At 39.3% G+C, this 288,358-nt stretch overlaps 4 protein-coding genes across 5 annotated transcripts; 1 reads left to right on the top strand and 3 right to left on the bottom strand.

Moving 5' to 3' along the window:
- Positions 1 to 44,949: 44,949 nt before the first annotated feature.
- Positions 44,950 to 53,331, bottom strand: LOC128514098 (overexpressed in colon carcinoma 1 protein homolog). Of its 2 annotated transcripts, none has more exons than XM_053487795.1 (6): positions 53,142 to 53,331; positions 50,128 to 50,152; positions 48,833 to 48,868; positions 48,677 to 48,759; positions 46,138 to 46,179; positions 44,950 to 46,030 (listed from the first exon to the last, which is right to left on the bottom strand). In XM_053487795.1, exons 1-5 carry the CDS (start codon positions 53,182 to 53,184, stop codon positions 46,175 to 46,177), a joined length of 192 nt encoding a protein of 63 aa, XP_053343770.1. In that variant the 5' UTR covers positions 53,185 to 53,331; the 3' UTR covers positions 44,950 to 46,030; positions 46,138 to 46,174. The 2 variants fall into 2 exon arrangements, with proteins under 2 accessions (XP_053343770.1, XP_053343763.1); XM_053487788.1 differs by lacking the exon at positions 53,142 to 53,331 and adding an exon at positions 52,936 to 53,000.
- Positions 53,332 to 65,743: 12,412 nt separating this feature from the next.
- Positions 65,744 to 102,421, top strand: appl2 (adaptor protein, phosphotyrosine interaction, PH domain and leucine zipper containing 2). Its single transcript, XM_053483918.1, has 21 exons — positions 65,744 to 65,877; positions 82,266 to 82,364; positions 82,458 to 82,517; positions 84,043 to 84,114; positions 84,517 to 84,604; positions 84,793 to 84,834; positions 84,925 to 84,983; positions 86,719 to 86,865; positions 87,057 to 87,139; positions 89,612 to 89,764; positions 90,295 to 90,483; positions 91,965 to 92,007; positions 92,090 to 92,146; positions 94,329 to 94,423; positions 94,744 to 94,911; positions 95,332 to 95,384; positions 95,654 to 95,828; positions 95,944 to 95,980; positions 96,142 to 96,297; positions 97,429 to 97,476; positions 100,401 to 102,421. The coding sequence occupies exons 1-21, from the start codon at positions 65,824 to 65,826 to the stop codon at positions 100,530 to 100,532; spliced, it is 2,010 nt and encodes a 669-aa protein (XP_053339893.1). The 5' UTR covers positions 65,744 to 65,823; the 3' UTR covers positions 100,533 to 102,421.
- Positions 102,422 to 102,841: 420 nt separating this feature from the next.
- tubgcp6 (tubulin, gamma complex associated protein 6) lies at positions 102,842 to 128,789 on the bottom strand. The gene is made up of 24 exons (XM_053481672.1): positions 128,599 to 128,789; positions 124,826 to 125,650; positions 122,217 to 122,380; positions 118,291 to 118,507; positions 117,485 to 117,646; positions 117,180 to 117,301; positions 117,012 to 117,075; positions 116,824 to 116,933; positions 115,928 to 116,019; positions 115,666 to 115,805; positions 114,623 to 114,769; positions 113,841 to 113,922; positions 113,216 to 113,304; positions 111,105 to 111,220; positions 110,841 to 110,979; positions 108,665 to 110,552; positions 107,524 to 107,691; positions 107,226 to 107,394; positions 106,596 to 106,737; positions 106,208 to 106,402; positions 104,629 to 104,761; positions 103,758 to 103,971; positions 103,466 to 103,659; positions 102,842 to 103,256 (listed from the first exon to the last, which is right to left on the bottom strand). Exons 1-24 carry the CDS (start codon positions 128,650 to 128,652, stop codon positions 103,165 to 103,167), a joined length of 5,718 nt encoding a protein of 1,905 aa, XP_053337647.1. The 5' UTR covers positions 128,653 to 128,789; the 3' UTR covers positions 102,842 to 103,164.
- Positions 128,790 to 141,423: 12,634 nt separating this feature from the next.
- Positions 141,424 to 283,948, bottom strand: plxnb2b (plexin b2b). Its single transcript, XM_053484398.1, has 38 exons — positions 283,832 to 283,948; positions 255,138 to 255,232; positions 247,937 to 247,972; positions 187,301 to 188,448; positions 185,408 to 185,602; positions 184,429 to 184,554; positions 184,058 to 184,158; positions 183,566 to 183,692; positions 182,189 to 182,345; positions 178,091 to 178,202; positions 177,419 to 177,530; positions 175,977 to 176,078; positions 173,931 to 174,026; positions 171,497 to 171,584; positions 171,234 to 171,397; positions 168,999 to 169,147; positions 168,197 to 168,308; positions 166,277 to 166,413; positions 165,728 to 165,910; positions 164,937 to 165,048; positions 164,203 to 164,412; positions 163,867 to 164,046; positions 163,467 to 163,606; positions 163,221 to 163,321; positions 162,901 to 163,130; positions 160,265 to 160,446; positions 159,752 to 159,818; positions 159,084 to 159,230; positions 158,837 to 158,993; positions 157,201 to 157,301; positions 157,006 to 157,090; positions 156,652 to 156,803; positions 153,015 to 153,175; positions 145,499 to 145,646; positions 145,320 to 145,384; positions 142,571 to 142,646; positions 142,411 to 142,485; positions 141,424 to 142,197 (listed from the first exon to the last, which is right to left on the bottom strand). The coding sequence occupies exons 4-38, from the start codon at positions 188,444 to 188,446 to the stop codon at positions 142,093 to 142,095; spliced, it is 5,601 nt and encodes a 1,866-aa protein (XP_053340373.1). The 5' UTR covers positions 188,447 to 188,448; positions 247,937 to 247,972; positions 255,138 to 255,232; positions 283,832 to 283,948; the 3' UTR covers positions 141,424 to 142,092.
- Positions 283,949 to 288,358: the final 4,410 nt, after the last annotated feature.

Here is a 288,358-nt window from a genome sequence, read left to right as displayed (position 1 = left end):
CAACTTTTGCAGGTTTTTTTTTTTGCTTTAGAGTGTAGCTTTACACGCAGGCCCGGAGTGGCTAATCGGGAGGACCGGGACAATTCCCGGTGGGCCGGTCTGATGTTTGGGCCGCAAGGGCCGGTGTCTAATTTTTTTCTTCTTCTTCTTCTTTTTTTTTTTTTTTTTTTATTACATTTTTTTCGTGGGCCAGCCCATTGCTCAGTCATGGCATTAGGTTGATCATACGCTGCTACCGCTGTCCCTGTGCCGCCTCCAATGGTGGCTCTTTTGTTCATAAAAACGAAAAAAAAAATGCTTGTATTATTGGCAGACGCACCCTGACGTAACGCGTCGGTGCACTGGGTCAGCGCCAGGTCAGCGCAGCAGAGTTCTCCTGGCCGGATCAGCTGTTGAAAGATGGAAAGTAGAAAGAGCAAAGGTGGCGCGGAGAAAGCAAGAATTAAAAAAAGGAAAGCTCTGGAAACAGACGCAGCTAAATGTGCCAAAATTGGCACCTTTTTTACTAAAACGAGCTCGCAGTTTCTAGCACCACATGAGGACGATGAAACGGGTAAGGAAAGATGTTGAACTTTAACTCCAAACCACAGTTCAACTTAAAGGTTGGATATGGTATATGAACACGATAGCGGCGGCATCTGTGTGTTTAGGTTGAAGTTACAATAATACAAAAAATATTTCCAGCCGCTGGGTTGTCAGGTTTTCTGCTGATACGTCCAGTGATGAATTTATTGTAGAGGAGTTTAACTGACAGCTAACGTTAGCAAGTGAGTTAGCTTACAGATCCAGGAGGAAAGTAACATGAGCCGTTTCTCAATGACAGATAAAGCCGTTTCTACGTGTGTTTTGATGCCGTGAAAGTTTTCTATGTGGGTCCATCTAGTGTAGCAGACACATCACCCACACACACACACATTATTTAATTCCAGAGTATTTTTTTATTTCTTAGTTTTACAAATAATTATAATTATAAAGTCAATGAATTGTGTGTTGTTGTGGCATATAACAAAACGTTATACCATTTAAACGATAGTGGCCTATAATGTGACGCCACATAACAAAACTTTGTCTTTTAGCTCCTCAGAAGCTAGATCCAGCACTATGCACCAGCCATGAGCCTGCAAATCCAGAGTGGAAAGGTAGGAATAGGCTACGCACTGAGTGAATAACTGAATATTATTAGAATTAATATAATATATATATGGTGTATGGTGTAGACCTGCCATATATGAAATGTGCCCTGAAATGCTAGATGATTCAGCACTACATTAACGAAACTGACCTAAATTGATCAGAAAACTTTGTAAAAGGGAGAGATTTGTGCTGAGAATCATGACCATTGTCATAATATGATTTGGTGTCAGAATCAGAGCCAGGAGCCAGTCGTGATGAGAGGGTTGCTTCTGTCAGTATGGAAGAAAGAGGTGAGCTGCTGTAACAGGATGTGTGAACAAGCAAGCATTAGTTCCAGTATAACCACTTACTATGCCCAAACAAAAGTTGTGAATTGGAAATGTTTTAGAAATATACACTGAATTACAAGGCATTACAGAACAATTTGCACTATTGTAGACTTAACATGTAAGCTTAAAATTACATGATTTTAATAATAATAGGTTGTGATCTAAAGTGGGCCGGTCTGAGGCATGGAACTCCAGGGCTGAAAATGAGTCCCACTCCGGCCCTGTTTACACGCGTCCAGTCCGTAAGTATGTGTGTGCGTGTGCATGTGTGTATGTGTGTGTTGTGTTTTCTCCCAGAGGAAATTGAATAAGGACACAAAGAGACATGCTAACCATATACACATGGCACATACAATGACTTCACTCACAATGATTTCCTTGAGAATTGTGTTCAATAAATATTTTCATTAAAATATATATTATTTCCTTTCATTTGAATAAATACATTGTGAAATACAGTATATTTGTTTTGCACCATATGTCCTCAGCAGGTTGCGGATTACACAACCTTATTTGTTCTGTAAGAGATTAAATTAGCATCACAACCTAAATGTGCACTTGTGTACATGCACTTGAGGGAGGATCATACAAAAAAGTTGGAAAAAAAAAGGCACACAAGTGACTTCAGCTGTGTTCACATGACCTGAATCGCATCTTTATTTAATAACATGTGTCTCCTCTTAACTATAGAACGTTCTGATGGCTTTGTGTTCGACCAGCTATAATTTCACACTCAGACAATGTTTAAAGGATGTGACCTCACTTTTGATCAAAAATGAGTCACGCAGGAAAATCTCTCTTATGGAATATGTTATATTGTTAGAGAGAATATTTTGGTAGTAAACTGTATGTCGGCTTTCATTCAGACTTTTACAAAAGAGTAAGCCAGACTTCTAATGTAGTCCTGAGGAATAGTTCTGCAGACTTCCTGAATCACTATTTCACCCCTTATTAAAAGTTTTTGGCTTTTATTTTCAGTCCAGTCCCTGGACCTGGCCAGTTTCAGATGAGTGTTTTTTTTTTGTTTTTGTTTCGGCTTTTACCTACTTCCATAATTTAATTTAATTTAATTTAAAGAAATGAGTGGTGGCTCAAGACTTTTGGACATTACTTTATATTTTCCCGTACCGTAACCTCACAGCAAGTCACTTTCCTATACAAATGTCAAGCAGACACAGCCCTTAGAAGAGCAACATGAGCAAGTGGACAAACAGGAGGAATCTGTTGTCAAGCAAGAAGTGGTTTCTAAAAGTGATGGAGCACAACATTACTACCACAACATTTCAACACATTAACATTATTAGCAATTATATACCAGTAAACTGGTGATAGGATCATGGGCACCCAAGGCTCACCCATACCCTTGAGGACCAAAGGCCAGTCACAGTCTGATCCCTCAGAAAAGCAAATGTAGCAGGTATTAGTGAAAAAAGTTAATGCTGGCCATTAGAGAAAAGCGCCAGAACACCCAGTGTATCACAGGTTGCTGCGCATAGGGCCAAGCAGGCAAAAAAGGTCATGATTCAGGACGCAACCCATAGCCCCCAAAGGATCTCCTGGAAACAAACTGGTGCCGGATACCACAGCACACCCCCAGAGGTCTTGAGGAGTCATGCTCTGAGATGCCGGAGCCACCCAGGCACCACATGGAGAACCTACACAATACTAGGCATAATGTTGTGCATTGTGATGTTACTGCTGATCGGTGTAAAACATTGTTCTATATTTCTATAGCAAAGAAAAAGAAAGAAATACATCAGATGGAACTAGGGTGTAATTTATGGATATTCGTCACAATCTCTGGCAGTTTAGTTAAGGTAAACACACTTGTGCACACAAAGACACACACATACAGAAGATTATACAAAATTGCAGGCCGGTCAGTCCGTCTCTCCCCTATTTCCTCACTCCAACCCTTTCTTCTTTTTTGCTTCGCTTTTTAGCTGTTAAAAAAAACCTGCATTCCAGAGCTTTTCAGCAAATCCATCATGTGACTGTAATCTTACAGTACATGTGTAGCTATATCATTGTGTACTCACATGCTTTACTGACACTTGCCATTCAGTCCTACCATTGTGAGGCAAGAGACAGTAATGCAGACTCGTCGTAATTGTTTATCATAGCTGACTTGGACTAAGAACGCTGCCATGGGACTCTTAATGCCTGGGTCTTCCTCCAAGCCTTTGATTAGCCACGGCCTGACATGTCGATCTCACCCGATGACGACTCTTTGATTTACTGTTCCATGACATATATTCACAAGCAAAAAGAAAAAAAAAAAACAACAACAACACAAACACAGCTGTGTAGATGAAATGTCGAGCGAGATTCCAAATGAGTCGCTGGTAATTATTATATTTCCCTCCAAGCTCAGACAATCTGGCTCCCATTATAACCTCCTGGAGAGAGAAAGAGAGGAAAGCATGCATGTTCACCTTCGTTGTAAAATTACTATTGTTTCTACATACTCTCTAAAACATGAAAAAATGTGAATATTTAATGTTCATGCTTATGTGTCGGCTTTTACACACACACACACACACACACACACACACACAGAGCTAGATTCCAGATGTTCAGTGTATATACAGCGAACTCAAAAATCCAATAGTTTAATAAAACATTAATCTGAACCCCGTGTATCCATGCCTTTGGGTAAGGGCTTAAGCTTGACTATGTTCCTGCCAGAAGAAAAGATGCAGGATCATAACGTGTCACTTATTACAAAGTGGTGTTACACAAAAGTCATTAAGCGTGAGAGTAGCTGGATCATTTTGGGAGTGTTCGTGCTCTAAGCATTCCTGTGTGCACTCAGCAGGAGGGATTTTAGAGCCTATGACCACAGTCTGGTTATATGAAGTGGATCTCACTCTGTGCTAATGTAAAATGAGATGGTATGCAAGAGATCATGTCTGATTCCATACAACCTAGGTGCACGGCCCGAGCAGTCTAGCAACTTAAAGCTACTGAGGTAATATTTATGGACACCCTAATCTTGGCATCCTGTCAGTAGCTAAATGATGCTAAGTGCTGGTCTAACTTGGAGTGATCAAATATCAGACATCCCATCCTGCAAAAAACGATTTCTGGGAGAAGGAGAAAAAGATTTCAGGGTAAACCACAAATGCACACGTTTTAGGCGCGTTAGGTGAAAGATAACTAAGTGCATTTACCTTATTAATGTAGTTAAGTATGTATTTCATGTCTCTGTACTTTACTTGAGCAGTTTTATTATGGACACTGTTCCTTTCACTCCACTATACCCTACAACAAATATTTGTACTTTCTACACCGCTACATTTCTGCTTTGTGTTTGGGTACATTATGAGAATAGTGTGTAATATTTGAAGGTAGAGTACTTTTGCTCAAGTTGAATTGCAAAGAGGACTTTACTTTTACTTATGTAATATTGTACCTACTGTAGGGTATCTCTACTTTTACTCTTGTATTATCGGCCCACCTCTGCCGATAATACACTATGGGCAATCCGTCTACATGGCATGACATTGGACTAAAGAAAACGAAGTACCAAGCATAATGAAACATGCACATTTCACACACACTGAATGGAGGCGAAATTCAAACCCCCAACTTTCGAGGTGCAAGGAAACAGTGTTAATGACTAAGCCACTGTTCCTCCCCATATTATATTCTATTCTATTCTAGACATCATTTACCTTATTTTTGATGTCGATGCCTTTTTTAAAACTAAGTAAACAAAAACCTGTTTGACCTTATCATGTAAAGCTTTAACACAGAGTGACTACAGTGGTGCTTGAAACACTTTCGAATTTTCTATATTTTTTGCATTTTTTACCTAAAACATAATAAGATTTTCACAGACGTCCTAAAATTGGATAAAGAGGACCTGATTAAAGGAAATGCTATTATTATACTTATATAAGTATTAGATTATTTATTTAAAAGAAAATGATCCAATAACATATCTCTGTGTCGCAAACTATTTGAACCTCTGACCAAGTGTAGTAAATGGCCATGTTTGATGTTTATGACCCCTTTTTTTAAACTGGGTACAAATTTAATGTTCTCTCTCTCTGTCATATGTGTGAATTTTCTTGGATATTCCATGTGATTTGCATATGATTTTGACTTCTGGAAGAGGTGGAATGTCTGAAATACTGCATATACTCTGTAGCTGCAAAATACCTGAGCGCTTATTCTAAAATTTATTCTAAAACGACTTCCATTTGCAACCTGAACAATGTAAGCTAATCATGTCTGCTATAGACTATTCTCAATCACTAAGAACATGACTTTGCTAACTTATGTTTTTTTGTTGTTGTTGTTGTTTTTAGATTTTTTTTTGCAGTCTCTGCAGATTTGTTAAAGCAATACAAATACTTATTAGCAACCCAAGTTCAATGTTATGATAGTTAACTGGGGTTAAATTCTCTCTGTAAAGATGGAGCTTCACAGACCAATGTTTGCTCATAAACCGACTTCTGTTTATGAATGATGTTCTTATTCTGACACCCAGCAGAACAACACGATACATTCATATAGATTACTGCTATGTTTTTGGAAAATTGTACAGCTATGTATTTGGAACATGTATCCATGGCATCAAGGCTGTGAATGAATCATTTCAATGAGGGCAATAAACGTAAATATAAATTTGTGTTGTCAGTTACAATTGGGATCATTAAAAGGCTTTGACTTCAATACATTAGCTTTCCAGTTATATTAAAATAGTGTCGAAGTGATCTCACTGACTTTGATTATAGCATGATGTTACTGCCAGATGGGCCAATTTGAGTGTTTCGGAAATTGCTGATCTCCTGCCATTTTCACATAAAATAGTTAATAGAATTAATAGCAAGCTGGAAGGAAGGCAAGGATACCTTCAAAAAAATTTTTTTTTAATCTCTATACTCTTTACATGGGGAAGAAAAGAAAAAAATATATTTGTTGTAGCCAACTCCTTAAAGCTTGACATGCATTCTAAGAAGCCATGTCATCCTCCGGTCATATTGAATGAGTCCGCTATTCCTATCTTCTCAATCATCTGCTTGCTGATTAAAGAAATTGGACTTTACATGAACTTAAACACCTTTCCCATTATATTGTCAGGCGTAGCTCAGTGCTTAAGGCATTGGACTATGGTTCAGAAAGTCCCATGTCCAAACCCACACCCACCAAGTTGCCACTGTTAAACCCTTAAGCAAGGCCCTTAACCCCTTAGATGTATAATGAGATAAAAATATAAGTGCTTTAGATAAAAGCATCAGCCAAATTGAGTAAATATAAATGCAGAAATGGAAATGAATGTTTCAACAGTTGGAAAAGGCTTTGCTCTTACCACACAGTCAGCATCTATTCTGCTGTCACCTCCTACCTGCTCATCTCATCTTTAACCACAGACCAATTTGCTGGCAGGCATCCGTACAACATTCAGCAGTCCACTGGCATCACTGCGGGGGAGGAATGTAAGCATGTCGAAAGGCCCACCCAATCGTTTAGAAGAGTGCGGGAATCAGCATGCTTCAGCTCGCAGAGCTTTTCATTTCCAGCGACTGTATGTGTGTGGGCATGTGCATGTGTGTCTCGGCTCTTCTACGCTCCACTGCTGGTATTTACCAAGGCAGACACAGTCAGATTGGATTTTACCAAAACTCTGATGGCTAAAGGAACCACAAGGATTCCTGCCAGAAAATACCAGCAGCTGGGACTGGCAGGGAGACGCTTTTCCTGTCACGCTACCCAGCTCCTTTCATCCCAGACAATGGTTTCCTATTTGTGAGGAGTGGCGTTTTAGAACCTGAGCCCTGCCTTTAGGAATATTCATAGTGTTTCATCAGCTGTGGTCATTGACAAGCATTTCCGCAGGCCACAACTCGAGAGCACTGAATGGTGAGGGTTAGCATATTCACACCAGCAGGCCTCCTTTAGTATTCCAGCTTTGAGGATAATAGATTTTCCAGTTCTGCAAGGTCATCTGTCACTGGTGCTCATGGGAACTGTTAGGATTTCTTTTGCTCTTAGTAGTTTGGCTCGTGTTTCTACACACAAACATCAAACTGCCTTTGAAGCCTTGCTTAAGCAGGTAACCCTTAGAACCAATTTTCTTGAATTTGCTCTTAGTCTTAATGTTTTAAAAACTCAACAACCAGAAAGAAGACGCGCAATACATAAATGGACTTATCCTTTCCAAACATCACTACAGCTACAGTGTGCCAGCAAGTAATTCAATGTTGGAAGAAAAAAAAAAGTGCATCATTTTATTTGCTTCCCTGTTTCATCACTAATGTCATACATTTATTAAGACATCGGAGAGGACTTTTTATGTCCAAAAACATTTCCTTTGATTATAAGTTGTAAAAGTACAATTTAGCTGTGTGATCTTAAAACATAAATGATGTTATCACATGCCTAGCTCTACCATCTTTACCAGAAGTATATAAAGACAGAGGTGATTTAACTGGTCACCCTGGAGATGGCAGAATTAAATTAATGGATTATTTTTTCTTGAAATAAAGGTGCAATATTATACCTATAGGCGGCACGTGTCTTAGTGGTTAGGACTGTCGCCTTGCACCTCCTGGTCCTGGGTTCAATTCCTGCGTCGGGTCTGTGTGCATGGAATTTCATGTTCTTCTCGCACTTGGTGGGTTTTCTCCAGTTTCCTCCCACAGTTCAAAGACATGCAGGTTATCCTAATTGGTGTCCCAAAATTGTTTGTGTGAATGTTGATCAGAGACCCTACCACATTTGTAAAAAAAGGGAATAAACACAACGGTCACCATTGGCCTCCACGGCCCCTAGTTGGACTTCAGAGGTTTCTAGATAGATGAATGGATTAGACCTAAAAGATTATTTAAATTAAATGCCTATATTATATCTTTTAATTTCAGTAAAAGTTTAGTTCTTTAAACAGATGGTTGCCAGGTTTGTTATCAAATTTCTTACCCTCCCTCTTGTCTAGTGTCCAACTCTGCTATAAAGTTTGTTGACAACATTTTTGTTGTGATGCCTGATAATGATGAGAAGGCGGTGGAGATTAAAAGCTTGGGAGTATTGGTGCCAGGAGAACCTTCTAAATGTCAACAAGACAAAAGAGTTGATAAACAACTTCCGCAGAAGGCAGGAAATGAGCTACCACAATCTTAAGATTAACCCAGCCCCAGTGGATAGAGTGGACAGTTTCTGGTACCTGGATGTTCACAACACACAGGACCTCACATTGTCATATAACATTCACGCCCTGGTAAAGAGGCTTAAGTCACTTTAAACTGCTCTCTAAAGTGCCAAGATACTATAAAGAATGTTCTTGCAGCAAGCATAACAGCCCAGTCTGGGAAGGGCACCAATCAGGGTAAGTGTTTTAGCTCCTTGACCTGCAGTCAGGTAAGTACTTCTGCTGTACTGTCTAAGGGCTAACACAGAGAGAATGAATAGTAGTTTTCTTCCACTGCCCATTTAGGCTTTGGTCCTGAACAGCACCTATAACTGGACAGGCTTTTTTTTGCACACACACACACTCTTATTAATTAACCAGTACACCCCCAAATTTATAATTTATAATACAGTACTGTGCAAAAGTCCTAAACCACCCCTATTTTTTCATATTTTGCTGCTAATGAGCTAACGAATTGGAAAACAAATTAAAAATCTAACTTAAGGCATGAACCAGTGAGAGAAACAGGTACCGATGATCTGGCGGGTGATTATTATCCTCCTGATGCTGAATGCTAAGTGGTTGGAACAGACGGGGGGGGAAATGAGGTTGCTGATGAAATTGTTACATAAACAACCAAATTTTATTAGAATTCATTGTATCTTTGGGCCACTTTGATGACTGTTACAGTCAAATATTTGTTTCTATTTTTTTTATTTAATCTATATAATTTTATTTAATGTGCACAATACTACTGTATGTGTTGGCAACTTCACTTCACAACCTCAGCCTAATGCTGCACAATACATTACTGCACTTTATTCCAAGTTTATTAAAGCCATTATGTTGGTGCCACTTAAACTTTCCTCTTATTTTAATGTATATTTTCATATATTTCCTTTTCTGTATGTTATAAATAATAAATAATATTAAATATCTCACAGAGAGTCAGAAAACGCAATTGCCTGCATGTTTTACTGTATATTGTTGTCCGTGTGATAAATAATTTAATTAATATTAATTTATAGTTCACTTCTTTCCAGAGCACAGATAATCCACTCTATTTAAGTAGATCTCCACTGAAGTAACAATGCATTAGATACATGTGCACTAATTTACTGTACACAAAATGAAATCTCTTTTAGTATTACATTAGTATATACTGTATGTGTGTGATTTATACTGTATGTCTGTGGCCCTAAGGAATAAAAATACCCTTAAAGTCAAAAAATATAAAATGTTTTCCTGTTTGATTGTTAGGATTTTCTTGTCACAAAGTCATAAATCGCCAAAGTGTGTGTGCACATTAGTGCTTACCCTTATATTGCACTGTGGGAACTAATTGACTAGGATTTCCAGTACCATAGCCTGTCATTAGGTAAACTAGTGCCTGATCACTGTCACAGACTCAAACCATGCTGCCAGGGGCAAGACTTTCACAAAAGCCCAAACATGCAAAGTCAGTGAATGTAAGTTCTGTATTTAATGACATGTGATGTACAGTCAGCACACTCCTGATTAGACTTTAAAAATAACTATGTCACTATGAAAAGACACTATGAGCATTGTAAAATTTTCCAGACCCTTAAAAATCAGTTCCCCTTGTTGAAGACCACAACTGGCTTCATGGATGTCGTTTGTGACGTCAGAGGATGTGGGGCAGCAGAATTGCAACCTTGGTAATGGCAATGGAGACACTCGCTGCCATTAGGCCGAGGCTGACTGTACCTCCTCGGTATTTCCCTCTCACACGGACAGCGAAGCCACACTCACCGCACTCATTTACTGTGGAAAGAGGGAGAGAGAAAAGTAGCCAACCAAACACACACACACACACACACACACACACACACACACACATATTTATTTGTTGTACATCGAATGTGGTCCTGTTATTAGCTGCGGTTCATAAACACACGCGAACCCACACAAGCGCACGCTCATATTGGCAAAGCAGCCGCAGGACTCCATAGTAATGTACACAAACACAAAATGCATCCAATCCTGCACGATTTCACAACGTGCATGTGTACACTAGTGCTGTTCCATGTCAGCTGTGTGAAATGTGTGGAGCTGATCAGCAGTAATAAGAATTACTCTTTCTTTCCTCTTTCTTACTGCATGCTTCTATAGAACGCTTAAAAAACTTTCCCAATTCAGGAAATGTCTTTCTCTTATTACTAGGGAGGGCTGTTTTTCTTTCCGTGCACAGAAACAGAGAATGAAGGAAAGTTCTTGTACCTGCGTATGAGTGCGCGTATGAGTTTGACACAAACTTATATGTTCTCTTAAAGTGAAACAAGGTGAGAAACAAAGTGAAACAACGACAAATTTATCCTTTGATGTCTGCTTTTGGCAGACGCACAGATACAGTACAAAGCATATAGACACCATGGATCGGATACAAATCCTAAAATCTCAAACAGCATTGCAGCATGCACAGTATAAGAACACCTCATAAACCATATAGGGAAAAAGTATGTGGACACGTGACGGTTAAAACAATATCAGCTTCTTCACAAAACTGTTGCCCCACAGTCTGAAACAAACAGTTTTCTACGATGCCTTTGTTTGCTTACAATTTCCCTTCTCTGGAACTAAGAGGCCCAAACCTGTTTCAGCATGACAATGTCCCTAGTTGGAGTTGAAGAATGTCAACGTGTTATGCACAGGTTCCTGACCTCAACCCCACTGAACGTCAGCACTGAACTGGAATACTGACCTCCTCACCCAACCTTAATAATGCACAAATCCCCACAGCCACGCTACACTCCAAAATCTAGTGGAAAGCTGTCCCAGAATCTGCCTGGAGTTATTCTAACAGCAAACACAGGGACTAAATTTGAGATGGGATGCTTAACAAGCATACGCTATTGATTTGCACTGCATCCATAAGCTATTGTATTTCATGACACACTTATGTTAAGGCCATTGCTCTTAAAACAATGAGTACAATTATTTCAAAAATTACAATAAAAAACAAAACACAACCACATCATCTTCTTATGTGTTACAATTTTGCCTTTTAAAATGATGAAATCAGCCAAATGACACAAACATTCATGCAACAGTCTAAAATATTTGGTAAAAGTACTGTACAGTCATGTTCAAAAGTCCCCCCCCCCCTCTTTTAGTTTTACTATATGTGTTTTTGTGTAGAAACATGATACAAATCATCTGATCATAGTTGGTCTTAATATTAAGAAATGCAACCTCAGATGAACAACAACATATAACTGTGTTTTCACAAAAATTTAACCAAAAAGAAGAAAAAAAAAACATGCAGGCAATACTAATTATCCCCTTACTGCTTCTATAGCATTAAAGTGGGTAAATTTTATCCAGGTGCTGCTAATCATCAGCTTGTGGTTAATTGATCATCAGCAGGTGTGCAGAAGAAAGTCTTTTCTGTCTAAAAAGAACATGAAAGCATGACTAAGGTTGGCAAAACTGCATCTGAACAAACCACAAGACTCCTGGAACTGGAAAGTCCTATGTATAGATGAGACCAGTGGGCTTGTCTGGTCTTAATGTCCAGTGCCATATCCGGGAGGAAATCAAAAGGCATTTCAGCAGAAACACCTCATACCCACTGTGAAGCATGGCAGTGGAGGGGTGATGATTTGGGCTTATTTTTGAAGCCCCAGGATCTGGGCACCTTGTAGTCATTGAATCGACCATAAACTCCTCTGTATACCAGAGTATTCTAAAGGCAAATGTAAGGTCATCTGTCCAACAGCTAAAGCTTGGTCGAAATTCAGTCAAGCAACAGGACAATGATCTGAAGCACACTAGTACATCTAAATCAAAATGGCTGAAAAATTTATGTCATCAGCGTCCAGACCATAACCCAATTGAAATGCTGTGGTAAGACCTAAAGAGAGCTGTGTCTAGGTTAACTCCCAAAAACCTTAATGAACTGAAACCATTCAAAATTCCTCGACAACGATGTGGGAGACTAATAAAGTCATAAAGGATATGATTACTCCAAGTAATTGCTGCTAAACGTAGATCTAGAAACTATTAAATCATGCGGGTACTTAGTATTGCCCAAATGTTTTTTCTGTGGCGTAATTTTGGTTGAATAAATAATGGCATGGTCAAAGTTGTATATTGCTCATCTAAAGTTGTATTTGCCCTAATACTAAGACCTTGCCAGCCTCAGTCGTGCTTTCATATTTTTTTTTAGACAGAAGAGATTTCCTTCTGCACACCTGTTGATGATCAATTAATCAAGGGCTAATGATTAGCAGCACCTGGCTGCAACTTACCTTCTTAATTGCTGTGGAAACACAGTAAGGGGAAACTTACTGTAGTATTGCCTACATGTTATTTTTCTAATTTTTTAAGTAAATAATGGCATGGTGAAAAACGTTGTATGTTGTTATTTTTTTGAGGTTGTATTTGCCGAACAAGACCTGCTATGATCAGATGATTTTTATTTTGTTATTATTTTTATGTTATGTTTTTACACAAAAACACATAGAATAAAAAAGGGTGTACTAACTTTAGAACCTGACTGTCGCTGGCGCTGTCCCAGTGTGCACTTCCATAGTTCTTTTCAAAATCATAACCAGCAAAAGATCATTAGTTGTGCTATAGAGCACACTGACACTATTAACAAACAAAACAGTTGACAAGAGCAATGTGCCCAGGAAGCTTTCAACATTAAATACTAACCATGCAGTGGAAGACCATCAGCTGCGACACAGGATTTTTTTTTAGAGGATTCAAGAATTGGGTTCAGCGATGGTAATGGATGCTGTGGAAGCTGTGTGATGGAAGCTGTGTTGAGTGGTACCTCTGTAGGGTTACTCTAACAAGATTTTGGTTAATAAAAAAAAAAAATGCCCAGAGTTTATTTACTTTTGGTACAGCACTTATAGAACCCATTGTGCAGAACCATATTTATTGACGTTTTTTTTTACTTCTGGAATTCTACAGAACATTTTAAGCATGGTATTAAAATACTGTGCTATCAATATTTTTGATGAGTGCTTGGTTTGGACACATTTTTGAAGTCTGTGTATTTTGTCCTAACTACAGATTCCAAGCTCTTCACTTGATGCGAAAGTAGTGTTGGCTCTATGATCAGGCAATTTTGTTTTAGCCAACTTCTTTTCTCATGTGTTAACAATTCCAGTGATCTACCTTACTTCACTGCTATGTCTCTCATTGCTTGGACTCTTGCCTACAGAATTTTTTTTTCCTCTCATTGCACCTGCGTTGTTTCAATAAGGACCAGGAGCAGCTGGGTCCCATGTTAGGATACAACCCATCATATGCATCATTATTCATCCGTACAACTGTTCAGCTGTGCAGGTGTTTATGGACGAGTATACCAGCCTACCCCAGTACTGAGACTATTGATGTCCATCAATCCCACTCTTTGTTTCTGCTTAAGTAGCAGCCTTAACATGCTTCTAAGAGTGCATGGGAGCTCTTTAACCCTTGGAGATGGATTAAATGTTCAATCAACTGCATCATTCATCAGTTTCCCTAGAAAGCACTAACTGTTAAGTGCAGCACACTTTTCACTGCTGTTCTGTTGCAATGATGCATTATTTTAGATGGGCCTCCAGCTTAGACAATGAGACATAGTCACTGAAAGTACATTGGGGACTATTTCTGTATTAAGGAGTGTATAGAAACGTTGACTAATTCATTCAGTAGTATCCACCGAAGGGGGCTGTAGACTCGACAGGTCTGGGAGATGGAAAAAACAAAACAGGCACTAAAGAAATGTAGACTGACAATGTAACCTAAAACTAGCAAAATTATTTGCAGTCCATTTCTATAAAAGGTTAAGAGGTAAGAGCTTTCATAAAACTCCCTCTGTTTCACTTGTACTCCAACTGTGCTATTTCTGTGTCTGTGTAAATAATAATAAAGAAATAATTCCAAGCCATGGTCCACCAGAGAACTGCAGGGCTGAACAACAATAAAAGGGAGGTTTTCCCTTATATGAGGTCACATTAGGGGGAAGATGTAATTGGCTAACCTTCCAAAACAAAAATGGAAAAAAAAAAGTAATCTTTTTACATTTTTTTGGTTTGTATACACACACTGGAGACCAATGTCTAAAAATGACTAAAAAGTGAATTTTGCATAATAGATGTCCTTTAACTTAAGTGCAGTTTGTAGCATTTTTTGCTGTTATTTATTACTATTTAGTATTTATTGCTAAATTTAAAACTACTAATCCTGACCATTTTTTTGTTGCTTGCTTTAAACGATGTAATAAGATTGTGAATGATAATTAGAATGATGAACCAGTTTATTTTTTTATTCTTGGTTAACTAGTCCAAAAAACAATAACCTTTCAACCCCTACTCCCATGGGCTTCCACGAGACTGATTAGTTAGGTCTTTTATTTGTTTCTGCAATGCAATAGAGGATTTTACCTTCCCTTTTTGCAGCCATTCTGGTGGCAGTGCCAAAGAAAAATGATGTTTAGCCAGCTGGAATTTCATAACATAGATGTCATTACACTGCACTTAGGGGCAGGGCTCTTGTAAGTTCAAGTCCCAAACAATTCTGCCATTGATCATGTCCATCATCCAACTCCATAATTTCACTGGGGCTTGGCCCAAACAAACAACTCCTGAAAGTTGAAAAATTGTTATAGATTTAAAGACTTGCTAGGAATATAATATTATTTGTTGAACATTCACGTCATGCCACTGCTTCACGCCAAACCCAAAACAATGCTTCTATTCAGACAACTGTGGCACAAGCAGGAATAAGTAATAAACAGTATGATTGTCCTTCAACAATAACTCAACAAGATGAAATGATTTGATAAATAAACAAATAAATAAATAATTAAAATGTACTTAGTGTCATGCATCTTCACCCCCAAGTCAGGACAAGAATGGTAAAAAGTATGCATGTGACACCGGGGAGCTTTTATAGCTACTAAAGTCCATGAGGTGATGACTCTACTTCTGTAGACCCAAGGTTACATACATAACCTTCTGTTTTCCCCTGAGCACAAAGCATGTGTTAGTGCTATTACGCTTGACTGCAGTGTGTATACACAGTTTATGTATGCACTTTGTCACCCGATGAATATATCATAGCTGACCTTAACACCTCAGAAATATGATACACAGCTGTCATGTGGCCAGAGCTTATGACTGGATCAGACCACTGTCACTCACGAGTTCGACTGTCTCTCTCTCTCTTACACACACACACACACACACACACACACGCACGTACACAATGTCGTGAGAAGTTGTGTTTCGGCTGCCTGCTTCAGATCTGACCTTTCAGCCCAGAGGAAACAGCCCATAAATCTGTGTGGAGGGCTGAGCAGACAACTCCCGTTTACTCAGGTGGTCTGCTCTTTCACCAGCCCCAGCACACACACTCTCTCTGCCATTGTCTCTGAAACGCTATACAACAAGTAGGACAAAGAGAGCGTGAGGGCAAACAGTAGAGTCATAGCATTTCCATCATGCCCACACACTCACACATGCATGACGAATGTAACAGGCACTTGGGATTGTGCTCCCGTGCATGTGTAAACAGCACTTAACATATAGTTAGATTTGTGTGTGTGTGTGTGTGTGTGTGTGTGTGTGTGTGTACGCATGTGTTCGGTCAGAAACCAATGCTGAGGTTAGCTTGGTCACATGTAAATACTTTTACACTCGGTGTGCACACAGGAACTCAGCGAGTAGCACTTCGATGTAGCTGAGGTCATTTCTAAACATTTTTACTCATTTCGAGCTAGAAATGTATTTCTTATATTGATTAGTATGCTTTTAATATTAAGTTTGTGTATGCAGAAAAACACAGTTATTTGACTATAAAATTCTCGGAAAAATCTAACATAAACGGCTAGAAATATATATTTTTTAAATAAATAGACCTAAAGGTATTTTTACTTGCTAAAATGTCTTTTTACATAGTGCAATTATATTTACGGTTCTAAAAATTTAAGCAGAGACTTACCAAAAGGCATTTACACTGGACCAGGCAGAAGATTAATTACTAGTGCTGGAATATAATGCATTAGGCAACATTGTGGAAAAATATTGTGAATTAGCCGTAGTTCCATAGTTGTTCCGTAACTTGTTTATTGCATTTACATTTAGCTTGGACGCCTTCTAGTCTAATTTATGACTAATAATTAGTGTACTAAATCTTATTCTATTTAAGTGTAATTAAAAAGTATGTAAGAGTAATTGTTCATTTATTTCCCTGAAAAAGTCCCTGTGTAAGAGAATGTTGAAGCAAGACTTAGAAAGCAAGGAGATCTTTGGATTCATGTCGACAACATTCCCCATGTTTCCAAATGTACAGTATATCTATCAGTAATACAGTAACTGCATGCCATTTATACCATGTTCTTTCTGACAAAAGGATAAATCCAGCACTGTAATGTTCCATGTTGAATCTACCTAATAGTTTCCTATTGAGGAAAGTTTTCAAAGATGATTTATAATTAAAGCTAGAATTCTTTAGGCTAAGGACCACTAAAGAGACCTTTGGACTGAATACAGTTTCTCAACAAACCAACAATTTAGGATGAATACCTGAACATTGTGTGTGAGCATAAAAAGCTTAACCTGACTTCTCTGCTAGCATTTATTTACAGATTCGTAAACCACGTAGCCTTTACCACAAAGGAGTTGTTTACCCTCATCTTGTGTAAAAATAGAATTCATTTGCTCTTTTAAAAATGCCCTCCTTGCCTTCAGATAGTCACTACATATCAACTTAGTCGATCAGAAACATAGCTTTGTCTCACATGAGCCAAGAATGCTGTTTTTTCTTTTTTATTTGTTTAAAAGTGACTGGGGATTTACTTTCGAAGGTCTCTGAAGGAGGGCTGCTAGTTTGCTGAATCTGAACTGTTTGAAGCACTGGGCCAGTTCTGGTCTGTATTAAAGAAATAGCCCATTTATTTGGCTCTGTCAGCGTTGAAATGGTTTGCAGACTTACACTGCCTGCCTTGTTGTTTTTTCTTTTCTTTTTTTTTCTTTTTTTTAGCAATAAATGGTTGAAACAATCACATTAGCCTCCTGATCCCATTATCTAATTTAACTACGGTAATAAGTAGAAATTGCATTGAAGAAGCATTTACTAAGCATTTAACATTATCCATAAGAATGACTCAAAAAGAGACGAGAACAGAGCCAGTGGTTCCAGTGACCACCAGTCCCTCCAAATCCACCTTTGAAAGCCTAGAAATCATTTATGGTATTTTAGGAAACATGCAATAAAAAAAAAAACATTATAAATCAAACACACTTGAATAATCAGGTGTTAAAGACTAATTATGTCATTTATTACATCATAGATTTGTCGTTCATCTTATGATGTGCCAATAACATGCCTGTTTCTGAGTGTTTTTCGAACTTTATCATTCAGCACCTTTCCAAAGCCTGTTTCTATTAATTACAGACTATAAAATAAACCCTTGTTTAGCTTTAATGACTTTAAGGAGGTGTAACAGTACAAACAACGAGACAATGAGTTTCACTTTTAATTATCAAAAGTAGTTTTGTTTGGACGATACTGGAACAACTTCATACTGAACATTATCAAGATGTAGATACAACTAAACAAAGTCACATATCATTTTAAAAAAAAAAGATGTTTATCACAAGGAAATAGTTAGGAAAAAAACATGACCTCAGTATCACAACATTTGCCTGGTTAACAACTGCAATCTCCTTTATGTACTTAATGTTGATTGTTGCAATCATGTTTAACTAGGTCAATGTGTATGGCATTGATATAAACATTAGGCAAAGGTCACATTAGGTTTTAGTGCCTTTATGTACCACCGGGAGCAACTAAATCGCGCTGCCAAGGTACATGTTCTGTCTGCTCTAATTGTAGCAATTGAACGCGACTCCAGCTCCAGTTTCTTCTCATTTTTCTATTCTCAATCAGGTAGCATTAACACACACACATACACACACAGCTCTAATATTTAAAAGTTAAATGATCACTACAGCATTTTTTCCTTAAATCAGCATCTCTACAAGTATGGCATCCATTCCATCTTAGTGTCTTGTATTCCAACACAGCCCACCTTATTTCGTTTTATAGGGTACTGATTGGGTGATTACCTGAATCAAATCTTATTTAATGAGGAAAAGCATAAGAACATCTGCTAAGATCATCTCTCTCGTCTTGCAGTGTAACCAAGTGGACATCAAAAACAGTGAAAGTACTACCTCTAATGTAATTGGAATTTTGTCCATGCTAAAAGAGTTCAAAAGAAAATTTTCATGTAAAGAAAAGAAGGGTTCAATTCTGGCTTTGCTGGCACAGGGATACAGTGAGCGTCAGGTCGCTTTCATCCTTAAAATTTCAAAGACAGCAGTACACAACAACAAGGTCAAGCAGCAGACACTGGGGACAACACAGTTCCAGACTGGCAGATGGTGAAAGTGAATCTCTACTGACAGGGATGACCGCAAACTCAGTTGAATGTCACTCAACAACTGTGGCGACATCAAATGATTTTCAAACATAGTGACAAACTGAAGCTGGGTTGGAGTGCACAGCGAGGACAGTTCGAAACAGTCTTCTAGAGGCGGGGCTCAACTCATGTCAGGCCAGACAAAAAGTCCTTCTTTAATGAGAAGACTGAAGAAGAGCCAGGCTGACGTTTGCAGAAGACCAGATGGTTTGGACTGCAGAGAACAGGAGTAAGGTCAACTTCTCTAATGAGTCCAGTTTTCAGTCTTGCCTAACACCTTGTTGTCTTATGGAAGGATGGAGACCTGGCAAGAGCAAGTGGAAAAGCCACAGTGTTTTACCCCAACCGAAATGTGAAATGTGATGGAGGGTTGGTGATACCTAGGGGTGCTCCAGCAAGGCTGGAATCTTTGTCTTTGTGAAGGATACATGAGTCAAGCTATGTACACGATTATCCTGGCAGACCATTTGCTTCTGTCAATGTTCCCCAAAATTGTGTTGGAAAGTCCACTCTGAGGATCGGATTTTTTAACACGATGATGCTCCATGCCACACAGCCAAGACCACACCTTGTAATGGCCAGTCCAATTTCCAGATCTAAACCACCCTGAAAACCTTTCCATAAAAGTGGAGATCGAAAATGGCAGTGCCTTCCAACACTTATGGGTGTCATGGTCAAATACTTTTGGTCATATATAATGTAGCCTGTGGAATAACATGTTAAAGGGTAAAAGATGCTGACAAGGTTTGCAAAGGGCATTATGACCAAAGAAAAATGACTTACAACCGACACCTCTGACAAATGTGATTTAAATGTCACTTATTATACCGCTGCACTATATCAGTTTTCTACTGTGATCCAGTGGCTCTTTCACACCTGCTGCATTTAGCACTTGATACCACCACAGTAAAGAACATCAAAGCTTTTTAGACAATACACAAAACCCGCTTTCATGTATTCTATATAAACCTAAGCATACATTTTTTCAGCCTTTCAGGTACCCAGTTCTCCCACCAGCATGAATTTAATGCCTCACTTCACCTACACATAAACCTAAGCCTACACCGAGCGTGAATCATTTCATCTGAACAACAGTGATGAGAGCACTAGCAAAATACTCATGCTAAGAGAATGTGGCTGTGATTAGTACTGAAAGCAGGCCTGTGGGCTGTTGAAAAGGCCCAAGCACAGGTGTGGGTTAAAGGGGAAGATGTCTGGCTTAAAAGTGAACACAAGGCGAGCAGCAACAGTAAATCACAAGCACAATTAGACGCCAGCAATCATCGCTGATCAAGGACTGCCGGCCAGTCGGCCTAAAGAACCACATCAAAGCCTTTGGGTTGGGATTGTGCAAGTGCTGCAGAACATACAGTGGCTGCACTGGACTGATTTGCATTTGGCATAGATGAAGACACAAAGCTCTGAATTCATAAGAGAACAAAAGTGCAGTGATTAAGATTTTGCAGTAGTTTGAAAGAAAGTAGGTTCTTATCTAGTAACAAACTTTATGAGTGAATGGAAACATTATCCCGCTTTTGCATGTTATAAGCATTAATCAACGAATCCTGTTTTAACTTTCGATATTTTTTTTTAACATGTTGCAGTGTGAACCTGAACCGATCAAAGGATGTCGTGCTTTGATCACTACATTTTTTTTGAACAACTAATGCATAAACGCGGATCCACAAAAATACCATTAGACTCTTGGAAAAGATAGAGTAGCATGTCTATACATTTTTGAAAAGGGGCCCCCAGTCTTTCCCAAAATTTGGTCACTTGCCAATTTCCAAAGACACATACACACATATCAGATTGCAGCTACCAACCAGGGAGGGTAAAGGTTAACGTGTGCTTCCTTTGAGACACGTGAAGCCAGCCAACTAAATCTTTTCTAACTGCTGCTTGTACTGCATTATACAGCAGCGTAAAATATTTGCAGGGGGAAAAAAAAGCTATCTGCCTTCTTCCACATGCATAAGCTCAGTGCCACCATGATAGACGAAGGAAAGAGCGAGTTTACTCTTTTGGATAGTGAGCAGCAGATGGCTTGATATTGTCAAGAAAATTTCTTACCCATTTCTTCATTCTACACATACTTTTTTTTTTTTTTTACACCACATGACATCATGGCTATTTTTAGATTCTGTGCAAATTGGATTCCCAGTATTACTGTATAACCCTTTCTCTCATGTGCCTAATTCTTACCTAGATATTGTAATGAAGTTTTTAGATGCTTTATTTAATTAAGTAAAAAGATTTCCGCCAACGAACTCAGTTGTACAAAGACCAATGAATTTTAATTAAAGTACTGATATGTCATTTATATAAGTGATTTTGAATTCAGCCAGGCAGAGAGATACCAATATAAAGTTAACAGGGAACAGACAAAGAGCTCTTTTGCGGTGAGACACTGTGCACTTGTATGTTTTTTAGCAGGGCAGAGTGACAGAATTTTAATGCATTCCAGGGGCTCCTCAAACCTCCCTCAGTTCTACCTACCCGCTTCAGCCTTCTCCATTTCTAAAAATAATAAACAGCTGAGATGGAGAGAACATTTTTTTTGTCCGTTCTCTACCAAAAACAAAAGCTTCTCCACTGCAGATCTTCTTATCAACCCACCCTAATAAATGAAGACAGCATGCTTGACCCTGATTAAGGACAGGTTATTACTGTAAGGCCCACTGTCTGACTAGGATATTCCCCCACATTTAGCTGAGTGAAGTTCCGTAATGGAGCTACAGTATTCGTCTGTGAATCCATTTCTGCAGGATTCTTTACCAATCAACATTACAGATATGCACTTTATTTATAAGTAGGCCATCAGTTATTTATGAGAAGATGGACCACCATTTGGTGTACTGACATCAACATGTGTACTTCACTTCACAGCATTTAGCCAGATCCTCAACATTCAACATAGGCACGGGTGCTGTCAACCAGTTTCCTCAAAGGGGATGGAATGCACATGCAGGGATTGTCTTCTGAAGGAAGTCGTTTGGGATATTGCTGAAAACCTCCTGAATCTGTGCCTCCATTTCCCTCCAGTGTGTGAGGCTTTGTTTTGTACATGCACCTCCTTTTTTGTGTAGCGCCACAGGAAAAAATCACATGGAGTAAGATCTGGACTTAGATACCATTCATGAGGTCTGTGTCGTCCCAGCCAAAGTCCTGGAAAATACTGCTCCAACCACGCACGCACAGTAAGGGCAAAAATAAGGTCGCCAATGTTATCCCATTCATATATCATACTAATATTGCCTAGTTCATTTTCGCCCATCCTGAAGATAAATGAATTAATTAACTATGATGCCCTCTTGATGAAATCTTATGGTGTACGGATACTGACAGTAATAACAAAATTAACAAAATACAAATGACAAGCATTTTTGATTCAGTTCCTGAACTCCCTAACAAGGCAGATGAGAGGACGGATGAGCATGACTTAGCATGTGGCTTTTACTGCCTAAATGAGATCATGACTAGAAAGCCACTTTGCTATTAATACTTGGCAAGAAATTTGATTTGGCAGTCCAGAATTAAAGCAAGTAAAATATATTTTTCCTCAAATATTTATTTTAATCCACAATTAAGTGATTTCAAGACAAACCATGGGTCCCCAGGCTCAGTCCTGGGGTATTCCTACTTTGCACATGGTTTACATTTTTCTTACTTTAGATTTTTCCAAGTTGATCTGCTATGTGTTCTTATGCAGGGAAAACACCAAAAATACAAGACAAGGTAACACCAGGACCGTGCTACACCAGACTCACGGCTTTATAATAAAGAGGGAAGAGGTTTCCCTCCCTGTATATAAACACAGTGCACTGAAACGTGACGGTACTACCTGTTTTCAGTACAAGGAGGAATGTAGAGACAAAGCCTCTCGCCACTACTCCGGAAAGGTTTTTGGCTAAAATTAGGTTTATTTGAGGGCTCCAGAACTTGGCCATATGTTCTAATGCTTTGACAGTAATTCAAACCAGTCCTTATTTCTCTTTCACTAGATCCTGGTGGGAGAGAAAGAAAATGAAGGGGAGGTGAGGGGGGGGTTAGGGTATAAGGGGTAGGCAGTTCCATAAATAAGAGCTGGTCCATGCTGGTCTGTCTTTATCATGTTCAAGGTGCTTTGGAAGCACTCGGATTGACTCGCTCAGATCTGTGGCTGCTGCTTGACTTCATTAAAGAGGAATGCTCTGTTTTCTATCATCCCCCCCGCTCATTCAATTTTCTCCCCCTTTCATTCCCTCCATTTTTGTTTTAATTCCTCTCTGCTTTGAGGCATCTGATCCTGTCGGGTCTGCATCAGTGCATTCCTGACCTGCTGACAGGCTCTAAACTGCCTTTCCCCAATATCAGGTCTAACTCTCTCAGGGGTGAAGCATGAACACACACACACAAAATCAGGAAACACTGTGCAGGTTTTTATACTACTTTTTGACCTACTTTCTAAAAGGGCGCACATATGGTACGTTACAGGGGCCCCAAGAAAACAGCCTAGGGGATTCAATTTTCTCTCAATGAATGTACCGCTGGCATTTCACCTCTCATACTTAGAGTCACCTTTGTCTCGGCAGAAGCAGAACATAAAACACTTAAGACAAGCATCGAATGAAAGCAACAAGAGCCCAGAGGTGATGTTTTTCTAATGAATAAAAAAAGAGTGGGAGTCTGCTGCATTACTGTACTCTACGACAGAACTGAATCAAGAGGATTTTCGGTGAGATCTTTGTAGGGAGGAGGGGGAAGGGGGGGATTACTGTTTTCTTATTGTTTTTCTAGTGACACCACAACAAAGATTCATTCCTGCTTGTGTCCAAGTTCAGAAGCTATACATGGGACAAAGACTGAAGGAAATTCACATCTCAGACATACACTGTATGATTTCAAATAATGTTTATACTGTATAAAATTTTTATACTGGTTTAAAATAGTACACATATTTAAATAATATTTGAATGGCACGTCTTTATGGATGATGGCACAGTAGCTTAGTGCTTAGCCCTGTCACCTTGCACCCACAGGGTCCGGGTTTGATTCCCACCTTGGGTCTGTCTGCATGGAGTTTGCATGCTCTCCCTGTGCTTGGTGGATTTTTTCCCACAGTCCAAAGACATGCAGATTTAGGCTAATTAGTGTTCCCAAATTGCCTGTAGTCTTTGAATAATTGTGTTAGTGTATGTGTGTGTGGCCCCTGATGGATTGGCACCCTGTGCATGGTGCTCCCCACCTCATGCCCTATAGGCCCTCTGCAACCCCATATAAATGATAAAGCGGTACAAACAGTGAGTGGGTGAGTCTTTTGGGATATTGCAGAGTTTTACGGCAATAAGCTCATCAGCTCGTCATCATATAACTCCATGGACTATTCTGCACCATAGTTCTTAAAAATGCGGCAAGAAAACTGCAACGAGTCCTAATAGATGCACATTATAGGATTCACGGGGCTCCACCCTGGTAAAAAAAGAAAAAAAGTAGTATCCTAAATACATTAAATCCTAGCATTTCAAAGCATACTTACGGTATGTAAAATGTACTTGCAGCCAGACTAATGACTAGTGTACTTGAAGTTTGCTATTTTGGAAAACTAATTTTGTACTAAGTGTATTTAAGTTGTAATTAAATTGTACAAAAGCACAATTTTAAGTGTATTAAGTATACTTTTGTGTGCTAAAGTGGATAAACTTTAAGTATACTTAGTACACTTAAAGTATATGCCTGTGTGTGTGTACATATGTAATTAATAAAATTTAAGTATATATTTAATGTATTATAAGTACATTACAGCTCTTTTTACTGTGTTACAAATACATGATTAATATGTTATGAGTATATTCTTATGCAGCAGTAGCTGTTATACTTCTGGTCAGTGTGAAAAAGTACACTTTGTGGTTAACACAAATATACTTTATTGTATCATACAGTACACATAACCTTCTATACTTCAGTATTGCAAATGTGTTACCAGTACACTAAAGGTGTTTAGGATCATTTACAAATGCTGAATGTATTTTCTACACTATAACATGTTTTTGAAACACATTACATTAGTACAGTAATTATGAGGGAGATTTTATTCATGAGTTCAACAGATTTAATTTGCACAAGGTTACAAAAAAGCACTACTATAGTTTATTTGTGTTCAACAAAACATGTTCACAAACTAAAATTTAAACTGTTGTGTGAACACAGACAGACATTAGTATTAGAATATACAGGTACAGTATTAGTTTAAACCTGGTGTGTGAACACAGACAGACATTAGTATTAGAATATACAGATACAGTATTAGTTTAAATCTGTGTGTTGACTCAAAACAGGTCGAAAAGCAAAGTACATAATACTTTGTACAAAAAGTACTAAATTTACCTTGTGCCAATAAAAATAAAATAATAACAATACGTACTAACGCACGCAATGATGGAGCATCCAGCCATTAATTCAAACTAGAAGCGGGCGACGGGGGGAACGGACAGTCCGAAACTGCCCGCCTCCCGCTTCTGATTGGCTGGTGTTGCGCCGATTCTAGTCTCTGGTTGGCTGGAATAGTTGCAGAATTATAACGCTGATGCAGTTTGTGCAAGTGTAGCTTTATGACAGTGAGCACACAGAAGAGAGACAGAGTGCAAACATAAATGATCTTGAACGGACAAAACGGACGATTTTCAGCGCACAAAACCGAGTTTGAGAGCGAGTAGTGCACTAAATATAAGTACATATGCATAAGTACATTTACAGTCAATTTAACTGATAATATACTGGGATCACCGTATATTAAAAATTGTATTCTAATGTATACTTTCCATACATTTGTACAATGATTATTTCAAGCACATATTTTTTTAAATATACCAAAAATACATTAAAAAACAACGTTTAAATAAGTATACTTGGAAATTAGACCAACCTTTTACTTAAAGTATATTTTCCAATAATATATTTTTTAGAAAGTGTACTATAATACAATTATTTTAAAGTATATTTAAAGTTTAATTTCAAAATTTGGTAAAAGTATGACGTTAGTATACTTTTTATATATTAACTGATGGTACAGTTTTTGTTAGTATATTTACATTCATGCATTTCCGCAGTACATATTTGCCATATTTGCACTATTGAGGATTTCAGTATATTTGTAATACACTAAAGTATATATTTTTTTCACTGGGGCATACCTGGGAAAGATCAGCAGATGAGACATTAAATAAAATGGTTACCAATTTTGTGTTTTTCACCATAGTTTAAAGCAAAAGATACATTACATTTCCACAAACAAAGGCAATGTGCAAATGCTAAAATCTTCAATGTACTTTCCGTTGTACACCATATCAAAAAGTTCAATAACAGAAACGTTTTTTTTTTTTTTGTCTTGTACTGTATGTATTTTTTTATGTGTGGTTTTGTGGGTTATGTTGTTGTTAATGTTCTACCTTTCTAAGCTGCTGCCAGTTTTAATTGTTTAAGCACTTATGCTAAATAACAGCATTTGATTTTGATGTTCCAAATAGGAATTAACTGCTGCAAGTACGACAAAAAACATTTTAGTTAAACATGACACATATTGGGCAGGTGGCATGGTGGTGAAGGGTTGAGGGTTTGATTCCTGCCTCAGGTCTGTTTGCATGTTCTCTAAGTGCTTAGTGGGTTTCCTCTGGGTACTCCAGTTCCCTCCCAGAGTCCAAAGACAGGCAGATTGGTTTAACTGGTGTTCTTAAATTGCCCTGTGTGTGCCCAGTAATAGATTACCACTTAAGTATCCTGGGATAGGACCCAAGCCCCTTGCGGCCTTGTTCACAGAATGAGCGGTGTAAAAGGTTAATAAATAAAAAAAAATTATTGGTTTTGTTCAAATAATTACATGTAATGTCTTAATCCAGGTTGCATAGATATATTGCCTGATAAATGGCCTCCTTGCTTCGTCAAATGGTTCTGTCAACAGTATTTCATGTTTCATGTTGTCTCAAAGGAGTATTATCTGAACAAATCTGCCACATCTGAATGTGTGTTATGAGGCCAACGAAGGATTTGTTAACTTGCTGTATAAAGCGCTGCTAATTCCAGAGTGTTTTATCCTCACACCTACCGTATGTCAGGGATTTGATCGCACTAAATGTAGGTTGGATCTGGTGCAGGCCCAGACTAGCACTAGAACTCTTTCAGTACCTGCCGTGATATGTGTTCATATTACGTGTTTGAGCACATTTCATTTTGTGTTCGTGAGCCATTTCAAAGTATTCTTACATGCTGACTCAACTGTGCACGCTATAAAACATGGAGATTAACAACCTTTCTAAATGTAGCATGCAAGTGTGTGACCTGTGAAACAGCAGAACATGGGTGAAGCTAAAACAGGTGTGAGTGAAGATGCAGACTGTGTGAGTGCTGAGGAGGAGTGAACTGGCCAGGTGTAGCGCTGAAGGCTTCATTACCTTATAGAGATACAAAGATAGTGAAAGGGATAATAACAGGAGAGTGGATTGTACAGTACATGATTCTTAGTCACTACCAATGGCACAGTTACACACACACACACACACACACACACACACACACACACACACACACTGTAAAAATATTCTTGAGCCTAAACTTTAATAATATTCTAAACTGTAACATTTAATTGTTTCCTGTGTATAAAGATATTTATGATTGGCGTTCAAGTCAAACTGGGACTGACAAGATTTCAAACTCTGATGAAACTCTTAGCCACAGTAAAACATTTGATTGGTTTTAAAAAACTGTAAGTATGTAATTGACGGTCCTGGTAGAGGTTGCTCGGAGCCCACTGCAGTTACTGCAAAAATTTGAATGCCTGATCCTTGAAAATAGAAGCATAACTTGTTGCCAACTTGCAGGAGAGATGCACCTGTATGTGGGAACTGTATACAAAATTATTCACAAAAACAACTTTACATTACAGGAACTTGTCTGGGAGTTTTTGCTACATGCCCATACAGTCCTAACCTCGTTTCAAGCCATTTCCATGTGTTTTGGCTATTAAAGGAGTTTCTGGGGGGCCAGCATTTCAAACATAATTCAGAACCTCATCTTACTTAACTTTTTTAAATATATTTTTTCAACTCAATCTTGGCTCTTGTGTACTAAGAAAAACTTTCTACCTTAATGTATTCAAGCACTAGTGAAACGCTGGGTAAGGGCATTAGTGTAGCATTGAATTATATAGAAACTAGATTTGTATGTGATTTTGGATGCGTGAAATATAATTGCACATTGATAAGCACATTAAAAAAAATGTACAATGCTGAAATTTGTTTTGAATTTGTTGAAATTTGGAATTACCGTGAAGTGCGCAGAATGAAGGTGTGAGATCACGTTTATTGAGTAGATTCCAGTTGCACACTTATTAGCGCGTATTAAAAAATGTACAGCGCTGTGGAATTTTAAGATACTCTAATAACTGTTCTTTTATTTTGCAACGGTCAAAAGTTCGGTTTGACTTGAACGAGCGTCATATGTAAACCTGTCAGAAACAGTTGATACCAGGATATGTGGACATTAATACAAGCATAGACATGCAACTAAAACTGCACAGCTATGGGCTAAGGTGGAGGCAACATCATCACAATCAGACATCAAAGAATATGTTTATAGCAGAGCATTTTCCTCCTTCACCTACCAGGCATGTTTCACCTTCTTTTTTCCTCCTCTTTAATAAAATGTAATCATAGGCCATGTCTAAAAGAAAGAAGAAAAAAAAAACCTTAGTAAACCCAGACCTCATTATACAGCACCAGTATAGCACACATTTCTGAACTCCAATACATGATTCCTTCAAACAGAATGGGGAAAAAAACATGAAATTCTCAGCCAAACATATGGCAAGCTTCGTGTTTGCATACCTGCACATCAGTGTTTTTTTTTTTACTGAATAAAAGAGTAGTGAAATATATACTGTAGAACACCTGTATGCTAAAGTGAGAACTTGCATAATTCAACACATACAGTATGTGAAGCAAGGTGCTATAAGGAATCATTGGGAGGATGCTGAAAATATGTGCATTCCCAAAGGTTGATTTGTGTAATGGCTTGCTATTGTTATTTTTCTAATTCTCTAACAACATACAGTACTATTTCCACCTCACACCCAGAGTTCCCAGTGTGGCTATGAATCCCCCACAACCACGACAAGGATTACCGAAAGTGATTGAGTTAGTAAGTGAGTGTCTGCCAGATATGTAAATGATAACGTCTTCATGATTATTGTGCTGCTGTGTAGCAGGAAGCCAAGCTCCTGTCCTCTGAGGGAAAATGGGCTAGTCTTCCTCTGACGTCAGATACGTGCCAAGAGTGGCAGGATATCATTTTAGTTTCATCCATGTCCAGGTCATAGTTATGGAATACCAGCGCCACCGCAGACTATTTTAAGTCTAGCCACAGACATGCCCAGTCCATGCCCAGATCCTGCTCGTGTCTGGAGATGCTGGCTTATGCATATTCATTCCACACCCCACAATTGCAGAGTGCAGTGCCAAAGCCATCAGCAGCATTAGTCAAGATGCCAAAATAAAGTGCAGTCTCTAGAGAAGCAACAGGCCTTGCCCTTAAGACACCCACCTCTGATGTTTGCTTTTAAAGAAACTAATCATTTCTTGTTTGTTCTTGAGGTTGAATATACTCCTATACTATCTACTTTATGGTAAATGAATGAAGGGACTGCATTTCACTTTAAATGTATGGTATCTCCCATACCATTAAATAACAAGGTGAATTGGAGGCTTATTTTTGATTCACAATGTGTCTGCTGATGTGTGCGCATTTAAACAAAATCAACCAACATTTCCAAGACTTCCAATTCTGTAGGCAACAGACATACTGTATACTGTATTGTCAAATGCATCATTCTATCCAGGCTGCTGTTTTTTCACGACTGGTATGGATGATTTCTCATCTATAATCTGAGGAAGATGTGCAATGTGATCCTCCATCAGTTTTTTTTCTCAATCTCAGTTTTCGCCCTGCACCAGACTGGACAATAAATCAGCATCAGCTGAATACAAGGGCGAAAAAGTCTGCATAGCTTTTTGCTTTGAATATTTACTCCCATCCTGGGAATGCTAACACATAGAATATAAGGATATACAGTATAAAACATATGTCTGATCCTCTGGTGGTGAGCACCTGCTTATTCAATTATCGTCTACAGCAATTTCTAAACAATGTTTTTATTGTTCTTCTAATGCAGTATATTACAATATGAGCACACAAGGTTGACCCCTCTTTATTTGCCTCTTTAACTTTTCTTGTTATGGCAACGGTTGTGTAATTTGTATTTGTATTTGTATTTTACATTTAAATTTAAATGTAATTTAAATTTAAGACCATTGCTGTAGTAGACCTAGACATGTCAATAATGCTCTTACTCAATTCTACAGGGTCATTCACTTGAAAGAGGCCCCGGATATTCGGTAATAATTCTCGATATAATGAAGCAATCTGAACCAAACAAATGCGCTACACATACTGTTCCTTGACATATGTTTAATCAATTGCATCACATGCAATGCTGGAAGTTTTCTGCCAGAAACATTTCGACGCAGCACTCCATGTCCCTGTTGTTTCCAGCTGTTGTGCCATCCTCTAAAGAAACACTCTTTGAGAGTACATCAGAAACACCATATTTCTTCGTGAATTCACTATGACATCACTTTGAATTGGTGACCCAATGGGTTCGCACTATGAAGTCACACTGCTTATTACTGTACATTGTACATTGTTTCTTTCAGATCGCTTCATCCTGGCGAGAGTTATTACAGAATATTTTGGGCCTTTTTCGAGTTTCGAGTTTTTGTCCTGACTATATAAATTTAAAAGTTAATCACATGTTTGGGGTAAATGGAAAAATATCCATTTTCAGAATAAAGGTTTGGTCTTTGTTTATATATTCTGCTGTTTTGTGGATTTAATGCACTGGACATGAGAGCGAAAAAAAAATTAGAAACAGTAGATGAAGAGCTTTGGTTGTTATTTAGCTCATTTCGTTGCAGCATGAGTCCTAATGGGGCCGAATTCATGAATCACTCATGGCTGCGAGGGATCTGGTTCTCTTGTAAATCGTACTTGAGCATGTTCATTGTGATTTTTACGAATATCTTTGACGGAACGAAATAAGAAAACATATTAATCATTAAGTTCAATGGGTTTTTCAAGTATCATTTGCTCCGAACCCACACGAAAGGATTTTTGTCTGTTTATTCACAAAAGTGCTTCCTTAGCGCAGTTTACACAAAACCAACCGAGCCAGGAAACACTTTTTCTTTAACATAAATCTTTAACATAAGAAAAATGTGTTTCTGTCACTTACTTAATCCCCAGTACTTAAAAGTTGCGGGCACATTACCAAATGCATAAATTCTAGATGAGAACTAGCAGTTATTTAAAAAAGTTACATATAACATAATTCATATAAACAGCATTTCTTAATAGTTAAAAGCAAACAAGGTTAATGAGGTGTGTTTACATGTGGAACTGGTAAAATTTAAATTAAACCATGCAATATTTATTGGCTTGGAGGGTTTTTAAATGGTTCCAAAAGTGCAACATCGGAAAGCTCGAAACTGATATAATCAAAGGCAGTCATGTTCACAGTCACCTCATTAACCAAAGACGGAGAACATGTGGGGCCCCTACAAAATGTCAGGCATTAATAAACACTTCCTACAAATTCAGTACCTGCAGTGGCACAGTGTGAGATATGACTGTGCTCAACTGTCTGCACATCCTGCAACCAAAACAGAGCTTAGATCTAAATAGTGATAGTCTACTCTTAGAGCAAGATATAACTTGTGAGCTCTTTATTTGGCTTTTTCAGTGAAAATCTGATATGAACCAGTTTCTATGTCAGGCCACTTCACCATTATACAAGAACGTAAACATATATATATATATATATATATATATATATATATATATATATATATATATATATATACTGTATATATATATATATATATATATATATATATATATATATATATATATATATATATATATATATATATATTCCTACATTACCATTCTAAAGCAAATTAGAATTGATTAAAATGCTCTAAAATTAGGTTAGATTATGTGTACCAGCTGGGTGGTGTAGCTTGGTGTTTTGTTATAATTCAAAAAATAATTATTAAAAATGCTCTGTGTAATAAAACAAACATGAAAACATTGCCAGCCACAGGATTTGAACACAGTTTTCGAGCTGTATATCAATTAGTTGTTTTAAAACTCTGACTTCATTTACATCCAATTTTAGCAAGAAAGCTGAATGCCAGATTTAACTTACTTATGAGCAATCCAGAGGTGATAGTGGTGAGAGACAGCTTCCTGTGCAGACATGAGTAAGAAACCTTGAGAGGAACCAGACTTAAAAGTGAATCTCTTCATTCATTAACACTACATCTGCAAAGATTTTGAGTGAATACAGTGAGAGCTTTTACAACTTGTCAGGAGTGCATTAGAAACTGCCAAGGACGTAATTTTCTCCGGCTTTTTTTTGTAGATGTTAAAAAAAAAATGGTGAGGATGGGCCATATGTGATGATAATACGCATATATTAACAACAGCATAAACCAGTTATTTGCATAACTAAAAGTGGTGTGATCTGATCAGACATAGTAATGACTCAGTTTGATTTCACTGGATCTGTTGAGCACATGAATGTGTGTGTGTGATAGGAAATTTGTGATAACATGATAAACATTAAAATCTGACAGGAAAGTGGCCAGGAAGTAGTATGAGCTTGATAAATGCACATTTCTCCATTTTAAATTAGTTTGACATTGTTCACAGTGGGAAGTTCATGGTCTTTGTTGGAGTGTGATAAGGCCCTTAGACTGTTAGCTCTGAGCCCTGTTTGTGTCTGCCTGAATCATCTTTGTTCAAGAGAACAAAGAAATTTATCCATGCAAACTCCGGCATGTCATGTTCTGCTCCATGCCAGGCTATACTAGAACTATGTCCTGCTCCATGCCATGTTTTGCCTTATATATGCCATGCTGTTTAGGACCTTTCTGAGGTGGGAGTCCTGAACCCACTCTAGTTGCTTAGGGTGGATTCGTCAGGAATTTCACCTGAAAGGCTCTGTGTGTTGGACATGGTGCTATGTGTTGGGCTTTTTTCAAAAAAGTATTTCTTACTGTCTGATGCGTCTGAGTTTTTGGTTCACAGGTGTTTTGTGTTTACTTTGATCAGTTGTGTTATTGAGGCTCTTGAGTTTACTTAATCTTGGTCTTGCATTTGATCTGTACCATTTGGTGTCAGGGTATGTTTATGTTATAAAAGTCTACATCTGCACTTAAGCTGTGCGGCAACCAACTACTACAAACGGTTTTGCAATCAATCTTCACATCATTGAGCAGTGGAACTCCAGTTATAAAACAATTATATAAAATAATGAATCCAGAAATGACTCAGATGTGCATAGTTGCTGTTTACACAATTGCACAGTTTGACAATTTAGTACATGTTTATGAAAGATAATGCATAATCTGGTGTCACCCAGATGAAGTTCTCTTGTGGTTGTGCTCAAGTTTTTTTCTCAGGGTTTTTTTCCATGCCACCATTAACTCTGGCTTGCTCATTAGGGATACATGTGTACATTTTACATATTCTATTGGAAATGTATGTATTTTTATAAAGCTGCCTTGTGAAAAGGTCCATTTTAAAACTCCCTATAGAAATAAGATTTAAATACATATACATTTACGCTCACACTCCACTTTATTCTGTAACCCTGATAGTCCTGCCTTAAAACTTGTCGCATGGATTCAACAAAGTGCTGGAAACATTTTTTTTCATACATTTTGGTCCACATTGACATGATATCATGATGCAGTTGCTACAGATTTGTCGGCTGCACGTACATGATGTGAATCTCCCGTTCCACCGCATCCCAAACATGCTCTACTAGATTGAGATCTGGTGACTGTGGAGGCCATTTGCGTACAGTGAACTCGTTGTCATGTTCAAGAAACCAGTTTTAAATGATGTTAGTCTGTGGTCATAAAGGGATAAACATGGTCTGCAACAATACTCAGGTACTCAGCTTAATTGGTACTAAGGGGCCCAAGTGTGTTAACTGTTGGATCCATGGTTTTATGTTGTTTACACCACATTCTTACCCTACCATCAAAATGTTGCAGCAGAAATTGAGACCCATCAGACCAGGCAACATTTTTCCAACCTTCTGACAGTGTGTGGTCTTCTGCCGCTGCCCATCATTGCAAGGATTGATGTGTTAAGAGATGCTCTTTGGCATACCTTGGTGGTAACACGATGTACAGTATGTGCATTACTTTTGCCTTTCTATAAGCCCAGACCAGTCTGGCTATTCTCCTCTGGCCTCTGGCATCAACAACGTATTTTCACCCAGAGAGCTGCCCTAACTGGATATTTTTTCTTTTTTTGACCATTCTCTGTAAACCTGAGAGATGGTTGTGTGTAGAAATCCCAGTAGATCAGCAGTTTCAGAAATACTCAGACCAGCCCGTCTGGCACCAACAACCATGCCACGTTCAAAGTCACTTAAATCATCTTTTTTCTCCATTCTGATGCTTGGTTTGAACTTCAGCAGAATGCATTGACTATTGTCTACAAGGTTGCGGCCCTGTGATTGAATGATTATATATTTGCATTAAAAAGCAGTTAAATAGGTGTACATATTGAAGTGGCCAGTGAGTATATGTTATATGACATATATGCCCGAACACATATTTTACATAAATCACTTCCAACCCGAATTACTTCCCCTCTACCATGCAGCCAATAAGGTGATGGCATTTAGAGAGAGGGAGGGAAAAGACAGCTGTTTAATTATATACCCTGCTCATAGGAATAATCAGTCGCGCAATCCGAGCCTAATGGCCTGTAATGTCCTGTTTCCTGATATTAAGTTCAATCAGAAATCAAAGTGCCCAGCTATTTAGCTTAAAAAAACACATTTTGAAAAACTCCATCCTACAATCGTTCTTTACCTTCCATCCTTCACCAGTGAAATGAAAATGAAGGAATTCAGCCAGTTTCAAATGACCAGTAAGAATGGACTCAAAATCCTCTAAAGGGAAAGACACACATTCCTCAGGTTCATTAACTGAAAGAGAAAACAGACTGCAGAACAAATTAATGTTAACTTTAATTTGTTGGTTTTACATGAGCATGAAAGCCTGAAGTGTGCCAAAGAATGTTATAAATATATAAGGACATATAAAATAAGGAATGGTGGCTTTATTTTATTAGATTTTTTAAGGAGATGAGACATGTTTTCAGCAGCATGACCTGCTATATGACTCTAGATTACCTTAGTTATTCTCATTATGCTATTTGGAGGGTATTTAAAAAAAGTTAGTTGCTATAAATGTGTTAGCGGTGTGTTAAACACCATTGCAGCCAACATCATTTAGATTCTTGGGCAAATCATTTATGAGCTTGGGTCAGCACTTTATGTGGATACAGGAAAAGTTACTAAATAGCCATTACAAGGTCAGCCAAAAATGTGGGATCATCTGCATTGTGGATTATCCAGAGCTGTGTTTGGAGTCTACGCATGCGCTCCATTATGATGCATATCTGTTAATTGATTTACTGCAGTAAGCTCTTATGCTGGTTATAAACCCAGCGCCATTCAGTTCAGCAGGAGGAATTATGAACAGCAGCAAGAGGTCCAGCCAATTCCCTTTCTCTCCTTCTCTTTTCCATTCATCAGGAAAGTTATGCCACATATGTGCAGGATTAACTGCTATCCAGGATTGTGAACAACTATTAAAAGTTTTAATACGGAGGCAAATGCAGAACCCAGGGTTAAACTGCCACTCCCTTTCCTCACTAATCCCCAAATAAATGCGATATTTCCTAAGATGTTTCAAAGAGAAACACCTGGACAGCCTGACACAAGAGATTCCCAGGACTGAAGTGAAACAGGAATCCTCCTAAATCAGTCAGTGAGTGAGCATGAAATCAAACTAACAAAAATGAAATGCAAGCAATGTATTATAGAGTGTTCAAGATGTCAGGAACTGATAAGATTACCATGAAGCAGTATCTCTACAATTTTGTTGAAAGAACCCCCAAAACATCCCAACAGTGGTTGACTGATGGTTCTTAGTTAGTAATCTAATAACCCAGTGTAAGGATCTATTCAGTGATGGAAACTTTAAAGTACTTGTGTAAGTCGCTCTGGATATGAGTGTTTGCCTTAATGTAAATGTAAATGTTGAATATTAGCACCATTTTTTCACCTGTAATGAAGAACTGAAAGTAAAAAGAGATGTAGATGAATGATAAAAACAAAACAATATCTGATTGTTTCCTGACTTTGTGGATACACTGTATACATACTTTGTATATTACTTGACCAACAATCTGGGGGCGAACATTTTGCATTTCCTGTACTTATTCATATTTACTCACTGACTCAAATTGGTGAAATTTAGAGAATTTCCTTTCTGTAAAAACGAAAATTAGGCTGTTTCCAGATGATGTCTACTTGCAGATTGCACAAGGACGCTTTCTCGTCTCTGCTGCTACTTACAAGAATGTTTACTGTTTTTAATCTAACATGTCATTAACTTGCACTACATCAATCCACTATCACAGTACCACAGTTTATTGTGTCATGCTGTCAGATTCAAATTCAAATTTTATTTGTCACATACACAGTCATACACAGTACGATATGCAGTGAAATGCTTTGACCTTAAAATAGAGACAATGAATAGAAAATAAATATGAAAAGGAGAACAAAAGGGAAATTTGACTAAGAAAGAATAAAATAAAATATAAAGTTAAAAATAAAATAACACTATACAGTACAAAATATACAATATAAGAAACATATATGAAAAATATAAAAAATAAGAAACAGTTGCACAATATGGAGTTTATGAACTTTTGTGGGAATGAAGTTGAATATAAATTGAATATAAACGGAAATGCAATATATTTAAAGTGACTTGTGCATCCCGGTAACAGAACGTCCAGGGGGTGTGCAAATATGCTTGAAAGTGACATATTTAAAGTGTCTTGTGATAGGGTAATTGGGTAATTTAACTAATATCCATGAATGTGTTGTGCTGTGGAAGAAGTCCTGTTACTTTTTGCAGATTTACATTTTTGCACATTTTTGCATTTTTTTAAATTTTCACATTAGCACAGGCACTTAATATTGTCTTGTATGTGTTTCCACAAAGTCGGGAAACAATCAGATTTTGTTTTGTTTTTGTCAGTCATTTACATCTCTTTTTACTTTTGTAGAGTAATGTCTTGTGTACAGTACTTTAGAATAGTTTTTGATCATTTATGGTGTCAATTTGGTTTGTCTTACAATAGATAGTCAGCTAATTAGGTGTACTAGTTACTGTAGCTAGTTAGTTTCTGTTAATTTATGGTACATGTACTGTATGTAGCACCTTGGTCCTGGAGTAATGCCGTTTTGTTTACTGTGTTCTAAACTGTATATAGTTGAAATGAAATAAAAGCGTACTTGAATAGACTACTTAACTAGACCAATAAACATCCCCTCAATACGTCCCTTTTTAGCATTATAATGATCCTGTTAAAAAGTGCTAGACTTTTGTTAGACCTGGACATCACAACAATATGTGTCCTCCTCTAAACTGTTACCATAAACAGAGGTGTATAGAATGTCATAGAGGCCAAACCATTTCGGAAACATGACATGAGAACATAGAAAACTCCATGAAAATTTCCAGTGTCCTGCACAGAGCTCTGACAGAACTCCGAACCCCCCTGAACACCTTAGAGATGAACTGGAACACCCAGATCACCTCACACAATATCAGGACCTGATCTCACTAATACTGTATTTAATCAGATATTTTCAGTTAGAATATAATTCTCCTTTTCTCTTACTTTTTATGAAATAAATAAAAATAATAATAAAATTAATCTTGAATTCTTGAATTTTTAACCATTTCACTTTCCCTGGGTATATTTTAAATGATAAAAAAATAAATGAATAAATAAACTTAAATAAAATTTCTCTTGCCTTCTCTTTCAGTTCACTAAATGATTTAATGCCAATCTTTCCTGACCTCTGGAATGCAACCGATGATGGATATATTTTCCTACATCGTTTCACCTGCTCTAAGCGGAACCACATGTCGCGAGGGAGTGCCTCACTACTTTTGTCCTTAATTGGAAGCACACTAAGTACAGTGTAGAACTGTTTGCTACAAGACCCCCAAAAATAAAAAACCCACAAAAATAGTGAGTTACCAGAAGAACTGAAACTAAGATTAATCTATGGCATGAGTTGATGAAAATGTGAAATTGGAAGCTGCTTTAAGACACTGCCAAGTTGATGGAATGTATACATCTGCAATAACCATTTAAGAAAACTAATTAGTGGAGCATTATGTATCCATTTTTTAAAAGGCTTCTTTAATCTCTGCCACAAGCCTAATTTATACATCTGTATAACATATCAAATTTTGGAATCTAAATATCAGAAGGCAACATTTTACACTTACAGTAGTATATACAGATTTGTTGAAGCGTTATATGAAATAAACCTCAATTTAATTGAATTGAATCTTATTTTCACTTTTTTTAAGTGAGCATAGGATATTAACAGATATAAACTAACACTAATCTACTGTACATTTGCAAATTATTATCCCATGAGATAGAGAACACAGTGATATGCTTGACACATGACCTTTCCATTCGAATGCAATTCAGTGCTGGAATAAGTAATATGAAGAGTCTAGGCTTAATCCTTCAGGCTCTGAATCAGACATATGTAATATGATTTTGAATATAAGTAATTTGATTTTATAATTATGATTCAACTTATCAGGATTATACTACACTTATCAGTTTTGCACAATATTGTGTAAAAGTTCATCACACGTTTTGGCAAAAGTCACTCAGTATGAAATGGTCAGGTCATTTATTTGGAATTTAATCACTTGAAATTAGAAACATTTCAATTTCATTAAGGTTTTATTAACAAGCCTTTTATTATTTCACTGTAACCAGAAAACCATCCTAAACAAAAGAGAAATATCACCTTAAAAACCTCCTTTGGCGTAGTTGATGTTTTCCCAGTGCGCTACAGAATGTTTACAGAGATGACACCATTGAGGACCAAGAGCAATAAGCACAGACTGAGGAAGAATTTAAAGAAAGGGGGGCGTAAATGTGTTTGAGACTTGTGTTGGAGACTATGGAGAGCAGTGCCTTTGTAAAGAGGATATGTCATTTTAATGATCCACTGTATGTCAGTTATAATAAAAAAAAATATTTGCACTATTGCATTATGTTTAGTACAGCCCTTATTTTTTATGAAGTAGATGGGACAGCAGCTTAGAAATTAGCCCTGTTGTCTGGCATCTAAAGGTTTGAAGGTTCAAATCTCACCTTCATTCTTTGTTTGTGGAGGTACTCCAGTTTTCTTCAATATTCCAAGGACATTTAGTCTATGTTGCTTGGTCCTTCCGGATTGCCCATCATACAGTATGTGATTGGGTGTGTGAGCGTGTGTTTACTTGTGCCCAGCAAGGGTTGTCAGGGTGTACCATGCCTTGTTCCTTAACCACCCCATGGATCGGCTCTCCACACGATTAGATGGCATATATTATATTTTATGTAGTAAAAAATACTTCTTTTTTTTTATAGCGTGACGTCCTGTAAAAGTCATGCTCAAGATGTGTAGTTGTTTGCAAGGGCTTGGTTTACTTTTTCTATCAACACAAAAACAGAATGGAAAGAATCTACAGACCACAAATCTACAGTGCTCTGATTAATACTGTTTGGTTTCTTTTGTCTCAGCACAGTTCTACTGTGAACAACATCCAAAGAAATCAGCACAGTAATCATTTCAATGATCACATGAATTTAGGAGAACCTCCTCTTTTTATGTTCTGTAGTTTCCCATCAAATATAGACATGACACATGTTCTTCATGGGAGAAAATTATGTGAAGCTTATAATTAGAAACATTTTACAGATTTTGTTTGAAGTATGATTCATCTTGAATTGCACGTACTTTTAAAATTTTACATTATGGCTAATGTTAAAAGAACAAGAGGTTTTCCTGCTGTTTGTTTAATTGTTTTCGTGTAGGAGAGACATGCATGGCAAGTTTTTACTTGATAGTGAAGTCATACATAACTCAATCACTCACTCACTCATTTTCTATACCGCTTTATCCTGTATTCAGGGTCACAGGGGGACCTGGAGCCTATCCCAGGAGACTTAGGGCACGAGGCAGGGTACACCCTGGACAGGGTGCCAATCCATAGCAGGGCACACACACTCACACATACTCATTCACACACTACGGGCAATTTTGGAATGGAAATTAACCTGACCTACATGTCTTTGGACTGTGGGAGGAAACCGAAGTACCCTGCGGAAACCCACCAAGCACCGGGAGAACATGCAAACTCCATGCATACAAAGACGGGGATCGAGCCTGGCCTTCTACATAACTAATTTTTTATTTTTTTTTAAAGAACAAAAGAAAGAAAAAATTGCAACACCTAATATGTTTAACTAAATACAATTTAAGTAATGAATTTAATAGGGGGAGAAAATCCAGATATTTAAAAGAATGTCTAGGGAAAAGGGTCTACTGGTTCTGCTTTGGACCAGTTCTGTTGATTTTAGAATGTGCAGTGTATCTTTCATAATCAGTTGAATAGAAAATCGTTTGTAAGCACAAGTTGGGTATTTTTCTTTCTTCTTTTTAAAAAAAAAATCAAAACACTTAATCAGTTTTAAGAACCATTTTTATGCATTCAGGACTTTTAAAGAAATTGAGAAAATGAACTGGATTGAGAAAATGAACTGATGATGTGCTCAACTTAGATGATAAAATCATTTGGCACTGTGTGCAATCTACTTCAATGGTTGTTACTCGTCAGAAATACTTTCACATTAAATGGTCTCCTTTGAAACACATTTCTCTGTCTGCAGTTAGCAAACATTTGTGTTTCATCAATCAGCTCTATGATGCAGTCTCTTCATCCAGCCAACTTCAGGTGGGATCTGGTTGTTAGCTTGTCTAATTAGAAAAGCAATTTCCCTCACCATGTTTTCCTTTCCTTCAGTCAGACTGGCGTCTGTACTGAGCTCATACACCACCCATACAAACAGTGTGCTAATAAGTGGCTTGATGACTGTATAATGCGGCCTGGCTGAGTGTGTGTTGTGATTAACGCTGCACTAAGACTGGTTTAGCTGAATTAGCTCAAAACAAGTGATTACTGCCAAACGTAACTCATTAAACTACACACTCTTCTACTTTTGGTAATTTGTAGTTGCACTTTTCAGAAGAAAATATCTGCCAGCTTTTTTTCTCCTCAAAATCCAAAGCTTTCTTTTTTTCTTTCTTTCTTTCTTTTTATTGCTGTTTACATTTCCCCCTTGTCCAATACTGACACCTGCTGTACAGATGAAGAAGTGCATGTTCTTGTACTAATAAACACTGCTTTTTTGCGTGTTTGTTTCATGATCAAAGCAGGCACCTTGATCATCTTTCCAGAAGAGAAAGAAAACCTTTGATGGTATCCAAGCACTAGTGAAACGCTTCGATAAGTGCATTAGTGTAGCAGGGGAATCTATAAAGGAATAACGGTAGTTTTTACTTTCACAATTCACAATCATTTTCTATAGCACTTATACCATCCTGTACAGGGTAACTGGAGGCCTGGAGCCTCTCCCAGAAGACTTTGTTAAACTTCTTGTTCTTTTTTTTCCTTTAAGCTGCCCCCATTAGTGATCGTAAAAAAAAAAAGCCTTTTATTTGCACAATATGACTGATAATGCAGAGGATTTTTTTTGCTTGTTTAAGGACAGTAGTCATGTGAAGTCATTAATTATTAAGTTGTTTGACTATTTTCCTCTCTGTGCATTTTCCAAACCCTGATAAACTCTTACAGAATTCATAAAGAAAAAAATTATATGATGAAAAAGGATAGAAATCTTATAAAAACCTTTGAACAATGTATGCAAAAATTAAAGCTGTGATGGGAATCTAGAAATCGTTCAGTAATGGGTTAGGGTAAAATATTTACAGTATCCCAGATGCCTTTCCTAATGCAAGCCTCCTCATTTATCCAGGTTTGGGACTAAGAGCGTGCTGAGGTTGAGGTTGTTTTCCTGATCAGTGGTTGAATGCAAGCACTAGCAGTAAAAGTGCAGATTCCTTGTCCACTAGTCCAAGGGAACCTTATACCTCCTGTCTTAATTTTCAGCGTAAAAAAAAAAAAAAAAACAGCTGACAGGTTTTGCAGTTGCATCTCTGCAATCTTCATTAAATACTGATTTGAAAGCTACAGATCGAAGATCGAAATACTGTATAAAAAATAGCACACATACTTGTCATATGACAATTAAAAACAACCCTTTGGAAACATATATGTGGCTGTTGAGTATTTTAATTTGTTATGCACATTTTTACATGTATAATGAGAAATATAAAAAAGCATGAGTGTAATGTGGGATTTTTGTAAGTAACTTGAATTTTTTTTTCCCTGCTGTCAATCCTGCTTTCAGCTAAATTGTTGTAGCAGCAACAGAGCTAATTTCTTCTGCATGTGTGATAATGGTAGAAGAGTAATGTGTCAGACAAGAACATGAGCAGATGGGGTGTGGCAGATGGGAGAGGAAACAAGAAAGGTTGAGAAGAAAGGGAAACAAATAAGAAAAACATCTAAATATTTAACCTGAGATCTGCACCAGTGCGTTAAAACACATAAATAATTTATGGCTTAAGTTAAGCCAAGTTCAAGAAGTGCAACCTTACCTCAAAAGGGCTGAGATCTGGGGAATTTGGGGGCCAAGTCACCACCTTGAACTCTGACATGTTTCTTAAACCATTCCGTAACGAGTTTTGCAGTGTGTCCTGATGAAAGGGGCCGCTGCCACAAGGGAAAGCTGTTGCTATTAACAAATCTGCAAGCGAGCAGTGGCATATATACAGTATATATATATACACACATCTGTCCACACTGTCGACAAAAACGTTTTGAGATAGTCCTGATCCTCGGTCCTGAGTCCTCCATTGGACTTTCACCTGTTTTGTCCCCTGAAACCAGCCCTACCAGGACGAAGATTCACATCTGATGAAGAAGCGAAGACAGCGGGGCATTCGTTCGGTGCATTTGCTACTTTGCGACAATGACAATTGGTAAAAGATCTACAGTATAAAAATTTAATTTAATAAAAGATTTAATTCGTGTCTCACAGCTCGGCCTAAAACATTTTTTAATAGGGGAATACAAAAGCTTGGACAGGTGGACAAAGTGCATTGAAAAGCAAGGAGATTATGTTTTGAAAAATAATGTTTTTGTGTTTTCTAGAATATTTTGAAATAAATTCTACAGCCAGAGTGTGGATCATTTTTGACTCACTCTTGTACTTTATGTCTAACCTAATATCTGCAATCTTTTGGGCATTAATGACCTTCTTTAAAATGTGCACATAAATAGCAAAGATTAGTACATATTGAAATAAAAATTAATTAAAATGAATGATATTGAAATAAATTGCAATAAATATATTGATTTAATACTGATTTGCTTTACATGTTAGGCCTTTTTATCGCTTATATCAGAGCAACAGATCTGTGACAGTATAAGTGAAAAAAAAAAAACACTTGGGTGTGATAAATGTCTTTCATGATTGATATTGTTAGTTAGTTAGTTGTTTACTAGTGTTAGTGCTTTGCCTCTGAACTCTGAACATACTGTATATCATAAATATGATCACCAGACCGTGCAGTTGACTTGCTTGTTTTCATCACCGTGTGTCTGACACTGGGTTTGTTTGAGATGCTGTGTGTGTGTGTGTGTGTGTGTGTGTGTGTCTCTGTGTGAGTGTGTTCCCCTGCCTTTTTATCTTAGCCTTAGTTTTTAGTAAACTAGTTTAACCAAGGCGCAGTTACTTTCCCAGCTGCTCCCGCAGCACTGCGTGGGCACCATCATCCTTATCCCTGGGTACCTCGTTACTGCGCTCTCTTTGGGGCCCTGCAGAACTTTTATTACCCAGAGGAACACCCTGATGAGGCCTCTGGAGACTGAAGAAGACATGCTACCTTTCGCAGGGGAAAAGCATGTTACCTCGTACTCTTCGGAAAACCGGTTTAGTCATTGATCAGTTGGTCAAATATGTACATCAGGCTCCAGGGATGTGTTCACTATAGTGACTGAATACACACTGCCTTGCCTTATTACTCTATAGGTGCTACAGAAGTATTTTGCTAATATTTCACCTTAAAATGTTTTGTATGCATTTTTCACCATATGCCCCACAGGACGTGTTTCAGAAATATGACCTGCATATCAGAGCCCTTCAAACAACTAGAGATTTTTGTTGAGATCTGTTATTGCAAGATTTGCACCAGATTCAGGATTTTAAATGAACATGTATTGTACATTGAAAGTCAAAAGAAATGATCTGGTCTTCTTTTTTTTTTTCGCTTTTTTTTCAAAGACAAGAAATGTCAAACCAGCTTTTGTAGTTGTTTTCACTTTCCACTGTATCTCAGCCTAAATTATCCTCAAGCAACACTCAGGACTTAATGTTTAACTAAAAAAACCTTATAGCCTATTTTCTGTAAACATTTCTGATGTGCTAAAATTACAGTGTTTTCCACTTTCATTTCCCTGTCCACCTGAGACTGTGTCTAAAGTGATGTTAGTATAATTTGCACTCTTTATTATCACCTAGCTTGCAAATCATTTCAGTACTTTTGCAGCACTAACAACCCAATTGCACACTTTCCTTCGGCAAAAGTGTTTCTTTTTAAAGAAGCACATTGCTTTTTCATTTCTTTCTCAGCACATGTTGTATTCATAAACAGACGAGGCAAATAATAGTAATAATCTTTTTTTTTTTAATCATTTTACACAATCTTCGATAGAGACAATGCACTTACAAGTAATTGTACTTGAAATTACATAAAATATAGCAAACTAAATGTGGCCCTGTCACATCAAGTCAGGTATTAAGGTGCATTTGGGGGGATTTGAGTTATGCATATTTTCAGATTCTTGGTTCAGCATCTTGATACCAAGTTCTTTACTGTGTCATGGCCAGTAGTGAGTTTGTTTATGCAGAGGACCTCAGATACACCATTGAAATCCTTCTTTTAGATTAATGAGAGAAAATGAATCGATGAGTCGAGGACGTAGTTAGAAAGAGTGAATCCTGCTTTCTCTCCTACCCCTAAACATAAATTCACCAGTAGCACCAATTTATTGTAAAAAAAAACAATATTTAAAATAAAAAAATTTCTCAATTCTTTTGAAGGTTGAGGAATAGAATGTATTTATCAAAATTGACAATTTGATCAGCTTCACCTACTGCATTCTATCGGCCACAACACAACACTAACCTGTGTGACTTGATATGACGGGTCACAAATATAAAGGCCACTACAAATTCATCCCAGTAGAGCTAATTTGCACTGCATCTAGTAACATAGCACATGAGGAGTGTGATATATTAATTCTGTGTTAATATGGTCATGAGTGATGGTGATGGTGAGTTAGTTGAACAGCTTTGTCTGCACCTACATAATGTCAGACTGAGCACTGGACTACATACGGTGAAAATGACAACGGTAATCCTCTGATTAACATGTATGAGTGTTTCAATGGCTTCATTATAGCAACGGTGGCTCACATTAAAGCCTAAATGCAGATTAGTCCTTTATTGCAGAGTTTGAGCCGAGGTCCAAGTGTTGACATGCCTTCATAACGGTTGAACTTGGCTTGTTCCTGAGCTACAGATGCCATCTTGGCTCCAGTGCCGTTACAACATCCGGGTCTTCTCTTGTTCCCTTTTCCAAGAAGTGTCTTTCAACCCAGGTCATCGACAAACTCACAGACCGATGGTTCCCACACAAATTGAATCCCATTGGACAGTCACACACATCTTGCAGAACCACACAGAAATCATATTCGGTGTCTATTGTGGTCCAAGGAAACTCCTTCTACAGATATTCACCTGCACAGACAGAAGACCAAAATATGTCAGTCGGTTCATTTTGTTGATAAATGAAAAATTAGTTCACTAGCTGTAGCTAGTGATAAGTGTAGACAAATCTGACTTACATGTAGTGCGCTTTCTTGTTGCCCTGTTTCGAATTTGCTAGTCTGTAAAGAAAGGAAAGGGTTCATTTGATTTGATTGAGTCTAATTTGAGATATAGCAGATGCTACAAATTAAATGACACGTGTAACACAGGGATAGTATTCTGTGTGTGTGTGTGTGTGTGTGTGTGTGTGTGGTTGTTTTTGTGTGATGGGACAGTGTCATCTTTTCTGGAAACCTTTTAAAAAGTCATTAAAGCTACATTAACAGGCCATGTGATGTGAGCATGGACTCTCTCTCTCTCTCTCTCTCTCTCGCTCTCTCTCCATATATATATGAGTCTCTGTCTCATATACTGTATCTGTCTCACATACACACACACACAATATCTGCCTTTCATCCTTTTATCTACTTTGTACCATTTTTTGCTGTCCAGTTCTTGTTAGTGTACCAGGAGACACGTGTGTTTGCCTATTGTGCCGTGTACCTTAGCTTTATTTCCTGCTCTTCATCACAAGTATAGGAACACGGCTCAATCATTCACTTCCCACTGAAGTCCTTTTAATTAAAATGTGCTAAAATATGGAGGATAAGTAGCTTTGCATTTCCTTCAGCTCTACATTTAGCAATAAGAGCACTGACACTTCATGATGAGTGATGAATACACTGCTGGATGGTACTGTACAGTATAAAGGTATAACATTGATATCATGATAAATTATGTGTTAAAGTGTTTTTTATTTTTATAACATTACTTTTTTTATGTTTTGTATTGTTGTTGTCTTTTTGCAGGTAATGGCAAAGCAACTGGAAGCCGCAGATTCAAAGTTGATTGAATGCAAAATACATCTCCAAAATGCGCAAAATTAAATACAGTATAGGAAGAAATACTATAATTTACTATAGTAATTACTAGACAGTGCAGTAAACTCTAGTATTTACTGTAATAATAACTACACACTATAGCAATATTTACTGGAGTAATTACTATATGCTGTAACAACTGTGGTATTTTTTATAGTAATTATTTTATGCTGTAGCAAACTGTAATATTTACTATAGTAAGCTGTAGTTCTCTATTTACTGTCATATTTAGTACATGCTGTAACTTACTAAATTACTATAATACTTATTAATTTGTAGTAATAATGACGTATTTACTATAGTTATTACTGATAGTTGTAACACACTGTAGTACTGACTACAAGCTTTAGTAAACTGTAATACTTACTTTAGTGATTACTACAAGCTGTAAGAAACTGTAGTAATCACTATAGTAAATTATATGTTGTAACAAACTGTAATATTTATTCTAGTAATTAGTTACTGTAATGAACTGTAGTATTTACTATAACAATTACTATACGCTTTAGTAAACTGTGGTGTTTTCTATAATAATTATTACATGCTGTAACAAACTGTAGTATTTACTCTAGTGATTGACTACAAGCTGTAGTAAACTGTAATAGCTACTATAGTAATTAATGAATGCTGTAACAAACAGTAATAAATACTACTAGTAATTGTAGTAAACTGTAGTACTATAGTGATTACTACAAACTGGAACAAACTGATCACTAAAGTATCAAACTGTAGTAATTACTATAGTAATTGACTACACACTGTTGTAAACTCTAATACTTATTCTAGGACAACATGCTTTAGCAAAGTGTAGTAGTTACTTTTTTAGTAGTACTTAATGGAGGTTTTAGTAAACTGTAGTATTTACAACAGTAATTATTATATGCTAATACTACTTGGTGTCACAACCCACCCAGTTTCTCCCAGTTTAGGACCAGCACTGGATTTCAGTGGCCTGGTTGAGCCTTGAACAGTTAAAATCTCTGACCCTTCGTTAAGTAACCCAGAGCCTCAATCGTCTAAGTGTGGAAATTACGGCCTGAATGGAATTATATTAAAAAAAACATTCCCTTATATTTTAGGTATTAAATAAAGTATTGATCATGGTTTTTATATCCAGCTGAATTGTCTTGCTGGCAGTTCGTTGGTAAACATTTCTCTATATCCTGAAACATATTGTGTACTGTATCATACAAAAATCCAGTAAATTTATGTTCAGCTTTCATCATATCGCTCATCCCTAGTGATGAACACGACTTTAATATAGAAAAAAATCAACAGCCGGGAACAAAGTGCTGGTTGTTCAAATGTGTTATACGGGTAGAAAGTAAAAGGCACTTCTATTTCTTTTTTTCTTAAAAGAAGCTCTATAATAATTTGCATTTGAATGCAAATCTATTTCAGGTTTGTCCTTCAGTCAAGAAAAAAAAAGTTAACTACACCTAAAGTGTTTTAAATTTCAATTCCTGTATGAGATCACCACTCTAACAATCAAGACGTCACACGGCGATCCACGACCACTTTCCTCATGATTGATGTATAATCGAGTGGTAATAACACACAGCTCCCATTTTCTTAGATTCCCACTGAGAGTGCTGAAAAAAAGTATTCAAGCTCTGACACTTGCACAACGCTGCACTTTGATGCAACACATTTTTAGCACTGAATAATGATGCAAGCTGCTCTCAGAAAGCCTTACCTTTCCGCGTGGTCGACTTCGACTGACTGGCCATCACTGTGTTCATTTCTGTGGGAAGTCCTACATACACCCCACCATAGTTCCTACAGGAAATAACATGCTACATCACACACACACACAGTCTGAGGTTAATGGTGTAAAAGACGTTTCACTGACCTTCTTTTCTCGTCATCTTGTGACGGATCTTCTGTCCTGTTACATAAGACAAGGTTAGATTTTTATCATTGCCATCCATATATTCATGTATCTATCTATCCACATGAAAAAGTGATATATGTTGAAACCATAGCTACGAGACATGACTCATGACAAGTTGTTCATTGGTGTTAATTTAATTTTAATATCAAACAGATATTAATGCTGTTCTGTTTTGATCAGGAATCATATTCTACTTTCACAGGCATTTCTAACTTAGCATATATGCACATTTAATGTATTAAATACATTAAATCCTACATTTGTATCTTTAATAAGATAGCACCTAAGCATATTAATAAAAGATGTGATAGCTTAGATCTATTCTGTGTTTTTTTTTTCTTTCGTTTTTTAAAATAACTTTTGCATTACTGAGTGTGCAAAAACAGTTATTATTTCCAAATAATATTTTTTTCAACAAAACATTAAACCTCACAAAACATATTTGTATGCCAGTAAATAAAGCAATGTACAGTGTTATGTAAATGACCCCTTGTTTAAACAACAACAAAAAAAAAAACACAATAAATGCTGTAAAGTTATATTTCATTTTATTCTACTTTATTTTATTGTAACAAAATTGAAGATTTAATATTTTCTATTTTTTATTCCTTCCTATTAGCATTTGTCTTCTCACTTCCTTTTTCCTTTTCAGGGTCACAAACAGTCGTGTAAGCATTTTACTGCACATCATATTGTGTATGGCTGTGTATGTGACCAATACAAATTTAGTACAGATTGCAATTAACTTGTTAATATTAATAAAGTTATATATAATCATAATTTGTTTATGTTAATTAATGCTATAAGTCATGCTACTTAAAGCAATCCTAAAACAATAGTTTTACTGAAATTGATGAAGAAGGATTGCTCTCTCTCTCTCTCTCTCTCTCTCACTCACACACACACACACACCCACACACACAGATTAAATTGTACTGCCGATGTGCTGAAGGCTGCAGTAATTAGTGTAGATTGTCCAGGGTGTACTCAGGGTCCACAGGAGCCACAGTGGAACACATACAGTCAGCGCCACGTTTACCGCTGGGGCAAATACATGCTGGTGCAGGCTGTGATTGAATCTCCCTCAAGAGTTGGCTTTGCTAAAAGTCCTAATACCCTCAGAGATTTCCTGAATGTGTGTGGCTTTCTCAAGGGTATAGTGTGCAATTGCACATGCATGCATACAGTATGTGCGTCTGTGTGTTTGTAGGACATTGTGTGGGTGTCATGGGGACACCCCCTTAGACACTTACACATCTTTCGCAGCCTCTGCAGGACCTGTGAACAGAAAAGAAGCAAGGAGTAAAATGACTTTAATTATTTAAATATTTTTTACGTTTATGATTTAGAAAAAAAAAGCACCTTTTTGGAGGAAAGATTCTAAGCTACTGAACTAGGATAAACTCTGGGGGCTGTATGCACAATTGAAAGTGTGTGTATGACATTACAGATTTATTCTGGGCTGAAGAGATTGTGAAGGACTTCTCAAGCAGCACTCTTAACTCTGCATTCTGATTAATAATCAAAAGCTTTACTTTGACATATAGGACAGAGCACTGTCTAGGAACACTGGTCAATACTGGTCAAATGAGGCTATTAAAAGCACTGGTGCATAAAGATATCTTGTTCAGAGATATCGACCTACTATATAAACAAGTAAAACTTGATGGTAACTGCATTAAATGTACACTGCCTGGCAAAAAAATTCACTTTCCATTGGATAATTACTGTGGTGCTTAATATGGTTCAGCTGGCAACAAGTTATTTAACCCTAAGTAATGAAGTGAGTAGCTTCACAAACATGCAGATCCTCTTAAACAATCATGTACATATCCTTTTTTCCTGTGATCATAGCGAAGATGTTACTCTGGTTTAGAAAAGTCAAAGTTTTGGTCTGCATCAAACAAAAAAAAGAACTAACTATGAAAATTGCTGAAAATACTAAAACGCATTGCGCGCATATAAATCATCTTACCTCCATTAATAAACATAGAAAAATGCATTATTACAACTTTTAAGGATAGTGGTGAACTATCAACTTCAACTTTAACTTCATTAAAAAAGAAACAACACTAGAATTTACTCCTATGTTTAATAATGGAAGTAAGATGAATTATACACGCACAATGCGAAGAGAACCTGCGGGATTGGGACTAAACAGCTGTGTAGCCTTAAGAAAACACTTATTAACCACTTACTCATTTTGATTTGTACATATTTTCTCACACATTTCATACTCATTTCCATAATTCTCTCTTGATTTTTTGAAGCTGCTTTGCAACAATGACCATTGTTAAAAACACTATACAAATTAAATTTAATTTATTGGAATTGAAGTCAGTGAGGCTAATAGGAAAAAGTTTTTATATATATTTTAATATAATTTTAATTTTAATATAATATTTTTTTTTAGAAAAATATTTCTAGAGAGCATAAAGAATGGAGCATTGGAAAAAGATGTGGTCTGATGAATACAGATTTACTCTGTTCCAGAGAGATGGGTGCATCAGGGTAAGAAGAGAGTCAGACAGTGGTGTACCCATCAAGTCTACCGCACAGGCCTGTGGGGACAGTGTTATGATCTGGGGTTGCTTCTGCTGGTGAGGTCCAGGTTCAGCAATGTTATTTGCCCATAAATTAGGTCAGGTGACTACCTGAATATACTCAATAATCAGATTATTCCATTAATTGATTTTTTCTTTCCTGATGGCGTGGGCTGATTCCAAGTGACAATGCCAGGATTCATGGTGCTAAACTTATAAGAGTGTTTCAGGGAGCATGAGACGTAATTTTCACACATGGATTTGCCACCATAGAGTCCAGACCTTGAGTCTTCCATCATCAATTCAAAAGAGGTTTATAAGATTCTGGGTGTAAATAAATGCTGTGACATTGCACACGCATATGTAATCAAAGCAAAAGGTGGTTCAATTAAATATTAGAGGTTGTGACAAAAGCAAATTCATTCATTCCAATCTACAATGGTCACTAGTTAAAAGGCTTGTCTTTGACACACCAGAGCAGTGCTAGTGTATAGTACCACAACTGTGTGATTGTATAGTGACTCTCTTTAGCCCAGTGTTGGGTAGGAAGCTAAAACAATGATGCCTGTTGATGCCTTTAAGAGCTTTGTCTAGCAAAAGACGGCAGTCTTTGTGTATATGAGTGTAAACTTTGAAACGGCTTACAGATGGCATAGGGTAAAAGACCAAGACAAGAGAAAAAAAGGGGTTATTTTCAACAGGGTCCGGACGTGTATCTAGGCAACGTGGTGTAAGTAAGTAATCCAATGACCAAGACGGGTTTTTTGAGAACGGATGGTAGTGGCCTGTGTGGACACAGTGCTTTCTGGGGAAACTAATAACGGTGTTCATAAAAGCATAGCTATGGCTGGTGAAGCCTGATAAAGCCATTCCGGTGAAGCTCCTCTGCTCAGAATGTCTAACACCAATGAACAGCATTAGTGCTTTAGAAACATTTCAGCCGTTATTGAATCACTAAGGTAACAAATGACAGAATGAGCACAAGTCACAAACCATGACCTCATAATGACTGAACAAAACTTGTTCGCAGAACATTTTTTTAGACTACAATATATACTGCTTTCTGTACTAAAGGACCAACCAAAAACTATTCCCTAGACAGAAATAAGATATCCAGAACACCTCAGACTGCAACAAAAATATCTAGCATAACAAAGTGTTAAAATATCACTAGCTCTGGAGTAGATGCCACATGGGTTAAAATACAATACTGAGATGGAGACGAGAAGAACAGATAGAGATGAGTGCTAAAAACAAGGGCAGGTAAAGTAAACACACACACACACACACACTTACTTACTCTATACTCAAGCAGAGTCCCCATAAATCAAAGATTGTCCACAAATACCACAGATTCCAAATTTACTCTGGGGTTTTCCCCCCCTTCTGAAAACACTCAGGCAAGAATCTCATGCTCTACATCGGTAAACAAGACAAACTGTACGACTCTTCCATTGGAAAAATAATTTAACCACTTAAAATGGAATATAGAATCTTTTACACAATCAAACCTCCTACCTGCATGCGGTGCTAGAATAATTGTGGGGGACCCACTGCTTAGACCCATGCAGGACATTATCCTCCCTGAGACCCTGGCTTTACTTGTCACATTGGAGGACATGAAATCACACACACACACACACACTCACACACACACACGTTTCCATAAACAGACAATGTCTGTGTCTAAATCACTAACACTGCTCTTTTTTCAATGCACTCACCTCCCGCTGTGGTATTAGTGGCAGAGGAATTTCCACAACCCATCCCAGTCTGCCGTGCTTAAAGAACCGCACAGTGAAAGGAGGGATCAGCAGTAAGAGAAAGACAAGTTAAAAAAAAAGGATAAATGGAGGGCAGCACTTCTATGCTACACTAATTCCCTGGCTCACTTGTTCTCGTTCAGCCTGGAAAGGTCTGCACTGGCACAGAGAGGGACACAGAGAGCGAGAGAATGAGAGGCATGGGGGGGTGGGGGGGGGGAGGGAAAGAGAGATGCTCTTCCTTCACACGATTCGCCTATCTCTGCCGCCCTGACAGGGTTACCATGGAAACAGGATCTGATGGGACGGTAGAGTTGCGAATGGCAAGCCTTTGCTTTTTACATCGTGCAATAAATGGGTCTACAGGAAAATCTAACAACTGTGTTATGTATGTCACGCTCGTAACCCCTGACCTGAATCCAGTACAGGAAACAGAAAAGACAATCTGATACTGTACAGCTTCACATAAAACCTCATACAGGTTGCTACAGAACAACCAGAGCAACACGGAATGCAGTCACACAAAAAGCCTTTTATTCAACACAATAAACACTAGCTATTCAAATCTGATTTAAAAAGGTTTTTAACTACCTCTTGAAAAAACCTGTTTAATAAACCTCTAATTAGAGTTAAATAGCCACACAAGGTTTTTCTCTTGCAGATTATTATTTGATAAAGTATCAATACTATTGTCTTATAATCTTCTTACACTCATACAGTTGAGGCTAAAGATATTCTATAACAAGTGGACAATATTTAAAAACATTTGATAGTTTCAGTTACCTGTTACATTAGTTCTCCTGAGATAAATGGGCAAAAAATTCCAGCAAAGCATTGAAGCTTGTAGAAATAAAAGTTTGACCCCAGTTCCTTTTAAACTGGATTAAAAAATATGTTGTAGCCTACCTGAGGTAGTTTCACAGGATTTTCTTTTACGTTTGTGGCAGTAAATGAATCTGTCTCATACAGTAGCTCACTCACAGTCATTTTCTATACCGCTAATTCTGTACAGGGTTCCAAGAGGTCTGGAGTCTATCCCAGGGGACTCGGGCACAATGTGGCGTTCACCCTGAATGAGGTGCCAATCCATTACAGGGCACAAGCATGCACATCATTTGCAATTTGCAACTGACTAATCTGCATGTTATTGAACTGTGGGAGGAAACCGGAGCACACCGAGGAAACCCATCAAGCATGGAGAGAACATGCAAACTCCATGCACACATACCTAAAGGCAGGACTAAACCTTCAAGGTCACAGTGCTACACCACCACGCCACTTTGTCTCTTAGCTGTTATTCTGAAATTACAGTGTGCTTTATATTCCTTAAAGTATGTGGCATAAGTGAAATATTTAGTGTATTTAGCTTAAATAAACATTACATATTAATAAAGCGCTCCTTATAGTTATTATATTGCGGTCCAGCCCACTGTTTGGAGAATGCCACTACAGTACTTACCCCATCCGATGTAATAAAAAATAAGGAGTTTGGTTATTATTACTATTATCGTAGATGATAAGGGGGGAACTGTCACGATGGGGGGTAGTGGCAGGTGTTAAATGCCATTGGCGGAATGAGCAGGCATAGAGGCAGAGGGGTTGTGTAATCAAAAAAGTCTTTTAATGATGGTTAAACACAAAGTATAAATAAAGACAGAAACAAAGGAACAAACAAACTTAAACAATATTTAACTCTGTGCTAACAGGGGCTCTCTGGCGAGACACAGGCAGAGGGACACATAACACGCCCTGTGGCGAGACACAGGCAGAGGGAGACACATAACACGCCCTGTGGCAAGACACAGGCAGAGGGAGACACAACACGCCCTGTGGCCAGACACAGGCAGAGGGAGACACATGACACGCCCTGTGGCCAGACACAGGCAGGAGGAGGACAAACACATAACAGGACACACAGACTATGCGTGGAGCTGAGACTGGACACTAGAGGGAGACACTACAGAGACACGTAGAGACTAGAGGGAGACACGTAGAGACTAGAGAGAGACACGTAGAGACTAGAGACGAGAGACCAAGAGGGCTAAAGACTTGGCAATCAGCTAGGCATGGCTTTTAGCTAAACATGGTTAAGCTGTGCTTAACCATGGCAGTTAGCTACACATACACCTAGCTAAGCATGTCTTTAGCCCCAACATGCACTAAGCTACACTTACCTAATACAGTAGCTTAACACACACTAGGGAATGGGGGCACAGAAACACAGACAGAGGATACCCAGTGGCTAGGCGAGGCGGCCCTCTAAGGCTAAGCGAGGCGTTACTAACAAGCTAGTCGGTACTCCAAAGCTAGGAGGGGCGGCACTCTAAAGCTAGGCGCACTGGGACACTAGGGGGATAGGAAACACAGGACAGCTAGAGACACAAAGGGGCTATGGCTAGAAGCATACTAGTTACTGTAACTCAACATAGATTTTAGCTAAACACACTCCTAGCCACACACACACCTAACTACTTACCTGACTCTAGCTACACACACAAGAACACAGGAGGACAACAACCACAGTACTTACATACATTTAAGACAGGACTAAATCAACTCCACTAACACAGACACACAAAACATACACAGAAACATTGCCAATAAGAGAGCCCAAGTCAACACAACTAAAATCAAAATAAACTGAACAAAGAACAAAAACAAACTAAAACTAAATGTCCACACAAGTGACAGTGGTGATACCAAAAATGCTCGACCCAGTTTCCCAGTCTAAACAGCTATTTATAAAGATGGATTGATGGCTACCTCGGTTCAGGTGTGCACTCGCATCACCTGACCGAGGTGCCTGCTGGGAAACTGAGTCAGCCAACCAAAAACTACAAAATGAAAAACCGTGACCTCTAGTGGCGGACCCTTACAGTAACCCCCCCCCCCCTCCCCTTCCCCCTTAAACCGCTCCTCCGGAGCGCTATTGGTGGTCCCGGGGCACTTTCCTGTTGTCCCGTGTCCTTTTACCCGACCCCGAAGGGCTAGCTCCCGTAGTCGACTGTGTGGCGGAGGCAGCACCGGATCGCTGTTGTAGGCCAGGCGGAGGGGGCAGCACTCTGAGAAGTAGAGCCCCTGAAGACAGTGCTGAGTTGTCCCCCAATCCGGGCGGCCGATGCAGTACTGGCTTTTCCTCCGCCGTGCAGCGGTGGGACATCGAAGCCGACATCGAAGCCGGGTGGTGGACGCAGTGCTGGGGTGTCGCTCCGAAGGCGGCGAGCCTTGAATAAGGGCTACTGGACGAAGGTGGGGGTAAAAGGTGGGGGCCTCCACATGAGGCTCACTGGTGTTGCTGGGACCTCCACGAGGCGCTCGGCGGCTGCTGCTGGGACCTCCACGTGAGGCTCAGCGGCTGCTGCTGCTGGGACCTCCACGTGAGGCTCGGCGGCTGCTGCTGCTGGGACCTCCACGTGAGGCTCGGCGGCTGCTGATGCTGGGACCTCCACGTGAGGCTCGAAGACGCTGCAGCTGTGGCCTCCACGTGAGGCTCGAAGACGCTGCAGCTGTGGCCTCAACGTGAGGCTCGAAGACGCTGCAGCTGTGGCCTCCACGTGAGGCTCGAAGACGCTGCAGTTGTGGCCTCCACGTAAGGCTCGAAGTGCCGCTTTGAAGTCCCAGCCCCCTCTGCTATGCCTTGGGGGGTCGAGCATTCTGTCTTTAAGGGGGGGGTACTGTAAGGGTTAACCCCTAGAGGGCGCCAAAGCGCCCAAAGACTGGTTCTCGTTGTTTTATGTTTGTAGTTTTGTTTTAGTTGGACTTCAAGTCCCAGACTGCACCTCGGTCAGGTGACGCAAGCATTCACCTGAACCGAGGAAAAGTAATTAAATTAAGGATTATAAATAGCCTGACTGAACTTCAGTCAGGCGTCTAGCTTTTGTTCAGATCTTATGGTTTATGTCGGTTGTGTTTTGGTTAAAGTGTTTTGTGTTAATAAAAAACCTTATTTGAACCGCCAGCTCGCCTCCAGCAATTATGCCACACACGCGCCGATTTAGGAGCCCTGACAGGAACGTATTGTAAAGTAATATGCCATTCCAAACATACTGGAAAAGCAATTTTTATTATAGCTGATAATTGATGATAATTATTAAAGCAATAAATTAATGATAGGGAACATACTTAAAATAACAATTAGTTTAAAGGAAAGTGTGAACATGCAAGAATATATACAGTAAATAAATAAATAAATAAATAAATACTTATTTTAGAGTCTTTTTTCTGTTTAAATTAATTCTTCCACTGTCTTTCTTATGGTACATCTCCATATTCCATCTTCTTTGTCCCTTTTTACATTTTTTTCTACTTTTATTTTTGTTATTATTATTTTTTTTACATTAAATGCTGAAATGTGCTTTAACCTACATTATGATGATTGTCGATGATTGTGATGGATGATTGTGATGTCACCTGGTTGGTGCCACTTTCTGATGGTTAACCATGCTTTATAGAATCAGTTACATACATAAGTAGTGCTTGATTTCATACCTCATGCTGCTGAGAATCTACACATAATGTGATGAGAAATACGTTCCACATAAAGACTAGCTGAAAAGATGACCACATTCACACCACTCAAAGGGGCTTGTAAGACTTGGTGCACAGTGATCTCATGCAACACACAGTCTCCACACATGAACACAGTGTATACTGTGTTCTTGTTAATGTTCTTAACATAAGCAGTGTCCAAATGTAGACTATTTTTGTCAGTGACTTGGTATGTTTTTAATAGCATATTTACTTCCTTATAAATACAGTATACAACTGTAATTGAACCTGCATGTGAGGACAGTGCTCTTAACTAAAGGATAAACCTTTAACAGAAGTCCTGTGCAAACTTAAAAAGCATTTGAGTGAAGGGGTGTTGTCTGGTTCGACAAAATGAACCAATACTGTGGTGGCTTGGACAAAAACCCTACCACGCAATTTTCTTTGCACACAGCCATGCCAGAGGGAGTCCATGTAAAGTAAATACATTTGAGCCAAATCACATCAAATTCTTTTTCTTGCTACCTGTGATTGCCCTGTCCATTGCCAATACACTTTAGTCTACTTTCCCAGAACATCATCTAACCTTGACAGGGCCCAATGGAGGGCCATTTTAAATCAGAGATTCAGAATAATATAATGACTTCATCTCATGTTGCAGATAGGATTGTTGCATCTCATGCCCTTGGTGCAAATTCTTCTGTGATAAGTGACAAGTAATAAGAGATAATTGTGAAATTTTGCTACATATTGCATCATTCTCCCAATTTTCTGTAACTACCAATTTTCTGTACACAACCCTTCTTTGCACAAACAGCATACAGCCTTGTGAATCCCCTTGAAATAGAAATAGAAAAGCTGCCCAGTGATAGCAAACTATGTGCAAAAGCATTATTTGATTAAGACTTTACTTTTAGGGACCAGCCCAGTCACAGCTACCCAAACACACTATCGCTTCTTGAAATTTCTGGGTCAATAAAAAGAGTGGATTTATAATTACCTATACCCAAATTACAATGCAATAACACATTTGCAATGCCTCATCTCAGACTGGGGACAGCCATGTAATCATATCAACCTGAATCACTTCCATAAGGGTAATCCCTATCAAAATGGCAAAAAAGGCTATTCAAATGATAAAGGTTAAAAATGATAAGAACCTCCACTGTGTGATGTGACTTCATGCTGTACAGCATGTCATGTTAACAGGTTTCTTAAGTGGGCGACCATCCAGCACCTGTTTGGGAACCCCTTGCCTCAGCATCAGGTGTACTAGTTCATTTCGTGGCACCATATCTACACTTTTCTGTCCAGTGCCAACTATTCTTTGGCTTCAACCAAACCCTGCAAAAGTTGAGAAGCCTTGGGTCAATTATGAAAGTCCAATCCCCTTCCTCAAAATGACAACTCTCAGTGATTTCAAGTCAAATTGTTCCAGAGCTGCTCTCCTTAATGCTGGGCAATAAAGACACTGAGCTGCAGGCTGGGCTTCCCCTAGTCAGCAGCACACAAATGCAAAGGTGCTACACCTCCTTTGGCCATCCAAACATTTATGCTATCTCTGCAAATAAGGTATGACTACATGATTAATAAAGACAGGGAAAAAGAAGGGGAAATATTATAGTCTCCTTTCAGATCTTATTGTCAATAAGAGAGAGAGAGAGAGAGCAAACAAGATAGAGAAAGAGAGAGAGAGAAAGAGTGAGAGACAGAAAGAGTAAAAAAAATAAATAAACTGCAAGAAGACTACAAGAATGCCATATCATAAACTTAAGCCTGTCGACAAAGATCTGCCCCAGACAACACGGCCACCTGACACAGGAGGTACATAGTCTGTAAGAAGAAAGTTTGGTTTTGAAGTACAGAGTATAACTTTTTGACCTTTCTCTTTTCAAAAGACAATAAACATCTTGGGTGAGACCAAGGTCTTTGTCAGTGCTTGATATCAATGAGGCCCAAAAAGATTAGAGGCTGTCAGTGGCACTAAAGTTTATACCCCTTGTAATTACTCGTTGCCCAATTGACCATGTTTTAGTAGTTTTGCTGCCAGTGCATATCCTTCAGAGACATAATGGGGTGCTGTTTATGGCCTGATCAACAAGATAAAAATAAAATAATATTCTGAAAGGGGCATGAAGACATGACTCTCTCTGCACAATGTATGTAACCATTTGTGCCTAAACCCGCCATGTAAATGGTTTGTTTTTTTACTTTTCTCTTTTCATGAACCATAAACCTGAGCTTTCTATATGGTGTGAGGGCCAACAGGTTCAAGTTAAACACGACTGATTTAGTGCACATATGGCACACATCTGTAATGTCACGCATAAACCAGGCTGGTATTGTGCCTCCCTATGTCCTGGATGCATTGACAGCAGATACCGCGTGATGCAACATCTCAGGAGAATGCCTTCAGTGTGTCGGCTTTCAGCACTTGCACAGCACACATCAGGACATTCATGTACATCCTCCAGCAACAAAATACCTGCACGCAACAGCAGGCATGTGGCCTTTCCCTACCAGCTTGAGATTATTTTTTTATTAGTGCATACTATTGAATTTACACACACAGGTAAGCTCTCTGAAATTTCTTAATAAAACATCACACTGTGCGATGCTGCATTTGACAGCAACTGTTGTTTTGCCAAATAGTGCATTATGTGCTGTTACTTGATGTCACCATTCAATCCTACTTAAGCAGCTGCCATTTTAAAAATAGCTGTCAGATCCATTTGAGTTGTTGAACAGAGTGATTTAAGTACTAGGTCATTGGTAGAATTTCCTCCACCCTATAGAAAAAAAAAAAATCTTGAACCCAGTAAAGTTTACCTAATAAACAGAGAAGATTTTACCTAATATCTTTCTTTTTGTCAATAAATCTAAGACATATCAATGTTCACTGAACTGGACACTCCTAACTAAATATTTACACAATGTGACACAAGGAGCTGGGGCAACCAAGAATAGTTTTGAACATGGAAAGCATCCCCGGGAACAATTTTGGAGGTATGAGTAAAATAAGTAAACATCATCGATACCGCTTACCCTGTCTACAGGAGCATGGGGAGCCTGGAGCCTATCCCAGGAGACTTAGGGCATGACGCAGGGTACACCCTGGACAGGGTACCAATCCACGAAAACTGCCTGCTTTAGATCTTCATTGTAGTAGTAACTTAAATGATTACTTTTTAAAAATTGCCAATTAGTTTTATATGCATTTCTTTGGACTGTGGAAGGTAACCAGAGTACCTAACAGAAGCCTACTACACATGGGGAACATGCAAACTCCATGAACACAGTTCTGAGGAATCAAACTGTTGGCCCTGGAAGTGCAAGGCCACAATGCTAACCACTGTGTGACCATGCTGCTCTCTTAGAATACTAAGAAGCCTAAACAAAATGCTTAAATTTACAGGAATTAAAAAATAAAAACTGTTAAATCCAGATTTTTCCAGGTTTATTAGTAAAAAGAAATACCTAAAATGTGGCACAATACTGCAGATGTGGCATCATGCAACTTAATGAATCATGTTTTTCAGCAAAAAATAAATAGAAAATACCACTGAATGAAGTTTCTAATTATTGTTTGAACACTTGTTTTATGTAGAATGCATGTAATAATCTCACGAAGGAATTAATGTGATCCAATTATGTCATGAAAACATGTGAGGATGCTAGCATTGACCTAATTTTCCTAATTAAAACAGGAAAGATATTGTATAAAAGCACAGTGACCTTCTCCCATTGACAGTGCCCAGGGACGACCCACAGCTTGGGTAAGAGCTTAGGCTTTGGTTTTATGTGCATACATGATCAAATACCACTCAGCTCAATCAGGAGGAACGTTGTATGTATGCAACCAAAATTAAGTTAATTCAATATGTGTTGTTGTTGTTGTTTTTTTAGTTAAGGATGGGTTGAAATTTTCGAGCCTGTATCTCCTGAAACAGTGATTTAATCTGAGCCATGTCCGCTGCCAAATTGTTAATTAATCTAGAATGATATATTTTTTCTTTTTTACAAAAGGAAGCTTTTGAACTCATAATGGGACAATACATGCACGACCAAGCCTTCAGGCAGACCGTAGAAATAGATAAACATGATTCTGTTTGTTGTAGAGTCTTTAAATTTTCCTTTAGTTTTTTTTTTTTTTTACTTCAAAGGAAATACTATAATAATCACAGTGCATCTTGTCAGACCACTTTTTTTGTTTTTACATCATGAAAAAGTTAAATTTCTAATTACATGTGAGGAATTCTAAAAAAAATATGGGCATTTAGGGCATGAATTCATAAATGTGGCATGGCATGAATGCAATCAGCCTGTTGCACTGCTGAGGCATTATTGAAGACCAGGTTGCTTTAATAGCAGCCTTCATCTTCTCTTGACAAATGCCCATAGATTTCTATATGGTTTAGGTCAGGTGAGTTGGCTGGCCAATCAAGAACAGTAATATCATGGTCAGCAAATTAGTTATTGGTAGTTATTTGGCACTGTGGGCATGTAATACATCCTGCTGGAAAATATAATCTGCATCTCCATAGGGCTGTTCAAGCATGAATTATCCTTTAGACAGAAGGCTGTGTCGACTTTAGACTTGATAAAACAACTTGATTAAGACTTTGGGGCTTTGAATTTCAAATAAAATGCTAAAATGCTAAATTTACTTTCATCTGAAAACTAAGGACTTTGGACTACTGAGCAATGATCCAGTTTTGTCTTGTTTTTTCTTATCCTTAGTCCAAGTAGGATGCTTTTGACATTGTCTTCGGTTTAGTAGTGGCTTGACATTAGGAGTGCAACAGTTGTAGCTCATTTCCTGAAGATGTCTGTGCATTGCGGCTTTTGAAACACTGCCTCCAGCCTCACTTCTCTTCCTGTAATGCTCTCCCGAGTTCTTGACTCGGCTTTGCTTGACAATCTTTTTAAGGCTGCACTTATTTCTGTTGTTTCTAATCTTTTTACTACCATACGTTTTCCTTCCAGTCAACTTCCTATTTATATGCTTCAATACAGCACCTTCTGAGGAGTACTCTCCTGGAGTAGGGTGTCTTCTGGACATCTGTCAAGTCAGCTGTCAGCCTCATACCTGTACTGAACAAGACTTTTTAAAACTCCAATTATAATATTTTAAGATGCTGGATTTTTGATTTTGACAAACTGTATATCATATTTAACAAAACTAAAACAAAATACATTAAAAAATTTCAGTTTATATGAACTGAAACTAGAATATATGATTTTCTCAAATTAAGTTAATGCTCTAGTGTGTGTGTGTGTGTGTGTGTGTGTGTGTGACATATACTGTACAGTACTATCGCTACAGAGCACTAAAGACCAGGACTGCAAGACACAAGAACAGGTTTTCCCCCAGGCAATCTACGCCATGAACAGTTAAATGTTCTCCTCACTGTGCAATAAAAACTATGGGCAATAGATCATATACTGTGCAATACCACAGATTTTTACTTAATAATACACCACCTCCTATTCCATTTTCTTTTTAATTAATGAATGTTGTAATCGTTTGTGTGTTGTTGTGTATATCACTCACTCATCATCTATACCACTGTATTATGTATTTAGGGTCGCGGGGGGCCTGGAGCCTATCTCAGGAGATTTAGGGCACAAGGCGGGGTACACCCTGGACAGATCTAGTTAGTTGATAAATGTGACGTTCAGCCCCATGAGGACAGGATAGTATTTACTTCCACAAACAAAACACCTCATTTTGTCTCCTTTAAAGTTCGATAAATAATCCCTAAATCATAAAAGAAAATACTTCAGGATTTCAGCTCAAATATTACAATTTTAAGTCAAATATTACATTTACATTTGGCAGACGCTCTTATCCAGAGCGACTTACATTTTTATCTCATTATACATCTGAGCAGTTGAGGGTTAAGGGCCTTGCTCAAGGGCCCAACAGTGGCAACTTGGTGGTTGTGGGGTTTGAACCTGGGATCTTCCAAACTGTAATCCAATGCCATAACCACTAAGCTACCTCCAGCCCAGATATTATACTTTTAAACCAGCATACTAGGACTCTAGTCCACACATCCCTTCTGCTTATCAGACGTTTGTTCCAATATTAGTAAGCCGACATAATGGGGGTGTGGCTGTAATTTCTAAATGGCAAATGCAATGTGCCAAGGCTAAATGCACACACACACAAACACACACGAAAAAAAAACTATATATATATATATATATATATATATATATATATATATATATATATCTTTGTTTCACAATTTATCATAATTTATTGGTAATATAGGCTTGAAATCAGGGACATACTGTACACTATATGGACAAACCTGCAGTGTCATTGCATATCCTTTAATATGGAGTTGGTCCCCCTTTTGCAGATATAACAGCTTCCACTCTTCTTGGAAGGCTGTCCCCAAGATTTTGGAATGTTTCTCTAGGAATACATGACCCCTCATTCTGTAGAGCATTTATTAAGTCAGGCACTAGTGTTGGACAAGAAGGCCTGGCTTGCAATCTTCGTTCCAGCTTATCTCGAAGTTGCTCGATGGGGTTGAGGTCAGGGCTTTTTGTGGGTCAGTCAAGTTCTTTCACACCGAACTCATCAAACCGTGTCTTTATAGTCTTTGCTTTGTGCACTGTGGCACAGTTATGTTAAAATAGAAAGAGGGCCTTCCCCAAACTGCTGGAACAAAGTTGGGAGCACAGCATTGTCCAAGATGTTTTGTTAAGCTGAGGCATTAAGATTGACCTTCACTGGGGATAAAGGGTCTAATTAAAACACCTGAATTTAATAATTAATAGGTTTGACCAAATACTTTACATAACGTACTTCATGCTTACTTTGTACAGCCATGGCCAAATGTTTTGAGAATTACATTTTATTTATTTTTTAAATATTAATTTTCACAAAGTCTGCTGCTTCAATGTTTTAGGATCTTTTTGTCAGATGTTCCTATAGTATGCTGAGATAATTACAAGCATTTCACAAGTGTTAAAGGCTTTTATTGTCAATTACATTAAGTTTATGCAAAGAGTCTATTTTTGAAGCGTTGACCCTTTTTTTCAATACGTCTGCAATTCACCCTGGCATGCTGTCAGTCTACTCCTGGGCCACAACTTGACTGATGGTTCCCCATTCTTACATAATCAATGCTTGGAGTTTGTCAGAATTTATGGGTTTGTGTTTACAGTATCCACTTACCTCTTAAGGATTGACCACAAGTTCTCAATGGAATGGTTGCAAAATTTTGATGGCAAGTTGATCCATCATGCTGGAAAAGATATTGTTCATTATCAAACTGTTCTAAGGGATTTTCTCAAATATGATGTTTTTGTACATTCTTTATTCATGGCTGTGTTCTTAGGCAACATTGTAAGTGAGCCCATTCCCTTGGCTGAGAAGCAAAGCCACACAGGAATGGTCTCAGGATTCTTTACTGTTGGCAAGACACAGGACTGATGGTAGCGCATCAGTCCAAGCATTGATTACAAAAAAATGGGCTGCCATCAGTCAGGATGTGGGCAGGAAGTTGATTGACAGCAATGCCAGGGCGAATTGCGTTGGTCTTAAAAAAAAAAGGGCTAAACACAGCAAATACTGACTCTTCGCATAAATATAATGTAATCATCAATAAAAGCCATTGACACTTATAAAATGGTTGTATTTATACCAGTATACCATAATAACATCTGACAAAAAGTTCTAAAAACACTGAAGCAGCAGACTTTGTAAAAAGTAACATTTGTGTTATTTTCAAAACCTTAGGCCAGGCTGCACATAAAAATGTCCTGTTTAATGATCGAGTCTCAAGTCTGCCTTACTTTCCCGCTAGGGGGTGCTACAGGACAAGGTTTTATTAGAAATGACGCGTTTTATTTTTTTTCTCTCTCATAAAGTTAAAACTACATACGGGTTTCAGATAAACGTTTTGATAACATGCACCGTTTTTATTTGTGTATGTACATATAATTTCTTCAATTAACAGCATTAAAAGTATTATTAGTAGTATTATTTCTTTAAATAAGTACCACGGAGGTGTGTTTATGAGTAGAGTCATGCATAAGCCCCGCCCCTTTCCCGCCTCACCCTCAGTGTGCGGTGCATTTTGGGAAACTGAGTCCTACATCCTGAATAATTAAAGCACCATTTGTCGTGAGCAAGATGCCGGCCGTGCACAAGTTACTGCTGGAGGAAGCGCTACAGGACAGCCCGCAGGTAGGAGAAGCGCCGTGATCATGAGCATGATGATGCTGTGTGTGTGTGTGTGTGTGTGTGTGTGTGTAATGGCGGTTAGACGTTTCTTGTGTAGAGTTGCAGTCATGGTGAACTGAGTGTGAACACTCCTGCGTTACACTGCAGCTGTAAGTGCACTCACTCTGTGTTTATAAACAGGTGTGTGATGGTGCGGGGTAGATCAGTAAACACAGGGTGTGTTATCTGACCGCACACACACACACACACACACAGAGCCACATCCCAGCTTGTTTACGAACTGACAGCTCTTGTTCTCACGGCCTGCTTCATGCGCTTCTGGGTGTATAGCAGTAAAATCAAGTGTGTGTGTGTGTGTGTGTGTGGTCAGACAGCTAGGTACAGGGACACTGAGAAGGCCCTCAAGAGCTTGTCACTGTTTACATTGTGTTTGTTTGTGTGTGTGTGTGTGTGTGTGTGTGTCAACAAGTACAGCATCATCAACACCATCATACACACAACACTGTATAATAAATATAAACACTGTCTAATCTACCTACAGTACTCACATCCTTTTGCATATATATTTGTATTACAGATGCAATGGCATTACATTTCTGCATGTTAATCTACAAGCAGTAATTCATAATTATTTATTATTATTATTATTATTATTTACAGCATTTGAGGGTTAAGGACCGTGCTTAAGGGCCCAACAGTGGCAACTTGGTGGTGTTGGGGTTTGAACTTGTCATTTTCTGATCAGTAGCCTAATGCCTTAACCACCAATCCACCCCTACACCCCATAATGACATTTTTGGAGTTCCCACTCACTATCGTTGCGATTAATCGAATACAGTTTGGTGCCCGGGTGGTCCTGAGTCTGGGTTTGATTTCCGCTGCATCTCTGTAGGGTCTAAGTTTGCATGACCTCCTTGTGCTTGGTGGGTTTCCTCTGGGTCCTCTGGTTTCCTCCTACAGTCTAAAGACATTGGTTAATTGGCATTCCCAATAAAAATGCTACTACACAGCAATAAAGTGCTAAGGTGAAACACCTGTGAGATTTTACCATTTAATTAATTGGGAAACGACTGCCTCTGAATCACATTGTGCCCAATGACTGCCTCCGATTTGCTATAAAATGACCACGGATAACCATGGATAGTCCTAGAAGATATACTGTAGACCTAAAGTATGCGTTCAACATATTAACTCACTCCCTTGTCTTCTATACCGCTTTATCCTGTATTCAAGGTCATGGGGGCCTGGAGCCTATCCCAGGAGGCTTAGGGCACGAGGCAGTGTACACCCTGGACAGGGTGCCAATCCATCACAGGGCACACACACACGCTCATTACAAGCAATTTGGAAGCGCCAATTAGCCTAACCTGCATCTTTGGACCGTGGGAGGAAACCAGAGTACCCGGAGGAAACCCACCAAGCGCAGGGAGAACATGCAAACTCTATGCACACAGAGACGGGAATCGAACCTGGACCCTGGAGATGCAAGGCGACAGTGCTTACCACTACACCATCAAGCATAATGCTAAACTGTCACTTTCAGCACTTTCACTTTCCGATTTGTGGAAGAAATATGGTTGGACAAAAAAAAAAAAAAAACACTTAAACACTTGAAGTTAAAAGTAAGAGAATTTTCATATGCACACTACTTAAAGAGAACTCACAGGGACTAAACAGCTGTGCTACTGAACAGCTGTGTGGCCATAAGAAAACCACTTATTAGCCACTATTAAAGAAAAAAAAAGGCTTTAGTTTCAAGGAAGCATAAAGATTGGATAGCTTGGATTTTGGAGCAATGGAAAAACTTAATGTGGTCTGATGAGTCCAGAATGACACTATTTCAGAGAGTTGGGCGTGTCAGGGTAAGAAGGTAGGCACACATGAAGCGATGTACCCATTATTCATAGCAGCCCCTGGAGTCAGTGTTATGATCTAAAGTTGCTTCAGTTTGTCAGATCTAGCCTCAGCAACATTATGTGGCAATAAATGCCACATAAAGTCAGCTGATGACCTGAATGTACTGAATGACCAGATTATCACATATATGGAGTTCTTTTTCCCTGACGGCACAGGGATTTTCCAGGACTCAAACTTTAAGAGTGGTTCTGGGAGCATGAGGAATCATTTCCTCACATGAAGTGGCCACCGAATTATGTGTAAAACTAAAGGTGATTAAATAAAATTAGTGTGTCATTTTTGGCCAGGTGGTGTAAATTTTCACAAAATGCGAATTTTGCTAATTTTTCCTTTACTACATCATTTGGACATTTAGAGAAGTACAACTAGGCCCACTGTTGCTTTTCATGTTGGAGACAATGATCTGGCTAAAGGTGTAGCACAGTAAGCTTCTTCATTGTGAAATGGAAGATGGGGCTAGTAGGTCAGGGTTCGTGGGCAGGGAGGTAACACAGTCTTTTAAAGATCTGCTGAAATAAGAACCATCTCATGAATACCACATTAATCAGGAGTTTATAGTAGAATGGCTGAATGGAAGCCACACCTGAGTAATAGCCATGTTGTTTACTTTAAATACGCCCAGAGCATGAGGGGAAAAAAAAAATTCTGAGCTGATAAGACAAAAGCTAACGTCTTTAGGTTCTGTAAGCATGTACTTTAGTGTAAACTGGGTACGAGTGATAGAGTGGCAAAATACAGTACCAGTCGTTAAATGTAGCATGGTGATGGAGGTGTTATGCTTTAGGGATACAAAACAATCTGCCTTATTCTCACTTTATTGGTTATTGTATGCAGAAACCTAATGGGTCTGAATACTTTCTGAACCCACTTCAGTCGGTCAAATCCAGCTACACAGCCTTACATTATATTCTTTTAAAGTGCACTTGGAGTTGAGTGCAAAAGTCTGGGCCCCTGGGATCTGGGTGAAAATGAAAGTATTTCTATTTGACACTTTGTTCTTGTGAGGTGATGGTGAAATATATCCTGCAGCAGGATATTAATACAAAACACATGGCAAAATGGGCTGGAGAACCTGAGCAGGTCAGCAAGGCGCTACAGTGGATAGTGTTGCTGTGATACAGATCACAGGTTCGATCTTGAGCTCAGGTTACTGCCTGCACAGAGTTTCACATGTTCTCCTTGTTTTCTCCCTCATCACCAAAGTGACTGTTAGGAGCAGTGACTTCAATGATCATTCCAGTCTTAAAGAAAAGGTTTTTGTGTATCACGTGTCAGACGCTTCTAAATCAAGAGTGTCATAACATTGTCACGTTTCCCACAAGACCTACAAGCCTCAGGTTCCAGAATCGTTTACATGTCCAGGATTCACTTCCAGAAACTGGGAGTTGACCTAAAATTTCAAAAACAAGCTTTCACCAGAATTAACTTGGAAATTTAGGGAATTAATTAAAGCATGGCTTCTACATGGGACCTTTTTTCTAACACCAAGAATGAAACCCAAATAACCAAGTGCATTGTAAATATAATTAAGTATAAATATAGTCAAGATTGATTCTAAAGCAATGGGTCTGTCCTTCTATCCGTCCGTCTGGGTTGCTTAATATGTAAACATTTCTAGTTGCAAAAGTAATTTATTTAAAGAATATTTAAACAAATGTCTGCTATCAAATCCGCAACATTATTACAATATTAATAATCCTCATCCTCTTTTAGATATATCCAGATATGCTAAAAAGAAGATATATGTTGCTGATAATAGGACTAGTTGTTTATACATTTTAATTAATTCAGCTATTCTTTAACATTGAACACCAGGTGTGAGACTGGAATACACTTTGTCAGAGCACCCCCAGTCACACGGCAGAGCAAGTTTGGAGTTGTCAATTCATCATGTTTTTGGGACGAAACCCACATGGACTTGTAGAACACGTGAAACTCTGTGCTGCCAATCTATTAAATGTTATTTAAACTAACATTTTTATCTAGTTAATCCCGATTAATCATTAATTTAAAAGCTACCATGCTGCCCTTCCACATCTTACATTTAATGTAAAAATAGTTCTCTTTGAATGTAGCATGAGAACACAATTTTTATCCAAACTCTTAGTTTTTTATGATGAAACTTGCTGTTCAGTCCACCTGGTTATGTTTCCTCAGTCATCTTCTTATCTGTGTTAAATGTGCCTTTATCACACACAAGAGGGTTGCCATGATAGTATAATGGGAAGCCATTAGGGTCAGACGTAGCCATACGGTTAAGTTGCACTAAGTAACTGAGTTATAGTTATATAGTTATATATATAATATTGACTGTGTATACTGTGTATACTGTGTATGTGTGTGTGTGTGTGTGTGTGTGTGTGTGTATTTGTGTATATATATATATATATGTATTCTTTTTCTTTGTCTTTCGGCTGTTCCCTTTCAGGGGTCGCCACAGCGAATCATCTGCCTCCATCTAACCCTATCCTCTGCATCCTCTTCTCTCACACCAACTAACTTCATGTCCTCTCTCACTGCATCCACAAATCTCCTCTTTGGACCTCTTCCTCTAGACCTCCTGCCTGGCAGTTCAAACCTTAGCATCCTTCTACCGATATATATTCACTATCTCTACTCTAAACATGTCCAAACCACCTCAATCTGGCCTCTCTGACTTATCTCCAAAACATCTAACATGAGTTGTCCCTCTGATGAACTCATTCTTGATCCTATCCATCCTTGTCACTCCCAAGGAGAACCTCAACATCTTCAGCTCTGCTACCTCCAACCCTGCCTCCTATCTTTTCTTCAGTGCCACTGTCTCTAAGCCGTAGAGCATTGCTGGTCTCACCAGTGTCCTGTACACCTTTCCTTTCATTCTCGCTGATACTCTTTTATCGCACTTTTATCAACACATCTGACACTTTTCTCCACCCATTCCAACCTGCCTGTACCCGCCTCTTTACGTCCTTTCCACACCCCCCGTTGCTCTGGACTGTTGACCCTACAGTAAGTACTTAAAGTCCTGCACCTTCTTTACCTCCGCTCCCTGTATCCTCACCGTTCCTCTTGGGTTCCTCTCATGTGCACACATGTACTCCGTCTTACTGCCGCTAACCTTTATTCCTCTGCTTTCCTGAGCGTACCTCCACCTCTCCAAATTTTCTTCCACCTGTCCCTGCTCTCTCTACAAAGCACAATGTCATCTGCAAACATCATGGTTCATGGAGACTCCTGTCTAACCTCATCTGTCATCCTGTCCATCACCAGAGCAAACAAAAAGGGGCTTAGAGACGATCCTTTCACACAAATCCACCTCCACCTTGCACTTTTCTGTCACACCTACAGCACATCTCACCACTGTCATACTGTACAGCTCTCATACATGTCCTGCACTACTCTAACATGCTTCTCTGCCACTCCAGATTTCCTCATACAACACCACAGCTCCTCTCTCTGCACCCTGTCGTACGCCTTCTCTAAATCTACAAAAACACAATGCAACTCTCTTTTTTTTTTTTTTCTTTTTTACCTTCTCTGTACTTCTCCACCAGCATCCTCAAAGCAAATAATGCACCTGATGTACTCTTTCTAGGCATAAAACCATATTGCTGCTTACAAATGCTTACCTTTGCCCTTTAACCTAGCTTCCACTACTTTTTCCCTTTATTATTTTAACAGCTTTATTGTCTGGCTCATAAGCTTTATGCCTCTGTAATTGCCACAGCTCTGCACATCTCCCTTGTTCTTAAAAATCGGCACGAATACACTTCTCCTCCATTCCTCTGGAATCTTCTCACTTTCCAAGATCTTGTTAAACAAACTAGTTAGAAACTCCACTGCCACCTCTCCTAAGCACTTCCAACCTCCATAGGTATGTCATCAGGACCAACAGCCTTTCCACTCTTCATCCTCTTCAACACCCTTCTCACCTCACTTTTACTAATATTTGCTACTTCCTGCTCCACAACAGTCACCTCTTCTACTCTTTGTTCTCTTTCGTTTTCCTCATTCATCAACTCTTTAAAGTACTCCTTCCATCTTCCCATTACCCTCCCGGCATCTGTCAGTACATTTCCATCTCTATCTTTAATCACTCTAACCTGCTGCACATCCTTCCCATCTCTATCTTTCTCCCTCGCCAACCTGTACAGATCCACCTCACCCTCCTTACTATCCAATCTAGCATACAAGTCCTCATATGCTCTTTGTTTGGCCTTTGCCACCTCTACCTTCACTTTACGCTGCATCTCCCTGTCTACTCTCTTCAGTCCTCTCAGAGTCCCACTTCTTCTTAGCTAGCCTCTTTCCCTGTATACACTCCTGGACTTCCTCGTTTCACCACCAAATCTCCTTGTCCACTTTCCCCTTACCTGATGATACACCAAGTACCCTCCTACCTGTCTCCCTGATCACATTGGCTGTAGTTGTTCAGTCAACTGAAAGCACCTCCTGACCACCCACAGACCTTCTCAACTCCTCCCTGAAGACTACACAACATTCTTCCTTTCTCAGCTTCCACCACTTTGTCCTCTGCTCTGCCTTTGTTCTCTTCACCTTCCTCATCACCAGGGTTATTTTACACACCACCATTCTGTGTTGTCTGGCTACACTCTTCCCTACCAACACTTTTCAGTTACTGATCTCTTTTCAGAATACAACGTCGACATAAGATGTAGACTACCTGAGTGCTTCTGCCTCCACTCTTATATGTCACCCTATGTTCCTGCCACTTCTGGAAGAAAGTATTTACTACTGCCATTTCCATCCTCTTTGCAAAGTCCACCACCATCTGTCCTTCTACATTCCTGTCCTGAAAACCAAACCTGCCCATCACATTTTCATCACCTCTGTTCCCTTCCCCAACATGTCCATTGAAGTCTGCACCAATCACCACTCTCTCACCTCTGGGGATGCTCTGCATCACTTCATCTAACTCACTTCAGAATGTCTTCTTCTCTTCTTACTCACATCCTACCTGCATAGCCACTAACAACATTGAACATCCGCCGTTTAATTTCCAGCTTCAGACTCATCACCCTATCTGATACTCTCTTCACCTCTAGAACGTTCCTTACAAACTCCTCTTTCAGAATAATTCATACTCCTTCTAGCCTTGCTACCTTTCCACCTGGTCTCCTGGACGCACAGTATATCCACCTTCCTCCTCTGCAACATATCAACCAACTCTCTTGCCTTCCCTGTCATAGTCCCAACATTCAAAGTCCCTATTATCACTCCTAAACTCTTGCCTTTCCTTTTCTTTCTCTGCTTTCGAAACACGCCTTCCTCCTCCTAGTTTTTCGACCAACAGTAGCCCAATTTCCACCGGCACCCTGTAGGTCAACAGCACCGGTGGCGGTCGTTGTTAACCCGGGCCGCGACCGATTTGTTATGAAAGTTTTTGTAATTTGTTATTCGCGTCATTGATTTGGCAAATGTTTTTAGGTCGGATGCCCTTCCTGACACAACCCTCTGCATTTATCTAGACTTGGGACTGGCACAAGAAGACACTGGATTGCGTCTGTGTTGGATTGCGATATGTATATATATGTGTGTGTGTGTGTATGTACAGTATATGTATGTCTGTGTGTTTGTGTGTGTTACCATCATGCATCAAAATCATGAGGTTTTCTCCATCATCCTTTTCTCCACCCTGTGTATGTCTGCTATTTTCTTTGCCAAGCTTAATTTCCTCTGTTTGTTGCACACGCTCTTACCACAATACCCTATGAAATAGTGTGAAACCCTGCTGTTTTAAGCATATCCATCATTCCATGGAGATGTGCACAAGACATAAGTTCATTAGCCAGTCCACCCGGCAAGTGAAACCTCTGATGTGCCACGTCCTGAAGTCCAATTAACATGACTGGAATGTGGCAGCCAGCATAATAAATATGACAGGCCAATTAAAGTATTAATACAGGTTATGGAGAATGGGTGTGAGGAGTAAATTTTAGTGGCTGTGGTCTTTATTCTGCTATGATAACATCTCTGGTGAGGAAGCATCTTATTTGCACATTAGGTTAAATGCATAGAAGGGCTTTGGTTTCTCTTTCTATTCCTAACAGATCATTTACTTGTGGCTCTTTAGCATATCGTGACATGGCTGGAAGCAAATATTGTTACCTGGAAACACGGGAAAGTCTCCTCACGCTTGAGTTAAGCAAGTGTCACCAAATCAGGAAGAGGAAACAGCTCTTTTCTGTTACATGTGTTTTACAAGTATGAGTTTTACAAGTATTTGTTTTAACTCAGTCAACATACGGAGATATTTGCTTGTTAAATCTAGATCACTGTCTGTACAGGTAACCTTTTGGAAGTTAAATATCACTCATCACAGTTAGCTGTCTAGTTTGTTGCTATCAAAAGATCATATGGAGTTGTCCATGTTTTATTATTTATTTAATTTACTTTTTCTTGATGTTCAAAAATGACATCGTTTTAAGATCTGAAGTTCCATTTCCAAGGTTTTAAATATCCTGAGATTATTTGTCATGATTGATTTACCAAGCGAATTTGGCTGTATGTTGTCTAGCCCATTAAAGGGGCGTAGCTGGGAGCAGCCGAAAGACTAACAACAACAGTAGGAAAAAAAAAAACAATATGTAAGTTATATAACCGAGAAAAATTTGTATATCTGGGTCAATGTATGAAGATACCGATTACTGTTAGGCGAGTATACAGTGGAACCTCGGATTACGAGTAACGCGGTTTACGAGTGTTCTGCAAAATGAGCAAAGATTTTTAATACATTTTGACTTAAAAATGAGCATTGTCTTGGTTTACGAGCACCGACTATCATGTATCACGCATGCGCTTCTGGTGACGCCAGCCGACTGCATCTTTTTGAACTGCTTGCTCATGCACCGTTAGGGGCCGGAGTAACAAACACGGAGGAAAGCGCAAGCCTCTCCTTTCGCATGCGCGAGCAGGTGACAGCATCACCAGGGGATCGAACCAGCAATCTCCGGATGATAGGGCAAGAACTTTACCACTGCGCCACTTGGAGGCCATGAGTTACCGTTATTTCTTATTTGGTTTATGAGTGTTTTGGAATACGAGCCCGCTTCCAGAACGAATTATGCTCGTGATCCGAGGTTCCACTGTACTTTGTTTTTGTTTATTTCTTTGTAAAGTAAATTACATCATAATTTTTTTAAATATATGTTGCAAAACTATTAGCCTCTATTTGAGGGTAAGAAATCGTCCCTTCTGTGTTATGTAGGTGGGACTTAAATTGTTGAGTTTGTAGCACACTGTTTCTTTAGCACAATAGTTGTTACTTATTAAATTCTGCATCATCAAATTTATGTATACATAAGTAATAAATAATAATGATGATTATAAAAAAATAAATAAAAGTATAGTTGCAAAATTGTTAGCTAGTTACCTTTAGCATCTGTGAGGTTACGATTCTGTGTTATAAAGTATTTGGTTGGCAGAATTGGATCTAGTGCTCAATTCACATAAAATTCACATCAAATCACATAAAAAACTAAAGGCTGCCTTTTATTACAGGTAATGTACATAAAGTGGAGAATTTATGTAGAGTTTATCAACAATTTAGGTATTTAAATTATTTTACCAAAAATGTATTATTTTGTATAAATATGTTTTTAGACTTAATTTTTAATAGTTGAATATTAGAATTTAAAACACAATATGTGTCATAGAGTATGATGCCAGGATTTAAATTGTGATTTGAGGATAATTTTTTACATACTTTTTTTTTTTAAGAATTTCTTTTTTCTTGCAAGTACTTTGTTTGATTCCTGTCCCAGTAGAGGCTTGCGCTTGTACGTAGTGCCGCTTTATTTACCCTTGTAGCTATGTTCATTTTACAAAAACCTAAGGTTCCGTGTAGGAATTTCAGATTTTTTGTTTTTTCATTGTCATAAGATGTAAAAGATATGAATTTTATTTTAATACAACATACATGAAATATAAGTTATGTTGTGAGTTTTCATGGCACACAGTGGACATGAACTCAGGCCATCAAAGGCACTGTACTGTACAAGTGCATGGCTGTGTCCCGTTCCATCCTCTTGAGACCCGAATGTCCTCGTATGAGGACATGACATTTATGACAACTTAATTGTCTATATATATTTATCCTTGTACCATCCTTTTCTTCCTGGTTGAAGACATTGATTAAATTTATAGTTATCAGCTATAAATAAAAAGAAACAGTCAGTACAAATTGCAATGTCAATGTACACAAGAGTAGAGTTCAGGTCTCAGGAGGCTTTAGTGCACCCTACTCATTTGTCCCTGTGCAGAAACCGTCAGTTTCCCTCTTTGACGTCACTGGCACAGACATCACTTCGTCCATGGGTTATCCTGGTATGCACCCTAAATAACCGTATCTGCTACTGGGAAAATTTCAAACTACAGAAATTTTATATTGAATAGATTACTAACCTATGTAATAATAATGGTTTATTGATAAAAATATTTTTTAAACTAAATGGAAATATTGAATTAATTACAAATTCTTATTGCAATATTGTATCGTCCTCGATAATAATAAATATATAAATAGCTTTTTAAGCTACTTGTTCCCTTTGAACTAAGCTGTTTTTCTCCTTTAGGTTTAACATTGATAAATATCCTGAGCAGTAACTACTTATGCGGTAACTACTTACCGCTTGTATTTTAAAAGATTTGTTAACTTGTAGTCACTCTCAAGCTTTTCAGCATTAATAAAAGCACAGCTAGGTTATAAAAAAGCATTAGCCGCTATAGCGTAGACAATGCAGCCTGACAGAAACTGACAAACTAGACTGTTAGGAGCTTTTAAAATTCACTGGAAAATGTTCTGCTTCTTTAGAGCGGCAGTTGTGTCTGCCACAGTTTTTAAACTTTTATGAGCCTCTTGTCCTTGGTGAACACTACTCTGAGACATAACAATGGCTTTACTGGATATATAGGGCTTTAAATGTGTCTGGATGAACTGCTGTAGGAAGCACTGGTCTTATTTAAGGTCTAACTTCTGGACCACAGAGATCGTGAGAATAAACTTCTAAGTCCTTGATGGCGGCAAGGTACCAGGTCCCGGGTTCGATTCTTGCGTCGGGCCTGCGTGCAAGGAGTTTGCATGTTTGGTGGGTTTCCTCTGCGTTCTTCGGTTTCCTCCCTCAGTCCAAAGATAAGACTGATTGGCGTTACCAAATTGCTCCTAAGTATACACATGTGAATGTTGAGCGGAGGTCCCACCACAGTCGTACTGTACAAATGGGAATAAATACAATGGTCACCAATGGCCTCCAAGATCCTAGTTGGACTACTGAGGTTCCTAGATGGATGGGGATGGAAGGATGATGGAAACTTTATTAATCCTGACTAGCAGTGATAAAAATACATTACCATATAACCAGAAGTGCAATAAGAATATGTGTAGCTGATTAGCCAAATCAGGAACAGAGAAAACACTAACATATGCAGGACAGGGATTCCTCAGGGAGCAGGGTTGGGAACCACTGCGATGGATGGATGGATAGATGGATGAATAAATGGAAAGAAATATGGATAGATAAATACAATCTAGATCGGTGAGAGACTCCTCATCAAAGACTCCTCTGGGCTCTGTCTTATTTCTGATGGACAGTGACACACTGGAAACATGTTTTATGGTCCGGGAAGTCAACATTTCAAATAGTTTTCGGAACCAAATGCTGTCATTTTCTCTGGGTCAAAGAGGAAAAGGACCATCCAAGCTGTTATCAGTGTCAGGTCCAAAAGCCAGCATCATTCATGGTATGGTGATGTGCCAGTGACCGTGGCATGGGTAAATTGCATATCTGTGAGGGCACCATTAATGTTTTTTTTTTTTTTTTTTTTTTTTGAGCAAAATAGGCTGTCATCCACATGCCATCTTTTTTTCAGAAAGATCCCTGTATTTTTCAGCAGGACAACACCAAACCACATTCTGCTCAAATTACACATGCATGACCTCTAAACACAGAGAGAATTGAGAACGTGTTGTGCATTATGAATCGCAAAATATAGTAACGAAACCCCAGACAATTGTGCAGTTGAGGATGTGCATAATGGAAGAATGGGGGAAATTTGAGAACTAGGGTTGTGAATGGATGGATGGATGGATGGATGGATGGATAATTCTACAATTGCAAATGGACTTGCGTTTTGTTTCTGTCATGATTAATAATATTTTCATCATAGTGCCCACCCCAATGTAGTTACACCTCATCTGCGTTCTCGTGATCTTCTGCTGCTGGGGTTGGCATTGAAGGCACAAATCTTCCATTTATTTTAATCTCAAGATGCCATGCTTGTATAAAAACATGAGACAGAGACTAGCAATTTCCTTCTGTGAGCTATGTTAATCCAAGTTAGCTAATTTAATAAATTGACTCGTTTCACTTTTCAAAAGAGTTTTTAAAGCTAAAATAAACATTTTGGTTTAATCTGAAAAGAGATTTAATATGAGCACTTTGCACATCATACCCAAACAGGTGACATGCCCTTGGTTTTTGGACTGCGTAAAAAGTCGGGGAGAAAAATCTACCTAAGTTTGTCTACAACACAGTCTTCATTTAATCACGTTTTTTTGTTTCTACCGTATCTGAATCAGCAATTATCTTCATTAGCCGGCTCAAATGTTTGCCTCTCGTTTGTCAAGCTGTAGTTGAGAACATCATTAAGCTCTAAACGAGATGACCTCATTAATGTGGCTGTTGTCAAAGCTGTTGACTTGGTTAACTATTGAGGAGGTTCCTAACATTAGAAATCACGTTTCAGATATAAGATTCACATCTTTAGAAACTATTTCCTTTTCCAAACACTGTAGCAGTATTATTAAATGATAAAGAGCGAGAAGTCCAGTTTAGGTTACCATTTTTAGGTGCTAAAGCATTCTTCTTATTGTCCTGATCTTGCTCTATCAGACTCTCACCTGTTTGGTTCCCTAAAATTTAAGTAAAATTGTACTATATAGATGGCATGATGGCTTAGTGGTTGTCGTCTTGCACTTTCAGGGTCCAGGTTTGATTCCTGCCTCAGGTATGCGTGTGTGCAGTTGGCATGTTCTCCTGTGCCTGGTGGGTTTCCTCTGGGAACACTGGTTTCCTCCCAGAGTCCAAAAACATGCATTGCTCATAGCGTGTGAATGAGCGTTTTCTACTGTTTTCTGATTGTTTTTTTTACTGTATTTAAATTTGTTACAGATTTGATAGATTTCCCTCTTTTAATTTTTTTTTGTAGATATTATATAAAATGACATTTAACAAATCAATTAATTTATTTATTTCGTTAAAGCAGCATTAATATTTTGCTGTAAGGCTTGGGAAAGCCTGTAAGCTATATTGTGATTAAAAGCCTCGTGATAGATGTACAGTAAGAAGTAAGAAATGGAGTTGAAGTGACAGTGTTCTGTCCTGTTTTATAATTCTAACCTAATCATATCTAAGTCAGATAACAACAGGGTTTGTTGCTCTGAACCTGATTTTGATGGATTGCTCAAGTTTTGTTCATTTTTACACCTTACCCACATTGCGCATGTGTTACTGAATCATGAACCTTTCGAATAGACTGAAAAGAGTTGTGAACTGTCAGGAGTTTGTGGGATGAGGGAAAGAGCTGAAGCATGAAACCATGATGGGATTTGCAGACATGTATAGAAAACTTTGACAGTGCTCACTAATAGATGCAGTTTCCACAAGTAAAAAAATCATATTTTTTAAAATAGATAGCATTTTTACATAGACTTTTATCCCTTGTAAAAATGTAACTTATGGTAGATGTCTCTTCAATGGTGATCGAGAATGTGCAAAACAAAATAACAAAACCGAAAACAATAACAAATTAAAATAACAAAATTAAAAACAAAATAACAAATTTAAAAACAAAATAACACATTTAAAAACAAAATAACACATTTAAAAACAAAATAGCAAATTCAAAAACTAAAAAGGATAACCAAAAACAAAATACCATAACCAAAAACAAAACAACAAAAACATATAACACAATATGTGCACAATATAACACATAAGAAAACACAACTACATATCCAGAAACAAAATACCAAAAGAGAAAACAACGATAATTCAGTCAAACCTGAAAAGGTAGGTATAGTTTGTAAATTGAAATTCTTATTGCTGATGGTGATGTGCCATCTGTCACTCAATTGTCCAATCAGCGATAAGGATGTAATTCGCAAACCACGCCTACCTTTTTTTGGCTTGTTGATTCTTACCGCTGATTGGACAAGACATCTGTCACTCAAAATATACAAGGAGTACTGCAGCCACACGGACATTTAGATGTATTTTCATCCAAGGATTCATTTCAGTATTTTAGGATTATACAGCACTTTGGTCAACTAAGTTGTGTTAAATGTGCTTTAAAAACGATTCTGACTTCACTTAATAGTACTTCTTGCATGTCTTGAGTGACAGATTTCTCATCCAATTAGGGATAAGAATTTAATTTGCAAACTATACATATCCTTTCTGGTTTGAGTAAATTGTTGTGTTTTTTCATTTGGTTTCTGGATATGTCGTTGTGTTACCTTAATTGTTATATTCGGTTTTATTTTGTTTTTAAATTTGTTATTTTGTGTTCAGTTTTGTTTTTTCATTTTTTTATTTTATTTTAGAATTTATTTCTCTCTCTCTCTCTCTCTCTCTCTCTCTCCTCCCATCCAAAGTAGGCTATGCAAATCTCTTTGTGCTCAGCTGTCTGTTGACAGAAGGGTGGAGACGAAGCCTCCCAGAACGAGTGTCTCCTTACTCATGTGTGTTGTATTCAGAATCAGGACTCATGTCATCACGTCAGGCTGTTAGGAGTCAGGTTCAACAGGTTTCCTCCCTGATCAGGGCTACACCTTCAGTTACATAACATGGCAGATATAAAACAAGTATTCCATTTGTTAATCACTTTACAAGCTTTAGAAGCTGCAAATTGTGTTTCGTTGGTTTGAGCCACACCCACCGCTCCATATCCAGAGCATCGCTGAGATGTCATGAGCTCAGGTAGTGTAATTAATAGGTATCTCTGGGATCTTAAACTTCAATAGACAATATATGAATTGAAAAGATATCATGTATATGTTCAAAATACCAGCGTGAAGTGACTGAAATAAGTTTTTTTGATGGCTGCCCAATCTGAGTCATTTTCTATGTTGGCCTCAATTGGATATACAGTATATGTGATGCGTGGTCATGACTTGAATGAGAACAGGCAGATCAGAATTCGTGTGACTTTTCACCTCTGAGCGCGTGGGGGAAGATCATATCATCGCTAGCAATAGCTGATAAAACAGCTAAAGAGCGGCATTTGGCTTTCCTCCTTTTTCTGGACTTCAATAAATACAGCTGACTAACTGCTTCTCGTCCTCCAGAGCAAAATCCCAAGCATATTTTTACTAAAATAGCATCCATTGTTTGGAATGAAAGAGTGGCCTCAGAATCTCGTGATGTATTTTTACCCAGTTGGCACGAGCAAGGGCATATCTGGAAAACCAATAGAATAGTGATTTATAGTTATGAACAGAGATTTTGGTGGAAATGAGCTGAAGCTACCTGAAACACAAAATTTATAAAATAGCTGTCCCTAAGTGTTGAAGCTAGCTACACTCAGAAATGTACACACTCATTGTTGTACCTTGTACCAGGCTGCTGGTGGTCTACTTAATTTTTATTATCTCCAAGTTACAAAACCCTGGCATGCCACAAAGACAACGTTATCTCCTCTAAAGCAGAATCACTGGAACTTGGTTAAGAACTGTCCAATACTGTATATTATTATAACCTGTCAGGATAGTGCTGAGTCTTCAATTTTGCAGAATAAAAATGTGGTCGGGGGGAATAAATCATGAAAGACCATAATCAGCGATCACTGAAACTCCTGGTGATGTTCCATCATAAAAATTGACAGTAGAAATGACATTTAATAGACAGGGTAAGAGCATTTCAGGATCCAGGATCGAGACTAAACAGCTTTGTGAGACTAATCTGCATACAGGACGTGCCTTAATTTTGACAAGGAGCATTCAGATTGTATTTTGGAGCAATGAAAAAAGGCCTGATGAGTCCAGATTGATCCTACTGTATTTAAAAAAGCGCTGGGTGCATCAGTATAAGAAGGAAAATATATGAAGTAGTGTATCATGCATAGTGCCTACTGTACAAGCCTCTGGAGGCAGTGTTATGATCTAGGGTTGCTTCACTTGGTCAAGTCTAAGCTCATTAACGATAAATTGTCAGAAGTCAGCTGATGACCTGAATGTACTGAATGACCAGGATATCACATTTATGGAGTTTTTTGTCTTCTCTGATGCCTCTGCCATATTCCTGGACTCAAAGAGTGGTTTTTGGAGCATGAACTGGTGTACATAATCATGGTGTACATAGTATACATAATGAAAGGAGTCAAAATATTAGTTTGCGACTTTTTGTTGTTGATGTTGCCCAGCAGTGTGTATATTAATTCTTCTGATTTCAATATTCTCATTTTGTATGTTTCAGACACGCACGCTGCTCAGTGTGTTTGAAGAAGATGCGAGCACTCTTACGGACTACAGCAACCAGCTCTTGCAGTCTATGCAAAGAGTGTTTGGTGCACAGGTATATATGCACGCACTCTATACACATTCATATTGCATAATGCTGTTTTTTGCTGAACTTTATTTGGAAACTCATTTTTTTCCCTCTCATTAGAACGAGATGGCGCTGGCCACTGAACAGCTCTCCAAGCAGTTACTTGAGTATGAGAAACAGGTAAAATAATTCTTTCCAATATGGTAAATAAGAGGACTGTTAACTGGTGTGACATGCTAGTGTATCTGCATTGATTGTATGCATGAACATTGATCCTTGCCTTGCAAGTTCCTGGGCAGAGCGACCTTTTCGATGATAAAATTATAGCTCTAAGAAATAAACTATAAAGAAAAAAATAACAATACCTTTTCAAACACATTTTAATGAAGTATATTGAACATGAAAATGTAAAAAAAAATACTTGATGTTAACACTAGATGTTTCTAGTGTTAAAAAGTGCAATAAATTGGAACGGTGATTAACGAATCAGTATTTAAACATAATATTTTAATATAGTATCCTTTGAAATAGTCAGAAATGCATTTATTCTTCAGCTTTACACAGAATGCTCAAAAAGGATAATATGTTCAGTCTTTACACTTATTTTTATTTGTAATAGATTTTTGAAAACCATTAATAATTTTCCTTCCACATGTGCCACTTTGTGTTGATCTATAACAAATTCCAGTTCCCATTTATGTTTGTGGTTGTAACATGACAGAATATGGAAAACTTCTAGGGGTATAAATACTTTTGCAGGGCACTGCAAATATGTTTGTTTCTTCTTCTTCTTTTTTTAATATTCAAGACTTTTTAAGTCACAACTTTTTCAAAAGCATTTGTTATTATTGTTTCAGTTGAGTTTCTAGCTGTAATGCTGTTACACTCATGTGCGCTCCTCGTGTTATCAGGCTTTCCGCACACTCTTTGAGGGCTTTCTTGGGGAATAAGCGAAGTAAATCTTGCCTTTGCATATTTTGCAAGCAGCCATTGTTTAAGCCATGTCCTTTGTGTAAAATCCAGCAGTTCCACATAAAACTTTTCTTTTCTTTCTTTCTTTTTTTTAACAAAACCAACTCATCCATGCTGCCATGTTGCACAACAAAACAAAGAGCTTAAAAGCCACCTTTTGGCTATAAATTACCATCTGGTTCTTAAAACGACTGATTAAAATTGTTTATGATGTACATGTACTGTACAGTCGTCATAGCTTCCACCTTTTAAGCTTGTGTTTCGAATCCCACCCCTTGCTGCACTACACAACACACAGCAGCTGAGGTCTTCTAACTTTAGTCATAGCAAAACACACAGTTACATCTCAAACAAACATGTAAAGGTAGGATAGAGATGTTCAACAGAGTTTTCTACCGATCCAAAGACAGAACATGAAATTTCATAGTTGAATCTTCAACTATTATTGACTAGAATTTAATTTAGCTTACATTACTAAGCTAGACTAGCTAACAAGCTCACGCTACACTATGTATACTTCTTCCACTTCCAGCTCGTGCTTGCCCAGAGCATTTGTTTACGTTTGTAAAAACTTCACAGTTTCCTGATATCTTATTACATGTAACAGTTTGCAGTAATTATTTTTTAAAGGCTCATTTATGACATCAAGGTGTCTCGAATGACAGTCGCTCGACAGCTGAACGCTAAATTATTCAGTGTTGTGGAGTTTGAGTCGTTTTCTTTGATGTTGCAGAACTTTGCTCTCGGGAAGGGAGATGAGGAGGTGATCGGCACTCTTCAACAGTTTGCCAAAACCATAAAAGAGGTAAGAGCACTACATGCTGAGTGTATGCATATGTCTACCCTGGGACTTCCAGTATGCTTGAATGATGGTGTTGAGTGGTCAGTCCATCAGATGTATAAGTGTGTGTGTGTCAGTGTGGAGACTCAGTTGGGAGGGGGATATTCAGCAGGAGCACAGGTGGAGACAGTGTGAGGTAACAGCGGGGAGGGAGCTAACAGATGCGAGGTGTTCTCCCTGCCAACAAGGTCAATGTTTCAGATGGTGTGGGCTGAAATCCTGAACTCCTGATTGTTTTTCCCCTGCCACTACAGTCTGATTAATTTTCAGAAAGAGTGTGAAGTGTTTTTTTTTTTTTTAACCCCTTTACCCCTGTATCATCAGATTCATTTGTAAAATGTCCATCTGTCTTTCTAAATTTTTCAGCTCAACTCTCTGCATGTTGATTTGGCCACTCAGATGGCTGATAGGATGGTGTTTCCCATGGTGCAGTTCAGGGAGAAGGACCTGACTGGTATGGCAGTGTTACACTCATTAAACCCTCATTAAACTCTCATTAAAATAAATTAAATGTGTTCCTTTGACACAGAGCATGGTTACATTTCTGTCTACTGCGCGCCATCTGCACTGAAGCTTTCAGTAGGAAATAATGACTCGATTCAGTTTGAAGGTTTTTCTGCTGGTATATTTAATTTTTTACAGAAATAAGCACACTGAAGGAGATATTCGGAATCGCTACTGACGGTAGGTCTTTGGATTCGCTCTAAAGTGTGAATGGAGGTATTTTTAGCTGATTAATTCCTTCCCTCACTTATTCTCTGGTTCTGTTTTTAGAGCATGAGGCCGCCATGATCAAATACAGCCGACTACCCAAGAGGAGGGAGAATGAGAAGGTGTGTATTTAAATAGAACACACTATATTGTATTCTCATGACACAATGTGGAGACGAGGAAGCTCATGTTCATACGTTGCAACGTAACATACAATCTGTAGCGATACAATAAAAATTACATTTAAAGAACCTAATGTAAAGTATTGTTCTTGTTCTGTGATATTTATCTATTTTTTTTTATTATTATTATTTTTATTTACTTTTCCCACAACTCTTTAAATCCCTTACATTATACCTTAATATTATATTGGTTTGAATAAATCAGTTTAATGTTTAATACAATATGTATCTGCCATGAAATAGCCTGGGAAGCTGATATGGGAATAAATACTAATACAAACAAACAAACAATGAAAATTATCTCATACTTAAATTTACACCCTCACATTATCTGCTTTCTGTGATTGTGTTTCATACTCCTGTGCAATATTTAAATATATATATATATATATTTTATTTTATTTTATTTTTTTTTATATACAAGCTATGTTGAATTTTACCTTTGACTGTTACACCAATGAAAAAGACACTGCAGCGTGTTTACAGGTATTGTACTGTAATAGGAGAGATAAATACACTTCCTGGTACTTCATTTGATCTTCTGTATGGTGCTCAGTTATTCCTCATTTTCCCAGAATCACTCTTTTGCAGTTTGAGTTCTGAAATATTCCTGTGCCATTATGGAGAGAAAAACTCCATAGATGTTATAACCTACTCATTCAGTACATTCAGGTCATCTGCTGATCTTGTATTATTGCCACATAACGTTGCTGAGTCTAGAGCTGAGCAACTGAAGCAGCACCTGATCATAACCCTGCCTCCAGAGGCTCGACCATTGGCCACTTGGCATGATGGGAGATCAGTTCATGCACTTCCCTTCTTACCCTGATGCACCCATCACTCTGGCCAATCTGAACTCATCAGAACACATGACCTTTTTCCATTACTCCAAAGTCTAATCTTTATGCTTCCTAGAAAAGTTAAGCCTTTTTTTGTTGATTTGCCTCACTGACATGGTTTTCACACTGTATCTGGAAATGCAGTTATTTTTATTTTTGAACATAGCTGTGATTTGTTGCACAGAGATTCAGCAATTTCAAATTTTAATGATTGGTTTTTAACCCAATTCCAGTCATTTTAAGCCTGTGATTTTATTTTTTTATTTATTGTTTAATAGCAGGCCAATAATTTGTTAACTTGCAATTATAACGTACACTGCCTCATCTGCGAGTGTGCCCTCTTGTGGTGAACAAAGTAGCAGATATGAGCTACGGAGAATATTATGCAAAACATTATCAGATAACACATTTTAATGCGCAGTTTAAATTCTTAACAGGAAATGGTCAATTAATAATTAATCATTAACATTTCTTATCTTGTAATATAAACTAGAGAATGCATCGATTATATATACAATAATATTATCAAGTTGATAACTGTAAAAAAAAATGTTTTAAATTATGGGTCTAATATCCGAATAAAACCTATTCCTATAACCTATAAATTGTAATAAATGTCAAAGATAAGAATTGAATTTTGAAAAAAAATTAATTTCTGGAAAAAATCTTTAGAGCTTGGTAATTTGTGAATAAAACAATAATAATATACCCTCGATTCACATTCACAACCTCACAAATTCGCAAGCTTTCATCTCAAGCCATCTGCAACATAAAGCGGTAATGATATAAAATTTGTGTGATTGTATGTCCGTGTGAACGTGTGTGTTGTTCCACAGCTGAAATCTGAGCTGGTTGGTGAGGTGGCATATTGTCGTAGGAAGCAGCACCAGGCCTCCATGCAGTATTACTGTGCTCTCAATGCCTTACAATACAGGAAGAGAGTAGCCATGCTGGAGCCCATGCTGGGATACACACAAGCCCAGGTCTGAAACATTTTTATCCTAAATGTGTCTAGGTAGATGTAATATGGCAGCTGATTTTTCATCATCTACTGTGGGCGAAAGAACAAAGACGGGGTTAATCGCACCGAAAAACATTATAAAGGCACTGTGAAGCTTTGAACATTGAACAGTGTATAATCCATACAGTAATTACTGTTATCTCTCCCTCACAGATCAACTTCTTTAAGAAAGGGATAGAGCTGGTCTCCAAGAAAATGGACAGTTTTCTGGCTTCTGTCAATAGCATGTCTGAGAGGTAGATTATCCTAAATAGGACTTTCAATGCAAGCAATTGTATCATGGCAATTGTGACATTTTTACATGTTCAATTTCTGCATGGAACTAGTTTTTGTTATTTTAAATTAGTTTGTTTCAGATTCTATGGAATATATATTTTTTTGTACCCCAAGCACAAGCACAGCCTTATATGCATGTAATGCAGATCGCATTTGTGTACATACGAGGGAGAACATTTGTTTTCATTATATTACCATAACAAAAAGAAACCTGTCAGAGTGTGACAAATAGCTAACATTAGTTCAGCATGCGCTGAGTTTTCAATGGCACTGCTGGTGTCTTAACAAGTCCTCAATTACATTAGCCTTAGCAAAACGTCCTCCAAAATGTCCGAAGGCGCATTTGTGTCCTGTATCATTCTGGTTATTCATTTGATGCTCCTTTTACATTCTACACCAACCATACAAACACTATTAACGTCTTTTAAAATGGTGCATCATGACACTTATGTGCAGAATGGATGAAAATATGCTTATTCATGCAGACATTCAGTCTGGCAATCTTGTTTTAGCGGCACCATGCATGAAATCATGATGATACAGGTCATGGTTGGTTCAAGTATTTCAGAAACTGCTGCTCTCAACAGTAGACAAGATTGTGTGGTGGCGAGAAAAACACATTCAGTTAGTTATCAGGGTGGAAACGTCTATTTGATGACAGATATCTAAGGAGAGTGGTCAGACTGGTTTAAGCTAAAAGGAAGGTTATGGATTATCTCAGAATGCACAATCACAGTACTGCTGCATGTGTAGTGTCTTTTAAGTAGTCATTTACAAGTTTTAATCATTCACAAGATTTTTCTCCACAAAAGCATGTCTTTGGATTGATGTTTTTTAGTGCACATAACATTTATAAAATGCTACAAGGGGTGTTCAAGACAAACCAGGATTTTTAAATGCACAAAATAATACAGCACAGTTATAAGAGTAGCGACTACCTTTTTATTTTTCTTTATAATCCATGCACTTGAAATTCCAGTATTTCATTTTTCATTAGTGCTTCGACACCATCAAAAAAAAAAGTTGTGGCCTGTCATCTTCTCCAAATAATTTGGGACAAGGCCTATTTAGGACTAAGACTAATAATGTCACAAGTAAAAATTACAAGGTTTTCAAAAAAAACAAGCACAAGTTCTTAAAGAATGATGGGGCGAGTTTCGCTGATTTGCCAACAAATGCACCAGCAAATTATCCAGTACTATCCAGATAATATCCCCCAATTTACAGGAACTAGGGCGTTCCCCGAGCCACATCGGCTAGAATTATCATTCATGGTTGTACAGCCTTATTTAACATGTTTGCTCCATTCAAATATTTTACTGCAGCTCTCATCACAGTGATCACTCTATTATTTCAAAACTATTACTACTGTGGCTGTATGGTAATACTGCTCAAATTGGATTTAAAAGAAAAGAGGGAGGGAAGTGGTAGGTTTTTCCAAGTTTACAAGTTAAGTAGGCATTTTCTGTCACTTGTACTGGTTGTATGTGGGGAATTACAACATAGCACCTTCACCTTGAATTCTGTACCGGACATATCAAAAACCTTGAGACAGATGTGCTACTACAGCATAAGAGCACATCGGGTTCCTCTGCTGTCAGCCAAAAACAGGAATCTGAGGATATATTTGGTGCGGGCTCACTAACACTGGAAGATTTTAGCCTGGTTTCATGATTCTGGATTTCTGCTGAGCTGCACAGATGGTAGGGTCAGAATTTGGCACCAACAGCATGAATCCATGGACCCATCCTGCTTTGTGTCAACACTCCAGGCTGATGGTGGTATAATGGTGTTGGGAATGTTTTCTTGCTGCACACCAAGCCTCTTAATACCAATTTAGCATCTTGTGAATGCAGCCGTGCATTTGCATATTGTTGCTGACCATGCGTGTCTCTCTATAGCTCTGATTTTACCAGTTTCCTAATGGCTTCTTCTAGCATGATAATGTCACAAAGTGGTCTCAAACTGGTTAGATGAACATGACAATGAATTCAGAGTGCTATAATGGCCATCCCAGTAGCCGGATTTAATCGAGCTAATAAAGCACCTTTGGGACGTGGTGGAACAGGAGCCTCGCAGCATGGATATGCAGCTGACAAATCTGCAGCAATTATGTGATGCAATCATGTCAACATGGACCAGAACCTCGAATGAATGTTTCCAACTCTGTGTGGAATCTGCGGTGAAGAACTAGGGCTGTTCGGCAAGCACAATAGAGTCCTGTCCAGTATTAGTGTTTATATGGTGGCTTGAGTGTGTATGGGCTATATAAGATCTGATTATTCACCTAAATTGATTGGTTAAAAATGACATTTAACACCACTATAAACATGGCCTGTTGGTTTTATTAGTGCTTTTCTGGACTGTGTGTAAACATTCAATAAAATATTCTATTCTTTTTTTCTCTTCTCTTCTCTCTCTGCCTAACAAAGTGTTCAGGCTCAGTTGGATGCTGAGGCAGAAAGCATGCGTATGTCTCAGAGAGAGCTGTTGTCAGTAGACGATATCGTCTACATGCCTGACCAGGATCGTGCACCAGTCAACCGCACGCTCATCCAGAAAGCAGGCTACCTCAACATTAGGAAGTATGCAGCTCCTGTCTTATATTTCTTACACTCTGGGTGTTAATTAACATTACAGATATTACTTGTTAGGAAAGGATATTATTATTGTTATTAATATTATTATTGTTATGAATATTATTATTATTATTATTATTATTGTCACAGTCTAAACTAATATAATCATCATGGTTTTGCATTAGTCTTCACGGTAAGAGGCTAAATGTGCTCTCCTTACAGCAAAATGATTATTTCCAAATATTGAAAAATTCTAAAATTCTTACTTTAATTATAAATTTTTTCACATGATTAAATTAAAGTGAAAAAATTATGCATTTACTGGCGCATTCTCAGACTTTAGGCCTCCATTTACGCTGTGCTCTTTGACAATATGTTGGCAAACTAATAGCAAAACTTGTGATTATGATTAGAAGGTTGTCTGGGTTTTACACTGAATATTTTACACTTGCAAATCTTAGAAAAAAAAAATTCCCCTAATGCTCTCTCTCTCTCTCTCTCTCTCTCTCTCTCTCTCTCTCTCGTGGTTTCTGCAGTAAGACGGGCCTGGTGAGCACAGCCTGGGACCGGCTCTATTTCTTCACCCAGGGGGGAAACCTGATGTGCCAGCCCCGTGGCGCAGTGGCGGGTGGCATGGTCCTCGATTTGGACAACAGCTCTGTCATGGCGGTCGAGTGCGAGGACAGGCGCTACTGTTTTCAGATCACATCACCTAGTGGGAAAACGTATGGCTCCTAACTGTGTGTGTTTGTGTGTGTGTGTGCACAAAAATGAAGTAGTCGACTAAGGGGAAAATAAAGACTGTATTAGCAGCAGCGTGTCCTAAAGTCAATAACTCAACAAAATTGCCTGTAATGTGCAAGTGGCGTTTGTGCATGATTGTGTGTACAGTTGTCACAGACAAACATGTCTCTTCAGAAAAGAAGTTACAAGTGTTCCACAGGAACTAGATTGTCATTAATGGTTGTACAGCCTTATTTAAAGGTGGATTTGTTGGTCTATGTAACATGAGGGAGGGAAGAAGGTAGCGGCCCTTAAAAAAAAAAAAAAAAAAAGCGTGCACGCAATCCTGCTGGCATTTATGCTGGTAGAAACCTAAAGTCCTTATGAGAAAGTGTTTATATCAGATAGCAGAATACTAATATGCTTCTTTATATATATATATTTTTTTTTTAACGAGCAACATCTGAGTAAGGGGAAATAGTGAGATCCAAGTAAACGAAATAAAATATTGTTATATTGTATTTATTTTGTAAAAAGAAGGCAAGAGCATAACAAAAATCAAAGCTGAAATCGTAATCCTATAATTAGAAAATCCTTGAGAATTTTATTTACATTCCAGATATTTTCGCTCGCCAAGATGGAATTTATGTTCGCCGCACAGCCTTGCGTCTCGCTGTTCCCTGGACTGCTGTCACTTTGTTCTTCTCTCCTTTCATTTCCCATCGCGCACGCCTCCTTGTCTTTCAGCACACAGCTTTTTTTTCTTCCTCTGCTCAACCACACACTTTCCCTTTACTTCCTACCCCTTTCCTATCTATAATTCATTGACTAACTGGATACTCAAGAGGTAACACTGTCCTGCTGTAACTAGCTAACATGCTAACTGTTAAAATCCAAGCATATGTGTGCATAGATGTGTGATGTTTGTTATCTAAGACAACATACGGATTACTATAATGAAAATTAAAAAATGAAATGATGTGTTTTCAGTTCCCAGCATGAGAGGACTCAGTCTGGTTTCCACGCTGCATTTTCCAAATCCATCCTCTCAGGATCACACCTCTAAAATCAATTTCCTGCCACAATATTAATGTCTTCCTCCCTGTGAAGATGAGACACACACACACACACACACACTGCTTTAGCATACTGGCATCGAGCCACACACTGTAAAAAAATAAAAAAGGATGAGATGAGAACGAGCGCTGTTACATCCACAAAGCATGATTTAATCTTAGAGGAAATAATTATCCAGACGTTTTTTCTCTGATATCCAAACTGGAAAAAAAAATCCTGTAATGAACGCCGGCAGACAACAGACAAGTGCTCAATACATTGAACAACAAAACAAAGACATTACAATAATGTCTTTTTAAATGTAGCTATTTATATTCCGCAATCAGTATGTTGTATTAACTGTAACTATGATGCCAGATGGAGGTTTTTTTTCCCTCTGTCATGTTTTTTTTTTTTTCTCTTCAAGGTCTTTGATTCTTCAGGCTGAGAGCAAAAAGGAGTACGAGGAGGTACAACTTTATTTTCCATACGTCTATGTTTTCCATGCTGAAATTTACATTTTTAACATTTAATGCAATTTTTTCCCTACAGTGGATCTGCACCATTAACAACATTTCTAGACAGATCTACCTAACGGACAACCCTGAGGTACTCCTTCTGTTTAAGCATATTGTTTCATTTACAGTAAACCTCTTGAGCTACCCCTCATTTAAGTATAATTATGTAGATTAAATTCAAGAAATGGGAACAAATGTTTTGCTGTGACTGGCCACAATATGGGTAAAGATACAATTTATAAATTTGTCGTTTATGGAACAGCATCAGCAGCAACCTCATTCCGCCTCTCGTCTGTTCCAACCAGCATCACCAGTACACTAATCATCGACCTGATCATCTCTCATCATCTGCACCTGTTTCTCACAGATCCATGCCTTAAAGTAATTGGTTTTGTGCTAGAATGATCCATAGGTCACTGTGCTGCTTATCAAATAAAAATTATTCCTCTGAAACTGGTCAGGTAAAGCGACTGGACTGAAAATGAGAGCCTAAAAAGCCTGGTGTACAATTCCTTAATATTCAATTAAAGATACAAGAAGGTCTGGCTTTTTGGAAGCAAAATAATCAATAAGTGGTAACTCAAGAGTTTTACTCTCAGTTATGTATGTATGTTCATGCAGCTGTGCAATTTAATTAATTGTGCAAATTTAATAGATTTTTTTAATTGATTAAATTGGTTGCTATTAATCAAATCAAATCGAATAATCTTAATACCCCCAAATCAATTGAATCTAACCAAGAGTCTACCTACTATGATTCACTGATCTTATTTGTTACACTCATTATGCTTAGAGTTCTAGAGTCACACTGAGTTACTCCACCTTCACCCGTAAAAGGATTCCACACAATCAAGGGCATGTCATTTTGGAATGTTGTACCAAGTGTGTTGTACCGTTAATACAGTGCATGGTGACACAGCAGGTAGCGTTGCCACCTTACTTTTACTTACACCTTACTAAGGTGCCACCACCTTGTTTTTTTTTTTTTCTTCCCATTTTTACCCAACTCCCATCAATTCAAATGGGTTTGTAAAAGAATCTTTGTTCGGATGCATGAAAAGGTCTTGTGGGACGAGTGAGGTGTGCACATATTTTTTTTTGGTTTGTTTGTTCTGTTTTTAACCGAGTTTTGTGTTTCTTGAATTTTCTTTTCCTCACTTACCACCAGCCAACCACAAGTGCTAAGTCATTCACAGCTCCTTAAGTTCAAATTCAAGGCAAATGTGTTGTGTCGGCTCTGTCAGTGTGTCTCACAAGCGCTGTTGAAATAAAAACACAAGCACTCTCCCACACACCAACACTAAGTACATGTAAAAACACCCAGTTGGAAACAATCAGATGTTCTGTGCTGGTTCAACATGCCTCCTCTCTCCACCCACAGCAGACGTTTGACCACGCCCCGTCTGACAAGCGCAGACTCCCTAAATGGAGTTAAAAGTGGCAGATCTAGTATTACCTCGTAGAAGGTTATGATAAATTAAATATACAGAAGGATTATTTAAAATCTTCTGGAGTCATCATTATTATTAGGACATGAACATGAAAAATTATCTGCCAACAGAATAAGAAAACATGCCATATGAAATAAGTAATACGTCTAAAAACGTCTAAAAACATCAAAAAAGATTATTCTTGCTAAGATCATTTCTTTGCATTATATCAGAAGGGATGGACGGGCATCTCAGTTGGATCCAGATTCCCAGCGGCCCTGACCAGAATAAAGAGGTTAACTGAAGACGCATGAATCATTCGAAATTGGCCTGAAAGTGATGAGCTCGGCCAGGGTTTCATTTGCACCACATTGATCAGGGTTCCTCTGTGAGTGTCTTAGATCCCCATGTGTGAAAGAAAAATGTTCCCCACAGATGGCACCACAGACTTGTGTTACTTGTCTAAGAGCTGAGAGCACCATGTGATGGAAACTCTCTTCCTACACTACTCGCATTCTCATTTACAGCAGACTTGAAGCAGCTTCCGAAATGGTCTGGCTCCTCCAAGTAGCTTGGACGTCTGGTTGTAGTGGTCATGTGACACATGATTTGTTGGAATTGGTATAAAGGTGGATTTACCGTATAAACTGTTAAGCTCAGTGATGTGAATTTTAGAGGGTTCATGAGTTTTAAAGAGCATGAACTTATGAAATCAATTTTGAAATCCGTGTTGCGGCGATGCTGTTGTACGAGTATGAAGGCAGCAGATGAAGATCAGGAACATCATGGGATCTTGAAAAGCACTGAATGTACATTATTAATAATCTGTTTTGTGTTCCTCAGGCTGTGGCCATCAGACTCAATCAGACAGCCATACAAGCAGTCACTCCCATCACCAGCTTTGAAAAGAGAGCAGAGGGCTCCCCGAACCCTGACAGGTCAGATTAATGCCATGTTTACATCTGTTATAAGTATGTAAAGGAACCAGAGGCAGCCTGTAAATTCACTACTAATCGCCCTTGAAAGTCTAAAGCTACAGTAAAGTGCTGGCCCTAATCAGGGCATTGTATTGTCACTATTAACAATAATAATTATAATTGTACTAAAAATTAGCCCCAATCTAGTGTATTTAGTTTATTGTGGTCATGTGATGACCAGTGACCATGCCATAATTTGTTTTGTATATCGTGTCATATACAGTTCATGTTGTCTCTGTGTCATTGTGATTTTGTGTGTGTGTGTGTGTGTGTGTGTGTAGGGCTAAGCCAGGCGCAGTGGTCACTGCCAGTGTTAAAAAAGCCCCTGCTGCCCCTGCTGTCCCTGCTGCCCCTGAGCCCGAGGACCTGATTGCCCCAGGGACACCCATCCAGTTCGATATTGTGCTTCCTGCATCGGAGTTCCTGGACCAGAACAGGGCAGGAGGAAGGTCAGAAAACTCGTCAGTCTCACACATGACCCTGTGATCGTGGCTAACACAATGTTATATTATGTTATTATATAGTTTTGGGAAACTGTCTTATTTTATATGATTAACTTTTTTCTGCTCATCACAATTTGGCCTTTGCTAAAAAAAAAAGTCACACAGAACCTTATACCTGCACTCTTTAACAGGTGACATTGTAATCTGTGTAATCAGCTGTATTCAGTTCACCTGTTATTCTTATTTTATTGGCTGATTGGTGTCGAGATGTATGCATCCATGTCCAGGGTTGCACAGATTAGCAGAGAGATGCAGTTATTTCATTATATTAAATATTATGAATAATATTAAATCATCCAGGTTTAGTTTTGAGTCGTCTGATATATTTCACAGTTCCTTTCTTCCCCCCATCCTGACCTTTCACAGACGCACAAACCCTTTTGGTGAGACCGAAGTGGACAGCTCATCAAACGCTGACGGTGAGACAGCATTACTGACTCTTTTGAATTGAGCTGCTTATCATTTGCCAGGGACAGCTGAGGTCAAAAAAACGGCCCAGAATGCTATAATGGAACTCGCAGACATCAATTCAATTTGTGCTCACATCAGCTTGTCAGTGCAGACGCGCTGCACTCCGTCTGTGAAGGATTGTTGAATGGCCTTTCATTCACAGATGTGACAGTCCCTCAATAACCTCGATCTTGTTCTGTGTGTGTGTGTATACGTGTGTGTGTGCATGGGTTTGTAGACTCCTTGCTACAGCAGGTGTTTGCTGTGCGTTTCCTTGGCTCTATGGCAGTGCGCTCTGGACACACACAAGAAGTTATTTACGAGGCCATGAGGCAGGTGCTAGCTGCTCGGGCGATACACAACATATTTAAAACCAGCGAGTCGCACCTGATGGTAACAAGCAGCTGCCTTCGGTGAGTCAGACATAAAGAGGACGTGTAAGGAAGGGTTTTTTTTGTTGTTGTACCTTTAGATTTGCTATCTTGAGACATGAGTCCTTTTTTTTTCGTTCTTTTTTTTCCCCTACAGGTTGATTGACCCTCAGACACAGGTCACTAAAATAAGTGTGAGTAAGCGTGCCGCTGAATGCTGTACCTTAACTGAGCAAAAGATTTCAAACCCTGGGTCAATAAAATGACAACTCTAATCTCTCCAGAGAGTTTCTTATCCGTTTCCCTCTCCTGTCTGCTCCATTCTTTGTCTCTGTCTCTGTCTCTACGCCCTTAGTTCCAGCTCAGGGACGTCACCCAGTTCGCAGCGCATAAGGAGAACAGCCGGCTCATGGGATTTGTGGTAGAGGGGAGAGACTGGAGTGAGGGAGAGGAGGAGGGAGAGGCGTCTTTCAGCGCCTTTGTGTTTGAGAGCAACACTGAGGGAGAGAAGGTAACTTTTTAGATCTTTTGCTTAGAACAAAAACAGATCTGATAGTCTGTCCTGAAGATGTGTGACTTGCGGATGATCCATACCGTCAGTTAAAAAAAGTTAAATGTGTTTCTTAATAGGCAAATCACTGTGAAGTTCAACATACTCAACTTTTGACAGACATACAAATGTAATAAAAGTGTGTTTACTTTTTCTCATATCTCATGCATTTTAGGATTGAGCTGTAGGATTTACCCCTGAGTGTGCATAGAAAAATAACTAAGAAAACATAAACCTTAGGAAGTAAAATCAAAATTGCTTATGTAGTTAACTAAAGTGAAAGAAATCCATTGTGTCCTGTGAAGCCTCTAGAACTGGCACCTCATTTGACTTACCGAAGTAATGATATACAATAGTGCATCGCTTTTCCTGTGAGAACAATTAAAACAACTAACTCCAAGGTCACGTACTGTAATTCCCAAAATATAAACGCTTATACAGTCTGAGTCTAGTGTGTGTGTGTGTGTGTGTGTGTGTGTGTGTGTGTGAGAGAGAGAGAGAGAGAGAGAGAGAGAGAAGGGGGTGTGGTTTAGCCATAGCAATGCAACATGTAACATGAGCTCCTCCATTTACTTGAATGGGAAGGTGACTGCTGATTCAAAGCCAGATATCTCGGGAACTGTCAGTGCTAGATGTTTCATTTTTAAATGTTCACGAAAAAAGGGTTTACTTATGTTAAGTTTGTTTTAAAAAAAAATTGTCATGTCTTTTTTTTTTTTTTTCTAGCGGATTTTAGGACAAAAGTCAATGCATTCCTATAAGAAAATCGATTTTGCATCCCGAAGAGGCATTTATACGTAACTGCCAAACAGAACCAATTTTTTCCCTTTTTCTTTTGTAGCACTCAGGAAACCCACCTTAAAGTTTGGATAAAAATATTTGTTGGCGGTGTGTGCAAAAAGTGAGCAAAAATCAGCAAGAAGGTCTCTAGACTCTGGACCCCCGTTCATTTTCGAAGGAACATGTTTGAGGCCGGTTTTAAAGTGGTTGATTATTTTTGATCTGCGTGGTTTTTACAACGTAGTAGAGATTTCCAATGTGATGTGTCTTAATGTATAATGATGATATTTAATAGTTCTCTCCATTCTATAGATCTGCTCCACAATAAACATTGGAAAGGAGATTACAGAAGCTAAAAAGGTAAGATCTTAAATCTTTGACAAAACAATCAATGTAGTTACTGTAAATGTTTACTGGACATACAGTGCTGGGGAAAGTATTAGGGTTACTTTAAAATGTTTTTGGTTTTAAATGAAAAGCACACCCTTTTTCTCTCCAACTGAAAAACGTTAAAAATGTATCATGCATACAGTCTAGGCATTGTTCATTGTTAATTATAAAACTGATGGTTATTAATGGAATATCTTCAACGGCATTAAGAGTGTTATTTTCATCAACAACCACTCCTGTGTTTCAGTAACACTGTGATAGCTAAATCAGGTTTATCGTGTTAAAAGGCTAATTGATCATTAAAAAACCTTTTTGCAATTACATTGACACAGCTGAAAACCATTGCGATGATTAAATAAGCAATAAAAGTTGAGTGTCTGGGGCATCAGCATTTGTGGGTTCGATTATGAACTAAAAATTTTCTTAAAAAATAAATTTTATTATTGTTTTTTTTTTTTTTGTTCTGGGAAAGGACAATTTGTTGCTATTTCATGCAATAAAATGTCAAGAAACTGAAGATTTTATACAAAGTATATTACTCTCTTTAAAGAACAGCAAATAACTGTCTCTAACCAGAATAGAAAAGGAATTAAAGAAGCATAATTTCACAGCTGAGCAAGGACAAGTACATCAGGGTCTTTACTTTGAGAAATGGACATCGCACAGATCCTCAACTGAATTGTATCTGGATAACACCAGCCTCAAGGTCAACAATCAAGAGGTGTCTCAGGGCAGAATTGCAAAGAAAAAAATATATCCGAGACTGGCCTGGCCAATAGAAGGATAAAATGCCAAAGAACACCAACCTTGAATGGAGGAAGACAGATGAAAGAGTTTTATGGACAGATAAATCAAAGTCTGAAACGCAAAGAAGAATTTCTTATCGAGATCTACAAATAGTGAAAAGATGATGGGAGGACTGCCGAAAGTGGAAAAATATCTCAATTTAGCAACCAACAAAACACTCCATACCATCATCTCACCATACAAATGAATTTTGAACAAGGAAAATGTAACGCTGTGCCATACGCAGTGAACGAAGCCAGTTTCCTTCTACACCAACACAATAAAAACCTTAAAGTAGTATATTTTTGCTGTTGTTTGTTTTGTTTATTTATTTATTTATTTACCCAAGTTCCCTCTGTTTCACTCCTCTTCCGAACTGACTGTTTCAGTGTCTATGTAAATACTATCATTAGAAAAAATCGATTTTGTGATGCCTCATGATTTTTGTGTGGCAGTATGTGTATCGTATATCCTGACTCCAAAATCTATTTAATATATATGTTTGCATTCGAGGTGGTAAAATGTTGCAGTTCCTCTCTAATCCTACAAGTGGTGTGCTCTAAACTGTTCACACATGGGCAGGTACATTAGCACGGTGTCCTGTGTTGGGAAGAAAATTTTTCATTAATTTGTTTAGAATTGTAAAAAAATCCAAAAAAATATAATGGAATATTTATAAAACCATGATCCTAACGCATAGAGGCGCCTTGCACCTCCAGGGTCCGGGTTAGATTCCAGTCAGGTTTGATTCCCGTGTCTGTGTGCATGGAGTTTGCATGTTCTCCCTGTGCTTGGTGGGTTTCCTCCGAGTACTCTGGTTTCCTCCCATAGTCCAAAGACCTCCAGATTAGACTAATTGGTGTTCCTAAATTGCCTGTAGTGTGTGTGCTTAGCGATGGATTGGCATCCTATCCTGGGTGTACCCCGCCTCATGCCCAATAGTCTCCTGGAATAGGCTCCAGGCCCGCCGCGACCCTGTATACAGTATTAAGCGGCATAGACGATGAGTAAGTAATACTTACAGAATCCCTATACTGTATAAATCATATTGGCACCTGGATATTGTATAAGATACATATGGAAATCACCAGGGACCATCATATTACCTCATGTCATACAAATGAGGATGGGTTCCCGGGTTAAGTCTGGTTCCTGTCAAGGTTTTGTCTAATTGTCATCTGGAGGAGATTTTCCTTGCCACCATCACCCTCGGCTTGCTCATCAGAAACAAACTGAGTTATAGTCTGTACTTTTTACTGTACATGTTCTAATTTATTTCCATAATTTTTTTATTCTGTAAAGGTGCTCTGTGACTATGACCATTGTTAAAAGCTCTATACAAATCAAGTTTAATTGAAATGAATTAAGTAAATGAGCTGCTGCAGGGCAACAGCCCATTTGTGAACAGCAGAACTAAGCAACAACCTGGAAGACGGTTTCCTCTAGTGAGGTCACGTTAGGGGGAATCTAATTAACAAAAAACAGGGAGTTTTTTTTTCCCCTCAAATTTTTGAGAATGTCTAAAAATGAGTAAAAAATTTATTTTTGCACAGTAGGTGCCCTTTATCCCCTTGAGATCTGAATGTCCTCATATAATGACATTTTCTCCAAAGTCCACGGTGTAGATTTCCTTGTACAATCCTTGTATGAAGACTTGGGTATAATTATTTTGCCAAACTTCCTTCTGTTTGAAGATATTGTTTAGTTTCATAGTTTTAATAGTACTAGGGTGCTATTAAAGGGAAACTGTAAGGAGAAATTGCAATGTAGACAATAAAAGTAGAGTCCCAGTGTCAGGAAGTTAAGCTCAGCTCTAAATTATCGAACTGTTTAGGGAAGAAGCAGCCAGCTGGTATTGTAACTGTAACAGGCTGACCTGCGCTGTCACCAAAATCCAATTTCAGGCATAAATCCTTATCAACATGTGGACTACATTTTCTGTTGATTTTACAGCTCATTTGATCGATAAAGGTTTTGTAGGGAAATTTATTTATTTTATTTATTTATTTTTTTCCTGGATGACCTTAGATTTTTGACTGGTAGTGGATGATTCATTTCTATTGAAACATCTTCATTCACTTTTTTCATGTTGTTCTGTGTCGTGTTAGGATCCAGATGCTCTGGCCCAGCTGATGAAATCCGTGCCACTGACCAGCGACGGGAAGTTCCTGCTGCTGGAGAGTGAGACCGGAAAGGCAGCGAATGGAGAAGGAGACGATGACTTGGAGTCTGAGGCCTGAAACCTGTTTCGGCTTCTCAAAGGATAAGAGCTGATCCAGCGCTTGTTTTTTTTTTTTTTTTGGTCTCTTATGCTCTAATGAAGATCTAGAGAGCTGATCCTAGATACACACACTTTACACGCAAACTGACTAGAGACTCTTATCTTACAGTACATTACGGCTCTACTCTAATGCCTCAGACGTCTAAATACCAAGTTTGCTCTTGTATACAAATAATCCACAAAGGATGAACAGAGGTTTACATTGATGAATGAGTTTGCCTTCTAGCAGCTAATCAATACAGAGTAATATAGCTCTGCTAAATACCACACATACCTTCATTCTCATCAATCTGACAGATCATTTCGTTGTGTTGTGTCCACATTTGCCTTCTCCTGTGAAGAAAAGAGGACCCTATTTAGAAGTACTGGCACGAGAGCTTCTTGTACACATACATCGGACAGGTTCATTTTCCTTTTTGCACTTTTTTTTTGACCCCTTAGTTCACTCCAATTTATTTCTTTCTGCATACTTCAGGAGCTTAATATAAAGGTGTGCCATGTGATTACTTTGTTGTACTGAGACATACTGTAGAAGCAGCTTCTTAATGAAAGATTGCTCGTATAAATGAATGGGCATTTACTGACATTCGTAGGTTTATAGGTTTAAAAACAATTGCTAAGCACATTATTAGCAGTATTAGAAAGCCTGTACTCATGGCTAGACCTGCCCTGTTAAAGCTTAGAATGTAACTGCACTTCCACTGCATGTCGAGTTTCGGATAAGTGCACTAATCATAGTGCATTTTAATGGTAATGTGAGTGTACTGTAATCTAGCTAAATTCCACCCAGACTGTCAAGAGGCAATACTTTCTCTGTGTGATAAATCTGGAGCTGGTTCAGCTCTCTGCGTGCTGATTTATTAGTTTACTTGCAAAAAAAAAAAAAAACACACGAGTCTATTTCACCATACTTTTTCCTCAGGTCATTTGACTTAGAGAAGTGTAAACTTCTTACATTCCTTTATAATTTAATCTCAAATTTCACATCCAGGGTCCAAGCGCTAGTGCTCTGTTTACAATGAATGAAATGCACTTTGAGGTTTAAACTAGTTTACAAAAAAAATAATAACACTATGTAAGATTTAAAAAGATTCATGAATATTACGATAATCTCTTTAGTATGAAATATATACATCTTAAGTAAATTGTGGTTATGTTTATTAGGTTATGTAAAGGCGAGGTACATTAAATGCTCAAATGAAATGGAAATATGCCTTTTTTCCCCATTTACATATAAACTGTAAGTGCTGCAGTTTTTATTGGTTAATAGCAATAGGTCTATCAGCTAAATTCAAAACCACTTTCTTTTAAATATACTAGCTTGTGTGGCTCCTTGACTACATTTCTGTTTCTTCCAAAAGGGCTTTTTTCCTACATAATCCTCATCTGCTTGCTTCGCTGTATTAAAGATTTGCCTACGGACATGATTTGAAATTATCTGTTGCAATCTGAATCACAAATTTGCTGCACTTCAGTATTGTATATTAAACAAAAATATGCATGTAGAAGCCTTCCCACAATAATTGTTGGTTTGTGCATCAACACTGGCACGTCTACACTTTAACTGCTAGCAAGCCGTTAAGTGTAGGATCAGCTGGAGGTCAGGCTACAGCTTTGGTTGTTTATCACCGAGTTTCGGATTCAGACTCAAGTGCGTATAAACGCCTATCTGCTGCAAGCTGCGTGAGTTTCAAAAGACAAACAATGGCATTTGATGAAACCTGTGTGGGAGCAGACCACTCCTAACAATAATTACGGTTATTAATTGAGCTGCTTGTCTAGAAGGCTTTGCACATGGCTTTTCTTAAACAAATGTAATAACTTTTAATAAAGCTCTATTCTAAGAGCCCTGATGAGTCTTTATTAATTTTTTCCCTACTGCTTTTATGAGTTACAGGAATATTTTTTTCATAATCTTTTCTATTTAATAGAATAAAGACACCAGAAGGGCAGCATAGCAGCTCAATAGTTAGCACTGTTGCCCTCCGCCATCAGGATTAGGGATCTTGTGTGCGTGTTTTTTGCATGTTCACACTGTGCTTTGTTTCCTCTTGGGGGTTTATTCTCCTCCACCATTCCAAAGGCACTCATTGTAGACTTATCGATATTTCCAAATTGCCCAGAATATCTGTGTGGGTGTGTGCACCATTGGTTCAGGGTTCTCACTGTAACTTCCCACAGTAATGACTGTCGGCATGACGTTATAGGTCACGACCTCCAACCATGTTAATTCATTTAATTGACCAAAATGGGAAAGAAAAAAAGAAATCTGTGTGCTTGGTAATTTATTTACATTTAACACGGCAATAATGACTTCAGTGTCCAGAAAACAAAAATGAAGACATGCTCAAGACAATGTAAATCCCAAAACTGCTGAATTTCTGAAGCCTAGTTGAATGCTGATCCAACTATAAAAAAAATAAAATGCTAATGGCATTTCTCCCTCTCTGACACTCCAAACTCTTACAGCACCGATCACTCATTCCAGAGTAGCAACACTACTGCTAGAAGCAGATCATTTGCATACAGAAAGCCTCCTTGACTTCAGTGGGAATTTCATGAACATTTTCTCACTGAGAGGCAGAAATACGTCATGAGTCCTTGTAGTAGTTGTTGAAGTTAAGACGCAGCAGGAAGTCTTCTAAATGAGGCTGGTAGCCTTTGTCCACAAGCTTGGAAACCACTGCAGACACAAACACAGGAAAATCTTTCCTTCATACTGCTTTTCAGACATAAGCAGAACTTCCACATAAAAATTATAAAGTTAATAAACTTTACCTTTAGGATTATAAGAATTACGTGCCACACAGTAAAACTTATCATGTTTACCTCTAACTTTATGACCAGTAAGAACTGAATGTTTGCCTTGGGTGTGTGCATGTGTGTGATCACCTTTGAACAGAAAGCGTGAGTAGTATTTGAAAGTGTTGTAAGACTGCTGCATGGCAATGAAGCTCGGGTGCACGGCCTCGCCCTGCTGACTCTGCCAGGCCTGAGCGATCAGCTGGCCACGAAACTTCAGGATCAGACTGAAGATGCTGTGGATGATGTTCATCACAGGAGCGGCTTTCTCCGTCAGCAGAGCCCTGCACAGAAAAGCCCTCTAATCAATTCAGGTGCTGTGAAGTGAAAACGTCTCGTGTGCGAATGTGGAACGTGTTATCGTGCGGTGTGGTGCTTGAACCTGAAGATGGCCCTGTTGAGGTACTCTGCGTGTGTGTGATGGATGGCGTCCAGATCGTTGGCACCGCTCAGTTTTTGGGTGAACTCGCTCCAGGAGACCTGCAGGATCTGATTAGCAATGTAGCCCTGGATCACCTTCACAAAGTGCTGCATCTCATGTCTGTACAGCTGCAGCTGTCGAAACTGCACAGAGCGTCCTGCTCCCTTTACCACAGCTGAAAAAAAGAGAGAGAGAGATTTCAATAACTGTGCATGATCTTGTATGTATACCAGCATATGTATTTGCAATTATCATGAAAAAAAAAAACAGAAACAAAAGGATGTGATTGCATACTGCTAATTCCAATTTACAGCCACTAAACTTTAACAATCCAGTATATCAAAGACATGAGAGAACAAATTAACAAAACAGTTTTGTGTAGTTTTAATAGTTTTTCAAACTATTCCAATAAACATTTACATAAATTAGTCCTGTATCTATCTGTAAAGTCTCTAAACACATTTAGAGCTTAATTCCGAATAAAGTGGACCAAATAATTGATTAAAACATTCTACCAAATAAAAAAAGCATAATTGTTTATTGACTGCCTATAGATTTCTATCTTAACCCTCTGGTCGAGCCTAACCCGCCAGTTGAAGAACTTGGATTTTTTTTTCCTGATAATAGTAAAAAGAACTTGACATTCTTTGTCATTTTTGAGCTTCAAAAAAGCAAGCTTTTAAGTGCTTTATTCCTCCACCCCACCAAACCTCACCCCACCACCCGACATTGTAAAGCCACACATAAGCTGCAGATGAAATCGAAAACTGCCAGGAAAAATGTTCCTTTAAGCCATAAGCTTGAACTGTGCCCTGTGTGAGGAGCAGCTCACCGGTGCGTTTGAGATGAAACCACACATCACTGAGAGACCACACCATGTGTTTGAGCTGCAGCAGGAAGGAGAAGAGGCGGTTGTACTTATTCATACAGTTGTCTGTTATTATGATATTCAGAGGCCAGTCCACCTGGAGAAGAGAGAGAGAGAAAGAAGGAGGGAAAGAGCGAGTGTGACAATCCAAACATGTAGAGTGGGTATACATTAGTAGCCCAGGCAACACATATAAAACGACCCTGCTGCACGCATTAGTTGCTAGGTGAGCAAGTAGGTAGTTCAGTTGGTAGGTAGATAATCTGGTATTTGGGTGGTTTGGTGGCTTGGCTGCTAGGTAGTTCAGCAGGTAGATAGGTGGAGGGGAGAGAAAAATTGAGTAATAATTTTTATTATTAATCATGGAATCGATTCTTTTGTGTGCTGATTCATGTATCGCCACACTGACACCAAAATTTTTAAAATGATTTATTAGATTTATAATAGAGATGCATCGGTAGATCAGCCAGTAACCAGAATTGCCTGTTTTTCAGTTCGATCAGCCATGACCGATCAGCCTTGAACTTCACCGACTGTGTGCCGAGTGCATGAGCTTCAAAGTAGTGCAACAGAAACATATTTATTCCCTTACATTATCCAATGTTGCACGCGTTAAAAATCCTCCGATCAGCGCCTTTTTCTTCAAACTCTCTGATTGAATTATTTGCAAACCCACTCATTACATACCATTACACCAGTCTCAGACACCACGTGCGTTAATCAGTCTCGAAACACGCGCGGTAAAAGCCGAGCTTCTTTATAATCCTACAGGAACATGATACATGCTTCTCAGTAAAAACGCTGCTTTTTGTTTAAGTTAAGTTAAAAAATTTTAAAAATTATAATAAAAGGGCTACATTAAATTGCCCATGTTTAATTCAATTGTGAAGCTGTTATATAAACCCACGGTACAAAAAGTTTGAGGTATGACCCAGTTTTTTTTCAAAATATTGCCAGTTCAACGTAATTTTGAATTATTGAATTGACACCTTGTGATAATATTATATCAGGTGCTGACTGATGATTCCTAACCATAGTAGTCTGGTAGTTCAGTAAAGTAGTTTGGTAGGTCATTAAGTAGGTAGGTTGGTAGCTTAGCAGGTAGGTTGGTAGCTTAGCAGGTGGGTAAACAAGCATTTCAATTGAACATTTTTAAGACAAACAACTTTTTGTCAAGAGGGCATAATGTGCTAGATTAAACTACTACAGGATCAATTCACATACACATTCCTTTCCATTCACCAGTATATGCACTTTTAGTACTGTATATCAGACTGTCCTCAGTCATTGGTGCTTCCCAGTAACTCAAACATGGTACTGGGTACTACATGAGACTATTATCTTAGGACAGAAAACAGATTTGAATTTAACTTAATTGTTCGGTGAGTTTGCCCCTAATAAAACTTAATATCCACCCCATCATTAAATCATTTTTATCCTTTTTGTAAAGGTTTATGGTTATAAAGAACCGTGGAGCAGAGTGCATCAAGTGGATAATATTAACAAAACAAAGGGGGGCCTGGGATGGTGGTGTCTGTGTGACCTTGTAGCGCAGCTCGAGGCAGTTGAGTGAGTCTGGAGCGTGAGGGTGAAACACCTCCGGTAGGTAGCGCAATGCGAACGTGAAGTTAGTGGCCAGCTCACTGTCGCCGTGCACACTGTACTGCATGGCCTTGTTCAGCATGGAGTTCAGGACCAGGGGGGTCAGCAGCTCACCAGGGGTTTGCCCACTGCCCAGCTGCACAAACACACATACAAACACATTAACACAATAATTCCACTCATTTTAGTATACAGATTATGTCACTTTTTTGGAAACCTCAAGTTATTTTACAGAATGGAAAAACAGGGAACGTTTTCTCTCTTGAGGTACAAGCTCTAAACGAGATTTTTTTTTTCAGGCTGCTGTCCAACTGATGTTCTGCTCTCACCTTTTCAAAGAGCCGGTCAGTTAGTGACAGTGCAAATTCCCCATCTTCCATCAGTAAAAAGTGCCTCAGCACTTCAAAGTGTTTCTCCACTCTCAGCTCCACAAAGAAATAATCCACCACCGCCTTATTCACCATTGACAAACTGAGGAGAAGGACCGGAGGGAGGGGGGCAGAGAGAGAGAGAGAAAGAGATTCATTACTCAACATTAAACAACTGATGCAATTATTCTGCCAGACAGACCCACACACACACACCACCTTCAGAAGGGGCAAGACTTCAATCTACTCCCAAATCTTCCCATTTTGTGCTTTTCCGTACCGTAAACACACTGCATATTTGAGCCAGTTGGGAAGAGCAGATTCACTGATAAGCTTTCAACTTTGACACACACACACACGCGCATTCAAATTGTCAAACAAAAATAAATAAAAAAATCTTGCAGTAGCATTCAGGTGGAATGGCTTTTGGGAAAACACCTCTGAGGTGTTAATTTGTACTTCAAGTTTCAAAACTGCGAGCATCATCAAACCCTGCCAAAATCACTGACTATAACTGAAGTGATAATAGAACAAAACAGCCTACTTAAAGAAAAGCTATTAGCATTTTAACAACCACGCTAATACACTCACTGTGTGATGAGTGGGGTCGTGACCGAGTGTTTCATGAGCACAGGGAGGGGCATCATCTCACTCAGCTGCACAGCAGTAGAGTCCGTCGCACAGTGCAGAGTGGAGTCCGCTGGGAGTCCGCTTGGCCCACGGGTCACCTGCTGTAGGAGCTGAGCTTCAGGGGCTGACACTAACCAACACACACGAAGGCAAAGACTATAGGGTTCAGTATAAGTGATCGGCGTACATGAACACCTCAAGCATTGTAATAATATATCATACACGCAACAGACATAAATTATGGTTAACACACACTTACTCATTTGCCTGTAGGAATCCTCGTACTGCTCAGCATGGTACTGGGAGGCCAGCTTGATGAGATAGTCGTCCTCTGGTCTCTCTAAGGGGGACAGTCCTAACCCCTGCGCCCAGGCAGTAAGACCCTCGTCCAGAGTGAGCAGCTGAGTTTGGGGAGCGGTTGTAGCTTCTGCAACATTTAAAAGGACAAGCTCAGACATCACATTTTTGGAAATCGGTGGAAATGCGGAATGCAGCCACAAGCTTTAATCAAGGTATAAGTCTGTGCTTAGTAATGTTCTTCTCCTTAACATGCTGGTAAACAACTAATATGTTATAAACTTGTTAAAAAATGCTAAAAATGTTAAAATATATTCCTGTACCGGTTAAATTTCCTGGGCCTTGTTAAAGCCTTAGTTTTTGTAGGTGCTAAAATGTACAGCAGCTACTGTTACTGTTCTTATAGTATAGCACTAATATTGAAATGTTATGATTTCATATATGACGAAAATATCTTTGCGTCACAATATAGGTTTTGTCTCATTATACACCAAAGCAAGATTGAATGGTAAATTTTCAACTTTAATTGTAAATAAATAAACAAATAAATCAATAAATTCTGTTATTCAAGGCATTAACTACTTGTTAGTGTGGTTCAGTGAGAACTGTAGAAGCTGAGCTCCTACAGTTTAAGTACTTCAGTGTGAAGTGCTTAAAAATATAACAGAACACAGTATTATGTCGCAGTTTATCTCAATACCGATATTATATCATCATGTCCCCGAGCCGTACTAACAATTTCTCTTTCTGTATTTACCTTTGTTTGATTGGACCTGTTCCTATCCCAGGGAACTTGGGGTACAAGGCAGGGTACAAATTCGAGGATTGAGCACAAACCCATCACAGGGCACAAGTGCACAAACTCACATCCCCAATCATACACTACAAGCAATTTAGAAACACCTGGGAAGATTTGGACTGTGTTAAGAAACCAAAGTACCCAAAGAAATATACAACTTAACATACAACCACAAATAGAAACCAGAGGCAAGATTCAAACACTAAATCCTGGAGATACAAGGTGATCATGCTAACCACTAAGCCATAGGCACCACCTATCTTAATGTTAGAATGCAATATCAGTAAACGTTTTTTGTTTTTACCTTGTGCCTCTTGGCTGTCTTGCTTTTTCTTGTCCTCTGTGGGCAGTTTGAATCCTGTCTGAGGGGCATCACTGTAAGAGCTTCCAGGCTTGATCCCTTGTACCACACAGCCTGCACCCAGGCTTGAGTCAGAAGAATGTCCATAGGCACTACCCGGGAGATAGGGTTTCTTAGGGACCTGTACCCCCATCACCACACACCCCACTCCCAGTGTCGAGTCTGATGAATGCCCATATGCACTACCAGGGAGGGGTGAAGGCAGCGGGTCTAATCCAGATACGACACAGCCGACCTTTAGTGTGGAGTCTGAGGAGTGACCGTAAGCACTGCCTGGCAATGGGGAATGTGTTTGTTTGGTTTCTGGAATCAGACAGCCCACTTCAAGAGTGCTGTCTGAGGAATGGCCATGTTTGCTCCAACGAGGTTGAGATAGAGCAACGTCTGAGACGAACTCTCCCACCTTTATGTGAGCATCTGATGCATGGCCATGGATATTAGGGGAAGGGGTTGGAGTAGAGACCTCAGAAACAAGCTGACCAATTTTTATGTGAGCATCAGAGGCATGACCATGGACATTTTGCAAAGGTTTTGGAGCAAGAACCTCAGAAACCAACCCTCCAATTTTTATATGGGCATCAGAGACATGCCCATGGACATTTCGAGAAGCAGTTGGTGTACTCACGTCAGAAACCAGCTCCCCTACTTTAATATGTGCATCAGAAGCATGACCATGGATATTTGGTAAGGGAACAGCCACAGTAACCTCAGAAACCAGCTCCCCTACTTTAATATGTGCATCAGAAGCATGACCATGGATATTTGGTAAGGGAACAGCCACAGTAACCTCAGAAACCAGCTCCCCTACTTTAATATGTGCATCAGAAGCATGACCATGGATATTTGGCGAGGGAACAGCCACGGTAACTTCAGAAACCAGCTCCCCGACTTTAATATGTGCATCAGAAGCATGACCATGGATACTGGGTGAGGGGAGGACCATAGCAGTGTCAGAAAAAAGCCTATCAGTCCTTATGTCAGTATTAACAGACTGGCACAGGGCAGTACTGGAGGAGGAAATACTTGTTACCCCCGAGAGAATGTTCTTAGATTTGCTTTGGACATCAAAGTCTTGACTACTGCCAATGATCAGAACTGGATCTATTGGAATATTCTCAGCTGATGTCCGAAGGGGCTGAGCAAGCTGCCCACTATCTTTGGCCTTCTCTGCTATGTTATCCATTGGTGGTTTTGGCTCCAACTCCACACCACATGCTGAATGTTCCTTATCTTCTTCATATAACTCCTTTTCACACAGTTTGTTTGTCTCCAGACATTTATTTCGGGCCACGTTTTGCTCTTGTGTCTCTTCCATTGGCTCCAATTCACTCACTCTAGCTTGTGACGCATGCCCCGAGGCAGCACTATCCTCCTGATGATGTGAAGTTTCTGAAGGGGGGTCATGTTGACTTGCCCCAGGCTCTAGGACTTGGTGGGAGAGGCATGGATGAGTAGAGCACGACTGGGGCCTGAGGCATTCCAGCGGGCTGTAGGGTGACGAAAAGTCATAGTCTAAGTCAGGATTTCTGGTGAATTCTGAGAGGTCAGAGCTGATGTCCTGTAGAGCCTGGGTAACTGCCACACTGTTTGCACAATGTTGCGGTTTTGGGAGGAAATCTGTAATGTCAATTTGATCTGAAATCAGAGCATCAACATTTCTGGTGGAGCCAGGGAGAACAGCAGGAGGTACAGAAGTACAAGTAGGCAGAGCAGAATTGTGGAGCTCCTGCTCCATGGGCAAATTTTTTATTTGTATCTCAGGAATGTGAGATTCCTGAGCTGGATCCTGACTGGGGCATTCCTGTCCTAAAGGATACCGCTCAAGCAGTGCCTGGAACATAACCATAGTCACATTTACAGTCTAAACAGGTTAGAAAATAAAGAAAAATAAATAAATAAATACATTTTAAATCACTAACTCACTAGAGTAGAATAATAATTAAATATTAAATTAATTAATTAATATTAAAAATATTATAATACAACAAAATTGCAGTAGGGCAGATATTTAAAAGGATGTTTACACTGGGCATGATAGGGTACAACAGACCACTAATTCAGAACAATCTAAATAAATGGAAAAAGTGCTCCAAGCTCTACAATAACAGTCACAAGCAACCTGTATGATGCGTTGGTCCTGCTGGAGGAAGTTTACTCTGGCTTCATGCAGTCTTATCCTCTGTACTTTCCACATTGCCCTGCGCTCTTTCTTAGCTGCCTCCTCAGACAGACGACTGTACTGCGCTATCAAATCCATCCTGAACACACACATGCACACAGTGTACTTCACATAGTGTTCAAAAACTAGGTTACAGTATACAATGTGATTGGTATACGAGAATGTCTGCAGTGGTAATGAAACACAGGAGCTTGTTGGTCTTACCGTGCCCTGCGCTCCAGTTGTTCCTCGAGGGCCTGCAGCCTCTGTTCTCGGTCTCTAAGCTCTCGGGCGAAACTGTAGTCATCCTCCTGCTGCTTCCTTTTAACAGCATTGCGCCACTGCAAACAGATTCCTGTTATTCACCTTTTCTGTACTATCACAGTAAATAAACTTGGTGATAGACTCAAATCATGACTTAAAATTACCTTTAATAAACATTTGATGTTTTTTTTCTTGTTAAACAGTGTAAAAAGAACAGAATTGCCTGCAGTTGTTTAATCTACAAAACTCTAAGTCTTACAGAATGCACACTATATATATATATATATATATTAACAGATTTGAGTACTCACTAAATTACTTACTTATTTACTCACCTACAGACTTGCCCATCTACAGTACCTACCCCCTTAACTACCTTACCCATCTACCTACCTATTTACATAACCACCTACTTACCCACTTACCCAACCTCCTACTTCTATACCTGTTTATTTATCCACATACCTAGGTGCTTATTTATCTAGGTACTTAATTACTTGCCTTACCCAACTTCCTACTTACAGTACTTATCAATCTGCCTGTTTACTTAGCTACCAACATAAATAGCTAGCTATTTAATTACCTACATACTTACTTAGCCTCCTATGTACTTACCCAGATTTCTACTTACTTGCCTTTCTATTTAAGCACCTACGTACACACTTACCCAAATTCTACCAACATCTTTATTTACCCACCCACATACCTATATACCTATCTAACTATTTAATTATCTACCCATTTATCTGGCTTCCTATACCTCCTATTTACCTAACTAGATTCATACTTGTTTGCCTATCTACTTTGTCATCTATCTACTTACTGTAGATTCCTACTTATTTATCTAGCTACTTACTCATCTATCTAATTACCTCTATATCTACCCTTTTTTTAGGATAGGAATTACCAGGGAAGTCACGTACAAAAGTCTGTCTAGACAAGCAAAGAGTTTCTTTTGTATAAACTGCTGGTTTTACGAACAGATTTTCTTTGGTTTCTTTCATATCAAACTAATTACACACAATCTGTCTACTTATTTGAAAGCACATGTTTCTCCTTCTGTTTCTGTTAGCATGTTTCCACAAACATGTTACGGAAATTATATGAAAAGACTATGATAGTGTGAAAATACCATAAAACACTCACATACCAAAATGAGAGAACAGTAAAGTTATGTTTACCCAATATGTACTGTTGTAGAGTCCTGTGTAGTATGTAATGTGTTCATTCGCTTGATTAAGGCAGGCAGAATGACATTAAACTATTCACACTCGATGAGGATGATGGTGAATCATTTGTATGAACACCAACTGTGAAACAGGATTAAGGTAACACAAAGCTTTCTTATCACACATATTTCTGTCTTAGTCAATTAATTGTAATGTTATCCATGAAAGAGCCAAAACTGGGTTACAGATTAATTGGTTTTAAGATAGTAAATCAATAGACTGATGTGCTTATTCTATCCCCCGGCACCTTATCTTTCATTATTAGAATCTTTTATATGATTACAAAGAAAGGCTGCTATTCTGGACTCACTAATGGAATTTTTAAATGCAAAAACGAAACAAATCATAAATCACACTCTTTCCTCCTCTGCAATAAATATCAATATAGCTGTGTAGCAGAGGTCATAAATAACTATACACATAAACAACAACCCTGAAAAAATAATACCGTGAGTTGAAATTCAGGCTGATGCTTAAAAGGGAAAATACTGCTATTTGCTTGAGATGTGATTGTGAAGCTGAGACATAACTCTGCTCTAATGGCCACAATAGTGTAGTCGAAGTACCACATTACATGTACATTTGACACTCAGGAAACCATCCCTACTATAAGAAATACTTTGTAGTCCTAAAATCACTTATATCTCATGCAACACACTTTACATTTATGTTCACAACTAGGAACTGTCTCAGATGTGAAGTGCCTGAAGCAGACTAAAAAGCCAGACAGGGTACTTAAAGCTCTGGGATAAATTAGCCAACACTCCTCCTGAATTTTAATTACATACTTTTCCATTTATGTCTCCACAATGACAAGCACTTATGTTCTCTTGAACCTCTCACCTCTTGGTCGAGCTCTAGCTGCTGCCTCAGCTCTTCAAAGCGTTCCCTCTTCTTAGCCTCCTCAGCCAGACGCTGTGACACCTGGCGGCCTGCAGGGGGTGCAAGAGCACAGTGAGCTCACAGCAACCATTTAAGGTCATTAACTTGCCTTTTGTTTTTCTTTTCACTCCCTTTAGGCTCGCTTTGTTACTCTGGCATGTGGTTATGAATGCATGAAGTTCTACCTGCAGGAAATGTGCGCACACGCCTGGTCTAAGACTGCGTTGCACTTTTGGCTCTGCATATGTCGAGCAGTGTGTCAGAGACATGTGTTTCAGGTTGGACTAATTGTTCTGCTTGGCTGACTGGAATAAAACTGGAACTCACTTTTAACAAATTAAGTTGTGCGCTTTATTTTTTCTAACAGTCTAAAAGCTCGTTCGGCAGATGACCCCATCGTGCCCCCATTTCAGCTTGAGATCATATTTTCCTGTCTCACTTGTCTTGAGGCTCAATAAGCTGATGACATATTTCATTAAGAGAGCAGCATTTGTTATATAACTGGCTGTATCTCATTTCGCTAGCATGGAGAAGCGATAGAGAAGAGTGTTGTGATGGATACGGTGCAGGGGACGCGCGCGCTGACCTCGGATGCTCTCCAGCGTCTTGGCTGCTGACTCTCTGACCTGATTGATGAGCTCTTGGCGTGCCAGCTCGGTACGCAACGCCTAAAGTATGAGCGAGAGAGAGAAAGAGAGAGAGAATGAAAAAGAGAAATAGATAGGGAGGAAAAAGAATGAGGATAAGAGTCATCATGAAAAAACGAGCACATTTCAGCCCCCTAGCATTAAATGTCCTGCATTCCGCTTAAAATGTGTTAATGAATTTCTCACAGATCATCACAGTGCCTTAAGTGAAAAATCAGTGCTTTTTGTCACATCTAGAATCACCCAAGACAACCAAGAGTTGTGGGACAGAATATAAAAACTAAAGCTTTTCCTCCAAAATGCCTCATTTCACATTACATTATACACAAGTAAACACTCCCACAATTGTGTGTGTATGGGTATATACACGTATGCATATGTGTGTATGTGCATATGTAGAGATATGTATACATATGTATGTGTATATATATATACATAGACGTGTATATGTGTGTATATTTTGTATGTGTAGATGTGTATACTTATGCTCACTTTTTTTTTTGATAACACTTGCACTATATTTTACTTCTGTATTATCCATATGTATATTTATTCTTATAATTGTACACCACTATTGCTTGTGTAGCTTGCACATAAGAATTTCACTCACGTGTACGGTACCAGTGTACCAGTACGTGATGTGACAATAATAGCGACTTGACTTGACTTGACTTGACTAGAAACATTTGTGAATTTGTTGCAGCCAGTGCCAGCGCAGTACCTGCTCCTCTCTGCTGATGGCGCTGTGCTTGGCAATGGTCTCCATGCGGCCACGGTACACAGCACAATCTCTTTCAATTTCCTCCACCTCCCTTAGAGAGAATGTCACGGCGATTCGCGGCACAGGCACCTCCGACCAGATATAATGCTGCCAGAGAGACAGGATGTGAACACGTATGGCTTAGGTTTCATTTCCACCTCCATAACAGCTGGAACTGGCACTCGCTAGGCTTAATCCTGATTGCTTCTATTCTTTCAGTTCAGTGTTATTCTAATTATCATCTTTTATGTTTTTGTCCCCTGTGTAATTGGTCAAACTAATTGCCATGTGCTGTGATCTTCATATTGCCCCATTCATGTTCTCTCTGAGCTGGAATGAATTCAAGAGAACGAGATCTGACGCAGGATTTGTCGTGAGGACCAGTCTGCCTAAGATGTCTAAAACCTTGCTTGCCACATGTCACATCAAGGAAGAAGAAGCCTTTATTTGTTTGCAAATCCCAGTTTGCTTTGAAGTTCGGGCCATAGCAAAGGGTCAGCCAAGATACGGTGCCCCTGGAGCAAAGAAGGTTAAGGGCCTTGCTCAAGCACACGACAGTGGCAGCTTGTGGCTTGGTGCTGGGGCCTGAACCTCCAACCTGATCAGTAACTTCCCTAACCGTAACCTGTAAACCACTACAGCCCCTGTTGAGCCACCCCATGTGCCGTATAGTCTTATAGGCAAGTAGATGTATGTACAATCAGTTGCTCCTGTGCGGTCACTAAAATGGAATCGTTCAATCATTCCCTCAATCATTTTACTCCTGGCAGAAAGTAAATTAACCCCTTTACTTCTAACTTAGATAACATGCAAAAGATGTAGTATTCAGGTCTAGAAACATATAGTAGAAAAATGACAAAATAGGATCACGTGGATGGGTTTTCCCAGGCCGCCACAGATGCACTTAAATGATTAGCTAACACCAGGCGAGCTGAAGGTTTATGCAAATAGCAGACTTTTGTTTCTGCAACACCACAGCATGTGCTTGACTTTGAACATCAGACCTGTGGGCAACAGATTTTCAGCAGGTTGATGGTTTTTCCACAGACATAAACATCGTTGGCGATATGGCGAAGGAACACGGGCACGCAGTCCTCCGCATCCTGCGAGATCAGAGTGTAGCCCTGCACCCAGAAATGCTTATCTACAAAGAGACAGAGGGAGAGTCGTGCTCGGAATGCATAACAAACTTCAATCAGCATTTGCGCTGTATACATTTGCTGTAGTTAGACAGTGAAACGTTCCTTTCCAAACATGCACGCTCACCTCTGTAGCTGAGGTAGTCCTCGTTCACCTGGATCAGGAACTCTTTATACACGTCTCTGAAGACTCCGCTGTACACCCAGTCTGATACAAACCTACACATGGTGTTTAGAACAGATTGATCTGCTTCAGCATTGTTTGCTGGAAGAAAATAAACCTCAACCTCAAATTTCACTAGTGTTTGACCAGCTTCAGGCGAGAGTGTCATGAATACCAAGAGCAAAGCAGAATTCATAAATAATTCCAATCGATATGTTGTGCAAACAAGTGTAGGTTCCACAAATATGCGCTTTTTATGGAGTGTATGTACTGTGTGCCGACTTCATTTACAGCGGTGAAAAGCTGCCCGGTGGAGGTATCCTGACGAATTCTTTTTTCAGTATGTGTAAACCGAGTACGAGACCTTTATGTAGAGATGTTCATCTCTGAATAGGGCATGCATCTGCTACGTAAGCCTGAAGCAATGTCATCATTTAAGCTGAGACTCACTACCTTCAGCAAGAGCAGTGCTAGATTACACTCAACCCCATCAGCCTCAGCGTTTCCCATTAACTTGATGTACCATATGTCCTGGAAATAATTTCTGGAAAAATCAATTCCCGACTAAATCAATAACTCTTTCCCGAGTACATTTCAGCAGTCCAGAGGAAAGTAATTCAAAGTTAGACTACGTGCGAGGGACTCATAATTTAGAATTTGTTTAATCAGGCTGTAACTGGCTTCATTTAAAGAGTGTCTGCTCATCTCTGGCCAAAAGCTGTCGATGTACTTCTTGGAGGACTGATCCGAAAATAAAGAGAACGCACTCAATCGATGGATAGATAGATCGACTGAGAGATAAATAAAGAGAGGGAGAGAGAGAGAGACAAAGAGAAGAAAGGGGGGGGGCAAGCACTGACCGTGTGTAAGGCTCACAGCTACTCTTAAGCAGAGAAAGCAGCACAGGGTAGTTCTCATTACTGCAGTTGCTCTGTGCTTCGTTATACAGGTACGAGAGAAGCTTCACCCCCTACAGGAACAGCACAACTCCACCTGTTACAAGCAGCACCTCATATATGATTTAAAACCAACCCCTAACGATACTTACCACAGGGAACGTAGCCTGGCGTGCCCCAGCAGCACCGTCCACACAGCACAGCTCTGCAAGGTACCTGATCCACACCCAGAGAGGGTAGAATAAGCATTGTCGCACCGGCGTTCACCCTCTTAATAAAACTAAAACAAGGCGTAACGCTGTAAAAGCCACGGCTCTTACCTGAGCTGTCGACCCAGCTTGCGGAAATGGAAGCCGATTGTGAGGAGGCTGAGAGAGGCGGGCGTGCACAATACACACGCTCTGTAGTAATGCAGGTAGCGCCGCAGGCCACCTGTAAATGCCTGACACACACAGAAACAATCACACCATTATTCGGTTCGTCATTTGTCTTAAAATACAAATTAGGATGGGACAGAAAGCTGATGCCAGACCAGCCCTGGACAGCAACTCGTCCTTGGCGTAAAAAAAAAAAAAAAAAAAAAAAAAAAAACCAAGGTTAGAGACGATGCATAGAGGGCCATTACCTGAAACACCAGGCCTTTCTTATCAGCAGAGCCCAGAGAGAAGCGGCTCAGGCGAAGGTAATGTGTGCCGTACTGCGCCAGCTCCTCTAACAGGCGCGACACGCTCTCTGGGGACGTTCCCGACACGCACACGTCCGCACGCACATCAAACTGAACGCTCGACTGGAACAGAGGAAAAGATTTGTACACACAGAAGTCCAGAAGTGTAGCATCACAGGATTCTTAAAGCATTTGGAAATATACTCTTATCATCATGCTAGAGATATGAAATAGTGTTTTCATTACATCTAGTCGAGGCATAGTGACGTGCTCCTCAGCTTGGAGGAAGCAAAAATTACTTCTCATCAATCAATGTTACTTTCAGACTTGTACTTTAATGGATGGCTAGACAGTTATTTAATTAAACACGTGGCACTTTTTTGAGTAGGAAAAAAAACTCAGCACTTTTCATGTTGATGAGAGAAAAAAAAAGCAGCTCAGATGATCTGTATACTGTAACCATAACAACCAGTCAACTACATCTCTTGTTCAAACGTAATATCTAGCTAGGTATGTTATTATTTCTGCAAGCAAGCAGCCTTTTCCTCACTGCAAGGAATTGCTTCTCTAACATCCAATTGGACAAAAGTAGAAAAAAGTGGCTTGTCGCCATGGTTACATTATGTCCATAAGCCACTTTTTTTCCATATCAGCACATATCCTCACTCTGAAACGTCACACTAATAAAGATGCTTCTAAAAAGCTATGTGATTAACGGCATTATCGTTTATTCGTCCATTCTCTTGTGCAATGGAGAGTGTGATTACCTCATTGAGGGGAAATGTAACAGAAGCCACCCCTATAAGTACGTTAAGGAGGTCTTTAACCAGCTGAGTCTGGCAGTCCAAAGGCAAGGGCAGGAGAGGAGAAGGAGTTTGAGAGGAGAGCATATTCCTCATCTCGCCTTCCCAAAGCCGATATAGCTGATCGAATGCTTCTCTGCCTGCTTCTGTCAGATATGGAGGCTCTTTCTGACCTGGAGGACTGGAGAGACAGAATGCGAGAGACAATGATTAAAAAAAGGCAACACGAGTGAAAAAAATGTCGAGCTGGGAAATGGGTTAGATGGATTAAATGTCCTACTATTACTGGTTGTTTACCTGCTGAAAGACAGAAGTAAGGATAATCTGAATCACTTCTATGCCAATAATAAACTCGTATAAAATAATGTACACTCGATGAGAATTAGTTCTAATACTGTGCAGGGCCATGCTTTGCTCTCGAAACAGCCAAATTCTTCACGGCATGGATTCCACAAAATGTTGGAGACATTCCTTTGAGATTCTAGTTTGTGTAGACATGACTATACCGCGCTACCCCTGGTAATTTTTCAGGTGCACTTCCAGGCCCCATCAGAAAGGTGGATTCACATCCAGTGACTGGCAAGGTCACGGAAACTCATTGTCATGTTCATGAAACCAGTTTTCTTCGTAACGAATTATCATGCTGGAAGTAGCCATCAGAAAATGTGTAAAGTGGAGCTTTAAGGGGATTCACATGAGGCATTAGCTGTGGCATTAATGCGGGGACTTCAAAATTAACAGTCTCAAAGCATGCCAAGGAATCATTCCCCACACCATTACACCACCTCCACCAGCCTGGACTGTTAACACAACGCAGGTTTGGTCATGGACTTATGCAGTTGGTGCCAAATTCTGAGACTTCCATCTGTGTGCCTCAAGATCTATCAGACCAGGATGCCTTGTTTCAGGCTTCATCTGTTCAGCTTTGTTCAGCCTGTGTCCAATACAGCCGCAGCTTTCTGTTCTTGGCTGACAGAAGTCTAACCTGACACGGTCTTCTGCTGTTGTAGACAGTCCTCCTCAAGGTTCAAAATGTTGTAGCTTTCCCAGACTTATCAGAGTTACTGTTGCCTTTCAAACTGTCTAAAGGTTCTTTGTTGACTCTTTGTTTTTACATTTTCAGTCCTTTTTGAAAGAAAAAAACAACCACAGTTACAATCACATTTCGACCACATGAACCAAAATCATGGTCTGTACCTCCATGATTTCATACATTGTACAGCCACCACATCATTGGGTAACTGAATTAGTGCACAAATGTATATGTGTATAGGTGTTCCTTATGAAGTTCCCAGTGAGTCTATATTAAACCATATGAACTGCATTGTGATATTTTGAAATTAATGGTGGGGAAAGTCATGTCCATGCAATAGCTGAAGACATAAACGAGGCGAGTGACACTGACACAGAGTACAGCAGTTTCTTGGACAAAAACAACAATTACTTGGAAGATTCGGACATTCTGTCTAACAAAATATTCAGGCTGTTGACTCGTGTGCCAAAGTAGTGGGTAAAAGACATGTTTGAGGAGGAGGATTTCAGCAAGTTTGCCAGATTCCAATTTGACTGGAAAATGAGAAACCATCATCCATGCCGTGAGAACAAAATGAGTAAATAACGACACACCTGTTGACGTAACTTTATTTCCTATGTTCGGAGGAGGTGTGTTGCGATTTGTAATGGTAACAACTTTATATGCAGAGCAAAGCAAAAGAGGAACCTCATCCAGCAACAAGTGGGCACCTGTTATAGTGAAGGAACTGCTACCTTTCATTCAGCTTTGTATTCTCCAACTGCCAGCAAGGAGAAATTATTGGCAACAAAATAATTTCCAGATTAATGGTAAGCACTGTTGGTCCAGCATTGACAGTCTGACTCTCTCTCTCTATATATATATATATATATATATATATATGCGTAATGTTCCCTCCGTGCTTGATTGGTACTTTAGTTTCCTCGCACTGTTCGAAGACAGCCAGTGTTTTGGCTGGTGTTTCCAAACTGCTCATAATATATGACTGAGTGTATGGGTGTGTGTGCTTGTGGCTTGCAATATGATGGCACCACATTCAGGGTGTTTCCTTGCCTTGATCCCTAGGTTCCCTCGGATAGGCTCCAGACAAGCACTATAAATAATAAATAGATGTATAATAATAATAATAATTATAATAATAATAATATTGTGGTTATCAACAACAACAACAATAATGATAATAATCGGGTATTCTGACCTTCAGTGGTGGCCAAAAGTATTGAAACACTAAAATGAAATTTAATGTTTTAATGACACTCAATTTCTTTTTTTATAATAATGTTAATCTAAATAATGACTAACTTATTTTATGTAATGAAATTGCGCTACAACAATTAATATTTATTATAAAGTCCTTTATTCTTCAATCTTCTGCTTTCTTTACTATTGTCCAACGGTTTTCTATTAAGCATCTTCTCACCTTGTCATCATAGATCTAGCAAAGACCCTTCTATTGATCCCATATGCATCCCTTTTACTCAGTGCTGGATGCATAAAGTAGATGCCTACAGCACCAAAAACAAAATGCTTAGCAAGAAAGCTTCATTGGCTCTAAAGGATGAGCTCACTCAAGGTTTTTTATGAGTCTATTTAATTCCCATAAGGGTCAAGAAAAGTAAGAGAAGGAAGCAAGAGTGCAACCAAACCAAGTTTGTAATGCCAGCATGTCTGACTGCTCCCAAACTGAATTTGCTAGATCAGCTGGTCGGATATTATCAATTTAAGAATTGTGAATGGTGTAGGAGGCTGTTCTTCTTCTTGGCTATGAGATGCTACAATGCATACATTGTGCAAGGCGTACTGAAGAGCCAAGTACATGAGTGGCTACAAGGAGTGACCTGGCACAGGGACTGGTTACCCCAGCGACAGCATAGAGCGCTCCACATACAACAGTACCTGAGGGAAACATACTGTATCTGAGGCATGACTGTGAGAAACTCACAAGAGAAAGATCTGCAGGGAGTGTGTGTGGCCAAGGATTGGCACTGATTTTCTTGCCGCTGCCACCATCTGTGGGTTCAGACAGCGCATCGAGGCTGTGCGCATTGAGTGCTTTGGCAAGTACATCCATCGACATCTTTAGTAACAAGATGATGATGATGACATACACTAACTGTGTACACAGGACAAACATCTATATAGAGATATAGTTACTGCATTACCAGAAAACATGAAGATATGGCATGAAAAAAAAAAACAAGCACATTTGTCAACATTTTTCGTCCAGCTCGATTTATGCATTTTCTTAAAGAACAAATAATATTAATAAACATTAGGACAAAGGCAATAAGTTACAATAAAAGGCAAAGGCTTAAGCTCTTATCTGCTTCAGTGGCTGGGAAATTAAGGTTTTAGTGAATGTTAATAATTTAATAATGTTATTAATGTTAACCCTTTAAGAAAATAGTTTTCAAGCAATGCTTAGGATTTTGGATGTTCTTTAGGCACCTTAGATCTTTACAGGTTAATAATAATATTATTTTTATCTTTTGTGTTATCTTTTTTTTTTGGCATAATTAAGGAATTACTTAGGATTTGACAAATACACTTCATATGTATATTTACACTATGTGCTTTTATTGCTGCTTAGACATGCACTTCTTAATATAGAAAAAAGTTTGCATTCTGAAATGATGACATCCTACAAAGGATATAAGACATATAGGGATACAACCACAGACCCTTCCAAATTTCCTGTGTAACCTTTGTATGTGAGTCACCTTTCAGTTACTGTTCTTTATGTACGATTAGTTTCTAGCTCAGACAGTACAGAAGATGCAGCCTTAGGAAGAGAGGAAGGTCTGACAGACACATAATTCCTGCTCCGGTTCTTCACAAAGGTTATTCTTGCTCTTACCAGCCCACGTTTTCCCAGCAGCGACGTCTAGCAGGTACAAACGTTCGTAAGGCCTCCCACACATCAGGCTCAGGACTGGGGCTCTGCTCAGACTGCGAGTCGGGAGTCAGATTAGACGCAGATTGGAAGCCTTCATCTTCAGACTGATCCAAACCCTGAGGAACCTGGACCGAAAAATAGTGCTTTTATTATTTTTGAGTAAAATATTTAAAACATTGATTTCAGAACCTTCAAAATCTTGAACTTCATCAACACAAAATTATCTTTAAAAATGTAGAGTAGTACCAACCCTAAAGGAAAAAGCAACAATCTTTATCATTAACACATTCACTGGCACAGCTTCACAAGCAGCCAAGAGTTTACTTTCCAAGTTGCAACTCTTTTAGCAAATTTCCCACCATGCTTTTCAAACATGCTATTCAATACTATACCATTCAAATACTACCTGGAGATAGTAGTGCATTTAACTTTAACTTCATCTCGGCGTCAGTGGGACGACACAGCAGTGATTAAGTCCTTCAGGTTGGTCTTCTCTTTGTACCATCAATCCACTTACTTATTCAAGCCATTATTGTATGCATTTTATTATGCATACGACCTGTGACCTTTCAGCTGCAGTCATTGCGGTAGGGGAAGTTATGTTGCTGAGGACACCACACTCATATTATCAAACACTTGGAAATGCCAATAGGGCTACAGGGTATGTTTTTGGACTGTTGGAGAAAACTGGAGTACCCTGAGGAAACCCACCAAGCACAGGGAGAACATGCAAACACCAGACTCACAGTCTTGAAGTGAGATTTAAATGTCCAACCCTGGAGACCCGAGGTTATCGGTCATCATAGTCATCGTGCCCTCATTTGTACACTCAACTCAAACTCTTCCCAATGAATGCCAAAGTACCGGTTAACATTTAGACAAATAGCTAGTCCAGGTCAGTGTTCCCATATAAAAATGCAGGCATGATGGGTCGCCATGCCAACGAGACCCCCGCCATGCCTACATGACAGGCATTTTTTTAATCCCAAATAAAGCCAACTGAATGTGTGATCAGAGGGATGCAGTTTTGCGAAGTTTTGATTAGCTATCTCACTGAATTAATAATAATTAATAAAATATATAATAATAATAATAATATAAATAATCATTATTAATTAAAATTTATTATTATTAATAATTATTATAATTACTTATAATAATTTTAAAAAATCATAATTAATGAATGTTTAATGTTGGCAACTGGCTTGTATAGTCGATGTTTAATACTGTCGGTATGAAAAAAATCATAAATGGAGATTACTTTAAACACTTTGAAAAGTTGAAGAGTAAAAAAATAAATAAAAAAATTGTGCCCAAGGTGTAATAGTGAAAGTAAGTGCATATCCACATGCATATAATGTGATGAACTTACATGATTGGGACTAAACAGCTGTGTTGCCATAAACAAACCACATGTTGGTAAAACTTCTATTTGCTAAGAAGAATAAAGATTGAATTTTGGAGGTCATGTGGTCTGATGAGCTCAGATCGATGCATGATGTGTGCATAGTGCCCACTGAACAAGCCTCTGGAGGTAGTGTTATGATCTGGAGTTGCTTCAGTAACGTTATGAGGCAATAAAATAAAGTCAGCTGATAACCTGCTCATTTAGTACATTCAGGTCATCTCATTTATGGAGTTTTTCTTCCCTGGCCGCGCACGCACATTCCAGGACTCAGACTGTAATAGTGTTTCTGGGAGCATGAGGAATCATTTTCACATGTTAAACAGCCACCACATTGTGTGCTGTAATCAAAATCACAATCTTAGAGTGTGTGACTTTGTTTTTTGGCCAGGCAATGTATTTATACATACAGTGTATTTAAACAACAGTTATTTAAAACTGGTATTTGATGTGAGCAACACAAAAATGTTCACTCTCAGTAATTGTCCAATAACACATAAGTGCTGCTGAAAATACTATTATTGAATAAAGGGCTTGGACTCTCCAAATCAGCACTACTCTGTAGTACACTAATAGAACGATACATATTGGCCCATATTACAGTTGTGCAAATGCCAATGACGTTGTAAAAACGTGAGGACGTGAATGTGTAGGACACACAAATGGGCATGTTTAAACTACAGACAAAGTGCTACTGAAATGACAAATGGCTTGGCCTCTCTGAATCAGCACTACACTGTCATAAACTCATGGAACTTACCAATTGATAGTCTTGTACTGCTCAAAAAATAATTAAACAAAACATTTTAGCGTGTACACTAAAAGCCTTCGTCACCCTGAAAAATTTTCTAGGGGAAACACTGCAAGTTTCCACCGTCACTGAGCTGTAAGGCATTTTGGAACTTTAAATCCAATGTCGGCCATCTCCACATCTGGTATCTCATTAATATGATAATGAATGAGATGAAAAGCTCTTGCTTTTTCGTTGTTCAGTGCTGAGAGCAACAACTGACATCAACATTTTTTTTCCTTAACATCAACAAGCAACAAATTAGCATTACCAGACTGACCAAACACATCACATGTTTATATCTAAAGTTTTGCCTAAACGCAAAATGACCCTCAACCAAACCATTCCTGACGGATTAAAGTGGCGATCTCTTACCCGTATATATAGTCCCGTAACATCTGCATTACTGGGCACCGGTGGTAAGTCCAGCCGCACGTCCAAATCTGTTGTGCGCGAGTGCTGCAGAGCTCCAAAAAGAGACATTCTGGTGTCCCGCTCAAACCTCTCCTCACCTTCCAGTCTCCTCTCTAAACCAAACAGTCCAGTCCCTGGTGGACCGTCCAAAATGCTTAGAGTCCTACACACTCCCCCAAACGCTCCCCATTCCTCCTCACACATTAGAGCCCAGGTCCTGCTCTCCAGTCTCTGCAGCTCCTCGCTAAGGTAACCCGGCAGTGGAGGTCTGCGCAGCACAGGCCGTTCCCGTCGCATGCAGTCCCTGCTGAAAGAGGACACAGGAGGAGGACCTGAACCTGCCAGCTGTGCCAAGAGCTCCAGCACCGAGTCCAGCTCAGTCAGACCGGAGGAGCGGCCTGCTTCACGCAACTGACCCAGGAGGGACTCGAGCCTGTCTGCATCCTCAGTGCGGCCCAAGACGCGGAGGTCGAAGGAGATCATAAGCATTTTGTTGTAAGAGGGTGTGCTGGCTAAAGCGTTTGCCGTCGATGAGGTGAGTTTGGACGAGCTGTCCTGGAAAAGTTTGGAAAGCAGTGTGGTGTAGGCACGTTTTCGGAGGGTGCGCAGGAGTGCCGCGCGGGAAACACCTCCACAAGAGCGTCGCTTCCATGACACTCCACAGAGGCTGCTGTCACAGAGCGCAAACAGGAGACCCGTAATGCTGCTGCTGCTCGGGGGACAGGAGGACATCTCAGATATGCCACGGTTACGATACATGATGACCTGATCAGTGTACGATGTCACCTGCAAGAGAAGAAATAAACACAATTACATTATTAATGATGTCCCTGGCATACAACAGGCTGCCAAAAGTTCCTGGACATTTGACTATTGTCAGAGAAATGGCGTGGACACATTTAGTTAGTTAGATAGGTGGTTGGGTGGTTTTTATGATACTTTACCGATCTCGAGGGTAATTCCAAACTTCCCAAATGCAGGTTTGTAAATGTGATTGCACACAATAGAGCTTACGTATAGCCAGTAGACACAATGCAAATGTAAGAAAGTTACTAGTGCACTCTAAGCCACAGAATATACAGAAGGGCCCAAAAAATGTATACACACTTCAACATGAAAAAAAATATGCCTCTCTTCTTACTGTACCATCACACCATCAGAGGAAATAATAATACTGTACCACATGCTTGCCGCCATAATTCAATTAAAGTTTTTTTTTTTAAAGCATAGATAACTATTGCAGTGTGTATACATTTTTTGGCCCTCTGTATATGAAAGCCTATACAATAAGTATAATTCATGAGTAAATGTTAAAAAACAGGGAGGGGGGTAAATAAATAATAATACTAAGTGAAATGCAGTGCAACCCCTGATGTGCAACTGCAGTGAATGCCAACAGTGCAAATAGTAATAATTGTGCCATAGAACAGCATGAAAGCTTTGCCAGATGGTGTAATCATTGCTTGTTTTATTATACACACACACACATTCCTAGCCCCAGTCCAAAAGAACCCCCTGTCCTACACATTCTTAGAGAAAGCAATAAGGGGAGCTTGGCAATCACACCTATGTTCACATTCCCATCAGTGGAGCTGTTGTTGAGTGTGTACAGTACCCAGCTTTAAGTTCCTCGCTGTCTGCATCTCTGATGACCTCACCTGGTCCCTGAAGTCTTTTCTCCTGATCAGAAAGGCACAACAGCACCTGTATTTGCTAAGAAGACTATAAAGTCCCACAGGTGCTCCAGGATACTCAAGAACATTTAGCGCTGTACCATTGAGAGCATCCGTACAAACTGCATCTCAGTGTGGGACGGCAACTGCACTGCTTCAGAAGGCAAACCACTTCAGAGGGTGTTGAAAAACATCATAAGAGTCTTCAGCTCCCTAACATTGAGGACAGTTACAAGAAACGGTGTCTGCAAAGGTAGAGAGGCATAATCGAAGATACTTCTCACTTCAATCATGGACTATTCACCCTTCTCCCATGGGGCAGGTGCTACAAGTGCCTCAGCACCTTCACAAACAGACTGAAAAATAGCTTTTATTTTTTCCTCTGGTGGTTACCACACTTAACAGCTGATCACACAATGTTAACCAATACACCAATACACTGTTACATTCTGTCTATATTGCACTGCTTCATCCCACCATTAACAGCATATTTATCATTGCACTACTGTATATTCCAGCCATATTAATTCTGTATAGACTAGGGATGGGAATCAGCGGGGGTCACCCATTACCTACCAAGGTGCAGATTCGATCTGTATCGAGACTCTATAAGTATCACCTTATCACAGTATATATATATAAAAAGTATGCTGCCTGACAAAGTGTAAATAGTTTAGAGCAAATTAAACTAGGTTTAAAGAGGAACAGCAATATTTTACCATCAAATGCAAAAGTACATAAATTATATGTATAATTTTTTTTTAAATAAATATGAGTCAGTATGGTGACACAGGAATTGCCACACAAAAGAATTGCGATACATAACTGTTAATAATGTTAACAGCATGTTATCTTCTTAACACATCTTATTCACTCCGCAATGTTTCCAGTTATCAAAAAGTTTAGAAATTAGTTTTTTAACACACCAACAGATGGGAGCACAAAAGTGTGCATACAATCACAGGAAGCACCGACGAGCAAGTCAGAGCCAAAAAACATCATCCCATGTACATCAGGAGCTGTGCATCTGGTGCTATTTTGACCACATGCATTACCACGTCTGCTTATTCATCATGGACAGCAAGTTAGAGCAAACAGCGAATGTGAAATTCTTCACGCTTTGAGAGTGGAAGAACATAGAAAGACTTTCAACAAACTCAATTCACAAAAATGTCAAAGCCATCCGGCAACCTGTGCACGATGATACAATCCACAACATTGCTGCCAATGGTCACACAAAACAGTCCAGGCAATCCTTACATGTGAACTGAACATGTGTTGTGTTGCTGCCAAGTACTGCTAACCCAGGAATCGAAAGAACATTGCATCTGCCAAGAAGTCAGTGTCTCGTGGATGACCCAACCTTCACATTGAGGATCAATACTGGTGATAAAACTTGGGTGTATACAGTATGTACGACCCTGAGACGATACAACAGTCTTGACAGTGGAAGAGCCCATCAGCTTTACAACCGAAAAAGGCAAGTCCATAGCTTGACAGGAAAAAATACTGTTTAACATTTGCCCATTTCAGACCGTTTCAAATTGAATGTATATGCATGCTCATCGTCTTATGCATTGAGAATTCGTCCCCAGGGCCAGACCATCAATAGCGAATTCTACTGCCAGATTTTAAGGCATCTGGGGAAGGACGTAGGGTGAAAAAACTAAGCTGGTAAACAGAGCTAATCTTTATGATACCACCTCGAATACAGTATATTTCTATATATACCATATTCTTATTACCTACTGCACTGCTGTTATAAATCACTCTACCCTCTGGACATATGGACCCATACCTTCATTTACCACAGTGTTATTCACTGTAACTAACCCACTTAATCCCCTTCTGGTTGGATGCCAAGTGCACTTCATTGGCTTTGAACATTTACCTTGCACAATGACAATGAAGCAGAATCTGATCTATTCTTAGGTTTCTCCAGGACCTGAGCTCAGAACCTGCGTTCTAACTGTAACACATCGTGGTCTAAACACATATTAAATGTTATTAGAGGATGAGGAGCTGACTGCAGTGGTGTGTGTGTGTGTGTGGTGCACGAACCCGGCAGCTTCTGGACTCTACAGCAGCACTGCAATGTTGTTGTTGTGTTTGCATCCGTTACTCCTATCGCGCGCATTGTTCAAACCGGAAATAAGAAAAGCCTGGCTAATTAGTAGTCGTTTTAATTTACTTGGAGTTGACTATCGCGTCTAATTTAGACTCAGGCCGCTATAGCGCCTGAATAAAAAATAAAAAAATAAAAAAACCCAGACCATCTCTTACGCCTGTCATTTTGCCTTGGTGACCGCGCTGGATTCAAAAAGCCTGCCCCCAGCCTCATTCGATTGGGCAAAATTCACTGTCCTGAGATGCCATTGGCTAAATTTTATGCGTTAGAAAGAATAACTTCCGGTATGATAGCCCGCCTACGGATGTGCTTTAGGCTTTTATTTATTATTATTTTTATTCACATAAAAAAAAAAATAAATAAATAAATAAATCCGCAGTAAGCAACATATTTAAAGCGCAAATTCTACTTTATTTAAATCTATTGGTATATAAAAAAGAGTATATGGCATTATAATATTTAAAAAAGGCAAAAAAAGACACTCAATGTATACATTGGACATAGATAAAAAACAGATCTAATAATAATATGAGGTATACTACTACTACTACTACTAATAATAATAATAATAATAATAAATATTCTTGTATGGCAACGATGATTGGGGCCAAGCACCTACACTATCGCCACCCAGGCATACCAGAAAGACAGAGGGCATGTGCATTCATTAAATGGGAAATACTAAAAGGACAGAAGTGACAGTTTGTCAAAATGTACACTGACTCTTTGACACTGACAAAAAGTCTAAAGACCCCTAAAAATGTTCACTCTCCTGAGATTTGTGCTGTACAGTATGAAGCATCTGTAAGTTTACTTACATGCATATGATCACAATGAAGTGACAGCCATATTAACTGGGACGTGAAGGCTTTAATCTAAATAACACTATTGTTTTATAATAATATTGTACATGGTTTCATTTAATTAATGAAATAATTATATAAAACAGTAATGTCATTAGTATGGAAGCCTTCATCTCTCACACAATATAACTAATTAACTTCATTGTACCACTACAATTAATTCCATTTGCTATGTAAACACACACACACACACACACACACTAGGGTAAGGGTTATTTTAAATACTGCAACCATCATGCAATTTCAAAAAGGTGATAACTAAAAAAAAAAAAACTAGTGCTTGGACCCTAATTATTATTACATTCTTTATTTATTTCTATGTACATTCAAATATCAAATGCCTGTGACATAAAAAGTTCATGCTAATTATGTTATAGCAACACTATGACATAAAATATAATTATATAATTATATGCAATTAAGGAATTTATTATAACTAAGGAAGTTATTCGCCATTTCCTGTGTCCTTTCATTTACCATATCAAAAAAGAGATATCAAAAACTTCTTCTCAATTTTGCCTCCTCAATGCACAAAATAACATTCCCCCGGTTTGGTAGCAATCGTATAAATTTCCTAGGAGTAGTATATCAAATTCCATTGTGTGCATTTTGTAAACAACCCAAAATAACTAACTTCCTGTTGAGTGGAGCCCATGATACTGTATGCATAGCGAGTTGTTCAGCTCAATCCAACCTGTATGCTGATTTTTATGACTTTTTGAGCATGGTAATACCCCCCAAAAGCCCTGGTTAGTTTTTAATCCTTAGAAGAACAAATGAGCCCTATATTGGGCCCTAAACAATAGATCATAATTATATATTGTATTCCAGGTCTTCTGACAATCCGGACAAAGCCTACATCCCATGTTCCAAACGCAATCATCAGTGTAATGAAGTGTGTTTTCTACTTTGAAAAAAATGTATTATTATTATCAATAAAGGTCTAGTTTTGTAGTCTATGTGAGGATCCCGGTACGAGGTTAAAGCTAAACCTATTAGTTTGCCTGTTTGACGTCGTTGTCATGGCAGTGGTGACAGCCAGAGAGCATACAGTGTCATGTGTCAAATCTTTTGCCTGCTCAGATCATTCAGTGAGATGATCAACTCCGAAATTTTCAGACTGCAGCTAGCGCACAGTGGTTCATGTGACAAGAATCAATCAATCATCTTCACTCTTTCTGTCCTCCTGGATCAGGTGGTGAAATTCTCTGTGTTTCCTTGAAGGATGGGGCCTTTGATTGCACACAAACATGTTTGGTCAGATATTCTTGTTTTTTTATCCAAAGAGATGCAAATTAGGCGTTTTAAATTGCCTTTCTCAAATTGTCTGTAGTGGCTGTGTGTGTGTGTGTGTGTGTGTGTGTGTGCCCTGCGATGGATTGGCACCCCATCTAGGGTGTACCCTGCCTCTTGCCCTAAGACCCCTGGGATAGACTCCAGGCCCCCCACGACCCTGTATATACTGTAGGATAAAGCAGTATAGACGGTGAGTGAGTGAGTTCTTCCAATATGGCATTTAAATATAACATGCTATACAATAACTTATATAATAACTTATATAATAACTTTTAAAATTGTAGCATAAGACTTACTTCAACTACTTATAAAGTTATTTTCTTTTTTTCTCAAACTGTAGGTATTTTGAATAATGGAATGACAAGCTTCCCCATGAAGCCAAGTCAATTTACAAAATCATGGTTCAAAATCCCATAAAATGTCATATTTAATTGCTTTTCATATTTAATTTCTCCATCGAGTTCGTGAAGAGGACTTTCTCAGATAATTATGACATAAATTTCAGCCTTTTGTACTGCATTAGTTTGGTGTGATGGGATGCCAAGCTTTGTTTCATTTCAGGTACTCATGACCAGTGGCTCATCGAGGGCAGGGGTATTGAATTAAAATTTAATAAGGTCCAGTCAATAAATTTTTTATCAAGCCATGGTTTGAATTTTATATTTGTGTTAGGATTCTGATCTCTATATATGCAGTCATTGTAATAGAAACAAGCAGTTTAAAATTTCAAAAGAATTTTAATATCAGTAACTACATAAAACATGTGGTTAATTTGACCTTTGATGTCCTAGTACTGTATATTTCCTTGTAATTGTATGGAATACAAACTACAAACTTTAATCGATCTTAAGTGAATCCTCATTTGGACGCTGGAGAGCTGTAAATGAATATGAAAGGATATTGCTCTGTCATACCAGGCTCTTAGCTCTCAAGATGTTTTACGCCTCCTCACGTTTGCTCTAACAACCCATGCTTTGATTTTGTTTTTTTAAATAGTGGCATTACATCACATTACTGCTTTTTATTGGTGCCAAGGTTTTGGAACATATGACACAAACTGATTTTAAACGTCCCGCTGGAAGAATAAACATATATTAATCCGTCTGTAGGCGGCACTCGGCTTGCACCTCCAGGGTCTGGGTTCGATTCCCGGCCAGGCTCGATTCCCGGCTCTGTGTGCATGGAGTTTGCATGTTCTCCCATGCTTGGTGGGTTTCCTCTGGGTACTCCGGTTTCCTCCCACAGGCGAAAGACATGTAGGTTAGGCTGATTGGCATTCCCAAATTACCCGTAGTGTGTGAATGATTGTGAGAGTGTGGGTATGTGTGTGGGCCCTGCGATGGATTGGCACCCTGTCCAGGGTGTACCCCGCCTCGTGCCCCAAGTCTCCTGGGATTGGCTCTAGGCTCCCCGCGACCCTGAATACAGGATAAAGTGGTATAGACGATGACTGAGTGAGTAATCTGTCTGTTCATCTTTGAAGTTTTAGTTTTCATAGTTTACGTTCCTTTTTTTTGAGTAGGCCGTGCTGTGACACGCTATTATTTCTATTTCTTCTGCATACTCTGTTTATGCACGATAAACTATTGCCTTGATTGGCTCTGTTGAGTGATGCCTACTGTATAGCCCGTCACTCATTATAGGTCCACAATTTAGTGATGCCTGATCGGGGTTACCAGAGCTATGACATTTTTATAACCTAGAACAGGTGACTGGGACAGTAACCATGCAGGCAGTAACTACTCAGTCATTAAAGAAGAACCAACCAGTCTTTTTTAGGACGCATACCTTTGGCATGGTAGTCAGTAATGTAAAATGGTTCAAAACTACAGTTCAGTACTGTATTGATTTCCAGCTTGGCTGCAGATTTAGTCAGATTATGTCTCAGAGAGAGAGTTATGCCATACCACTCCAGCTTGTCACCTTCCTCCCAGCGGAGATTCACAGTAAACCTGGGAGAATGAACTAATTTCGGCAATAAGAGCCGGAGGTGCAAAACATTTCTAATAAGAGATATCTGCTTGGCGATTGTGTTCCAATAAATAGATCATCACTGATATGTCTCTTACAGACTGGAGAACAGAGTAGTACCACAGGGCACAGCACAACAGATATATCAGATATAACATCCATCTTACCTTCTAGTTAGTTTTACTAGTTCCACGATGCCATCATGCTATGCAGCTCTCAAGCAATCTCATCCTCAGGTAGGCCTATTCATGATTAGGCTCACTGAGGGAAACCTATCCGGACGAGAGTGATCCACTGAGACAGCACCGGCTGGCCTACAACCAGCCTTACCATGTACTAAACAATTTATTTTTCCTTTTTACTACTAATTCCTCCCACACGGTGCAGAATCTAGCAGAGTCCTGCTCATGTGCCTGAGATAGCATTGTTAGTCATCCTTCAAGTTGAGTCCCATTCCTCATGACATTGTTGGCATGTGGTATCCAGATGACTTCCACTGCCTGTGGCGGTTAGGAGCAGTGAATGTTATGCATGCAACTATGGCTGTATGATGCCCCAGATAACCAACTGAGAACCTGTGGAGAAAGATAGCTTCATGACAGTTCAGTACAAATACTGCAGCATGAATGCACATGTGCACAAGATGGTATCTACAGTATATTACTCCCAGCACTCCATACACATACAGTATATACTGTATACATATCGCCTGTGGCAAAATCAATACCTTAAAATGAATTACAACCAGATTCATCAGTTATGACAATTAAATGCTTGTTAGTCTGGTAAAACATTGCCTTACTTATTGCCTCACACTCTTTCATGTGAGTTGCAGCAAGGGGAAGTCTTGCCTGTGGCGTTGTTTACACCCCGCTTGTCTGTCACATTGCATTAAGCCAAATAGATGCGTGTTTACTGATGTTCATCACCAAGGCAAAGATCTGTAATTATCATTCTCATTTTTTTTTATATTTTTAATGCTATAATAATAATCTATTAATATATAATAATATATAATATTATATATAAAATATATAAAATATAATATATAAAATAATATAAAATAAATAAATATATACTAAGCAGTAACAAAATTGAAAGCTTGTTTGCTAGTTTAACTGAGATTTATCTTGTTATCATTATGTAATATTAAATTATTTATTCAGAGAAAAAAAAGCAAACAGTCTTGTTTACTTCCACTTACTAAGATTGTTTAAAATGTTTTAATATTTTGTGACCTTAATATCATAAGGCTCTGCCATTTTGAGTGAAAATGAGTTACCCAGGAAAAACAAACATCATAACTGAAAGATAATTTATTATGGTGTTATTTTTTTTTTCGAAATGTTATTTGCGTTATATGCAGAAAAAGTAAAGAAAAAAAAGTCTGCCTTCACCCCCACCTATAATTATGTACAGTATTATTAAAGCTCTGTTAGGGTGCATGTTGAAGCAACAGGCAACTAGAATGATTAGGTTCCACATTCTAAACAGCGTCCAGATGACAGGAGCGTGCAAATATGCTGAGCAAAATGTACCAAAAAATATGATTCAGCAGCTGAGAAAATGCATCAAGTTAATGCAGAACAGCTGGTGGAAATAAGAAATACTAAATTAAATATGATGTACTGTAGTTTTATTTTTTTACACTCTAAAGTAAAAGAAGAGACTTTAATCCTCAGTAAGGTGAAACAGAGGAGAAAAAAAATCTCTTTTTTACTGTACAGTGGATATAAAATGTCTTCACACCCTTGTAAAGTTTTTTTTTAAATATAGAGCCAGTGAAGTGACATGAAAGGAGGAAATAAGAAATAATAATCCTTTAAAAAAATGCATAGAAAATATGGATCATTTATTATGCTAGTTGTCCTTTTCATTAGTCATTCTTCTAGACTCGCAAAATAATCCTCCTCATTTACAATCTTATTTAAAAAATATATGTAAAAGACTCATCTTCTATACCGTTTTATCTTGTATTTAGGGTCGCGGCGGGCCTGGAGCATATCCCAGGAGGCTTAGGGCACAAGACAGGGTATACTCTGGACAGGGTGCCAAACCATCACATGGCACACACATACAGACACTCACACACACTACGGGCAATTTGGGAACACCAATTAGCCTAGCCTGCATTTCTTTGGACTGTGGGAGGAAACTGGAGTACCCAGAGGAAACCCACCAAGCACCCTGGAGGTGCAAGATGACAGTGCTAACCACTAGACCAACGTGCGGCCCATTGACATTTAATTGAGCAATATTACATAAAGGAAGTGCTGTTGTGATGAATATTAGCATGGCGTTAAGATGGATCGCTGCAGAGAGAGCAGCGGTTCAGAGAGACCCTCACCCCTCACGTGTGATATTGCTTAAAAAAATATTATCGACATATTGTTCTGATTTCACACACAGTGAAGAGTTAACTAATCAAAGATGAGATTAAATTATAATAGCCAATCATAATGCAGGAAGCAGAATTTGAAGAATACTTTATAACTTTTAATAATTTCTGAACAATGTGATTTCAGAAAGATTGTGTCCCCCATCTCCGGAAAAAAAAAGACTTTTTCCCCTCTCATGTTGTTTTAAAAAATAATCTAACTAATAGACAGATAAAATGTGACCAACTTGTTGGAAGAGACGCTTCTGTCTGTGGGAACTGTATACTGTACATCATTCACAAACACCACTTGCACTTTACGGGAACTCAGCTGAGAGTTAGTCCTTACCTCAATTTAAGCCAGTTTTACATGTTTGGGAGCTCCTGGGAGGCCAGTGTCTTAGACGTGAAACAGGCAGTCCGATCATGACTACGTTATAGTGAGAAAACCTTTTCTTCTACAATCAATAGTAAAATGCTAGGGAAATTGTGTTTAGTGTAGCAGGGGATTACAACCTGAATGTTTACAACTTGTTGGGATGGTTGTTTAAATTTTAATAAAATTACATGACTTTCAAATCACATGAGCCAATATTTTATTTACAATAGAGCATAACAGATGTTTAAAAGGAGAAATCTTACACGGTTATCCACTAAATTAGCTCATTTCAAATTTGATGCCGGGCTTTTTGTTGTCTCAAAAAAGTTGGGACAGGGGCAAAAAAAAGAGCTGAAAAAGCAAGGCATTTTTAAAAAGAAATTAGGCTTGGAGAACATTTAGCATCAGGTCTGTAACACGATTATTTATAAAAGGGATGTCTTAGAGAGGTAGAGTCTCTCAGAAGTAAAGATTGTGAGATACTTTAAAAACGTCGAAAGAAGATACTTTCTCAACGTCAATTTGCAAAGGTTTGGCAAATAGCATCATCTGCAGTGCATAACATCATCAAAAGATACAGAGAAACTAAAGAAATTTCTGGGCGTAAAGAGCAATTATTGGATGCCAGAGGTCTTCGGGCCCTTAGATTGATTTTGTCATTGATATTATTAAATAGGCCCAGGAATACTTCCAGAAACCACTGCCTGTAAACACAGTCCAGAAGAAATACGTGAACATAGCCCAGAAGCACCCTCATGTCCTTTGAGCCAAGGCTTATTTAAAATTAACTGTTTCAGTTTTTGTTGGGAAGTCACGAACGCTGTGTCCTCTGGGCTAAAGAGGAGGGAGACCTTCGGTATCTCTGATGGTATGGGAGTGAATAGGTGCATACGGTATGGGCAGCTTGCATGTTTTGGAAGGCACTCTGAATGCTGAAAGGTATATAAAGGTTTTAGACAACATCTATTCAGCAGGATGAAGCAAAACCACATAATGCAGCTATCCAAACATGATTGCTTCATAACAGGTGCTGAATTGGCCTACCTGCAATCCAGATCTTTCATCTATAGAGAACATTTGGCGCATCATTAAACAAAAAATATGTCAAAGACGACTACGAACTTTTCAACAGCTGCACACTTTTACAATGTTAATGTGAGTAAATAGAGACATTGAAGCAGCACGCAGTGGAGAAAATGTAAGTCGATGCATACTGTAGTATCACCGGGATATTCGGAACTCCTGTGTCCTTGAGTTCGGTTTTACAGGGTAAATTAACATCAATATTCTTTATACAGTAGCATGGCCTTTTTATATTTTTTGTGCCATCAAGAATAAGCCTTGGTCCACAGTGCACTACATGCAGTACTTTTATTTATTTTATTTTTTTTTATTTGTCTCCAACTTTCTGCAGAATGTTTCAAGGATGCATTTTTCAGAAAGTGTTTACAATGTCAAATATAGAGATAAACAGTCAAAGTGTAAAAAGCTGCACATATTCTATAGACACCAAGGCCAGACTCATTTGGATGAAAACACTTCATAAAGACACCAGCACTTGGTGAAAAGACCAATAAATTATGAGGCATAGTATTTCTTCCAAAGAGAAAGTCATCATTCACAGAGTACGTAGCAACCGATGATATGTTATCAGTGTCTTCGTGTAAGATGTGCATCATTCTGGCTTTAAATACCTTTGGAAAGTCCTGACACATGGAACATATCTACCCACTGTGTGTGCTCATGTGGTCAAAATATGCAAGACTAAGCATTGCACATTAAACTAAACATTGTTTCACATCAATAAGATTAATGACGTACGTTAAATTAAAAAACTGGGAACAAATGTTTAAATGTGACAGGCTCCGAAGTTTACAAATTGTTTTTATGTAACAGCATCAGCAGCAACCTTATTTCCCCTCTCGTCTGTTCCAGCATCATCAGCATACATCATCGCCAGCCTGATCATCTGTCATCATCTGCACCCGTTTCTCACTAGTTCATGCCTTAAGGTAGATGTTTTTATGCTCAAATCATTTAAAAGTCACTATGTGAAACTGGTCAGGTACAGGGACTGGACTGAAATTTAGAGCCAAAAAAAAAAAGTCCTTCATGAAGCATGGAGAACTATTGCGCAAGACTATATTAAAAAAAAAAACAAGAAAGTCGGACTTTTTGAAAGCAAAATGTGAAGAAATGAGGGAGAGCTCAAGACTTCTGCGCAGTACTGTATGTAAATGAAAGGGGGAAAATAATACATTTAAGAGTGAGAAAGGATTAGATACTGCAGCAGTTTAGAGCGAACACACACACACACACACACACACTCATTGAGTGATGAACCATGAGTGATGCCTCTGGCTGAAATGAAAGGAAGCTTGCAAGTGTTTAAATCATTATATTCTCAGCACGAGAAACCCAACTTTTTTTTTTTTTTTTAAAACTGTAATATTAATTTTGTTTGATTGATCGAGCGGCCACGTGGGGCATCACAGCCTTCTGAACTGAAAAGCCCACAGATGTTGAGATGCTAAAAGGGTTCTTGGTTTTGTTCCAATAATATAATCAAGAAGGGCAAAAAAAAAATGCTTTTGCTGGACTTTAACTGGGAATGTGCTGCTCTAACAATTACAGGTCACAATGACTTTTCTGACTCAGTGACCCAGGAGGAAATCTCAGTAATGGAAAGGATTTATTCTAGCTGGTCGCCTGTCTGGGAAGGTTTCTCCTTGTTTAGTTCTCTGTTGTGTGTGTGTGGTGAGGATGTGGATGAGGTTGTGGATGTGTGTTGGGAGGGCAGTGTATGATGAGGGGTGTGTGAGTGTAATACATGAGCTCGGTTGCTTATATTGCTCAGATGGTTTGGTTTCACGGGATTTGGTTTTCGCTTTGATTTTTCTCTCTTCGGCACAAAACAGTGTCGGCTTTCATCTTTTTTTTTTTTGATTCATTTATTTATTCAGTGATTTAATTAATTTTCCTTTGGTTGAGACTTTCTGGGGCGCTGTCAGAATCACTTTGCAGGTATTGTTTGTTTTTTGACACAGCTTGTTGCTTTAGATGTGGATTCCTCAGAATACTTAATTTTACTCTTCTGTATAGAGAAATTTGAACTAATAGTGACATTTAAGTATTTAATCAGCCATGAAGTATAGACGCACCCACACACACACTTCCTGTATACAGTATATGCACTGACATTCTTTATAATAAAATGCGAGTTCATTAAGACTAAACAGTGATGTTGTGCATCATAAATACCGCCAGTACCGCCCTTTCTTTTGAAATGAATAAGGACACAAAGTCATTTACAGTTCAACTGAAGGCAAGACATTGAAGATACCATTCCCTGCAGGGCGTAAGGAAACCCCCCCCCCCCCCCCACACACACACACACACAGAGAAAGAGGAGATGAAATGGAAGTGTCTCTTTATTGATGTAAGGGTGCAAGGTGTTTTGTCAGGCCTTGACCCTTGCCGAGCGGCGAGCACTTCAGTACAAACAGATTAGGCATGTAAGAACCCTTCGGAGGTGCCAGGCCTAAAAAGAGTCACAACTAATCTTTATTCTCCTGCCTTACTGTATGGTACAGTCCCAGAAATCTTGTTTCACTATACAACCACAAAGGAGGGGAAAAAACAAACAAAACAAAAAAAAACATCTTGATAACAGCACAACATATCGCCATTATTTTCAGGACTTCAAATGCATAGGATATTACACAAGAATACATTGCTGACAGATTAGCTTTTCTGTTGATACAAAGGCATATATTATCATAGGACATGAAAGAATAAAAATAACTGCACAGCAGTAAGAAGGTCATCGAGTATAGATAATTTTTCATACACACTATGGAATAGCATAGAAACAAATTATAGCTCTAAGGGATAACACACGCCAGTGAAACACCCTGTGCTACTCAACACTTCTATTGAAGATTCTCCTTTCGGATGAAAAGCAAAGTCGCAGATGCTTTGGGGGAATTATTTTACATTCACAACAGCTTAGTTTAGTTCACACTAATCTAAGCTTTTTCCCGATACAACTACAAAAGCACACACGCACACACCCATACACACACACACAAACACAAGCCATAGACGCCCCAAAGATGCACACTAATATAAAAACTGCCTTTTTCTCTCTGCTTTGATTAGCCTATTGGCACATCGTGACTACGGCACAAAATGATCCTACGTACACTCAACACCACGGCTGCGAATACACACTGCGAGCACCCTATGACTAAAACTCGCCATCATCACCAAATAGCATCGATAATCAATCAAACGAAGGAAAAAAAGGTGTAACACTTATCATTTAAGGCACATTTCGGTGAAAGAAAGGCTGAAGAAGCTTTACATCGAGCTATAAAGGATAAGGGCTTGGTCTCTGGTTGTGGAAAAGAAAAAAAATAAAATCAAATAAAAAAAAGAAAGAAAGAAAAAAGGAATATTGCGCGTGTTTTGAAAAGCACGGTGTCGGCAGCCCACATGCAATTAAGATCAAACACGGCCCCTGCTGCTTTCATTCCAGCGCAGGGGAATTGAGTGGGCAGTGCCAAGCGCCACAAGGCTTCTTCCCAACGCCTCACACGGTTCAGCGACAAAACAGACCAGCGAACTCCCACTCTTCAGAGACCGAAAATGTATCCGACTGGCAGTAAAATCACGGGCAAGACGAGCCCTGAGAGGTACAGCTCGAAAAGAAAAGAAATCCGTGACGATCGAGAACCAGACTGAAATCCTTATCTCAGTCACTACTGACTTTTTTCTTTTCTTTTCTTTTTTTTTTAAAGAGATCTCAAACTGATCCTGGATCAGTAAGGAAAAACAAAGCTGAACTGCTTTTATAGAACTGAATAAAAAAGAAGAAGAGGCTACCTGAAAAAAGCTTGTAGTACTCAACAACAGTGAGAAGGATTTCTGTGTATTGCAGTATTTGGTGCTTACATTAATGACATCTAGAGGTATAAGTACAAAACACTGAAATGTTTTTTTTTTGTTAAAAAAACAAAAAGAAAAAAGAAAAGAAGGGCAGGCGTTATTATGTGTTCCTTTACGATTACAACACGATGCCACCTCAGATCAGCACTGTAAAGGTTAGTACCGAGCGGACACTTGTTCCCAAAGTCATCAGTTTCCAGAGACTGAATCAATTTGAATGGAGAAGATGCTAAAATTTCAAAGCATTAGATTTTCTTTTATAGAGCATAAAAGGTTTATCAGCCCTCGAAATTGTGTACTGGCGAAAAGGTCAGCCATGAAATTGTACATAGTGTGAAATGCTTGGGACATGCGGTCTTCATCAACGGAGCATCCAGAGAGATTTTTGAGCAGGAGAAATAAAAAAAAAAATTTAAATAAAAAAAAAAAATGTTTAAATGTAAAAAAAAAGAAAAGAAAAAGAAACTTAAATTCATGTCCTGGGAAAATGATCAAAGGAAGAGGATCTATTAAAAAAAAAAAAGTCAGCAGGGCGTTTGATTCAGTCATTGCAGCAATTCTTAGAGGCAATACTTAACTTTCAGTACATTGCCACAGAAAACGTTAACAACTCTACAACATAGAACAAGAAGAATAATTCCTGATATGAACGATGGCTGGACAAAAATACAGCAAATGAACTTTTTTGTTGTTGTTTTTTTTTCTTTTTTGTTTTCCAGAACATGATACATTACGTAGAAAAATGACATGCCTTGTGTTGAGAGACTTTTCAGTTGAAATCCTATTGCCTAAACAAAGTTGTGCTGTTTTGGTGAACTATGGAACTATATATATGTATATATATATGGAACTATATATATGTATATATATATATATATATATATATATATATATATATATTTATGATTATTATTTTTCTGAATGGATCAAAATGCTGGCTCTTTTGGTGTTTCCTCTGGTTAAGGTGACACCAAAAGTTCAGGATGTTAGAATCAGTAGGGAAACACAAGTCGGCCCTGCTGGCTAAACCATCTATGTGCTTGTAACGAATGTGTTTGATTATGTTTGGTTGAGCAATGCATAAGTCATGATTTCAAGGTGAACACATACACATGCGTGCACACACACTCAAAACCGTGCTCAATGACCGAGCAGCTCCCTTTTGGTCAGAATTTAGGCATCCTGTGTGTGAGCAATTGGCAGTCAACTCACTTCCACACACGCACACGCACACACACACACACGCACACACGCACACACACACTTACACCCAAACACATCTTACATTAATACAGACACTTTATAAACAAAATCAACACAAGGCTGTCAGTTTAAAAAGTTATTTCTCCCTTATAAAGCTTTCCGCATAAAGACCTGCACGTTAAAAAAAATATATAATACAATTCTTAAAACCTTTTTTTTTTTGTCTCTACACAGGAAGAAATTCAACATCTGATTATATTTATAGGCTAATTACACACCAAGGGACTTCTATTGTTTAATTGTTCCTTTCTTCGGCCCCAGAGACTCGAGACTGACGAGACCGGCGGCGGTTTCGTTCCACGTCGATCCCTTTCTCTCTGTGGGCGGGTTAGAGATCCGTCACTTTGTTCTCGAGAGCGGCGGCTATCTGCTGCAGTCGCATTGTGAGCTGCTTACACTGAGCTGCGGGGTCTTCATCCAGAGCCAGGATGATCTGAGAGAGAGAAAGAGAGAGAGAGAGAGAGAGAGAGAGAGAGTTAGTGATAAAGTGAGACAGTGAACAAGAGTGAAAGTCACATTAAAACTTGCTCCGAAGACGTAAGGATATTAAAGCCACCAGAAGAACATTAGATTTCAGAAACTCGATTTACACCATGTCCTCTATTAGCATCCATCCTGAGAATAGTGCATGTGTAAGCGCTTTTACCTCCTTGTAGTATTTGCTGGCGTACTGGTACAGCTGATGGAGGGCGACTTGTGTATTCAGTTTGTCGGTGTGAGCCTACAGGACATGAGGAACAGCATTAAACAGGAGCACAACGGGCATTTGGGGAATTAGAACAAAGCAGCGAGGTGGTCACACTCACCCGGGACACTTCAGCTAAGTGTGTGTTCATGTCTTGGTCACTGACTGGCACCATGAGTCGGATTCCTTTGTAGTAACTGTAGAATTGACACACGTCGGCGTATTAACATATGTGTTCATGCCATAGATTTGCATATCCATCCACACCTTCTAACTGGTCTATCCTGATTTTTTTTCTACAGTGTAAAACATTTCTGAAGGTGTCCAAAAAAATGCAATAATCTCCCTTAAACAGTTTTCTGATACTGAGATGTGTCTGCTATTTATGCCTTCATAACAGCTCTAATCTGAGATACTATTAATTGTTGATTTTTGAGGCTGCAGTAGAGGTAAGTTTTGGTCTTGCCTTCCTGGGAAGGTCTTCATGAGAGCCGGTTGGATCATGGTGCTTGATGGGTTTTGTAAATGCACTTGACAATACTGTTCTTGCGAGAATTCTACACTGCGTTCCAAATTATTATGCAAAAAGTGTTTAGGAGTGATAAGGTGGGAATTTTTTTGTTTGTCAGTTGAACTCATGGATGGTGATGTGTGTCGGAGCTCTTTATATCACTGAACGCAATTGCAGACACCTGTGCTAATTAGTTTGGCAGGTGTGTCCAATTAAAGGCAACACTACTTAAGAAGCCTGTCCCACATTATTAAGCAGCCTACATTTTCAACCAAAATGGGAAAGTAAAATGACCTGTCGACTGCTGAGAAGCAACAAATTGTTGAGTGTTTCGGTCAAGGCATGAGAACAATCAACATTGCCAAGACACTTCATCGCGATCATTGCACAATCAAGAAGTATGTAGCTGATTCAAAGCACACACGTGTGCGTGCTGATAAGGGAAGATTGAGGACTCTTTCCAACAGGCAATTACATCAGGTTTAAAGAGCAGCAGCAAAAATGCCTTGTCTTAGCAGCAGAGAAGTTTTTGAAGCTGCTGGTGCCTCCAACGTGCCCCGAACAACAAGATGCAGGGTCCTCCAGAGGTTTGCAGCTGTGCGTAAGCCATTCTTTCGACCTATCCTATCCACTGCACACAAGCAGAAACGGCTCCAGTGCGCCAAACAATACATGAAGACTGACTTCAAAACTGTTTTGTATACCAATGAGTGCCGTGCAACCCTCGATGGTCCAGATGGATGGAGTGGTGGATGGCTGGTTGATGGCCACCCCATGCAAACAAGGCTACGGAACCAACAAGGATGAGGTGGAGTAATGTTTTGGGCTGGAATCATGGGAAAAGAAATTGTCGGCACCTTTAGGATCCCTGACGGGGTAAAAATGACATCCATAAAATATGTGGAGTTTCTCAAAGCGCACTTCCTGCCATGGTTCAAAAAGAAGAATGCAGAAAGTGCATTCCGCAGCAATCATTTTCATGCATGATAATGCACCATCTTATGCTGCAAAGAACACATCTGCATCTCTGGCTGCTATGGGCATGAAAGCCCATAACTTATGGCGTGGCCCCCATCCTCCCCTGACCTCAACCCTATTGAGGACCTCTGGAGCATCATCAAAAGGAGTGTCTATGATGGTGGGAGGCAGTTCACATTTAAGCAACAGTTTTGGGAGGCTATTCTGTCCTCATGCAAAACAATTGAAGCAGATTTCATCCAAAACCTGACAAATTCAATAGATGGGAGAGTTCAGAAGCTCCTTTTGAACAAGGGATCCTATGTGCAAATGTAACATCACCTATAATAAAGTTTTGACTTGAATACTGTTTGATTTCAGTAACCTTTGCATAATAATTTGGAACGCGGTGTATTCTAAAACAGCTGGCCTTCCTGTCTAAAAACAACTGACTGTTGGTGGTGTTACCCAATTAACTAATGGCATATGTGTTATTTCATAGTTTTGAAGAAATCCAGTAGTGTATACATGTGTGTATGTGTTGGCATGTGGGTGCATATATCTAAAAATGATGCACAAAACAGTGCATATTACCAAAAAACACATTTGGCAATACGTTAAAATTGTCTCTATAAACCTGACAGAAAGGCTGTTTTGCCACTTCAGGAATCCAATTCGTGCCATTTGAGTTTCTTGCTGTTTTTCAGTATGAAATCATTCTGTATTCGCTCCTTCACAACCGACCTCGAATGCATTACCGGCTGCACCAAGAGCCTCACTTAACTTAGCTGTCTTCGCTGGAGCGCATCACATCCCATCAAACTACATAAACAGCTGCGTAAATTGCTGATGGAGCAGGCACTGTCTGTGCATGCTCTATACCAAGTCCTATCATCTCTGCATTCAAATTTCTAAAAGATTTTGTTATTAAAATGCATTATTACTGAAGACATAACATTCAAAAGGGAAAAGAAAAATGCATAAAGAACTTGAGACAGTTAGCCATGTGTCATAAACTACATTTCCCATCAGCCCCAGCATGTCACATGGATCTGATGATTTTATCTCCTGATTACTTTCAGTAGTCACTTTTCAGTGTCTTGGCATCTGGCTGCTGTTGTCCATAATAAATGTTGTTTTTGTTCTCATGAGTATTACTAATGGTCTTTGTTAATCGTTTTTTTTGCCTTGTATAATAGTTGATGTGGATTATTGTGTTCAGGTTTATTTTAAGTCATTTGTGTGCACGATATTTAATTAAACAGATTTGTATCTCTTCGCCTCAAAACATTGACACTGTGCTTTATCTCAGGAACCAAGGCATCTGTTACACGCAAGGGAACGGAAACAAAACGTCTTTAAAATGTACATACTATGACGTGATGAGATTACTAAGACTTACTCATCCACCATCTTCTTATACGTGGAGATCTCCTTTGCATAGAGAAGTTTGTTGCTCGGGGAGTCCTGAAGAAAATACAGACAACGGTAAAAAAGAAACATTATCAGCCAACAGTATTTAAAAAAAATAAATAAATAAAAATCTCAGGTGACTCCAGGAACCGAGCCAACGTGACTCACCCTGCTGAGTTTGTGCTCGGATTTAGTGCAGGCATCCATGAAGGTCTGTGCAATGACCGATAACGAAGCATCAACCACTTCTGTCACATGGACGTCGAAGATGAAATGAGGGTTCTTCAGAATGTTCACCCAGAACCTAAGCGGGAGACTGTGGCGAGAAACAGAGACAGAATGAGATGACATTAGACTATAACCTTAGGCAGTGAAGCCCTAATCATCATTAGTTCTAGCAGCGATTGTAACTCCCAACAGGCCTAATATGGCAAGCTGTTCAAATGAAGAAAGCTGTAAGGGGATTTAATGAATTTCACTCAGCTGAATACTGATCCGCCTGCAGTCACATAAAAAAAAATCCATATTTATCATTGGACTTACTGCATTCCTACTATTCTTTGAAAATGAATTACATTTTCTTCTGAGTTTCTGCCTTATAGTAAATAAACAGACTTATAATGTTTAGAGAGCTTGCTGAACACTAATAGTAACACTTCACCATGCATGAGATACCAGGACTGAACAGCACCTCAAAAATATTTCATTACTAGTACTAATACTAATACTGCACCAAAAGATTTCAATCCCAATCTGTTTCCTTGTAATTACACATACACAAGTGTACTGAGGAGGGAACTGTCTTTGTAGGGCAATACCCATCTTATTTAGGTTTTTTTTTTTGTTGACAGTGGACCACTCTTTCCCATCATTAATGGTGCACTATTGTCATGTCATCAAAAATCTTGACGCATACTTGGTCAGGGGTGTACAGCAGGGAAGATAGAACATGGGCCAATTTTCTCCCAATATGCTCATTTTCCACCCACCAGCTAGTCACACTATCAACCAGACGCGCTTCCCCTGAGACATGTTCCAGCAGCCGCTGCATCTTTTGACTTAGGAAGGGCTAACTTGTATGCGTAAATAACTGCTCTGAGTGACAGAGAGAGAGGAATGCCATCACTACCAGCTGAAGAGTACGGCCAATTTTGCCCTCTTGGGCTCCTGGCAACAGATATACAGGGTGAGTGAAAATTACCCGGGTGATATGTAAAGACTATAGAACTTGTAGTATCACTGAAATCATGATGAAAACAGTCTTTAAATAGATAATAAATAGTATTTCACATTTCCCGCGTTGACAGTACAGGCTTTAGCCGCGAGAGGCAGCAAACGTCCGGAGACAATACAAAATGTCCGATGAATGATGCAAGAAGCAGTGGCCGGTGCCTACTGTGAAATTTAAAGATTTGCTTTCATTTTCATATGTAATAAAGTACATGTACAATTTGTTTTAATTATTGAATTTTACTCAATTCGAACTTCATAAACAGCTTTGTACCTTATTAAGTGTTTCTTTCAAGACTGTTAGTGTTTTAAGAAGGCTGGTTTAGACATGTGCCAAGATCCTTTAAAGGTCTTTTAAAGAGTTCAGTGGTATGACAGTTGTTGAGGCCTGTTACTGTGGATATCCTGGGCACAGAAATCATAAACTGTGGCCTGAGCAAGCGAAGAACTTTCATAAAGAATTCCAGTGAGACTGGCTGCCAGTTGGTTGCTCTCAAGATTTTTCTAGCAGTGGTGCTGGGTCTTCTAACAGCGCTGAAAAGTCACTGGTTAGCTCAGCGTGGTTGGCTATAAAGTGGGAATGAATTGCGTTGTGCGTTTCCCCAAGTAAAATAACGTTTCTTCACTGCCCGGATCCTTGGCTCTCCTCGTCTGGTGTTCCTGATAGTAGGTTAGCCTTGTTGATGAAGAACCCTTAATCTACAGGCTAGTTAAGTCCTGATGCACAACATCATTTCAGAACTGGCTGTTCTAACTGTCTCTCTGTCTACCCGATTTTATCTGGATAGAAAACTTCATCGTCCATCCATGGTTTTAAAGGTCATCATAATGCAGATATTTTCCAGGTGCGACATCGTCTACAGCGACTGATAAAGCCAGTGACAGATGTTGCATAACCGTCCACGTCAACGTGAGCAGACAGCTGTCTCTGGTTTACCATAAGCCTGAGCTTGTCAAGCTTAGTTTGCCATTTTTTTATTTAAAATGGTACTCAATATAGTTAACTTTCTTGGTTCCAATTTAGAAGAGCTACTGCATATAGATAAAATGGTTATCTTCAGAGGAAAAGGCTGTAAGATGGTATAGGCAACCCCTCATTGCTGATTAGAATCTACCTGGTTGGAGGATCTAATTTAGTGCAATACTTTTTTGTGGACATTTCTGCTTTTAGTCAGAAAAGTTAGAAAATAAAATAGAAAAGCAGGTAAAGAGTGGAAAAAATGCATGTTGCTGTTCAATATCGAGTCTAATAAGGTATGCGTCTTCAAATTGCACTTTCTTGATTGTGCTTTGTACAAACTTTTTATACAGTATGTGTGTATTTGCATGTATCAGTACTGGCCCAGTTCTGACAGTGGGATTTTGGTAGATAATTCGATAATGCTGCTGGGTATTTGTTACATAATCTGATACAGATACTGTTGCATAATCTGATTCTGGTACTGGGTATTTGTTAAATAATGTGACACTGAGACCGGGTGTTGATTAAAGCTTGAAGCAAGCACTGTTGATTACGGATACCAGGAGCTTCTAATCACATAGGAATTCACGCCTACTCTGGGCCGTCCAATACCAATAAAATTAACAACCTTGAACAGTAATCGGTTCCTATTATAGACACCTTACCATGACTTAGACTTTCCTTTGATTTAGAACCACATCCAAAAGTCATTCAAAAACAGATTTCTGTCTGGCTCGGGATGCAGAACAATCAGTTCAAATATAAGGTAATAATTTACATAACTACCTAGCATTGATTTTTTTTTAACCCCCAAATATAATCTTATTGTTGTAACTTGCTTGTGCTTTGCTAAACATTAACAGCAGCTACACTATGCCCACAATTTTCATTATGAAAAGATGATCACATAATGCATAATACATATAGTACTCAAGTCTCTGTCTACTGAAGCAGACTCCTCGACTCTAATACATGACCTGTATAATAAGAGCATTTGCAGTAATGCCATAATACAAGCAATTTGCCAGTTTATTTAGTATTAAATTGATGAAGCTGGCAACTTAGTCCATACATGCATTATTCATGTGAATGATATCTGCTTTTAAACAGGCTTCATGTTGGCAATGATAAAGATTTATCTCATCAAAAAATTGGGCTGTAATACTAAAGGCACAAAACACACATTTGAGCATTTAAAATATATACAGTAACTAGCAGCAAGTTGTTGAGGTAGACTACTGTCTAAATTCCTTATACAGTATATTTGATGAATATTTATCTAAAGACAATGAATATTGCAGTCTTGGCCTGCTTCCATCCTCCAGAACAGTTCCAGAGACTTGTAGAATCTGTCCAGGTCCACTGCAATTCTGCTCTGGTGGCTCATTTTGGCGTAATTGTCACCTGTCTGTTACTGGCTATCTGCTATTATCTCTTATTAGCTCTCTGTTGTCTGTTATAACTCTTAATTCCTACTTGAAAACTCAAGGAGGTTTCCCTTAAATCCTATGAGTTCAGCAAGTTCAGCATGGCCGCTCCCAGCATGAACAGTAAACAAAATGTATTTTAATTAGTTATACTGTAAATCTATGTGATCTATAGCTAATGCTTCCATACCTTTATGAAGGTTTTAATAGCCTAAAACTGATTGCCATTTACAGAAGTCTTCAAGCACAGTATGGCTGATGAGACTCTTAACCACTGTAAAAGATTGTAAAGAGGGCCATATGTCCGTGAATAATGGTCCTAGCGGAGGTGGCTCAGAGCCCACAGCAGTCGTTTCCTGGACATTCAGTGGGTGGAATGCATAAAATCAGCAAAAGGCATTCTGATCAGCAAAGGCCCTCAAAAAAAAAAATGCATGACTTCATAATGCTCGCTGCACCACTTGCACATTACAGGAAATCGACTAACAAAAGACTGCTAAAACCCACCAATAATCCTGACATTACAAATATGTAATTTCCTACTGTTTAACCCAGTATCCTGGGGAAAGGCAGTGTACAGTATTAAATAGAGAAATAAAAATAAAATGTTATTACATGCATAACTGTGTTCTGCACAATTAAAAGTCCTGGTTTGACTTGAATGGCCCTCGTACATGATATTTCCATAAATAATCAACATATTTCGCGGCATGCCGGCTTACAGTAGTGTTTAGCACTGTCGCCTTTCACCTTGAAGTCCTGGGTTCGATTCCCGCGTCCGGTCTGTGCATGAAGTTTGCATGTTCTTGCTTGGTAGTTTTTTTTCCCAGGTGCTTTGGTTTTCTCCCGCAGTCCAAAGACATGCAGATTAGGCTCACTGGCTTTTCCAAATTGCCCATAGTATGTAAATGTTAAACGGATGTCCTACCATGGTTTTACAAAATGGGAATAAATACAGCGGTCACCATTGGCCTTTACGGACGCTAGTTGGACTACAAAGGTTTCTAGATGTATGGAATCAACATATTTGCTTGTTAAATCCGTAACAATGCCTGTACAGTTCATAGTTTTGTGGAAGAAAATATACATTCCTCATCACAGTTAGCTAGCTAGCATGTTGCAGACAAAAGATGAACATAGAATTCGGGATAGAGTTACTGGACCTCTGCTTATCTTCTCTTCTGTTCGCCTTCGGTTATTCTTTTCTTCCTTTTAATACACACAACATATTACTTTAACCTCGAAAGCTATGTCAGCCAATGCAAAAACATTTTACAAAACACTGGCAAAATGCCTACAAGTACAAGCTCGCTGTGCGCTCCGTCTCTTATTTCCATCAGCTCTCACTTCAGCAATACACTTTTTACCAATAACAGTACATTATCATTACAGCAGGACGACTCTCACTCAGCCGTACCTCCACCAACAACCATACGCCTGTTCCTAACAAGCCATACAGACACGTTGTTGTGTCTCATCACCAGAGAGAAGTGAGCACACAGCGTGACAGAACACCCACACCGTTCCACAATCATATGCCTCTGCTTAAATGTCAGTCCACTTTAGAGAATATGCTGTTCTTTATGAATGAGATCATCTGAAAAATGTCTTATTTCTCTACCATTTTATGCAAATCACTATTCTGGTCAAGGACACAGAAGACACACAGTAAGGTGTGTAAGTATTAAGAGGTGCTTAAGCTGAAACAGGAATAAACATGTGCTACATACAGCAGCGCACCCACCGTGACAGGACACAGGAAAACACTGCTCTCTAAAGCGCATCATATGAAACAATTTCTTTTAGCGGCATGCATAACATATAATAACAAAACTGTAAAGTTAATATAATAAATTATATAAATATAAAATCAAGAAAATGTTTATTTATGGAATATACGGTGGGGTGTTCAACTCAAACTGGGACTGTTGATTGTGCAGAATAAAAAACAGTTATTAAAAGTGTTAAAAAATCTCCTGCTGCACTAATGACCTTCTCCCAGTGTTTCACTAAAGCTTGGATACGGTGAAATTTTTTTATGTTCCCCCAAAGCCATGCTCGGACTGTCTGCTTTACCGTACGTCTGAAACGCTGGCTTCCCAGGAACTTCTTTATTGGCACAAACATATAAATGGCTTGGAGCGAGGTCAGGGCCTGTAAAAGTCCTAGCTGGGAGTCCTAGACTAAAAGTGATTTAGGAAACTTCTCAGAGTAACTCTGAGTAGGATAAGTACAAAAACCTTTATCTTAGTGAGGATCTGTGGTTGACCCTCTAGGGATGATGCAGCAATTCAAGGACTGTGATTGGTTGCTAAAAAATAACCTTTGACCTCTGCAAAGGTCTTGAAATGCACTCTGTGTGAAAATAGAATATATGATAATAGAAAAGACAGTGTAATCATAATGCTTGTATATAAAGAAATTGTATAATCATGACTACAGACTATTTTATGCAAAGTGTCTGTTATAGGCTAAATATCTCAAAGATAGTTAAAACAGACAGATGTTGAAAACGTGTCGACTTTTGAAGCAACCAGTTTCCATGCAGTAGTTACTATATTTAAGTTCTTACATACATTTCCTGATTTTATGTAGCCAACAATCCAAGAGAGATTGAAGGAAGTAAAACAACAAAAAAACCAAATTGGACAGAAGAGCAGTGTTTACTTTTAGCTTTACATTTAGTGTTTGGAAAATATTTCTTCTTTCTGCCATTTTGTCCTCTGCTATAGAAACTCTTAAGTCTCTTGAATGTCGTCCTCTCTATTCTTAATCATTTTTATCTAAGGAGCTGTTTTTAGGGCTAAGATGTTTCATGAATCATTTTTATCTTTACTAAGATTTAGTCCTAAATTTAAGGGGAAATTCTAAGAAATTTCTAATAAGTCTAATAATTTTCTTAGAATTTCGTCACTAGGAGCAACTTTTAGTCTTAAGAAGCTTTTGTGAAGGGCCTGGACTGTACGGGAAACGTGGCGATACCTCCCAGCTGAGTTCTTGCAGTGGGCTGTGAGCCCCCTCTGCCATCATTCATAGATGTACAGGCTGCTTTACAATGTTAACACAATTCCAACGCTCTACTGCGCTAACAGTCTTATCACTGTATTGTTTCTGAAGTCTTCTGTAAATGTCAATCAATATTATGCTTTCATTCGTGAGGGGAATTACTGGTCCTGGTATGACTTAAATATCCCTTGTTATAGTTATAGACATTAAATAAAGCCTTTTTAATATAACTGCTTTGTTAGCAAACCTACTGAAATGGTGAGGTGATATTTTCATCATATTACCCAAACTTTTAAACCAAATTTTTCAATAATATTTTGAGACCCTAATAAAATCACAAAAAAATATGCAATATTTGCACTTTTTATTTCATTTATTAAAGTATTGTATATTCAATCTTCACATGAAAATTTAGATGATAATTGCATAGTATTAAGAGAAAGGTTTTTCGACATTATGATAACTCCCATTGTAATATTTCCCATAAAACATATAAAGTGCCATAAATAAGGCTCCACTGATACTGAAATACAAAAACGGTCCTGAATCATTTTCAGCACATGTGCTGCCATGTGCTTTAAAGCTGAGCTAATAGATATGGGCAATTCTCAGCAATTTACATCGGCTTGATGCGTCCCTGTGCGCCGGGAGACAACAACAACAAAATAAAAAGAGTGTGTAATAACAGCACAATTAAATTAACCAGGGACATAATTACTATGTTTATTTGGCTGTTTGGCGGACTCCTTTTTAGAACGAACGGTCTCTGCTGGATTAGCAAAACAAAACAAGCACGTGAAACCAGTGGTCTGATGATATTACTCATCATCCTCATTCACATTGCCTGTCTTTCTGCAACCACAACAACTCATCAGCCAGAATAAATAAACACAGAGCTGACATTAATTTATGCGGCAAAGTCCCGAGAGAAGATTTGATACCCGGAATGTAAAAGAGCGGGTCACACTCCTGCAGGATTGCTCAGCGTGTGTATGAGCGTGTAATCCAAATATATGCCCAGGCACACTGCAGTACTTCCCATCTTTGCTCACAGACGTACCTGTTAGTCTTCCAGATGTGAATGGTCTCCTCGTCGACGTTTTCGTGTTTGAAGGCCTGCTCGTCTAGGAAGTCGAAAAAGTATTTGATGGCAGGTGGCACCACAGTTCCTGAACACAGAACGCTGCGGAAGAAGTCATCGACAAACTGCTGCAGCGTGCCCTGGAAGCATAAAGAAGCATAGATAGAAAGAAGCATAAATGCTGTGAAAGTAATCAACGCCTCTACATCTGTATTGTTCAGAGAAGGTCAGATCAAATCAAAGCATGAATGATGTCTAACTGAACATTCATCAACAAGATTAATGACACAGGGAGACACGCACACCACGCGCAAACACACACTCACACACACTGATGAAGAAAAGATAGCTAGACAAATTATGCTAGCAAATTGCACAATGCTTACTTAAAATGCTGTTATTATTTTCATTAGGAATAATTGTACTACTTTATGTTTCCTCATACTGTCCTTTATTAAAACTGTGTTATAACAAATCATTTTATTTCATACTTTAAGAATATTTGAAAAGTATTTAGAAGTAATTATGACTATTTTCCTTCTTTTGTTATATTGCAGACTTGATATAATACAGTACATTTATGCAATTTTCTCCCTCATCAGTATGCAAAAAAAATAATGATAATAATTCAGAGGCGTGCTGGCTGTTTGCTATAACACTTAAAATCTAACTCCATTTCCATCCCCATTTCCACTGATCCTTCTTGAAGGCACTGCTTTATCAACTCTATCTGCATAATGAAGCATGCTGGTGAAAGCATCACAGTGTTGGGATGTTTATTAGGCAGGGCAGAATTTACAAATTAACTCAAATCCTTGATGCAAATCAGATTACTTGGGCTGAAGGCATATACTGTATACGAACTAGATAAACTTTCCATAAAGTCACCCATAGGTTTCCTGAAGAGCAGTTTTGAACTGTGGTAGCTCTGATTGTCACCATCTTGGCAGGAGCTAGATTCTTAATCCAACCTAAATGATTTCAGTTAGCAGGTTATCTAAAAATTCTGAGGCATGCAGGCTGTTTCTTATGACACTTAAAATCGAGCTCCATTTCCGTCCCTATTTCCACTGATCCACCTTGAGCTCTTGCTAGGGACTGATTCACTTGATTGGACATGACTTGGAAAAGCACAACTCGGTCTGTACAAAGCCCCACAGCTGACAATGCCTGACAGAGCAACAAACAAGCCATGATGTGAAAGGAATTGTCTGTAGACCACAGAGACAGGATTGTGTTAAAGCACACATCTGAGGCTTTCTTTGAAAGTCTTAAAGAAAACAGTAGCTTCTGTCATTCATAAGTATGAGAATGTTAGCACCAGTAAGACTCCTTGAGCTTGCCACCTGGACAAACTGAGCAAACAATCTCCCGTGTGGAAAAAGGGCATCTTTGTAACACTCCCAGAATCCGGCTTTATTCCGTGGTAAAAATTCACATGAAGAATCAGTTGTGGTTTGTCTAAATTTCAGTTTTCTGATGAACGATTGATTATGTCATTTGAAATATTAGTCAATTTGATTAACTGAATCGATGGATCAGATTCATTCAGAATCGATTCATACCATTTTTTATTATTATTAATTAAAAAAACTAATTAGAATTAAAAAATCTAAAAATGACAAATTTTATGAAAGTTTTTGCACAGCTTTTGCAGTAAATACAAACTGGTTCTATCGTCTGCAAACTCTAGCATTTTGTGAGATCATTGCTTATCCTTCTTTTGAGTTTATGGCCGTGTGGGTGCACTACTATCATCTACTAGACTGGAGTGTGGAGCAGAAGATAGGCAGGATATTTTAGTATATTTTACTTTTAAACAGTAAACATTAGTGCTTTCTATTAAAATGTAAAATTTTACTGAATCTAATCAACAGTCTACCTATGATTTACAGCTCTACTGATAAAAACTAAATCAAACCCTTTGACCTTAATGTCAGGTTTAACATGGTTGAGACGCAAGACACTGCTTTATTAACTATATCCGGATAGTGAAGCATGCTGGTGGAAGCATCATAGTGCGTGGATGTTTATTAGCTACAGGTACTAAAATGCAGGCCTGGATCCAAAAATAAACAAAAAGTCACCCATAGGTTTTCTAAAGAGTGATTTTGAAGCTCAACTGTGGGAGCTCTGGTTGTCGCCATCTTGGCAGAAACGGACTCCCTAAATTCTGGTTAATCCTTCAGTGGACACATGGGTAGAACAAATAGAACCTGGCTGTTGCTTGAAACATGCCTATTTACCTCAGTTACCACATGCTAGCTTAGATTTAGCTTCGCTAAAATGTTAGAGTGGCTAATGTTAATTTATATGCTAACTTTACTTTGCATTTGATTGACTGAACATCCTGTGTCGACTTCTACATTTCTTGAGGTAAATTAAACTAAAATGATTTTAGTTAGCAGGTTAGCTAAAGTCATGCATATTAGACAGTTAGCATCTTTACAGCACTTAAATTATGTACAGTATAATTTCATAACTTAATATAATTTTAACTAATTAGTTACATAAAAATTATAGATCTGTATAGCTGTCATGAATAGGATATCTAGCTATGAAGAACAAAAATGTGTGGGTTTTTATTTTATTTTTTGTAAACAGGTTTATTTCTGTTGTGAAGAGGGTCTATGAAAATTCACTTGCTTTTGGAACTAGCCCGGTCCTACAGGAACTGCATGTTTTATCCCTTCCATGATGGCTTCACTTTTCATAACCAGTGGTTGCTCCTTGGCTGATGAAATGACAGATGCTCAAAACACAAACTCAAAAAAGGCATCAGGACCCTCAAAGAGCCCTAAATTGGTGGCACAACTATGCCCCACAGAGAACCAAAATCAAGCTTGCAGCATCATGCCCATGACAAAGGCAATAATCACTGCCTAGAATCCTAACCCTCAAAGGTTGTGAATGACTTCATACAATTTCCTTCTGATTATTATGAATCCTACAACATTAATAATAAAATGTAAGTGCAAAATAAACATTTTAATTGTGGCGTAGCCTTTGGAACTTTGTATTTTATCTCATATCTGTAATATATCCTGACATATTGGAGACTTGTGACATTTTATTGCATAGTTGTCATACTGATTTAAATGTCAGATCATCATAATCCTGGCACATAAGATGGAAAGGCATGTTAATCCTTATGCCTAGGGTGTCTGACACAACCATGCACTTCTGCCCTAAAAACATATTGATCTGTCCTGAACTGGAACACACGCAGTCTCCCCGATGAAGCCACTTCCTTTTGTTTACTTTGCTGAGCGAGTGTGAAACATGCCCTAATTGCCAAATTTGCTTCAATGAAAACATGAACACACATCAAACAGCCAATCACACAGGAAGGCATTTAGGCAAACTGGGCAGATGGCAGGTTTAAGCTTCAATCCCTGGATGCAAGCTCTGGAGTTTAGGTGTATAAGGATGTGTGCCACTGAAGCAGAGAATTGCCACTGAGGCTGGCTCATTAAATCTTGCATTTTGTTTCAACTAGCAAATGAGATTTTCCACCTGAAGATTTGATTTGGGCTATCTTTCACACTGGAACTGGTTACGGTAATATTTGCAGAAGGTTGGATCAGTGTTTCGCTGATTTGGACATGGAGTCTACCTTGACCGAGAGCAGACGAGTGAGATAGATCTCTGTGATGGCTTTGGTCATGGACTTATCCTTAATGCTGCCTCTTTTTGACTTCACGTCATCCAGCTCATCAGCCGGCCTGACCAGATGGAACACTTTATCGTCCTCTAGCAGGGCATTTCCTATGAGGAAAGAGAAGGGATTATGTAGGCATGTGGTGCAGCTGTTGCGGTGCTTTATCTACATGCTACAGATTCACAAGGCAGTGTGTGTATATGTGTGTGTGTGTGTGTGAATCTATAACAAGGTACATAAACAACACGGTAGGAATATTCTTAAATCCAGTCATGCTAATGATGTTCTTGCACAAAGAACAGTACTTACTCTCCTCATGGTTGTCGTGGTTTTGGTCATAGGACTGCTGTGTGTGTAAAACCCTGGAAAGGATTAGCATGGCACCGTCTCGAACCTGCAAGAGAAAACACATACGCAGACGTTCAAACCCGATCTAAAGTTATCACTGACACCCGGCTGACTAAGTGCTAGGTCTCTAATCTAGCAATAAGGATTGAGACTCACATTGTAGTGTGCTAGTGTGTTAAGGCGTCTCCATCTGCCTTCTTTCTGCGAGGTCACGTCAAGATCTGACAGGATCTGCCCTGTGGAGCCAGGGCGCCACTCTGTGGAGGGGCAACAGAATCAATCTTTCAGAGAGTCTTTCGGGCTGAAACAAACATGCCAACCTGGGTTTACTCATTGTCCACCAATACCAACACGCCTTTATTAACTTCTCTCTCGCTACTTTCCCCTTGGGGAAGAAACCCTATCAGCATCCAAGGGTCACTGTAATGCAATACAGCTCAAGTCAAGGTTGCAAATAAGGCACTGGAGACCTGAAGGATCAGTATTGCTGCAGACGTGAGGAACAGAGCTTGCCCTGAAGGCTTTGCGATCGAATTCAATTTCAGAAACAAAAGAGATGTGGACAAAGATGTGTAACAAGTAAATTACTGATACTTCTAATAAAATATTTAATATTTCATAAATATTAGGTTTGCCTCGTTTAGATTAGGGCGCACTGTAGACAGCTAGTGCATCTATAAGTGAATAATGATCCTGACCCTGTGACTCTGCTGTTAGCAAGTCAACAAGCTCATGACTGTGTGTTTATAGTTTAAGGGGAGAAAAAAAAACATTGCAGTAGACATTGCACTTTTTTCTCTGAATAAAAGGCAAAAAGAGTGAGTGATAGTATTTAGACACGTATATGACGCACATATGAAGTCAAGTTAATCATATTTGTAGACACATTACCATCATTTTTGGCTCAAAAATCTAGTGGAAAACATTCACAGACGAGTGCAGGTTATTATAACAGTAAAGAAAAGACTAAAACACGACAGTATGACGATAAGTATGATGGTCAGGTGTTTACAAACATTTGACCATATACAGTAGTGTACAGACAGGCCAGGAACAATTTTATCTTGTAATCAAGAATGCAGGAAGCGACTATGCACTTTGTATTACTGGCACAAATACGGCACCTGAAAGGGGCAGTTATTTATAGCCACTGAGTTATAATATCCGACTACGCCAATCATGCTTAAATAGTAATAATACGAGGAGCGTTCAAGTCAACCCGGGACTTAAAATGAAAATTCTCATGAATGAAGGTGCAAAACCAACGATGAGACTCATAGCTACAGTAAAACAAGAAAGGTGCAAAAGATTCAAAGAAAGTCGTACATCCGTGACCCGACTGAAGTGTCATCATGGAGCCCACTGCAATCATTCTCATAAGCATTCAGTGACTAGAACACCTGATTCCTAAAAAAAACAATGGATAACTTGTCGCTAAATTGTGGAAGAGGAGTTATTGCCACATCCCTCTGTATAGTCCTGACTACGCTCCAAGCCATTTACACGTTTGTGCCTTTAAAGGAGTTCCTGGGAGGCTAGCGTTTCAGAGATGAAGCAGGTAGTCCAGTCATAGCTCCGGAATATTGATAAAACTTTTTACCTTGATGGTATCTCGGCACTAGTGAAATGCTGGGATAAGTGCATTAATGTAGCAGGGAATTATATGGAGAAATAAAGGGAGTTTTTACTCTTGTAACTGTATTTTGTTATTCTTTAATATTAAAAGTGCGGGTTTGACTTGAACTCCCCTCATAATAACTGTTACATAACGGACATACTGCTACAGGCTTACCAAGTGTAACACTATCCACTTTGGGCCTCTGTGAGTAGGGTAGGTTCTTGTACACCTGCTCAATGATCTTTTCTTTCACCTGAGAAATAGTGTCACAGTCCAGCACCTTCACCGGAGTGATGTCAGGACCCTCACCCTGAACCAACACCTGTAGGGTCTGAAATAGACAGAAAGAGAAAACATGGTCATACTGTATATACAGTATACAACAAAAAACAAATAAAGGTTGTGTTCGAGTTAGTCTTACCAGCATGGAGTACTCCACATCATCACCCAGCAGGCCTGTGTCATTGAGTGTGTATTTCGCCTTCTTCACCTGGGCATCCACTGGACCTTTCTCTATTTGATGCTTTATGGCTCGGAAGAGTTTATACAAAGGTTCTCCTGCAGAGTCCTGCAGATATAAATGATAAATCAGTCACACAACGCTCTGGCAAAGTGTTCTTCCCTTAGAGCTGGTTGTCTTCATCAACTATGATAGGACATGTAATAGTTCCTCTTCACATACTGTATGCACAGCTGTGTATTTCTGTTACTTCTTAATGTTAAGTAAAACACCATCAGTCACTTCTGACATTTATTTTATATGACAGTCATAATGTTTAATAAATGTCACATCTCAAAAGGGTATGTGGCAATAAGCAAGTGAAAGGAATAACCCAATTTAGTTTGAATGTTCTTGAAACGTTTTTTTTCTTTCTTTCACAAAACATAAAAAATCGTTACAGACCCCGGAATCCATGTGAATTATATTTAAAACATCTTAACAGACACAGGGTAGAATATTTTCCTATCATCACAATATGTTGTTTAGTGAAATATGAGGTTTCAAAGTGCTGATTTCAAGTGTTATAGTTTTACAATAGCCAAGCTGAGACAGCAAGACTCTCTGTGCTGTGCTGAGGCCTGCATTACCTTTAGGAACTGATAGAGGCAGATCGACATCCAGTTACACAGCATCCTCTCAACTACCGTCTCTGACCTTGAGATGAAAAAAATACATGCACACATGCTTATTATATAACCAATAATTATTTGCTCTTTTACCCCTAAATGTGCCAAATGTTAGTGATTAGCAGTTAATGAACAATTATGAAGTAATCAAGGAGCGGGATAATTAGTGTAGATCACTGGCTGATTGAGAATTATAATTAAACTAGCAAAAAGTGGCAGGCCAGTAAATGGCTAAACAGATTAGCGAACAGGGCAAAGCCAGGATAAATGTTTATCCGATATAATGCTCATAAGCAATGTTTACGTTTTAAGCTCTAGGGGAGGAAATGGAAAGTAGAGCAAAATGAAGAGGTTTTAATCTCTGTAAACAGAAGTAAATCAACTTTACAAAAACGCATCTTTTCTTATAGAAATGCTCGTTCTAGTTTGGTAAGAAAACAGCTCTGATCATTTTTTAAAATAAAGTTAGCTCACCTGCGCAGCATCAGTTTAGGGTTTTTACTCTGTACATACTCCTCCATAAGCCCTAACAGCAATGTCCTCATGATATCCGTGTAATATTCCAGCTTCCCATGCAGGGCCACGGTCAGCAGAGATGCAAAGTACACCTTCGCTCTCGCATTGAAGTCTTGACGAGCCTCCAGAGTCCGAATAAACTACAAAAAATAACAGAGGTTTATCAGTTTGGATCATGAATCACATGGGTTTTAAGAATGTCCTCTAAAAGTTACTCATGAAATTTTATATGATTATGGAAATTATAACTTAATTTGCCATGTTGGTTTTATACCTGGGAGTAACGTTTGCTTTGATTAAACATATTAAAACTCAATAAGTAAAACAGACATGATAGAATTACACTTTTGTGTATTGTGGCTTTGTCACTGTGAATTGGCTTGTGTAATTCAGAGAACCTCTACGCTATGTTGATGGGGGCTTAATGCCCCAATGTTGAACCACACCTGGTAAATAAGTCTAAAGTGGAGAGCTGAGGCAAAATAGGCTTAAAAAAACACAATAAAGTTAGAAAAAAGTACATTTATCTCATGTTACACTAATGAGCATTTTACGGTTAAGGGCCTTGCTTAAAGGGTCCAACAGTGGCAGCCTGGAAGTGCTGGGATTTGAACTCATGACCTGCTGATCACTCCCGGTTGAGGTCAGTAAGAAATGGTTATGTTCACTCATAACCTGCTTATATGATGAAGAGTAGAGCTGAAGTGTACTTCCAATAGAGAATGTGATGGACAGTGTGACATAGCTGAGACTTTTGCAAAGGAAACTTGCTTTGGCAAAAAGGTAGGGAAAGAGTCTTCTTAAATGTGCATACAATAAGGGCTCTGGTATGAATGTTTTCAGCTGAAGATAGTTCCTCTCCTATTCTGCTTTAGACGGTTTTGGGGATAATTCCCAAGTCCCAAGCTAAAGGCATTACAGTAGGAGCTTTTCCCAGTGGACAAGAAGCTTGCTTATATGAGATTTTAAAGGCTGACACTGCCTGCAGGAATACCTGCTAGAAACCCCACAGTGCTACTAAGAGACTTGACCTGTGATCACTTTGGGAATAACAGCAATACTTGAAGGGGTTTGAGAGCAATAAACAGCTTTCTAAATATGAATCCAAGCAATGAAATGTTATTTGACTTTTATTCAGGCTGCTGTCATGAACACTCTGAACGACGACAAGATTGATTATAGTGCTGCACTCAAGGCAATGTTGCAACTATTAATTCCCTGCCTCCAATCAGTAAAATCCACAGAAAATGTCTCCCCGAATTGAGGTTTCGAACTCCACCAGTTACCAGTGCCTTTGCCGTTTAAATAGTGATGTCGAATCAACATGGCCAATCAAAGAGTGAAGAGTGTTCTTGGTTAATCTAAAACCCTGACTATACTAATCACTGTTTTGAGAAGGTAATCATTAGATGTCATTACTAGCTACTAGCATGAGTGTACCTGGGATCAACACTTGGTAGTGAGATTTACTGTACCAAGTAAATCAAGGTGAGATTCCTGTCTTACTTGAGGGCATCAATTGTAGCAAGTATTTGAGTCAGAGCGAAAACTGAGGACCATGTTGAAGTCCACACAGGAACTATAGGATGCACTGGTGGACACAATAGTGTGGGAAACCTTCATGTTAAACCTTCTATTGATTTGATTCAAAGGCATTCTGGCCTCAGGAAGGATTGATGGGATCATGCACAAGTGTAGGGTTGTTCAAGGATGGGTTTTTCTTTGCATACTGTTGAGCAATAGAAAGAGCATTTGGGGGAAGCCAGCTGGCTGGTCAGTTATACCAAGCATGTCCCAGTAGACTAAGACCCTGACCCAGGAACCACTAGTGTGGTTATATTTTATGGTCAGCTTGGGGAATGTCTCAAATGCCCTAAGACGGGTCTGAGCCGATGTTTTTACCTTATCGGCACTGTGATCCCCATCTGCTCTACCAGAAATAAAATGAATAAAATCGATAAAATGACCCTTAATGCTCTCTGAAATAATTGAAACAACTTTAACAGAGAAAGTTATGGGGTCGTTTTTGTAGCTACCAAATGACCAGGTTTGTTTATTAGATTTAGATCATTCTTAGATAACGTGTAAACGCTTTAATCTGTTTGAATTAACTGAGATGAAATGCAGTAAGGATTTACTTGTGCCATTAACATAAACCCCCAGAAGGTAACAGCAATAGCTTTGTGCTATAATTGTAATAATGGGATTTAATTATCTGAAGTTGAGAAGTGAATTATGCTGTATTTATATTTAGTAAGCTGTTCCTCCAACTCAAAAGACACCAAAATAATTGCATTTCCTCTTTCGTGACAAGGCGTTATTAAGTAGGACTGTGGTTGAAAACTGGATTAAAAGTGGTATGAAGGATTCGGAAGGGAAAACCTCGTGATCAGAGGACTTAATAATTCACAGGATTAATCTTAGCTCATGGCTACGGCCTCAAGCAAGACACAAAGTCGGACTGTCACAAAAAAAAAAAAAAAAAAAAAAATCGGCTGATGCAGACTGTTCTGGGACAGAAATTGAAGCTAAATAACTGAATGTAATCTGAAGTGTGCAGACATTTGTGCATGAGAGCAAAAACATTGTCGTACAGTGATGAGGAAGGTCTTGCTGTTGAGCAGGTTGGAGAACTGATTAAGAGCCTGAGCCACTATGGCTTTGCGGGACTCTGGGATATTCAGTTTGCCGGTGATCATGACATCATTGGCTCCGTCTTTTGAGGGTAGGAAGAACACACGGTCCGTGTAGGTTTTATAGTCCAGAAATGGGATTCGTCCCTCGCTTATGTCATTTGTGTGGTCCTCCATTTCAATCATCAGGTCTGCAGAGAAGCACAGACATTGTAAAAAGTTAAAGTTTTTTTGTTCGGTTTTGTTTAATTGTTTTTGGTAAACGGTTTACATTTAATAACCTGTGAATTCTTTCTTGCAGCGGTCACGCACACTCTCCTCCAGATTCTCTAACTGATGCTTCACCTTCTCATACTCCCGCTCTGCCTGCTGGCTCTTCCTCCTTAAAAACAGAATCCGAGTGAGGATTTGAAATAAAAAAAAAAGCAGTTATAACCCTCTAATAACTCATTATCAGGTTATTATTAGGTTACATAATTTCATGCTGCATACGAGTGCATCAGCTAACTCTCTGAACGTCTGATTACCTGTAGCACACAATGGAGATCGCTATGATCAGGAGCATTGGGACGATCACTGCAGGGATAATAATCGTATCCAGTTTCACCTCGTACTTCCTCTCGTAGTGCACCGAGCCAACCACCCACTCACCATTACCAAACTTAATCTGTGACGGAAAACAAAACAACAGGTCAGGACTTCAATTACCACACACAAGGCATCCTGGGAACGACTAATGTTACATTCTATTTCCTGCCGCATCAAGCCACGATTAACCAAGACATGCGTTCATCTAATAACTCTATTCTTAAACAACTTGATCTGGGTGCCTAATATGAAGGCTGACGTTTATTAACCCATAAACATGCCCAGAGTGAAGTATGGAATGACAGGGAGACGCGGAGGAGCTGTGAATTGAGAACCCACCAGAAGGTCTAGCGGTTCAGATGTCGTGTCTCTGCGCTGTCTCTTGGAACGAGACCTTGGGGTGGTGGTGGGTGGATCCAGGAACAGCTTATCATCCTGAAGCGTGTTCACGTTACAGGACACGTCACCCACAAATGCCTCCGCTTCCTTCGCTGTCATGGCTTTGGAAAAACCACGACCCTGGACAACACGACATACATAAATTTAAATAACAAATCAGCTCCCAAAAAACAGTTCCTTGTTAAAAATATCCCCATTTTACAACACACGAAACCTGGATTGCCAACGGAAACCTATTTATAAACAAACAGCATGAAGATGATTTGCAAGACGCACCGTGACAATGATCATGCTGTTCTCTGGGATGACTTTGTTCGGGAGCTCGTTGAAGGAGGGGTTTGAGTGGTAATCGAATGGCTTCAGCTCCTCAATCAGGTTGTCCAGCTGGATGAAGGTTCTGAAAGACTGGCTCTCGTATGTTCTGTTGATGGCAGGGGAGAGGAACTGCAGCACAGTGTCGTTCTTACTGTGGGCCTCCTGACTAAACTGAAAATAGGGAAGGAAGACAGGGGAAAGTATGAAATTCAAACTGCCGTATTTCCACACGCAAACACGCACGCGGTGAGAAATGAGGACCGTTCACTGGAGCTGCCCTCTCTATTAATCAAGCTGAACAGCCAGGCCTTGTGTTAATGCAGCTCCTAAATGAAAGTGAATTAGATTTCTCCCCTCATTCCCCCTTTCCGTGTAGGAGTTCACCCACTCAACATTTACGGCTCTGCTCAGCCTATACGACACATTCCAATTAAACAGCCATATATTTTATATAAAACTTACAACAACAAAAAAAAAGTATTTGTTGGCTGTTTTTGCTTTTTTTTTTTTTTTTTTTACAGAAATGCATGAGGCTGCGTCTAAAAACGTTTCATCAGCTAATACACTTCGAAACCAGCAGTTTTTACCCCAAGGTAAATGCTTGTTTACTCTTCAGGACTGAAATTAAACTAAAAGTCTTGCATTTTATTACAATATTTACTAAAGTGAAGAATATTGTGGCGGCACACATGTACCTCCATAGGCGTGTGAGGTCCAGACCACTCATCAGCTGAAGTTTGCACTATGATGGTGGCTTTCTGAATGAGGTCGAAACCAGAACCCATCACTCGGATCTTTCTCCCGCCGCTAAAAGAGTCCAATGCGAACAAAGTGGACAAAATCAGAAACCGCGTATAATAGACATTTCACCACATTGCACCAGACAGGATTGCTTTTTAGTCTTCAGCACTGCAAATGACAGTGCTGTCAAACGTTTAAAGGGGTCCTATTGTGCAACATTCGGATGGGTCTATGTACCAAACAAACAAAACAAATGTGTGAGGAAAAAAAAAAGGAAACATTCCCTGCTGTTAGTCCTTTTTCCACCGTTTTCTTGGCTGGAGCTTAAACAAGCCAATTTGATTTTCCACCTATTGTGACCTCATATAAGAGGATCACCTTGTCCTGCTTGGTGTTCAGCTCTAGTGATTTCTGGAGTGTCGTAGCTCATTTGCATAAACACTGAAATGGTGCGTTTGCAGGAGGAGTGACATAAAGTGGAGGTATGACAAAATATATTATCTGAGGGGTATTTCAGCTGGAGCAACAACAGTTATGGAACCTTTAAATATGAAGAGAAATAAGTAACTTCCGGCATCTATGTCTTAATGTCTTAAATCCAACACAGCAGTTCTGTTTTGCTTTTTATGTTTGAGTACGTTCAGAGCCCTGATAAACTGTTTGGAGTTGAAAACTGAAAGGCAGCTGGGCAAAGCATTCCCTTCACTCTATTCGTTAAAGAAAGGCCGAGCCGGTCTGAGCTCACCAGTCGAAGCTGCTTTTGGGTCGGTGGTCTGAAATGTCCGGGTTGCTGGAGAACTGGAAGAATGAGGGCACCTGAATGCTGGTGTGTTTCCCGTAGTGCACAGTGACAGGCAGGGGGTCAGAGGGCACTTTTTCATTACTGTACTGCCCCACTTTACACGTAATCTGCTTTCCAAAATTCTCACTAATAACAAAGAGAGAGAGAGAGAGAGAGAGAGAGAGAGAGAGATTGATCCAGTGTGAAAAAAATGAATTAAGCAAAAATGGCACATGAAATTAGTAAAAAAGGCAAGCAGCAGAGAGGAAAATTGAGGGGAAAGGTTAAGATAAGTGGGGCGTTATGAATAAGGAAGGAAAATGTGAAACATCTAAGCAGAAAGTGAGAAAATGTACGGGAAGGCAAATAAGGTCACGTACACGGCAAACTCGGACAGGCTATGAGTAATTACTTTCCTCGACGGTTGCCGAGGCGATTTTACACAACTGTGCCTTTTTCAGTAACAAAGCCAATTACAGGACTACATCACCCATGATGCAACACTGCACTCACACTGGGCATGCCACTCCACCCACAGAGATGTCAATGTCTTCTTTCGAAGCCGTATCGAGGTCAGTGCCGGTAATGGTGATGATTGTTCCTCCCGCTCTGGGACCGCGTCTGGGCTGCACCACCTCGGGCTTGGGGTCCTGCGAATGCAATAATGAGAGTGAAAGCGAGAAGAAAAAAAAAAAAAATTACAGTGTATTGCAACATGTTACACCATTCAGTTTTCTTTTTTAAAACTCAGAGCCACTTGTAATAAGTGGACACATGAAACAGGAGGGTCCAGTCAAAGGGGGTGAAAAAAAAAAATAATTGTCTTTTTCTTTTTCTCAAGGGCAATTGAATATAATCTTACCACTGTTTTGTCGACTGGAGCTACTGGCTTTAGTTTTGCTCTTGTCACCATTTCAGATCATTTGCTGGTCCTCATTTATATTCATCGACACGCATACACTATCCAGCCAGATTTTAAAAAGCAGGTAGCTTCTCTCAAAACGGTAATGCGATTAGGCAAAGAAAAATGAACACTTCCAAAACTAAGCCGATTGTAACATTACAGCCTGCCGTCTAAAAGTAGTCTTCGAGCCTGTGCATCCTGAGAGTGAGGATCAGTTGGGGGCTAATTGAGTGAGCTGTAGCTTAAAAAACTGGCAGTGAAAGACATTAACTCTGTTACCACCTACTCATAACTGTATCATAACTCCCTCGAGTTCTGGTCTCATATCCTCCCCAGGCTGTACTGACACTCAGGCTCTCTCTCTCTCTCTCACACACACACTAACACACAAATGCACACACAAGCACAAACACGCGCATACACACACACACAGTGCTGTCAGCTCTCTGAATAAACAGAGCCCTGTGTAAAGCCCTGTGGGAGGGATAGAACAACGTTAACGCCCTATAATACTGATGCAATAAAATGTGCTAATACACGAAAATTAGCGTCTGCTCCTAACCTGACGGATAAATATTGCACCGTGGGGACAACACACATCATCCTGTAGCCACAGGCTCCCTTTTTTGGGGGAGAAAATGAAATGGACTGCCGTTAACGATACAGTGGTGTGTGTGGAGTATTCTGCAAGGTCAAACCGTGTATAAATATAGAGAAGAGAGAAACTATTATACTTAATTGCTGTTTATTTCTTGTGTCAGGATGTTGATTCATTTTTTTTTTATAACTGCAGCTCAGACAGCAGTACTATAGTGTTTATACTGTATAATAAGAATATGCACAGGGCATTGTGGTCACTCCTAGATGAGTTTAGGAGACTAAATGGTCTAATAAGACTAAATACTATAGAATATACAGTATATACTATATATATATCACAATTAACTGTATATATTATAATACTGTTCAAGTGTTATAATACTGTTTACTTGTCATATGCATGTTAACACAGGGCCAACAGTACAATAAAATGCTTAGGACCTGAAGAGCCAGTCAACTTGTATATGTGTATATGTGAGTATGTGTGTGTATATGTGTATATTTAAGTGTGTGTATACTATATGTGTATATGTGTGTGTGTATGTGAGCACACGGTTTTGTGTGCGGATATATAGTGTATATATATATATATATATATATATATATATATATATATAAGTAAGTGCATGTGTGTATGTGTTAATGCACATGGTGACATACTGTATATTAAACCTACACATGATTTACATTACATTTGTATTGCACAATGTTAATAAATAAATTTTAAGGTGTCCTAGTGAAAAAAAAAAAAAAAACATGAATGATATAACGGGCATCTGTTGTGACATAATCAAAATAAAACACTTCATCCGGTGCTGTTTATCCTTTGTTTGATTCCTTTTTCTCTAACAGGAGCGCTTCGTTCCGTGTCTTCCCCAACATGACCTGATTTACTAAATGATGCATTCTGGGTAAAGTTTGTGACTCACCCTGTAGTTGAAGAAGACTGAGGATTTGCTCTTCTTCTCTCCTTTGACCTCCACCGTCACCAGTCCTTCGCGTGGGCCTCGGTGGCTCACTTGCCCGATTTCACACACAACGCTGCGAAAAAAGAAATGAGAAGCTGAAGATGAAAGTTTTATTTCCTTCATCTTGATCTATAGGTATTTTCTCTGCGGTATGTCCGAAAGTGCCTCATAGGGAAGCAGGCGCATGATGCAACCTGTGCGTCCTGATGCAGCAGTCCAGCACTGAATAATAACTCCTGTTTCACTATACAACTCGCTGAACGAGATTTCCACCTGGAGAGGACTACTGAAGCCTCTGGCTCAAAGCGCTGCGAATTTCTATGCACCACGCTGATGCTGAACCCTGCTAAATAACGCCTGAAGCTCTCTCTCTCTCTCTCTCTCTCTCTCTCTCGCTTGCTCTCTTTGTCACATACAGCCTTCAGGACTTGAGAGGCTTGTTAGCAGTCGAGCGAACACAAAGCCGGACCACCCTCAGACATAAGCAGTGTAAGTGAGCTTAAAAGCTCAGTGTGGGACAGGTTAGGGCCAAAATTACTGCTTTAGCTTTCAATCTTTCAGCTGCCACTTCTATTTCCTCTCAGCTTAAGACTCCAACATTGAATATACAGTCCTGAAAAAAGGTGACCAAGTGAGTTTCATGCAACGTAAGAAGTCATCCAATGCACTTCAGTGACTGTATATAGGACCTGCTTTCCAATAACATCCAGTTTCTTAGAAAGAGAGATATAGATATAGAAGCATTTGTATGAGACAATCATACCTGGTGGAAACTGAGTATTTCTCCTCTTGATGGATGCAGGGAATACCTGCTACAGAGATACTCTTGATATCATCTTTGTGAATGCCCAAGTTAGAACCAGTAATAGTGACTGAAATGCCTCCCTTCAGTGGGCCGTAGCGTGGACTTATCTAGAAGGAATTGAGGACAACCTGGAGCATTAGTACAGTTCAGAAAAAGCTTCAACAACTACAACTATAAACATATGAAATTTTACTATAGTACATATAATAACACAAATATACCTACTGTATGTGTACCATAACATTCCCATGGTAGTCACGACAGGACTTTATAGAGTACCATAATAGGTACCACATAAGGTACAGTACCATGTTAGTACTATGCTATGGACATATTTTAGTGAATACTAATGGGTACCTTTTAAAAGTTTAGCAGGTATCTAATAAGGCTGGTTTGTGCATACTGTAACATATTAGATAAGTTAGTACATACTATTGGTATGGTATAGTACAGGCAGTCCTATATTATTTTATGAAATATTAAGAGTTTCAACATACACTATTGTACTTAATTAATGTGAAATACACCCTAATAGTAAAAATATTACCATTATGGTACATAAACATGTACAGTATAATATAATTTGACAGTAAACTGGTATGTGTTTTATAGTACAGTGCTAAGGTACAGTACATGGTAGAGACATTGGCGGAGTTTAGTGTTACGTTGTCCCTTCAGCAACTTAAAATATGGCACTGCACTGAATAGATACAATTAAAACATCTCCTGTACACACAGTAGATTAGATCTGGGATTTTTGTAATCAGCATCATCATTATGATAACACGTTCCATACTGATTAAAATTTAAACGTGTTCACCTCAGTTCATCAGCCTTTTTTAAGGGAGTTGAAATTGAGTTCGAAACAATAAAGTAGCATTCTTGTAGAAATGTACATATGAGTCCCAAACTATAGGAATGTAATGTCATAAAATGAAATGACTGTAAGAAATACATTTTATTGAATTCTATTACATTTTAAGCGATCTGGTCCTAAGAGTGGCACGGTGGGAGTCGCATTAATGTCACATGAACTGAGCGCTCACAAATTCATTTATTACAAAACCGCAGGATGCAAAGAAGACATTTATTTCTAGGTAGGACGCAGGTTATTTAATATATATATCTTTTACAAGCCTACTGTGTACCTGCTGCTGAGCATTTCCTAATTGTTTTCACTTTAGCACAAAATCAGCTCATTTCTACCCTAAATGTTTTAAGAGTACATGGCTTTTGGCTTTATGGAAAACTTCGCACTATTATCATCTGTTACTGTATATACACTACCAGTCACAAATTGTACACACCCTCTAATTCCACAGAGTTCCCAGATCTTGATTTCTTTTTACTCGGTAAATCAATGTTAAAGCATTCAGAATATGCAATAATCTCCTTTCAACAGTTGATATTGAGATGTGTCTGCTACTTATACTCTGTAAAAGCTTCATAACCCCTCTAATCTGAAGTGCTGTTTGTTAAGTGGTGATTTTTAAGGCTGGTAACTCTAAATGAACTTCCTACTTGGGATGGCCTTCATGAGAGCCAGTCGCATCATGGTGCTTGATGGGTTTTGCAAATGCACTTGACAATATTGTTTTTGCAAGAACTTTTCCAGAACAGCTTGTGTGTTAAAATAAGACATGACTGTTGTTTTTGTTACTTAATTACCTAATGCCATATGTGTTATTTTCATAGTTTTGATATCTCCAATACGGTTCTAAAATGTAGATGAATAAATAGCAACTTAAGTCCAAACTTTTGAGTGGTGTGTCTAAACTTGTGACTGTTACTGTATATACGCATAACAAGCCATGCAGCAGTTGGACTGTGTACAGACATCAGTTACCAAAACACAACACCAACCAAACTCCTCTCTATCCCCTCTTACAGTAAATGTACAGGGGTAGAACCGTGTACCATGATATGTACTATAAGAAGAAAGTACTGTCAAAAACACCATGGTAGTATATACTGTACCATAGCCAAAATACAATCAGACTACCATGGTAAACTTTTTATAGGACCTACACTACAAGTTACTCTTTTGTAATTTTTTGTATGACCATAAAATAAAGGTCTACCAAACACATTACCTTTCTGAACAACACAAAACGAAAAAATCTTGACTTTAAAACATGTTTTAATATTTCTGCCCTGTATGTTATTGATACACATGGTCACAGTAAAACTCACTGCTGAGATGACAGGGTCTGGGCATTCCTGCTCCTCATCGCTGGGACACAGCTTATGAAACACACAGGAGCGGGACCGAGCACACCAAACACAGTTGTACTTAAAGTCTGTGTTCTTGCACAGACTGCAGTCCTCCCGGCCAAGCGAACAGTTATACAGCGTTACTACAGGAGGAAAAACACACCACAGACAACCTCACTCATTATCATGCAACAGATTACTTCCCGGAACAATACGACTAATTACACCCCAAAATAACATACCATTTAGTGTGCTGTCGATCTTCTTCTCTGAGTGCTTGTCTTTAATATGGAACTGGATGCTGGTCTCTTGAGCCTTATCATATGAAAACTGTAAAAAGAAAGAATTCATTCCATGCTATTAAAAAGTCTCATTTATACTGCACTATATAACCACACTCGAGAATTATGTGTAAACACTCTGCTTTTCACAACCTCTTCCTCTCCAATGAGTCAAACTGAGTTGAAGAGAATCGAAGCTCCAGGCCTGTTCTCGTGGTGGGCCGCTACATGCCGCTTTCCTGGCACGCGCACAGATGTAGAAACGCAGAGAGTTGTTTGATGAGAGAGGAGTTGCGAAATAAGTTCTGCTTCAACCAACAGGGGGTGCAGTGATTCAAATTTACTTTTACTACAGTACAATGGAGGAATGTCCTTCACCACCAAGTCTAGATCACTTTCAACAGTTTTCACTTCACTTCAGCTAAGAACAAGTGCAGAATAAGATAAACGCAAAACCACTGGCTCATCTTTAAGGGCACCTTTACAACTAATACTCAGTGAATGAAAAACTGAGGTAAATTGACACCTTTGGTTCATTTGTGCTTTGGTTTGAGTTGTTCTCTTACTGCAAATCATTCAGCAAATCAAATAGTATCTGTCTTAACTACTTCAGATATTAGTCAAAAGTACGAAGATAAAAAAAAAAAACAAATCCAAGCACGTATAAAAACCAAAATTGCCCAAGTATGCAGAATTGAGATAATTATTGAAATTCTTACATGTAAGATCTTTAACTCGGGGTGCACCACAGACACGAGGAGAGGTCTTACGGGGTAAAGGGTAGTTTTAGTACGAAAAACGGGGAAAGGAAAAGATATTTAGGAGAAAAGAAAGAAAGAAGAGTGTGCACGTGCGGGTCCAGGGACGGCACCCAGCTGGCTGGTGGGCACTTGGCTGGCGAGTGATGGAGAGTGGCAGGACATGGGCAGCGGCTCCTGCATGCTCCTCCACATGGCTCTCACATTTGCGTCCACCGGTCCCGCCCAGCTCTTTTTGGGTTGCGGCTGCAGATGTGTATCTAACGATTGCAGCCCCGTTGGTGAGGAGTGAAGATTGGGCGCACACCTGTCAATGCCCTGCCCTCTCATACAGCATGGCCAGTTTTGCTCTCTTGGACTCCCGATTGTTGTGGAAAGACCAGGATTGGAAGCTTACAATTTCCAGGTGATTTCCAAATAATGGCTAATAAATGCCTAAAATGGCTAACCATTGGCTAATATAACATGACTTCCATTGACCTACTTCCTGGTGGCACTTTTCAACCATTCCTCCATCCTGACCCCAATCTCTTTTATACGATTAGTTTTGTTCTTTAGTAGGGTTTTAATATGATGTTTCTAGTTCGTTTAGGTTTAACCTCTTAAGAGACAGGTTTTGGCTTAAAAAGTCCTTAATCCTAACATAATTCATGATGCCATCAATCAGTGCTGGATCCCTGGGTTCTCTGGTTTTGTCAGAGCTGACAGGTAACCTTGTTGGCTGCAATTACCCCAAATGTACTTTAATCATTGTGCTACAGTACATAATACATGTGTATAAAAAGAACAGACCACGATTTAGAAAAAGACGTTTTTGTTATAATGGCGGACGTGGCTCGGAGCCCACTCCAGTTGATCCTGTGAACATTCAGTGTGTGGAACGCATACATCTGTGGAAAGTGTACTGTATACACAATTATTTATGGACACCACTTTTTATTACAGGAACTCAGCTGGGAGTTGGTGACATATCCTAACCTCTCTGCATGCCGTTTCAACAAGTTGGGGCCATTAAAGGAGTTCCTGGGAGGCCAGTCTTTCAGGCATGCATGGTAAGCAAGCGATTATATAGAGGAATAACGGGAGTTTTTACTCTCATAACTGTAGTCTGCTAGTCTGCACAATTATAAAAAATAAAGTCCCTGTTTGACGCCTCCTGTCGTTTCACTGGGAAGTACTTTCTCGAACTATGTGAAAGTTCCCATCAATGCAGGTAATTTAATACAATCGCTCTATGTGTTGTAATATAATGACACCCCATTTCATGAGTTCGTTTGGAACAAAAATTGGAAGCCTTCACGTTTGGCTGATGGACTACATTTGAAGTGGCAAAATGGTAACTTCGACCAATAATAATAATAATTCAAACTTCAGTTTGAGTTAAAAGAATCATAATATATTCAGAGCTCCAGTGGGTCAAACTGAGCAGAGCTGCTGTGACAGAATAATGATATCCCTGGAGTAGAGGAGTGGAGTGACAGCCAGCTAGAATGCTAATGACCAGAACAATCAATCAAAGGTTTACTTCAAGCGTATTACCAACATATACAGGGGCACATACTGATAATGGGTGGATAGGGAGAGGCATTCAATAATTTACCTAAAAGTGCATGTGTGTGTGTGTATGTTTAACTCACCATGTATCCACTGAACGAGAAAAACGGACCCTCTTCAGTTTTCACATCATCTTCAAACTGTTTCATTAGGTCTGTACCGATGGTGAACTCTCTGCCCTGCAACATCAACAATTCCCAGAATTTACTGGATTAATATTGTATGTGGAGCATTGGGAGTGTAAGAGTGTATCTGAAAGTACTGATGAAGGGCAGAGGTTGCTCTAAGATGAAAAATACCAAAAAAAGATTAGATTTGAATGACTGTTTCAGACCTGCTGACCTTTACACAACCGTGCATGTAACAGCTCAGTGCAAAAAATATTCCAGAAGAGCAGCCTTCTCATTTTCTCTCTAATAAAAATGTCAACTAGGCCAACTGACATATGAATCCAGAATTTGTTCAGGTGTTTTGAGCTCTCCACTTAGAAGAGGTTGTGCTGAAATAGCACTCGGGCTTTCTGTCACGGGACATTATTTTAATTTAATTGTGAATGTAAAATAAAATCCTTTACACTTCCATTTAATAGGTTTATAGCCAGTATTAGTTGATATTTATTAGGAATGGCAACAGAACATTTGGCCAATGTTAACCACTGAGAGGTCATTTTTAAGCAACTGTTTGTTCACTTTACTCTCCTGCACTGCAGTCACAGCATCTACACTTCAGGTTGTTTGTGCATGTGTGCATTATGTTTTACATTAGCCTGTGGTTCGGTCTTTTAGCCCCATTAAACACATCTTACTCATTTAAAATAAAGTCTTACACCTCCCATAAGTCTAACGAGGTCTCCGAAATAACATTCCAACTGAAATACTCCGATCATACATCCTGTCACACTACGGGCGATTTGGGAACGCCAATTAACCTAATCTGCCTGACTTTGGACTGGGGGTGAAACCCGGGGTACCCGAAGGAAATCAACCAAGCACGGAAAGAGCGAGCAAACTCCATGCACACACACCGCCCGGCGGGAATCCAACCCCTTAACCCTGGGTGTGAGAAGCCACAGTGCTGCCACAGTGCCGTCTAGCTCAATGTTCAGCAATATAACTGAGATGACTAGGTTAGCCATTAGCAGTTAGCTAAGTTACAGTCGAGGACAGAGCTCTAAATCTCTACCCTACAACACATTTCTGTTGTAAGGGTTATGAAATGGCAACTGCTGGGAGGGGCTGAGCTCCAAGCCGGGAAAGGGTCCTTAACAAATTACCACCTTTTTTTCTGTCATATATTTTATATGAAAAAAAAAAGATATGCAAATCAAAGCAGACAAAAAAAAAGTGGGGAGGATGTGTTTTTCTTAGGGTTTTTTTTCTTTTGTTGCATGTACATACCCTAGGGACCCATGTGAATAGAACACATAACAGGTCCCCTATGTACTGTATTTGTGCTCACTGCACAGAAGGTTTTCTGAACAGAATGATGCAGAGGTTAAAATATTTGATTTCAATCAAATTCAGTTATAAGCCCTCAAAATAAATAAATAAATAAGTATAATTGGAAAGTGAGGCTTATGGGGCAAAAATGTTAACACTTCAAACTCAGAATGAAACATGCTGTAAAAATACATATATATATAAAACATGTATATATTTTCTGATTGTAAATTCTGAAATGCCTTTCTGTGCACTATGTTTGTAAAGAGTACATATTTGTCAGCTTGAATCAGTCTGTCCATTCTCCTGTGCCCTCTCTTATCACCAAGGTGTTTCCTGCAGACCTGATGCTGAATGATTCTAAATGACATCTCACTGTCCATGTGTATAAGCTCTAAAGACTGCTTTGAGTGAAACCCTCTAAAACTGCCTAGTCCGAGAGCAGCAACCAGCTCAAGGTCAAACTGACACGGTCACTTTTTTCTTATCATTCTGAAAAGTCTATTGTAAATATTTTAAAATTGAAGCGATGAATCTGGACCTGCAGGATTTCATGCATTGTGCTCCTTCCACATGATTGGGTGATTAGATAATGGCTTGAATGTGCAGGGGAACACTATAGAAGTTTATGCTTAAAGTGGGAAATGGTGTAAAGGCTTTTGTGACATTCGAGATGAAATCATAGCTCACCCTGTAGGGCTCCAGGTTAACTCCTTCGAAACTGATGCGGGTCTTATACCCCACTGGGATGAGGATGGGATCTGGGTTTTCAAACCGTGGACATTTCTTAATCTAAAAAACACATATACGCCTTAATTTAGCAAAAAATTAAAAAAAATTCACAGTGCTGTAAAAAAAATATATATTCTTGATTCCTGATATACCCCTTCCTGATTTTTTTGGCCTATTTGTCACTCTTACAGTTAATGATTGAGATCATCGAACAAATTTGAATATTACTGAAAGATAACCTGAGCAAATACAAAATAGCTTTAAAAAAAATTACTTGTCAACACTGAAGTGTTTTCGAGCATGAACAGTCTTTTCAAGGTCATGCCACAGCATCTCCATGGGATTTAAGTTTGACTTTGACTATGGCACTCTAAACCATAATTTTGTATTTTTTGAGCCATTTAGAGGTCGAGTTGCTGGTTCATCGGATTGTCCGACTGCATAATCCATTTATCAATTATAGCAAGTCGTCCTGGTCCTGAAGCTGCCCTCAGTCCATCACACTACAAAAACTATGTTTTTTTTTGTTTGTTTTTTTATAAAATGCTGTGTTAGTTTTAGAACTCAAAGAACAGAACACACACCTTCTAAAAGGTTCACAGAATATCTGCCCAGAACTCTTGGGCATAATTATGATCTTTCCTGGTAAAAGTGAGATGAGCCTTTGTGTTCTTTTCGGCCAGCAGTGACTTCTGCCCTGGATGCCCTTTTTGTCCATTTTCCTTCTTATTGCAGACAAGTGAGGCCTGCAGTTCTTTAAAAGTTGTTCTGGGTTTTTTTATGAGCTCCTGGATGAGTCATTATTGTGCTCTTGGAGTCATTTTTGTAGGCCGGCCACTGCTGGGAAGGTTCACCGCTGTTCCAAGTTTTCTTTGTTTTTGTAGATAATGGCTCTAACCGTGGTTCACTGGAGTCCCAACGCTTTAGAAATGGCTGGAAAACTATTTCCAGACTGCTACATGTCAATTAATTTGTTTCTCATATTTTTATTAAAGTAGGTTCTATTTAAGTGATTTCTTGATTAAATCATTAAAAAATTGCATTGTGTATTGACTTGGGTTATCCTTGTTTAATATAATTTTTTGTGATGATCTGAATCATTCAAGTGTAAAAAAAAGAACAATAAAAAAAAATCGCAAATACTTTTTTACGGCACTGTATAATGTACAACTTCCAGTCTGTTTATCCCCTACAGTATGTATGCAAATACAATATGCAAATAAGTAATGTATTTTCCTTTAAGATTCAGGAGCAAGTCAGAAGTGACATTCTAACATTTAAAACCATATCCTGGCTCTGCAACATAATCTGTTCATTTAACACACAGCAATAAATCTCTGAAAGCCAACAATTACTATGTGCAGACAAACGAGTAAATGAGGTTTATTGGTTTTTCACACCTGTCTGTGTTTGATAATATTAGGCCCCGTTTCGGCATCATTCATATCCGAGCACGTGTGATCGGCGGTATTCCACTGACACGCCCACGGTCTGCTCACACACGCTATACACCTATGAATAAGGCACAGAACAGAGAATAAAACACACACACACACACACACACAGAAACTCTGAAGCAAAACGGAAAGAGAAGCATTAACACAGACTCCAGCGTTCCATAATTACATTTTTTTTTTCCAGCAGTGTGTAAATTTCGAGGACAACACATATCTTTTCAATTCCTAGGAAACAAAAGTCATTCATCAGACACAAGTCTGTGAACGCTTGGAAAAAAAAAAAAAGAAAAAACAGTAAAAGTATAAGAAAATAACCCAAGAGATTGACTTTTGCTTTTGATAAATGAATAGGAAACTAAAGCAATTTCCTGTTCTTGGTATGGAGGTGGAAAGAAAAAGAAAAAGAGGAAAGGAACAGAAAATCCAACTCAAGGTCTCTATGGTGGCAAATTCAATTCCGGCATCACTCGTGCATCACGATTTATGAGTAAAAGCTAGTCTCATTGGTGTGGACGCTCGTTTTCATTACGCACACGTGCATTTTCGGAGCTCAGCGTCAGCACAAAACACTGACACACTCGCTGACACAGGGAGAAGAGAGAGGAAGCCACTCACGGAGTATTTTCCGCTTTGCGCACCGCTGCTGCACAGTCGTAGAACTCGTAGTCGCGGGACGCCACCTCCACGCTGTCGTTCACGAAGATCCTCACCGGCACTGCTACCGAATCTCCACAGCGAAACAGAGAGGACAGAAATCTCAGTTAGGGAAAGTTAGGGAACATTCTCATATATCGACATGACTACACCGCACATAAATCTGCATTATGTTTTGCAATCCCACTTGTGTCTATCTGCATTGGAAAAATGATAGCTTATTAAGAAATACATATCTTATTAAAACACAACAATGTATTTGCAGATAGTTTTGCTTCTTTTTAGGACGCAAAATGATCTACCAAAAGAATAAACTCATTTTAAGGATAAAATTAAGTCTAAAAATTGTCTTGTAGGCCTTATATTTATTATCTAACATTTTAGTCAATTATAAAGGTAACCTTTATTAAACAAGTCATTTCAATATAAAAATTTCTTTAATTCCTTTATTAAATTTAACCTCCTGAGACCTCAACCGTGTGTACCGGGTAATTTCTCCTCACTATTTCTTTTCATTAGCACCTGATAACAATGAACTTCTATGAATAACTATGAACTATTGTCTTTACATAAAACAAAAGAAGTTTGTCAAAAGAACTAATGGACCTCTTATGAGGATCGTACAAGGATATATAGACAATCTATGTGAGAGTAAATGTCATGTCACTCCTACGAGCTGCAAGAGTTTTGCAAAATTTCTGCAAAATGAGATAAGCACCATTTTTGTACTTTCCCTCAATCTTGCAAATTCTATTTCTCAGACACACAAAGTTGTCAACCTTTTTTTAATTTATTATTATTTTTTTTTATGGAAATTACGATATATATATATACTGTAAATGCTTTAGATATACTTTTAGAAACTTTAAAATTTCTTTGCCAAAATGCAACAGTGAACAACCACAGTTCATTGCAAACCACTCAACACTCATAAAGAGCCATTCACATCGATTCTTTCTGTCACATGACCAGAAAAGCAGCTAGGCACAATAGCAACTCCTGTGCATAAACCAAAAGCAGCAGTGGAACTCACACGAACCACAATTTTACACAATTTAGCCATAACATTTATTACTTGGAAAATGTGCGTAAACAAAAGCACTGTGGAAGCTCTGCTCTAGATTTTTTTTTTCCTTTTCGTACACACTTTCCTAGTACTGGCACTTCCTGAGCTGTTTACATTCCTGCAGAGACGCCACTGTCAATTATCAAGTGACCTGACATGACCCCACAACTCACGTATTCACATGAATTACCTGTGTGGAGCAGCAACAGAACAAAACAAAAAAACATTATTTCCATAAGCCTGCATTATACACACAGACAGGCATGTGTGTGTGTGTGTGTGTGTATATATATATATATATATATATATATATATATATATATATATATATATATATATAAACCCTTTTTTTCTTATGTGCGTGTGTTTTTCTCAAGGCTGCATTGTAGAGTTATTGGAAAACACGGCAGACACATCAATACAATTTTGAGATTAGGTGTGAACTACACGCAGGTGCAGGGCATCCAAAAAACTCTATTAAATCATGCATGTAACTTCATTCTCAATACAAGAAACCTTCCCAGCGTTTTATATATGGACTGACAGGGTAGACTTGCAACCTCGAAATTTTTTCAGCTCGCTATGAGTAAATGCTGATTTAATTACAGGTATTTTGTATCACAAAGCTTTTTGTTTTCACCGGGGGCTTTAAATACTGCATTACGGTTTGCTAGCTTTCCAGACCTGCCTACCCTGAGTCGTATGTACAGTAATTGATGTTCACAATCTGTACAATGGACTACCAGTTTGTACCGTTACTGTCTGAGGAACATAGTCAAATTGATTCCATTGGATGTTAAGAAAACTACAAGATATCTTGGGAAAAAAAAACTTTAAATTTACAAGAGGCGTTCAAGTCAAACTGGGACTCTGCTACAAAAGTAGACACTACCTTTATATCTTTATGTAATCCCCTGTTAGTCCAATTTTTCACCATTATAGTAGAAAGGCTTCTCAGTACGCTGGAGTCATGATCGGCCTGCCTGCTTCACGTCTGGAACGCTGGTCAGGACTGTATGTGGGAGGTGGCAATAACTCCCAGCCGAGTTCCTGTAATGTGCAAATTGTGTATGCAAATAATTGTGTGTACAGTTCCCACAGACAGATGCATCTCTTCTGCAAGCTGGCGACAAGATATCTGTTCTGTCTCTTCTTTTTTAAGTATCAGGTATTCTACTCGCTGAATGTTCGTAAAAAAAAAAAAATTATATATAAAAATGAATAAATAAATCTGCAATGAGCGCTGAGCCACCTATCATCATTTATAAGTCTCGGTTTGACTTGAACGCCCCTCATATTGGTCAAAACACTTCTGGATTGACTGGCAATCGTACAACACAGAAGTCAGTTGCATTAAAATGTTTTTTTTTTAAAAACAGCCCTGGCCAGGCTGACAATGCATGGACTGTTTTCTTTTTAATGCCGTCTGGAAATGAGAAAATAAGCAGATTAAGCAATGATCGATTCACCCAAACCAGGAACTGAAGAAAGCAGCACTACAGGTTTATGCTGCTGTGTAATAGAGAAAATAGATCTTTATATAACAAAATCATGGTTTAACTGGATAGAAATGAAAGTAGAATAAAATGAGCCATTTAACCTTAATTTGTAAGCAGATTTTGCATCGTGGTATAACCACTACGCAAAGCCCATAATACATCCAGCAAAAATAATTTTAAAGAACAGCTTATTAACGTCGAAATCTTACAGTGTCAAACAATACATCTCAAGCCAATCAGATTGCTGAAGGACACATGACTGACAGGTCCATAACAGAGCTAATGTGTTGATTAAAAATGTTACATTTTTAAACACAGCGCTAAAATACAAAGTAAAGTGTGTATACTGTTATATTGTACAGTATATATTATTTTGTTCAGTTTAAAATGCAATGGATGAATCGCTACATCTGTAATTGGCTGCGTTTCAACGCGCTTGACAACGTCAGGAGAGACACAATCAATCACGCACACACGATGGGCGTCGAATGTTCCCTGATTTATTCACAGAATAAAGAAAGCATATAGGACCTCTGGCCGACGCCCGAAGGAAACAAAGGGTAAAGAGTGGTCTAATCACTGACCACCATGTACGCTACATGAGGGGTGCATGAGCTGTCCATGCACACCTTCGTCATCAAGCACAGACCAGCCGTATGATCCACACACCCACACGCTGCAGAGTATTGCCATATAAGACATGAAGCAGGCTGAACGAAATTCAAGTAGACAAATGCAAAGAATGGGAGCAGTAAAAGTATTTAAAAAATCTAACAGTATGTAAAGTGAAAAACCTTTCATGCCTGCAAACAGTACTTTCACTCCATCAAACTCTTTCTCTCTTATGCTCCTTCAACTTCACAGTGTGACTAATGTACCACAAAACCAAAGTTAAATTTATCTAAAGTCTAAAGCCTAATTTTGATTTATACTATGTACCAAAGAAATATTCCCTTGTATGCAAGATCCGTATAAGAAGGCAGGTCTGTGCTTCACAATTACAGTTCAAATATTCTTAATCTAACTGGAATGGAAATTCTGATTCTAAAGCATTACTCTATATACTTGAATCACATTTTTAAATGGTTCGTGGTGGTGACCAGACAGGTTTAAATCCGCAATTCAATCTGGCAACCCTGGGTTTGACTTGATTATCACTAGCAGTTGATGGAACACGTGTAATTGTGATTTATACCGGTCTTAATTGGGTTGACGTTAAGAAATCCTGACACAACCGTGGCAATGTGTGTAAATCTTTAATATTACTAAATTCGATTAAATGTCAACTTAAATTTATGTTGGAGACAGCGTCCCTTTGCATTAAAAAGCTTCACAAAGCTCCGTGGGTCCTGTTCCACTTTATATGTGGACATACTATACTGTACGTACAAGTTGTAAGGAATTGCATGATTGAAAATTGCTTTACGACTAGCACGATGATCTGGGGTATGGGGTGGATAGTTTAGTGGTGGATAGGAGTGGTACCCGCTGTACCTTGCTGTGGAGGAGTAGGAGGAAGCCGGTTAGGAGGCGGCAGGCTGCATCTGACCATGGAGTCCACCATGGTAGCTTTACTACTGGATGACCCGATCGTGCAGTGAATCTTGTCGAAGTCTCTGATGCTTGGCAGCGATGGAATGTTGATCTCAACCTAATGTGGGACAAGTTTAGAAATTGATGAGATTGCCAGTACATTTGAGGAGCTCCACTACAAGAAGTAATGCATTGAGTACTTTGGTTTTGTAGAGGATGCAACGGCAAATGTGAATACAGATGCTGTTTCAGAAGGGAAAATCAATGGACATTTATTTCACACAGGAGTGTAGTGTCAACATGAATAAATAAAAGATTCATTCATCTGAAGTAACTGCTTAATCCAGGTTACGGTTGTAGGGAACACTAGGCTTAAGTTGAGTCAATTCATCCTGCACACCATGCACACATTCAGATAAATACCTAGGGGTAATTTGCTATTTAAAAAAAAAAAAAAAAAAAAAACCTTCTGTGCTTTTTTTTTGGACAGTGGCAAGAAAACAAGAGAACCCACACACATACGAAACAAGAAGAGCATGTAAAAGCCTTGAGTAGACAGTAAACCAGGTTCACGATCTTACCATATAGATTCAATTCGCAGAGGCATTCAGTGCGAGGTCTTTAAATGTCATGTGTCTCCATTCAAGCACATAATTGTTAAATCTAAATCCCACCTGCTATAAAAAGGCCGATTAATGAACTTCAGTGCACATATATTATTTGGTATGGATGCAGCAACTCATTAATCAGGTTTTTAAGATACTCATACTGAGCACAAAACTGATTGGGTGCGCAAGGAATAAGAGTGCGGCAGATACTGCTTCATTTTAGCATGGAATTTACGTTTCATCCATTTCTCAAATGCAGATTGTTTAAATTAAAAGTAACCTATGTGGTATTAAGTATAATTAATATAATAGAATAAATAAAGTCTTGCCTTGTACATACATAATGAGAGGAAACAAAAATGCGTCTTACTAATCCATGTAATTAAGGTGACTAGAATATAGCAGCAAATGTAATGCAAGTCACAAGATGAAATCCTCCATCTAAGCTTATTTCCATTTAACCAAACTGCAATTGTACAAAATCATAAAAACCTTGTAACAAAGTAAAAACAATAAGTACAAAGGAAATATAATACTGATTGCTCGGCTAACTCAGATAAGAACGCTGCATTAGCACGCATTACATCCATCCTGTACATTCACCATATGGTTTTATTGTGCGGTGGCCTCGCAGTCACGGTGGATCAGCCCTCTCAGCGTTTACAATTGTTCGAGAAAGGAAGTTTAAAAATAAGTGCGGTAATTACGTCTCCGACACCTGCGCAGTTACCTGCTGGGATCTCTTGCAGCTGAGGTTGGGAGGATGGAAGGAAACGATTTTCACGCACTGCTGTCTGGGGCTCCAGAGCCACCCGTTCTTCTCTTCAGCTCGACTGCACTCCGACCTCCTGGTACACCTACAGAACAGGCGTGAGGACACACACGTCTCAATCTGCCCGCCAAGTCACCATGGAAGTATATGGGTACCACATACTCACTAGGTTGTGTATGTGACAGTCAGCGCTTTTTGTATTATCAGTAATCATCCAATTATCTGAAAGGTTACCATGGTGACACCTTAGCTGACAACATACTGTACAGTATAGAGTATGATATGATCTTTACATTTAGGTCCTGATCTAAGATCAGATCCACATTATCCGTGACAAGTGTCTATGCTTTCCACCTGGCTATTTTGCCAATAGATGTTTGGGCAGCATGAAAGTTTTTTTGCATTAGACTTGACATTTAATCATTTCCACAGCTGATCAATAATAATCACCTGCCCTCCAGGACACACCAGCCACAGTATGGGTCTTTCTGAGCCACGCAGGACTTGCAGTCAGTCTTCTGGTGGCATGATTGGACTGGAACTTTAGTGATCTATATACCCAGCAAGAAAGAGTAAAAAAAAAAAAAAAGAACAAGAAATACAAAAAACATTATTTTGAGCTAAGCTTCTTTTTTTCTTTTTTTTTCTTGCTATCATTATAAAAACATTGTACCTGCCACATTAGCCGGGAGTGTACATTTAAAAAAAGACATTAGAGCACATTTATGCAACATCAAACATTATCCACGGGGCGAGGAAATGAACTCCTTGCCAAACACAAACAGACTTAATGCCTTGATAAATGACTTCAGCGCAGGCACCTTTTTCTCCGTAGTGATGTATATGTGACTCTGGGTCTTGTCGAAGAAAAGATTCTTATTCACACGCTCGCCCATGGTGTCCCCAGGAACCCTGTTGTACACCTCTGGTTTGTTTGACAAATGAACCTGCGTGGTTGGAAAACAATAGACATGGAGCAGGTCGCAATTATACAGTGCAGCATGGGACAAGAGAAATCCGTCAAGCTGTAGGCGAAACCCACACAGAGCGCCTCTCGTATTTGAGACACACCTGACACAATGTCATCCCTAAACGAATAGCCGGTTAATGACCAGGAATGCCAAAAATAGCCTCCTGTACTCCTCATTCTCGTGAGTCGTGAGTCTATCAGTAAGACACCGCGTTTTTCAATATAGCCTTCTCTGTCCTGTTTAAGCTGACAGAGTTCCAACCCTAATGAAGAATCCATGTAGGAGGCTTCTCCACATTACTGAAAGCAGCAGCTGAATGTGAAGACTGACTCATGATCTAAAAACAATTCTCATCCGTCTCTAGTCACGGTGCGTCTCAGGGAAGGGGACATGTAATAAAAGTCAATATCTTTTATCTTTTATATCCAAGACAACCTGAAGGTGCCTCATATGCACCATTTCAGATTTCTGGCATTGCACAATTATTGGATAATATTTCCTGTTCCGTGAAAGCAGACGATTTTGGCAGACAATTATTTCAAGTTCGAAAATTTCTGCGCTATATATAAAAACAGCCTCCTTTTTTGTATTCAATCCTACAATGTTTTTTTTTTTCCATTACATAAGTTCCTAAATTCTCCTTATATCTGGCATTGGTAAATGCTTTAAGCGGTGTTGTCGCTTTGCTTTCCATTTTTACTTCTTATATAACCAGTTTAACTTCCACTCACATTCAAACCCACAACATGCGTTCTAGCCAAGCATCAACTCCAAGAGTATCGTCTATAGAAACTTTCTTGTTTTCCCGCTTCAGCTCTTTAACACCTACCTTCAATACCTCTCCCATGGCATTCCCAACAAAGGCAATAGTGTGATCGTTTTCCACAGCGATGGCTACGGCAGTCAGGTGACCTCGAGCCTGTTTGGTGAAGAACGGCTCTGCTTGCAGGGCGAACTCGGGCTTGCTGGCCAGTGGAGAGCGGAGGAACTCAGCTCCACACCTGTTTTGGTCCACAATTTCCCTCTACAGTGGAGAAAAATGTAACATTTATTCCAAAGAAACCTCTAATAAATCTGATAAAGACATTAAGACAGGACAGAGGTTATAGTGCTGCATTATAATTGTTATAGAATTCAATATTCATATCCCAGGGAACACAGGGTACACCTTGGATGGGGTGCCGATGAATCACAGAATGCAATCACACACACAGTCATACACTACGGGCAATTTGCAAACACCAATTAGCCTACACAGTGTGTATTTGGACTTGTGGAGGAAACCAGAGTAATTGGAGAGAAATTCAGACACAATTCAAACACATAACTCTACAGTAGCACCGTCAGTGTAGTCTATGAATTTTGGCTCTGACGGTTGCTCAACCTCAGCGCCATCACTCAAGAGATGTGCATAGGATTGTTTTTATTCCTATTCCCTGGGGTTATTATTTTTTGTTTGAACCTGCATGCAATTTTTCCATTTTCAAGTCAAATTGAAAATAGCGTCTTCTATTTCTCAAAACAGTGGAAACAAATTATCAGCCTAAACCACTGTGACTTAGACCAGGAAGTTACTAAGATTAATGAGCACAGTATTTATTTGCTGTTCACATTTGAAAAAACTTGCATGGTTCCCCATGAAACCTTACACTCATGATACATTTGGTGTGTTCGGTAGGATCCCAGTCCTGAAGTTTACGTGTTGTCTAAAACCAGATACCCTGTAAACCCTTCTAGGGACTTTTTTTCAGACGAAATCTGTACACAAGTAATATTATCCATCATGTATTAATTTCTATGCTTTTATATCACTGATCCTTACATAGGTGTTACTATATATACCTCTTACACCTGACATCACAATGTCTGTTTGCATTGATCAGGGCCACTTCTGGACAGTAAAAGGGACGTTACCGGATGCCGGTGCCAAAACGCACATACTGTACAAAACCAGTCACAGTAGCACTTTCAGCAAGAAAATGTTAAGTCATCTTAAACAACACTTTGTCTCCTAAGTAACTGCTGCTAGATTGGCCCGAATTAAACCATCAGTGTTGTGTTTCACGGCTTACGCAATCTACAAGGTTATAACTAGCTTCTAATGCAAGGCTGAATCCCAAATTCCTCTCAAACCCCTCAACAAGGGAACTACTTGGTGTGTGGAACAAGGGATCCTACATCCTACAAAGTGACTAGGCTTTCCGTTTTAAGCGATTTGGTATTCAACCCCAGAAAAGTCAGTTACTGTAGATGTTAATTAGCTTGAAATATTAGTATTAGCTACCTGTACATCCTTTTATGAAGCGTGAAGCATAGCATTCTCATTTGCAACAGAAACACTAAATGAGCTAATGCTAATACTAGCGGGAGAAATCGCATATTTGTATACCCATCTGAGGTAATCAAGTTATGATAAAAATCTTTATGGTGTCTTTTTTTGGCAGTAAAATACACCTTGAACCTGATTATGACCAAAAATAAATGTAGACGCCTAATGGCGGTTAACGGTACTTCTGCTGTTGTGAGTCATGTCATGGTAGTCTACATTGAAACATATTTTTATAGGGCATAAGTTTCAATATCGTATATAGTACCATCTGTTTCTACGATCACTGTGTGTTTTTAAAGCCATTGAAGACCTACAGGGTGAGAGACAAAAAGAAACCCATGCACCATGTGAGCTAACACGGTCCGTTGTCCAAATTAGGACTGTAGTACTTACACTATGTCTATTGGCACATGGGTTGCTTGTGCTGGATATGTACGGGCTATAGACAGCTGATCTTCCTCCGATCTTTCCAAAGTCAGTGTAGCAGGCACTAAGTATGTCCTCCACTCTCTCATTAATGCGCTTCAATGGATACATGCACAGAGCTGAGTCCGTCGCGTTCTCGCCATCTGGAGTGGCCACTATAAACAGCACTTTGTCCCAGACCGTGATGGTTCCGTATGAACCGGAATTCAGCATGGTGCGAGCCAGCTCCTTTCCCGGCTCAGTCACATATGCGGCCTGGACTTTATTGTAGTGAATGCCATTTGCAGTGCAGTTTAGCTGTAGCTCAGTGTAGGAGTAATAACCTTCATCCTTTTCACACAGACGGGCCACGAAAGTGAAGTTCTTGTTATCGGTCCCACCCTGAGTGCGCGAGAAGAGGAAATACACAAATCCGGAGTCTTTAAAGACAAAGCGGAATTGGTGCTGGTACTTGGGTGCAAAGGGTATGGCCTGGACCGCGGAGGCCTCCACGATGCTCTCAAACACAACCCATTCCTTGTAGTTCTCTAAGATCCTTGTGGTGATGAGCTTTGGATTGTCCTCCTGGCTGCCGTAGCCCTTCCCAACCAGAAAGACGTTGAATGGCTTTTTCTCAGAGTCATCTTTGAACTGGAACGTGGCCATGACCCCGACGACCGAAACGCTGTCCTCGATGCTGGCAGCGTACGTCCTCTCTCCTTTACTGTCGCTGTAGTAGATCTGCTGATTGACATTGCTAAGGTTCAGCAGCGAGCAGATTCCCCTGTACACGCTGCCACACGCTATCAGAGATCCATTCGCAGAGTGCACCAAGAGGAGCTTATTGACATTGTTCGTGTCTTTAAGATCGGCAGACATACACGTGAAGGTGGACACCGGGGGCGTGCAGCTGCGAGCATCTTTCTTAGGTCCAGTCTCTGCTTTGGCTTCCAGCTTAAGGAAAGCGTCAAGCTGGTAAATAGCATTGACTGCGCCAAGGTAAACTCGGCCAGTCGCTGGGTCCTGCACTACATTGTTGATGGGCGTGAGGGTGGAAAACTCCAAAACCGTCCCCTCAGAGGAAAAGCAGGAGACGCACACCAAGAGCAGGACCATCTGCGCCCAATCTCCCATGTCTGCAGAAACAAACAGATAAAACGAGAGCTTTTAGTAGAGGAACGCATTACAGAAACATTCACATAGAGACATTACAAAGCTTTCTTTCAGAATATCTGGATTGCAAATGCTCAGTTTGAGCTACAAGTCGAGATCCCAGATGGTTCTTTAGAATATTGAGATATCTATCTAGATAGGCTATCTGAGCTAAACACAAAGTGATAGTCTAAAGCCACTATTCCTAATCTCTCTCTCTCTCTCTCTCTCTCTTTCTCTCCCTCTTTCTCTCTCTCAGAGGACATTAATCTTAGTTTGGTCACAGCTGCTCAAGCACAGTCAATCATCTGTTGCTTATCTCATTACAAATAAATGACAACAAGACAATCCAACTCACAGAGACACTCAAACACTACAAACCAACACACCATTGAGAGGACACACACTGAGGCACGTACAAAACCTGTTTACTCTCTCTCTCTCTCTCTCTCTCTCTCACTCAGACATTCTCATCCTTAGAAGAAATCCACAGGTGCTCTGGTTAGTCAGTGCAGTGTTAGTGGTACCTTTGTTTTCTATTCCAGTCACACAATTAAACCTAGCGGCGCACGTGTCAAACTGAAAATCCTGATGAAGCTCCCACACGGGCTAAGCATGGATGGATGTTTTGTTACGTTAACCTGTCTTTCCCCGCAGCACCGATCACGTGCACGGCTCATTATCCATTCAACCCCTAGGGCTCTGTTAATTTCAGCCACACACTCATTTCCATAAAAAGCTCCTGTCCCTCTATTGCCCCACTTTATTCACCGATTTTTTTCCCCGACTCCCCTTCTGAGAATGAAGCTCATTTATTTCAAATTCCATTTCTCCAGGTAAACGTGTCTGCCCTTTTTAATTCATTCCCTTAAACAATCTGTAACAATGCACCGGTTGTGGGATTGGAGTACCAATATAAACTAATCCCTTTTTGCAGCAGTAAAATGGAAAATACCATGTTTTTTTTTTTTTTTTTTTTCTGTATCCAGAGCGTTTTAAATCGGTTTATGGTAATCGTACAAGTCTGCATCCTTTGTAATACTTAAAGAAGCGACAGGTAATATTTACTTCCCTCAGTAATATTCACTTCCCTCAGTCAAGATCACAAATTAAAAAACGCCTTTAACCAGACTTCAAACACAGTCCGTCATGAAAAGCTAAAGAAGGTCAAGAAACACTCGGGTCAGGGTTACTTACAGTGACGCACAGGGATGTCAGCCTGGGAAAAAGAATGTATTAATTGGGTCTAGACATGAATCTAGGAACTGGCTGAGTGTGCTATAAAGATGAGCTTAAGCTAGAATTGTAATTATTAGCCCGATACCGATTTGACAAATTTCCCTAATTTCCATAATTATTTTTTTTTCTAAAGAATTAACTGAAGTGTGGCAAAAATTCATGTCCTGAAAAAACGTATTCTCTTCTCTAACAATACAATATTACTCTGTTAGAAAGTCTGACAAAAAGACTCTTTATTAACACATATACTAGAGAATGTTCCCTTGACTAAAACTTCAGGGAGAGAGAGTGAGGGAGAGAGTGAGAGAGAGAGTGAGAGAGGGAGAAGGAGCGCGAGCGAGAGAGCGAGCGAGAGCGAGAAAGAGAGAAGGAGAGCGAGCGAGAGAGAGAGAGAGAAGGAGAGCGAGAGCAAGAGAGTGAGAGAGGGAAAAGGAGAGAGAGAGGGAGAGCGAGCGAGAGAAAGAGTAAGAGAGAGAAGGAGAGCGAGAGAGAGAGAGAGTGAGAGAGGGGGAAGGAGAGCGAGCAAGAGAGAGAGAGTGAGAGAGACAGAGAGAGAGTAGGAGAGCGAGCGAGAGAAAGAGTGAGAGAGAGGGAGAGCGAGCGAGAGAAAGAGTGAGAGAGAGAGAGAGGGAGAGCGAGCGAGAGAAAGAGTGAGAGAGAGAAGTAGAGCGAGCGAGAGAGAGAGTGAGAGAGAGAAGGAGAGCGAGCGAGAGAAAGAGTAAGAGAGAGGGAGAGCGAGCGAGAGAGAGAGTGAGAGAGAGAGAAGGAGAGCGAGAGAGAGAGAGAGAGAGAGAGAGAGGGAGAAGGAGAGCGAGAGAGTGAGAGAGAGAGAAAGAGAGAGAGAGAAAGAGAGGTACGTCTTGTGATTAGAGCGACAGAAATTCATCTCTGCTCTGCTACTGTACTGAGGGTACTTCAAAGAATAATTTGCTTATTCATGCGGCGCGCTCACTTCATACAAGATCAACAAAATATGCTGCTATACAAATTTCTCTCAGCTGTCGGACTGGGGGTGGGAGGGGGTCACCGAACGGTTCGAAGAATAAAAATCGATTCTTAAACGTTTCTCTCTATTCTTCCTTTTTTCCCCTAACATGGCGATGCCCCACCGAACGGGTTTTCCGTCCTTTTCATCACTCCTCCACAGTCTTAATCTCAGAGGCTGGAGCTTCGTGGCATCAAAAAATGGAAGCTGCAGCAGCAGCATGACCACACGACAAAAGTGTCACGCTAAAGCTTTACGATTTCCAATCAGAAATCCGGTGCCACTGAACCGTGCCAGGCACATTTCTCATTTCTCAACTAGGGGTCCGGTACCGCAGCAGGTGTGTGATGTTGTGATGGAGAAAAGTTGTGGTGTAACACATGGAAGAATTCTGAGACAGTGGTACCATACGCATTATTGAGAAACAGCCTTTTTATTAGGCTTCACGAAAGTAAAATACAGGGAAACCATAGGTATCAGTCTTTCAGTAAACTCTGTTAGACTTCTGTAACGCTGATTCGAAACACCAGGAAAAGTGCAAAAGCACCTGCTAGGCACAGCTCATTTGCATTTAGTGCCGCCCACAAAGCTCCATATAAGTTAATACTGTACTCCCAAAAACCTGAAGATGTGAAATCTTTGTAGTCTACACTAATTAAAAAAAATAAACTTGATACTAATATGATAATAATATTATTAAAAAAAAAAAAAAAAAAAAAAACTAGATCAGACGTTTGACCTGGCTGTGACCTTGAACCTGTCTGGATCAATTCCAAAATCCAACCAGTTTACCTCCTGGCCTGCACTGTTGTGAAACTTGGACAACCAGACATGGCACCCGGGGGGAAATATTAAGCAGCAAGTGAATAGTCAGTCTTTGAATTCGAGGTGTTGGAAGCAAGAAAAATAAGCAAGCAGACGGATGTGAGCGACTCTGACAAGGATCACCTGCCTAAGGGATTAGTTATGCAGTTTGTTATGCAGCGGTTGGTACCCAACAAAACTGGTGCACCAACGACATGGTGATCACCTTTTTTTTATGACTGATGTTTTGTATTTGTCCATGTTTAACATTTCATTCATTATTGCCATGAATAAAACTTTGAATACATATCACAATTCAAACTTTACAGTGTATGCCATACTATATGTAAAAGTGCAAACATTGCAAAACTGATTTTGAAGTTGATCAGTCTAGATTTAGATCATGGAGTCTATGTACATTTCCATAATCTCATGAGCTCCATAGGATACAAACATGATTTTCATGAATACCAATCTTGTGTAAATGCCCCTATGACCAATTTATTAATGCATTTATTCATATCCAGCTTGAAAGATGAGGTTATATGTGTCAACCTTTCTATGTCTATAAAGCTGAAAATGAGCAGAAGGCACAGATTAATTGTTCAGCATAATGTCATCGAGCACATCAGAGCTTTAGCTAATGTAGTTTACAATTTGGCACGGCTAAAATACCTCCGTCGTATTTGCCTCGGTTTGAAATCGGAACTGAGAAATTGCTTAGAGAGGCTGATCTGACCTGAATTTCAAATTTTGATTGGAATATAGGATCAGAGAATTAAACAAACAGAGCTGCAAAATGATTGAGATAATGAAAGAAGCTAATAGCTAATGAGCCAGGCACATCTGTAGTGATGCTGCCAGAAAGCTCATGCTGTTAAATTATAATTGTTCGGTAGAAAAGGAGGCTTCCTCAAGTCGAAGGATGAAATGCAGAAAGAAGGAGAGCGAGAGAGAGAGAGAGAGAGAGAGAAAAGGAAGAAAGAAATGTGTGTTGTTTGCTTGCTTTAGCAGAATTCAATATTAATAAGAGATCAGAAGTGTTTAACACTTGTTGACTTAAAGAGACTCATTAGAGTCATTACGATATGCTTTTGTCCTCAAGTAATGATCATTTTTATTGCTTTTCCAAGAAAACATCCATAAATATCAGTGCCCTTTAACTCCACTAACCATGACTATACAGTATATATGTCATGGACTATATGACCAGTCTACAAGTCTACCCATGTCTAGAGCTCGGCCAGATAGCTTTAAGCCAAGCTCCACGGGGGGCTCGATATGAGCCTGTCTCCAGCGGAACGTCTCCAAAAGCAAGGCCGGGTTAGATGTTGTGTAGAAATACATGTGTGTGGGCATGCAAAAAGGTCTCGAATGCGCCTCTGGAGGCCAGCGAGCGGTCTGTTTGGTTACGTATCTCTCAGCAAGAAGCGTCAGATCGGGACTTTCCCTGCGGTTGACTCGCATGAAAAAAGTCCAGCCCTATCAGCGTTGTGGAGGCAAAACAGCACATGCTCGGTGTAGCATTCAGAGCCTCTGACAGCACTGTGTGTATGTGTGTGTGTGTGTGTGTGTGTGGAGCCAGGTCTTAGGCATTACAATGGAAATGAGTTTGCAAGACCCTGACTCTGTCTGCTTCAAGGTAGAGATACAAACAGCCATTGAGAATTCAGAGAAGCCTCTACGCCGCTAAAAGCCAGCCTAGTGAATTTGTAAAACTGGTAACGGTTAACACAGAGCAGGATATTATTTCATATTCATGGCCGCGCTGTGTACAAGTGTAATGGATGCTTTTTTACACTGGCCACTAATGCTTTTAGATGCTGCTTTCAACCTTGTAAAAGTGCGTCTCGCTAATAACAGCTGAGGACTTTATATCACGCTGTCAAACACAGACACACACACACATACACACATGCTCACACAAATGAGAGCTATTAAATTATCTTTAGTCTTAAGCCATTGACCATGGGGTGAAAGAGAAGGGGGATCGTTTGCCAAGTGCCAATTTCTCCATCTGATTGATTATCTCCATCAGTCATGTTTTGGTAGTCGGCTAATGGCTGATAAAAAGCGGACGCTTAAGATGACAGAGAAGGTAGCCAGCGCACAAGGACAGGGCAGCAGCGACAACTACTTAGTGAATGCTATAAAGATAATGAGCGTCTCATTATTTGTAGACAATGAAACGCAGGAACTTGTTCGCCGCCTCTCTTCGCAGGCTCCCTTTCCTGACGGGGCAAGAAATGGTGAAAATGGTTTCGGAGGTAGTTTGGAAAAAGCTTGGGAGACAACAGCAATCCAATTTCCATATGAACAATTACCCCACTGTCGGGACTGGCACTTCATTTATTTCAATTTGACTGAGTGAGGCAGAGGGGGGGGCGTGGAAGCGCCTCACCAAGGCAACCGGCCCGGCATCACACCAGCTGCTACCCCTGCACACTACCCCTAGAGAGGCCGCTCAAAAGCAAGCTCACTCCCTTCACAAAGGGATGCATGCACGAGCACCTCTCCTGGATCTTCTCTTCTTCTCAGTGCACTAACACGGGCAAGTTTGCATCAGTCCGAAAGGTGTGTAATGATCTGTGGGTGCTCAGGGACGCATGGATATCCATCACCACTTTGTCAGGGCACTACTGTGAGTGTTCTCTCTGCCAAACCCATCATTTCTACCTAGACTTGCTATCTCATGGCAGAATATATTCATTACCACTGGATCCGCTAGCCCATTTGTTTGTTTATAGCCCTACCGCTCGTTCCATATTCGCAGCCCTCCCGAACAGCTGTGAAGTCGAGCGGAACATGGATGTAGAAAAAAGAAGGAAAAAAAAAAAACCACAGCTCTGTGTGCTTAGATAATCTTCTGAGTGTGCTGATCCTCTGCATTCTGGATGAGCTTACTTTAGACAGGCACTCTGTGTGTGCACTTCGGAGTTAGTTTTGTTTACGTGTGTGTGTGGCATGTGCAATCTAGGGCTACATCTGGCCCAGGAAAAGCCTGATTAAACACCGGGACCGCACAGGATGTAAAATTTCTCCGTCTCCCTCGACAGCTTCCACCCTCTCCTCTGGTCCCCGCTCCTCTCAGGCACTCCTTAACACTTCCTCACACTCTCCATACAATTAAGAAGTCATGGAAGAAATCTATTACACACCTTACTGGCTTTAATGATTGCACTCGGCGCTCATGAGAACCAATGAGCCATTCAGCGAGCGGTAATACAGTACCATTTTACTGCTTTGTCACCACAGATTCAAGGGGAATACTGATCCACTTCTGATGAAACGCTGCTTTCAAAAGCCTGCACTTATCTTCAGGCTCGCCGTCCTGCCTTCTGGGGCTCAGAACAATACTTACGTGAGCGCTTTGCTACTTAAAAGCCTAACGATTAAAATCTCTTATTCTTTCTGCTGACTGACAAAAGTGAGGTTTATATCCCTCTCCATATAAAAAAAAAAATCACAGCATTAGTTGGGCATATAAAAGCAGACAAGGAGGTCAGAGAAAAGTTCTTAGGATAGATTTGCTTTTAAATATGCGCAAGTAAGATGGTTGATATGTATGGCCTGCATTCATTTGGCGAAAAAAAAAAAAAAACACAAATGTACAGTATGATTGTAATAGACAATGTAATCACATTAGCTTTTCTGGCATTTCCTCACGAGATCCTCTATCATTTTTTTTCAACCTGAAAAAGGCGAGAAAGAGTTCCAATGCTGGGAAAAGAAGTGGCTGAAGTACACAAGAGAGTATGCCAACGATGCTACGTCAGCGGCTGAGCAGCTGTTGTTTAATCATACATCAACTAAAAAGTAAGTTTAGCCTTTAACTAAATACAAGTGGAGTAACGGACCAGAGTTGACCCCTACTGATCACTCCTCATGATCTGGCATATTATATATAAAGCTTATAAAGTTTAACCAGGAAAATGAAAAAAGTGTCTTTTTGATTGCTTAAACTCTCTCATTCAGCTTTGCGCTTGCCACGAGTATGGGTTGCCAGATCATGCAGACAAAATCCTTCTAAGCACTGCTGAACCCCTGCCCAGTCTAATAAAGCCCAGGACCAATAATATCATCCGTACTAGAACTTATAATCTATTCATAATCAATTATTCATATGCACGTACTGTGTTTCATTTAAATCTGCCCAATTTCTTATTGCCAAGATAACAAAAATGATAAAACGTTTATTTCCGACTGAGCAATCTGATTGAATGAGAGACAATCCACGAGTGGTGATAATGGACGGTAACACCACTGGGACATTTAGCTACAGTATACTGTATGTACCACTCCATGTTCCAGGTGTTCTCAAACCATTAATTACACTAACTGTCGGTTGCCGCATGGGTGAAAGTAGGTCTGTACGGACTGCAGTACTGAGGATAGAGCAACTATCACATTTAAAACCAGACATAGAGGGAAGAAAACTCAACTGATAACTTTATATCATCTTAAAAAAGACTTTTTTTCTTAACTGCTTCTACATTGTTCAATCATTATGAATCACGTCTAAAGCATTTATGTTCTTTTATTCACAGATACAAAGGTAACTAACACAAGGCCGAAACCCAAATACATCTCTAACCGTTGATCAAGGACGCTACTTGGTGTGTGGGACAAGGAATTGCACTCCCGATATATTTCACTAAATTTCCATTCTACGTTATTTGGGTTTACCCTCAGGATTTTAAAGTTAGCTGATATTCTAATAGGGAATGAGTGGAAATATAAAGTAAGTTCGTAAGTTTCTCAGGACTGTCCACCTCCTCATGGTTTATTCTTCTCTCCTCTTAGCTACATAGGAAGAGACTAGGTAAGAACTTTGCAGTTCTTGGGTGATGAAAATTCCATCCGCAACAGAGTTAGCATCAAATACATACGCGCAAACTCAACGTGTCCGCAACAATATAGTTAGCATTTCCGTCTGACTCGCAAAAGCTCTTAAAGTCTTAACTGCGTTGGGATTAAGCCACGTGTCTGTCTTGCCACATCTATAACGCTTTAGTGTGTCCAGTGGCCCAGAGTCCCATAGCTAACAGCCGTTTGTGTAATGGCTAAACAAACACCATTATCCGGGTGTGATGGAGCCAGAGGAGCAGCTCTGACTCCGGCGCTCGGCTAATTCCTGCCATCTAAGCTAATGAGGGTTTTATCCAGCTAAGAGAGAGAGAGAGACGGAGACAGAAAGGGAAAAAGAGAAACAGAAGACAGAAAAAGAAGTGGAAATGGGCAAAGCAAAGCAACAGTGGCTCAGGTACGGGGTAAAAAGCTCAAAACATATACACACACGCACACACACACACACACCTCTACAGTCTGTTGAAAGGAACTGAAAACTAATGAGGCAAGCAAAAACATTGTTGTCTGGCTAAGATATTCACCTAGTGTGGCAGGTGGTTCATTCGAAGTAACATGCATTCAGATACACACTCTCTCTCTCCCTCTCTCTCTCTCGTTAAAGCAGTGTACAGAGGAGAGGCACTCATTGAGAGAGGACTAGCGGGTGATTAGGTCCACTGAGACAGCGCTGACCTTTTTCCTCAAGATCAACATGCACACGTCTGCTATTTTTTATGTCAGGGCAGAAGCCAGCCATCGTTTGAACACCACCTTCCATGAAATGTCACAGTTGTAAATGAGCAGAAAGTCATCAGCCATTCCGCACAGGCCCTAGGACTGTCCCTCGTCTTCGCGGGGGAACGTCGACGGGAAGGACAATTTCCCTGCCCTCAGCACTTCTCCGCTCGTGGTGCGTGCTCCACACTAACAAAAGCGCTTTCTGCAACAAAGCGGTCAGACTCGCCAAAGTTTGTTGCGCTTCTGCAACATCAGTGATATTGCAGCGTTTCTCTTATGCTGCAATCATTGCTGCGTCACACCATTCGTTTAGGCCAGCAATTTGTAAAAGTGCATTTATCTTCAGTGCACCTGCTCTACACTTTTCTGCACGAGAGCAGGAATTAGAGTGCGACCACATGGGCCAGGGTGATAATCTATTCAATAAAAAGTGCCTGACAATACAAACACCACAAATCTTACAAGACATAAGCATAATTGAAGTGATCCTTAATTCCATTTCCATTTTTTTTTTTTACATTGTTGTGTCAGGCTTGTACTCTCATCCTCTATCTTCCTCCCCGGCCTCCTTTCATAGCAGACTACCCGACCGATACAGGTGTGTGACATGCAGACAGCTGGATTAATTAAGTTTGAAATCTGCAAGGTGATCACTGAGTGGTCACTCAAGCTGACAGAACTCTGGAACCAGGTGCTGATTGAAGCCAAAGCTGCGTATAGACTACTTCTACATCTTCATTCTCCTCTCTTCCAGCAGCACACTGTTACTAAGATCACCGATCCATTAGATGGTTTTACACAAGACACAGTGCCAGGTTTCGTGCAGCTGTTGGTATTGTGGTCATGTACATGCTGTAATCCTTAAAAACCTATCCATGGTATAACTGGAACAGTGAAAGCTGTAAGATATTTTCTATCACCTCAGGACATCTTCTTGTTTGGTCGGACTCATGGCTCAGGGTATTATCTGCAGCCCTTACTAGCCACCCGCTTGCATGGCATATGGCAAAGTGGCAGCCTGAGAGCGAGGGGAAATTAGGCCTCTGATAAAATCACAAACTACCTTTGTCCATCAGCAAGCACCAGATGTAATTCTAAAGTTAAATACTGTAGTGGGATTGCAGACGCTGGATATTAGAAGGTATATCACATATGCATGCACGCACTGTATATATATGCCATCTCTCTCGTTGGCTGTGCTTTCATGTCTTGCGTACAAGGTGACATTTTGTCACGGCTCAGACAGGCATGGATGACATCAAAGCCAGGCTTTTGTTGGCACCGTTTTGCTCAGCATCTCTCGCCCACTGCCATTCCTCACAGCCCGGCTCAGATAGCGGAACAGGCTGCCAGTCCCTCTCTCATTCCAAAATCTTTATCTCGGCAGCCTTCTGTTGATAATTACACCCGCTCCCGGCAGGCTCGGCTGGGCTGTGGTGCGTGCATCGGCCCCGATTTAACACTTGCACCATCAGCACTGAGAGCCAAGGTCAGGCTCTGTCCAATTCCATTTTCAGACTCCATTGCATTGCTGCTTTAGAAACAGCCAGGTGCGGGAACCAGCGCAACACTGACTTCATATGCACAACCACACGTGCACTTTCGATTCTAGGCGGAAGGTCTGAATGGAAATTGATCTAAATTCTTCTTGGATTGAGTCTCGTGCTTCAGCTCTCTGCATCCTGCTCAATTGGTCTGTCCGTTTTGGCATCCATCTTGGCAAAGCTACCAAATCTCCTATCTACTCAGATCGGGAGAGACCCATATAACTCAAACTGATGGACACGATGACAGACTGAAAATGGCAAAACTGGGTAAATAATATTCGATCTTACAGATGAAAAATCATATTTCTGATGCAGTTTGAAAAAAACCTGTTGAATGAATTACTGAATTTTGGACAACATCCAAAATGAAGGAAACTCGGGTTCTGACCTGCTGAAAATATACCCTAACATCTTTATTTTGAGTAAAGTAATCATTTTATTCAGACTATTTTCTTGCCTTGCCTTGGCTGCCAGCCTGCACAGATCATTGGGAAAGATGCCAGCTTAATAAATACAGCAGTTAATGCAGTCAATGTGGCTAAACACCTTATAACTTGTTCTTTACTTCTGATTCCGATCAAGTTGTTAAATAAACATGATGGACGTGTATGGACTTTTACATCAGGTAATGCAATTGCTGATGTACTATGGAAACGTCACTCAAATGAAAAATGATAGCCCATGGGGGTGTCGCTCTTAGGCATGGGCCGGTTTCCCTCGTACCGTTCCTGTGGTATGAGCTGTGTTTTTATGGTTAGTCAAAGAGAAACAGCAGGAATCTCTAACGTGCAGCGAACAATAACAAGACTCCTCTCCCTCTGATTGGTGCGAGCGGTCGGCCTGCTGTGTCTGTCGGCTGAAGGGGGTGAAGCCCCTGAACCAGGCAATACTTCGAATATGATTAAATTACATCTACAACACCACTCATCAGACTTTGCCGAACTTAAGCTAACAATGTCTTGAGATGAACATTTGCAACTCTTGCTACGAGTTAGCGTGTCTAGCATCGCTTAAATAAATTCTGTAGGCTTGCTATTCAGACAGCTAACATGGCTAATTAACTCACATTATCTAGCATCAGCTAGTTTCCTCGCTAACTTTACTTCACAGAGCAGAGAAGTGCACAGAAGTACAAATTTCCTGCAAAATGTGTACTTTTACTTTAGTACTATAATTACATTTTGCTTCATATCTATAATTTTGTTTTTAAGACATTTTTTTTAAATGGCCTGCTGGCTCTCTGGTGTTTTTAAGTTCTGTAAGTGTGTGTGTGTGTGTGCTCATGTTTAAAGTAACAGTCACTTTTTGTTTCCAAGTGAAATAATGCCATCCTGTGCCCACAGCCTTTTAAGAGTTTAGAGAATATACAGCTGTGGTGTTAGTTAAAGTTAACTAATAAAAGGCTGAGATGGCAAAACTCTTTAGCTTTTTGAACAGCTAAAAAAATGTAAACAGGGAAACAGTGTCGGTCCAGCGATAACGTGTGCGTGAACTCATGAACACTTTGCACCTTTTTGAGATTTATATCTATGTGTAAAACAATACTATAGCGATATTGAATATTATTCTTAGTATTAGTAGTTTTTTTTCATAGAAAAGAATTCATTTCTTTATGTTCTAAACTTGTTGAGCTACAAGAGCTCCCTGGAGGGACAGCATTTATGTTAATTTTATTTAGAAGAATTCAGTTATTTTAATATTATTGTAATACTTACACAGACCTGAGGGGGGAAATCAAACCCCGACCGTGGAGGTGCGAGGAGACAATGCTAACCAATAAGCCACTGTGCTGCCCGCGTGTTTACTCATGTTCTACATGTTGCTTAAAAATATAAGAAAAATGAAAAAAAGTTGTTGTTTTTTCCCTAGACATTTTAAAAGAAGGCATTTTAGAGCTGTAATCACATTACCACAATAGCATGAAACCTTGATATTTTTGCTTAAGGTTATCATACCAGCATAATCTCCTGACAAGACTGTCACTGATTGGCTGCATGAATCCACAGCGCTTGGCTAATAAGACTTATCCCTTGATCGTCCTTGAAACGCTGCATGTTTTTTCCCTTTGTTTTAGTTGTGATTACAGCACACAATGTGGTGAATAATTCCTATGTGAAAATGATTCCTTATGCTCCCACGAGCACTCTTTCACAACATGGGAATCAGGGAAGAAGAACTGTATTGATGTGATAACCAGTACATCCAAGTCATTAAAACGTTTTATTGCCACATAATGTTTTTGAGTTTAGATCGGACCAACTAAAGCAACACCAGATCGTTCCACTGCCTCCAGAGGCTTGTACAGTGGCCACTATACAGTACATGATGAGTGCAACACTTCATGCACTTCCACTCTTACAGTACCTTGACGCACACATTGCTCTGGAATAAGGTCAATCTGGACTCATCAGACAACATTACTTTTACCATTGCTTCAAATTCTAATCTTAATGCTCCCTAGCAAATGCAAGCCTTTTTTCTAATTAGATTCACTCATAAATGGCCACACAGCCGTTTAGTCACAATTCTGTGGACGGCTTTATTGTTGATTTTCTACCATGCAACTTCACCAAGTGTTTAAGTGATCTCCATTTATATCTTTTTTTCCCCAAACACATTTCTTCCACAAAATTTAATGGTCCAGCACTATCCTTATGTTCATCATATGTTGAAGTGTTCTTAACCCAGTTCAAGTATTTTTTTTGCTTGCTTGATGCAGCCCAGTTTGTAGAAATCTGAACATTCTGAAACGGAGACTTGAAAACTGAATGTTTTATTAGGACCAGTGTTGGAGCTGTTGCAAGTTTCAACAAACACCTTTAAAACATTTGCTAACTGTAGAGGACGTAAATCCTAAAAAAGGCTGAAATTCCATTATAAGTCAGTTAAGCAAAGCCATCTTTTAGCTGAACTCTCAATGTGAGAAATTGATAGACCGTACATTTCTGCTAACATCTTAACCAACCAGGTGATTCGATCTGTTCACCGAGGGGCAGTTCTTATGTAACACAATCACAATGTTCACTGATACGCTCTGCCTCGTTCATATTTTAAGAACTGACACCTTGAGGGAAGTGAGCCAGGGTGAGACACTTTAGAGAAATAGAAAGAACAAACTCATCTCCACTTTCAACATTTTTCCTGAAACATCAGTGCTGCAGTGAGTTCAAGGAGTCTACAAATGAGAGTCTATGCTAATGTAATTTCACTGCGCATCACCCTTCTCATTCTGTACATGACCGATTAATACCCAAAGCCTTCTTTACCCAACATCCATTAGCATATGCTGGATGTTATTACAAGATGAATGTGTTTCCTATCAGGACATAATTGCTGCGGGAGTCCAGAGAGAACCCATGCATTTACAAACCTTAAAAGAATAAAGCTGAGGTGTTTGATGCGTATCAGCGCCAGGGCTCAGACTTTACCTGTATGTGCATCGATATAAATTGTTGATATATGTAAATTGTGGGAACTGTTCTGTAGTTAGAACTCCAGGTATGTTGGTCCAATTAACTATAACTACAGAATAACATCCAAGGGTACGTTTGTACTCTTAGGACAGTTGAAAGACAGAAAAACCCAAAAGACACCTTTTACACATCAGTGACGCTATTTCCATGTCCTGTCTTTCATCAGAGGGAACCGAGAGAATGTGCAGCCTGTAATTGAGGTAATGAAGAGATTTCCTCTCTCTCTGTACTGATGTATTTGAGGCTTAATCCAGGACACTGGGAGGGATTTAGTAAAAGCTGGCGTCTTATACGCAGGAACAGAGGCTTGTAAATAAGCGGCGAGGGCGTGTCTTAAGTGTGAAACTGTAACGATGCTTCGACAGGGGTGTAGCGTTAGCTCTAGAAAGGGACATCGCTAACTCTGAAGATCAGAACATATCCTTTGGAGTTTTGAAGGTTTCTAAACTCGTACTCTTTTGTGGCTTACACGCCCACTCTTTGCGAAACACAGTACATGGCATGATGAAGATTCTTTACAGGTGATTAATTCCCTAATTGCTGTAGCTAAATACATGGCTTGCATGGGCCACGCTATATCATTTTAATGATCACTCTCGAGCCTAATTAGTTATATCCGTATAACCAGAGGCAAACACACAGCCAATTAGAGCGAAATCAAAGCTCGAACACCCACACGGCGCACAGCTTTTATTGAAAGTGTGTACATAATAATAAGCATCAACTGGGCTCATGATTACAAGTAGGTATCATCATTATCATCATCATCATCATCATCATCATCATCATCATCGTCATCATTAATATCGTCATACAGGATAAAACAATAATACTGTAGATCTTGTTTGATTATAGGCTTGATAATGAAGGATATATCATCAATCACAGCATATATTTTACTTTACGCACAGACTGTAAAGATCAGTAAACAGTTCTAGGCTTACTGTCTTGCCAAGTGTGCACACACTCAGTCACGCGCTTGCACACAGTCACACAGATCGACTTTTGCACTTCTGTCCTGAGCAAAACAACCAAAACTGGTACACTGTAGCACAGAAACTTCCCAATTATAAGGATGAAAAATGACACAGACGCACAAAGGCTTCGATCTTCAATAACCTAATAATCTCGTGACCTATATGTCTGCAGATTTACAGCTCCACTCTTTTTCAGACTAAGTTACACCTAAGCTCACAAGCTCTTACCCAAAAGCCAAGAATCGAGGCAATATTAATTTTAAGATTCATTTTTTTTATTGATAATAATAATTGTATTACTACTAATAAAATACAACAATAATAATAATCTTTATCATCATCATCATAAAAATAACCTATATACCGTATCATGATATAAATATGCCTTTATCAAGCTTTTCTTGCAGCTCGGCTGTAAAAGCCTTTCTGATATTGATCACGAGGACCTTTAAGCCCATCAATCTTTCGTATTTCTCAAGAACAGGTTTTTAAAAAACAATCCTGGAATACTATCAATTATATTCTTTTTATAATACAGCAGCCGCCCTATAAACAAAAAAGTGTGCCACGATCAGTAAGAGAAAACTTTTTTTTTGTTTTCTTTTTGTCCCTTTTCATGAAAGCTCTAGCTTGAAATAAAAAAGGCAATGTTTTTTGACTTACAGCCAGGTCACTGCCTTAACAGAGGATTGTGTCTTGGCTGCTGTGATACCATTTGTAAAGCAATTTTCTCACTGATGAGAGCATCTGCGCGGTGACCGCGTCGCTCGCGAGTGCCTACCTGAATCGCAAGCAGCTATTTAAGTGCCGAGTTAAAAGACAGAAGTCTCTTTCCAACCAGCATCTGTTCATCTGCTGCTTTGTGTCGTGGTCCTACAAATTCATTTCAGATTAGTTAAAGGAACCACAGGTCCTCCACTAATTCTCTCCGGGTGGCGCTACAATAAATTCCATAGCTCATAGCTGGGGGAAGAAAAAAAAAAAAGCCAGAGCGTGTTTGTTTCATCTCTGTGAAGCGTGCACAGGCACGGTACAATAGGGGATTCCACTCTGAGCTGCGCCGATGTTCTCCTAACCTTATTCAAATCAAGATCCCTTTACGCGCAAGCTGCTGCGAGCTACTTCTCCAGAGATACTTCACAACAAGTACGGCGTATTCCGAAACCGCCGTTCATAATTCACCCATGCAAAGCTGCTTTTGAGTTATGGATGTTATGGATTGCATGGAAAGCGTGATCCTCTGTGGGATCTGTATATGGAAACATAACACTGCTCCTTTACCCGATTCCCCTCCATAAACCAGAATCTTCCTGGGAACAGGAACAACTGGCACAGCAGGGAGGTGGTCATGAAAACTTGGCAGAAGAGCAAGATGAAGAGGAACGAAAGTAAAAAGTAAAAAAAAAAAAAACAGGATTCATCAGAATGCCTGTACACGAACCAGCACGGCTAAAGCGTTACTCATTTGGAAGCTTAGAAAGAGAGAAAAAGCGTGCCAGGCAGAAGAATTCCTCGCTGACAAATGGTTCTCAAGCGCGCTCTGATTACAGAGGATTAAAAGCGGAGAAATAATTCCAGTCACACATTTTTCATGAGTCCCAAGCATGAATTCGTAACCGGGTGGACTTTCGCTGCCATTTACTATGTTTATTATGATAATTTTCCTTCCTAGGGTTGGAGATGGATGTGTGATGAAAACGTGTCAGTTATCTGGAGACAACTCAAAGGAAGGATTCGGCAAAGATAATCTGCGCTCATGGATAATGCTGATTAAACAGCAGCCACAGCTTAGAGGGACGACCCACTGCAAAAATGACATCTTTGCAAGTGAAAATTTCCCAAATCTGTCCAATTTTATCTAGTATTTTATGTTAGAAGATTACACTGAACTAAATGTATGATTATAAAAACCAATTTCAGATTTTTTTTTTCAAGCTGTCATTTTAAGCTTTAAAGTGTCTCATTCTAAAGGCAGATAATGGTTATGCTTTTTTATGTAATAGTTGTAGTAATAAGCGTATATGTGGTTTAGTGTTAACTTTCTGAAAGAAAATACTAAATAAAAATGGACTTATTCAGTATATTTATATTTGCAAGAATATTGCTAATAATGTGGTTGCAAAAGGTTTAGAGTTAGGCCAGATGTAGAACTTACTTATCTGTATAAATAAAAAAAAGATTTTTATTAGTCAGAATTCGCACTTTTAATGATATCTTTACATTTCATACATTAGAGGATCATAAAACAAGACATTTCTGTCTGTGTGTGTGTGTCCAGCCAATTTTGTCACAGCATTATGCAAAACTGTCTGTTTTGAATTGAATGAAAGTTTTATGCCAATTTACATAATTGTAGTAGGTCCAATGTATTGCTTTTTCCCCCTCGAGGTGGGTGTGGCTATAAGCGTCATTCAACAGAGACAAGAGACGCGATAGTTTACAGTGTGTACACAGAGTAAGCAAAAGACACAGAAATATCAGAAAGCTGGCAAAATCCCCACCAAACACAAACAAAAGAGTTACACAGCATGGCTTACTCTAAAAAAGGGCGTACACTATGAAATCTCAACCTTGCATCACAAATTAAATCAAAATGTTGAGCCGAAGGGAAGTTATGAGCAGATATGTGTTAGATGCTGATTAGCTTATTTTTAGCTTTAACCTTTTAACTATTTCTATAAACTTTTTACCAGTTTGGAAGGGTACTTATGCTAATAGTTTCTACATATTGTAATTGCAGATGAATGCATATACTAATTGTGTTACATTCTCTATGCATAATCCCATTCTATAACTTCACAAAGACATACAGAGTTATGGTACTTTCCGTCTATTATACACCCACAAGTCTATTCTAGTCACTTTTTTCTCTTTCTGACTGTTAAAACCTGGTACAGTTGAGCTGAGTTGCTCATTTAGACACAAATACAGACACAAACACGTTAAACTGCCGTCCCAAAAGAGAACTGTGCGCGTTAAAGGAAACAGGATGTAAAATCTTTATCAAATTGTAATGTTTATTAGTAAGTCCTGCCGTGTGGGAAAGACTGGTGTTCGGCACACAGTCAAAATATCCATACTGTATGTCTAAAACTGTAACAAACTCACAAACAAACAAATAAATAAATAAATTCACTCAAATTCTGTCCCTTTTAACTTGACCCATTATCCATTGTTTAATTCTACATCATGAGAAATTAGAATTTTTTTTTATCATAACCTCAATGACAACAACGTGCAAAAGGACCGACAGACTAGATGGTTTGATCCCTAATCCTTTGTAATGTTTGGCTCTCCAGCAATCAAACTTTAATCTAGGATGAACAGAAAAGCTCCTATCCAATCACAGCTCAGGCATGAACACTAATATCACCACTTTCTTTCCCCTCCTTCTCAGTTCGGCTGCTGGATTTGTTTCGAAAACCACGCTTAGCCGCTTAGATCCGGATTAGTAGATGAGAATTAGTGTTTACGCAAATGCTAACACAGAATCGATAATAAGGAAACATATATTGATAAAGAAATATTCATAAAGATAGACACATAGTCTGTTTCTTTTCCCCATTCCTACTGTACTTCCACCGTGCTCCTTACTACAACCTCATTATTATTCAGATATTGACATTCAGCAGCTACACAGGCCTGACCATATATTGGGAAAGGATATATTGCGATGCAAATATGTGACAATGTGCACCATCAATTATGCATTGAATACAGTCGCACTGTTTGAGCACTAATCTGCACGACCCACAGAGAGTCACATAATTGTGTTCTTCTGGAAAGACTGCCAGGAAATGGCATTTGTCAAGTGACTGATAGCCTGATAGCTCTGTGGTGTACGTTATCAGTTACACGACCACGCCATAACTGTTGATAAGAACTTTTAGAAGCTTTGACACCAGCCCTGCACAGGGGAGAAACCCACGGTCATTTTAACCATGTGATCTTTAAAGTTCTACTTACAGCTAAAATTACACATCAGGTGTTGCTCGTTATGTTTTTGGTCATATAAACCACTAATTTTATTAATTTCAATTTAAATATGTTTTTTGTATTATACATCTGATCATAGCAATTTGTATTTATTCCCAGTTTAAGGTGTTATTTGTATATATTTACTTATTTAGCACTGGTATATGAGGCTCACATTCAGAATCTAATAACATATTTTACATATTTCTTCATTAAACGTGTTTGGTTATTTTCTGTTATTGTGAATACAGTTGCTTGCACACTCTATCTTTTGAATTTCTGCTGTGATTTAGAATTTCCTTCTGGGATTAAATAAAAAGATCTATCTAGCCGGACCATCTTTTTATACAAACAATATTTTCATGTTTATGATTCGGAATATTATAAACAAAGCACTTTCTTTAATTACTTTTGCTTGTTTAAATCTTTGCCAAAAGATACAGTTCTGAAACTCATGCATTTCGAACATGTGTGTTTGTCGACGGAGTATAGCTCCAGCTGAAAATGGGTCTCTCGACGGAGGAAAACTTATTCATAGTTGAGTATTATTTCCGCTCATGAGGAAGTGGTTGGTGAATGGGGACTGAGATTGAAAAAGGTGGTAGAACAATTCCTTCCCATACCCGTCCCATTCCCCCGATCTTACACCACCTGATGCCTACTTGGGGGGAATGTTAAAGGAGAGCGTGTTCAACTGTGAAGATCCACCAAGAACCGTGCCTGCATTCCGTGAGCAAATCGTCTCCTTTTGCAGGAGTCTGTAGCAACCATGAGAATCTGTGTGAACCATATGAACACTGTCTACAGCGGGGCGGTGCACTCACACACACACTTCAAGCACTTACATTACGCGTACCACGGTGAATCAACATGCTAATAGTGTGTATGTTAGTGTCTTTCAGAAGAAATTAACTCACAGATGACAACAAGGTAATACGTTCGTCTTTTCATTTCAGTACTGTACATGCCACATACTGACATGAGAATGTCGAGTGTATGGTTATACCTGTATCGACCACTGTATTAGCTGAAGAGCTAAAAGACAAAAGTGTAAAATTGTTGTCCTTTTCCTTGCCACCGTCGCTGTCTCCTCGGCTTGCTCATCAGGGACAGTCTTATTTTGATTTCATACAAACCTAAATAATTGCTTTGCGACAATATCAATTGTTAGAAGCGCTATACAAATAAAATGGAATTGAATTAAAGTGTCATAATATTTTAATAGGTACATAGCTGGATTATTTTAGTTGTCCAATGTAACTTTCCTTCTGATCTGTCTGATTGGTGTCGTACTAAGCAGAAGTGCTAATTAAAAAAAAATAGAGATCTTGATCAGTTGTTTCTCTAAGCCACTTTAAAATTCTCTAAACACAGACAGCAGGTCTGTTTATTCCTGATAAAGCAAAGCCCAGTGTCGCACTCGCCACCTTCTCGCAGACAAGAATCTCACCTGCAAAGCAGAGATTTGGCTTCATCCATCCTGAGACAAACAGCACTGTAACAGGACACTGACAGCAACCTCACAGCAAAGTGAAACACTGCCAGACTCATCATTTAAATGCAGCTCGCAGCCCGAGCACCCTGTTGAACATCAGAAGTGTATGTGTGTACATGTACGTTTCTGTGGGAGCAAGAAACAAAAGGAGTGTGTGCATGTGGGGACGTGTGTAGAGTGTATACAGAATGTCTACAAAAGAGAAGGCTAAGCTTCAGTAGGGAGCTGAACTCTATCCACTTCAGAGTCGAGCGACTGATGACTCCATAGGAGACGCGCATCAGTTTCCTGTCAGAATTGCCTGTGGGCCACGGCAATGGAAGCACGGTGGTAGATAACGCGAGACGGGCAATTGACTGCAGCCTCTCTGTTTGGTCTCGGATCCTGCTGCTTCTGTAAATACAAGAGGAAGTTTCTCAGGGCATCGTGCCTATAGAGAGCATAAGGAATTAAGGATGCCCATAGAATAAGACCTTTTATGATGCATATGAACACCCGAGGTCCATGAGCGACACGCTGAATTTCCAGCCATTATGAAGTGTTGAAACTCATGCTCCGTTAAATAATGGTTTAACCACTTAAACTTCTGGATGCTTCTTTCAGATTTAAAACTTTTAACTCCGAATGCCGCTGAATGGCTTGCATTTCACCAAATAGTAAAGCATCTATTGTAGCTGTGCACCAATTGTAGATGGGATTGATCTCTTGTAATCGATAATAACACACAAGGCGAGGTTTGTTGGAAAATGAAGGAAAGTATAACCATACACATCAATATATGTTAATAATATATAACTAACCTAACCTCAAAGTTGGGGAAAAAAACCCTTCTTCTTCATCTGCTTTTTCTTCTTCTGTTGTGGTTTAAAAGCTGCACAGCAGGTGGAACTACACCACAATATTATAGGATTAGCATCCATGTAAAAAGGTAAATTGGAATATTTAATCAAATCGATTTCAATCAAATCGTTAAAATATTGTCACAGCTGTAGTGATTAGAAAAAGGACACGATGTTCTCACAAGTGTGAAGCAAGGACTTTCGGATTTCATGAGAAGCCAGAATTCAGATTGAGCTGGGGAGCAGCAGGGAGAGGGAGACGGACAGATTTTGCAAACCAGTTAGGAGCTTTTCTATACAACTATCTGCAAACTAATGATTTCACTCAAAAGCTGAAAGTGCATTTGGCAGTGTTTCTTCATTTCTATTGCTCATCTGGGAATAGCTCCAGTCCGGCCGTCATTGATTAATACACGCTGGTGGCCAGCACAGCTGATCTGCTCGGCAACGCGGCCCTTCATGTCCCTGAGCATTATTATTTTCACAAACAGGATGCTTTTCCTAGTCACATTTTGGGCCCATTGTCAATTGTGATGGCACAATGACCATTTTCAGGCCTCCATTCGAACTGGCCTCTGTGCACATCGGAAATCTGTCGGCTTTTCAGAGTGACAGGATTTCTTATCCTCCTCTCCTTTTTTCCATGAGGATTGCATGCTTTCACTGCCTCGCTACTTTTGTTCCATCCCTTCAGTTGTATCATTCCATGAAATTGGTCTGTCAGGCCTACTCTGGGCTACTCTCACCAAACTGGGGGAAATGTGTTACAGAGTTATAGCACAGAGAAAAGATCAGGTAGCGAGCACTTTTCCGCAAAGTGGTGGCACCCATTAGTACTCAGTGACACTGCATTACCATTTCATTCAAGCTCTACAGGATTTATTTGGTAAGAAATTTTCCTTACAGAGTTCGGCTTAAATTGCGCTGAGCTCGCTGAAAACTTTGCTGCACATATTTTATTCAGAAAAAGACCCGAATGAACTTTATATTAAAGTAATTTGGACAAATACTGCTCTTAGTCTTTGCCACCTAAGCAGGATAATATAATATTCTATTTAAAAAAAAAAAACGAATGAAGTTTTTTTTAAATTAGGTTCTTTTAAATTAGGGGATTATCACGAAAAGGGAACGCCAACACGGCCACCTTGCCTCCTATTTGTATGGCTCAACCAGCAGCTATCAAATTCCCCTCAAGGACCTGCTATCGCCACATGACTGACTGAAGAATAAAATAGCCCTTTTATGTTGGCTAATACGAGCTCAAAGGCTGTAAGAGGTGTTTGGAATAAGATTAGCCACAAAGGCATTTAATTTCACTGCAATGTTTAATTTCAAGAGACCAAGAGAGACAGTCCAATCTACCCGCCTGTTCTGCCTAACTACCACACACAGTGCTAAAAAAATCCAGCCGTGTTGGCATTCTACCACCAGCAGAATAATGCCTTCCTTGTCTACTCTGATGCTTCCCAAGCCCTGGTCCCTTTCCCACATGTCCTATCCCTTCTAAAGAGATACTAGAAGCGTGATGGATCGAGGAATAAGGAGAATAGAAAAAATGAAAGAAGTCTTTTTTTTATCTTACGGGTGTCTGGATTAGAGCGAGATTCTTCAACAGTATCTATTTTAATTCCCTTTAGATTCTAAAATGCTGATTTTGTTTATTTAAGAGACTAGTAATAAGCTCCAACAAGGTCACAAAGAATGGAGCACGGATGAGAGTCTTACTAATTGTCTCAATTTTTACTTTCATCATTCTGAAACAAGCGGTTTAATCAGAAGAAAAGGCTTTGTTTTTGTTCGAGGTCAAAGAGTTCAGTTTCATGTTCAGGTGGAAGCACCAGGTTAAGTTCGTACTGGGCTTGAAAGAGATTAAAAGTTCAGGAGAAACCACCTAGGATAAAAGTTCAGCCAGACCTGGTTTCTTCTGAGTTCAAGAGCAGCTGATGGCATAAAGTAAATATATTGGCTTGGAAAGTCTGGAAGAGAGCCCTTGTTTAGGATTTCTAAGGAGCCATTGTGCTTTAAATTTACTAAGAGCTGCTTCATTCTAACTTCAGAAGAAACTGACTGGTTCCAGGATTGAGAGAAGCCAAATACTTCTGAGCTCAAGAAAAAGCTGCCTTCATCAACGTTCAGAAGAACCACCACAAAGGAGGTTCCCGAACTTGGAAAAAAAGGTGTTCCTCCTCACACAATTTAAATGACTAAATTCATTATGTATACCACTTATCCTGTGTAGGGTCATGGGTTGTCTGGAGCCAATCCCAGGGAACCTTTTGGGCACAAGGCAGGGGACATCCTGGATAGGGTGCCAAAGAATGGCAGGGCACAAACAAGCTTATTTCATACACTATGGGCAATTCCGGATCACTGATCTACCTAGACCACATGTCTTTGGAATTATTCAAAAAATACTACACTCTCTTACACACACACACACTCACACAGAGACGAAATTCAAACCCCCAACCCTGGAGGTGTAAGGTGACAGTGCTAACCACTGAGCCACTATGCCACCACAGCTATATATGCACAATTAAAATCTTGTTGTTTGTGCCTCTCTGGTTCACACATCACACTAGTAGAGAACAGATTAAAAAGACCAGCATGCTGTGTCACTTTTTCTATCACACACACACACCTCATAAGAGCAGATGGGCCACAAAGCAGGAGGTCTGCATGCTCCGATATGGTGTACGCATGACAACATGAATTGGCACGTTTATGGCCATTACTGACCAGCCCTCACTCGCCCTTGTGTCTGATGACATCATCCAAACAATAAGAAGCAACGTGTATGTGGAAATATAAAGGGAAGCATGAGTGAGTACGCATAATCTGGCATTGCTGAGGGAACAGGTTGGCTCCCTGTGGGATAAGAAAGATATTCCATTAGCATCAGGACAACTAGATAAACGGCTGCTCCATCATCCGGCGTTTGAAGAGGAAAAACAGAGAGGTGGACGGAGAAGGCACGAAGGAAAGGAAAAGAGAGCTCCCACGGAGAGTACCGGTTTGAAAATAGACTGGAGCGCGGGGCCGGGCTGTTCCTCTACAGCCATTAACTGCCAGGGGCTCACATAATGGTCGATAAACACCACTTGTATTCAACTGAAAAGGTAACAATTACCCACATAGTTCTAGGCAACATGTGTGTGTGTGTGTGTGTGTGTGTGTGTGAGAGAGAGAGAGACCACCTGTGTGCTGTACCTTTTCTCTGACACACAGCCAGTGCGTAAAGTCAAACTTGTCTGCGCTTTTCCACTTAGCTTCTTAGCTATAAGAACCAGAATGATGCTAGTTTGAAATCAAGAACATGGCAGATATTAGAATAAAACATGACAATTAAGGACAATTTTTATTTATTTATTTTAAATGTGTGTGTGGAAATTGTGAAGGTCTGGGGAGGGAAGCAACTGTAGTTTTTTGTGACTTAAAAACAAAAAAACTGTAGAAACAAAAATGCTAAAGCTAATTCAGTGCAAATGTAAGTAAGTTATTTCCTAACATTTTAGATGCCTTAAGAAACTTAACAGCCAAAACATGATATAACTAGCAGCAAATCAAGCAACTTTTAGACATTTTTATTCCAGCAATGAATTCTCATTAGTTTTTATACCCCTTATCCTGTATACAGAGTCATGGTGGGGATTGGAGGCTATCGCAGGAGATTTACTGTAGGTCATGAGGCAAGGTACACCCTGGATGGGGTGTCAATCCATGCAGCGCACACACACACACACACACACACAAACTATGGTCATTTTAGAAATGCCAAAAGTCTGGACTTTGGACTGTGGGAGGAAACCCTGAGGAGACCCACCAAGCACAGGAAGAATATGAAAACTCCATGAACACAGACATGAGGTGAGTTTCAAACCCTCAACCCTGGAGGTGCAAGACGACAGTGCTATCCCCTACGCCACCATGCCATCTAATAATCCACATAATCTATTATATTATATAATACTATGTATCTCCCCTCATGAGTCTGTGATGAGATCTAGGATTGTCTTTTCCATTACACTTTAGTTACTTTCCTCAGAAGTAAGTTGCTGCTGTTCATGTTATGCTTATATGAACAGCAGCAAGGAAAAAAAAAATGTGGACCACAAATCTTGTCGTCTTGTTGTGTTTCCGGTCGATCCAGAAAGCTCGGCCGATTCTGCAGCAGCGATCAGGTGGCACATGAACATGTTTCGGGGACAAAGCTTTCAATAGAAGAACTACAGTCTCTGGCTGTATCTCAAGCTTCATTTAATTCTTCCTCTAAGCAGCTACTCACTCAAACCAGAGATTTAAGAGCGGGTTTTTGCTTTAAAAAACCTTCTGCATAGACGATTTATGAATAGATTTTTTTTTCTCTATGTAAAACATGTTCACAAAGCCAGAGGTAAAACTACCACAGATTATAAAACTCCACGCTCGTTAATTTAACGGTGTGCGTTAAAAAAGGTTGCACTTCTGATGGGCAACTAAAGCTGTTTTCATGACTGCCGTTAAAACAAAGATGCTAACAAAGAGAAATAAGGAATAATGGAGGGATTGAAGAAAAAAATGCAAACAATGAATCAGCAAATTTGTGTAATGCGAGCAATATGAAAAGAGGGACAGGGAAGAGAAAAGAAAAGGAAGATAAAAAATAAAAAAGGACAAAAAGAGAACAAAAGTAAAGAAGGGAGAAGAGAAGAGAGAAAAAGATAAGAAAAGAAAGAAGCAAAGCAAAGAAAAAAATTAAAATAGAAAAGGAATTAGGACAGAAGATACAGTAGAAGGGTCAAAATAAAGAGAATACAGTAGGAAGAGGATAAAAGAAGATAAAAAGAAAAAAGAGAAATAAGAATAGTAGAGTACAAAAGAGAGAAAAAGAAAAGAAAGAAAATGGTAAGAGCTACGAAGAGAAAAGAAATAATAGAAAAAAATTAAAGGGACAGAAAAATAGAGAAAATTTAAAATTATAATTTAGAAAAGAACAATTTGAGAAGTGAAGGAGGATAAAAGATAGCAGAAGAGAAGAAAAGGGAAGGGTAAAGAGAAGAAAGGATAAAAAAGGGGAGAGAAATAAATAAGAGATGAGGAGTGAAAAAAGAAGAGAAAAACAGAGAGAAGAGAAGAAAAAAGAAGAGCAGAAAAAGAAGAGCAGATGATTTTCTCCTCCAGTCAGTGTAAATGACTTGGTGAATTGCCCTCAGCCTTTTATAGATCCAAATATAAAAAAATGTGTGTAAAAAATATGTGTAAAAAAACCTGCGTACATGTGTGTGTGTGTGTGTGTCACTCCAGTGTGAGGCACTTGGAGAGCTGTGCACATTTTTTCCAGCTGAGCACTAACACCAACACTAACACTGTGACGGAGTGAGAGGGAGAGGTTTAGAAACAGAGGGACAGACAGACAGACAGACACACACACACACAGACACAGAAACAGACACAAAGTCTCCCCTTCATCACTCCCGTCGGAGCGGCTCTAATTTGCCCCAGGCAGCCAGGCACGCCCATCAACAGCAGTGCCAGGGGTCTGGAGTGCACTCAGGAGGAACTGCGGATGAGGATATGCAGAGAAGAGAACAAAACAGCACTCTCTACATCATCATCGTATCACCAAGACGCAGAGCTATACAGCTAAAGACAGGAAATCAGTCTCGCTCCGAACAGCGTGAGCTGCAGTATTTCCTGCAGGAATTCGAATGAGTTTGGGACCGCCGATGTCACTCAGCCTCCTGCGAACATCCTGGGAGTTAAAGACGTCACCCGAGAGCCAGGCTTTAGCGTGCTGATGAGATAAAATTACAGAAAGCTCGTTTTTAATATCTACATCAATAAATCCATGCTGGTTTACAGCCCAGCTTTGCCCTCAGAGACAATATACCGAGATCTTTAAATAAAATCTAAATCTGAAAAAAAAAAAAAAACGTGAAGAAAAAAAAACTGTTTGGAACAGCAGTATCTCACTGCATACGCAAATGACACTCAACACATTCCTCGTGTTTTTTTCCCCTCTCCATCACATCTTTCCACCTTTCACTGATTTAGCACCTTCTTCTTAACACCCTTCTCTGAAACCCACGCATTCACCTGGTTCGACATGCCCCAATCCACACATGCACAAACACACACATACACATTCAGCGTCTAATTTACTGCCTGCATCCACACCTCTCCTGCTCTCACGCTTATTGAAATCAACAGCACCTTCCTTTCAATCGAGAACTGCACACATGCACACACATACTGTATACTCACACACACACTTAGAGGCCCCTCTGGTCGTGTTCCTAATAGCCTGTTTCTGTCATGTCAACAATACAGTCCCTGTCGGCCATGATGGTGATCATTACAGCCCAAACGGTGCATAGAGCTGCTGAATAAATCACAAAGAAAGAAAAAATTCTCATCTGCCATGATGACTTCATATTGATATCACGGTGCATGAAGCGAAAGAGATAATAATAATAATAATAAAAGATCTGTAAGAGATTGGTAGAATATAGTCTTGTGTCATGTTCAGAAATAGGCCTAACTTTCGAAATAAAAAAAAGTTGTCAGGTACATGACGGCGTTTTTGTGCATTGTGTTCAAGATTAAGATGCTATATCCGAAGAAAGGAAAAAAATAAATAAGAATCTGAGTCATGGCGAGGAAGCCAAGGCTTATTGTGTCGCCGCAGCGCTTTTTGCTGAACTGAGATAGTGCTTGAGATTGTCATGGCCTAATTCGGTGGCGTGTGCAACCTCTCTTCAGGCCAGATTTACGGATAAAAACGGCTTTCTCCATCAATACGCCTAAATTATTTTTAGTATTAAGAGAAGAACAGAAGGCGCAGGTTCTCGCAATGACAACGTATTACTGCAGTTTGCAGAATCCGTGAGAAGGATTGGGAGAAAAGGTTGAAGAGTGATAGAAACGGTGTGTAAGAGAGAGAGAGCAAGAGAGATAGAAAGAAAAAGAGAGAGATTGGTTTCTAAGCTGAGATGATGTCTGCACTTTGATATCACACAAATCCACCATAAAGGCAGGAACACTACGCCTTTAATCCATCTATGCCATCACAGTGGCAGAGTTCATAATCAGTGGGAAAGTCTACAGTTCTTGTCATGATGGTTCAATAGTGTTTTGCTGAGCGAAGTTTGCGACAAACTTAGAGAGGCGGTTGTTCCACTTTATAAACAAAATAACACCCACACACAATCACCACTAGTTGAATTTCCAGTGCACGTATTTATCCGTTGGTTTCCTTACACTCTGTGGAACGGCTCTTCTGGTTGTTTGCCCGCACATAATACAGGGTGTCCAAAAAAACAGGAACCAAAGGATATATGCTGAGCAGATACAGTATGTTTGTCCGAATATGTTGAACTAATACAGTTTATTGATTTAACCACGTTCAGAAAATTGTCTTAATATGAATAAAATAGTGTATATTGATCCAGATATGTTGCACAAAAAAGATATGCTGATCCAAACATGTAGATCAAACATGCTATGTCTACCGGAGTATGTTGAGCAAATAGGTAAGTCGATCCGAATATGGTAAACAAATAGGGTAAGTCGATCTGAATATGGTAAACAAATAGGGTACGTCAATCAGAATATGTTGAGCAAATATGTAAGTTTTGATATGAATATGGTAAGTTGATATGAATAGGTACATATTAAAAATGTTGAATTGGAATATGTTGAGCAAAATTCTGTAAAAACATGATACAACAGCTGAGCAAATGCATTAAAAATTTCATAAACAATTAGCCAGACAAACACATTTTGGTTGTCAGTGGAGTTAGGCTGCACTATGGTTTGTATGAAAACATTTGTCTACTTTCACTATCCGATATGTGTCTTTCTCGCTCTTGTCCATTTTTGTCCTAGCAGGGTTGTGTGTGGCTCGCTCATGCCATCAGGTCCTCACAGAATTGTGTGTGAAGCTCTAAATGGCCATGTCAAGTTTAATTGCTATCGCATCTGTTCTCCCAGCAATAAAGAGGCCTTTTCCTGCCATCTCCAATCTCCGCTCTAAACCGCTAGAGACACAGAGAGAGGGAGAGAGGGTAAAGTTAGGATGGACTGGCTTCACCATCATTTTAGTATGACACTAGATCTTGGACGTGCACAGCTGAACAGCTATGATCTCTTGCTTAAGAGATTGCAGGATTTGTACGCAGTGACTACAACATCATATAGTGTGATTCAAGGTTTGAAACTATTTTAAAAAGAGAAAAAACTTATAAAGAAAAGAATTTACCCAATCCTCTTATGTCCTCACTGTCATTGCTGTATTAAAAAACTGAAACTGAGCCCAGCAAAGTGTTAAAACATATACAGTACACATATTGTAACAGAAGCAATAAATGTAAGGGAAAAAAAAATAACAACAGAGTTTTAGTTCATCGAATCTTAACATCAGTTCCTGTAGCAAATCCTCTGTTGCAGCTTAGGCAGTCATATGCATTTATGAAAATGACTTATCTGAAGGAGGATCATCAAGACAAGAAAGTTTTCACAGACTTTCATCTCCATCCTCTCTCATCTGATTAATGAAGTGAAAAAAATGGACTAAGTCTAACCAAACAAAAAAGCAGAGATGCAGGAACAGATATCTGAGAAACATACTGTATCAGATCCTATAACAAATGGAGTTAGATTTCTAATTAAAAAAAAAAGATTTTTATTATTGCAAATATTATGCTTAGAATTGCTTATTACTACCATGCTAAGAGACAAATATTTAAATTTACATTTAACCCGGGTAAATAAAGTCTAGCTTTTAACTAGTGCTGGCCAGTTGTTTCCATTAATTTAAATTACCAGACATGATGTCGTCAGGGACTTGTATTATAACAAAAGATTCATATATCACTTCATGGCACTGTACAGATGGCCACGGTAAAAAAAAAATAAATAACCTTACATTCTAAGCAGAATTTGCAGGTCGGAATGACATCATTCCCGGCTTTGGTGTGTTTGACGGACGAAGTGGGAAGCCGAAAGCCCCTGTGATCATTTTTGTTAGCTACATGACAGGCAGCTACCTCGGTTGTGTAATGTATATTTTCTTTCTCAAACAGCAAACTGTATAGTCAGTGTTTTAGATACAACAAATTAATAGTAAACTAATAATTAACAGAAGCAATAAATTTATATTTCTGTTATGTTGATTAATCTAAGGCTAATACACCTATATATAGTATCTTTTAAAGGTAAGATTTTTTCCGTTGTTCATTTCTTATGCTGTGTGCAGCCATGCTGATTTGATGTCACTCTGTAAACGGGGAAAAACTCGGATTTGGTATAACACCCTGAGTTGTTGCCTGTGAGCATGTAAGAAGTGTAAATAAGTCTGTAAAAATAGTAACTATAGCATCATGAATAGCATAAAGTGCAAATGATGTTTTAAAAAAGTATTCTTATAATACCCCTTATTGAATAGAAGCATTGTTTGTAGTATTTGTTATAGGTAGTGCTGTTACTATTCTTGAACCTAGATAGCTAGACATAAAGAAAGTACGCTGTGTAAAATCCTGATGTGCTCAGGGAATTATGGCTAGTTTGCCACTTTATACGGTACATCCAAAGGCGTTCAGGTCAAACTGGGACAGGGAACACAGCTATGTAAAAAACGACCTTTATTTGTCGATATAATCCCTGCTACACTAACAGTTTTCTCAGAACACCAGAGCCATGATTGGACTTTATGCTTCCCATTTGAAATGCTGACCTCCCATGAACACCTAATGGCTCAAACATGTGAAAATGTCTTAGAGCAAGGTTAGGACTGATATGCTGGATGTGGCAATAACTCCCAGCCGAGTTCCTGTAATGTACAAGTGGTGATTGTGTGTACAGTTTCCACAGACAGAGGGGTCTTTTCTGCAATTTACCTGTTGATTTTTTTTAAGATGAGGCTTCCTACTCGCAAAATTTTTACTGGAACAACTGCAGAGGGCCACGAGCCACCTCACTCAAAAACGTCATTCACAGATGTACAGCCTTCTTTAAAATGTTTGCACCAATCAAATCTTTTACTGGCAGTTAAGACTTTTTGACTTAAACGCCCCCTCATTTACAAGTGCATAATAAATAAAAAATAAAATTCATGTCATTTTTTTCACTTCACTGTACATAAAAACATAATGAATCTTGACCTCAAAACTGATGTGATTTTTTTTCAAAACTGTAGTAAGTACAGTAGTTCTGCATTACTCAATTATAGATCGTAATGATTTAAAAAAAAAAAAAACAGGTGTTAACTATAAAAACCTTTATATAACATATTTATGTTATTTTTTTAAAGAAAATATTACATAGCGAGATATCTACTGCTATGGTTTCATTAGGAATATTTTAATGCAGAATGCTTAAAAAAAATTGAGAAGTGCACATTAACACATCTCTCCAAGTTCACAAAGTTGGTAAAAAAAAAAAAAAAAGTCCTAAGAAAAACATCACCAAAGTTTCAAAATTTCTTATTTTGTAGCCATAAAATAATCACTCATTTTTAATATTCAATCATTTCAGGTACAAATATGGACATTTGTATGTAGCTAAACCATCTTAAATTGAATCTAAAAACCTGTAAGTAAGTACTAGCTCCTTTTAGAGATTCAGTGTGTGTACACACAGAGGGAATTTAGACCTCATAACGTAAGCTTCTCCTGTGCTGCCAGTTCCTAGTACAAGTGGGCTTTCTTTTGCCAGTTGCAATCAGATGTGCCCAGACTTGCTGGGACCACTCCCTCAATCACACACACACGCACACGCACACACACACACCCACACACACGCACACACACACACACACAATTTCAGCCTTTTTTAAACTAAATATTAAACACACGCTCTCACTCAGTCAACCCTCTACAACTACATCTGCCCACTGATTTCTGACTGAAATCAACAAGGCTGAAGAAACATTTCCAATAAAGCTTTGTATTCTTCTGACATGAGGTCATACCCTGCCTTTCTCTCCGCTGCTGAGGAAACTCAGACACAGAACAGAATGAGAGAGAAAGCCTGCACCACACGTACAATATAAGACAGGAATGTAGTGACACTAGTTCCTGTGAAGTATGCTGTATTCTAGACATACAGAAGATCAGTTCTGGAGAAAAATGTTTCAATCAGTCAAAACCACTCTGTGAGCACTCCGGATGAACCAGTTAAAACACTCAACCTAAAACAAGGCAACTGCTGGACAATCGAACCACGCAAAGCTCTCTGTTAATCTCTGTTAATCTCTTTCCCTCCGCTACTCTGTATTGCTCCCTGCAAAATATCGAACAGTGCTATGTGTGATAATAATAATAAATAAATAAATAAATAAAACTTTGTCACAGATGTGTTTTATCTTAATGGAAAAGACAATATTGCACAGGCAAATGGTTTAGATGTAAAGCTTAAGGGGCAAAGAAAAGACTTTAATATGTAAAAGTAGCAGATGTGATGTGACAAAAATAGTCACATCACAATCAGAGCCGTGTGATTTAATCACTAATGCAATTAAGTCCATCTTTTGTTGGTAATTTCAATTAAGTGAATCAGTGGGCCGTTTTTTTAATTATTTTGAATTGATTTATACTGTATAAATTATTTAACAATATGCAACTTTTTTTACAAACATTTCTAAATATGGAAAGAATTTGCCATTTGACTATTTGAGGTAGAAACACAGCTGACACAGGGCTGTAAAAAATCATCCAAGCAAACATTAACAGACTCTTTGAAGAAGAAACATTAAAGTAGCAGGCTTTTTTGAAAAAAAATGTTTTGAAATTTTGAGCAGTTTGAAAAGTGGCAATCACATGATTTTTATGCACTTTGCATATATTTGCTTAAATTAACCTTCGGCAATATTTTTGGTTTGATGCAAATCAAAGGTCATGCATGTTTTGAAAAAGAAATAAAAGATATACTTCTTCTATACCTATACATTCCCATGAACGCAATTTCTGTTTTTTATTTGTTTTTAATATAGCAATTAAGAGACACAATTGGCAGATTTATGTAGTGGCACAGTGGCTTAGTGGATAGTACTATCCAGCGTTGGGGGTTGGAATCTCACCTCCAGTCTGTGTCTGTGAAGCTTGCACGTTCTCGCCATGCTTGGTGGAAGGTTTCCTCGTGCATCTCAAACACAAGTGCTGTAGGCTGACTGGCATGCCCAAAATCGTCTGTGTGCTTGTGCCCTGAGATAGGCTACCATATTATTCAGAGTGTACCCTGCCTTATGCCCCAAGTACTCCTGGGACAGGCTCCAGTCTCTCTGTGACCCTACACTGAAAAGGTTGTATAGACAATGTATGGATGACAGGTTTATGTTAAACAGAAAAGCATTTATTTATTAACTCAAATTATTATAGTCATATGTCTATTAAATTAATACCTGAAAACTCCATAGGGTCATAATCAGGTAATTATAACCAGCACTAAAACCAGAAAATATTGCAGACATGTTCAATCAAAATGAACAGGAGCAGAGGACAGAAAAAAATGTCCTTCGTAGAGTACACATCTACCCTTTGTGACTTTTAGCCAATTGACTATGTCATGGGAAAGTCAGGACGCATGGCTGTAAGGTGCGTGAAAGTATCTGAGGATTGGCGCGATTATCTCGTACCCGCTTGACTCAAGAGTTACTTTGTGCTTTAGGCTCTATGTGCTTCCTGCACTGTGTTTTTCTTCTCCAGGACACGGCCACTGAGCATTACATTTTTCAGCAATTTGTGCTACATTATGAGGGTTTTCTGAGGGATTGGACCAGACAGGCTGGGCTTTGGCCACCAAGGGCATGGATGAGCATCGTGTGAACAAGATCCCTTTATCACTTTACTGGTATATAATACATAATTAATGTTATTTAAATCCATCTGGCAGTGGAGGTGTATGTACAGGTACAGTGGAACCTTGGATTACGAGCATGATTAATTTTGGAAGCAGGCTCATATTCCAAAACACTCGTAAACCAAATCAAATTTTCCCATAAGAAATAATGGAAACTTTAATTATTTGTTCCACAGCCCAAAATAATAAATACATAAAAATATTTAACACAAAATATAAAATAAAAATGAAACAAAATACATTACCTTTAAAAAAAGTTAAAATAAATTCTGATAGATGTGTTTGTGCAGGCACTGTGCATGTGTGTATGTGTGTGAATCTAAAGTAAGCTCCCTTCTTCCCCTTCTCATCTTACACAGTAACCCTACCTCCACCTACCGCAAACACTGTTTAAGCAGAAAAATAAACAAAAAATCTCTCTAATGACACTCGATTGGGCAACACATAAACAGAATCACTGCTGTAAAGTAAAAATAAAACAAAATAACCTGCACTTTACCTTTGAAAAAAATCGCGACAGAGCAGTGTTCCATGTGGTCACAGTGTTATAGTAGACAGTACACGCATGCACGGATGTTGATTATACCAGTAAGAGACGCGCACTAAGACCTAGCAGGGGAGACGATTACCCACAATTCCGCAGCACAAAAGTAAAAAACAGTTGGCTCAGTTGTGATCATACATATAATCACATATACATGTACATACACACATATAATGTATCATGCTTGGCGTCAAAACAAGAAGCGCATGCGTGATACATTATACTCGATACTTGTAAACCAAGACTTGCTCGTTTTTCAAGTAAAAATTAACTAAAAATCTTTGCTCATCTTTTAAAACACTCGCAATCCGCGGTACTCGCAATCCGAGGTTTCACTGTACTTGAATTTGCTCATGTTAAAATCACCTGGGTAGTTTGTTTTTGTTTATGTTTTTCTTTAGCAAAAAATTTGCCATTACAATAAGGACATGAATACTGTAGGTTTTAGTTCCATGCAGAATGTTGTTTCTTATACTTGATGATCATAGGAAAGGTGTGCATAATTGCTGATTGGATAATTGATGATCATAGAAAAGGTGTGCGTAATTGCGTAATTGACTTGACTTGATATGCATAAAACATGCAAACTGATCTTTGTGGGGATTTGGATGAATTATAAAGCATGCTCAGTTTAATCATCACATAATCAATAATGGTTTTTAAATATTCAGAATAAATTTCAGTAGCTTGTGATAGGATTGCTAACTAGCAATCAAAGCCATTATGATTGTACTATTACCAGCACATAAGGAATAATAAAACTGCATTCATGTTTAAACCTTATCATAGAACAGTGTCAATGATCCACAATTCTCAAGACAGTGAAAATACTGATAGATACTGACTTATCAACCTCGACGAAATGCATTTTCAAAACCCAAATTACATTTTAAATCAGTTGTCATGATCTGGGTTCTGATTATGTTTATTTTATTTATTTATTTATTTTATCAACAGAAAGGATACATGTTTTTGCATATTCCCAGAAAATACCCGAGATATCTCACATTTTTATATGTATCTCTCGAGCCCGGTACTCAAGCTCTGTTAGACGTGATATACTTACCCAGGCCGAGCAAGAACACAGACCTGAATGTAGGTGTGAGTCATAATGATTAATGCTTAATGCTAGACACTGCTAAGTGTTTCCTCTACGCTGTGTTCTGGGGATGTGGCGGAAACTCGTCATGACATGCGATAGGGTTTAAGTGGTTTGAATATGCGTTATATTATTTATTTCACTTTCTGCTGAAAGTATGAGAGTAAATTATTGGTCAAAAAAAAAAAAAACCAGGCACATCTGACTAGCCGTATTCCACACACACACACACGGACATACGCACACACACACACACACACACACACGCACGCACACAATGGCACAACAGAAGGCTGAAAATCAGTTTGGGGATTATGGGAATATGGGAGCAAAAAGTACTGACCTGCTGTCCTACTCAGATCCTTACCAATGACAAAAACAGCATTATTTCAAGTTCTACCCTGCATGCTGACACTTTCTGATTACGCCGCCTAGATTACAAACTCATATCATTGCCTGGTACTACGGGTTAAAAAAAAAAAACATGAGCTGGGTTTCTGGGTAACGGCGTTAGCTAAATGCATTAATGTTAAAAGCGCTGTAATGCCTAATCTCTGTGGAGCAGAGTAAAACGGAGAGATATGAGCTGAGATGGGAGCGGAGGAGATGGGAGAACAGAAGGGCAGGGAGGGGAAGGAAGAAAAGATTGCCAGCATCGGAGAGAAGAGGGGATGAAAGAAGAGGGCAGAAGATGCGCGGGAGCTCTGGCGGGGTCTCTGAGCCCTGGTGCCCTGTTGTACCTGATTGAGGTCGATGATGAGGAGATCAATAGATCATTAGTCAATCCCTATGCTGCTCAAACAAACACACAGATTACAGACAAGATAATAGCAAGATCAATTGCCATTGTGTGTGTGTGTGTGTGTGTGTGTGTGTGTGTGTGTGTAGTAGGTCTCTTGGGCGTGGTCTGAGTGTCTGTGGGCAACAGAATGACGCCAGAAATCAGTAGCACACATCCATGAGCTCATATGGACGCACTGCTAGAGTCTGGCTCAGCTTTCAGGGTGTGGTCCTGGACAAAGTAGAATGTTTTGATTTGTAGTGCGTGTGTGTGTGTGTGTGTGTGTGTGTACTGTATGTGTGTCAGTGGTTCATCTAGGCGTGGCTGTATCTACCCTTTTGCGCTCCAAGCCATGAAACTATAAACACTTTAAAACTAAAACCAAACCTAATTTATTCCGTTAATAACCCAAGCCTGCTTTCCAACATGTGTTTCATCTAACAGGGAAATCGTTCGCGCTCATTTCCTTACATTTAACTCTTGATTCCAGCCAAAAATCTGTCACGAGTGTTCCTAAACGCGCATGGCACCAAGCTTATCATTAGCATCAATTCAACTTTTCTGCAGATGCTTAAATGAATACCCCTCTCTCTCTCTCTCTTCCTTTTCCTCCTCCTCCTCCTTCCTGAGACAATAGTGGACACCTGTGGACTGCTAAATTACGAAGGAAAAAAAAAAGCACCTGCGGAAGTGCGAACTACAGCCTGTTACACCGACAATCATCGAGGTTTGAGGTTCCATCTCGCCACATGATTACGCTCGAACGATGTAAAATTCTGAAGAAGCGTTTCGAACAACACAGCTGGACGGAGAAATTGGAAATGAGTTCTCGGGCCTTTGGGGATTTAATTAAGAGCCTGATGATAGTCAGAGACATAATTGTGTACGCAGGACTTTTAATGCGATGTTGTTCCGTTACTTATGAAACATATGGTCTTTATAATGGAACCACCTCCTTTAGAGCTTGTGCAAACTCATGGAGTATGAATTAAACACAAAAGATGCGAGCAACCGGATCGAGGACGCCCATGGCGATGTAATTTCCTACACGAGGCCGCGACTCTCTCTAGGAGCGCTTCCTGTGATCTTTATGAGTGAGCGATCCCTGTGGACATCTGTTTGCACAGGTGTGCTCGTCTGACTTGATTAGGAGGGGCAATCGGTATACGCACGTGCGTGTGTGCGATGCATTTGCGTGCGTGTGAGCAGGAAGAAGCTCCGTGTTGGCTTCCCAGTATACTGCAATAAGAACAGAACACAGACAGATGACGATCAGAGTTGTGGGCAGGGAAATCAGACTGTGGTATTAGTTCGGTTTGTGAGTTTGCCAGCATGTGGGTGCAGTGAGCTTAGTGATAAAACATAAGGCAGACAATAAGATGAAAATAAAGAATACTAAAATAAATAAGAGGGCTTTTTCAGATTAGCGCCGGAGCCAATTTCTCGCTCCTACTGGCAAATAAGACTTTCGAAGCAGCAGAGGAAAAGGAATGAGGATCATTATGTTGAGAGTAAAAAAAAAATATATAAATAAATAAATAAATTTCAGAACCCTGTCTACTTATGATATTACATCCTGAGTGCATCTAGATTATCAACATCATCACTATAATCATATTTTTTGCTTTGTTGTAAACAGTCAGACCTCCAACAGCTGAAAAGAGCAACAAAAGAAAAAAAAAATTATCCTCTTTCCAACTCGAACAAGCAAATTTGAATCGCATAATCATTTTTGTTTTAATAAATAATACATTTGCTGTGGGATCCGTGTCAAAAGTGTCCCCCAATGCTGGGAGCTCTGCTTATGAAAGAAGGCCGGAAACAGGTGGGCTCAAGTTCTGGCAGCAGCACGCTACCCGACGGCACAATAAGAAAGCGCTCCCATGGCAACAAGGCGCAATTTGCTTTCCGCAGCCATACACCAGTCCACTTCATGCTCTAATGTAAAATGACAAGTTGCCGGAATTAATTTTAGTGTTGGAGTATAAAAAAAAAAAGAAAGGAAAAAAGAAAGGAAAATTAAATACTATTTTTTTTTCTTCTTCTTGTTTTTAAACTCGCTCCGTTTCACATCAGCACATATACCTGCAGCACTGCACGGGGACGCTCGGATCCCCCGGTCCAGCCCGCTGTCCGGTGCAAGGACGTGAAGAATAGCCAATGGAGGAGAAACCAATTTCATCTCCCCAGAATGAAAAGGGGAAAGTAGGAAAGAGACAGACAGAGAGAGACGCAGAGACAGAGATGGAGAGAGAAAGATCCAAGTGACAACGAGAGAGTGACAGAGAGCAACAGAGATCTGTGGTTGGTGAAGAGGAGCGGAAGCCTGGCATAAAAGTATCTCCACTGTGAAGAACGTGTGTCAGAGTGGCTGCTGACAGTTTTAAAAGGAAAGCTGTTGGATTGCGAGAGAAAAATCAGAGGAGTGACAGCTGCCAGAAACGGCACCGAGCTGCTGTCGCTTTACTGAGGGAAACAAAATCCTACACACACGCGCACACACACTGTTCACACCAATAAGTCTGGCATTTTCACACAAAATAGCTTCCCTTTACAAGCATTTAAACCTGCCCTTTAAATGCTCACTAAGCGACCTCTTGTGCAGGTCCGGATTCGGCTTCGCCTACGAAAACCTGATTTGTTCCTACAGTAAGAGCGAGTGTGTTCACCTCAGGGCAGCGACCCATCTGCTAGTGGTAGTTTTAACTAAAAGAAAAAAGAAGAAAAAACTTATTTCTTGTTATACTATCTGCAGATGTGTTGATGTTAAGAGTTCCAGGTCTGCATTCCTCTCACAGCCTGAGAAACGGCATGTTAGTGTTCCTGAGAACCAGACGCAATATGGCCTGATCGGTTCTGTTTTCATTCCGTCCGTGTTGCAATAAAAGGCGGGCCAATCAGGTCTAAAATGCGCACGGTCTCGGGGTCAGCGCTTGGGAATGTTCCCAGACAACCAGACTCGGTTTCTTGGGTCACAGCTGAACAGAGGAATGACAAAAAGAAATGAAATGCGTGTGCTTGTGTGTGTGTGTGTGTGTGTGTTGATCTGCTCTACTGGACCACGAAGAATTTGTACATGGGTGCTTGAGGCAACATGATTCCCCCTCCAGATTCATCCTCGCATCACATCACAGCGTGATTTAGTCCAGCTTTGCTTTCTGTCTCTCGTGATAATGATTACCCGTGTGTAAATGATCAGTTACTATTACAAAGCCTCCTACATACAATGAAGCAATAAAAAAAAAAAAACTTCTCAACCAGGGGTTGGTATTCAGGTTTCAGCGTTTTAGTCAATCAATCCTCCATTCTGCGAAACAGAGAAAGTTAAACCACAGCATATGAAATATGTTTATGGAAAGCAAACAGATGGTTCATGCCCCCAACCTCAACAGCCACAAAAACAATAAGTGTAAGACATTGGGATGCAGAAGCGCTACCATGGCAGGCAATAACAGCTTGCCAGTCAGTAAACATCAGACACACTACTCATCTCAATTCTCTACAAACCGCTACCCATCTCCAGCTACGCATCAACACATGCTGTTTGTACTGTACAGCAAAAAAACAACTGTTGCTAATAAAGTTTGTTCTAATAGACATCTGAATCACCACTGATCCCTCAAAATGATCAAATCAAATAGAAGACTGTACAAGTTAAACCGGGACTTTAGATAAACTTTCTTAAAAACAATATTTACAAAAGACTTCAAACACAGTACGAAGGTGAGACTCTGAAAAATGTTTGAATGGTGTAAAAATTATAATAAGGACGTACGATCTTGTTTATGATGGCTGGGAGCCCACTGCAGACATTCCAGTCAACGTTTAGTCAGAGGAACAACTGATCTTTAAAAAAAGAACTTCTCACTAACTTGGGAACTGGACACCCAATCATTCATGAACACCACTTGCACCTTACAGGAATGTTTGTGCCCTTAAAGGAGTTCCTGGGAGGCCAGCGTTTCAGACATGAAGCAGGCAGTCTGATCATGGATCTGGGCTTCTAAGAAATAGTGATGTGCGGGTCGTCGGGTAACCCACGGTTCAGGTTGTGGCGGGTAAAGAAATTGTCACTTTATTTGCGGGGCAGGTCATTAAAAACAAAATTTAATAAAAAAATCCATGTACTGTATGTTGCGTGCAATTCCCTATAGCCTATATTAAATATTTGGGAATAAGTTCTTTGATAAGGTTACGTCACATGACAAGTCACGAAAGCGCCAAGCAGCTACCGCTGCCAGTCACAACAAAAGCAAAGAAATAAAAGTGAAGATGAAAGACGAGGTGCGGGAGAAATTCAGGGAATTTACATCATTAAAAGAAAAAAAGGTCAGGCAGCTAAATCTAATGTTTGGGACCGGTTCTCAGAAATAGCGTAAAAACGCTAAATGAACATTTCCGTGTGATAAATGAAAAATTAAAAAAAGGCAGTGGTTATTTATCATAGGCTGTAAACTGTAGGCCTGCCCTAAACAAATCTAAAATAAAAAATTGTTTAGCCTAGATTACAAACGCTGCTTTGTAAATGTTTAAAAAAAAAAAAAAATCAGTCAATGACCTGATTTATCGTTCATATTCATAATCATATGTTGTTGCCAGTTTACAGGGCGATGTTTCCAAGCACTTTCAGGCTGAAATAAAGGCTGTTTTTATTTGAATTACAATGACTAGTATGGCGGGGCGGGTTGTGGAAATAGATACAGTGGTGCAGGGCGGGCTGGGGCGGGCCAAATAATTTCATAAAAGCGGGACCCGAAAAATACCCGACCCGCGCATCACTACTAAGAAAACTTTCTACCTTGGTGGTATCCAAGCATTAATGAAATGCAGGGATAAGTGTGTTAGTGTAGCAGGAATATTATATATTAGAAATAATAGAAAATAATGGTATTTTTTTATCTCATTACTGTGTTTTGTTATTCTGCACAATCAAAATTCCTGGTTTGACTTGAATGTCCCTTGTAGATCCTGAACAAGCTACACCCACGGTGGTGTTTGTGAATGATTGTGTTTTCAGTTCCCACAGACAGATGTGTATCTTCCGCAAGTTAGTGACAAGTTATCCCTTTTTATTTAAAGATTAGGCGTTTCACTTGCTAAATGTTGACAGGAACAGCTGCAGCGGGTTTCAAGCCGCCTCGGCTGGGAGAGACGTTCACATAAAACCTTTGCACCATTTAAAAGTTTTACGTCGATCTTCAGCGCAACCGCACTCTAGTCAAGTGTCTGTCCTCCTGTCGTGAGCACTCCAGACATGTTCCTACCTCCCATGTGGAAAAAGCATGTGTCTACACTTGTCCTTTCTCTTGCCCTTTTAGCTAGAGAGGAGGAACAGACACCCAGACACACAAACACACACCTACACACACACAAACGGTCTTAAAGCAGACTCTTCTGTAAATCTGTGCTGATGAGCTCGGAGAGCCGGTTTCTGTCTCTGACCCAGAACTAAGCCTCCCTGACAGTCTGACCAACTTAAAGAACACACACGTCTGAAAAAAAAAAAAAAACGGCTTCCTAATCTTCTGATTGCAAAGCAAGTGGGGCCCCATTCTGCATTACTGAACGGCTCGAAATCCTGGCCTTGGGAAGAAATAAAATAAACTGAGCCAAGAAAGTGGGATGGAGATTAATTCTGTCCACCTGAGCAGAAAACTGCACCTCCTTGGCCACAACAAACAGATGTGCATACATAAATGCAGACGAGAGGCTGGCTTCCGAACCGAAGTGTCACGATGATGGATTATAATGGCATTATAACCGAGAGCGGAAAAAAAAAATATCAACATGCTGCATTAGAAATTCCAACGGACCTGTTTAGAGAAAATCTAAACAGTAACTGGGCCCAAGTCAAATCATCAGCTTTCTCCGTTTCACATACTTTAATGCTGCAATATACTTTAAATAATCAGCTGATAAAGAGGATCAGGTCTGTAAAAGGACAACTTTAACCCCTGCGGCGGTCCAGGACCAAACATTAGTGATGCTGGTGGATTTTCAATCCTGATGTTTTCGGGTTAAGATCTAGCAACAGGTGACCCCAGTAGATTACGTCAAATGAACTAGAATTTACCAGGGGAACAAATAACTGCGCGGGTAGGACATTTATGGTGTTGTAGTGTAATAGTTGAGCCGAGAATCAACAAACCCTGAGGGTGCTGTAATCCATTACGGAACTCACAATAGACATAGATGAGCCCCTCCTCGCTGTACAATTTATGACTTTGTCTTTTACTTGTAATTTGATTGACCTTGTTTTCCCAACCGAGGCTCTTTGTCATATGTCTGGATGTTGAAAAGGCAAGTTAACGAGGCATGGAGCAGGGTGGCGGGAGGAAACAAGTTAGTGTGTGCGCGCGCGTGTGTGTTTAAGCTTTGTTTAACACTCGGGGCACGGCTGGTGCAGACTCTTGGCCTTGCCGCTGCTCCCTGGAGTAGAGCTCTGAAGGACACTGAGCTTCACCTCAGACGACACACACACACACACACACACATAAAAAAGGGAGGAAAAAAAAGCAGATAACGGCAAAGTGGCAGCGAGCGAACGAGTGCAAAAACGATCAAAATGACATATGCAGCTGGTGCAAACACCAGGAATGGATAAATAAGCAGGAATGAAGGAGTAAACGAGGGGATAAGCACGAAGGGAGAGATATCAGCGGCTGGACACGGTCCATGACACTGACAGCTGGCACTGACACCCTCTACAGCCCTAGCACACAACGGTGTGCAGCAAAAAAAAGAAAAAAAGGTTCTCCATAGACCAACTGAGAGGGTGTTGAGAGGGTGTGTGTGCGTGTGTGTAAGAGAGAGAAAGAGACGTGAAAGAGGACGATGCTGATAACATGACTGCGTCTCTTGGCACCAAGTCTAATTAACACTCTGGCACACGCGTCAAATGAAGTCTGATTGGACCAAGAACATTTGTGTGCATGTATGTTTTTTATTATTATTTTTATTTTGTGCGTGTGTGTGTGTAAGTGTGCATTCGTATATGTGTGTGGGCTTCTTATGTGTGAGTGCTGCTGTCAGGGGGAGGTGAGGATGAGGATGGCCTTGTCTGGAGGTGAAAGTGTCTGGCAGAGCTATGAAGATAGATGAAAGTAGAGGGCACGGATCGAGGGCAGAGACAGTTGTGTGTGTGTGTGTGTGTGTGTGTGTGTGTGGAGAGAGGGTTCGGGTTTGGGTTTAGAGGTCTGACCGATGAGACACAAATCCGAGTGCTTTGTCATTAATTCCTCCAGAGGCATAAGCATACCGGAGACAGTGACAGAGAGAAGGGAAGATTGAGTATGAGTGAGAGGTAGGAAACAACAGAAAAAAAACAAGTCTGAGCAGAAGAAAAAAAAAAAGCACAGCATTTAATAAATTGGTTTTGACCACTCCAACAAACTTCTCGAAGTTATTTGAAATCATAACCAGGTGGTTGCTTTGTTTTTTTTTTAGTGCGATGGCAGATGAGTAAAGCTGCACTTTGTAAGTCGGTGCTTCTCGTCGGTGTCAGTTCAGTGGAAAACAGATTCAGCACGAAATGGACTAACCGGTGTGTGATTGGTGTAGTGTGTGTCTCCAGGATGCTGCTCTGTGACAGCTTATGATTTTCTAATTTTCAGAGTGCTTTCGTGTCATGGTGGGTGCCACAGCGAGCGGTGCTGCTTTGCAGAAGCTCACCCGCCGTGCGCCGCGTCCCGTGAGCAGATATCGCTATTAAACTGTGACCCAATTAATTTAATCTCCGCTCGCCGCATGCAGACATGAAAGTCCAGTCATTGCTTCAGGGGGAGGCGGGGATGTGTATGAGGTGGTGTTGGTGGTGGTGGTGATGATAGGGAAAGGGGGGGGGGGGTTAATTTCACATTTCAACACATACGCATTTGAGTTTGTAACTGGAGGGGTGGGGGGAGGAGGAAAAAAGGCAATTACACGGCTGTGATTGTGAGAATAAGGCGAGAAAGGGGGCAAGGACGGGGACTTGTGGCGGCCCATTCAGGTTTTGTGGTAATCAGTGTGCACCGATAGACAGCGACTGAAAACAGGACAACTAAAGTCGTCTTTGTGTCGTCAACAGATGTTTGCTTGCGCATACTGTACATGGACACGCATTCATTCCATTATTTATAAGACATTGTTTTGCTAATTGCGTCGGTAGCTATTTCTAAAAGCCCTAAGTGCCTATGGAAGTGCCTCTGATAATCAAACGCACGAGGAGGAGAATTACCACTTGGTTTTTTTTTAGCTCTCTTCCTAAGAAGCTTATTGCGAAAGCCACAAACATTACAAAAAAAAAAAAAAAAAACAACACAAGTTAAACAGAATCATTACAGAGAGCTTCCTGCCTTGCCAGATGTGTTAGCATAAGCAGTCTGGAGTGTTAATATAACCACATCAGGAGTCTAACGCGGCTCACGTCTATCAACAGAATAGCAGATTTTTTTTTTGCTGCTGCTGCTGCTGCTGCCTATCAAACACATGCGCGGCCTAAACCCTAGCTAGTTGCCACTGTGCCTTATTATTATTACTATTATTATTATTATTGTTATAAAGCTGCATTCCTGCTGGAAAGCTTGCAAAGTCGTAGCGTCCTGAACTGACGTAAGAGAACAGAATCAGGCATGTAGGAAAAGCATCAAATACAGCCACCTAGGCAGACATCTGACTTTACTCAAGATGCCAGGCATTCCTTGTGTCCGCCCAGGTCGTGTTTCCTAGAGGATGCTCGCTACAACCCTTTATCTCAGAAGAGATGGAGCTTCTCAAAGGGACGTTCATTGGAAAGCAGGAAGCGTCTAATAATGCTTCTGCAAAAAAAAAAGACATGTCCACGATTTAGCGTCAGACCAGGACAGGAAACGAAACACTTCCAGATAACCTTGATAAGCTGCAAACAGCATTTAATAATAGTATCAGTTTCAGATAAGGGCAGAATTAGAGAGAGAGAGAGAGAGAGAGAGACTGAGAAAGAGAGAGAGAGAGAGAGACAGAGAGAATTGCTTGCAGGATGAGTGATTGCTGTGAAGGATTGTACTTCTGGTTGAAGCGTGGAGCTGCGTGGACGGAGATCAGCAATAGAGTGATGAGCTCCATTACCTACAAACGGTGGTAACCACAGCCTGCTCCTCACGCTCCCCTGTCTAATGGCCCATAATATCGCTTTACACCCCGTCCCAGTCCTTTCAGCTACCTCCCTGACATAACCCTGTCATGAAGGCTCTATAAAAACAGATATATTTCTTTATTACTTCTCCTTAACATATCACCATCAGCTATCTACACAGCACAAAGAAAGCTAATCTCGGGAAAGACCGCCTTCTCAGACCCTCGAGGCAGATGCCAAGACGGTTATTGCCTTGAACTGTCACCCGCTCCGGCTACCATTCATTGCCAACACAATGGATGTTTTATTATAATCAAATGAACGCAATATCATTCCATAAATATCCTACTTAAAAAGGCATTTTCCCCAGCTGCAATATGGCCGTTGCGCCACGAGGTGCGGCATGTTTAATTCAGATCCGACGCAATTTACACACTTGTCATTCGGCTCGCGCACATCATCACGTGCATGCTTCTTTTAACATGGAGCGCATACACTACACACTTGCAGTCCCAACGTCCATTACCATGGAGAGAACGGCATCCTCCCTGTATTTATCTCCCAGAAACATGCAGTATTCATTACAGGCCAGCACTCCACCACTCCATTTCCACTGCACCAAAGATAGAGGTCTCGCAGCAGATCAGGGTAGAGATAGAGAAAGTTATTAAAAAAACATTTCCGCCCTGGAGGAGGGACAGGCGCTCTGGATGCCTACCCCGGCCATGGCATTATAACACTTCAAAAAAAAAAAAAATATCCATATCCATGTCTATATACCTAGAAATCCAGAAGCAGCAATCTGTCTCCACCATTCCTCCAAGAGCAATAAGGGATTATAATTCCTTAGAGCATTAAGGCACTGTGGGTGGCCACATCTAAAAAATAAAAAAAAAACAAGCTTAGTGTGCGAGCAGCGGTGTCCTAACTTACCAAATTTGCTCTAATCACCACACTATACCCTTCAGGCCTACAAACTGATTTCATTCCAACCATTGATTTAAAACAATCTGGAAGATATAGAAAGTCAGGCTTACACTCCTCAGTTTGGCCATCAAAAGGAACTTGTTTTATACAAATAAAGAACACAGGGACCATAAACATTCCCTGTCTCTTTTCTCTTTTATATGTTCACTTCTAAATGTGAGTTACGACAAAAGCAGGGAAAAAAAGATGAAAAAGAGAAACTGGAAGGAGAAACCATGGAACAGCATAGGGTCGAAGGAATCCAATCTCTCACAGAGACAGCCTGATAGCCAGGCGTGCACACACACACACACACACACACACACACACACACATACACACACACACAATCACCATTCCTGAATAACCCCGGAGTTACCGGTGAATGAAATAACAGGATTACGGATGCACTAGAAATCCTGCTGAGATGCCTGATAATGCAGTTTAGGCCCAAGCACCACAGAGCTCGTAGGCAAAAGTCAAACTGGTTGTCTAATGAAAATATGCCGAGTTTTTCAGAGTCACTGAGCGTAAAATTCAGAAACACAGGGTTAAGCGTTCTACAGTGCAGTCAAGACTGAAAGAAGAAAATTAGTGTTAAGATAAACCCTGCTTTGCTTTTTTCTTTTCTTTTTTGCAAAAGATGCTAAAAGGGGGCAGCCATGTAGCACCATGATAGGCTCGCTACGGACGGGATTATTGTTGTGTCAACAACCTCCACAGATAATAGTAATTACCGTCCTCGGTTTAGACTCCTCTGACGAGAGAAAGGCACTGGCTTAGCTGACAGCCAAAGCCTAATTACCGTGAAAGGCCAATTACCAGCTCCATTTCATTATTTATGTACCTCCACACAACCAAATAAAAAGAGCCTCGTGTAGCCCAGAGCGCCAAAACTAGCGACAGCTGTGCACAAGGATCTGAGGACGAAAACAAGAAATTCAAATAGCTGGCAATCTGTCTGGCTGCTCATGAAACTGATAGTTTGTAATCAACACAAGACAAAGTGGTCCTGGGGATCGCTTTGTCCCTTAAGGGCAGAGGCCTATCCTTGGCATGACTTCCGCAACTTCTTCCTGTTCGCTCAATGACTTCCTATGGCGTCTATTCAGGAAATAATAGTCATAACGTCCCTCCCTCTTGACTGCTCCCGACAGGAAACGCTTCATTCATACCAGCTTGCAGGAACAACACAGTGTGCGAGCAATCATAGTACCTTAAGAGGCTGAAAACGCAAGCAAATAGGGTTTGCTAAAACATTCCAGTCTTTCTGGAACTTGGCACAATCATTGTCTGGGTTTTCAGCACAGAAGAATTTTAGAGTAATCTCAACAGCTTTAGGACAGAAAAACGGACTATTTTTCAGTCTGAAAGCTGAACACAATGAAATCGGACCCAGAGAAGTTAAAATCCATCTTATTCCAGATGTTTCCCCTCTCCCACTGCAGACAGGGTTCAAATAAGTGAAAAAAAGAGATATATATAAAAAATGGCAGATTTCAGCAAGTAATCTAAACGAATGCATACTGTACGCGCATGTAAAGTACGCATGCGCCTGACTTGACTTTGAAAATGCTGCTTGGCAATCATGTTGGAACAGCTCAGCATTGTCCTTTTGTTTCCGCTCACAAAAAAGCACAAGCTTTTGATTTTCATGCCCTCAAATAAATATTGCTGATCTATGAAGAACTAGTTTCATGGTAAAGGATTGGAAATTTGCAGAAGCCACACAGGCCAGAGAAACCCGATCAGAGGAAACGGGACACCAGCTTTTATCTCATGTGGTGGTTATATTCAGCTGTTTGGTTTACTTGAACTTATCCTTGGATATATTTTTCTCTTTTTGTAGGTGTGAGGCATCTAGGCAACGTCCACATTTTGATATTATTGCAAGAAATATCTTGCGTTTAATCGGGTTTGACTTTAACCATTGCTTAGTGCATAATCAGTCTTCTTACAAAAACCTTAAACCCACACTGTACTGAAGACTGATATGAACAGCCATCTGTCTGTAATGCGTAATTTCCGTTTCTGGTCGTGTTAAATCTCTCCATCGTTCAGGCTTTTCCAGCACCTTAAGCCTGCCTCGTGGCTTCTTAATTCAAACACAGTGAAATCAGCCCACTTTGCTCTTCACAAGGCATTATACCAAGCAATCGCTTCACACTCGAAAACCGGCAAAGTGTTCTCTCAGAGTGCACGATGTGTACAACGAGATCCTGCCAGCAAGTGCCAAAGTGCTTAGCATTTAGATAACATTTGCGGAGGAAGGGTCCGTTGCAGCTTGCGCGAAGGGCATCGCGAGCCTCGAAGGCCGGATCTGGTCCTGCCGTGCCTTGGCAATAAGGAACGCAGCCCAGGCTGGCGTGACAGCTTGGAAGCTTGCGGGGGTGATGGGACACAGGAGGAGATGAATTCATGTTGGGCTGAAAAAAGGGGAGGAGGGTGTGAAAGGGTGTTCCATAATATATCCCTCCCTGCAGAGTGCACAGTTGCTCATGGAGGACAAAAAATAAAATATGTACAAATCATGACTAACGTATGTTGTGTGGGTTTTTCTCCAAGCTTAAAGGTGTATGAGAGTCAGCTTTGCTAAGTTTCGGTTCTTTAGAATGAAAAACGATTCATATTCCAGATGTTTGAAGTGTAGTCTTGTAGAGTGTAGTGTCTGAAAATGAAATCAAAGGGGTGTTTAGTGTAGTGTTTTTTTTTTTTCAAAGGTTTGGAGTGTAGTATTTGGAAACTTGACCAGGGGTTTGTAATGTAGTGTTTCAGAAAACCAGACCAGGGGTTTGGAGTGTAGTGTTTGGAAATCAGAACAAAGAATTGGAGTTTGGTGTTTTAGGAAAGAAGACCAGGGGTTTGGAGAGTACTGTTCAGGAAACCTGACTAAAGGTTTGGAGTTCAGTGTTTAAAAAAAATTGGATCAAAGATTTGGAGTGTAGTGTTTGTAAATGTATACATGAGGAGTGGCGATAAGCCAAATGTAATGAAAATTCTGAAACCGAAAAAAAAAAGATCAAAACTTGCTTTGCCCAACTTTAAGCATTTCCAAACCCCCCCATTCCTGTCTCTCTCCAAAAATCTTCTTGCAACATTTAGGCTCACACACACTCACGCACTATGAAAACACTAGTAAATGCCATTTGACTCATGTCATATATCCTTGGGTTGTGGAGAAGAGCTGAGCAACTGGGAGGAAACCAACCAAGCAGGACAAGAACATGCAAATGCTACTGTAACGTTCAGCAATGTTTTGTTCTTGCCCTTTGATAAATTCTTGACAAAAGCTTGATTAATAAATGTAAAATCATTCCCAACTTAACCCAAGGCTAAACCTATTATGCTAAAAATATGTTCTGAATTTAATTCAGGTTCTAACGGGCTTCTGTTCAGGACTAATGCTCCATTTATCAATGAGGTTAACAAAAGAGGAGGGGGATCTCTGTTATGAAGGGGATTGTCACACAAACAAAGCACACCACGCATGCACTTACCTGACCCAAACCACATCAATTTCAAAAATCATATTCTTAATCGCTTGGTAACTTCACTTCCCACAACATGGTCATTAGCTTTGGGGGTCTATGGATGTTAACATAGAAGACATGTGAAATGAGAACAAACTGGAAATGGAGAAGACCTAGATGACACGCATAAGAAAGCAAAATGACACCTGGGAGCAAGAGGAGGCATTTATATCTGCGATGCTAATCTCCCACGCATCTTTCAGATCTTAAAAACCATGCATACTCCCGGGCTGCACTTTTTAACAAGGGCTGAGGCACCACCTGGCAGAGAGAGGGAGGGAGGGAGAGAGAGAGAGAGAGAGAGAGAGAGAGAGAGAGAAAGCCAGGCACATCCAATCGTTTTCTATTCTGACAACACTAATACCACCAGGCTTATTGAGAGAGAGAGAGAGAGAGAGAGAGAGAGAGAGAGAACTGAACAAGCAGGAGATTTAAAGGCAACAGCATGGAAAGGAAAAGACTGACCCAGAGCTACATATGGACAGAAATACTACAGGAAGCTAGGGGAGGAAAATGGGAGTGAGTTTAAACCAGCCATCACTTACGTTTAAGACATAAACCTTTCTTTTGGAAAGGCAGCAAGAAAAGAGAAAAAAAAAACAGAAGGAGTAAATGAAGGAGGGATAGTAACCATAAAAATCGCTGTAACTACTCGAGGAAGGATAAATCCTCAGAGAAAGATAAATAGCGGGATGTACCTGCAGCAGTCTGCAGGTACAGTAAGTTCTTCATACTTCATTATGTTTACAGGTCTCATTAAAGACATGCATCATTGCGCTTTTAAAAGTTATCAATTTCAATTCACTTTTATTTTTATAGCGGGATTTCTTTTCTCTAAAGCCCTGTGAAGACTAAAGAAACAGCCATATGTCATAAAAAATAAAACCTGGCCTGCTGTACCCATAAGGGCTTCCCAAAAAAATGCTATCACTGGAATCCAAATTTATAAGATGAAATTTACCCTAATTACCTTATTAAACTGTCCCTCATTAGTATTATTGTCTGAAAGTAAAACGTCTTGGCTTACGTCAAAACGGATTCAATGATATTGGAGGTTATATGATATTGTTCGTCAATATATGGAAGAAAGAACAACAATGACGAATTATCATTATAAGTTGACTGATCGAAATACTGCATTACTGTAATTGTTAATTTTTTTACTATTCATATCTTGCGAGGTATTACCTTGTTGTTTCTAATAGTACTTTCAGATCACCAGCAAAGTTGTTGAAGTTGAACATAGGATGTTATTACAGTAAGTACTATAATTTTTTTAAAACCAAAAGCATAGAAATCAATTATTTATTATGCGCTTCATCAATTAGAAATAAATAGGTACCTCCCTATATCATTACGAGAAACTAGACCAAGCTAAAAAAGCAGCTGCGTGCAGGTGAAAATGAAAATTCCTTGTACTGTACATTCAGCCTTCAGGCTGCTGTTGAGGAGGGCAAATTGAGCCTGCAGCCATCGAGCAACCGTGACAGGCTAATTTCTAGGCCACGGAGAATGAGAAAGGAGGAAAGAAAAAAGAAGAAGACAGAGTGGCCCAGGTGAAGAGGTGAGACGGGTCACTCTCTCTGTCTCTCGCTCTCTTTCTCTGTAATAAGTCTTTTCTTAAGTCCTGTTTAAATACGATACCTAAAAAAATTTTAACAAGCTAAAATAAGGGCCACCCTAATTACAATTTTCTGATTCTCTACCGGATACCACGATACAATTTTCTTCCCCTAATGTCTTCCTAATATCCCAACAGATTTAATTAGTTCCTTGCTCCCCCCCCCCCTCCCATCCCTGTGAAAACTGTATATTTATCCTGTTTGTGTGCCAGCAAAACTGAGAAAATTACTCAAAACATCTCACCATCAGTGTTTGCAGTTATAACAAGGGCGGAAGTGAGTAAAAGATGCAACAAAATGCAAAGGCACAACTGAGGCGAAAAAAGAGTGACAGAAGTGACTAAGAGGGACGGATATAAACGAAGCGAGAGTGCAAAAGAATGGAGGAGGTGCGTGAGGAGTTAGCAAGGCAAAGAGTGGTGAGGCCAAATATAGCAGTGAAAGGATCTGGCGAGTGTAAGCACTCGAAGAGCACAAACTCTGGGACAATTAGCATTTTTAATATCTTTAATGGAAGTATTTAAAACAGCAGGTAGACATTTAAAGCTTTCAGATTCTTTTTTTATTATTATTTCTGTCTGTCCATTATTATACTCAGAATCATGTTAAGAAGCTTTAATTTTAAACACTAGCCACATTTTCATCCAACATTTATTAAAAAGAAAAAAAAAACTCAATTTGCTGATATAAATGCCATATATTGGTAATATATACACCGATCAGCCACTAAGGGAAACTGATTATTAATCACATACAAGTAAACTAATAACAGGATCATGGGAACCCATGGTTCATCTATGCTTATCAGAACCAAAGCCCACAACAGTGATGGACTGATGGTTTGTGTTTAGTAACCTACAGTAGTAACCCTGTGTAAGGATCGATCTAATACATATAATAAAGCACATGTATATATGCAGAAAGGTATCAGAACAGTCAGTCCATCACAGCCTGCTGTGTATTGGGCTTAGCAGGCAAAGAGTTAAAGACTGTTGATCCAGCCTCATATATTGTCAATATCTCATTCCAACCAACCACCCATGGACAAACACACATGCAGAGGTCTTGTGGAGTTATAGCCGATCGGTGTGTGTGTGCGCGTGTGTGTGTATAATTAATTATTAATTTTATTTATTTTTCACTTGATGGAATGGAATTGATCAATGAAAATAAGGTTGTTTGCCTACGTGTAAAGTTTTGAAGAAACCATACTGGTAGCGATCTTGACAGGAAAAAAGGTGAGAAACCCACATACGCATACACACACTTTGTAATTTATCAGGGAGGGCGTAAAAGCCGGAAACTGATGTTGTGTCAAAATCTAGGCGTTGAAGTGTCACTTTCACCTTCCTAAAAGCAGTTCTGTCTAATAACTCCTGTGTCTAATGAGGCCTCTTTAGATTTGATGTATTTGTGTAGGATGAGTTCCAATCACATGTAACATTTATTATCCTATAGATTAAGTAAATCAATACAAGGAAAAAAAAAAAAGGTAAAATTTTTAAACAAAATTGACTATCCTCAAAGAACACACACACACAATATATATATATATATATATATATATATATATATATATATATATATATATATATATATATATATATGGTAGGTACATAATCTGGGAGCTGACATAACACTAGTCCTGCTTAAGCAATAACTTTGCAACAGACTTTGCAAACAGTGTCATTACTGTATGTGTATGAACACTACATGACAAAGGAACGTATGCTAAATTTGCAACTGCAAATGCTTAGGCTTTGCCCTGTACAATTACAATTTTTTTTCCTCTCTTCGCAATTTTCGGCTCCATTTTTATTTTTAGAATTAATATGCATCAGGTGATGAATTTATACATATTTAAATAAATAAGAAGGCGCCACAGTGGTGTAATGGTTAGGGCTGTTGGCCTGCACCACCAGGGTCCAAGTTTGATTCTGTGAAATCTTTTTATTGTGAGATTCTACAAATCTTTTGCAAGACCTTACAAAAACCCAAGTGATTCATATACTGGGTCAATCTTCAATTCATACACATGCAGTTTAAAAAATATATAGTCCTCATAATTAAGGACAACCATATTTAAAAAAAGTACAGTGGAACCTTGCAAAAAAAAAAAAGCATAATTCGTTCCAGAAGTGTGCTTGTATATCAAAACACATACTGTATATCAAAGAAAATGTCCCCTATAAAAAATAATGGCAACTCCGATGATTTGTTCCACAACCCAGAAATATCAATATAAAAATAATTGATACAAAATATAAAGCAAACATAAAACAAATTAACCTGCACTTTACCTTTAAAAAGAATTGTGGTTGTAGTGATTGAGACCAGAGAGATGAGAGACGACTTTCACGCACACACTCGCATAGGTACACACACACACACACACACACACACACACATTATGCAAATTACACAAATTATTCATAAATGTATTTCAGACAAGACTGAGATTTAACAGGTATTACATACTAGCAGAACTATTTCTAAAATATTTTTAGAAATAGTTAAAAGCTTAAAGAAAAAATAGGCTGATCAGCTTTAATGTAATCAGTGATATTATTATTTCAGGAACACACGCGTACATGTCTGCCTGTCTGTCTGTATGTCAAAACACCCTGCCTAACTTATTAAAGTTAATATTTATAATTTAATAATATTTTATAAAGTTGAGTATTTTACACCTTGTTTACGCTAAGTTGTACTTCTCTCGTCGTCAGCCAAATATACTCCCTGTTCGTGATCAGAGAGTGAATTACAGATGAGAAATCTAAAAAGTAGATCGGATAAAAACTAAGTTTTGTCTTAAAACGACTCTAGCACATTTAAACTCACGTATACCACTTCAGTGCTGCTATTTTAGCTGTAAAAATATTAACTTATCCTAGGAAAAATATTCAGTTCAGCTTTTGTAATTAATGTCTATTGGTGCAAGTGTTTGTTTACTTTAAGCAAGTAGCTTATTAGTAGCTCATAATAGTACTTCACATTATTGCTTTCTTTATTAGCGCCACAATTTCGGAATATGGGTAAAGAAGAGCAAGTTCTTTAAAAGAGCGAGTTTTGATAAAGAATTTACTTTTGTTTATATGGATTGTGCAAAACTGGGCAGGATCACGACTTTTTATATAGCGGACAGGAGGCGGGATTTCGTAACCTCACATAAATTTGCCTAACCAATTGAAAAATAGGATTAAAGAAATTGTCTATCACTGACTATTCATATAGTAATACAGTCATTTATACAGCTGTCTCACCTAGGACCAATTTTTTTTCTTCAATATTTTTTTCTCCTATCCTGTAGCACTTTTGTATTTTTTTCCACCTTTGTTCTTTTTCGGGGATCAGTAGGACATAATACGTGAGTTTCAGAGATATCCCAGGTATCTTTCCCGAATCTGAAAAACCCAGGATTACGTTTCAAATTCCACAACGTTAGCACAAAATAATGCAGAAAGCAGAAAGTCTCATCTGAATGTCGGACTATTAGAGATTATAGAAAATAATATTGTTACCATGAAGCAGAAGAAATCACTTGCCTTGAATTGTCTATTTCTAAAGGGCAGAATGAACAAGCTGGAGTGGTTAAATTATATAAATTAACTGCTGGGTTGTGCCATTATATGTTTCCACAGTTAGGTCACGGCCCTCTGGTGCACATCCTCTATCCTTATTCTGTTTGAAACAAAAGCAATGCCACAGAAAATAAGGAAGATCTGGGCACAATACGGGCAAAGTAATAGTCAGATTGAGGTATAGGAAACAGCACGATGTCTGTGTTTGTTAATAGACTACCACACATCGATAGGGAGGTGTCTTATACTTGGAAATGAAAAGTCATCGTCATGTTCTGGATGATGCTCATTGTGGATATTCACAGAGACATAAGCTTTCCAGCCTAATTCACACTTCTACCCTTCTGCATACATGAGCTTACAGATCTCTGCAACTGGTTAGTCACGATCTTGCTGACAACAGAGCACATGCTTTTCTGTTGAACCCCACAGTAGGCCACTTTTTTCTTCTTTTTTTCTGCTGACAAAGCAAAACTTATGTGCTAATAGCCGACTGCAGGAAGTGCCATCATTACATAAATTACTTTTATGGCAAAACGTTATTATTAAATGGAAATGAGCTGCCAGGAGAAAAGTTTGCAAATGTTTTTAGGAAAAATTTACATTTTATCAATCGCATTATGCCTGTGAAGTCAGAAGCTCAGCTTCGCTGTCAGACCTAGATTGTTTTCTCTCTCTCTTTTTGTATCAGTCAGTACTTTATGGAAATTTATCTTCTATACGATTATCGCTAGTAGATCCTGGTATACTGAACTTGTTTTGATTGAAGAAAAAGTGGAACACAACTGATATGCAGACAAAATGCAGGCCAAGGCAAGATGTGTGTGTTTTTGACAAACGCTTCAAGCAATGCCAAAAACATTTGGAGAACTTTACTCTGTCAGTCACTCGAATCGTCTCATCACAAGTTCACTGAATACACAATGGCAAGTAAAGAAAAAAAAGAAAAAGAAAGAGTTTAGCTGTTCACATCTGCTGTTAACATCTCGCTTGTGATCCGATTTCATACGTTGTTTTGTTTTGTTTCCAGGAGAAATCTTCCCATATAGATGGTTTCAAACATTTCCATGATGCAGTTTGCTAAATAATGGTTAACTCATGTCTCCCTGTTAGGTGCAATGAATAACAATAGTCGTCTCAAATCATTGACCAAATTAGTTGCCAACGAATTGAACAATTGGTGACATCATCGAGAGTTGTCAACACATCAGAGACTGCCTTCCTGACGTGTCGACCATTCCGCAGAGGCATGCTTTATTCATCGAACGAGATTGGGAAAGGCTACATTTTGTCATTTTCTGTCAACCAATCAGAGGCTGCATTCCTGCCTCGTTAACCAATCAGTGGCTGCGTTTTCTGACTATGCGGTAGTTGTTAGATTTTACTGATGCTAATTATCTTTAGTTTTAGAGTTGGACACAAAAATGTATATTAGAATTTTTATTATCATCAGCAGGAATGTTCATTTAAAGACATATTTGTGAACAAAGTATTCATTAAATGTCTAAAAGTACCTTAACCTCAATTAAAAAGCTAATGGCTAAGTACAAGTTTTTAAGTAATGTCTTTTTGTTCATGACAATCATAATTCATAATCCGAAAAGTCTATTATTCGTTTCAATAATCGCTTGATAGGACGACTATTAAAAGCGTTGTTAGGTGCAGTCCTACCCCACAATAATGAAGTGTTTTATTTTAGGACAATGTTGCAGTCGATTAGGCGGTCCTTAGCTGCTGTCAGGACACTCTGCAATCACAATAAATGAAGGTGATTTAACACCAGGTGTGAACAGGTTCTTGGGGTTAAAGCTTGACATTCAGTACAACCCTAAAAAGAGAAAAGAAAAAAAATAAAGAGAGAGAGAAAGAGAGAGTATGATGCTCTTCCTCCTGTCACTACCTTGAAATGATTTTCTTTAGCTCATCTCTCCTTGGTGAGGGTCAGGGTGATCCGATTCTCACTTCAAGCTATACTAAGATTAAGGTGGACGGCGGTGCTTTATTGTGTGCGTATTAGCAAGGGTATATGTGTGTGCATGTGTCTATGTGTGAGTGTGCATGTGCCTGTGTGTGTGTGTGTGTGTGTGTGTTCTCTGCTGGAGCGGAAAAGACCCCAGCCGGACTCTTCAATCACACTAAGCCCCAGCAGCCGCAGGCAAACTCTACCAATTAGCTGCATAGTGCATCTGACCCTGCCTTCATTAGAGTGCGGGCAGACGAGCACTCACACCCACACGCACACACTCACACACACACATGCGTACACACACACACCTGACCCTGACTTCATTAGAGCAGGAGGGCAGTTAGTCTGACAGTTACTCTCTCTCTCTTCCTGTCTCTCTCTCTCTCTTACACACACACACACACACTCCACTGGTAGGGGTGACCGGAGCAGCTCATGCACAACATGCTGACGGCAACAGGTGCAGTGGCCGGAGGCGCCAAATCAACACACGACATGAAGCTCACTTGAAAACTGGACGCTTGAAGCCTGGGAGGGGAGAAAAGGGGGACAAAGGGGTGGAGGAGGTGTGTGTGTGTGTGTGAGGTGTGTGTGTGGGTGAGGTGTGTGCGTGTGTGTGTGAGGTGTATATTTACCCGCTTCATCCTACAGCGTTTAAGAGGCATGTGGCCTGCCTGCTGAGCTGAGTGTTTGAGTGTATAGGAGGTATTTTGTTGATGGTCTGGAAGGTGTAATTAGACATTAGGATATTCACCAGAAATAGAAGGAAAAAGTGCTTAAATGCACAGAATTGAGAAAAAGTCTTTTTAAAATATGAATAGCTGCTGATGGATTTGCGTCTTCATGTTTGTGTGAGTGGATGAGAAAAATGAGTGTGTGTGTGTATGTGTGTGTACACCAGCTGGCCCCTGATTGTAACCCAAACCATCTCTTCGCTCTTATCCACCGAGGAGAGGCTTTCAGCTCATCTCCAGTTTCACTTCGACCCTTCCATCAGTGCATCATCGCACAGGCTGATTATACATCATCAAGCGCGATACACACTCCTCGTCCGAGTGCGTTACATACATGGCTAGGCTTCGACGAAATATTTCACGCTGCCGATCCGAGCGGCGATGAGAAAACCGCTGGCCTTTTAACGAGAAGTCTGAAGCATGCGGCGGGGGGGAGAGGAGGGGAGCGGCGAGCCCCTTTTCACTCATCTGGCTGGGCACTAGTGGATTATTGATCGCAGACAACCCCTCTCAAAGCCATTCATCACAGACCACTCAAACCCTTAAACGTGTATGTGTGTAAGTGTGTGTGTGTGTGTGCGCTGCTGATAGCTCCAGTGATAGCTATTGCCAGGCTTCTGGAGCTAGCACATCCATTATTCCCAACAATGAGCTGTACGAGTACCTGCAGGACAGCCTGCAACACTCAGTCCCTATCCGGCCCTGCCTCCTGTCCTCCTTTACACATGCCATCGTGCAAGAGGGGAAAAAAATAGCCCGTTAAAGAAGATAATAAATAAATAAATAAATTAGAAAAAGGAAAGGGGAAAAAAAGGAGCAGGCATTGTTTTGCCGCTCAGCCGAGCGGGGTTAGCAAAGCTGTTCGCGGGCAGATAGCAGCACAACAGCCTGAAAGATGGCCAGCTCCCTACATTATTGTGTGTGTGTGTGTGTGTGCATGCATGGTTGTGTGTGTGTCTAACTTATTCGCCAGGTGAAAAGAGGCCATAGCGAGCCGGTGCAGGAGCAAAAAAAGTTTTGATGTGTGTTTGTGTGCACATTTTAAAGGTATGGGGCCATGGCTGAAAGACAGGAGACATCCGAGACGTTATAAAATGACGTCGCTCCAGGAAACGGTGTAAGTCTAGTCTCCTTAAACTTCTGCAACACATAATGTGCTTTAACCCAGCCGGACCTAACCAAATTAAGTTGGAATGGAGAGAGAGAAAGAGAGAGAGACTAGAAAACAATAAAGAGGTGTGCCCTTTGCTTTAACTTCAAATGCTTGGCAAAAAAAAACATTATAAATTGTACTCCAAGCAGTGGAGATATGTGTCAGGCTGAATAAAGCTTTACAAAAGGGTTTTTTTTCATGAGGGGTGGATGGTAAACAATCCAGACGGGGACGGGGGAAAAAAAAAGGCCTGGACAGACAGGCGAGCTTACGCTCTTGCGCTGACAAACAGGTAGATTACTTCTGAAAGCAGCTGATCTTACCTTTGTTTTTCCTCCCTTGGTAAGGCAATGCAATTCAGAGGGAAAAAAAGAGAGAGAGAGACAGAGAGAGAGAGAGAGAGAGAAAAGAAACAGATAAGGATTGATGAATTAAGAAAAAAAAAGTTCTTTAACACTGGTATGCACCATTGATTTTCTATTCTTCTGGAAACATTTAATGAGAGGAAACTCATTTGAGAGAGGAAGAGAGAGAAAGAGAGAGAGAGAGAGAGAGAGAGCAATGATGTGTATGGAAGTATATGAGTCTACTTAAAGTGAATGGCAGATGCTCAAGAAGAAGGAACAAAGTGGTAGCTCATTATCTTACCTGAACTAAAGCCAGAGTGAGCGGCTGGACAGAGCGCTGTAAGGAGAAGAGACGATGCTCGTTTAGGTTCGATGCATGTTTTAAACACGTCGATAAATAAGTAAGTACAAGGCTGAAATTACAAAGTATAATCTTCCTCGGTCGCTGCTTATCAGCTGAGTAATTGAGCTCGCTGCAAGACAGATACGTATTAATCAAACACCTAATTATGTTTCAAGCTGTTTTGCTGGATAGAGCCAGCCAAATGTGAGTGTATGAAATGCTATGAACAATGTCATAATTCTGATTTTATTATTATTATTATTATTATTATTATGAATGGTATTATGTAATGATTGCTTAAACTTAAACATCAAACATCCCACACTTTAACCATTTATTATCACTTGTGTTAATTTGAGCTTTGGCTCAAAGTGCTTTCTGTATCGGAAAAAAAAATAAAAATCGAAAATATATACAAGATCCATTAGACGAGCAAACTGTGGCCTTAACCACCAAAAAGCTTAACATCACTCTCCCAAACCTCAAGCCATTAGCTCTCCGTGCCAGTGTCAGGCATTATGCCGTTCTTCTGAGGCTGCCACTTGGACACAGGCTAAGAATAAGAATTCAAGAAAAGCTTCATTTGAAAGCTGTTATGCAAATCTCTGAGACGAAACGAAGCACATCAGACGCCAGAGAGTTTAACTGACAATGTAGTCTTAGCTGGTTCGAGAACAGCTCGAGCACTATGAAGTCATCGAACGCAAGACGAGGGCTCTACTCCATTCCGAATACATCCTGTCAGAATCATAACAAAGTCTGCAGTCAAAGGCAAGACAGTACAGGACTCCACGGGAAAGACATCCTGACTAGCTCTTAGCTATGACGAGGGGAAAAAAAAAAAAACCTGAGAGAAGTCATGTGTGAGAGGTTGAGAGTAGAGTATGGGGAGAATCGTAGTGGGAGAACGGGACATGAACTGCACGGCCTAGTATGTCTGCTGAATGAAAAGTTATGGTCTGCACAGCACATGGACTTGAATATTTATGAAAGACAGAGCATACGAGTACACCCAGAGGAGACAGGAACCTAAAGTAAGCATGTGCATACACGTTCACTTGTTGATATATGCATGTTATACCAGTCATGTTAACGTGCTAATGTCTTATTTCATCTAGCTTAGGATTTGTCCCCGTGCCCAATGCTGAAAGTGCCCTTGCGTCTTCAGCATTGTCATGTGGAAAGACACCGCTCCCAGCAGCATAGAATTATTTCAAAAGGTGATCTGTCAGAATAACGTTATATAGCAAAGCTGCTATTTATTTCCCCTTTTATTTGTCACCCCTCTGTACGTTTTCATAAATTATTGAGCTGTTTGAAATCATTTCATTTTTATGTAAATTTCTTTCAATTACTCATTCATACCAGAGCGTATTCAGCAGTTCTCAGATTTAATCTTATCTTCTCAGTTACAAGGACTTGCCAAAACACCTGTTCCAGGTTGCACTGTATTCTCAAAAGTATGTGGACCCCTGACCACCATAACCCATAGAATTTTTCCCATAGAATTTACCCCAATTTAAATTTACTAACAATGTTTTGCATAATATTTCTTCAGAGCTCAAATGAATTAAATTGTTTGCCACAAAAGAATGCATTTGCAGTTCATGTGTCCATTGATATTGGATAATTTTATAAGCCTCATTTTTTTATGAAGACCTTGTTTTCGACAGCCTTATTGTGTGTTTTGTTTTGAATTCTGTTTGTTTAAACTATTTGAACTATCTAATCATCATTAATTTATCTCGTAAAACTAATGTGTTAGGATTGTCCTGCTAGAACTTGAAAAGTCTTACTGATTGATTTATCCTTGATTGCTTACTTTCAGTTTAGAACAATGGGTGAAATTTGCAACCATATTTAAAAGCAAACAATTGTATTAACTGCATTTTTTTTTACAATTTCTTTTTACTGAAAACAAGAAGCCCAAACCTGTTCCATAATTCCGCTTCAAATGTAAATTTTATTTGTAACACACACAGTCATACACAGTATGATATACGGTAAAATGCTTATACAACCGCCAATGACTTAAAAATTTTAAAATAAGTTTTCAATAAGAATATAAAGTATGAAATAAGAGATTTTTTTTTTTTAGAAACTAAAAATATAAAAACATATAGAAAAACGTTTGGAAAACCTGTAATTTTTCATTACATTATGTACAAATAATACAATAATAAAATAAAATTTAGAAAAAATATAGAAATCATTTTCAGTTATGAGCAAAACAATGCACAGAATGTGCAGAATAATGTGTAAAGTCACAGTTCAAAGTTTAAAAGTTTCATGACTATACCAAAGTCAGCACCAAGAAAACGTTTTACGAAGGTGGATGAACTCTTGCAGAGATCACAGATCTCAACCTTGGGGATGAATTGGAGCTTCTTCACCTAACATTATAGCCTATCCTTACTAATATAGAAAAGGAGAATGTGACGGTTAAAAGGCACTTACAGTATGAATCTAAAAGGTGTTAAAAAAAAACTCTTGGCCTTATAATTTATTTTTGTCCAGATGAAGCCAGAAACCATGCAACATACTGACCTCACATGCCTCTTTACAGGCTATAACAATTCTCAAAACTTTCATTTTATTATCCAAAAGTTTTTGAAATTTTGATGTCAAGAAAAACCTCATCACAGACTTTCACCTAAATAGTCCTTATAAATCTTTGGTTACACGCTAACAAGGTTTCTCTGGACAACCCTAGAACACAAGGAGAACTGCTCCAACGATAAATAAAGATGTGTCTCAAAGTAAGATGATTCTGTATGTTGCAATATTTCTTTCCAAAATAGAAAGTCAATCGCTTGACTGATTTTGAGACACATATAAATTTGACAGTAGCTTAGCGAGCTAGCTAAATATGGAACGGCTAAGGGTTTAATGAGAGCCGTTTCCAACTGTGGAGGATTTCTCAATGCCGCCTTCACCCACGCCTGTCCAATTTAACGAGGACAATATCCTTGACAACGAGTTGCGTTTTTGGAGTCACACCATGCATGTCTGAGCTGAGGTCGAGTGCCAACGATGTTGATGGTGATAGAGAGGTGGGTATATGATGGATTAAAATGATAATCCTCGATCCTACTGGTAGAAAGGCCTTGAAGGGTGTATAAAGACAAGATCACATTCTTAATCTGTCGGAAGTAGCGACATCCCCGTCCTGAACAGCCCCAAGTTGGTAAAACACTCATTTGAGAAGTGCTTCTAACAGAACTTGCACAAATTCTTCTCCCTTCGAAATGAATAAATTGCAACCATATTCCTCAACCAAGGGACAGTTGAGGCAAAAACACCCCAAGAACTGTGTTTGTGTGTTAACAAGATCCAGGATGGGACATATGGTATGTTTTTTAGAGTGCATTTAATTGGACCAACATAAGATTAGTAGGGAACGAGTTATAAAAAAAAATTAACAGTTGTCCCAGGAGAGAGAGAAACTCCAAAAATAAAAGGAAAATATCTCAAGACCTTTTTGTATTTTTTTAGATGCATATACTGTACTATCAAACTGTTGTCATAATTCAAAGGTTAAGGTATGAAACAAGTGGATTTTCTGAAATACCTATTTTGGTGGTAATGCAAATGCCAAGCTTACCATGGGGAAAACCGTAAGCATAATACGTGGGGTTCTTTCCAAAAAATATTGATACACTAAAAATACTACATCTGCATATATTGACAAAATGTGTACCTGTAAATTAAACAATAAAGTTCAATGCTGAGTATCAAAAAGCACAAATATAATGGCTATAAGGAAAAAAAGAGGGGAAAAAAATGACAGCAATAATTGCTGATTTAGTAATTTCCCAGTTAATTTTCATAAATACTATTTCAATTTATTTACTATTTTTTAATACTATTTTTAGGTTCACCATTAAAAAACACATCTTAATATCATTTATAGTGGGCCTGAACCAGGCACTTCACATCCATAACGCCTATTTATCCTAACTCATTTATTTAAAAAATAACAGACATGTTTTAAATCTATATGCTTCCTGCTCATTCAAGTCGCATTCAAAGCATATTCTTCTCTATAAAATAATATATATTTTCACATGCAAATTAATTCACAGCTTGTCCATGCTCTAAGCCTTTTGTTCACCAATTTGAGTCCAAATGTCACGTCCATAATGCCGGAACCTTCCTTTGATTTTGATGCAGGTATCATTTATCTCAGACACTGAAAATCTCTTTTGAATTCAGCAAAAATTGTTTATGTACATTTATGGTAACCTGGCCTACTCAGCTCCTCTCATGTTTTAAAAAAAGACAAAATAATTTGACAACTTTTATGAGACTGTAACCTTTGTAACTACATTCTGTCGCATCTTCTTGTGTTGCCAGCCTATTTTCTACCATCTTAGCTAAGTGACAGTAAAATCTTTTCCTTATTTCCACACCTAGATTTTCCGCTCTAATCCTTAATTCAATAAAACAATCAAAGTAGATCCAACCAAAACATGAAACACAACCTGATCATACAGAAATCTACTATATGGGCATACTGTATACACCGATCAACCATAACATTATGACCACTAAAAGGTGAAGTGAATAACATTGATTACCTTATTACAATGCTAAATGTAAATTTGTGGAATATGTAAGGCTTAAGATGAACATTTTGTCCCTGATGTTGATATGTTGGAAGCAGCAAAGGTGAGGCCTCCATGGATCAGACTTTTTTTCCAGCACATCCCACAGATTCTCAATCAGAGTGAGATCTAAGGAATTTGGACACCGAGTCAACACCTTGAATTTATTGTCATGTTCCGTGAACCATTCTTAATAATTTGGATTCTGCATCTGGCAGGGCACATTATCCTGTTAAAAGAGGCCACTGCCATCAGCGACTACTTGGTCTGCAACAATGTTCAGGTAAGTGGTACGTATCAAAGTAATATCCACATGAATGGAAGGCCCAATGCAGCATTACATTGCCCAAAGCATCACACTGCTTCTGCCAGCTTGCTTTCTTCCCACATTACATCCTGGTGCAGTCTCTTTCCCAGGTAAGTGATGCACATGCATCCAGCCATCCACATGACAGGCTACCTTCTTCCACTGCCCTGTGTTCCAGTTTTGATGCTCACATGCCCATTGTAGGTGTTTTTGGTGATGGACATGGGTCAGCATGGGCCCCATACACAACAAACTGCGACATACTGTGTTCTGACGTCTTTAGCACCAACACTAACTTTTTTAATATATCAGCAATATGACCTACAGTATCTCTTCTATTGTCTCAGACTACACAGGCAAGCTTTAGTCTCTTAATGAGTCTTGGCTGCCCATGAGCCTGTTGCCGGGTTACTGTTTTTTCCTTCCACTTTTAGTAGGTTCTGACCTTCTATTATATAAGATCTTGGAGGACTTAAATACGAGGAACTTGGATGAGTAGTGAAACGTTTCAACTCTACCAAGAAGAATTCCCGTTGACATGACTCAACTTCCAGATAACCTCACCTGGATGACTGGAATCTTCACAGACATTCCACAAAGAGGTGCAGTTTTGGAGTTGCTCTGACTGCAGAGTCATATAATCATTATAATTTGGCCCTTGTCTTGCTCAAACACTTACAAAAGTTGCTCAAACACTTACACTTTGCCCATTTTTTCTGCTTCCAACACATCCAACTTCAGGGATAAAATGTCCAGATGCCACTGGGAGCATGAGATAATCAATGTTATTCACTTCACCTGTCAGCAGAAGCAACCCCTGGATTAGGGGTAAGGGAGGGATTTGGATTCAGCGTCTGTATTAGATTTAGCCCCATGTATTAAAAGCTAGTCATCTATGTAGCTCACTTTAATAAAACAACATGGAGGAAAGTTGGAACAACTATTAAGAAAGCAATTATTAAGAGACCAAAGTGTCTTTTTTAATATTTCAGATTTGTTTCTTTGCTAAACGTGCTACTTTGACTTTCGGAATATAAGTTTTGAGAGGTAGCTGCTCTCTTCTCAATACTGTGTACCATACTGACCAACTTTCACCATGTTGGTGACTGACAGTTAGCACAATTAACTATTATTTCAACACCTGTGATACGGAGTGATACATATAGTTAAATGTCCCAGTGCAGTGATAATGAATGGTAATCAGTTTACCTGGTGGGAACTAACTGTTGTGTAATATGATATTATGATATTATTGTTGTATTATGATACATTCAAATATACTTTTAACTCATAACTATCAATCTGGAAACAACAAAGAAAACTTTACTAGCTCTACTTGGCATTACTTCTTGGGAATGCCAAATAGTCTCCTCAACTTGACCAATGATGTCAAATTAAAAAACAAAATAGTACTTATTATCCTCAAAAAAAGTGTCCTGTTTATATATACGAGGATTTGCTTTAGATCAATGCTTTTATTTGACTATGAAACATCGCTAGGATTTCTACTGATGATTCTGCATAATGCAACTTGACCAAGCTTTTAAGTGATCTCTAATCAGTCATTTCCGTCTGCACAGTTAATATTTCAGCACTATCCTTCCAGGGTTTAATATTGTGTTGGACAGTTTTTAACCCATTTCCAGTAACTGTATTGTTTTTTTTTTGTTTTTTTTTTTGTTTAGGTTTTTTCTTATGCTTGATGCAAGCCAATAAAATCAGCATTATGAAATGCTGAATTTTTCGAGCCAGACTATGCTTAGTCTTGTTAATAAAAATAAAATCGGGTTTAACTCATTATTTTGCTGTCTTGCGATGACTTGGCACACCATCCAGTGTGTGGCCACCTAATGTCCCGACTAACCAAGGAAAGTCTCCAGGCCTCCCACGACCCTTAATAGGATAAGTGGTATAGAGAATGATTGAGTAAGTAAACATTTTGTTTATGGTTTTGGAAAGGATTTAAATCAGTAAGAAGCTTCTATTATATGTAATATGATAAGTACACAAGGTTTCTGCTCTTTATTTCAGCTTAATGAAGTTGCATCCCACAGAGCAATACTTCATCTGATTCTTATTCTTTTACTGATTTTCAGTCATTAAATCCTTGGAAATAAATGCGAACTATTATTTAGAGAATTTTTCCTAACAGAGTACATGAATTTCAAAGCAAGTATTAGATCGAACAGGGCTTGTTAACTCTAGACCTATGAAGCATCTGCCCTGAACCATCTGAAGTTCTCACCTGTTCCAGCTCATTAAGGACTTAATAATTAGCTGATCAGTTGGATCTTGCGTGTCTTCAGGGCAGGGGGTCTCCAGGACTGAAGTCAGCAACCTCTGCAAAGGAATAGACAGAATGTGAGATTTAATAGTAGAAGTGCAGGTTTGATCCATAAAATTCCTCTCACTGTACGGTGAATGAAGCAGCATCAAATAAAGATAGCAATGTCGTTGTTTGAAACAGGACCCCATCCAGCAGCAACACCACCAGCAATGACAACCTGCCCATGAGAGATAGTGAGTAGGGGCATAAAGATATGTAGAAAACACACCTCGAGCCAAGGTAAACACATCAGTAGAGAGGCCAATAATTGCAGTAGGGATCTCTCTGGGTTGTTAGCTAGCCTAGAAGCAGTAGATAACAGCTGGATCGGTGGCCACTGACACAATGCCGTTATCTTTGCCCGCTCAAATTGACCGTCTATCAATTTGAAGCTAGGGGAGCGGCAAAACGAAGAGAAAGTCGATCATGGCAGTCAAACAGCACAACAACGCAGAGGACATTAGGTCAGCCTTGTCAATGAACAGCAACGAACGAGCATGAAACAGACCGCGATGATGTGAGCAAGCCCAGACACAACGGCTGATGAGACCCATATCCAGATCTGTTATAAACGCTACTTCATTATCTTGGTGGCAAAACAAGTTACTCTTTTTTACATCATATAGCAGGGGTTACTGGGTTTCCTAATGAAACCACAAAAGTCATTATTGTTAGCTACGACAGGGTACAAATTCGCATATTCATATAGAGGACTGCGCCATCCTAACCCCCTCAGGTTTTACGCAAAACATATAAACATGCACACTTTCATCTACATCTCAATCTCTCCTGTGACTCTCCTGCTAATAAGTCACACTTTCTGCATCATGTGGTGTGTGTAGATTTGTGTGTTCTGGCCCTGAAAACTCGCCCAGATTCCTAGGAGAACCCACAGCCGGGCGATAATGAGAAGGGAGACAATGAGAGCGTGTCAGGAAGTAGATTCTTTCTGCTGTGCACCATCTGGAAAAGGCGAGGTAGATAAACAAGTACACCCGCTGCATCCCTCCTGAACACTCACACTTAGACACACATACACACAAACATCACTCCTCAGATTTTCATAGATTCGGGCTTATCAATCGGTGGCCAGATCCAAGTGGCCACAGAGACGAGAAAACAAACAAAAGCGTAAGGATGGGGAGAGAAGAGAAGTATATTTTTACTCAACAACAGCAACCCTAAAGAGATGATGACAAGGACTTTGATTTTCAATCTAGTCAGGCCTTTTCTCAGATCTCAAAATATATCCACTCTTTGAATGAAAATCAGAGGAAACCAGCAGACAAATGCATCTCCAAAAAACGGATGAGGGAACTGGTTATCAGTGTGTGAGGCCTGTGATCAGGGACGTTGGAGCAGGGCTTAGAACTGAAACCCTGGGCTTCAAAATTTTATTTATATTGCAGACGTGTACGCAAGGAGAAGGCCTACACCTTCGGGGTACTAATTTGTGGAACATGAGGGAAGCTAGAGGATGAAATGTGAAGCAGGACAGACAAACAAGGCTGCAGGAAAGACAAGGAAAGAGGGACATAATAGCAGGAAGAGGTTCCCCTTAGGTTATGTAAAGGGAGTCACACTTGAATTGCTCCATAATTTTGCCCCACATTCACAATCACACTCTTACAGGAATGTAGGGAAAATCCTGAGCCTCTACTAATCCATTCAGGAGAGTCCCAAGTAAAAGCCTAATGAAGGCAACAAAGGCAGGTGCTGGCTGTGTGATGAATGAGCCTGTTCACGAGTGACTCTCAAACAAGAAAGGTTACAGGTGGAGGAGTTGCCTGTCAAATTGCATTGCACCAGAGTATAACGATGAGTCCTGATTTCCAGGAATTGGATAGAAAGAATCCGTTCTATAGACCTTGAAGAAAACTGAGGTGGGAACTTCATGAAACACTCCGATCTACCGAATGCTGAGGAACGTGCTACATCTTCAACGAATGCACATGTGATAACACGTTACATGTCCTTCCGCATTTACATGTCAAGACCTGCTGTCTGCGTTGATTCACACGTCTATATTAAGACCATATAAAGTAAGTGGTGTGTGTGTGAGTGTGTGTGTAAGAAAGCCCATGTAAAGGGTGGCTAAAACTAATTACAACGCAGCAGGTGTAGCTTGAAAAGACCAAAAACAAGATTTACCCCAGACACACACACACACACACACATTCAATAAATATTTTACAATCAAATTGCTTTACAATATACTGGATTCATTGCTGGTGAATACTTAAAAGTCTGAAATAAAGGGCAATTATGTTTGAGGAAGGAAAAAAAAATGTTGGATGACTGCATGTCACTACATTCGTCAGGCTGTGTGAATGCCTGTGCCTGTGAGTCAGAACGCTCATAGAACAGTCATCCTTTTTTATTATCATACAATAGGTTGTTGCAAGCCTGCATACATAGAAGCACAAAAAAAATTATTAATTAAAATTAATGAAATAAAATTAATTTATCTACATATCTAGCTTGGTTTAGAACTACCTGAACTACAGACATTGTCCAAAGCAACTTCACAAATGCAATTTACATCCAGAGATGACACTGGTAAAGGGATGCTCACATACAGGCCAATTTCCCCAGACGAAATATTTTAAGATTTGGACTCCCAAATAGTATAACTGTCTAAAATTTCTAATCCTGAAGATCCACAGCCATTCCAGCCAATCATGTGCATCGAAAATGCCAGAAGAAGAGGCTTCATGTAACTTGGAAGAGGCACATGTTATCTTGCCAGAGTTCTAGTTGTCACATGATGGCGTAAGTCCTAGATAACCCCTGGCAACTGGCACCTGGAAAAAAAAATGCACGGAGAAACGCAAACTGACGTATGTTGTGCTGCTTGAAAAAGTAAATCGCCTAAACTGGAGTAAGACTCTCCAAACTAGTCTAAGAGATGCGATTTCAAATATGTCTGCATGTTTGAAAAGACCACCTGCTCCAGCGAGGAGGCGTCTGGAAAAGCCATTTCCATTACATCTCAAAATGATTTCTATTAAGGTTAAAATCCTGACGCAGCTCTTTGCTGGAAGGTTTTGGGACCATTAGGCCAGCAGCAGGTGCCAGATGAGGGATCCTGGCTGCAACTTTGAATTCTCGGCTAGATGACGGATGGAGTCTAATCTCAAAAAGACTTGCGAATCCGGGGAAGTCCATCTGCGGTTGGCAGCTTGGTGAAGACAGCCAGGTATAGGAACAATCTTGGGGGGAGGGGGAGGGGTTTGGTATGAAGTAAATCCGGCAAGCGAGACAACTCATTTATGCCTAAGAAAAAAACCCTAAAGCACACATGGCTAAGTAAAAAGTTGTTCATTTGAAAACAAGAGTGTTTCTATTACGATGTCAGTGCAGGCTAGCCTGCTGAATCCCACCTTTGCTTTAAACAACAACTGTGCATCTCACGAAAAAAACTAATTAGTCAGTTCGGAGTCCTAATGCATAACTGCTGATTCTGACTGGTTCAGCGGTTAATGACTGCTGATTATTCCTTAACATGGTTTTGCTGCCTCAAAAGAATTCATCAATTCGGTTAAAAGGAGGCATGTTCTTTGCAACATGTGCACATGATTCACACACTACAATGCCATTAAACACCAGACTCATGCAGCAAGTTAACAATTTCCATAAGGTCCATTAAGCGTGAATCCCATACTAAAGTTTAAAACGAAGTAGTTTTGCATAATGCAGTGAGATGTAGTGTACTATTAATACCAGGAAAAATGTACCGCATTGTATGCCAGGGTTGTTGATGAACTTCCACTTGAAAGCACTTGAAAAATGATTCAATACTGCTTCAGCGTTGCCCACAAACCATTTAACCATTAGGACTCTAACAACGACTTCTATTTAAAAAACCTTATGTGGAAAAACATACATATACACATTCCTGTCGCCATCATTTTAACTCGTAATCTCTCTGGGAAATACGTGTTTATGTACTTGAAGCAACTTCAAGCCATTTTAAGAAGCGCTCATGCTGATCAACTCACACCATCCTTCTGACATCTGTCTTCAAAGCAATGTGCCACAAACACCCTTTTTTCTTTTTTTTTTTTGCAATCAAACATCCATGCTATGCTCTGTGACCTCACCTACTTTAATTGGATTCCATTCTTTGGTTGCAATCTTGGCTCTGTAAATAGTGAAAAATGGCACACACCAAGGGTTCTGGATCGATTCCTGACATATCTCACTGTCTTAACATTAAAATTGGCTCTTCACAGGGCTGTGTTCTTTCTCATCTCCTAGAGTTAATAAATGACAACTCTAATTGGGCTCATTCCAAAGGTGATGAGACTGCCTACAGGGAGATCATCTGGTGATCTGGTGCAAACAAAACAGCTTAGAGCTCAATGCCCTAAAACAGTGGAGATGTTCAGAAAAACTGTTCATCATTCCCATCACCATGGAGCTCCCCCAGTTAGTTCTGTTAAGTGCTTCCATTTCCTAGGCACCATCATCACCCAGGATCTCAAATGGGAGCTAAACATCAGCACCCTGAAAATGAAAGGATGCACTTCCTGCGGGAGCTCATGAAATTTAATCTGCCACAGGTGTGCATTTCTAAATCGCCAACGTTGAGTCCATCTTTACCTGCTTCATTACCATCTGGTACGCTGCCTCCACTGCCAAGGACAAGACCAGACTGCACTGTTAGATGGTCTTGGCCTCAGCTGAAGCAGACAGCTGTTTTCTGATGACTTGTGACTTCAGTTGCTTAATAGTTTAGGATGGAAATTCCCACAAACAGTTTTGTACTCTAATAAGCAAAGTGGACTTCATATTAACTTAAACACCTCTCCTGTTATACTGAACTTCTAGCCTTTTAACACCCAGTATGGCCGCAAATCAATCCCTGCTATTCGTTATCACCCAAATGAGGATAGGTTTTCTGTTGAGTCTGGTTCCCTCTCAAATTTATTTTCCTTATTGCCATCCCAGGGAGTTTTTTCTTGCCTCGTTGCCCTCGGCTTGCTTATCAGGGACAATCTGATCATTATAATTTATACATATTTCCTCACACGTTTCAAACTCATTTAATTATTTCTTTAAATTCTGTAAGCTGTTTTGTGACAAGGACCATTGTTAAAAGCATTATATTAATACAACTGAGACGAACTGAATTTAATTTTATCTTTTGCTTTGCTGAGATTTGCTGCCATTACTCTAGGACCTAGAACCCTAAAGTGATCAGGAAAGCTAGTGACTGATGACTCCTATCCCAGTTACAAACCTTTTAAAAAAACGTCCCTCCGATAAGAAGCTGTGGTCCATCAGGACCAAAACTACTTGGCACTAGAACAAGTTCTTTTTAACTGCGAATTTCTTAATCAAGGCCCAGGATACCCACTGAAAAAATGTATCTTACCCCGATGGTCATTAATGCACTTATATCTTGCATTACATTATTGCAAAAACAATACTGTAGCAAACAAGAGACACGTCTTTTGCATTTCAGCAAGAGGAGAAAAACAATCTAATTTGTTCAGCCAAATGAAACCAATAATTACTGGCCAATGACAATAATACCCTCATCATTCATTATTTATTCTGTGTCACATGAATACAGATGCGAGTGTTCTAACTAATACTCCGTGCTAACTTCGTTAATTAAATCTCTGATCATTGCAGCAAATGGCTCTCAACAACTGGAAGCGCTGATCTACCCTTTAAAGCAAAATCGTTCAATTTATTTCAGATGCTTTCTGCACCCTTGGGGCCTTATCAGAAACAGGAATTTAAAAAAAATTGCCATAAAAATCCTGCTGAAAATGAGCGCCTACAAAAAACAGCACACTGAGGCATTCATTTCCACCTTGTTCTTTGAAACTCTAGCTTTTTCTTTTTGCCAAAATGAGGGTTAAGGTGGACGCTGAAACTGTGAAGAGTAAACAGATGGAGGAGGAAGGACTTGTGAAAGTTTGCGGGTTATTATTTTTTTTTTCCCTGCAGTAAAAAACAAAGCTTGGAGGCCATGATTGACCAAATACTATTTCAAAAGCACTGAGTAAATGCAAAAAGGGTTCCAATGCAGAGTGGCGACTGGAGTCAGTGATTGCCAAATGCACAAAGACACTTCTCATCCTGCACTCTCCCTTTCTCCTCCGTGCATCTGTGCGTATGTCTGTGTGCTTAATATAGGGGAGTTAAAAAAGGAAAGAAACAAACAAAGGGAGCGAGAGAGCGAGAGAGATTCTGCTAACACAGATAGTGTTGTTATTAAAGTGAGGAAGCAGCTGAACAACTGTCATTGTTTTTCCTGAACTAAGCTTGAGTGACACAAAAGACAGAACTTTTACAGACAAGATAAAGAATCTAACACAACTTTCAGAGCCTTCAGAAAACGTCCAGGCTTCAAACACGCATCTTGCGTAACCTTTCTGTGAAGAATAGCAAGTCTTGAGTGAAAGTCAGTTGTAGATGGTCTGCAGAAAGACACAGAGTTCTGGGGGAATGCGGAGACGAGCAGATGAGATGGATGACATCGTCCTTGTTCTCAACCTACCTGCTGAAGAATGGTGAAGTCTTGTACAGCAGGAGCCCTGTCCCCGCTGTTCACCTAGTTCTGATAATTAGACGACTCAACCTGTTTTAGCTTCTGATGAGAGTGATGCCTTTGATTTACAAACACTGCCTGCAGAGAGGACCCATACACAGGGGTATCACAAACACACAAGATCTCTGTCTCACTTAAACAAACACACACTTACACCTTCAGCCTGGTTCAAGGAGAGTTAGTCCACCTTGTTAAGGGGCAAGGTCGGGTGGTACAGGTGAGATTGAAGCCAGGCATGTCTTTTTTCCTCGAAGGCAGAATTGAATTATTGATCAGCCAGCAGATTGCATTATGAGGAATTCATGTATCTAAGGCTGACTTGCCCGATTCCACCAAGCTAGTGGCAGTGTGAAATAGTGTTAGGGAGGGGTTGAAGGAATTGTGCACTTTAAATCAGGATTATTTTCAGTGAGTGAGATTGCACTTAGACAAGTCAGGGCAAACTGAATCGATCAGTCTGTTGGTAGATGAATACAGACAGCTGGCTATGTCTAGTTGCCCTCAATACGCTAAGCTTTACTCTTCAGTCAAAGGGTTTGTCATCTGAACTTGAAGGAAATCAAATTCTCAGGTCTCACAACCGATCAGTAAATATGTGTGCATTTGTGTGTGTTTGTGCGTGCGTCGGGAGGTCTGACCGCTGAGCCCCGACAGGTGGTCTGGCCTGAGCATTAGCCACTCCAGCCTACGCTGCAATCACTCTTGGATTGATTGGAAGTCTGTCGAGGTGTATTTTTAGTTAGACACTTAAAGAGTGTATTTATAGGAGCCATTCAACCTGACAGCACTGCCAACCTTTTCTCCGGATACCTAAGAAACCAAGTGCTGACAGAATTTGTTTCACACTACCTCGGTGAATCCTCTTCATGTGGAAATCCCCTTACCTCATCCTGAACAATCCAATTCCTAAACACCCCCTGTCTGTGGCATGTCTATCATCTAGTTCCCTACATGACTACAAACAAGAAATTATATTATGACTGACACATATTATTATTGATTTATATGCAATCAGATTTCTTATAGTGCTGTGGTCCGCTAGCTATCGTTTCTATAACGCTAAAACTGGAATCAATAGATGTTAGTTAGCTTTCTCTCTAAATCAGTGGGAAATGTATGTCCTAGTGCATTTATAATTCATCCCAGTGTTCTGTCAGTCAACACTTTGGGCCACAAAACTACCATTAACATGCAAAACGACATACTTTAATAAGTCAATAAAAGCATTCATGTGAACTTACAACCATAAATGAGTGTGCTACAATCTCATAACATCTGCGACAGTTTATCACGAGTCGAATTTAAGTGGATGTAAGTTTTAATCTCTTTTAAGATTAATATCTAATTAACGGATGTCTGCCAATAGCAAGCAGCAATAACATTAAAACATTAATATTAAAACCACTCAGGTTTTAATAGATTTAATTGGGGTTCCCTGTGTGCCAATGCAGCAGCTCTGGCCCCTCAGGGCGTGGCTCCACAGGGCCTGTGCTGTGGCCTCTGACACCAAGATGTTGGCAGCAGATCCTTTGGGTGCAGGATGGGGCCTCTGTGGATTAGAATTGTTTGTCTGGTGCATCCCACAAGTGCTTGACTGGATTGAGATCTGGGGAGTTTGGAGGACAGGTCGGCGTCCTTGAGCCTTTGCCTGCTGTGCACCGTGTACAGCAGGCTTTGTTGTACCGGGTTTTCTAGTGTCTTTCTCTCGTGGCCAGCGCAAACATTTTGGGATTAGTGCTACATTAGTGCTCCTGGCCATGGGTGAGCCTTGGATGACCATAATCCTGTCACCAGTTTACAGCATCAGTGTTAATGTGTTAATGTTACAGCTGATATGTGTAAGATAGGCATTTTGGCCTTTTTTACTTTAAAATCTTTTCCCTTTTTAAAATACTTGAAAAAGCAAAAACAGTTAATAGCCGCAGTCATGCCGTTCTTTCCAAAATAACTACATAAACGGGGTTACGGGAAAACATCAGCATTCCACATTCTTTTCTTTCTCCTCCTCCTTCTCTTTTTATTTTTGAGCAACACAACCTAAAACCAAAACCATTCCTGATTTCCTTGGCTTACAACTCCCACAGAATCAGTATTCTAGAAAGGCATATACACATGATTAGAGTAAACACACAACTGTGCGTCTGCCACTGGTTTTTATTTGGTTAATCATTTTTTTCAGTGAAGGTTCACTTCCAGCTACAGACTCACTGTGTTTGGGAAGGCTTTAGCGCATCCTCTGGCAGGAATATGAGATCTGTCACTTCTACAGTCAGTGGCCCAGATTAACACAGGGCACAGAAGTGTAACACTGTAATGAGTGAGGTTACACTGCTACGCCGAGAACTGAAGGCCATGTACAAGCTTTTGCTATTCACTATCTTTCTAATGTAGATGCCTAATGAGCTCTCACAGGGTTAAAAAAAACTTTAGAAGCGACCTTTACGCTGACATCCAGTCTATCATTTGCTCTAGTTTGATATTAAATATTATATTATCAACGCAAAGCTGCTGCATTAACCATAGTTGCTCAGTCATCTTCTCGGGCTAACCTTGTTAACCACCAGAGTGCTTCAGCAGCATGTCGCCAAAGCTATAACGCTTGAGAGCTTTTTTAAACAGAAAGCAAAGGCTATGCTAGCGTAAGCGTCTCCCGGATCCATTAGAATACTGAAGGGTGACGGCATACTGGCTTTTGACCTTGTCCCTGTGTTCTGTCTACCTCCGGGGATTCTTTCTTTCAATTCTAGAAGATTGAAGTCTTACTTTTTAACTAATTGATTTTGGAAAGAAAAAAAAAAAAAGAATGGCAACATTTACATTTACCACCTCAAATGCAAACATATATAAATCTTAAAACATTATTTTAAAACTCAGTTTTGGAGTCAATGTGCCAATATGAATTGCATATATGAATATTTATTCCCCCCAAAATAATTTGATTAATGAATATCTGAGTAACCATATGTCCAAGGCAAACAAAATGAAATAAGCTTCATTTTGAAAAATAAAAGATTAATTTAATAATATTCCGACAACATTCAAACGTATACAGATTTTATAACCGATTTCACAAAGCTTCACAAATGTTCAATATGCGCACCGCCTGTGACAACACACGTCAAATCAGTAGTCCAGCTCCTGCCAAACATGCTGTAGTATATCTTGCGTATCATTCTCCAGCGCCTCAATGATTCATTGCTTGAGTCCCTCTAGGGTTGTAGGAAGAGGGGGGATAAAGACCAGTCCTTTCACATAGCCTCATAGGAAAAAAAGAATCACAAGGTGTCAAGTCAGACACAGAATTTAGGTGTTACAACACTTCCATAGTGAAACCCACCAAGCACAGGGAGAACATGCAATCTCCATGCACACAGAAACGGGAATCGAGCCTGGCCGGGAATGAAACCCAGACCCTGGAGGTGCAAGGCGACAGTGCTAACCACTACACCACCGTACCTGCAATAAGTCGTGAAGATTTTCTCGCTACTAAATATTCCACAGTCAGCTGTTAGTGGTATTATAACAAAGTGAAAGTAACTGGGTATGTCAGCCACTCAGCTATGAAGTGGTACACCACGTAAAATCAAGGTCAGGGTCAGCAGATGCACGCATGGTGCACAGACGTCGACCACCTTTCTGCAGAGTCAATACCCACAGACCTCCAAACTGTGGCCTTCAGATTAGCTTAAGAACAGTGCGTAGAGAGCTTCATGGAATGGGTTTCCATGGCCGAGCAGCTGCATCCAAGCCTTACATAACCAAGAGTAATGCAATATATGCAGTAATGCAACCAGACTCTAGAGCAGTGGAGATGTGTTCTTTGGAGCTAGAAATCATGCTTCTCGGTCTGGAAATCCGATGGACGAGTCTGGGTTTGGCGGTTGTCAGGACAATGGTACTTGTCTGACTGCACTGTGCCAAGTGTAAAGTTTGGTGGAGGAGAGATTAAGATGTGGGGTTGTTCTTCAGGAGCTGGGCTTGGCCACTTAAGGAACTCTTTATGCTTTAGCATACCAAGACATTTTGGACGATTTTATGCTCCCAACTTTGTGGGAACAGTTTGGGTGTTTCTGTTCCAACATAACTGCACACCACTGCACAAAGCAAGGTCCATAAAGACATGGATGGGCGAGTTTGGTGTAAAAGCACTTTACTGACCTCAACCCAACAAAATGCCTTTGGGATAAATTAGAGAGGAGACTGTGAGCCAGGCCTTCTCGACCAAATCAGTGACTGATCTCACAAATGCGCTTCTAAAAGAATGGTCAAAAATTCCCATAAGCACACTCCTGAACCTTGTGGAAAGGCTTCCCAGAATAGACGAAGCTGTTATAGTTGCAAAGGGTGGGCCAGCAACGTATTAAACTCTATGAATTAAGAATTGGATGTTATTTAAGTGCATTTGCATGTGAAGGCAGGCAATGAATATGGTTGGTAATACAGTGTGTATACATATATACACACACACAAGCATGCATAGACACACAAGTACACAAGGACACACACGCACACACACATCATTTTCATGCAGTGATGTCTTTCAGCAGAGCCAGGAGGAAAAAACTAAACGAAACATAGACTGCAAGTTTGAAGTCATATAAACAAAACCTGATGAGAAATGAGTTTATTTGGAAGTCAAAAGTTTTCCATTGCTACTAAAAATAAAATCAACAAATTAAATCCATCACAGAATTTAGTCATAAAAGCCAGTGGAATTTGGTTAGAACATGGGAAGCTCAAAGAGCGAGAGAATCGCTATTCCACTCTAAACCACATCACAAAAAAAAAAAAAAAAGGTCTGGTAAAATTTTACTGCTGTATCGCAGCAACTGATGTGAAGTTTTTGTTACTGTTACAACAACAACCCAGCCACATGCAGCGAACACCAAATTTATCATGCTCAACAGGGCTGGAATAGATCCCGGGGCAGCTGTGGCGCTGTTTGGTCATTCCACGCTGCAACGTTTCTCGTCATCCAGAAATTGACAGGAGACAAGAAACTGGGTACGGTTTGGGGCGAAAACTCGTTCCACTGCAGGAGCAAAACGACAGAGTAATGACACACAGTGATAGTCTGCACAGCATCTTCATTTCTCTCTGATGTTTTGCTGCCATGCAAACAAACTGAACGTAAGGACTATTAAACGATCGGCCTGTGTTAAACTAACCACAGAGAAGAAAACTGAAAGCAGACACTTTTGGCATATTTCTCGGCATTTAACAGAATAACAACTAAGTGTACCCACTTCCCGAGCTAAAGCTTGGTAATAAGGTTGCCTGACCCCACCCACATCCCTTCGCACACTAATCACAGTAATTAGAGGGCTGAAAGATGCACAGATCAGTGACGTGAATCACTCACACTGGTGCGTTAATAAAAAGCTAACGACAGAGTCATAGCAGACTGCGACCACACAGGAACTTGGAATGCTGAGACATAAGAAGTGCATGTTTTTCTTTGTGGTTGGTGAGCATGTGCTGCCGAGTTACAATCACCACATGGCCTGGCGGCGTGTTTGTCTCCACCGGGCACATGTATGCAGATATTCAGACATGTTTATAGTGGTTGCTCCAAGAAAGGTGATGTCAGCCTTGTGATTAGGTTTACTGTCATGAGACCATACGGCTGACATAATTCTGTAATATAATAACCACCCTGAGAAAAGACCTGGGGCTCAACTAAAGTAAAACATTGACAAAAGCTAATCACACGACTGCAGGGAAACAATAAGAGCTCTTGTCTTGTGTTGAAGGAGTTGGAGTGAAAGTAGATAATGGATGTAGTTCCTGAGAACTGGTCTGGATAAATAAAAAGGTACGAGTGTCTGCTTGGATCACTGTGAATGCACTCAGTTCGCTGGAGGCATCTGTAGAAACCTGAGACGCACAGCTACAGTGACATGCTTTTTAAGGCGCATCAAGCTCGAAGACACCAGCCTCGAGCACAACAATAACGGAACTAAAATAAAATCTCCACACGACTGTGACAGACTGAGGGGAAGGTACAAAGAGAATACAAACCCAGAAAAAGTACACAAAGTGCAAAAGATAAAACAAGACAAAGTGTTACTGAAAAAGAAATTAAGATTTATAATACTGATACAATAAGTTGTAATTGGAGCAGCAAAACAAGGAATCTGAACAGCCCGAGACCGGCTGGGGAACGTTCACATGCTTGAGCTTTCCCAGTTCACCTCCGCTTTAATGGACATTGCTGGAATTCCTCTGTCTCTCTCTCTCTCTCTCTCTTATTCTCTGTGCTCTGGGACCCTTTCCAGCGAACAGCTCCTGGCTGGGGCTTGCAGCTCACCAAACAGTGCACTGATCTCACACACTCCAGACTCTCCTCTACACCCCCCACCGACCCTGACACAGCTCACCTCTGAATCAAGAGCCACAAGCAAAAGCAGGATTTAGGAGGGAGAATACAGATCTGTCCGGATTTTTACAAATACATCACAGTCAAGCTAAATAACGCCGACTGAATAACTTTGTTCAGAGTAATAAAAGTTATGTAATCATACAGTGTTACACATGCTGTCACAGTAAAACAATCATGCAGTTGACGTACCTTGAGTAAGCTGAGATCAGAATTATATCAGTTAAAACCCTATGTTCTAAACGCAGCAACAAAATGCATTTTAGCCACCACCAGAGTGTGTATATATATATATTATATATATATTTATATATATATATATATATATACACACACGTGTTGTGAGATGTATGACAGGCAATCAGGTATAAGTGGTTTAGCGGTTTAGTGTACAGTTTTGCATGTGAATGTTGTGAGAAAGAGGCTGGATCCAAGCATGCTTGTCCTGGTGTGAATGTTGAGTTGTTTCATGTTGCTCTTTTAATAACCTCCACTCCAGTCTCCTGGGAAGGATTGTAGCTGTTGGGATTTGCCCATTCAGACACAAGAGGCCAGGCACTGATACACATCTGGTGCATTCCATTCCATTCCCAAGATGTTCAATGGGGTTGAGGTCAGGGCTCAGTGCAGGAGTTCTTCTACTTCAACCTTGGCAATCTATGTCTTCATGAAGTTCGATTTGTGTGTCAGGGCATTGTTGTGCTGGAACAGGTCTCTTGAGTCTCTCAGCTCTTTAAAAGGGAAATTCTAATTGTACAACATTCCAGTTTTGTGGAACACATGAGTATGAGGGTCAGGCATCCACATACTATAACCATATAGTACAGCTCCTATTTTTTCCTCTACACGGTGCTTTAAAAAAAAAAAAAAAGTCTGTTATGGAAAATTAATGACCTCCGATACAAGACCTGACCAGTGCGGTAATATAATCTTAACCAACAAACCGCTGGATTTTTTTAGTCACCTGTGCTGTTACATATAACAGGATTTTATCCTTTTTTAGGATGTAAGAGATGATAAAAATATTATACTTGACCCAGTTCTTTGTAATTTTGGTTCCTGAGTCACTAATAGACCAAGCAGAAAGCAAAAAAAAAAAAAAAAAAACTCTCTCTATTCTCTATACAGACCTGAATTAATCATTTAACACAAGTGTAAAAACCATTTCCCTTCTCCTGACTGATCCACTTCATGCCAACAAAATCCGCTCCATGCTGGTGTGACCTTGGCTTCCAGCTGTTGCCAAATTTCTGACCCTTCCTCCATCTGTCACAGTAGTTACAACTCCATTCAATCTCTTCTTCATAATTAATCTCTTAGAGACAAATGAAAAATCATTTTGTTAGGCTGTTTTTTTTTTTTATTTAAAAAAAGGGAAAAAAAAGCATACCACATCATCCTGACTTCCTGTGAGAAGTATTATAAACATGCTAATTAAAAATCACCCAGAAGTGAGCCATTTGCTGTTTAAGGATTAACACAGGCATTACACTTGCGGAAATGAAATGTAACCTCCAGTGCTCAGAGTAATACCTCTTAAAAATGAGAAGAGAAACATCACTGCAGAAACAAAAGTGGCAGTGTGGGTGATGGCTACATGAAGTGGATCTATCATTTAGCACTTGTGTGTTCAGCTGAGCATGGTATGGGTGATAAACCATTATTTCTACACAGCAATAAATAAAAACTGCATCAGTGTTTTGGAGAGCTTAGATGCAACTCAACCCCTTATACACCCACACCCCCTTACATCCCAACTCCCAAAAAGTGGAAAGAAAGAGAGACCTCGTTTGGTAAAACAGGCTTCTAGTGGATTCTGTTTGTCTGCTGAAAAGCTTTAAAACACAAAGCAATACTAAATCCTTTCTTTCTGACTTGAAAAGCTGCCAAATCAAAGCATGTCTAATCAGGGTTTGGACTGGCTGCTTGGATTAGAAAGATGAATTAAACTGAGGTATTACAACTTTAGTCGAACATTAGTTGATAGAGTTATTGTACGCTAGGTACGCATGTGGTTATACAAAATGTCCATGTTTCTCATTTTCTTAATTGAGTCTTCGAATAAAGCACACATAGTACGGAATGGAAAAGAAAAGAATTTCAGTTTTGAATGAGTGTGTGATGTACAACCGGAGAGGGCGTCAAGACGGACGCTGAGTTGGTGGGAGTTGATGATGTTGCGGCTCGTGTAGTGTGAAATGAGAACTTTTTAAGCATGCTTCATTATAATATGAAGTTAGACCTTCTTCATCTATCTAATTAACATTTTTTTTCTAACAGAATTCAGTGCCAACAATTCAGAAGTGAATTGGAGTTCTTTTTTTTCCTCGATATCAGGTAAGTTTAAAACACCTGCCTTGCTGATAAACACAATATAAGAACGTTAAACTTTCAGTTGGGCTGGAACGTTATAACAATGTATATATATAGTTTACATCAAAAGTTTACATTATTGGATACATACACACACACATATATATATATATATATATATATATATATGCATTTATGTCCATCCCAAATTTTTTTAATATAATCTAACAACCTCTGACTAGTGTTAACGAAGCTTTAAAATTTGTTATTGTTATCTTAAGCTTTGAAATAAAGTTATCTCTAAAGCGGCCTCTTAACAACTTGGGTTATTCATATTGTTTTGACAACAGTGATATATGACAATGCTTGAACCGTGGAAATTGCCAAGCCTCCTCCTGTTGGCGGAAAACCTTGAACATAAAGTGAAAAAGTAAATAAATAAACAAACATAGGACTGTGTTGTAAATATTTATTTATATTATTATACGGTTATCCAGGTAGTGATGTGATTTATAGTTTTTATGATTTTTTTTTTTTTATTGAAATGCATGATGGATTGTTCAGTTCTTTAAACAGTGGCTAAAGTAGAAGAAAAAAAAATGTCCATGCTGTCTATCATTGTTTTATACTCTTAATTTCAGTTAATAAACTTTATGGACTTCAGCTATTTTTATTCCTGGAATTCTGTTGTGAAGAATTTCACAATTCACTATTTCAATTCACTATTTTTTCCCAAAAGAAACATTTTTTATATTTTTTACCAGTATGTCGAAGTCTGCCATACCCTGCTCACATAATTCATTGTTTACCCACCTATTCAGTGGTATTTATTGCTGATTATAATACCAGACTTGCAAAATATTTCGAGCTCCCCCCTCCCAAAAAAACACACTTGAGTTTGCTAGTAAGTTATCATAAAAATCAGAAGCAAACATCTTTTTTTCTTAAATGAAATAAAATGAGTTGACTGACATGAATCTGCAATGAGTTGTGCTATGAATTGAATGACTTCACCTTAATAAGCACTAACATGACAGTTAACTGTTCATTTTCTACATACTGTACACTGTATAGCAATAAAGTTTCGTGTGCAACCTTTTAATCACGTTTTTCTATAATCTAGTATGACACAGTAAAGTAACAAGAAAAAAAGCCTACCATGGTTTTATTTTATCCTGCCGTATTATCCTACCATACTGCTTTACCTCGTGCTGGGCACACATCATCATTCATTTGGATAACTTGTATAGTGTATGTGATTTGAAATCTTTCCCAATCGAGATTCTAAATGTTCATATATCTGCATGTGTAATTTTTTTTTTTTTACAACATAAGTATTAAGATAAACAGGCAGCACTTGGCTGAAAGCTGATACGCTAGCGAAAGTTTCAAATATCACTTCAGAGATATGGAATTTGTACTGGATTTAAAGAGTCAGATAATCAGGTTCATTTGAAATATAACGCTGCACTAAGCAGTAATTCGCCAGTTAGAATTATGTAATTTCCGACTTCAGACCATTTGACTGATGAAGTGGGAAACTGGCCGCACTCTTGATGTTTGCAACATGCTACGCTAACTCGAATGAGTGATGTACATTTTCTCTTTCAAACAATGGACTGTATAGTCAAGATTTTAGATTAAACAAAAATATATATCTGTTTATTGAGTAATCTAAATCTAATACTTATATATATATATATATATATATATATATATATATACAGTATAACACACTTGAAGATAAGTTTTATCTTGTTTATTTCTGATGCTCTGCGCAGCCATGTTGTTTTAATACCACTCCATACCTTGGGGAAGAAACTCACCGTCCCCATGTTATCAGCCAGATAAGAACAGTTCACTGAGTTGTGTAGAAAATGGTAACAGTGCCATTTAACAAACACTGCAAATAATGTTTATTATTTAAATATCCCTTCACTTAAATGAACCACTATAGATTTGCTATTTCTTAAATATTTTTAAAATGCTGTTACTATTCCTGCACAACTTGGTACACCTAGATACCAAGACGTACATAAAAAAACATATGTGCATTTATGTGCATTCCTTATGTGTATGGCCAGCTTGCTGCTTGAACAGGATTATATGTTTAGAAGTTCAAATTCATAACCACTGAAACCAAGATACATACCAAACCATATACAGTGCATCTGGAAAAATTTTAAATGTATTTTCTATCATTATTGAATAAAAACAAATAAAGTTTCATATATTCTAGATTCAAGCCTTTTTGTTTTCATTTTAATGATTATAGCTGACAGTTATGAAAGTCCAAAATCTAGTATCAATCAACATATTTACAATACAGAAATTCTGAAAAAGTATGTTCATTTATGCACTCAATAATTCTTGAGTTTAGCACAAATTACTGCATTTATGAAGCAGGGCATTGAGCTTATCACCTTGTGGTACTGCTAAGGTGTTATTGAAGACCAGGTTGCTTTCATAGCAGCCTTTAGTCCATCTGTATCAATGAGTCAGGTGTTTCCTCTTGACAATACCCCTATTGAGTTTAGGTCAGGTGGGTTGGCTGGCCAAACAAGCACAGTAATATTATGGTCAGTAAACCAGTTACTGGTAGCTTACTGTGGGCAAGATGCTAATGACATGGTACCCCAGATCCAACTGGGGGAATTCTGTGCCTCTTCAGCAATGCAACATTTACTTTCATCTGAAAAGAGAACTGAGCAAATGGCCCAGTTCTTTGTCTCCTTAGCCCAGGTAACACACTGCTGATGGTTGGCTCTGGTTCAGGAGTGGCTTGATATTAGGAATGCAAAAGTTGTAGCCCTTTTTCTGAAGTTGTCTGTGCATGGTGGCTCTTGATACACAAGTCCAGCCTCAATTCACTTCTTATAAAGCTCTTGAATCACCTTTGCTTGACAGTTTTCTTAAGGCTTTGGTTATCCCTGTTGCTTCTGCATCTTTTCCTATAACACTTTTACCTTCCAATCATCTTTCAATGAATATATTTGATGCAGCACCTTCTGTGGCTTACCCTGCTTGTCGAAGGTGTCGATGATCATTTGCTGGACAACCGCCAACAAAAGTCAGCAGGCTTGTCCATGTGTGTACTGAGCTAGACCAACAGACACATGGTATTTATACTGTATGAATAGTGATTTATTTAAATGGAAATTGAATATTATAATATTTTAATATATTGAATGCATTATTTTCATGAACTGTAAGCCATAAACATCAATGAATCTAGTTTCACTTTTTGTATTAAATCACAAAAGAAAAAAAAACCTTTTTCATGATATTCTAATTTTTAAGATGCGCTGTATATATCTCAACATATATACCTTCTACTGTTTCTCATCATAAGATTACAAGGTACAAACCAACATTAGCGGCTGCTACACACCCACATGCGAGAATTACCGTCGGGTTAAACTCATACCAGTGTAAAAAAATTTAAATTTGAATACTAAAAATGTGGAATGCTAAAATGAATAGCAACACTATTCCAGATGTCAATCTTTCCATTCTACATTGCATGTTGAAATTATTTCATATTAGAAATGGCCCTCTGTGTGTTCAATAGAGCACATCAAATAAACCAAAACCAAAAATGGTACAAATCAGGTATTTTAATAGCGTGTATGTCTGCAGGGGCGCATGAAGATCTCATCCCTGCATGCCATTCTGCTAGCTCATTCTCTGTTGATGGGAAGAGACCGTGTTTCTCACACTCCCCTGTGAGGCTAATTCTACACTGATGAACCATTTCATGCTTGTAACCAGACCCTTTGAACCAAGAGCTCACGATCCTCTAGGCTGAATCTCTGTGTGTGTGCATGTGTGTATGTAGATCCATCCCACACACTTCATGAGTTTTCCCATTATGTATAGCATATTTATATAGACAATGAATTTTAAAGATAAACAAAAAAACGATTACTAAATCAAATTGATTTTAATACCAAAAACTAACCAAACATGATTGTGTGAGTGTTATGAAGAAGTAAGAGCACTGTGCTCTGGCTTATATGCCGTTTATGGTAAGATGGTGGTGTTTAAAGACTGTGGACGAAGAGTGGGCGTCAAGCCCAGACTGGATCACACCGGCAATGCCAGCTGCTGGTGTGTATGTGTGAGAATGTGTGTGATCTCACCTCATCTCTTCCATTTCCCACCATCAGATATGACTGAGCTCATGGCTGAATGAGAAAAGTGGGGGTGAACTACAGGGCACAATTGCTACAAATTCCTCATTAGTTTAGAGATTTTTTTTCTGTTCTAGGACCAGCTTCTGAGTAGAACTGATCAAAAAAGGCAGCAAAAAATATGCTTTGGTAAGCAGAATATAAATGGGGAGAGCTTTGAACAATAAAAGTCTTATTTGTAAAGATCAGGCATTTTCATGTCCATTCATGAATATTATTATCTTTACTATATCATTTTATGTCCTGATCAAGTATCCTTTTATGTCAAGTCACTGTGAGAGATAACATTTAAAACACTATCTAGGACATGTTTTGAAGAAACATGAGTAGTTGTGACTGGATATAAACCAAGACAAGAAAAAATAGCTTTTCAATAGACATTACATCTTACCTATTTCCTAAAACTGCTCGGTTAAACTAATAGCGTTTATGCAAACTCAGGCTGATACATCCAGGCATAGTGCGTGACAAAGTATGAGGATGTCAGACGGTGACTAGTGATAAAAACAAATTTAAGAAAATATTACTTGCCAAGTAAATAGTTTTCTTCCAAAATAAAATAAAGTTGACATCAGGATGAAGTGCACAGCAAACCTGTTTTAAAGGCAGAAGGTGACCCATACACACAGCCAAGAGTCATACTATTAAACAGGCATCTCCTTGAATGCAATCACAAAGACAATAAAATATGTTATAAAGACAACTAAGACAACGATATACAAAAATAATCAATTGTCTGTTTTATAAAACTGAAATTCTAAATCTGTATATGGATGGTGTGACAGCAAAATGAAATGAATTAAATTTTTGGACCTTCACTCGAAGCTTCTAAAAGAAGGTTAAATAGTGGTTTTCAAATATTAAACATTTTGTGTTATTCTCTTGGAAGCTTTGAACTTCCATGTTTTAGACAAAACACAACAGGTAGGTCCCAGACTTTCCATCAAAAAGCAGGCACACTCTAACAAGCCAATCACATTGCTTCTTTCTGTCACATGATCAGTAAACTTAAACTATGAGCAGCAGTTACCAGGAGTGAGATAAATGAATTTTCAGGGAATGTTGAAGCCAAAAAAAGGACATTTACATTCTGTTGCTGCCATTGCCAGCACTAATGGAGTACAAGTTTAACATCTGCAATATGTTCTTTTAAATAAAACATTATCCAATTTGGATGTTGTTTGAACAGCATGTTATATATGAACAAAGTTATATTCACTGTGGTAGAGTTAGTGTCTAGTGCAACCTTCTTTTTTGCTTCCAAATACATAATTGTTTTTTTTTTTTCCCTCTTGCTTCTATCAACGGCTATTTTCTATTTCAAATTAAGCTAGATACAACTTTACAGCACTTTTAAGATGTGCAAAGTTTGCGTCAGATGCAGTCGCTGTGTGTGTGGGAAGATGTTTGATTCTGTGTCTGCTTTTGTTTGCTACTCTTCTAAACTACATACAGTATGTTATAATTTTATTGGACCAGAAAATGCACAAACGTATGGAATGAGGTCACTGTCAAAAATATTTGTGCGTAAAAAAAAAAGATTTGTGTGTAATTCTGTCTTTTGTCTGAGTTGGACTCCAAAATCTACAGCCACGACAGCTTACAGATACAAGATTTCGTGTGTTTGTTACAATACAACTCAAAATAAATATACGACTCTGACCGTTTACAGACGTGTTACACGGACGAATTGCGAAATCACGCCCATGAAGGCTGAGTGTTAAACCACTGTCAAAAATACGTCATCAAGGCCACATGCACAGGCATTACTATTCGAGGGAAGAGGAATCGATTCGGCGCATGCGTCCCGCCACCATTTTAAACTCCTAAAATCTTACCTACTATTGTTAAAACATCGCTGTAATTTTACTTCTCTTAAACATGTCAGACTTTACAATACTTGCACGATATTAATACTACTGTATTATTCATATGTATATTTATTCTTTAATTGTACACCACAATTGCTTGTGTATTATAATTATAAGAATTTCACTCACATGTACTGTACCAGTGTACCAGTATATCCTTACAATCCATACAAACGTAAGTTAAACGGCACAAAAGTAAAGTATAATAAGGTGCTATGGCCAACTACACTAATGAAACTAAAAGTGGTAGAGGAGGCTGACGATGCTGTAAACTGAGGTTTTTGTGTTGTTTAAAATGTTTTTCATGCTCTCTTCCAAAATATTTGAAATTAAAAAGGTAGCAAAACTTTTCTTTGATCTAGTTTGCTTCCACTACTTTCTGTTTTACTCAATACAAAATTACAATCAAACAATGATTAAAGCTCAACCAACAGATTACTCATTGTGTCAAATCTATTTGAGATGGAATTATAGCGTTTTGCAACATCACACAAAATTCACACTTATAAAACACCAAAACATTGTGGTATAATATTTTGCCATTTGGTGCTTTTTAGTTTCCTCGTGACTCACAGAAAACATGAACAACAACAAAAAATCTATTATTTAGCAATACTTCTTTCTCCATTTAATAAAAAAGACCATTTATCAAAAAAGCAAAAATTTTATTTTGCTCTCAAACTGTTCATTTTAATGTAGATCACTGGGTAGAATGTACACCAATGATACACCCTATGCACTGAAGAAACAGTATTTAGTTTCCATGAAGATGCATTATGTGGATCGTGTAAAAAAAATATTAGCAATGTAGAAATAAAAACAATTAATTAAAATGGCTAAAGATTGTTCTGCTATACTACATGTTTGACCAATCTATGTTTCTGTTCATTATGCTTCTTAATCAAACAATAAGAGAAACCAAATCCAGCATGGGTTCTTGGTTACGTTTCGGGTCACTTGGCAGTGAAAACAATAACAAAATGCAGAATCACGGTTAATTAACCAAGCCATGCCGTGTTGTTTGGTAGGGGAACAAAAAGTGCAATTAGACCAGGGTTTTTCAGATCCCAGGGGGCATGGATTTAAAAGCTGGATTAAGCAGCTTTAAAATACAAGCGTTCAATAACTAATTCCTGTTAGAACCGGGTTCTGACACTTACTCTGTCTTTCCAAAAAATGGACTTTTATTCATCTGGCAGGTGCTTTAATCCAAAAAATAGCAATCCTATCCAAATGACTTATCAGATTACAATCTGAGCATACTGATGAGCATTGGAGGGTTAAGAGACTTTCTTATAGGCCCATTAGCAGCTCTTTAGCAGGGACACAGTTCAAAAATCTTCTAGTCATTAGAAAAGAGCTTTAAACACTTTTAAAGAAGTTTTATTCCATAGCGTTTCTGTTATAGATTTAATGACAGGACCTAACATATATAAGCCTAAAAGCCTAAAACAAAGCTATGCCTTGTAAAACTTCAGTAGCTGTGGACCAACACTACAAATTAGGTATGACTATGAGCCAAGTCTTTCAGATCAACTCCATTAGAGACTCAACAACTATCCATGTTGAGAAGATTTACTACACACACACGTTCTTATGGAAGTATGTACAGTAAAAAAAATAAAAAAAAAAAATATATATATATATATATATATATATATATATATATATATATATATACTGTATATATACACATTACTATACTATACTACTAATATACTATTATATATACACACTATATACACACAAACACACAATATATACTGTATATACATATATATGTTGTACATAGACACATACAGTACATACACACTGATCAGCTATAGCATTAAAACATGGGCATGAGATCAGACTTGTTGATCTGGCGCCTTCCACGGGTGCTTGATCGGATTGGGATCTGGGGAGTTTGAAAGCTGGGTTGGCCGCCTTTGGCTCTTTGTCTAGTGGGCCGTGTGCTCAGAGGACTGTGGTGCACGGGGTGTTCTGGTGCCTTTCTACCATGGGCAATATTGACTTTTTTTTGCAATTGTAATATATTGTCTGTATATTATATTGACTTACATGTCAGACTGGTCTTTGGTCATCTGGACACAGGTGAGCTTTGGGTTCCCATGATCCTATCACCATTTTGCTGGTGTATATTTGGTGATCAATGTTGTTCAGTTCACCTGGTGGTGGGGTTGATGTTTATGGCTGATCAGTGTGTGTATTTATATTTACCACATATTCAGTACCAGTCAAAATTTTGGACACATTCTCCTTCAGTAGTTTTTCTTTATTTTTGTTATTTTTAATATTGTACATTAATATTGGAAACATCCAAAGTACAGAAGAACACTTCTGCAATTATGTAGTGAACAAAAATTGTTAAACAACCCTGAATATGTTTTATATTTTAGATTGTCCAAAGGACTTACATTTAGCTTTGATGACAGCTTGGCACACTCATGGCATTCTCTCATCAGATTCATGAGGTAGTCACCTGGAATGGTTTTCAAATCACAGGTGTTCCTTGTCAACAGTTAATTTGTTTGTTTTCTTGCCTTCTTAACATGCTTTAGACCATCAGCTGTCTTGTGTAGAGGAAGAGTGGGTAAAGTGTCAATACCCCTATTAGTTCTACTACAACTACTGTAAAAATCCATATTGTGAAAAGAAACACTCAGTTAGGGCTGAAACAATACGAGTAACGCGATTACAAAAAATGATCGAGGCAAAATCTTCTGGCTCGAAGCTTCTTTTAATTAATTTGAAATGCTTGCATTATGTTTTTGCGCAATTATTTGTTGACAGCGCGCTTCTGACAAAATGCACTTCCAGATGCAAGCCGCCAGTAAACACCAACGAAGAAGAAGTGCTTACGTCAGCCACAAGGCGGAACGAAACACAAACAATTAGCTGTGTATCGATTGGAGAAAGCGTTTTGTTGCGGGCTGCAAAATGGAAGGAAGTGATAAAAATATCAGCGAGCCAAGAGACGAAGAAACCAGCAAGAGAAAACGAAATAAATTGTCAGTAAAGGTTTATATGTTATGCCTGAGCTGTAGATCTTGAAACTTTTAGTTCTGAAAGTTTAGTTGCACACCTTAGTGTTTTTGTATAATTATTTTTTTAATGTGTGCCTTAGTTTTTTTTTAAACTTAAAGTCATTTGAAATAAAATTTGAAAATCTTTTAGTTTTTGCATCTAAGAAAAGGCTTTAAAATAAGAATGTATGTCACTGTAATGCACTTAATTAATCAGTCAACTTAATTAAACTCAGTCAACTTTAATACCCCCATCTAACCTACGCGGTTTCGCGCGGAGCCCGGAAGTACGGTTTATCATAATTTACCACGAGTTTTGGCACAGCGATTACGTTTCCATCTTTTTGCGGAAATTTTTTTTTTATAATTTTTTTTTATTATTATTTTACATGTTAAAAAGTTTAACTTAACTGCAGAACTTTGCGGAACGTCGACTGGCAATCACGGCGAAATCTCAAGAATTTTAAATGTATCCTTATGTGCAGTCGCCAAAACCATCAAATGCTACGATGAAACTAGCTGTCATAAAGACTGTTCCAAGAAAAGAAAACCAAGAGCTACCTCTGCTGCAGAGGATAAGTTAGAATTACCAGCCTCAAAAATCACCGATTTACAGCACCTGGCCCACATGCCGTAAATGCTTCTCGGCGTTTAAGCAGCAGACATACGGCATTTTAACATCCACAGTTCAGAGGAGACTGTGTGTGGCAGGCCTTCATGGTCAAATTGCAGCAAAGACAACATTACCACAGCATTTTGCAGTGACATGCCATCTCTTCTGGCTTGCACTTAGTGGGACCTTAATTTGTTTTCCAACAGGACAATGACCCCAAACACACCTCTGGGTTATGTAAGAGCTATTTGTTCAAAAAGGAAAGTGATGGAGTGCTGCATTAGATGACATGACCTCCGCAATTACCCACTCTAAATCCAGTTGAGATGGTTTGAGATGTGTTGGACAGAAGGAAAGCAGCCAACAAGCACTCTGGGAACTCCTTTGTGTACAGTACCAGTCAGAAGTTTGGACACAAGTTTGGATTTCTTTTCTACATTCTAGAGTACTGGATTTCTTTTTAAAACTATGAAATAATACATATGGCATTAGTTATTTAAGTGAAAACAATAACTGTTGTCATCAGTTGTCATTTTAAGACACACACACACACACACACACACACACAAATCCACTGGCCAGTAAACTACGAGTATTACGAGCCATGGCACAAAGCGAAAATCATTTAAAGCTGGTTTCTTGAACATGACAACGAGTTCACTGTACTCAAATGTCCTCAACAATCATCAAAACTCAATGTCGTACAGGACGTTTGAGATGTGTTGCAACGGGAGATTTGCATCCTGGATGTGCAGCCGACAAATCTGTAGCAACTGCATCATAATATCATGACAATATGGACCAAAACCTCTAAGGAATGTTTCCAGCACCTTGCTGAATCTCTGCCACAAAGACAGTCCCAAAGGCAATAGGGGGTCCAATCAAGTAGCTTGCTTTTATTAGATAGGAAGTGTTAGTCATCACCCACTAAGATCTGCTTATTTAGAGTGATATAATCTGTAAATGAAAAAAATGAAAAAAAAAAAAAAAAAACAAGTTGGGCAGGTACAAGTTTAGTCGTTGCCGTATGAAACAGAAACAAAAGTAAGAAATAAACATTGTACACACCTTCATGCTGTCAAGCTTCAAGCTTAGTTTAGATAGACTATAAACTGACATTTATTACTAATTAATTCTGATCATTTTGTTAATAATGAAAAAAAAACAAGTGAGAATTTGACAGATTGGTGCAATTTAGTATACGTGCTTACACTAATATAAAAAATAGAACGTTGCCCATCTTATCTTTACCATGGTTCTTATTTTTTGCCGAGCTTGTGATATGATGCATTACTCACTGAAGCTGTTAAGAGTGATGTAGTATGTCAAGATAAAACATCAGTTGTTGAGTGTGCAATTTTAGTTGCATCCTTTACTTCAATGTAAAACTGACTCACTTTGAATTAAACAACTCTGAGCGTGCAGAAGATCAACGGATCCTAAAATGACAGCAATTTACCGAACGGCAGTAAAAGGGAAGGTAAAGTATAGCCTGGTCTGTACTGAGCCATTCTGTTAGAGAAATGGAAAATAAGAGGCTTACAAACAAGAAGTCCACTGTTTTATAGGTACAAATAACACCAAGTTGACTTGTTCTTACCTTGTTCTTACTTTTGTATAAGACGTTGAGTTGTTTAAAAAAAAAATGGTCAACTAAAAAACTACTTGACTGTGACTGTGAGTAATGAGCATATTATGACATTAATGACAATATGGAGATAGGAATGAGGGGGAAAAAGGGTAGAGACTGAAGGTGAATGAGGTCATTCTAAGCTTTGCATTATTGAGAAATCATTCATCGGCACTTTATGCCTCTGATAAGAAAACAGACGGCATTTCTAGCTATTCCATGACCAAAAAAAAGCTTGAAAAATAAACAACCTTGACAAAAAAGATTATTTTTTTAACATGTGTGTTATGGTGTGTATATGGTCTAAAAATCTGTAAGAGAAAGTTACATGCACAGATGGCCTATGCTTGGGCTGGATGCCCCTCACTGTCCAGTGAGTAAGAGCAATTGGTGCCACTCCCAGTCCTTGTCACACACACACATCCGTGCAGAAACAAAGAACAAGAGAGCAGCCTCGAAAAACCTCTTTCTCATGACAGCATTTTATTTATATTATCATTTAATGAGGTTAATCCCACCCAACAGACAGTTTCTCTAATATAGTAAGGCTTTGCAGCTTTGGTCAGAGATCTAGGGTCTCGGTTTTAAGGCACATGGTACATGGTGCCAGGGGCAAACAGACACAGAACCCTCAGACATCCCTGAATGGGACCTACTGTCTGGCTCTTTTGTTTCAGCACCAGAACTAATGAGCGCATTAAAAAGGAGCTTTCTATCATCTTCTGCGCGCGCACACAAATACACAAGCATGCTGGATGAATCCAGAACCGGGAAGCAGCAGATGGACAGTGGTAACTTTAGGACTAGTACTCGGGCACTCATAGATTAGTATTTCCAGATAGTCTAAGCATATAAAGAGACAGTCTGATGAATAATGAAAGCATTTGTTGTTCCTAAACCAGTATGCAGAACAAAAAACTAAACGCATATGCTGTCTCAAAAGATTTTTTGTTTTAATCTTTTTGTACCCACCCATCCATCCATCATTCCATTCATTTTCGCTGACATCTCTAAGAGACAGTGGGCCACAATGACCCATCATTTTGAATTAAAGGTCATTTTTTTTAGGGAAGTTTCCCTGACCTCTGGCAACCTACAGGTGCACATACACTCGCACGCCCAATCATACATTACTGCCAATTCGAAAACACTGATCAGCCTACAACACATGTCATTGAATTGTCTGGAAACCCATCAAACACAGGGAGACCACACAAGCTTCTCACACAGAATGGAGATGAGATTCAAACCTCCATTCCTGCAGGTACAAGGCAATCATGATAACGAATATGCCACGTTCATCGCCGCCTTCTTGTTGGTATCTTATAAGTACAATATACAATATGAGAGGAGGCAGCATGAGGCTGGAAGCTTTGGGAGTTCATTGCTGGATGTTCAGCATCATCCAAGCAACTGGACTTTTGGAAATATCTAGAAGACGAAACTTTCTTTCCTTTTATTTTTATTTGTGGTACAAGTTTCAGAATCCTGTATATTCATGTGAGTGGAAGTAAAGTTTGACACACTGTAGGACATCACTCATGCTTTAGAATAGCAGAAGTGTTGACTTTGGTAATGGGGAATAATAAAAATGGAAAGCCTTTACACAACAAAACCTGGCGTTGGGGAGCAGTCACACACGGCGAGATGCATTGTTTTCATTTCAATCACGGCGTGAACACTTCCCAGGTCTACCAGAGACCATAAACTTGGATATGTAAGACCATGTTTATGTCTACTGTCCCAGAAGCACCAAATGGGCATTAATATGGCACAATAAACAAATAGGAAGCCGCCCAACGTGGCAGTAATACACGCGCGCATGTGACACTTCACGCGCAGCCTGTCCTAATGATGCACGCGACTGATGCACGAGACCAACTCGCAAAACAAAGCTTTAAAAAAGACGTGTATGAACCGCGCGCCTTTGCTACTTTCTGTTTTAAAAAAGCGCGCAATTCTATCATTTCAGTTACACACACACACACACACACACATATACACGCCCCACTCTACTCACCTTGGCTGAAGCGGCACAAACACCTCCAAATAGCGGCTTGGTTCAAAAAATACAAAGAAGCAAAACAAACAAAGCGAGAAATAAATTCCCCCAAAAATGTCGCCAAAAAAAAAAGTTCACATGTTACTTTAGCAGGGAGAGAAGCAGCACTGGGCACAGAGCGCACTCACAGCCTGATCCTCCCATTCAGCAAGAACAAAAAAGCATCGAGGCAGAATAACAGTCAGTTTTTCTCTCTCCACGCCCAGGTAGCGGGTCACATGACGCGTCCAGGTGTGCTCGCTGCCTGTGTGTGTGTGTGTGTGTGAGTGCGTAAGTGAGAGTGAGTGTGTGAGAGAGTGTGTGTATACCGACGGAGGCGAGACCTGCTCGCATCCACATCCGGGCTACCCGCCGTTAACGTAGCCTATACGGAGGCGAAGTGTTGCCTGCTGCTCTGAAAACAAGACGGTGGGGGCAGAGGGAGAGGGAGGGAGAGAACGTGTGTGTGTGTGTGTGTGTGTGTGTGTGAAATGGAGGGAAAGAGACAGAGAGTCTGAGAGAGAGAGAGAGAGGGAGGGAGGGAGAGCGAGCAAGAGAGAATCTGAGAGTGAGTGAGTGAGAGAGAGGGAGTGTGTGAAAGGTTGGGTGAAAAAGAGATGGAGCTAGGGACAGTGAAGGAAGGAGAGTAAAAAGAGTGCGACAGTAAAGTCTGATCTAGAGATAAAGGGAGGGAGAAATAGATGAGTAAGAAGATAGTGAGGGAGAGAAAATCTGAGAGGGTGTGAGAGAGAGGGGTTAAGTAAGATGGAAAGAGAGAGAGAGAGAGAGAGTGCAAAGGAGGGAGAGAAAGAGAGTCTGAGAGTGAGTGAGCTTGAGGTGGAGAGAGAGGGTATGTGAGCGGGAGAGTGAGAGCGAGTGAGTGAAGCGTAAAAAAGGAAGAAGAGGAAGAGAGAAAGAAAGTCTGAGAGAGAGGGAGAACGAGTGCGTGAGATGAAGGGAGGGAGAGATAGATGAGTGAGAAGGAAGGGGAGAAAGTCCGAGAAGGCATAAGAGAGAGGGAGTGTGTATGATGAAAAGAGAGAGAGAGGGCTAGGAGCTGTTCTCTTCTCTCTTCTCTCCGTGGTGAAGAGTGCCGGGAGAGATGTAACCGATGGAAAAGGCAAACAAATTACGCTTTACCATAAAAACATACGAATAAGCTCTCCTTTAACTCTCACTGCTCTGGAGGAGCCTCTGAGTAGCCTTGAAGCTTTTAGGCCATTGCTCTTTTAATCTCATTCCTTTACAGTACTTCTTCTAAAGTCACAGAATTATTTGCACACACATAAAATAAGATTAGTCTTTTAGATTTAAATTTCTGGGTCATTCTTAAATCGTACCAATCGTGTTAAAACTGACTAATCATCCATCCATCCATTCATCTTCAGTAAGCGGTTCATTCTGGTCAGGGTCTCCTGGTAAGACTCCGGGGATGATCTAATCAATGAATTGTTGATCTGAGTTTCATTTTAATTCGTGTCATGTTGCATGACTTCATTTTAAGCCTGTCTTAACAAATCAGCCATTTAAACCTGAACCTCTGATTAAAATATTGACTTGGCATTATTTCTGATTATCCGGCGTGAAGGATTTGCCCATGAGATGTTTTTAAAGTAGAAAACTTAAATGTGCTTTCATAAGCCATGGTTTTCTTTAAAAAAATTTAAGCCACAGTACATCATTTATAAATGTGGAACTAATCCTTAACTAATAGTACTTTTAAAATAGAAATAAATGTAATACACCCACATTTATTCAACCCATGCTTGATCTTAATTATATGTTATATGATTTGACCTAGATCCTCTATAGCAAATTTCCTTGGCTGCTATGATAAGCAAGTGTCTCACCAAGACTTTTTTCACTCTTTAATAGTGTACAGTGAGCCAAATTGAATCTGCTGCCTCAGTCACCTGTCAGAATTTAACAGCCTGGGAGGGATCCGTCGAACCCTAATGGGACAGTGAGAAGTTGATCTCTGTGAGTCATGAGCAATATATTGCACTACTCTTTGCCCCACAGTGTGGCTGTAAATATGAAGTTTGCAATCAATATTTTTTGGCACAAATGTATATCACTCGCTGAGTCCATGCTGTACTTATTGATTATGGCGCTACTTCTTTAGGAGTTATCACTCTGTCTCCTCCCTACACATTCATCCCCCAGTCTAACCACCCCAGTCTTCTACTGCTTCCTCTTATTCATTCTTTCCTCTAAAAGATTTAAAAGATTAGGACCCTGTGATGTTCAGAACCCTAAAGATATCTTTTGCATTTACAGTAGCTTTTATTCATTTTACCTCAATTTAGTCTCTTTTTCTCCCTTGCATTTGCATGAAATAATAAAAAGTCGAAATACAATCAGTTCTTATGATTTTTAGAAATTTTCACTGACTTTCTAGACTCAGGTCCGTTTCAAAACCTGGAATTTTTAACCAAGAATATGCTCCAGAATATAGAGGAAAGCCTTTTCAGAAGAGTAGAGCTTATTATAAAAACAAAGGGAGTTTGCAACATTCAGTTAGTAGATTCACATTGCACCTGTTACAGCACAATGTGTGTCTCGCTCTTTGCCTAGTATTGATATCACAATACCATTACAAAACATATTGTTTTACATATTTTAAATTACAATATTATTGAATTGCCAAAAACGTATAAGTATGTATAGTGCAAGTATTATTATTATTGTCATTATTTGTTACATCAATCTCTATTAAGACTAGAGTAAGGCATATAACTTTCTGCCTGAGAATTCGGGCACCTTTAGAAAAGCCTGCTATAGTAGGAGAACAGCATGCCAGCAGGCATTCATCTGAACTGACAGTGTCCTGGTGCCTGGTTGTACACAGTGTTACTATGGGCTGGGGTAAGTAATTTATGGTTATGCAAATTCAGCTGTCTGGAAAGAGATGGGTACTGCCCCAAGAAGACTGACAGGCCTGAGTCAGGTTCATTGTGCTGAAGCAGCTGGAAACAAGCTGACAAGAGGGATGGACTGATAAAGAGAGAGATGAGGGAGGGGGTCTTTTTTGGGAACAGCACCATACAGTATGTAAGTCACTGTGTATATACTGTGTACGGTTATTCATGATCAGAGAAACAAGGAAGTATTTCCTTCAGGATAAGTAATAAGATCAAAAAGAAAGGAAACAAGGCCAGTCAAGATTGTGTATTGTTCAACATATGACATCCTTCAGAGACAGAAAGACGCATATCCATTTGGGAAGGGCGAAGTAAGCCTGTGTCCTCAGGATAGCAGGACAGAATCTATCAGCACATATTAAAACACTTTTTTTCCCCTCCTTCACATTTAAACACATTTTCTATTTTAATCTGATGCTGTATCAGCATGGTTTGGCTGGTCTTGCCCAATCACATCATGACCTTGATACTTGGAAATTCGACTCCTGTGATACCTCCGGCCACAGTGAACTGGCAGCCTCTAGTATGCCAAAAGCACAGTATAGTGTGAGCACCCCCTACTGTTTATATAGCTTGAACTCCACAGCCAGTTATGTAACTTGATTCGAAGTTTATTTCATCTGGTTGTTTGTGGTAGAAGGAATTTTAGTAAACTATTGTTTTACCACATGGTTTACTTCAGGCTTCATATTTTTCCAAACATTGAATCTCACTCTTCACCTGGCATACTTTTTAAGTGGAAGAGTTGTGATCGGTGCTCCAGATAGGTGTTATTTCTGTGATGCTTTGAAATTGGAGGCAAGCTTTGACACCAGATGGAGAACTGACACAGAAAAGGCTGCCATGGCAGGAGGGGAATGGAGCTGAGAAAACACATCACACACTCAGAGGTAAGTTATTTCAGGCATGAATACTATTAAGTGCAGGCCTGGAATCATTGCACAAGCCATTGGAGCGCAGCACTGATTTTTCCCTCTGACTTATGACTCTTGAAGTGCCTGTGGTGGACTAACTTCACGCTTTGATAAAGCTCTGGGATCTAGCTAGTTGATACTTATAGGATGACAGTAAAAATATTCACTGAGATCTGTCTGTAAATCCTATACATCACAGATATGCTAAAGGTTCTGTTTTTTGGAGCCTGAAATCAGTGTCAGTTTTGATGCTCAGATGTAGAATTTAAATGTAGAGTTTAGTGCATGCATGCATGATGAACAGGCTACAGGGCTTTTGTTTACCCATGACAGCATCTGCTGTAGTACTTAGGAACAGCTGGCAACACTGACTCAGTCTCTTTTAACCAGTTCTTGTAAGAGAAAAACAAATTGCAATACTTGAAGAAGGAAAAAAAAAGCTTGTATACAATTTCACTGACTCCTGTACACACACCAAAAAAATCTCTGTGACAAAGGCTTATTTCCTTCATTTTATCTGTTGGTTCCTGACATAGGGGTGCAGAGAAGAAATTGAACGAAACCTGAAATCCATTTTGGTATTATTTTATTTTATCCGATCAGATAAAATGGTCTGTACCAATGTGCTATAAATAGTGAGGTTACCAAAAGTCTAAAGCAAGAAACAT

The sequence above is a fragment of the Clarias gariepinus genome, chromosome 2, assembly GCF_024256425.1.
Source record: "Clarias gariepinus isolate MV-2021 ecotype Netherlands chromosome 2, CGAR_prim_01v2, whole genome shotgun sequence".
Taxonomy (NCBI): domain Eukaryota; kingdom Metazoa; phylum Chordata; class Actinopteri; order Siluriformes; family Clariidae; genus Clarias; species Clarias gariepinus.
The sequence above is the reverse complement of the archived record's forward strand: the minus strand, read 5'-3'. Positions and strand labels throughout refer to the sequence as shown.

Excerpts from the sequence above, each read along its gene's own strand:
- plxnb2b (XM_053484398.1), bottom strand. The coding sequence starts at position 188,446 with ATGGGAGATTGGGCGCAGATGGTCCTGCTCTTGGTGTGCGTCTCCTGC. Across the intron at positions 184,159-184,428 it reads ACATCACTACGGAGAAAAAG|ATCACTAAAGTTCCAGTCCA; the intron begins GTGCCTGCGCTG and ends CTGGGTATATAG. Across the intron at positions 171,585-173,930 it reads TCTCGTTCAGTGGATACATG|TTTTCATATGATAAGGCTCA; the intron begins GTGAGTTAAACA and ends TTCTTTTTACAG.
- appl2 (XM_053483918.1), top strand. The coding sequence starts at position 65,824 with ATGCCGGCCGTGCACAAGTTACTGCTGGAGGAAGCGCTACAGGACAGC. Across the intron at positions 84,115-84,516 it reads TTGCCAAAACCATAAAAGAG|CTCAACTCTCTGCATGTTGA; the intron begins GTAAGAGCACTA and ends TAAATTTTTCAG. Across the intron at positions 97,477-100,400 it reads AGATTACAGAAGCTAAAAAG|GATCCAGATGCTCTGGCCCA; the intron begins GTAAGATCTTAA and ends GTGTCGTGTTAG.
- LOC128514098 (XM_053487788.1), bottom strand. The coding sequence starts at position 52,993 with ATGTCCTGCATGGGTCTAAGCAGTGGGTCCCCCACAATTATTCTAGCA. Across the intron at positions 48,869-50,127 it reads GCAGAGGCTGCGAAAGATGT|GACAGAAGATCCGTCACAAG; the intron begins GTAAGTGTCTAA and ends CTTATGTAACAG. Across the intron at positions 48,760-48,832 it reads CAAGATGACGAGAAAAGAAG|GAACTATGGTGGGGTGTATG; the intron begins GTCAGTGAAACG and ends TATTTCCTGTAG.
- tubgcp6 (XM_053481672.1), bottom strand. The coding sequence starts at position 128,652 with ATGCAAACACAACAACAACATTGCAGTGCTGCTGTAGAGTCCAGAAGC. Across the intron at positions 107,692-108,664 it reads AGACAGCCAAGAGGCACAAG|AAGCTACAACCGCTCCCCAA; the intron begins GTAAAAACAAAA and ends TAAATGTTGCAG. Across the intron at positions 103,972-104,628 it reads GTTTCATCTCAAACGCACCG|CTGTGGTAAAGGGAGCAGGA; the intron begins GTGAGCTGCTCC and ends TCTTTTTTTCAG.